The 260,969-nt window shown below is 42.0% G+C and overlaps 1 protein-coding gene across 3 annotated transcripts; it reads right to left on the reverse strand.

Annotated features, from left to right (window-relative positions):
* Positions 1-18,752: 18,752 nt before the first annotated feature.
* Positions 18,753-213,072, reverse strand: zfat (zinc finger and AT hook domain containing). Of its 3 annotated transcripts, none has more exons than XM_069922233.1 (16): positions 212,903-213,072; positions 204,178-204,348; positions 174,084-174,347; positions 151,428-151,592; positions 143,787-143,940; positions 127,711-129,017; positions 99,692-99,924; positions 83,936-84,023; positions 70,595-70,744; positions 68,207-68,380; positions 61,327-61,415; positions 57,780-57,918; positions 52,744-52,865; positions 44,616-44,742; positions 27,314-27,441; positions 18,753-19,969 (listed from the first exon to the last, which is right to left on the reverse strand). In XM_069922233.1, the coding sequence occupies exons 1-16, from the start codon at positions 212,919-212,921 to the stop codon at positions 19,724-19,726; spliced, it is 3,576 nt and encodes a 1,191-aa protein (XP_069778334.1). In that variant the 5' UTR covers positions 212,922-213,072; the 3' UTR covers positions 18,753-19,723. The 3 variants fall into 3 exon arrangements, with proteins under 3 accessions (XP_069778334.1, XP_069778333.1, XP_069778335.1); XM_069922232.1 differs by having other exon boundaries at positions 44,616-44,745; XM_069922234.1 differs by lacking the exons at positions 204,178-204,348; positions 212,903-213,072 and adding an exon at positions 161,708-161,818 and having other exon boundaries at positions 44,616-44,745; positions 174,084-174,155.
* Between the last annotated feature and the right edge of the window lie 47,897 nt (positions 213,073-260,969).

Genomic DNA, 260,969 nt, shown 5'->3' on the forward strand with positions numbered 1-260,969 from the left:
CGATGAGATAAAGCATAATCTTTCCCTGAATATTCTTTTCAACCTTTGGTCAGCCAATTTGGCTTGTAGGTTTTAGTGTTTTGTAGAGGTATTTGTTATCAAATGTGCTTACTCAGCAAGGCATTCGTTTATAAACAGACAGGGAAAAGGTAGAACAGCCACGTGTTCACATAAATCAGCTACACAGGGAGAGACAAGAAAGATCAGGACAGGAATTCATAGTTAGGGCAGCAGATGTACATTTCTGTGGTTACGTAAGTGATCCCAGCATGGCAAGTTACCTCCCTGCAGGCAAGGTTAAGAATATCATTGAGCGGCTGCAGAAAATTCTGGTGGGGTAATTGAACAACCAGAAATGATTCTTCACACTGGTGTCAATGAGAAAAAATAGGTCAGGCGGGGTGAGGATATGGAGATAGAAAGGAGATTAAGAACATGAACCTCAATGGCGCTAATTGCAGGTTTCTCTGAGTGACACAGGAGAATATTGTAGGAAAGACAGACGAGCTTAGAGCGTAGCTTGGCAAATGGAATTGTGAGATTGTGGCCATTAATGAAACTTGGTTGTAGGAGGGGCAGGACTGGCAACTCAATGTTCCAGGCTTCCATAGCTTTAGACACAATAGAACAGAAGGGGGAGGGTGGTGGGATGAAAGGTGGAGGAGTGGCATTGCTCGACAGGGAAAATATCACAGCTGTGTTCAGGCAGGACAGACCAGAGAACTCGTCTACTGAGGATATATGGGTACACCTGAGAGACAGGAAAGGTATGACCACACTCATGGGATTGTATTATAGACCACCCAATAGTCAACAAGAATTGGAGAAACAAATCTATAGAGCAATAGCAGACAGGTAAAGGTTGTGATAATAGGGATTTTTAAATTTTCCGCATATTGACTGGGACTCCGAGACTGTAAAAGGGCTGGATGGCTTGGAGTTTGTCAAATGTGTTCAGGAAAGTTTTCTAAATCAATATATAGAGGTAACAACTAGAGAGAACACAATACTGAATCTCCTTTTATGGAATGAGGCAGGACAGGTGACAGAAGTATGTATAGGGAAACATTTTAGCTCCAGTGATCATTTTGCCATTCTTCTTTTTCTTTGGCTTGGCTTCACGGACGAAGATTTATGGAGGGGGTAAAAAGTCCACGTCAGCTGCAGGCTCGTTTGTGGCTGACAAGTCCGATGCGGGACAGGCAGACACGATTGCAGCGGTTGCAAGGGAAAATTGGTTGGTTGGGGTTGGGTGTTGGGTTTTTCCTCCTTTGCCTTTTGTCAGTGAGGTGGGCTCTGCGGTCTTCTTCAAAGGAGGTTGCTGCCCGCCAAACTGTGAGGCGCCAAGATGCACGGTTTTTTTTTTTTTTTATTTTAAATTTTTTATTTTTCACACCATAAATCACAATAGCCATGATATACACTTTTTCTTTTCCACACATTTACAGTGACTTTTTCTCCCTCCCCCCTCCCTCCTCCCAAGCCACCCCCCCATCCCCCCCCCTCTCATCCATTTTAGTTATACAATCTAGGTTGCATTAATTCAGTTAGACAATGTTGTCATTCAACAAAAATACACCAGAAATTCTACTGAGTCCATTCTTTTCTTCTCTTCTCCTTCCATCAACTTAGGTAATGTTTGTTCCCGGTAGGTTTTCGCTATTGTATTTAATGTAAGGCTCCCATACTTGTTCGAATATTTCAATATTATTTCTTAAACTATATGTTATTTTTTCTAATGGAATACATTTATTCATTTCTATATACCATTGTTGTATTTTCAAATTATCTTCCAATTTCCAGGTTGACATAATACATTTTTTTGCTACAGCTAGGGCTATCTTAACAAATCTTTTTTGTGCATCCTCCAAGTCAATTCCAAATTCTTTATTTTTTATGTTACTTAGGAGAAAGATCTCTGGATTCTTTGGTATATTGTTTTCTGTTATTTTATTTAATATCTGATTGAGATCATCCCAAAATTTTTCTACTCTCTCACATGTCCAGATTGCATGAATTGTTGTTCCCCTTTCTTTTTTACATCGAAAACATCTATCAGATACTGTTGGGTCCCATTTATTTAACTTTTGTGGTGTAATGTATAGTCTGTGTAACCAATTATATTGTATCATACGCAGCCTCGTATTTATTGTATTTCTCATCGTTCCAGAGCATAACTTCTCCCATGTTTCCTTTTTTATCTTTATATTTAAATCTTGTTCCCATTTTTGTTTAGTTTTACCATTTGTTTCCTCATTTTCCTTTTCTTGCAGTTTAATATACATATTTTTTATAAATCTTTTGATTAACATTGTATCTGTAATCACATATTCAAGGTTACTTCCCTCTGGTAAACTCAAGTTGCTTCCTAATTTATCTTTCAAGTAGGATCTCAGTTGGTAATATGCCAGCGCTGTATCTCCCGTTATATTGTACTTATCTCTCATTTGTTCAAAGGATAAGAATCTACTTCCTGAAAAACAATTTTCTATTCTTTTAATCCCTTTTTTTTCCCATTTTCTAAAGGCAAGGTTGTCTATTGTAAAAGGGAGTAGCTTATTTTGCGTCAATATTAGTTTTGGTATTTGGTAATTTATTTTATTTCTTTCTACATGAATCTTCTTCCATATATTGAGGAGATGGTGTAATACTGGAGAAGTTCTATGTTGTACCAATTTTTCGTCCCATTTATATAATATGTGTTCAGGTATCTTTTCCCCTATTTTATCTAATTCTAGTCTCGTCCAGTCTGGTTTTTCCCTTGTTTGATAAAAATCTGATAGGTACCTTAATTGTGCGGCTCTATAATAATTTTTGAAGTTTGGCAATTGTAAGCCTCCTTGTTTATACCATTCTGTTAATTTGTCTAGTGCTATCCTCGGTTTCCCCCCTCTCCATAAAAATCTCCTTATTATTTTCTTTAACTCTTTGAAGAATTTTTCTGTCAGTTGTATTGGCAATGCCTGAAATAAGTATAGTATCCTTGGAAAAATGTTCATTTTAATACAGTTTATCCTTCCTATCAGTGTTAGTGGTAGCTCTTTCCAATGCTCTAAATCGTCCTGTAATTTTTTCATTAGTGGATTGTAATTGAGTTTATATAATTGGCCTAGATTTTTGTTTATTTGCACACCTAGGTATCTTATTGCCTGCGTTTGCCATCTGAATGGGGATTCCTCCTTAAATTTTGAGAAATCCGCGTTATTCATAGGCATTGCTTCACTTTTATTTACGTTTATCTTGTATCCCGACACTTCTCCATATTCCTTCAATTTCTTATATAGTTCTTTTATTGATAGTTCTGGTTCTGTTAAGTACACTATCACATCATCCGCAAACAGACTGATTTTATATTCCCTGTCTTTTATTTTTATTCCTTTTATATTATTATCTCTTCTTATCGATTCTGCTAGTGGTTCTATAGCTAGCGCAAACAATAATGGTGATAGTGGGCATCCCTGCCGCGTTGACCTGCTTAAGTTAAATTGCTTTGATACATGTCCATTTACTGTCACTTTCGCTAACGGTCCCTTATATAATGCTTTAATCCAATTAATATACTTCTCCGGTAAACTGAATTTTTGCAATACTTTGAACAAGTAATTCCATTCTACTCTGTCGAAGGCCTTCTCTGCGTCTAAAGCAACTGCTACTGCCGGTGCTTTATTTCCTTCTACTGCATGAATTAAGTTAATAAATTTACAAATATTGTCTGTTGTGCGTCTTTTTTGATAAATCCAGTTTGGTCTAAATTTACCATTTTCGGTACCTGTTCTGCTAATCTGTTCGCTAATAGTTTAGCTATTATCTTATAATCTGTGTTTAGCAGAGATATTGGTCTATATGACGCTGGTGAGAGTGGATCTTTCCCTTGTTTTAGTATCACTGTAATTATTGCTGTTTTACATGAATCTGGTAAGTTTTGTGTCTCATCAATCTGGTTGATTACATCCAGGAGGGGCGGTATTATTAGGTCTTTAAATGTTTTGTAGAATTCTATTGGGAGTCCATCCTCTCCTGGTGTCTTATTATTTGGTAAATTTTTTATTATCTCTTGTATTTCTACTGTTCCAAATGGTTCTGTTAATTTATTTTGTTCCTCTATTTGTAGTTTTGGTAGTTCAATTTTAGTCAAAAATTCATCTATTTTCCCTTCTTTCCCTTCGTTTTCGGTTCGGTATAATTGTTCATAGAATTCTCTGAAGTTTTCCTTAATTTCTTTTGGATTATATGTAATTTGTTTGTCTTTTTTCCTTGTTGCCAATACCATTTTCTTAGTTTGCTCTGTCTTAAGCTGCCATGCTAGGATTTTGTGTGTTTTTTCCCCTAGTTCATAATATTTCTGTTTTGTCTTCATTATATTCTTCTCCACCTTATATGTTTGTAATGTTTCATATTTTATTTTTTTATCCGCCAATTCTCTTCTTTTGGTTGTATCTTCCTTTATTGCTAATTTTTTTTCTATGTTTATTATTTCCCTTTCCAACTGCTCTGTTTCCTGATTATAGTCCTTCTTCATCTTGGTTGCATAACTTATTATTTGCCCTCTAATGAATGCTTTCATTGCGTCCCATAGTATAAACTTATCTTCCACTGATTCCGTATTTACTTCAAAGTACATTTTTAATTGTTTTTCAATAAATTCTCTAAAATCCTGTCTTTTAAGTAGCATGGGGTTTAATCTCCATCTATACATTCTTGGAGGGATGTCTTCTAGCTCTATTGCCAATAACAGGGGTGAGTGGTCCGATAATAGTCTAGCTTTATATTCCGTTTTCCTAACTCTCCCTTGTATGTGGGCTGATAACAGGAATAGGTCTATCCTTGAGTATGTTTTATGTCTAGTCGAGTAGTATGAGTATTCCTTTTCTTTTGGGTTTTGTTTCCTCCATATGTCCACAAGTTTCATTTCTTGCATTGATTTAATTATAAATTTGGTTACTTTGTTCTTCCTGTTAATTTTTTTCCCCGTTTTATCCATATTTGGATCCAAATTCAGATTGAAATCCCCTCCTATTAGTATGTTCCCTTGCGTATTAGCTACCTTCAAAAAGATATCTTGCATAAACTTTTGATCTTCTTCGTTAGGTGAATATATATTAAGTAGATTCCAAAGCTCTGAATATATCTGACATTTTATCATAACATATCTCCCTGCTGGATCTATTATTTCCTCTTCTATTTTAAATGGCACATTTTTGCTAATTAATATAGCCACTCCTCTTGCTTTTGAATTATACGATGCTGCTGTTACATGTCCTACCCAATCTCTCTTTAATTTCTTGTGCTCCAATTCAGTTAAATGTGTTTCTTGGACAAATGCTATATCTATTTTTTCCTTTTTCAGTAAATTTAGTAGTTTCTTCCTTTTAATTTGGTTATGTATTCCATTAATATTTAGAGTCATATAGATCAGCGTAGCCATTTTATATTTTGTTTATCTTCTCTTTCCGTTTTTCCATCATTACCTTTCCTCCTTTTCCATTTCTGTTTTCTTATTTTCAACTCTTTACCAGACAACATTCCTACAACATCCAACATTTTCCTTATTCTCCTATTTCTATCTTCTTTATCCCCAATCTCCCCTTCCCCTCCTGAGTTGCCCTTTATCCCTTGTCGGACAACCACATCTCCCCTCTCCATTTGGATTTGCGAATCCACTCGCAAGCGTCAACTGATTTTGCAGTGACCGCTCTTTTCCCCCCACCCAGCCCCCCCCAGAAAAGATTTCGTTTTTTATATGTCACAAAGGTCACTCTTTTAGTTCCCTCCTTATTCTCTCTATTCCATTACCTTCCCTTATTAATTCTTGTCTATACTTTCTATGTTTTCCTCTAATTACAGATACTTTCACATATGCCCATTGTCTCTATTCACTCTTATACCTCTTTACCCGCATACATATCAATCGTGGTCATTTTTACCCTCCTTACCCGTCTTCATCCCTCAGTCTATTTTTGTCTTTACCCACATACATATCAATCGTGATAATTTTTGCTCTCATTACCCGTCTTCATCCCTCAGTCTATTTTTGTAATTGTTCTGCAAATTTTCGTGCTTCTTCTGGATCCGAGAATAGTCTGTTTTGTTGTCCTGGAATAAATATTTTCAATACCGCAGGGTGCTTCAGTGTAAATTTATATCCTTTCTTCCATAAAATCGCTTTTGCTGCATTGAACTCTTTTCTCTTCTTTAGGAGTTCAAAGCTTATATCTGGATAAATGAAGATTTTTTGCCCTTTATACTCCAGTGGTTTGTTGCCCTCTCTTACTTTTTCCATTGTCTTCTCCAGTACCTTTTCTCTTGTAGTATATCTTAGGAATTTTACTACAATAGATCTTGGTTTTTGTTGTGGTTGTGGTTTAGGGGCCAATGCTCTATGTGCCCTTTCTATTTCCATTTCTTGCTGTAGTTCTGGACATCCTAGGGCCTTAGGGATCCATTCTTTTATAAACTCCCTCATATTCTTGCCTTCTACATCTTCCTTAAGGCCCACTATCTTTATGTTATTTCTTCTGTTATAATTTTCCATTATATCTATTTTTTGGGCTAGTAATTCTTGTGTCTCTTTAGTTTTTTTATTAGATTCCTCCAATTTCTTTTTTAAGTCTTCTACCTCCATTTCTGCTGCTATTGCCCGTTCTTCCATCTTGTCCATTTTTTTCCCCATTTCTGTTAAGGTCATATCCATTTTATTTATTTTCTTTTCTGTGTTGTTTATTCTTCTTCTTAAATCATTGAATTCCTGTGTTTGCCATTCTTTAAATGACTCCATGTATCCTCTAACAAGAGCAAGTACCTCCTTTACCTTGCCTATCTTTTCTTCTTCTATTTCCCTGTACTCTTCCTCTTCCTCTTCTTCTTCCTCTAGGTTGACCATCTGTTGTTTCTTTGCTGCCCTTTCCTCCTCTTCTTTCTTGTTTCTATTGTCTTCTGTGGTCTCTTCTTGCTGCAGGTGTTCTGCAGCTGTCGTTGCCGGCTGTGGAGATCGACTCCCCAGCTGGTCCCCCCTCCCGTCGGTGTGTTTTTTTGTATGCGCATCGCGCATGCGCGAGGAGTCGCGCATGCGCGGTTGCGCACTTTTACTCGGCTCTGTGAGCCATTGTTGTAGTTCTCTTTCTACCGACCTGAGGTAGTGGGGTCTTCTCTCCACAGCGGGCCTCTTCGGACAGGTAAGGCCTTCACCTTTTTCCTCCGTTGTCTTCTCTTCCTCTCTTCTTTCCGTTGATTTTGATTTTTCTCCTTTTGTCTCCATCTTCTTTCCACCTTTATACTCACTTTTCTTTAACTTGTATTTCTGTGCCTTTGTATTTTCTCTTGTTTTTCCCGACTTTTCTGGAGAGGGCTGGAGTTCACCGTCCGGCCACTACTCCATCACGTGACTCCTCTCAAGATGCACGGTTTGAGGCGTTATCAGCCCACTGGCGGTGGTCAATGTGGCAGGCACCAAGAGATTTCTTTAGGCAGTCCTTGTACCTTTTCTTTGGTGCACCTCTGTCACGGTGGCCAGTGGAGAGCTCGCCATATAATACGATCTTGGGAAGGCGATGGTCCTCCATTCTGGAGACGTGACCCACCCAGCGCAGCTGGATCTTCAGCAGCGTGGACTCGATGCTGTCGACCTCTGCCATTAGTTTTAAGTTAATTATGGTGAAGGATAGGTCTGGATCTCGAGGTGAGATTCTAAATTGGAGAAAGGCCAACTTTGAGGAAATGAGAAAGGATCTAGAATGCATGGATTAGGATAAGTTTGTTTTCAGGCAAGGTAAATGGAGGATCTTTGAAAGTGAAATTTTGAGAGTACAGATTTGTGCTTTCCTGTCAGGATCAAGGACAAGGTTAACAGGAATAGGGAACCTTGGTTTTTGAGGGATATTGGGGATCTGGTTCAGAAGAAGAGAGAGGTATAGGCAGCATGGAGAAAAATGAGGTAATTGAGTATGAAAAATGCAATAAAAACTTTTTGTTTGTTTTTTACCTTTTTTTATTAAAGCTTATTAAGTTTGACTTGTCAATTATGGGTTTAACATGGTTATTATAGATTGATTAATTAATTACTTGTTTCTTGTGTAGATCAAGGAATTGTCTAATATAGTTCCATCAATTTGCTTTTTTTTAATATGTATATTCATGAGATGACTGGTTATGTGTTTTTCCAAATATTTTGTGTGTAAGTTTATATGTTAAACTCAATAAAAAAAAATTGGAAAAGAAAAAATGCAAAAAAACCCTCAAAAAAATAATCAGAAAAACTAAAAATAAGTCAAGAAGTTGCTTTGCCAGACAATGTGAAGGTAAATCCTAAGGGTTTCTACAGGTATATTAACAGCAAAAAGATAGTAAGGGACCAAATTGGTCCCCTTGAAGATCAGAGATAGGGGAGATCTGAAATGTATTTTTTACATCAATCTTCTTTGGCTTGGCTTCGTGGACGAATATTTATGGAGGGGTAATGTCCACGTCAGCTGCAGGCTCGTTTGTGGCTGACAAGTCCGATGCGGGACAGGCAGACACGGATGCAGCGGTTGCAGGGGAAAATTGGTTGGTTGGGGTTCGGTGTTGGGTTTTTCCTTCTTTGTCTTTTGTCAGTGAGGTGGGCTCTGCGGTCTTCTTCAAAGGAGGTTGCTGCCCGCCGAACTGTGAGGTGCCAAGATGCACGGCTTGAGGCGATATCAGCCCACTGGCGGTGGTCAATGTGGCAGGCACCAAGAGATTTCTTTAGGCAGTCCTTGTACCTCTTGACACGATGGCCAGTGGAGAGCTCGCCATAGAACACGATCTTGGGAAGGCGATGGTCCTCCATTCTGGAGACGTGACCTACCCAGCGCAGTTGGATCTTCAACAGCGTGGATTCGATGCTGTCATCCTCTGCCATCTTGAGTACTTCAATGTTAGGGATGAAGTCGCTCCAATGAATGTTGAGGATGGAGCGGGGACAACGCTGGTGGAAGCGTTCTAGGAGCCGTAGGTGATGCCGATAGAGGACCCATGATTCGGAGCCGAACAGGAGTGTGGGTATGACAACGGCTCTGTATACGCTTATCGTTATGAGGTTTTTCAGTTGGTTGTTTTTCCAGACTCTTTTGTGTAGTCTTCCAAAGGCGCTATTTGCCTTGGCGAGTCTGTTGTCTATCTCGTTGTCGATCCTTACATCTGATGAAATGGTGCAGCCGAGATAGGTAAACTGGTTGACCGTTTTGAGTTTTGTGTGCCCGATGGAGATGTGGGGGGGCTGGTAGTCATGGTGGGGAGCTGGCTGATGGAGGACCTCAGTTTTCTTCAGGCTGACTTCCAGGCCAAACATTTTGGCAGTTTCCGCAAAACAGGACGTCAAGCGCTGAAGAGCTAGGTAAACTAGTTGACCGTTTTGAGTTTTGTGTGCCCAATGGAGATGTGGGGGGTGGGGGGTGGTAGTCATGGTGGGGAGCAGTCCAAGATTCCGCCCTGCTCCAGCTCCCTCAACAGCCCCTAAGGCTAGAGCTGGATGTGGTCCTCAACCGGGAAGAGACATATAAGGCAATTGAACAACTGAAAAGTGGCAAAGCAGCAGGTATGGATGGAATCCCCCCAGAGGTCTGGAAGGCTGGTGGCCAAACTCTGCATGCCAAACTGCATGAGTTTTTCAAGCTTTGCTGGGACCAAAGAAAACTGCCTCAGGATCTTCGTGATGCCATCAACATCACCCTGTACAAAAACAAAGGCGAGAAATCAGACTGCTCAAACTACAGGGGAATCACGCTGCTCTCCATTGCAGGCAAAATCTTCGCTAGGATTCTCCTAAATAGAATAATACCTAGTGTCGCCGAAAATGTTCTCCCAGAATCACAGTGCGGCTTTCGCGCAAACAGAGGAACTACTGAGGTCCTCCATTACATCAATATTCACTCAGGAAACAGACATAGCATCGGAGTAAGTAAAGAACCTATATAGATTTAAGAGGAGAAAGTGCTTGCTATCTTAAAGTAAATGAGGATGGATAAACCCCCAAGGCCTGACAAGATATTCCCTCAAACCTTAAGGGAGGCTACTGTAGAAATTGTAGGGGCTCCAGCAGAAATATTTAAAATATCCTTAGCCACAGGTGTGGTGCCAGAGGATTGAACGGTAGCTCTTGTTATTCTGTTGTTTAAAAAAGGCTCCAAAGGTAACCCTGGAAATGATAAAATGGTGAGCCTGTAGGCAAATTATTGGAAGGTGTCCTAAGAGAATGGATTTACAATTATTTGCATAGCCAGAAATTAATAAAGGATAGTCCACGTGGCTTTGTGCATAGTAGGTCATGTTTAACCAATCTTATATAGTTTTTTGAGAAGGTGTTAGGTCTGCTTTGTTCATGAATGAGTGAGACAAACACCAGGCTGAGTCGAAATCAGGGTTCTTTGTTCTTTATTACCGGATTGTAACACTTGCGACTAACAAAGTTAGTCGGAGAATGCATTCTGCCGTTATCAGCAAAATGGTGATTTTTTTATACCCTTGGATATGTGCTTAGAACATCATCATATCATTACTTGTCCAATGACTAAAACTGTTGCTATCCTTTCCCTGCTAGCTTCCTGCCTCTCAATCCATCAATGTCTCTCTTATCTTGTAAGTACAAGGATGCATTTACATCTTGTTACAGCCCTGTACATTCCCATCTCATGATGTTTTACCTAACAGGAGTACAAGGACACCTCCCCTTCTTGTTACTGCCCTGTACAGGGTAACTCCCTACACATTCCCATCTCATGATGTTTTACCTTACAAAGGTTACCTTGAAAGTTGATGAAGGAAAGAGGTGGATGTGGTCTACATGGATTTAAGTAAGCCTTTAACAAGGTCCCACATGAGAGGTTAGTCAGGAAGGTTCAGATGCTAAGTATTCATGGTGAAGTAGTGAACTGGATTTGACAATGGCCGGTCAGGAGAAGCCAGAGAGTAGTGGTGGATGATTGCTTCTCAGACTGGAGGCCTGCGACTAGTGGTGTGCCTCAGGGATCAGTGCTGGGACCATTGATGTTTGTCATCTATATCTGGCTGATAATGTGGTAAATTGGATCAGCAAGTTTGCAGATTACACTATGATTGGAGGCATTATGGACAGCAAAGAAGGCTTTCAAAGCTTGCAGAGGGATCTGGACCAGCTGGAAAAATGGGCTGAAAATTTGCAGATGGAATTTAATGCAGACTAGGTGTGGGGTGTTGTAGTTTGGAAGGACAACCCAAGAAAGGACCAGAACTGAACACAATTCTGTAATTGTGATCTCACCAGAAATTTGTAGATTTGTAGAGTTAAAATATGTCGCCTCGACTCTTGAACTCAATTCCCGTATTAATGAGGCCCAGCATCCCATAGGCTTTCTTAACTATCCTATCAACATGCATGGCAACCTTGAGAGATGTATGGATTTGGACTCCCAAGTTCCCTCTGTTCCTCCACACTGTTAAGCATCCAACTACTAACCCTGGACTCAGCCTTCTGGTTTGACCTACCAAAATACATCACCACACGCTTATCCAGCTTGAACTCCAACTGTCACTTTTCCGCCCAATTCTGCATTTGGTCTATATCCTTTTGTAATCTACAACAACCTTCAACACTATCCACAACTTCTCCATCCTTCGCATCATCTGCAAACCTACTGACCCATCCTTCTGCTTCTTCATCCAGGTCATTTTCAAAAATCACAAAGAGCGGGGGGTCCCAGAACAGATCCTTGGATCCACTAGTCACTGACCTCCAGGCAGAATATTTTTTGTCCACGTCTACTCTCTGCTTTCTACATGCAAGCCACACAGTCATGGATCTCATGCCTCTCGACTCTCTGAACAAGTCCCTCATGAGGGACCTTGTCAAATGCCTTACTAAGATCTATATAGACCACATCTACTGCTCTACCTTCAATTTCTTTTGTTTGCTCAGAACAGCCATTGGATTCTGACTTTTTCTTCTGCTTCAGCTTTAGATGAGTTGTCCTTAAAACTTTGACAACTCTTATTGCTTAATGAATGGATTTTTCAGAAGTTGTATATTAGCTCTTGGGCCTTCACCTTCTTCTGGATTATGACCCTGACCCTGGACATCAGAATATCATTTTGCTCACTGTTGTTGAGCTCACTTATACTTTTCTGTAATCTTCCATTCTCATGATTTTCCAGGTCCTGTCTCTTTCTCCATTCACATGAACAGTTTGACTTATTGTCTCAGTCATTTCTTCCACAGAGGTAAAACACAAAAATCTGCAGACACTGCGGTTGAGGTAAAAACACATGGTGGATAAACTCCGTAGGTCAAACAGGGTACTTTATATAGGAAAGATAAAGATACATACCGCATGTTTTGGGCTTCAGCCTTCACCTAGGTATGGAAAAATGTCCATACCCTGATGAAGGGCTCAAGCCTGAAATGTTGGTTATTTCCCTTTATCTTTCCTATATAAAGTACCCTGTTTTATCTGCTGAATTTCTCCACCATGGTTATCAAGGAGATCAGCGTCCTGCCCACCTCAGCCTATGACACCCATACTGGGGAGTCGGGCCCATCCCTGAGGGCAGCGAACAATTCCAATATAAGAATCATACCACTTCACTTTGGGGACAGCCATTTCATGTAGATATTCACCCTGGCAGCAGGGCAATAACTGCTCCCGGGAGCAGATTTCCTCAGGACTCACTGACTGTCAATGGACCTCAAGGGGTGGTGGCTAATAAACGCCAAGAGTTTCCAAACTTTCTCCCAGGGGGAGGCCAAGCTACCCGCCCCCCACCAAAATTCTATCACTGCCGCCAGCGAGTTCACACAGATCCTTGCAGAATTCTCCTCCATCGTGGTGCCACAATTTACCTCAGCAGAACTGAAACACAGGGTACAGCACCACATTCTCACAAAGGACCCCCCCTACAAGCCAAGGCCTCCCCCCTGAAAAACTCAACCTCGCAAAGGAGGAGCTCCTGAAGATGGAAGAGCTGGGAATCGTGTGGTGGTCCGACAGTTCCTGGGCATCTCCCCTGCACATAGTACTGAAGGAGGCAGGAGTACGGAGACTGTGCAGAGATTATCACCATCTCAACGAGGTCACCATACAGGATAGGTATCTGGTGCCCCACATACAAGATTTTACTGTGAACTTATAGGGGGCACGGGTATTCTCCAAGGTCGACCTCATCAGGGATTATCACCAGATTCTGGTCCACCCTGAGGACATCGTTAAAACCACCACCATCATCATGCCCTTCAGTTTGTTTGAGTACCTGAGGATGGCTTCCGGGCTAAAAAAAACACAGCTGACATTCCAGACATTAATGAATGTGGTGGGCTGGGATCTCAAGTTTGCATTCATTTACTTTGATGACATTCTGATAGCCAGCCATAACCATCAAGAACACGCAGCCCACATAAGACAACTATGTGCCTGCCTCAGCGAGTTTGGCCTGACCATCAACCCGGCCAAATGCCAGTTCAGGCAAGAGACAATAGACTTCCTAGGCCACAGAATCAATAGACACAGGTTGACATCTCTGCCTGAAAAGGCAGAGTCCGTCGGGTGTTTCAACAAGCCACACATGTTGAAGGGTCTCCAGGAGTCCACTGGTATGATTAATTTCTATCATTGCTTCATACCGGTGGCAGCCCACATCATGTTCCCATTATTCTCACTCATGGCAGGGAAAAACTGTGGTTGTGAGACGAAGAAGCATTGGAAGCTTTCCAGAACACTAAAGACGCCCTGGCCAATGCCAAGTTCCTGGTGCAGCTGAGAATAGATGCCCCGACCGCTCTCATGGTGGATGCATCCAACACAGCAGTTGTGAAGGGTGGGTACTTGAGCAATTGGTCAATGGACAATGGCAACCCCTGGCCTTCTTCAGCAGGAATCTGCAGCCCCCCAAGCTCAAGTACAGGGCTTTTGACCATGAACTCCTGGCAGTATACCTAGTGGTCTGACATCTTAGTTATTTTCTGGAGGGGAGATGATTCAAGGTCTTCACAAATCACAAACCGTTGATTTTCGCTTTAATAAAGTGTCGGACCCATGGTCACCCAGGCAGCAAAGTCACCTGTCCTACATATCCGAGTTCACCATGGAAATCGATCATATTGCCGGAAAGACCAACATAGTGGCCGACTCATTATCTCAGCCGATAGTCAAGGCAATATAGACTCTGTCCCAGGGCGATGATTACATGGCCCTGGCCTAAGCATAGCAGATGGCCCCGGCAACCAAACTTTCTGGTGTGACATTTTGACTGGCAAGCCTCGTCCCATCATCCCAGCAGCTTGGAGACAACCAGTGTTTGAAGTGGTGCATAACCTGGAAACCCAGCCATCAGGACCACTACCAAGATGGTGGCCAGCATGGCCTCTACAAATAGTTCAGTCAATGGGCCAAAACCTACACACAAAGGTGCTGACACATATCAAAGTGCACCCTCCCCCCCAGCCATTCGAGCTGACACGATGGAGGTTCAGTCATGTGCACATAGATATCGTGGGAGTTCTGCCGGTGTCACGAGGGGGCACGGTATCTGTTGACGATGGTAGACCATCTCACAAGGTGGCTGGAGGCGGTCCCGCTGGTGGAAACCTTAATACAGGCCTGTGCCAGAGCCCTAATAAACACATGGGTAGCCCAGGTTCGGAGTCTCAGAGTACCTGACATCGCACAGGGTTGCTTAATTCACCTCAGGATCTTGGGCAACCCTGACTAGCTTCCTGGGGACCCAGCTCCACCACACCATGGCATACCATCCCCAGGCTAATGGGTTGTTGGAGAGGTTCTGCAGGCACCTAAAGGCAGCCCTGATGGTCCAGCTCAAGGGACTGTATTAGACTGATGACTTCCTGGGAACCGTATCACACCAAAGGAGGATTTCATTGCTTTGACAATGGAAATGGTGTATGAGTTATCCCCAGGGAATTCTTGGCTAATGCCAGGGATATGGATGAACCACCAGCAGTAACCTTTGAAAAACTGAGGGAACGACTGGGCACTTTGGCCCTGGCACAGCCCTCATCACACGGCCAGCCCAAAATGTTCATCCCCATGGACCTGAAAAGCTGCAAGTACGTCTTCGAACACTGGGGAGCATACCGGGTGCTCTTTCAGCAGCCATATGAGGGGCCCTACCAGGTGATCAAACACAACAGGACCCCATGTGTGCAAGATATTTATGGCATGGAAGCGACGTTTACTGTTGACTGCCTCAAACCAGCACATTTGGACACCAGTCAATTGATCACCCACCAACCTCTGTGCCATAAAGGCAAGCCGCCCAGAACCAGAGACAGCACCCGGATCGCCGATTCTGGGGGTACTCACATGGTGGCCCACTACCTGATAGGCAACCCGGCACACAAGATGGCAGTCGAATGCGGCGATCCCGCAAGGACCATACCAACTAAATGACTTTTCTTCCCAGGTTGCAGGCCATGTGGTGGGAAACGACGAGTACTGGTGGGAACACCATCAAATTGACCACTGTCAAGCCTGTGATGTAATTTCCACCAGAAGCGGCAGGACAACTAGGCCCAGCGGGCCTATATAAGGCAGGGCAAACCATTCAATAAAGCAGCATCGACTTTATTAACCGTGAATGTTTGTCTTACTTCTGTCCCTTGCTGTAGCATGTGCTACAGGATCTCCTTTACCTCTATGGACGATATTTAACAGGAAATATTGCCTAAATAGGGCTCAAGGAATTATAGAAGACCCTTTCTATCCAGCGCACAGTGCCTTTAACACACTAGCATGAAGAAGGAGTCAAATGAGAATCAAAATCAGGACTGCCAGAGCATCTTCCCACAGGCTGTGAGATTGATGAACAGAATTTGTAACCGTGAAAATCATCCCAAATATTTTATATATTTATTTTGATTAATATGAGTACGTACCATGTATTGTGCATTTTTATGTGTGCACCATGATCCAGAGAGATGCTGTTTTTCCAGGTAGGATATGTACAATCAGATGATAATAAATCTGAACTTAATTGGTTAAGACTTCACTACCAGGATATTAATGCTGCATTTGAAAGGTAGCTGGAGAAGTATTTTAAAGAATTTTGATACAATAAGGAAAGGTTGGGGAGTACCATTACCTGAAGTTACAAAGAACTGACTCCCTGCCAAACTGGCTCCTTCCGTTGTAATCATTCCGATTCGGTGACTGAAAGACGCATCAATTTTCCAACAAATTTACATGCAATCTCTACTCCTGCATAATTGTAAACAATCAGCAGTGGATAAAAAGTTTATAATTTAAATGAGAATCTGGGCTTCATAGAGTGTTATTCATTTGAAAGCCAAGGAGTTAGATTCTCATTGAAACAGAGTAATGATAAAGTAGGTGTTGAATTTGCACAATAAACTTACAATAGATGCAGAATTTCAATGTGGCTTGTCAAAGCTAACAAATGACCCGTCCTCTATGTCAACTTTTCCATTCAATGCAAATATGACAAATCTGGATTTGCTGCACTGAAAATGTATTTACCAGTTTTTGTACATTAGGTGATGCACACTGGAATGGTTTCCACTGAATAGTTTTGTTTTCATCGTAAATAGATTGCTATATTACATTATTACATAATGCTATAATACATTACATATATTTTTCAAATATCATGGGACGCAGGAGGGATTCTGAAAGTCTCACAAGATGGATACAATCGTTTCCTCATTCGGCTTAATGTACCTTTATTTTAAGACCATGGATTTTTATTGTATTCATCACAGCTGGTCAGCAACTTCATTTAGTAAATCTGAGGGCAAGATATGGTTGGCAAAACAAGTCAAATGTCCCTCACAGAAACAGAGGTTTCTGTTTGACTTACCATCATTTCGCCAAAGTGCGGGCACAGGCTTACGCCGACAGTAACATATTCCTCTGCCACTTGAGAAGCTGGCTGGCCTTGAACTGTTTTGGAGGGTTTCCCATGAAGTCAATGGAGCAGGTCAGAATTCCATCAGTTCTCAGGGTAAATCTGATGCAAGTAAAATATCCATTTTTCAGTCTGAAAAGCAGGTGCGTACCTCAATATGAACCTTCTGCCTTTCAGCTAATTTCCTATCTGTGATGCTATCAGCTCTGTGAGCCCCTTGGTCTCCACTCTGTTAACCATCTATATTCTTTTAATTTTAATTACAATTTTTTTTCTTCTTTGGCTTGGCTTCGCGGACGAAGATTTATGGAGGGGGTAAAAAGTCCACGTCAGCTGCAGGCTCGTTTGTGGCTGACAAGTCCGATGCGGGACAGGCAGACACGGTTGCAGCAGTTGCAGGGGAAAATTGGTTGGTTGGGGTTGGGTGTTGGGTAAAAAGGCCCTTCTGACCCAGACACATGCTGCCCAATAACACCCAATTAACCTTACAAACCCTGCATGCTTTGGAGGATTAGAGGAAACCGGAGCACCCAGAATTAACCCACAGGTCATGAAGTAAACATATAAACTCCTTACATAATTACCCCGGATTTGAACTTGGGTCATTGGCACTGTAAAAGCATTGTGTAACCACATCTTCAGAAAATAAAAGGCATTTCAGGCCTGAGCCCTTTGTCAGGAATCTCGATGAACAAGTGAATAAAAAGGCGGGGGAAGGGGAAGGAGGAGAGAAGGGAGAGGAGTACAGGCTAACAGGCTTGAGGTTAAACAGTCGATATAGGCAGGAGGGTAGAAGAGAAAGATGCTGAGAAGTGATGGGGAGAGGGCAGAGGGGTAAGAAGGGCGACTCCTATAGAAGGAAGAAGGGAAGGAGGTGGGGAGCTGGAAGAAAGGGATGAGGGGAAAAGAGACCAGGAGAGGAGGTTAACAGAGATTGATGCCATCTGGTTGGAGACTGCAGAGTCGGAATATAACGTTCTGTTTCCCCAAATTTGAGGGTGGCCTCAATCTGGCTGTACACAAGGCCATAGATAGACATGTCAGTGTGGCAATGGTGTGTGGATTTAAAATGCTTGGCCGCTGGGAGATCCTTGCTGTTGCAGCAGACAGAACGAAGGTGCTGAATAAAACCATCTTCCAGTCTGCGTCCAGTCTCCTTATGTAAATGAGGCCACAGCGGGGGTCTGGATGCAGTAAATGACCCCTATAAATTCACCAGTGAAGTTTTGCTTCATATGGAAAGACTTCATATGGAAAGAGAGTGGTGCAAGAGGAGATGCAAGTCAAAGTGGAGCACTTGTCATCACAGGGGTAGGTTGCAAAGCGGATGATTGGTGTGGTGAGGGAGTTGTGGAGGGAGCAATTCCTACAGAAAGCAGAGAGTGGGGGGGGGGGGTGTAGATGTATCTGATAGCGGGATCCTACTCTGAGATATCCTGGAATGGAAAACCTCATCCTGGGAGCAGATGCAGCAGAGATGGAGGAATCGAGAGAAAGAAACAGAATCCCGACAGGAGACATGGTGGGATGAGGTGTAGTCAAGGCGAGTGTTCATAAAATATATGTGTACAGAGTCCGTCTCCTGAAATGGAGAGAGGGATTGAGAAAGGCTCTGTCTCTATTTTCATCTTGATCTCTCTGTCTCCATTTTGAGAGAGAAAATATCTGCAAACTGTATGCAATACTCAAAGTATTGCCTCACCAAGACCCTATACAATTGCAGTTGGACCTCCCTGCTTTTGCATTGAGAACCTCATGGCTACAAAGGCCAACATGCCATTTGCTTTCTTCACTGTTGCTGAACCTGCTATCCAAGCTCATGCACCATGACACCCAGGTCTTGTTGCACCTCCCCACCCCAACCCCCCTCCCCCCCCACAAAATTTTTCCTAATTTGTCATCATAAAGAAACATATTCGGCTCTCACTTTCTCGAGTTAGCAAAGGATCCCATTTAACTTCTGATGAATTCTATTCAAATGTTTCCAGGAGGTTTGGTTTTATTTCAGAATTCCAGAATTTGCAAGTTTTTAAAATCCATGCATTGTTATATGTTTATGCCTGTTTGCTGTTGATTTCTTCATGAAATTCAAAAACAAGCTATTACTCAAGTACACTTGGTGCACTAACACTTCTTTCACAGCCAATGCCACAAATAATCATCTCTTTAACTACTCACACAATCTGATGCTGGAGAGTAGTTTATCCATTCTTTAGGATAATTCGAAGTAGGTCAAGTCACTGTTAACGCAGAATAAATAAAAATAATTCGAGCACTCCACTTATATATTTTTTTTCACTCTGTAAGTCAAACAAATTATTCCCCACACGGATACCAGGTTGAGTGATTTTGTTTTGAGACAACACTGCAACAAAGACTGTCAGCTGTTCCATAGCTTTGGCCTTCCTGAGCTTCTCCAGTTGGGGTTTTCCCGCCCACTAATCCTGTCCGTACGTGGTGTGGTGCGGGGTAAACTACAATGTGCTCCTCCACTTTGGCTGCCTAAGTGAATATTCCTGGGTGGCTAACCTGAGGTGGTACCTATGCTTTGATTTGATTTGAGCCTTTTTATTATTCCCAATGAACTTAAAGGGAAGCATGGATCTGGAAAGCCAACCTGAGCGAATGGGCTGTGTGGGCAGATAAAAAGAAATGATAGGTTAACGTGAAATAACTGAAAGAAACTTGTCTCCAACCATTTCTTTTTTTTTCTGGAGCACTGCTATTTGGTTATTTTCTGCCACTCTCGAGCTGAACTGAATTTGTGGATACTGCCTCTTTTTAAAGTAAACCAGAAACATAGAACTTCTTGCCCACTTGTTCCAAACAGTTCAAGTTCTGATTGAAGATCATGGAATGGTTACAGTTCCTCAACCTTTTTGTCCATCGACTGTTCCTCTGCTTGTACAGCCTCTTGCACGTAGACAATGAATTCAGATGTCTCTTCACCCTGAGTATAAACAGTTACTGTCTCAATCCCTTCCACGTCATCGGAAGAGACAACCACTTGCTCCACAAGATGATGCCCTTCTCCAAGCTCCACCGATGCTTGCTCCAAGGCCTGCTGAATCATCACTGCACGATTGCCCGCTGCTTCATCTTCAGCCTAAAGGCAAGAAAAGGATCAATGCAATTTACCAATTCGATCTTTTAACATCAAAGCAAGTCAACATAAAACCCGCTTGTCCAATATCTTTTTCCTATCTCCTCTTTTTGCTTCCTTCAAGGTGCAGGATCACTCAAGCCAAGAAACAAAGTAAATTGGTTCTTCAACTTCAGCAATTCAAGCACAACAAATACTGCTTCAATATTTTTATTAAATTTTACAATAATAATAAAAAATGTAGAAGCCATATTTATCAAAATATAAAGAGGTAATATGAAAAATGAAATATACAAAAGAAAAACTTATATAAGAAAAGTTGTTACATATAAACTAGATACATAACAATCAAGCAAAAAAGGAAATAATTAAGCGATCATTTAATCAGGTGTAATATGGCCAATTAGCCTGCAGCTGACGTGGACATTTACCCCCTCCATAAATCTTCGTCCGCGAAGCCAAGCCAAAGAAAGAAGAATATGGCTAATTGAAAAAGATTTAAAAAAATTGATTCTATACTACAAGGGTGCAACAAATTAACATGATGAAGCAGACTGATGGGAATATGATATCTCAACTTAAGTATGCACCATGCGTGATGGTTCCCATGTGAAGAAAATGAAACACCCCCTTCAGCTGTCATGCACATGAGTGCTAAATGACTGCCTTAAAGAAAAATCACCAAAGCAAATGCCTTAGAGACACAGAGGGTTACAGCATGGAAACAGGCCCTTCAACCCAACTCATTCACATGCCAACTAAGATAGTCCCATTTGCTATGTTTGGCCAATATGCTTCTCAACCTTTCTATCCATTTTTAAATGTTTTTATACCTTAGAATTGTTCCCTCCCCCACCAAGTTCAGATGTACTCAGATGCAGTGCTAGTGGTTGTTTTGATAGACATCTAATACACAGTACAAAAGTGCAGGGTTTCAGAGAGATTTCAGTAAATATAGATCAAAAGCACCATAATTTTACTATTTTGAAGTTCATTCAGGAGTCTGGTAATGGTGAGAAACATACTGTCTTTCACTCTGATGGTACGTGATCTCATGGTCATAAATCTTCCTGATGGGAGTGGATGAATAGAGCATGGCTCGAGTGGGGTGAGTCTTTTACCATGTTGGCTGCTCTTATAAAGGAGCACGAATTATGGATGGAGTTGATGGAGAGGAGGGATGGGGGTTTGTGTGAAGGACTGAGCCATGTGGCAGTTCATTCCATTTTCCCACCTCACTCTGTATGAAGAAGATGCCCATCAGGCCCTTTTTAAATCTTTCCCATCAGGCCCTTTTTAAATCTTTCCCCTCTCATCTTAAATATATGCCTTTTCCAAACTCTGGGAAAAAGAAGACAACTGATTTTTTTAACAACATAAGAAATGGGAACACAAGTTGGACATCTGGCACATTGAGCTTGCTTTGCCATTCAGTGAGATCACAGCTGATTTGGCAGTGGGCCCCATCACTTACCCAGCTGATCTCTATCACTGTTAATGCCCCTATTCTTCAAAAATCTACTTATCTGTATCTTACATAGATTTCATGATGCAACCCCTACTGCTTCTTTGGGAAGATAATTCCACAGATTCATTTCTCACTAGGAGAAGCAGTTTCTCCTCATCGTCTTAAATCTACTCCCCAAATCTTGAGTCAACGTTCCCTACTCTTCATCTCACTTGCCAGTGGAAACAGTTTTCCTACTTCTATCTTACCTATTTCTTTCTTAATTTTAGATGATTCCATAAGATCCCCCCTCATTCTCCTAAACTCTAACGAATTAGCCCCAGGTGACTCAATCCCACCTCATAATCTACCCTCCATCATTTCCAGAATCAACCTGATGAACCTCTTCTGCACCATCTCTAATGTATCCTTTCTCAAGTCCTAGGACCAGAGTTGTACACAGAACTCCAGGTGCAGCCTCACCAGTACCCTGTGAAGGGTAAGTCCCTAATCTTAAATTCAAATCCTCCAACAATGTTTTATGTTAGTTTACTGTCAAAAACATAAGCACAATCCATCAAAATTTTTACTTGCTGCAACCAAACAGCTACATAACTGTATACCTTCTTGATATCTTGCTGCATCTACAAATTAATCATGCGCTTTGTTCTTGCTCTCTGTCTTGCAGGCTTCTTGCATTAAAATAAATGCAGTTAGGTCTGTCAGATTTTCCATCTTGGACTTGTTTCTTCCTGACCTGTCTACCAAACTTGCTCACTTTAACATCTAAGTTAACCCCAGCTTTCTCAAAAACTAAACTAATGGTATAGGTCCCTCCACCTACCAGGCCAGGTTAAACCCCTACTGAGTAACATTAGCAAAGCTCCCTATCAGGTAGCTTTTATGCAGCTGATCCTTAGAATTTTAATGGAAATTTCCAATTGGCATTTCAGTGGAATCCTCCTCCTTTGTCACATCACCTGAAGCAGGAACAAAAACCTTTGGATATTTTTAATAACATGATCAAGTGGAAAGGATTGAAAATTCTACAATTAATTGTCCCTGGATATTTCTCTATTTGACTGAGGGTGAATTTACTGATTTTCTTGATATCTCTCTCTCTTTCCCCTGACCTGTTTATTTACTGATTTCTTTCTTTCTACCAGATGGCTTTGTGGTTTACCTGATTTTTAACAAAACACTTGGCCTGTATAAAGAACATACACCACAGCACTTCTGCCAGAGACAGAACAGATTAGCAATACAAACCTTATTTATTATTTAATTAGATAATTATTATTGTTATGGAATAAATTGAGAGGAAACTTGGCTGAATGGTGCACTAACAACAACCTTGCACTCAATGTCACCAAGACCAAGGAGCTGATTGTGAAAATTGGGAAAGGAAAACCAGAGGAGGGCAATCCAGAGATCATTGGGAGGGGGGTCAGAGGTGATGAGGCTGAGCAAATTTAAATTCCTGGAAGGTCACTATTTCAGAGGTTCTGTCCTGGACCCATCATATTAATGCCAGGAGTTTGCGGAGGTTTGGTACGTCATCAGAAACCTTAGCAACCTTCTATAGATGTGTAGTGGAAAGTGGGCTGACCAGCTGCTTCATGCCCTGGTATGGGGGCACCTATTACTTTAGTGGATAAAAGGTAGTGGACTCAGCTTAGTACATCACAGACAAAACTCTATCCACCATAGAGAGCACCTCCATGGAACATTGCCATCAGAGAGCAATAATCAAGGATCCACACCACCCAAAACATGTTCTGTTCTCGCTGCTGCCATCAGGAAGGAAGTACAGGAACCACAGGATTTGCACCTCCAGGTTCAGAAATAGTTGTTACTCCCTCAACAATTAGACTCTTGAACAACAGACTCATTTATAGACTTGTACTTTGCTCATTATTTATTACTGAATATTTATACTTTTGTATTTGCAGTCAATTTGTTTACAATTCTTTCTTTCCTTGAGTACAGTTACTGGTAATTAGAAATTCTGTCTGGCCTGCAGAAAAAGAATTTTAGGGTTGTATATGATGTCATGTATGTACTCTGACAATAAATTTGAACTTTGATATACAGTAATTTAAGAGCAAAACATTGCGAAGTAGCAATATTCTAAATGAACAGCCTCTCTCTCCCTCGTCAAAATTTAATTACAGAATAAAATAATATCACAGGGCTTATGGGAAGAAGGGAGAAGAGAGAGAAGAGGGCTGAGTTGAAGGTGATGGGGGGATTGGAGGGGAAGCCACATTTGTGGAAGAAATCAGAAATTTCAGATGATCTGGACTGTAAGACCTCATCTTGGGAATAGATGCAGCAGAGATGGAGAAATTGCGAGGAGGGAATAGAATAGAATCCTTGCAGGGGACAGGGTGTGAATAAGTGTAGTCGAGGTAGTTAAGGGAGTTGGTGGGTTTCTAAAATATGTCTGTGGAAAACTTATCTCCCGAGATAGAGACAGAGAGATCAAGAAAGGGGAGATGGACCAGGTGAATTTGAGATTGGGGTGGAAATTGGCTGCAAAGTGAATGAAGTGAATAAGATGCCAAGTGGCCCTGAGGGAAACGATTAGTCATGATCTCATTGACAGGGCAAGTACAAGGAATAAACTATGTACTTCTGCTTCAACTTCTTATTTTCTCAAAAGATGCTCAGAATAAGAGTCTAACCTTTCTATCCATACTTTATATTTATAACTAACTGGTGTGATCCCTTCTCCAAGGTATGAGCGAAAAAAGACAGGTGTCTGAATTAAAGGGTGGGGAAAGAAAGGGGAAAGAAATGGGAGAGGGAGCGTACAGACTGACAGACAAGAGGTGTTAGACACGATAAAGAAAAGGAGAGAATTGATTTTCGTTCAGTGAATCTGAAATCTGAAAGGAGACAGAGGGAAAAGGGAAAGAGGGAGAGAAACAGAACTGGAGGAAAAGAGACAGGGGAAAGAAGATGGGGGAAGGTGTTTAATGGAAACTGAAGAAACTGATGTTAATGCCATCTGGTTGAGGGTGCCCAGATGGAATATGAGGTGTTGTTCCTTCAATTTGCAGGTGGTCCCAGTCTGGCAGTCATGAGACCATGGACAGACATGTCAGCAAGAGAATGGCGATGTACTAAGAATTATATTTGGAAAAACGTTTGACCTAATATTAAAATTTGAGGTGACTTAATAGAGGTCTATATGATTATGAGAGGCATAATAAGGTAGACAGTCAGCACAGGAGAAGAAAACACCAGAGGACATCTGGACAAAGTGAAGGAGGACAGTTAAGGGGAGACATCAGGGGTAGGTATTTTACACAGAGAGTTGTAAGTACCTGGAATTCATTGCCAGGGATGGTGATGGATGCAGTAACAATATGGGCATTTAAGAGACTCTTATGCAGACAGGGACATGGAGGAGAGAAAAATAGAGATTTATGAGCGAGGTGGGTTTCATTTTTTTTGGTATGTACAGTAAAGCTACTGTTATACGGAATTCAAGCAACTGGCAAAAAAAAACATGGATAATAAATAGGTTAAACAAAAATGCAAGTATAAAATTGGCGCATCTTTCAGTTAGTTCGCCAATCACCCACCATGCAGTCTCAAGCAACCGGAAAATTCACTTATCTGGCATCTACCAATCCCCAAAAGTGCCAGGAGTTTTACTGTACAGGTCAACATTGTGGGCCAAAGGGACTGTACTGTGCTGTAATGTTCATCAATTATTTTCATGAGGCAACTTGGCCATTTGGGTTCATGCTGGTTTCCAGAATCTCAATCCAATTCGTCTCATTCAGCCTCATTTCCCTGTCATGCTCCAATTTATTCTCTCTCACACTTGCCTACGTACTCCCCTTTGACGTACCTTTGCTATTTAATTTACACTGTCCGTGAACTGCTCTTTGCAGATGATGCCGCTTTAGTTGCCCATTCAGAGCCAGCTCTTCAGCGCTTGACGTCCTGCTTTGCGGAAACTGCCAAAATGTTTGGCCTGGAAGTCAGCCTGAAGAAAACTGAGGTCCTCCATCAGCCAGCTCCCCACCATGTCTACCAGCCCCCCCACATCTCCATCGGGCACACAAAACTCAAAACGGTCAACCAGTTTACCTATCTCGGCTGCACCATTTCATCAGATGCAAGGATCGACAATGAGATAGACAACAGACTCGCCAAGGCAAATAGCGCCTTTGGAAGACTACACAAAAGAGTCTGGAAAAACAACCAACTGAAAAACCTCACAAAGATAAGCGTATACAGAGCCGTTGTCATACCCACACTCCTGTTCGGCTCCGAATCATGGGTCCTCTACCGGCACCACCTACGGCACCTAGAACGCTTCCACCAGCGTTGTCTCCGCTCTATCCTCAACATCCATTGGAGCGCTTACACCCCTAACGTCGAAGTACTCGAGATGGCAGAGGTCGACAGCATCGAGTCCACGCTGCTGAAGATCCAGCTGCGCTGGATGGGTCACGTCTCCAGAATGGAGGACCATCGCCTTCCCAAGATCGTGTTATATGGCGAGCTCTCCACTGGCCACCGTGACAGAGGTGCACCAAAGAAAAGGTACAAGGACTGCCTAAAGAAATCTCTTGGTGCCTGCCACATTGACCACCGCCAGTGGGCTGATAACGCCTCAAACCGTGCATCTTGGCGCCTCACAGTTTGGCGGGCAGCAACCTCCTTTGAAGAAGACCGCAGAGCCCACCTCACTGACAAAAGGCAAAGGAGGAAAAACCCAACACCCAACCCCAACCAACCAATTTTCCCTTGCAACCGCTGCAATCGTGTCTGCCTGTCCCGCATCGGACTTGTCAGCCACAAACGAGCCTGCAGCTGACGTGGACTATTTACCCCCTCCATAAATCTTCGTCCGCGAAGCCAAGCCAAAGAAGATGGGGTAATTTAAATATTGAATTGAATTGTTCATTATCATATGTATGGAGATACAGTAAAAAGCTTTGTTTTGCATGCTATCCAGGCACGTCAATTCATACAGCAGGAAATGCAATAATGACAAATAAACAATAAACAATTGAGGGGCTGAGATATGGTGGACAGCCAACACTTTCATCCTGGGGTGACAATAGAAAGTAGCAGAGGCATCTGTTTAAGTTAAGTGGAGGAAAGTTTAAGGGAGACGTCAAAGGCAATTTTTTTCCCCCCACCCACAAAGTGGTGGGTGCCTGCAATGCATTGCCGGGGGTGGGGAAGGGAGTGAGGGGGGGAGTTGAGGCTGCTACAATTAGGAGATTTAAGAGAGTCTTAGATAGGCACATGGATGTAAGAAAAATAGATGGTTATTGGTGTGAGTTAGGGAAGGATTAGATGGTGGTGGAGTAGGTTTACATACAACATGGGCTAAAGGGCTTGTGCCGTCATGTTCGATGTTCTAAATAAATAAACAGTCCAGGAAATAGTGTGACAATATGTCCAAATAAGTGCAGAGTCTGGAGAAAGTACAGGGTGTAGAGAAAACTACATTGGAAATAGTGTAACAGCATCATTTCTTTGTTCGGGAGAGATCCATTTAAGATGGCTATTACTGGTGGTAAGTCCTATAAGGTTAGAGTTGTTGAACTGGAAACAAGCTTATTTTTAAATTCATTAATACTTTTTCAGGCTTGGTATAAAACTGATTCCACATAATCATCAGGTGACTAAAGTAATTTCTCTTTGAAAACAGTCTTTACTTATACGATCACCCATGTCATCAGGCATCCAAGTTTATCGTGGCGATATTCTTGTATCATAAAACTTATTAATAAGAGACCAACTTCAGAAGATGTAGACCGATCACCAGAAATGCTTCTTTCATGAGATTGCGAATAGAGCTTAATATTTGATGTTGTAATGCAGTTAATTCCAGATATTGAAATTTGAGAAATAGGATATCTTACTTGTTCTACAACTGTTAACGTGCCTGGTGCCATGGTAACTACAGAAGCCACAGCACCATCGTGATGTTCAGGAGCCAAGCCAATTATTTGCTGGAGAATGTTTACAGCTGTCGAATCCATCCTATCTCCTAGAATAAGAAACAAAAGAATAGTCAGTAAAGTGCTTCTTCGTCCCCTCCCCCACTAATTCCTTTCTCTTCATCATTAGCCAACATAGATTTATCAACAAGCCCCAATTCTAAAAGGTTCTCAGCCCTTAAATGTTGCTTTGCACTTATGAATCCAAATGTTAAACTTTTTGACCCCTCTGATACTTAGGCAATTAGTAGCATCAAGATAAATAATGGAGCTAGGACAGAGTAATGCAATGTACACTTTATATTATGTCAAAATTACAGTAGAAATTTTTACACAGTAATCTACAGTGGTAAATGCTGTCAGAAACCACAAAGTGAAAATGTGTCATGCAGTAATCCATGAGCAGAGACCTGATAAAAGTTTATAAAATTATGAGAGGCATCGATGGGTAGACAGTCTAAATCCCTTTCCCAGGGTAAAAATGGCACATACTAGAAAAGGTGAAATTTTAAAGGAGATGTGCGGGGCAAGTTCTGTATGCAAAGAATGGTAGGTGCCTGGAACAGGCTACCACAGGAAGCAGGTTCAATAGTGGTGTTAAAGAGGTTTCTGACCAGACGCATGGATATGCAGGGAATGGAGGGGTGTGGAAACTGTACAAGCAGAAGAGTTTTAATTGACTTAGACCACACAAGAGGCTGCAGCTGCTGGAATCTGGAGCAAAAAACAAACCAGAGGAGGAAGTCAGTGGATCAAACAGCGTCAGTGGGAGAGAAAGAATAGTCAATCATCTGTCTGAAACTTTCCATTGAGTTTAGTTTAATTTGACATATGTTGGGCACAGACATTGTGGGCCGAAGGAGCTGTTCCATTGCTGTACTGTTCTGTACTCTGCTCCATGATCACCAATCTACCACTTTGCTGGGGAAAGCGGGTGTATGCAAAGCAGAAGCTGTTGCTTGGGAGACATGTAGATTTCAATTCTCAATTTTTCACTGGAGGAGACTAATTGGCCCACTGATCCTACGCCGGGTTCACAGAACAATCCCATCACCTCACTTGTTTCCTAGTTACCTATTCACTCACACGTGGGCGTCAGTTCTGCTCCAATTCTCCTTCACCCATCTACCAACATGTGGGCTAAAGCACAAAGGGCTTTACTCACTTTACAATTGTGACTGTGTGGCTTGGTACGACAGTAACACCGACTACAAATTTGCTGATGACAGCACAGTAGTGGGCTGTATAAAAAGGGGCAAAGAGTCAGCAAATGGGAGGGAGATTGAACAGTGTACGGACAACAACCCCGCACTCAATGTTACCAAAACCATGGAGGAGACTGCGGACTTCAGGAGGGGTTTTCGATCCAGTGATCATTGGGGAATGAGAGGTGGAGAAGTAGGCAAATTTAAATTTCTGGAAGTCACTGTTATGTCTCTGTGTTACTTGTGAGGCTTCTTAAATAACTTAGAGATGCAAGATTCAAATAACAGAAATTTTTTACTAACTGATGTCTTCCACCATCTCTGGAAACTATTCACACACTGACATATGCATATACTATGGTTACTTCAGTGAGAAGGGTGTATTCTTACACGGTTACAAAATAGTTCACATTATCCTGACTATATAACATCGCTCCTTCTCAACATAAAGAAAAATTTAGTGTTCTTTATCACTTTCTTTCCAGTGTAACTTAAACAACTGAACTTGTCCACTAATTTATTTACACCCCTATTTTTAAATAGTTCTTATTGACATCTCACTGCAGCAGTATGTTGCTTCACCATCTTGTGGATCTGGCTGTAACCAGTGGGCTCTGTGTTGCTGGTCCATGTGTAGGTGATGTAGCTTGTTGTGCTTCACCTGACCACTGCCATGTTGATGTTTCAGTATTAGTGGTTGTGGTCCCTTCACTTGATACTGGTGTTGCAGGCTTTGCTGGTATTAAAGCTTTCTGCCTCATCACATCCTGTGTCGGCCAGATGTGAATTTGTTCCTCCTCAGCTGATTGCCAGAGTCTGTCTCAACAATGGGGGTGTTTCTACTGAGCCGGGAAAAGCGCGGTGATGCGAGGTAATGCGAGGTGATGCGCGGTGACACCTCGAATCTGGAGGTACTGTAAACACATCCGGTTGTGGCCGATGTGCGGCGATTCGAGGTGCTCCGGCATCCTACTTTTGAGGTGGTCGATGCGGGGTGATGCGAGGGACGACCTCGCAGTGGAAACACCGCGGGTGACTCACCGGAAGTTGCGATTTTTCACCCGCGGTTTTCAATTGCTCATCGGACTTCCTGGTCACCTCGCATCGCCCTGCATCACCTCGCATTCCTCGCATCATCTTGCATCACCACGTATTCAATCGCTCGGTAGAAACAGTTCAGGTAGTCCAAAAATGCGCAGTGATGCAAGCGACAAAAAATCGCGGTGATTCAAGGTGATGCGGGATGATGCGAGGTGTTCTTAGTATAAACACAGCTGAAGTATGATCTTGGTGTTTCAGCTTCTCTGATGACCTTTGCTGGGGTCCATGATTTCAACATCGGCTCTTGAATATGCACGTGCTGCCCTCTGAAGAGTTCTGGCAATGTTTGTGCATGTTTGTTGTAATGCTGGCGTCCTTCTTCTTGTATGTCAGCCAGTCTTCTTCTGGTTTCCTCCTGGTCTTCTGGAGGGTGTATTTTACTTGGCAGAGTTGTTTTATATCTCGTGCTATTTAGAAGTTCTGCTGGAGACCACGTCAACCCTTAAAAGTGTTGCTTGGAATGATAGAAGAGCTAGGTATGGGTCCTCTTTTGTTTCATGACACTTAAGTGTGAGTTTCACAGTTTGCATTTGTCTTTCAATGAACCCATGACCTTTGGGGTAGTATGGGGATGATGTAGTGATAACAAACCCATACTCTGCAGCCAGCTTTCAGAATTCTTGTGACATGAATTGTGTTCCATTGTCACATATTACTTGCTTGGGTATTCCTTGTTCAGCAAGGAGCGCTCTCATTTCTGAGGTGATAGTTGATGCTCTCAGGTCTTTCACCCTTTTGGCGACTGGAAACAGAGTAGTAACAGGCTACTATTAAATACCATTCTTGATTCTTGGTGAACAAATCTGCTCCCACTGTGTGCCTTGGCCTGGCAGGTACTTCTGTGGAAATCATTTCCTCTTTTTGTTGTGTGTTTCTGTTAATGGTCTTGGATATCTTCGTTATAATTGACAGAGATCATCTGCAACTCCTGGCAGCTATCCAGACCTAGAATTGCTGGTCCATCTGCATCTACCACATAGAATGTAGAGAGGATGTTCTTTCCCTTATGGCAGCCATTTATCTTAGCTTTCCCTAGCTGCTTGATCATGGGTCCATCATAGACCGTTAAAGTGACATTTGCTGTTTCCAATGCACCGACTTTTGGATACCCTTTTATTATGTTCTCTGGGAACATCTAGCGGTAGAGTCTGAAGTGGAAGGATATTGCTTTGTGATCCAGCTTCACCTTTAGGTTAAATATTGTAGGCTTGTTCTGGATTGTTCTCTATATTTGGATCCTCGAGTGCAACTTGCTTCATTCTTTCATCTCACCCAACATCTCGTGAAGGTGTATGGATTCTATGTCCAGTATCTGGATGTTAGAGTCCTCATTTTTGTTTCTTTTTATGTGGTGGATCTTCTTCTTGTCTTTTTTCTTCACTGGTATTACTATTTTCTTCATTCCAGACTTGGACATCTTCACCCAGTGGTTTGCTTTACCACAGACTCTACATTCAGAACCGGCATTTGTTTCGGTCATCGAAGGGCTGTCGTCTGCTGCAATTTCTACAGGTTTTGGGGGGTTTTTCATTTTTCTGATTGTGTTCTTTATAGCATCAACCCTTCCTTCTCTTTGCTGTGGGTGGGTCTGCATAGATAGGGATTCATTTGTGTCCTCATGGCTTCAAAGGCTCTGGTTGTATCTATATCTTCGGCCAGCTTCAAGCTATCCTATATAAGAGACTTTTGCACTTCGGGATGGGCACTCCCCCATATTACTTGATCTAATCTTTCCTCTATATCCTTAAATCTGCATTTTGCAGCTACAATTTTTAGTCTCATGAGGAAGTTATCAACAGTCTCTTGCATTAAGTCTTGAAATTCATTGGGTTTAATTCTATGATTAGACCTGGATTCAAGGTGAGAAGCAAACTTTGCAAATATCTGGTCTGGATCATTTTTTCTTCATCTCTGTAAGTTCCCAGCTATTAAATATATCAAGGCCTTGCTCCCCAGTCCAGAGAAGTATATAACTGACCTTGTCCTCTGCTGTTACATTTTTAAAATAGCTCTTGAATGCTAAATTCCATTTCTGCTGAAACCTTTTAAATGATACAACAATGTCTTCAGCCTCCCTGTCCATCACTCGGTGAACTGCTGTTGCTCCAGCCATTTTTTTTTCAGTAATGTTTTTTCCCTTCTTCCCCTTCATATTTCAGTGACTTACAATCAATTGTATGGCTTTATTCCTGTTCTCTTATACAGCTGCCTCCATGTTATGTCTCTTTGTTACTTGGGAGGCTTCTTAAATAACTTAGAGATGCAAGATTCAAATAACAGAAGAGATTTTACTTACTGATGTCTTCCACCATCTCAGGAAACTGCTCACACTCACTCATATACATACGCCCCACAGTGGTGCATAACAGTTCTTTGGCTTGGCTTCGCGGATGAAGATTTATGGAGGGGGTAAAATGTCCACGTCAGCTGCAGGCTCGTTGGTGACTGACAAGTCCGATGCGGGACAGGCAGGCACGGTTGCAGCGGTTGCAAGGGAAAATTGGTGGGTTGGGGTTGGGTGTTGGGTTTTTCCTCCTTTGTCTTTTGTCAGTGAGGTGGGCTCTGCGGTCTACTTCAAAGGAGGTTGCTGCCCGCCGAACTGTGAGGTGCCAAGATGCACGGTTGGAGGTGATATCAGCCCACTGGCGGTGGTCAATGTGGCAGGCACCAAGAGATTTCTTTAAGCAGTCCTTGTACCTCTTTTTTGGTGCACCTCTGTCACAGTGGCCAGTGGAGAGCTCGCCATATAACACGATCTTGGGAAGGCGATGGTCCTCCATTCTGGAGACGTGACCCACCCAGCGCAGTTGGATCTTCCATGGTTACAAAATAGTTCACATTATCCTGACTATATAACAATCATCATCTCAAAGGACCCAAAATGTGAATGTCATTGTAAAGAAAACACACCAGCAGCTCTACTTTCTCAAGAGTGTGGATATTCAGTATGACATCGGAAACCTCGACAAACTTCTATAGATGTGTCGTGAAATGTGTGCTGATTGGCTACATCACAGCCTGATATGGGGGCACTGATACCTCTGACAGAGAAAGTCCTGAGAAAAGTAATGGAGGCAAAACTCTCCCCTCCATTAAGAAAATCTACACGGAATGCTGCCATTTGAAAACAACAGAAACCACTGAGGTTCCACACCACCAAACCATGCTCTGTTCTCACTGCTGCCATCAGGAAAAAGATATAGGTGCCACAAGACTTGCACCACCGTGTCCAGGAACAGTTGCTACTCCTCCATCATCACACTCTCAAACAACAAACTCAAACAGAAGCCCATTTAAGGACTCTTACTTTGCATATGTTATGGGGTACATTATATTTTATACTAAAAATAATAGGTTGTGTGGGGGGGGGTGGTTTAGTGTAGATCACTTCACAAACAGAGTAACAAAACACATCTCATTTAAAAAGTCAGAGCTTTGCTCAAGCTGGACATTTAGCCCTGCAATAAGCTCTTGCTGCAATAAGTTCTTGATTTACAAGCAGAGAGAGAGAGAGAGAGAGGAAAGAACCAACGGGATTTCTCGTATAGAAAGAAGAGAGAGTGAAAGAGAGAGAGAGAGAGAGAGAGAGAGAGAGAGAGAGAGAGAGAGAGAGAGAGAGGGAGAGAAGCCAGTTCTGCAGAGGCTTTTTGAGTCTGCAACATGGTAAGCTGGCAGGCTTGTTGAAAACCCCATTTTGAAGACGGGTTGTGAGTTCTCAGTTCAGCCTGTTGAAAACCCGTGTAGTCCTTACAAGAGGAAATGGCTCGAGTGTTTCTCCTGAAATAAGGGAAACAAGAGGAACTCTGTGGTGACCTTAGAAGAACAGATTATCATTTGGAAAATCCATGATGGGGAAAGTTTCTTCGTCAAGACACTGAAGTGACTGATTGGAGGGATTCAGTTTGTGGGTGTCCAATGAGCAAAAAATCTCTCTCTGAAACCAACTAGAACCTTCCTGACCGACAACCAATTAACTTTTCACCAGAGCCTGGTGCCTGGATGACTGATTTCATCCAAGCTCTTGGATTTTAAACGAGATGTGAAGTGTTTCTCTGTTTGTGAAGTTAACTACACTAACCCCCCCCCACATCTATCTCTTTTAAAGATATATTAATATACAATATAAAATATAATATACCCCATAACAATATAATTTATGACTATGTTTATTTTTTTCTGCATTGCAGTCAGTTTGTTTACATTCTTTTCTCTGTTTACATTTCTCTCTTTTGTACACCTATCTTTTTCTTGAGTACAATGTACAGTAACTGATAAGTAGAAATTCTGCCTGCCCCAGAGGAAAAAGAATCTCAGGGTTGTATGCGATGTCACATATGTATGCTGTCAATAAATCTGATCTTTGAATAGTCAATAAAGCTACTATGAGTATATCATTAAAATGTGGATGGAACCTGTAGCACCAAGGGAAAATCCACACAATCACAGGGAGAATGTGTATTGGGAACCATTTTATTCCATGTAACCCTTCTGTGAATACACTCATCAGGGGTTTAATGGTGTCCTGTGCCTAGAAATGCTTAGATGAATTTCCAAGAAATGCAAAATGACCTGGAAATGCATGTTACCACATTTCAACCTTGACAAACAAAATGATCAATTAAAAAACACTGAAGAAAAATAGTGTTATGAATAGAACTGTTAGGCATCATCATTCTGCAAAGGCACCAATATTCTAGTCTAATTTTATATGAACATACAAAGTGGAAGCAGGATTAATCAATATTGCCTCTCGAGCATGCTCCATCATTTAATATCATGGCTAATCTAACATATTATTTCCATTCTTAAGTCAAAAGCCTTAAACTAATTTGAAGCAACTGCTGGAACAGTCTTGAACGATGCATTAAAAATAAATCTGAATTAATAATCTGCTTTATCAAATGGTCATATTGGTTTTTGAGCTGGGTCTTGCCAGGCTAACATAGATAAGAGTGACCCACACTCAGCCCTTGTGAAGACTCCCAGCCTCGTCCTTAAAAATTCCCTCCTCAATGCAGTTCATGCCCCACTTCCTGTGGGAGCCCAGCAGCCACACTGACCTCTTATTGCCAGGATGGACTAAAGGTGCCCACTGTGAGGCTCAAAGGCAAAACGCTGTGGGCTAGGAATGGTGAAAAGGCCATGTATGGTCAAACCTAAGATGCCTGTCACTAAAGGCATCTTTTATTATTTACAGTTTCTTTAGTTTTCATAATAATTTAAAAACAATTAAAATAACATGAAATAATTTATTTGTAAATAAAAAAATAAATTTAATTAAAATACACCACATTACGGTTAAGTAATAAACATTCATGATTATACAATGATCTAAAGAAAAAGTTAAAAATTCTGGCTGAACACCTTTCTATCGAAAGTCAGTGAGGTCATTCAGGAGAACAGGGATGAGGACGAGAAATGAAGCTGAGCCTCAGCCTCATATATTCTGAAGCCACTGCAGAGTGCTCAGCAGAAAATCGCAAGATCTGATATGTTGTCCTCAGAACTCCAGTGCATCCTTGACATTTGACCAGTGGAGCGAAGACGGAAAACATGCACCTGTGGTGGCACACATTGCGACACAGGCGAACCAGCTCTGCGTTTGTCACAGTCGCAGCAGCTGAGCTGCTGCATCAAGATGGCACCCCCGGGTTTTGCTTCCCTCGTGATCAGAGGGGTCACGCATTCGCACTCAGCTGCGTCGTTTCATCACCGCCAACGCAGAGGCGGGACTTGCCTTATCAGCCTCAGTGTAGGTTTTTCAAATTAAACCGTCGGAATCGAAACTGACTCACAGTGTGTAGACTCGTTCTTTTGCTCTCTCTCCGTAGCTACCGCTACATTTGATGACCCCGATGAGCCCAGACGATTCTGGACTCTACATCATGGACACTGCAGCATTCAACGCAATAGCCACGAAATTACCAACCTTCTGGACATTTCGCCCACGCACTTGGTTCTGGCAAGCAGAAGCACAATTCCATGTCTGGCAGATCACTTCCGATTTGACAATGTTCTACCACGTTGTCAGCGCCCTCAACCAAAAGACCACAGACAGGGCAGACAACCTGATACATGATCCCCCTGGAGGAAGGTAAATACCCAGCTCTCAAGAAGCTCCTCTTAAGTACTTTTGGCCCATCCAGATGACAGTGCGCCGCCAGACTCATGCACCCTAGATGGCCTGGGAGACAGAGCACCATCCACCCTCATGGACGAAATGCTCACGCTAGCAGAGGGCCACAAGCCGTGCCTCATGTTTGAGCAAGCTTTCTTGTATGCCAGATGACATACAGCTGCTATTAGCAGATGAGAATTTCTCGGACCCATGCAAAGTCGGGGCCAGAGCAGACGTCCTGTGGTGCACTAAACGTGAAAACAAGTCTGCCATTAACCAGGTATCGCGTCCCCTCCCTAACTTTTTTTTTTTTTTAAATTTTTCACACCATAAATCACAATAGCCATGCTATACACTTTTTCTTTTCCACACATTTACAGTGACTTTTTCTCCCTCCCCCCTCCCTCCTCCCAAGCCACCCCCCCACCCCCCCCCCCACTCATCCATTTTAGGTATACAATCTAGGTTGCATTAATTCAGTTAGACAATGTTGTCATTCAACAAAAATACACCAGAAATTCTACTGAGTCCATTCTTTTCTTTTCTTCTCCTTCCATCAACTTGCGTCCCCTCCCTAACTGAGCACAACTGTGCCCCAGCAAGGCAGCAGAGGCACTAAACACTAACTGGTGCTTTTATCACCAATGCTGGGGAGCACAGGCACGAAAATGCCAGGCCAGCCACCACTAATGGCCATGGCAGCTGTCCACATCAATAGTCTCTATGTCACTGACAAGGTTAGTAGTCGATGGTTCCTGGTTGACATGGGTGCCAAACTCAGCGTTATCCCACCAATCGCACTGGAGGCATGAATGTGACCACGAGGCCTCATGCTCTGGGTGGCAAACAACACCACCATCAAAACCTTTGCACGCACAATGTGCAAATGTAGCTTGGCAACGAAAAGTTCCGGTGGAATTTCACACTGGCTGCGGTCGACATATCGCTCCTTGGTGCTGATTTCTTTCGGGCACACAGCTTGCTGGAGGATGTGAAAGCCAAATGCCTAGTGCATGCCCGGACCTTCCAAAACATCCAATTCGAAGCTACCATTGCCTGCAACACAGGCGTGTCCATGGTGAGCGCCCCTAAGAACATCTCCTGGACGAATTCCCGGTTATCCTCAGGCCGCAATTTACTTCCACTGTGCCACAGCACAGAGTGCAACTCCACATACTTACCCTAGGACTCCCGCTCCATGCCTAAGCTAGGAGGCTTCCCCCACACAAACTGCAGTTGGCCAAAGAGGAATTTTCCTGGATGCAAGAGTTGGGCATAGTCCGCAGGTCCGATAGTCTGTGGGCGTCCCCACTACATATGGCCCCCAAGTCCTCAGGTGGGTGGCAGGCCTATGGGGATTACCACTGCCTTAACGCGCGAAGGTGGTCTCCAAAGTCGATTTGGTGTGCGGCTATCACCAAATTCCAGTCCACCCGGACAACATTGGCAAGACAGCAATTATCACCCCATTCGGAATTTTTAAATTCCTCCACATGCCTTTTGGTCTCAAGAATGCGGTGCAACCCTTTCAGCACTCGATGGACCTGGTGGGCAAAGACTTGGACTTTGTGTTCATCTACTTGGATGACATACTCATCGTGAGCAAGGACGACAAGGAGCACAAAGCCCATCTCCGTAGACTTTTCACTCACCTGTCAGAGTTCGGGCTCATGGTCAATGTGGTCAAGTGCCAATTTGGGAAAGACTCCAAGCAGTTCTTGGGCCACACTATCACCGCGAATGGAGCGGCATCATCAACGGAAAAGGTCACAGCCATATGCCAGTTCCCCCAACTCCCTCAAAGGCCTCCAGGAACTCACGGGTATGGTTAACTTCTATAACCGATTCATCTCGGGGGCAGTACACATCATGAGACCACTGTTCACCATGATATCAGCCAAAATCAGCTTTCACCGCAACGAAGAACGCCCTGGCCAACGCCACCTTGCTGGTTCATCCCAGATCGGTCGTACCCATGGCATTCACCATAGACCCATTGGCAACAGCCATCAGGGGGATCCTTAAGCAATCCTTCAAAGGTCAGTGGAGGCTGCTACTTTTTCAGCCATCACCTGCGCCCCCCCGAACTCAAATACAGCACGATCAACAGGGAGCTCCTGGTACTTTACCTGGCTATCAGGCACTTTCAGTATTTTCTGGAGGGCAGGCCATTCACGGTTTTCACACACCACAAGCCCCTCACCAATGCCTTTGCCATGGCCAAGAACCCCATGTCAGCGTGCCAACAACATCAGCTATCCTCTTTATCTGAGTTCACCACTACCACTATCTGGCACCTCGCCGGCAAGGACAATGTCATGGCCGACATACTCTCCTGGCTCGCCATCCAGTCCTTATTTCCTGGGATGGATGACTTCCAGCTGGCACAGGCCCAAAAACAGGATGAGGAGACACAGGTTTTCTGCACAGCCATCACCGGTCTCCACATTGAAGATTTCAGTCTATCATACAGCCCTGATAACTCCTGTGCGATGTCTCCACGGGTGCATCACGTCCGGGAGTGCCACAGCAATGGAGGGCACCATGTCTTCAAGGCTGTTCATGACCTCGCACACCTGTCCATAAAAACCACAACCCACATGGTAGCAGTGAGGTTCGTGTGGCACGGCCTGTAAAATCAAGTCGCTCAGGTGGCTTGCAATTGCACCCAGCGTCAAGCATCCAAAGTCCACCGTCATGTCAAAACCCTGGTCCACCAGTTCGATCCTCCGAAGATATACATATACATATCAACATTGTGGGCCCGCTGCCCATCTCCCAAGATGCCCGGTACCTCTTCACAGTAACAGACCGCACGACAAGATGGTCGGAAGCCATTCCTTTAAAAGATACCTCAACTGATTCCTGTGTCAGGGCATTGCTCATGCATTGGATCGCGAGATTTGGGGTACCAGCCCACAAAACCACTGACAGAGGGGCGTAGTTTATATCAGCACTATGGACACAGCTCACAATGATCCTGGGCATCAAGCTGCACCACCCTGCTGCCTATCACCCCCAGTCCAATGGACTCATCGAGTCATGAAGTTAGCCCTCACAGCCCATTTAAATGGCCCCAATAGGGCAGACAAGCTCCCTTGGGCCCTACTGGGCATCAGAACGGCAACTAAAGAGGATTTACAGGCATCCTCAGTGGAATTGGTGTATGGTGCCCCGCTAACTCTGCCAGGCAAATTCTTCCCACTGTCCCAAGACTCAGGCACCGAGGGGAAAGCATCATTACAAGACCTACAGGACAGGTTAGCCTCTTTTGCACCCCCCACCCCCAACCTCACACCATGGACGCCGGCCTGCGTCCATCCCCAAAGACTAAAAAACCACAAATTTTGTATTCGTCCTCTGCGGTCCGCATTCCGCCCCCCTCCAACGACCTTATGAAGGTCCGTACAAGGTCCTGCGTAACTCAGGCAAAATTTTCACACTGGACATTGGATGTAGGGAGGAACTGTTCACAGCGGACAGGCTGAAACCGGCACATCTGTACCTCAGTCAGCAGATCGTACCAGCACAGCCCAAACGCCGGGGGCGACCTCCTAAAGACACGGCCCCACATTGCTCAGGGACAACAGGACACAGAGTCGGTTCTGGGGGAGGGGTGGCGTATTGGGTGGTGGCGCACATCGTGATGTAAGCGAGCCAGCTCTGCGTTCGTCACGGCCGCGTCAAGACGGCACCACCGGGTTTTGCTTCCCTTGTTACATCGCCACCAATGCAGGGGCGGGCCTTGCTGGCCACTTTATAAGGTGCAGCGCGGGTTTTTCAAATTCAATTGTTGGAAGCGAAACTGACTCAGAGTGTGTAGTCTCGTTCTTTCGCTCCCTCTCTGTAGCTACCACTACACACTGATCAATAAGGAGGTGGATGGGTGGTGGCACCTTGCAGAATCATCAACCATAATGAAGGTGATCGAGCCCAATGTCCAATCATTACAAATCTAACAGGATTTCTATGAGATGCACATCTTCACAATCTGTAACTTCATTGGCCAATGCATAATTCTGAACCACCAATGAACTTTAATTACTTGATATTGATCTTCCCTTCTATTTCCCGATTGTAGACCTTTTTCATCTTAGTTACATAACTTATTATCTGCCCTCTAATGAAGGCTTTCATTGCATCCCATAATATAAATTTGTCTTTCACTGATTCCATATTTATTTCAAAATAGATTTTAATTTGGCGTTCAATAAATTCTCTAAATTCCTGTCTTTTAAGTAGCATGGAGTTTAATCTCCATCTATATGTTCTTGGTGGGATGTCCTCCAGTTCTATTGCTAATAACAAGGGTGAGTTATCAGATAACAATCTAGCTTTATATTCAGTTTTCCTAACTCTCCCTTGAATATGGGCTGACAACAAAAACATATCAATCCATGAGTATGGTTTATGCCTACTTGAATAATGTGAATATTCCTTCTCCCTTGGGTGCTGCCTCCTCTATATATCCATAAGTTGTATTTTCTGCATTGATTTAACCATAAATTTGGCCACTTTATTCTTTTTACTAGTCTTTTGTCCAGTTTTATCCAAATTAAGGTTAAAATCCCTTCCTATCAATATATTCCCCTGCGTATCTGCAATCTTTAAAAAAATATCTTGCATAAACTTTTGATCCTCTTCATTAGGTGCATATATATTGATCAAATTCCAGAATTCTGAATATATCATTACGTATCTCCCTGCTGGATCTATTATTTCCTCCTCTATTTTGATTGGTATATTTTTATTGATTAATATAGCTACACCTCTGGCTTTTGAATAATATGATGCTGCCGTTACGTGCCCTACCCAGTCTCTCCTTAATTTATTATGTTCCACTTCAGTTAGATGTGTTTCCTGCACAAATGCTATGCCTATTTTTTCTTTTTTCAGGAAATTTAATAGCCTTTTTCTTTTAATTTGGTTATGTATTCCATTAATATTTATAGTCATATAGTTCAACATGGCCATTTCATATTCTGTTTACACCTCATTTCCGCTTCCTCACCACCACCTTTCACCTTTTCCCCATTTTCATCTCTCAGTTCTCCCTTTTTTAAATTAAAATAAAAAATTTTCACACTATGAACCAAATTAATCAAAATATACACAAACATTTCCCTCTTGAATATACACAGTGGCATTTTCTCCCCTTTTTTCCCCCCTCCCTTCCCTCCCTCCTTCCCAACCCCCTCTAAACCATTAAAAGTTCAACATATACAATATAATAAACCCATTAAACAATGTCATCACACAATGAAAATAAACAAGAAAATTGTGTCATCTACTTTTACACACTGGATCAGGTCATTTCGTCTTCTTCTCATTCTATCATTTTAGGGGGGGGAAGGTCCACGGTAGGCCCTCTCTGTTGTGTTCCATGTACGGTTCCCAAATTTGTTCAAATAATGTGACTTTATTTTTAAAATTATATGTTATTTTTTCCAATGGAATACATTTATTCATTTCCATGTACCATTGTTGTACTGTCAGGCTCTCTTCTGATTACAAGTTGACATTATACATCAGTTTTCCCTTTTTGAACTCAATGTATGACAACACTTCTAAAATATAAAATACTTTAACAACTCCCACATCTAAAATTCCTTTAACCACAAGCGTTCCCCCTTCCCGCTCTGAGTCGCCCCTTGTCCCTTGCAGGGCAACCATAACTCCCCTCTCCATTTGGATTGAGAACCCGCTCGCAAGCGTCAACTGATTTCGCAGTGACTGTTATTTTCTCCCACCCAACCCCCTCCAGAAAAGACTTTTATCTTCACACATAACAAAGCACATCCTCTTTTTTCCCCCCTTACTTCCTTTCTTACCTTTTCTTTAATTCTTACTTATACATTATTTTTACATCTTTATATGTAGTTTGTCGTCGTTCTTCATTCTTGTTACATTTCTTCATCTCTCCTTCTGTCCTGCAGGAGTTCTGCAAATTCTCGTGCTTTCTCCGGATCCGAGAACAGTCTGTTTTGCTCCCCCGGGATAACTATTTTAAGCACAGCTGGATGTCTTAACATAAATTTATAGCCTTTTTTCCATCAGATCGATGTTGCTATGTTAAACTCCTTCCTCTTCTTTAGGAGTTCAAAATTTGTGTCTGGGTAAAAAAAATATTTTTTGACCCTTGTATTCCAATGGTTCTTTTTGTCTTCTCTAATTTTATTCCTTTCCCTCTCCAGTCTATTTTCCCTTGTCGTGTATCTCTGAAATTTTACTAAAACGGATCTTGATTTTTGTTGTGTCTGTGGTTTCGGGGCTAGTGTTCGGTGTGCCCTTTCCATTTCCATTCCTTCCTGAAATTCTGTCATTCCAGAAACTTTGGGATCCATTCTTTTATAAATTCCTTAATATCTGTGCCTTCTTCATCTTCCTTTAGGCCCACTATCTTTATGTTGTTTCGCCTACTATAATTTTCCATCTTATCAATCTTCTGAGCTAACAACTCTTGTGACTCTTTAACTTTTTTGTCACTTTCTTCCAATTTTCTTCTTAAGTCATTCACTTCCATTTCTACAGCCATTTCTCGTTCTTCCACATTTTCTAATCTTTTCCCTATTTCTGTTATGACCAGCTCTATTCTACTCACTTTTTCTTCTGTACTTTTCATTTTTCTTTTAATTTCACTAAATTCTAATGTCAACCATTCTTTTAATGCTCTCATTTGTTTTTGAAACTTTTTAAAATCTATATACTGTTCATCTATTTTACCTTCTATTCCTCTGTGCAGAGCTTGGTCTTCTTCTTCCGTGTCTGCATCTGTGTTTGTGTCTTTTACTTCTCTTCCTTGTATTTATGTCTCTTCTGACATTCTTGTTGAGCTGCTTGTCTCACTTTGCTGGGTGTTTTTTTTGCATGGCTTCTTGCTGTTGGTCCTCTTCTTCTGGGCTAGTTATCTGTTGGGCGTTCTGTTGCTGTTCTTCTTTCCTATCACTCCCTTTCCTGTCGCTTTCCTCTTCTTCCAGCTGAGAGCCCTGATGTCAGGCATCTCTCAGCTGGTCGCGCTGTGTTAGTTTGCTCCTCAGCAGGGCCCCCCTCCCGTCGGTGTTTTATTTTTCCTTAGTGTGCACATTGCGCACTTCTGTTTGGCTCAGAGAGCCATTTTTGCAGTCCAGCGGTCGGGAGGTCGCGATTCTGCGAGGTCGTCACCAACCTTGGGGAGCGGGATCTTTTTTCCACGACGGCTCTCTGTTTCTTCATGCAGGTAAGTCCTTCTCCTTTCTCTTCTGGCGTCTTTTCTTCTTTTATTCCCGTTGTTTTTACTTTTTCCTTTTTGGGTGCCATTTTCTTTCTTTTGTCCACAACTTTATCTTTTATTTGTTGTGTTTTGTGTTTCTTGAACTTTGTGTTTTCTTCACTTTATTTCTTCTTTTCTGGAGAGGGCTGGTATTCTCCTACCGCCCACTACTCCATCACGTGACTCCTCCATCTTCGCTTCAATCTTAAAGAAATGCTCATACTCCAAGTCAACAAGCCAGTTAAAATACATTAATATTATCTCTGGAGGAAGTTATAAATGTGGCTTTGCAGCTATGTGGTGAGGTTGCTGCTCAGTAAGCAATGGCAGAAATTACTTGAGCCTGCCTGTTATCACTGTGTTGGTACCTTTGATGCAAATGATAGATTTCAATCCAGCTTTAACATATGTTGGCTATTTCTACATTTTCAAAGCCCTCTGATTGTGACATGAATCCTTGCACATTACCAAATTAATATAAAATGTACGAGATGCGTTACCCAGATGTTAATAAATGTTTTGCGGAAACTGCCAAAATGTTTGGCCTGGAAGTCAGCCTGAAGAAAACTGAGGTCCTCCATCAGCCAGCTCCCCACCATGACTACCAGCCCCCCCACATCTCTATCGGGCACAAAAAACTCAAAACGGTCAACCAGTTTACCTATCTTGGCTGCACCATTTCATCGGATGCAAGGATTGACAACGAGATAGACAACAGACTCGCCAAGGCAAATAGCGCCTTTGGAAGATTACACAAAAGAGTCTGGAAAAACAACCAACTGAAAAACCTCACAAAGATTAGCGTATACAAAGCCGTTGTCATACTCACACTCCTGTTCGGCTCTGAATCATGTGTCCTTTAGCGGCATGACCTACGGCTCCTAGAACGCTTCCACCAGCGTTGTCTCCGCTCCATCCTCAACATTCATTGGAGCGACTTCATCTCCAACATCGAAGTACTCGAGATGGCAGAGGCCGAGAGCATCGAATCCACGGTGCTGAAGATCAAACTGCGCTGGGTAGGTCACGTCTCCAGAATGGAGGACCATCGCCTTCCCAAAATCGTGTTATATGGTGAGCTCTCCACTGGCCACCGAGACAAAGGTGCACCAAAGAAGAGGTACAAGGACTGCCTAAAGAAAGCTCTTGGTGCCTGCCACATTGACCACCACCAGTGGGCTGATATCGCCTCAAACCGTGCATCTTGGCGCCTCACAGTTCGGCGGGCAGCAACCTCCTTTGAAGAAGACCGCAGAGCCCACCTCACTGACAAAAGACAAAGAAGGAAAAACCCAACACCCAACCCCAACCAACCAATTTTCCCCTGCAACTGCTGCAACTGTGTCTGCCTGTCCCGCATCGGACTTGTCAGCCACAAACGAGCCTGCAGCTGACGTGGACATTACCCCTCCATAAATCTTCGTCCGCGAAGCCAAGCCAAAGAAGAAAAGAAGAATAAAATACTCCAAATCAGCAGGCAACTTTAATCACATGCTTCTAGATAGTTACACTTACATTATCTTGCTTCCTAAGTTCCACGGCTTTACTCACCATTCTCTGTATTGTACCGCAAGTCCTGAAGAGCAGCCACAGCTGCTTGGGCACCTTGGACATCCTCTTCACTCTCCGCTATGTGAAAGTACTGTGCTTGAGACTGCTCTGCAGGATCTTCATGAACCTGCTATTATTCAATTAAAATTGTGATTATTAGTCAGTGAACATCACATATTTGTTTTCCTACTCAGTGTTAACATCCCCTGCAGTTTAAGGAAGAGGAGCCGAGTATGAAAGGTTTGTCAGCTCTTCTTCATTATCATCTGACTGTACAAATACAATGAGACAAAAAAGCATTTCTAAAGACACAATACATAATAGTCACATATTGTCGATTGTTTTGTGGAGGGTCATGTGGCCCTTCCGCCTGGAACCTCGACGGAAGTTGTATCATCTGCCAATCAATGTTGGACTCTGCCCATCCATTAGTGCACACCTGACTAATGGCCCCTTTTATTACCCAGTGATTATCTGGGCCGGACCGTCCACCTTACTGTACTGTAAAGCCCACCACAAGCCGTAGCTCAGTCTCTTTTGCTCTTCGGCCCAGAGACAAATCCTGGAGGAGTTGCTGGCAAGGTGTGCACTACATGGAGATCAGAGCTGTTATATACTGTTGTAGTTGTCTATAGCATCTGAGCCATGCCCATGTTAGAGAAGGAACGGTGCGTAGTGTATTGTAGTCCTTGGTTGTGACAAGTCTGAGTAAACAGTTGCTGGTATTGGTAGTGACTGGTTACTGTGTTGTGAGATTGAGAATACTTGCGTGTGTTATCCTTGTGAGATCCCTTACCTGTGCATCCAGCCTTCAACCTTCAAGATTCAAGATTCAGTTTACTGTCATTGTAATAAAACAGCGTCATATTACATGAAATTGCTTTCGCCTGCAATGATAGACTGATTCGCCATTCGCAGAAATTGTCTTAAGTGCCTCTTACAGTCAGAGAAAGAGAAGCAAAAGAGAGACCCCCAAAGTCACTGAGTGTCCGCAGATTTCTCTCCAGTGCTTCCACAGCCTCCACAGCCACATAGAGTCCAGTCCAAACCATTGGCAACCTGAGCTCCAGATCTGAACCTCCGACACGGTCAGGATCCCTTCAGCGCTTTCAGCACCCTCTTGCATCCCAGTTCCAATAACTGGTACCCCTTCAGCCAGATTCAAGCCAGTCTCCAGCAGTCTGCAGCCCAGGGCAAGTCTCCCAACAGTAATCTCCAGCAGCCCGCAGCCCCTGCGGGTTCCTCACCTCGTGTTGCCGGCAGTCCGCCACTTGCATTGGTCTATTGAGCTGCAGACCCCCCCCCCCTCCCTGGTCCGCTGCCACGGTCCCACCACCGTAGTCACTGTCCCATGGGTCACCTCCTCTGCTTCTCCTTCTCATACAGGTGATGACCTCCCTGTTTTATGGTCCCCTGTTCCAGTGCTCCGCTCCCCTGGAGTCTGTAAACCTTCAGGGCTGCTGCCAATCAGAGGTTCCGCCATCTTAGGGGTAGACCCCATGGTTCTGCTATTCTTTGAACCCACCGAACTTTTTCCTTCTGACACAACATATGCACAATAATCCTCAGAATGAGGCTAGATTACACTATATTGTTCCAAAAAAATCACTACATTTAACAGTGCTAGCTTCCCACCATATATTTAATAATTTCCAACACCAATTTCCACTTCCAATTATTGTTGAATAGGTCCATGAAAAACAAATTTCAGCTCTTGCTGTGAGCATTAAGCACCATCAAATTAACGACTCTACCTGATTATATATCTCTTGCACTTCTAACCTTGGGGAATAAATACCTTTATTGCTTCAGTCAGATGTTTCTAATCACAATTTTAGTCAATCTTGTACAGTGTTCATATCAGTAACTTAACTCATGCAAAATTATAGTTTCAAACTTACTCTCATGCAATAGCAATGACTGAATGAAGGAAACCATCAAATGTGGCAGCTATAAATAAAATTCCAGGCCATAAGGAACCAATTGTTAGAATCATTGCAATAATTTTTCTGTTCATCTTGTATTTTTTCCAGATCTTTCTATGCAGGAGCATTGTTTTAAAGTTATTTCACAAATGAATATGATATAAATAAATATTACAGCTTGATCTTCAATAAATATCGCATGAACTTAGAGCATGGATCAGTATGCGGCCATTAAAGAGACTTGACTGGCAGAAAGACTGATACAGCTACCGGGGTTTAGGGGTTTTAAAAGGAATAGGATGGGTGGTAAGGGACCAATTGCGCTGGGTTCAGGATAGGTTTTTCCCACTGAAACAGGGAAAAGATGAAGAGAACAGGGAACTGTGGCTGACAAATCAGGTGAGGCAGCTAGTTAAGAGGAAGAAGGAAGCATACATTAGATTTAGGATGCAGGAAACAGGAAGTGGTCAAGTGGGGAGGGGCTTTATAGGAGGTTTTTTTTCTTTTGTGTTTCTTTACTTTCTTTTTTATAAAATACCACATGTACTTGGATTAAGTTTGAAATACTGTTATATGTTTGCTAGTGGTAGCCAGGAAGGAATTTAAGAAAGGACTTAGGAGACCTCAAAGGGGGCATGAGAAGGCCTTGGCAAGTAGGATTAAGGAGAACCCCAAGGCATTCTATTCATATATGAAGAACAGAAGGATGACAAGAATGAAGGTGGGACCACATAATAATAAAGGAGATAACATGTGCCTGGAGGCGGAGGAGGTTGGGGAGGTCCTAAATGAATACTTTTCTTCAGTATTCACCAGAGAAAATTATCTTGATCAGGGTCAGAATAGAACAGGCTTGTGTGCTGGACAATGTTGTGATTAAGGAAGAGGAAGTGCTCGATCTTCTTAAAAACATTAAGATTCATAAATCCCTATAACAAATATGCTCAAACTACAGGGGAATCACGTTGCTCTCCATTGCAGGCAAAATCTTCGCTAGGATTCTACTAAATAGAATAATACCTAGTGTCGCTGAGAATATTCTCCCAGAATCACAGTGCGGCTTTCGCGCTAACAGAGGAACCACTGACATGGTCTTTGCCCTCAGACACCTCCAAGAAAAGTGTAGAGAACAAAACAAAGGACTCTACATCACCTTTGTTGACCTCACCAAAGTCTTCGACACCGTGAGCAGGAAAGGGCTTTGGCAAATACTAGAGCGCATCGGATGTCCCCCAAAGTTCCTCAACATGATTATCCAACTGCACGAAAACCAACAAGGTCGGGTCAGATACAGCAATGAGCTCTCTGAACCCTTCTCCATTAACAATGGCGTGAAGCAAGGCTGTGTTCTCGCACCAACCCTCTTTTCAATCTTCTTCAGCATGATGCTGAACCAAGCCATGAAAGACCCCAACAATGAAGACGCTGTTTACATCCGGTACCGCACGGATGGCAGTCTCTTCAATCTGAGGCGCCTGCAAGCTCACACCAAGACACAAGAGAAACTTGTCCGTGAACTACTCTTTGCAGATGATGCCGCTTTAGTTGCCCATTCAGAGCCAGCTCTTCAGAGCTTGACGTCCTGCTTTGCGGAAACTGCCAAAATGTTTGGCCTGGAAGTCAGCCTGAAGAAAACTGAGGTCCTCCATCAGCCAGCTCCCCACCATGACTACCAGCCCCCCCACATCTCCATCGGGCACACAAAACTCAAAACGGTCAACCAGTTTACCTATCTCGGCTGCACCATTTCATCAGATGCAAGGATCGACAATGAGATAGACAACAGACTCGCCAAGGCAAATAGCGCCTTTGGAAGACTACACAAAAGAGTCTGGAAAAACAACCAACTGAAAAACCTCACAAAGATAAGCGTATACAGAGCCGTTGTCATACCCACACTCCTGTTCGGCTCCGAATCATGGGTCCTCTACCGGCACCACCTACGGCTCCTAGAACGCTTCCACCAGCGTTGTCTCCGCTCCATCCTCAACATCCATTGGAGCGCTCACACCCCTAACGTCGAGGTACTCGAGATGGTGAGGTCGACAGCATCGAGTCCACGCTGCTGAAGATCCAGCTGCGCTGGATGGGTCACGTCTCCAGAATGGAGGACCATCGCCTTCCCAAGATCGTATTATATGGCGAGCTCTCCACTGGCCACCGTGACAGAGGTGCACCAAAGAAAAGGTACAAGGACTGCCTAAAGAAATCTCTTGGTGCCTGCCACATTGACCACCGCCAGTGGGCTGATAACGCCTCAAACCGTGCATCTTGGCGCCTCACAGTTTGGCGGGCAGCAGCCTCCTTTGAAGAAGACCGCAGAGCCCACCTCACTGACAAAAGGCAAAGGAGGAAAAACCCAACACCCAACCCCAACCAACCAATTTTCCCTTGCAACCGCTGCAATCGTGTCTGCCTGTCCCGCATCGGACTTGTCAGCCACAAACGAGCCTGCAGCTGACGTGGACTTTTTTACCCCCTCCATAAATCTTCGTCCGCGAAGCCAAGCCAAAGAAAGAATATTAAACTGCAAGAAAAGGAGAATGAGGAAACAAATGGTAAAACTAAACAAAAATGGGAACAAGATTTAAATATAAAGATAAAAAAGGAAACATGGGAGAAATTATGTTCTGGAATGATGAGAAATACAATAAATACGAGGCTACGTATGATACAATATAATTGGTTACACAGACTATACATTACACCTCAAAAGTTAAATAAATGGGACCCAACAGTATCTGATAGATGTTTTCGATGTAAAAAAGAAAGGGGAACAACAATTCATGCAATCTGGACATGTGAGAGAGTAGAAAAATTTTGGGATGATCTCAATCAGATATTAAATAAAATAACAGAAAACAATATACCAAAGAATCCAGAGATCTTTCTCCTAAGTAACATAAAAAACAAAGAATTTGGAATTGATTTGGAGGATGCACAAAAAAGATTTGTTAAGATAGCCCTAGCCGTAGCAAAAAAATGTATTATGTCAACCTGGAAATTGGAAGATAATTTGAAAATACAACAATGGTATATAGAAATGAATAAATGTATTCCATTAGAAAAAATAACATATAGTTTAAGTAATAATATTGAAATAATCGAACAAATATGGGAGCCTTACATTAAATACAATAGCGAAAACCTACCGGGGACAAACATTACCTAAGTTGATGGAAGGAGAAGGAAAGAAAAGAATGGACTCAGTAGAATTTCTGGTGTATTTTTGTTGAATGACAACATTGTCTGACTGGTTTAATGCAACCTAGATTGTATACCTAAAATGGATGAGATGGGGGGGTGGGGGGAGGGGGGGGCTTGGGAGGAGGAGGGGGGGAGGAGAAAAAGTCACTGTATATGTGTGAAAAAGAAAAAGTGTATATCATGGCTAATGTGATTTATGGTGTGAAAAATAAAAATAAAAATAAAAAAGATTCATAAATCCCCGGGGCCGGTCGCGATATACCCCAGGTTGCAGTGGGAAGTGAGGGAAGAGATTGCTGGAGCAGTAGCTATGATCTTTGAGTCCTCCTTGGTCACAGGGGAAGTGCCAGAGGATTGGAGAATGGTAAATGTGGTCCCATTGTTTAAAAAGGTAATAGGGAGAATCCTGGGAATTATAGACTGGTGAGTCTTATGTCGGAAGTGTGCAAACTATTGGAGAGGATTGCTAAGGTTAGGATTGATGAGCATTTGAAAAAGTAGTCTACTCAAGGAAAATCAGTATGGCTTTCTGAAGGGGTCATGCCTCAAGAGCCTATTTGAGATTTTTGAGGAGGCAACAAAAGAAATTGATGAAGGTAGGACAGTAAATGTGGTTGATATAGATTTTAGTATGGTATTTGACAAGGTTCCCCATGAGAGACTCATTCAGAAAGTCATGAGGCAAGGGATCCATGGAATCTTGGCTGTGTGGATTCAGAATTTGGTTTGCTTGTAGAAAGAGGAGAGTAGTAAAGGATGGAAAGTATTCTTCCTGGAGGTCAGTGACTAGTGGAGTTCTGCAGGCATCTGTTCAGGGTCCCCTGCTCTTTGTAATTTTTATAAATGACCTTGATGTAGAAGTGGATGGATGGGTCAGTAAGTCTTCAGATGATACAAAGGTTAGAGGAGTTGTAAATAGTATTGAAGGTTGTTATAAGTTACAAAAGGATATAGATAGGATGCAGAGTTGGGCGGAAAAATGGCTGATGCAGTTCAATCTGGATACGTGTGAGGAGATGCATTTTAGAAGGCCAAACCAGAAGTCTGACTATAGGGTTAGGATACATAACAGTGTGAAGGAATAGAGGGATCTTGGGGGTCCAAATCCATACATCTCTCAAGGTTGTTGTGCAGGTTGATAGTATAGTTAAGAAAGCATCTGGGATGCTGGGCTTCATTAATAGGGGGATTGAGTTCAAGAGTTGAAAGCTCATGTTGCAACTCTACAGTTCTGGTCATCTCATTACAGGAAGGATGTGGAAGCTATGGAGAGGGTGCAGAGGAGATATACCAGGATGTTGCCTGAATTGGAATACAAGCCTTATGAGGCAAGGTTAGCAATGCTGGGACTTTTCTCTATGGAGCAAAGAAGGATGAGAGAAGATTTAATAGAGGTCTACAAGATTCTAAGAGCCATAGAAAAGGTGAGCAGTCAGCGCCTTTTTCCCAGGGCAGGAATAGGAAACACGAGGGAACCTCTACAAGTCAAGGGAGGAAACTGTCCCTCTTCTTTTTCTTCCATTTTTTTTAATTTGTAGGGGAGGGGCTTTATAGGAGGTTCTTTTTTCTTTTGTGTTTCTTTACTTTCTTTTTTATAAAATACCACATGTACTTGGATTAAGTTTGAAATACAGTTATATGTTTGCTAGTGGTTTTATATTAAATAAAATAATAAAAAAGTCAAGGGAGGAAAGTTTAGCGGAGATATCGGGGTGAAGTTTTTTTTACACAGAGAGTTGTGGTACCTGGAATGCCTTGTCAGGGGTGGTGGTGGAGGGTGAATTATTGGGGGCATTTAAGAGGCTCTTAGACAGGCACGTGGACGAAAGAAAAATAGAGGGTTATGAGGTAGGAATGGTTTAGTATTTTTTTCGTTAGGAATATATAGGTCGGCACAGCATTGAGGGCCAAAGGGCCTGTACTGTGCTGTAATGTTCTATGCTGTATGTGACAATAAACATGAACTAAAATGGGAAGAATTTCACACAGAGGGTAGGGAAATTTTGGAATTTTCTACCAAGATGCCGATGGATGCTTAATTGATGAGTGTATACAAGGCAGGGGTTGGACAATATGTGAATAGTAAAGGAATCCAAGGACGGGTTTAATTCAGGAAAATCATGCAACGGTAAATGTCTCAACCTTATTAAATGGTGGAGCATGTACATAAGTGGGATATTCTTCTTCCTCTACTGCCAATGCAGAGTGGATTTAGTATGCACCATTTAAAATTGTATTGCAGTTATTCACAAAGCACCTCCCAAACCCACAATTTCCAACACTAAGATGAACGATGGGTTCAGGAGTAAAGAAATGCCAGTACCTGGAGACTCCCCTTCCAGTGACATATCATCTGACTTAGAGATACATTGCTCTTTGCATTGAATCTTAGAAATTCCCTCACAACATCACAATGGGAATGCCTTTTCCAAAAGTACAGTTCTTCAAGAAGCTGCCTTTCCAAGCAGCACCAAATCCAATAATAAGGAAATAGATAAAATAATTTAATATACAAAAGTGCTGGAGAAACTCGTCATGCAGCTTTCTTTATGGAAAGGATACCTTACCAACGTTTCAGGCCTGAGCCCTTCATCAAGGTATGAGCAAAGAGCAGGCAAGCTCCTGAATAAAATGGTGAGGGGAGGTGCATAGGTCCACAGGCAAAAGGTCGTAGTGGACGGGTGGGAGAGCAGGAGAATAAGAATAAAATCTGGGAAGTGATAGGCAGAGGGGATAACTAACTCTTTGAATGGAGAGGGAAGAGGGTGAGAGCTGGAGGAAAGGTGACAGAGAGATATGGGAAGAGAAAGAGATGGGAGGAGCCAAATGGAAACTGATATTAATGTCATCTGGTTGAAGAATGCCCAAAAGATTCATTGGGTATTGTTCCTCCAATTTGCGGGTGGATTCAGCATTGACAAAGAACAAAATCAATCAAGCCCAAAAGTTAGATCCTAGAAAGATGTAGCATCTTCAGAATTTGGGTATGAAAGTACCTGCTCAGTGCCTTCTCCGTCTATGCTCCCCACAATCTTCAGTCCATGCTTGTTTTTCAGATGTCTGTTCAGCTCCCATTTGGTTCCGTACACAAAACTGCAGACAGGGCACTTCACACCACCTTATTAATGAGAGAAGGGTATTATTCTAAAAAAAATGTTCAATGTGAATAAATAAGTATAATGCACAGATGCACCAACATTCTAAATGGTGCAACCGAACAGCTATGCAAGATACATCAACTATAATTGTAAAATTTTAATGTAAGATCAAAAAAAAACTAATAGCTGGCTGACTCTGAAAGTCCAAAATGTCATTAGCCAGTTCTGTGCTCCCCGACTTCAATGATCATTTACTTTCAAGAACACATATAAAATATCTGAGAATAAAACAAGCTTTGAAGTAATAAAAATACTTTTAACGCTGCTCCACCAGGCCATTTGGCTGCGAGTGGTAGGCTGACATGTGGTGGAGCTGCATTCCCAGCAGTCGTGACAAAAGTTCCAGGGTGTGGAGATGAACTGTGGGCCTCTTTCAGAGGTGACGTGTGGGTAGGCCGAACTGAGATACCCAGGCAGAAATAAAAGCTCTGGCGCGACAATCAGTTGATGAGTCCGTCATAGCAACCGCCTCCGGCCACCTAGTGAATCTGTCGATGACCGTTAACAAGTACCTAGACCCTCGTGACACCAGCAGTGGGCCTACAATGTTGACATTCATGTGGTCAAGTCTATGCTGCAGTGGCTGGAAAGGTTGAAGTGGAACCTTCACGTGCCTTTGCTCTTTTGCAGATTGGCAGCCCATGCACATCTTTGCTTTTTGAGTCCAGGCCACACAAACTTCTCGTCACTCGAATTGAGGGGTGGGACAGTCCATGAATGGCATCAAAAATCCAATGTCTCCACGCAGCAGGGTTTTTTTTGTTTTTTTTTTAAATTTCCACGCAGCAGGTTGATAAAGCAAGGCTGACCTATGGAAACATCGCACAGGAGAGGGGCACTATGAGCGAGTGGGCTCTGAGGAAGTCAGCACCCAGCAACTGCTGGGACACAGCCGCAAGAATGAACTTCCATGTGAACTTATTGTCGGCAAATTTCATGGGTATAGTCTGTGTGCCGTACGTACAAATTGAACTGTTATTCAATGCAGTGAGTGCTGGACCCGTGCTCTTGGTACGGGTGTCAAAGCCCAAAGGAGTAAGGCCACTTACCTCCACACTTGTGTCGACTAGAAATTTGCACTGGGAGAGTTCATCCCACCCGGTGGTCAGCCACCATAGCCATTAGAAAAGTGCAAAGGGGTCAGCAGCGGTGAGCTCCAGAACCCCAGTGTTAATGGTAAACACTCCAGGTAGTTGTCACGGAGTCATGCTTGTCCAGGAGAACGTGCACCCTTGTCGCCGGTATTCATGGAACCTGGGCCTTTGGGTGTGACGTAGCACTAATTTCTGTGGGCCTTGTACCTTGCTGTTTTGCACACCACAGAATGTCTGTAAGGGCAGCCACTGTTGGAGGGTTATCAAAGTCCTCATCAGCCAACATGAGACAGATATCTTCTGGCATTTCTCTAACAACAACTGCTTGAAGAGCAAGCCAGGCCTATGGCCATCTGTCAGTTTCAACATGTTGTTCATGAACTCTGAAGTGGTGTGGTCCCCCAGGCCATCGATATGGAAGACCGTAAATCAGAAGAAAGAGGGCTTTTAGGGCTTCGTACTTGCCGAGACCTGGTGGGTCCTGAAGGAAATCCACTACTCGACTGGCTGTGTCCTGGTCGAGGGCACTTTCCACATGATGGTACTTAGTGGTGTCCACTTCTATCTTACAAATGTGGAACTGGGTCTCAGCCTGCCTGAACCAAACTTCAGGTTGAGTGGCCCAACAGACAGACAGTTTGAGCGAAACTGCTGCATTGTCCATGTTGGATCCAAAATCAGTTTGGGCCCGTTGGGGTCATCAATGTAACAACTGTTTCAGTGCAAAGTGAACAGTGAGAAAATGATCAGACATAGTTGAGTCGAAGTTCAGTAAAAGTTGTTCACTCAAACAGTCACGCGCAGCTTTTTAAAACCCCACACGTTCCAAATGACATCATCATATTGTGACCTCATGATGTCACTTGAAACCTCCCGAGTTGGTATGACTAAGCCTCTGGTGAGTTGTGACAGAGGTATTTAAAATTATAAGGGGGATAGACAGAGTAAATGTAGATAGACTTTTTCCACTGAGGGTAGGTGAGATACAAACCAGAGGACATGGGTTAAGAGTGAAAGGGGAAAAGTTTAAGGGTAAGTTTAGGGGGAACTTCTTCACAAAGAGAGTTATGGGAGTGTAAAATGAGCTGGCAGCTGATGTGGTGAATGCTGGCTCAATTTTAACATTTAAGAAGAATTTGGGCAGGTACGTGGATGGGAGGACATGAAGGGATATGGACTGGGTGCAGGTCAGTGGGACTAGGCAAAAAAATGTTCAGTGGGACTAGGCAAAAAAATGTTCAGCACAGATGAGAAGGGCCGAAGGGGCTTCTATTGTTCTAACATTTGCTTGGCACTCTGCACAAGTATATTCAGTTTGAGGCAGGAAAAGGATGGTAAAGTGAAAGAACCATGGAGTACAAAGGATATAGAAAATAGAGCTAAGAAGAAAAGCTTATAAGAGGTTTAAGAGTAGATGTACCAAGGTTATTTTCCACGGGGGAGAGTTTACAACAAAAGGACACAATTTCAGGACAGAAGGACGTTCACCTAGAAAAGAAATGTGTAGAATTTCTTCTACCAGATGGTAGTAAATCTGTGGAATTTGTTGCCATAGGTGGTTGTGGAGGTCAGGTCATTGGTGTATTTAAGGCAGAGATTGATAGGTTTTTGATTAACCAGGAGAATGCCAGGCATTGGGGCTATGGAAAATGGATTAGCTCATGATTAAATGGGGCAGATTTGATAGGCTGAATATCCTACTTTTGCTCTTATGGTCTTAAGAAAATAGGAACTGGTAGAGCTCTAGAAAATGAGAAGATTGTCAGGAAAGAGCTTGAGAAAGGACTTGGGAGAACTTGAAGGCTTTGGCAAGCAGAATTCAGGAAAATCCTAAGGCATTCTACAAGAATGTGACAAACAAGAGGATGAATCGTGTGAGAGTAGGACCGATCAAGGGTGAATAGAGCAAACGAGTGCCTGAAGCCACACAAGGTAATGGAGAGCCTTAAAGAGCACTTTGCTTCACCATTCACCAGACAAAATCACTTTGGCAATTGTGAGAATGACTTAAAGCAGAGCATATTGACAGTAAGAAAGAGAATGTGTTGGAGTGTTTGAAAAACATGAGGTTCAATAAGTCACCAGGAACAGATGAGATTTACCCAAGGGCTACTATAGGAGATTGGGTATGATCTTTGCATCGTTACTAGGGACAGAAGAAAATCTGGAGGATTGGATGGTTGCAAATGTTGTTTCTCTGTTCAAGAAAGGGATTAGAGATAATCCAGGAAAATTATAGACCAGTGAGTCCTACTTCAGTGGAAAGCAAGATGTTGGAGAAGATTGTGTGAGACAGGATTTACAAGCAGTTAGATGCTTAATCTTATAAGGGATAGTCAGCATGGTTTTGTCAGGGGAGGATCATGTCTCAAGGATTTAATTGAATTCTGTGACGATGTAATAAAGCACATGGATGCAGGTGGAGTGGTAGATGTAGAGTATATGAATTTCAATAAGCCAATTGATAAGGTTAACCATTCAGAACGTAAGGAGCCATAGCATCCAAGGAAGCCTTGCTTTGTAGATACAGAATTGGCTTGTCCAAAGAGAGGTTGCAAATGGTTTGTATTCTGCATGCAGATTGGTGACCAGTAGTGTTCCACACCGTCGTGATTTTAATAAATGCCTGGATAAGGAGGTGGAAGGGTAGGTTAGTAAGTTTGCAGATGACACAAAGATTGGTAATGTTGTGGATAGACTGGAGGGTTGCCAGAGGTTACAGAAGGAGATTGATAGAATGCAGAACTGGGGTGAGAAGTGGGAGATAGAGTTTAACTCAGAAAGGAGAGAAGTGGTTCATTTTGGCAGGTCTAATTTGAAGGCAGAATACAATGTTAATGGGAGGACTGAGCAATGTGAACAAACTGAGAGATCTTGAGGTATACAGTGTGTGGACCTTCATTAACAATGGCATCTAGTTCGAGAGCCATGAGGGAATGTTGCAACTCTACAAGGCCTTATTTAAACCCCACTTTGGATATTGTGTTCAGTTCTGGTCAGATCATTACACGAAGAATGTAGATGCTATCAAGAGTGTGTAGAGGAGATTAACAAGGATGTTGCCTGGTTTCGAGAGCATACCTTATGAGGTTAGGTTGAGTGAACTCGGTCTTTTCTCTTTGGAGTGACAGAGGATGAAAGGTGACCTGATGGTGTGCAAGATGATGAGAGGTACTGATCATGTGGATGGCTCGAGGCTCTTTTCCTGGGCTGAAATAGCTAACACAAGGGGGAATAGTTTTAAGGTCCATGGGGATGAAAGAGGTGCATTGTTTCTACAGAGAGTGGTTGGTGTATGGAGTGCACTGCTAACAATGGTGGTGGAGGCAGGTACAATAGGATCTTGGAAGAGCAATTAGTAGATGGGATGGAGAAAAATCGATGGTCACGCAGGAAAGTCTAGGCAGCTGTCAGAGTAGGTTATTAGGTCAGCACAACAGTTTGGACCAAAGGCCAGTCCTGTGCTGTAGATTTCTAATCTAATCTAACCCACAGAAACTGAAAAATTCAATCAATGTCACAAGGAAATGGAAGACAACAAGAAAGTGTACAAGTAGAAAACCAGAACAGAAATTCTTAAATGCGAGCAAGCAATGGCACACTAAATCAAAACAGAAAATGTTGGAAATACTCAGCAGGTCAGACCCAACTGGGGGAAGAGAAATAGAGTTATGGATCAGGTTGAAGACTCAGCATGTTGAACATTCATTGTTGCCATATAAAGCATTTCAGTAGCAAGTGTTTCTTCAAGCAACATGCATTTTGTCAAACTCTTGATACCTTGTTGTGCCACGTTCTCTTGAGCTAGCACACCAGTTCCAGCATTGACATATTCATCATTGGGATGTTTCTTGTGGTAATGTCTCTTCAATGATCCAGCCATGTTGCAGGAATAGTGGCACAGTGCACATCGGAAAGGCTGAGGTAAACAAGGAAAATGTTACTTGCAAGAACAACTACTTCAGCAGTAGAGCAGAAAACACATTGGCCCCAAATAGCAGAATACACAATAGTGCTGAGAAGCTCAGCAGGCCATTCCTTTAGGAAATAACGAGCAACTAATTATTCAGGCCTGAGCCATTCGTCAAGATAAGAGCAAAGAGCAGGTAGGTAACGGCTCAGGCCAGAACATTGGTTACCCTTTATTTCCTATAGGTACTGCATGACCTGCTGAGTTTCCCCTGAACTTGTGTTTATTCCAGTACAATTCCAGCGCCTGCAGACTTTCCTGTTTAGAACCAGATAGCAGCAACATTTACACTAATTAATGGATTTCAAGGCTATTGGCATCAACAAATGGGAACTCAATAACTTCCGCATCTATGGAAGAGATAGCAGCAAAGCTCCAACAGTATAGGAAGGAGGAGCCATTAGTTCAACAACAGATAACATCTACTTTAACAAACTAGAACAATGGCAATATCTATTAATAACATAGAATGACAGAAGTATTTATATCAGCAACAGGGGTAGGTACAGGGATACTTGGAACACGCAGACGATCGCAAGAGCTGACCCACAGCAGATGGCAGAAGCACTTAATGCAAGAGCAAAGGCAATAACTCCTGGCATTCTTCTTTATAATTCCTCAAGACTGAGGAAGATATGCTTCCACTTGTGGAAGGCAAGGTAAGAAATTGTTTGATAGCACATTGTAGGAAAGTAAAGAAGAAATTACTGGCAAAGTTGCCTAAACAGGGTAGTTTCATTTGCCTCTGCTTGACCATATTCCTTGAATTCTTTCTATGCAGACATGTCGAAATATCTTTTAAAGATTGCAATTGTCTGTGCCTCTACCACTTCCCACATCCCACAAGGCCACCGCCCTATGAGATACACCTCAGGTCATCTTCAAAGCTCTTCCCTATCATAGTAGTTGCTATGCGCTAGAGTTTCAGACTCCTCTGCCCTGGGAAAAAGATTGTTGCCGTTCACCTTGCCTATGGACTCCATCTTCCGAACCTAAAGATATGGAGGACTTTTCCAAGTTAAATTAAGCTGATTGCCCTCAACAATCGATTTCAAATGAGAGGTTCATGAAATTGAGTCACATCACACCCATCTGCTGTAAAACAGGTACAATCACATTTAATTTTGATTCCTTCTGAGTTCCTGTTTGTAATCTATGAGTCTTTATTTTATTCAATTTTTCCTTTTACCCAATCTTTTATCTTAACCTTGGCATCACTGAACTATGACTTCCTGATGGAATTTCTTAACTTAGAAATTGATCTGTTAGATGGGCATAGACTGGTGCAAAAGGAACCAATTTGGTCCGTGCACTTCTGGCAAGTGAACAGGTACTGCATCATTTCAGAAATTGAGTACATTTTAATTGTTGTCATGCACAATTGATGGTGGGAAGCATCTTAATTAATTTCTATTGTAATATGAAATAACCAAAAAATAGAAATTTGGTCCCATGACAAGTACACTTTTAATTGTGATGCAACCTAATTTCTACAAACGTATTTAATTGATTTTAATTCAGAATAATAGCAGAGTAACGGGCCCTTCTGGACCATGAGTCAGTGCTCCCCAAATACATCAATTAGCCTTCAAACCCTGGAGGGTGGGAGAAAATGGAGGTACCCGGAGTTATCCCACGCAGGTCATGGGGAGATCGTAAAAACTCCTTGCAGACAGCACCAGATTCGCATCTGGGTCACTGTAAGAGCCTTCATCTTACACATTCCAAACTTGGGTGTAAATTGGAGCTGTTGTTCCAACAGATACCATTTGGGTTACAAATGAAGATAGCATCTTCATTAAATAATCTCACGACTGAGTATATTGGACCCTTTTAGTTGAGAGCATGAGCCAGCATCTTCCTTTGCAGAACTAATTCTGCACTGCACTGGGGAAATAAGATATTGCCCAAGTGACAACGAACTCCCAATTTGAATCAAATTACATGACATTTACGAGCATGTCATCGGGTGCCCAAAAGAAAAAGGAAATGCTTCAAGCCTTCTTTGACTTGCTCCATTTCTTTTCATTGGGAGTATCACTCAGTTCAAGCCAGGCCAACGCTACCTAGGTGCTGAGAGTGTCTTAAATCCAGGCTTATTAAGGAATTAAACTGGTAGAAGATTGTTATAAAGCAGGATATTTTACTTTGTTTCAAAGAATGAGAAAAATATGAAATATCTCGAAATACTCTTTTTTCTTACTATCAAGTTAAAGCATTATTGTTGGATAATTTTGGGCATATGTTATGGCTACCTAGACGGTCCAAATTTGAAATTTTATTTACTGATGGTAGTAAGAAAGGATTTATATCCGAGATGCATGCTTTATTACAGAATAAAATGCTTAAGCCTGATGTTTATAAATCTAAATTAAAGTAGGAAAAAGATTTGTCCCCATCTATTTCTCAGGATGATTGGATGAACTTGTGTGAGAATAGTATGATTAAAATTGCAACTGTAAGGTATAGATTATAATTTTCTTCATCAGTTATATTTAACTCTGGAGAAATTAAGGAGATATAAGTTTATCTCTTCTGATTTATGTTTCAGATGTCATAAGGAAGTTGGTTCTTTTTTACATTCTACTTGGTTATGTGAGAGGGTGAATCCTTTTTGGGGTAGACTTAAGGAACTTTTAGAAGCTTGACCCTTTGGTGTTTTTATTGGGTTATATTAAGAAATTGAGCTTGGAGTTAAAATTAAATACATTTCAAATTGCTTTTTTGAGATTGGCTCTAGCTGTGGCTAGAAAATGTTTGGCAATTACTTGGAAAAATGAGACTCATTTGAGTATTCAGCGATGGCATTTGGAAATGAGATCTTGTATTCCGCTGGAAAAAATAACATATAATTTACATAATAATAATTTTTTTTTGTTAAAACCTGGAGCCCATATTTGGAATATATGGGGTTGAATTATTAATCTTTTTCCCACGCGTCGTATCGATGGTGTTGCTCCGAACCATGGCAAATAATTGAAGTGTTATGTTAATTGATCTCCTTTCTTTCCTTTGTTTCTTTTCTTCCTTTTCCTTTAGGGTAGTTTAGTGGGGGGTTGGGCGGGTTGGGAGGTTGCAAGGGGTAAAAATATCATGTAAATAAGATGTTTTATTTGTTTGTATCTTTACTGTATGATTTATCATGATTAATTAATAAAAGTTTCAAAAACAAAATCCAGGCTTATTATACAGTCTATGTTTGATCATAATATTTTGGACAGCCATCAATAAATCTGCCAATGAGCCACTATTAGAAATGAATCTACACCCTGAGCAATGACATTACTCATGAACATGACGATCGATTTTCACGGAGTTGTGTCTCTCAAGACCTTATCCTAAAAACTCATTTCTTGCCTTGAAGGCAGCGTGCTGCTCCATGTGCCGAAGAAGGTTCGGTTTTTGAGCGGCGGTGTAGTCACAAACTGTGCACTTAAACTGTTTACCTGTACACAAGAAAACAAGTGAGGTTGAAAAAAATATGGATAGTTACTATTTACTTAACAAAAATGACACTGAAGAATTTGATTATAATTGATAATCTTAATACTAAATTAAAAAAAATATATGTAGAATCAAAATTTTGAACCTTTAAAAAATGTTCTCATATCCAGCAATACAATGCAAGCAGGCCATAGACCGCTTGAATTTAACGTCATTAAGCATATCAGAGAAAGCAATCGCAATCTTCAGCATGGGCCAACAATATCCTGACAGGGCAGAACGTAGAGAATTTGGGGTGGGGGGTAATGGAGAAGAGAGAGTCAAACTTAAACATTAAAATTGTATCTCAATCATATCGAAGGTTTGGAACTAGATGCTCAGGTTCACCACTGGAATGGACAAGAGGCTGTGCAGAGGTTGCAGGAGCGCAGGGGACGAATGCGTGGACATTCAATGTCACTGATGGGACTCTCCTTTGCTTCTCTTTCTCCTATGGATGGCAGCGCCGGGCTAGTGCCACCTCTTTGGGTGCCTTGACCAGAAGCTCTGAGTGAACAACGAACCTGCTGAGAGCCATAATCACAAGCATTTAAATCACAAGGAGGAGGTACAACCTACGAAAATCCATCTCCCAGCTGGTGGAGATTCAGTACGAGAATGGAAACGGCGAAGGACACCAGACAGGGGCTAAATGACATAACCTCCTACAAAACAAAATACAGTGCAGTCGGAGGCAACAAAGCTTCATTCCCAGATTAACTCAATATCTTCTAAGCTCGATTTGACCACTAGAATAAGAATCAGCCACTGTGTACCCCTATGTCTCCTGATGATCCTCTACTGTCAGTATACGAGGATGACATGCAGACTGCCTTCAGGAGAGTGAATCCAACAAAAGCATCTGGTCTGGACTGAGAACCCAGCCGAGTAATGAAAACCCGTGCTGACCAACTTGCCAATGTATTCATGAATATCTTCAACATCTCACTCCAACAGGGCATGGTACCCATTTGTTTCAAACAGGCCTCAAGAAGATTGTGGTAACTTGCCTAAATGAGTACTGAACAGTGCCTCTCACATCCATATCGATGAAGTGTTTTGAGAGCATATCAAGTTTTGAAGCGTATCAACTCCTGTTTGAGTGGCGACATGGATAAGTTCTAATTTGCCTTCCTCAGCAACAGGTTGATGGCAGATGCCATTGGGTACGGCCAGGTTCATTGTCAGTGGTTCTGCACAAAGCCCTGGAACCCCTTGGCAGCCAAAATGCAAACATCAGAATGCTCTTTATTGACTACAGTTCAGCATTCAACACCACCATCCTCTCAAACTTGATCAACAAACTATGTGTCTTGGCCCTAATAGCTCACTGTAATTAAATCCTGGATTTCTTCACCTCCAGATCACAATCAATGGTAAGAACATCTCCTCCACAATCTCTATCAGTACCAGAGCACCACATGGCTCCATTCTTAGCCCTCTGCTCTAAGGTATGACCGTGTGGCTCGGCACGACGACAACACCATCTATAACTTTTCTGATGATATCACCATAGTGCGCTGTAGAAAAGGGGGTGATGAGGCAGGAGGGAGATTGAAAACTTGGGTGAATGGTGCACCAACAACAACTCCACACTAAATGTTACCCAAACCAAGAAACGAATTGCGGATTTTAGGAGGAGAAAACCAGAGGTGTATGATCCAGTGATCATTGGGGGAATCCGAAGTGGAGAGGGTGACCAAATTTATATTCCTGGGAATCACTATTTCAGAGGACCTTTCATGGACCCAAACATGAATTTCATCATGCAGAAAGCATGTCAGCGCTTCTACTTTCTCAGAAGTTTGCAGAGGTCTGGTATGACATCGAAAACCATGGCAACTTTCTACAGATATGTAGTGGAAAATGTGCTGACCGTCAGCATAACAGACTGGTATGGGAGGACCAATCCCTCTGAGTGGAAAACCCTGCAAAAAGTAGTGAACACAGCCCAGTACATTACAGGCAAAACTCTCCCCACCATTATAAAAATCTACATGGAACACTGTCATCGGAGAGCAGCAGCAATCATCAAAGATCCACATCACACAGCACATGCTCTGTTCTCACTGCTGCCATCAGGAAAGAGGTATAGGTGTCTCAAGACTCACACCACCAGGTTCAGGAAGAGTTTCTACCCCTGCACCATTAGACTCCTCAACAACAAACTCAATCAGAGGCTCATTTAGGACTCATACTTTGCTAATTACTTATTACTGAATATTTATACTTCTATAGTGGAGTGAGTTTGTATTTCTTTCTTTGTTTACATTTCTCTCTTTTGTATATGTATCTTTTCTTGAATGCAGTTTTTTTTGCACTACCAATAAACAGAAATTCTGTCTGGCTTGCAGGAAAAAGATTCTCAGGGTTATATGTAATGCCATGCATGTATTCTGATAATTAATCTGAACTTTGAAGCAAACTTTGAAGGGGTTGTGTGCACGGAAGAGGGGGTCAGGAAGCTCCAGTGTGATTTGGATAAATTGAGGGACTGGGCAGATACATGGCAAATGCACTACAATGTGGATAAATGTGAGGTTATCCACTTTGGTAATACAAACCGGAGGGCAGATTACTATTTGAATGGCAATAGATTAAGAGATGGGGAAGTGCAGAGAGACCTAGGGGTACTTGTACACCAGTCTCCGAAGGCGAGCATGCAGGTACAGCAGGCGGTTAAAAAGGCAAATGTATGTTGGCCTTCATATCAAGAGGGTTTGAGTATAGGAACAAGGATACCTTACTGCAGCTGTACAGGGCCTTGGTGAGACCCCACCTGGAGTATTGTGTGCAGTTTTGGTCACCTTATCTAAGGAAGGATGTTCTTACAATGGAGGGAGTGCAGAGGTGATTCACCAGGCTGATACCTGGAATGGCAGGAATGACTTATGAGGAAAGATTGCGCAAATTGGGATTGTACTCCCTGGAGTTTAGAAGATTGAGAGGGGATCTCATAGAGACATATAAAATTCTGGCAGGACTGGACAGAGTGGATGCAGATGGGATGTTTCCAATGATGGGAAAATCCAGAACCTGGGGCCATGGTTTGAGGATAATAGGCAAACCATTTAGGACCGAGATGAGGAGGAATTTCTTTACCCAGTGGGTGGTGAATCTGTGGAATTCATTGCCACAGAGGGCAGTAGAGGCAGGTTCATTAAATATATTTAAGAGGGAATTAGATATATTTCTTCAGTATAAGGGTATTAAAGGTTACGGAGAGAAGGCGGGGACGGGGTACTGAACTTTAAGATCAGCCATGATCTCGTTGAATGGCGGAGCAGGCTCGAAGGGTCAAATGACCTACTCCTGCTCCTATCTTCTATGTTTCTATGTAAAAGATAACAAATTTTGTGTATTTATGTACATGACAACATAGGAACTTTGCGCACTTTTAGAATTTAACAAAAAAATCTGGACACCGCAGGAAGCCAGAGAAGAGATTGCTAATGGCCTGATACAGATATTTGTACCATCATTAGCCACAAGTTAGGTGGCATAAGACTGGAGGATGGAGCAATGTTGTTCTTTTATTTCAGAAGGGGTCCAAGTAAAAACCCAAGGATTACAGACACCAATGGTGGATAAGTTGCTGGAGGGGATTCTGTGGGTGAAGAGCCTATACTGTGCTGTGTTCTATGTTCTATATTCCCATGTAACTTGGAGAGTTATTTGCACGTGGCATTTTAATTCAACCTGCAGCTCTTGCCTTGCATGACAGAAGAGTAAGCAAATATGGGAGGTACTTTCACATTGATCTTGGTGTGTTTTGTAAATGATATTCACATTAGCCACTCCACATTTGTATTGGAGGGAATGAAAGTTCAGGATGGTGGTGATTTGTCCCAGATGGCCATGAGGTCTTTATAATCTCGTGACCATCCTGTCCTTTCTTGATACATGTCGATCCTGTCTCTCAAAACGTATATACCACTAATGAAGGCCAACACACCATAATTACGTATCCAACATAAATCCCTCTGCCATTTCCACTATCTACTAAGTGATCCCACCACTAGACACATCATCCCCTCTCTTCTTTCTGCAGGGACTGTTCCTGCCATGACTCCTTCATCCACTCCTCCCTTCCCAACAATTGCCCCCTTGGTACCTACCCCTGCGACTGCAATAAATGCTACACTTATGCCCACACCTTCTCCTTCACCAGCATTTGGGACCCCAAACAGTCCTTCCAAGTGAAGCAACATTTTGCTTATGAATCTATAGGAGACATCTATTACATCCGGTGGTCTTGTTGTGGTTACCTCTAGATTGGAGAGACTGGGTGCAGACTGGGAGATCGCTTCATTAATCACCATTGTTCTGCCGCTGCATTTGAATTCCCGGCCCCATTGGCATGCCATCATATCTGTACATGGTCTCATGGACTGCCACACTGAGACCACCCGCAAATTGGAGGAAAAACTCTTCATATTCCGACTGGGCATCTTCAAACTAGATAACATTGACTTTTCCTGTTTCTGTTAGCACCCCACACAAACCCCACCCCCACCCCGCCCCGGTTCTGCCCTTCCTCCATCTCTATGTCTCCTTTCCTCTCTCTCTCTCTCTCTCTCTCACTCTTTCTCCCCTCCCCCCTTTCCCACTGTCTCCTTCAGCTCTGCATTCACAGAACCTCACCTGTCCCCAGTTAATTCTCACCTTTCCTCTCCTGTGCTCCTATCCTTGTCCTGCTGCCCATTGGCCTGTAATCCCCCTCCTGCCCCTTCTTCCATCCTCCCCAGCCTTTTATTCGGGCACCTGCCTGCTTGAAAACAGGCACAGGCCTGAAACATTGGTTATATATCTTTACCTCCTATGGGCACTGCATGACTTGCTGAGTTCTTCCAGCATTTTTGTGTTTTTACAACACACCACATGCCTTCATAACCACCCTATCAACTTGTGCAGCATTCTTGAGGGGTACTTGTTGAAAGCTTTTGGGTTTTCCTTAATCCTGCTTCCCAAGGTCTTCTCAATAACCCCTTCTAGCCATTCTAAATAATTTTTTAAGATCCCTCCTGGTTATCATATAATTCTCATGAATTATTCCTGACTGTTGCTTCTTAAATGTATGTATGCTTTCTTCTTCCTTCTGACCAGCTCCCTCACCTCGCTTGTCAACCCTGGCTCTTTTACCCTCCAACCTTTTCCCTGACTCATTGGGACAAACCTATCCTGAATCCCGCACATTCCTGCTGTGCATTTTCCTGAAGACATCTGTTCCCAATTTACTCTTCCATATTCCTGCCTAATCCATGATAATTAGTCCTTCCACAGTTTCCCATTTTCTCCACTCCTATCCTTGTCCATACCTACGCTAAAGCTCAGGGACCTGTGGTCACTGTTTCCGAAATGCTCACCCACCAAGAGGTGTGTGGTTCATTACCCACTTCTAGATCCAGTATGACTTCTCTTCTACTCGAGGTAGCCACATACTGTGTCAGGGATCCTTCTTAGATATGGACAGCACACTTAGTGTAGCGGTTCGCACAATGATATTACAGCGCCAGTGACCGGGACCGGGGTTTGAATCCCATGTTGATGTAAGGAGTTTGTACATTCTCCCCATGTCTGTGTGGTTTTCCCCAGAGGCTCCAATTTCCCCTCACCCTTCAAAACGTACCGGTGTGGGGGGGGGGGGGTGTAGGTTAATTGGGTTTTAATTGGGCGAGACATGAACTCATGGGCAGAAATGACCTGTACCGTACTGTATATCTAAATTTAAAATTTATATATTCCAACAAACTCTCCCTCATCTGACCTTTTGCATGAAGGAGGTGAGGAGGTGCCAGTTAATATAAGGGAAGTAGAAGTCTTCCATGACAACAACCCTGTTACTTGTGCACCTTTCCAAAATCTGCCTACTTATCTGCTCCTTATGAGGAGATATGAAGCAGACTGGGACTATATTCTCCAATGGTTAAAAGATTTTATGGGGAGATTTTATTAACTTGTTCTTAACAGGGCTTGGCAGACTGGATGCAGGGAGCAAAATTCCCTTCTTTGAAGACAAGGATCACAGAATCAGAGTAAGAAGGTGGTGAACCTATGGAATTCACTGATGAGGAAGCTCAACCATCAAGTTCATTCCTGATATTGATAGTATTCTTGATATTAAGAGAATCACTGAATAGCTCAGGAAAATGGTAGTGAGGTACATCAGCCATGATCTTGATGAATGAAGGAACATGTTCATAGGGTTGGATGCTTTTTAATTCCTGCCTCTATGTTCTTATGTTCTGCAAGTGCAGTAGGAATTAAGATTCATCTGCAGCTCCCTCAGTTGCAAATCTCAGGCTAAACAAAAATGTTTTCACCTAAATGAAAGAAGTCAGTGCCACTCATCCTCCAACCTCTCAGGTGACTGCAGGCTGTAAATACACTCCGGTCTTGCTGTACCATCAGGAATGAGGTATGGGCGCCAAAAGACCTGCACCACCAGGTTGAGGAACAGTTGTTACCCTTCCACCACCAGTCTTCTCATCAACAAACTCAGAGACTCATTTAAGGACACTTTTGCCCTTCGATTTTTTAAATCCTCTCTGTATGGTATAGTCAGTTTGTTTACATTTCATTACCTGTTTACATCTCAAGGTTGTATGAGATGTCATGTATGTACTCGGATAATAAATCTGAATATCTCTTTTACAGTATGCAATATTACTCAAAGCAACTCAAAAGTATCCTTGCATTTTGCACTGATGATCACAATCAGGGATAATATGGTCCACTGGATAATGTTACTCACCATCAGCAGTATGCAACAGCTTGTGACTCTTAAGGCTCCCTTTTGATTTGAACTTCTTTCCACATAAGTCACAGAGGTGGGTTTTCTCAGTGCTGTGCCGATTCATGTGGGCTCTCAAGTTGCTCTTACTACGTGTGGCATAGTCACAAACCGAACATTTGAAGGGCTTCAGCCCTGAAGGCGAAACAAATCGTAAGCAGTATTTAGTACACATCACTCACACACACACACACACACACACACACACACACACACACACACACACACACACACACACACACACACACATACACACACACACACTTCAAATTTACAACCGATTTGCTGTTGTCTTCATAGCACACAACAATGATACATTTATTTGTTTCAATTATATCACTGGTTCCACCTGCAGTTTGAAACTCTCCAAATCAGCACCGTTGGGACCTGCGATGGCGGACCACAGAAAATGCTCTAACATCATCTTACTCTGAGCAGAAGGACTTTATTTTTTAATTACAGGCACTATTGGGTCACGGAAGGGTTCCAAGAGCCGCCAGCAATGCAAAGTTTCTCTCAAGTCAGAAACACAAAAATTACGCTGCTGGGTTAATTTTATATTTTAGTTAGAATTACTTAATAGATCTGAATTACAGATTCAAAGCAACCCAGATGGGGTTTTCTGGACCAGGGAATCTCGGACTAGAGTTTCAACCTATATTTCAACAGACAACTGAAATCTGTAAGAAAAGCAAAAAAATAAATGCTGGAAATATGCAGTAGATCAGGCAGAATGCTACTGTTTCAGATTGATGACCTTTTATCTGAATGGGAAATAAGTTTACTTGAAACTGCAGAAGTGTGGAGAAGAAAGAAAGAACAAATAGAAACATTGGTGATAGATTGGAGAGCAAGAATCATAAAAAAAAAACCAATGTGGTCAAGTCAAAAGTCGTGTTTTTCTCATTCTAGGTCAAGCCCGTCTCCATGAGGCCAGCATTTATTGAGCATACATATTTGTCCTTGAGAAAATACTGGCGAGCTATTTTCTTGACCTCCCTATGAAGCTGATACTCTCATTATATGGTTGGGTAAGACACAAGAGTTTAAGGATTTACGCCCAGAAATGTTATTTTGAGTATGTAAGTAGATCTAAAATTCTGGAGCAATATAAAAGCACTGGACAGCCTTTTATATCAGAGCAAAGAGAGTTAGTAAAATTATCATTCATTTAGGAGCATAAAAAAGTGAAGAACTACTATTATCACCCAGGAAATTAAGGATAAGAGATGCATTTAAAATGAGTGGCAAAGTTCTAGGAATGATTTGAAGATTTTTTTTATAATTAACTTTTTATTATCAGTAATACTATTGTGGACATTTTCTGCAGGAATCTGTTTCTCAAGTATTTTCCAGTCCTCCAACCTGCACCACTGATCAAATACTGGATTCCCTACCAATCGCTAAAATGCAGCACTATTTGCCCACCAACAACTTCACAGGTAAACCAGAGAAACTACAGTATGTTTCCGATTATCCGAAAACCACTTAACCAAAATTCTCAGTTACCTAAAATATTTTTGCTGGCAACATGACGTCACAAGTTGAAAAACAATTTACCCAACATGGTCCTGTGGGGTTCTGACGCACTGTTAGCGCCAGTTTGGTAACATCAGTGAGTGACTGGATGAAGTCAGCGGGTCAGGGAGATTGTCCTCATTTCAGGTAACTCCCTCCTTTTCTTCTTTACCCTCCACTGCATTTGCTTCACCGTTGTCGCCAGAGTCGATGTCAGGACAAATCTAATCGGGGGAGCCTTAGGGGAACAATGGTGGGGGGGAAATGATTTTTTTTGGTGGCGTCGGAGCGGGAGGGCTGGTGGTGGCAGCAGGAATGGGGACTTCAGGCTCCCGGGCAGGTTTGGCAACGGCAATGGGGAGGTTTATAAGATCGGAGCACGGACTTCGGGCTCCTGGGCACATTCAGCAACAGTGGTGGGGAGTTGTCGGGGATCGGGGCAGGGACCTTGCGCTCCTGAGCATTTTCGGCAACAGCGGTGGGGAGGTATCAGGGATCGGGTGGGGACCTTGGGCTCCTGGGCATGTTCAGTGACAAGGGTGGGGAGGTGTCTGGGATGGCCGATACAAGTAGTCTTCTCATGCTGCTGGGCAGCTTAAAGCTATTTCTGTTATCTGAAAATGCAATTAACTGATACACATCTGGTCCCGAGAGTTTAAGATAATCACAAACGTACTGTACCAGTACAAAAATTGAAACATTGCCAAGGTTTTTCATATCTTGAGATGAAATTACTAAAAGAGTGCACACAAGTAGGGGATAGGAGTTGGAGGTAAGAGGTGGAAACATCTAAATTAAAATGTAGCTATCTATGCTCAGGTGTATTCATACCTTCATGGGCCCAGATATGGCGTTGCAGGTCAGTGCCGTTCTTCCGAAAGTAGCAGTCACAGTAAGGACACTTCACTGCTCGCTTTCCAATCAATCCTTTAAGCTGTACGCGTTTCCCAAGAATTTCAGAGATGGTGCTCATGGGGACTTCTGCAAATAGAAGTTGAGAAGATTTAAATCAGAATCATTTTGTTACTTATTGGTCACCAGCGATAGCTGTTCAAATGAAAGCGTGAGACCTGGAGCAGATATGTAGGAAACTGCTAGAGTCAATTGAAGAGTTACAGGGCATCGATGGTGAATGTTTTCTCTCAATTATATTTTCGCCAGCAGGAATCAGCGTCAATTGAGGTAGTTATCAAATGACAAACTTCAAAAGTGTATTTTAACATTAATAAATGATGTCGAAAGTGTTGGTAAATATACTTGGAACTAAAGCATACCAGAAAGATCAGCTTTAATTGATACATGTCTTTGTATTCCATTTTCTAATATTGATTCAATAACAAATTTTCTTCCCCTTTAAGGATGATTGTATTTTAAATGATCAGAACTCTTGAATTGTACATTATAACAGGAAATTCAACTGCAGTTAATATTTTTGCACTGCAGTGCTAGATGTCTCAGTCCTGATGAATGGAAACACGATGGTACTACTACTTGAGGGGAAGAGTGATCAACAAGTGAGTCACGGGAGAAAATATTTGTGGTTGGGTTGGGGGAGATGGAGAAAGTTGGCAGGAATCATTGGTTTCATTACTGGGCCAGTGAAGGACAGTGGTAATGGTCAATAAGATCAATGACCTACTCTGTAACTGGTCAACTGTGGAAAGCCAACAGTACTTGTTTCTTTAAACCTGAAATTTAACTGCTTACTTCATGAAGGGATAGAATATAAAAACCAAAATAAGCTTTCAGACTTATTCCTCTCTTCAATAAAATCTTAGGTAATTCTCACATTATCCACTTTCCAATGCAATCTTGAGATCTCTTGATCAGCTTTAACTCCAAAAAACTCTCCACCTGAATTTTGAATACACTCAAGGTCTGATCATTTGCAGATTTCTATGGTTGATAACCATGAAGAAAGCAAGATTCCTTTATTGTCATTTAATAAATGCATTGCAATATTACATGGAATTTGCCTTCTTCTGCCATAAGGCAGATGGATTCGCCATAGACAGAAATTGCCTGAAGCGCCTCTTACAGTCAGAGAAAGAGAAGCAAGAGTCCCCTAATGTCTATGGATTTGCCTCGTGGTGTTGCAGTCTCACAGAGTCCAGCCCAAACCATCGACAACCCGAGCTCCAGATCCGGACCTCCAACACAATCAGAAAACCTTCAGCACCCTTGTTACCCTCTTGCATCCAAGTTCCGATACCCGGTACCCCTTCAGCCAATCTCGAGCCAGACTCCAGCAGTCTGCAGCCTAGTGTGATTTCTTTGATCACCAGCAGCCCACAGCCTGCATGAATTCCTCACCTCAAGTCGCCATTAACCTGCTGGCTCTGTGTCCTTTAGCCACAGAACCCCTCACTGGTCCACTGCCGTGGTCACCATCCCATGGGTTGTATCCTCTGGTTCTCCTTCACCAAACAAGGGGTGTTCTTCCTGTTCTCTGGTGCCATGCACCAATCTTATGCTTCCCCAGAGTCTGCAACCCCTCATAGTTGCTGCCAATAAATGTGCCGCCATGTTGGGTGCAGACCCCACGGTCGCAGGATTTTTAACTAAAACCACCGTCACCTCCATTGAGAAGCCTGAACGGAGCTGACAGCAGTTGGACTGAGATGTTGGACCCTGCAGGAGAGCTGCATCTCTACTCTCTGTGGGTCCTCAGAAGTCTGAGGAGAGTTGGCATATTGTTGAATATTCTATTGAACACCTACAGGTGCACCATTGATAGTATACCGACTTGTCACGGCTTGGTAACTAGAGTGCCTCCAGGAATGCAGACAGTGACAAACCTTGCCAGGTGTATCATGCACACTGACCTCCCATCTATTGAATACATTGATGTGAAATGTGGCCTCAAGAAGCAAAGCAGAATCAAAGCAGAATCCATCACCCTGGTCACAACCTCTTCTTGCCATCAACTCCATACAGAAGCCAAAAGTTCAGCACTTCCAGGTTCAAGAACAGTTTTTTAAAAAATCCAACATCTATCAGGCTCTTGGATGCTTAGTTCAGGATCAGCAAAAAATTCATTTGCATTCTTAAAATGCCACTTTTTTCTTTCACTTATTGTAACTATGAATATTTATCTATCCTTTAATATTTATCATCTCGTTTCCCTTCTTGACATATTGTGGTAACTTAATGTACTATTGTAGTTGGAGTATCTTATGTTCCTGTTTGGTATGTAACGTGTTATATTATTATGGTTATGGATAAATATGTCTTTAAAAGAGACAGATTGTGTGTGTGGGGGTGTGTTAGTATAGGTCACTTCACAAATAGAGTGACACTTCACAAAAGACATCTCATTTAAAATGCAAGAGCTTTGCTGAAGCTGGACATTGAGGCTCTGACTGATTTTGCAGAGACAATGAAACTGCTTTGGAAAGAACTTCAAAGGAGATGCAAATTGAAACAAAGTCCAAGCTCAAGCGCTGATAAGATCTTTCAAAGGTTGGGTCTGGAGCCTTGGGAGAGGGTTTGGTTGTTACAAGCAGAGAGAGGAAAGAATAACAGGATTCTTGAGAGAGAAAGGGAGAGAAGAGAAGAGAGAGAGAGAGAGAGAGAGAGAGAGAGAGAGAGAGAGAGGTCAGTTCTACAGTAGCAGTTGAGGCTCCAAAATGGCAAGCTGGCAGGCCTGTTGAAAAACCCCAGTTCTGAGTTCAGCCTTACAAGAGGAAATGGCCGGCTAGAGCGTTTCTCCTGAAATGAGAGGAACAAGAGGAACTCTGTGGTGACCTGGAAGACGAGGTTATCATTTGGAAAACCCACGATGGGGCAAGTTTCTTCGGCAAGACACAGGAGTGACTGATGGGAGGGAATCAGTTTGTGTGTGTCCGACGAGCAACAAATATCTCTCTGAAACCATCAAGAACCTTTCTGAGCGGTAACCATTTACCTTTAAGCACCAGAGCCTGGTGAAAATTCATAAACGTTAAATTTTGTGTTCAGTATAAGAATTACCTGATACCAATGAACTTGGAGAAGTGAGAAGTGAATGATTGGACTGTAAATCAAAGAACTTTCCTGAACATATACATATTACATACATGTGCACTTAGCATTAGAAGGGGTAAAGTTGGGTTAAGTTAATAGTAATAGGTTAAAGTTTGATCCTGTTTTATGTTTAAAGAAAATACAAACAACTTTTGTTTAAGGAACCTTTTGTCTTGGTGATTTTCTAATGTTGCTGGGTTTTGGAGTCCTCTGTACATCGTATTTATCTATGTGTCATTAAACTCTCATTTCTCATTATTCCAAAAATGTACAACTCTCTGAGTAAAGAAATTTATTTTCGTCTCAGTTCTGATAGTCTGATTTATCCTCAGACTCGATCGAGCCTTAGTTCCTCATTTCTTGCTGCCACCTTCAGGCAGAAGGTGCAGAAGCTTGAAGTCCAGCACTTCCAGGATCAAGGCAAGTTTTTCCACCCCAACCGCAATCAGGCTTTTTTGAAACTCCCTGAACTATCCTCATCTCAGCACCTCCCTAGCATACCAAGCATTTGTCTGCACAATTGTAAACATATCATGCTTTTTATTGCACTTAACTGCAACTGTGAATATTTATCTGTGGCCTACAGCCACAATTATTCCACAGCAGATGTAATCTCACTGGCTCTCCACTCAGCCCTGGATCACAAGGACAACAGCAACATGTACATCAGGATGCTTTTCAACGATTACAGTTCAGCTTTCAACATCATCACCCTCAATACCAGACAGCAAGCTTCAAAACCTGGGCCTTTGCACCTCCCTCTGCAACTGGATCCTGGACTTCCCCATTGGAAGTATCGATCTGTAACAACATCTCATCCTCACTGACAATCAACATAGGTGGACCTCAAGGATGCGTGCTCAGCCCACTACTCTACTCTCATTGGACCCATAACCATGTAGCTAAGCACAATTCAAATGCCATCTACAAATTACAGAATTACAGACGGCAATGAGGAAGTGTACAGGAGCAAGATAGATCAGCCAGTTGAGTGGTGTCACAACAACAACCTTGCATTAACATTAGCAAAATTAAGGAATTGATTTTGGACCTCAGGAAGGGAAATCAGGAGCATGAACCATCCTCATTGAGGGGTCGGCAGTAAAGAGGGTAAAGAACTTCAAATTCCTGGGTGTCAACATCTCTGAACATCTATCCTGGGCTATCATGTCAATCCATTAACGAAGAAGACTCACCAGCCGCTAAATTTAGTTAGAAGTTTAAGGAGATTTAGTAGGTCACCAAAGACTCTTGCAAATTCCTACTGATGTACCATGGAGAGCATTCTGACTGCTTGCATTACTGTCTGGTATGGAGGTGCCACTGCACAGGACAGAAAAAGGTTACAGAGGATTGTAAACTCAGCCAGTGCTATCATGGGTATTAGTTCTCACTCCTTGAAGGACTTCTTTAAGAGGCAGTATCTCAAGAAAGCAGCCTCTATCATCAAAGGCCCTCACCACCTAGACCATGCCCTCTTCTCACTGCTACCATCAGGAATACAGGAGTGCGAAGACACACACCCAGCAGTACAAAAAACAGCTTCTTCTCCTCCACTATCAGATTTCTGAATTAACCTCTTTTTCCACTAAATTATTTTTAAATATTTTATTTACGAAACTGTAATTCACAGCAATTTTGCACCTGTATTGCACAATACCGCTACTGCGAAACCACAAATTTCGTCACACGCTCATGACAATAAACCTGATTCTGATTATCTCTGATATTTATTATATTTTTTATTTATTTTTCAATCTTTTTTATTGGTTTTAACATACACAAATTACTTCGGTTCATAATGATAGAGTAAATTAAAATCAAATTACAAATATCAAATCTTAGTGACCAAAGTGCATATGAACCCATGTAATTAAAATGGAAAAAAGAGAAAGAAAGAAAAAAACAACATATATTGCTAAACTAAGAATCTAGCCCCACTCTATGAGAGCTGCTGGACAAGTTAAGGAGTTTGAGGAAAAAAATAATTAATCTTTAAATTTTGAAAGTAATTGAGAAAAGAACCCCAAAGGGAAAGAAAGTTGAGATCAATTGCAATAGTAGAACACCTAATTGTTTTCTAGATTCAGACATTCCATCATATCCGACAACCATTGAGTACGAGTGGGAGGGGCAGCATCTATCCATCTCAGCAAAATGGTCCTTCTAGCAATGAGGGAGACAAAAGCCACGATATGGGATTGAGATGAAATCAATGTTAAATCCATTGGCCTGCTCACTCCAAAAACAGCAAAGAAAGGACTAGGAATCAAGTCAGCATCTAGAGCTAACGATAAAGTGCGGAATACCCCTTGCCGGAAATTAAAGAGTGAAGGACATAACATTTTTTTTTCTGCAGTAGTGCAATTAGTGTTGTTTGTTATAGTATTTCATGGACCTACAGTATGTAGCTGCAGCATGCAAGAATTTTCGTGCATCTATACACTGTGCTCACGTACTCATTCCTTCATTAGTTCTAAGATCTCTCATAGAGGAAGAGCCTTTCAGCAGTTCAGCTTCCCACCCCCCCCCCCCCACCCCTGAATGTTGCACATCTTTTAAAGATTGATTCTTCAAAATTCAGTGTTCTAATGGATAAAAGCTCACATTGTAATCATAGGGATCCATCAACCATTTCTCACACCTCAGAAGCCTTCTCTTGGCAAAGACAAATACCACACTTACTCAGTGATTCAATAAGATTATGAATAATCTGATTGCAACTTTAGCTCCAGCTTCCAGTCACCTTTCATGTTCATACTGCTCAGGAATCTGTGCATCCTTCCAAAAAATATCCACAAAATTTGTTTACACAATTTTTACAAGGTCCAGAATCTCATAAGACAATACAATTAAAAAAAAATCACTAATTTGTGCATCAAATGATTAATCCCATACTCCTGAACAAAGGTCAATAGTTGTAGGCTAGTTGGAAGCTGCATCTCCTCATTCACCCATTAAAGGTATAATATATCCCCCAGATACATTCAGAGAGAAATTTTCACCTCATCATTATTTGACTGGATAATCCCTTACTTAAAACAGTTTTCTCGAAAATAAAAAAAAGTTTGACTGTTGCCAAACTTGTCCCGTGAGACTTTGTAATCCCTTCCATCTGTTCAAAAAGTAAATTATATCTGAGCTATAGCTTAACTCCATTTGTCCAAGTTTTAATAAAAATCTATCAATCCTGAATACTAAAGTTCCTGATTATCATTAAAATAAAATTTGTACTGGTACTTTAAAACTCTCCAGCAAAAATACAAGTTTTGTACACATTGCAAGATGACAATATAGATTATAAGACCACAGGATCTGCACATTTGGGAGTTCTATTCTGTTTTCCTTGGTATCTTATTGCTTACAAATCTCATACTCTTATAAAAACCTTCAACTATTCTAACACAGTTTTACCTGCAAACATCTACAAATCGCATTTGAAATGGAATACTTTCCAGTTGTCTGAATGACTGCATCAGCATTCAAGAAAGTCAAAGATCAGTTAGCACTCGTGGTTGAGGTAACAGTCATTTAGTCTCCACATCCAGTGCCATCTCAAAATACACTACAGACATTCACTCAGCCTATTTTATAGCATCTCTTTATTGAATATTTAATTTTTGGGTTTTTTCCATAAATATACATATCAAAATTTTCCATTTTCAAGATATATATAACTTTTTCTTACAAAACAAAACACAACAGATCCCCACTCCCTTCAGAGTATAAATCCATACACCATCAGAGCTTACAGTTGGGTTAAAAAAGAAAGTCTTCATTGGGGAGGTCACTTATATTTTTATAATAGTAGCACCTTTTTTTAATTCACCTTTTTTCATTATTATATTTATAGTTACGATTGGGCCCCTATATGATCCAAATATGGTTGCTATATTTTTATAAATATGTCATATTTGTTAGTTAGATTATATGTGATTTTTTTTCCCCCAGGTACACAACTGTTCATCTCTGTCTTCCATTGTTCTATCTCTAGAGGGGAGTCGGATATCCAAGTAATCGCAATACATTTCTTAGCCACAGTTAAGGCTATTTTAACAAATGAAATTTGGAATTTAGTTGTTTTATAAAAAATTATTTCCTTAAAATCACCCAAAAGATAAAGCTCTGGGTCATCTGCGAAGGCCATCCCTGTTATCCTTATTAGTATTTCAGTAACATTTTTCCAAAAAAGGTCTCACCTTCACATGCTTGAGAGAAAGACTCATTTGTTTTTTCCTTTATTTGCCCCTGTACTCCAAAGTTTTAAATTTGTAATCCAACAATTCACGTGTGATTAAAGTGCACATTCCAGATTTAATTCAAGGGTATTTGTGTACATTTTGGTTTGACCATGTAGAAATTGTAGCACTTTTTTTATATATAGACCCCTCATTTCAGGCACCATAATGTTTGGGAGAGAGCAATGGTATTTATATTAAAGAGTCACGTTTAGTACTTTGCTTGAAATCTGTGATTCATAGACATCACCAGCTGCTGGAGTATCTTTTCTGGTGATGCCCTGCCAGTCCTCTATTGCATCCATCTTCAGCTTCTGCTTGTTTCAGGGGCTTGACCCCTTAAGTTTTATCTTCACTATATCGAAGGCATGATCAATTGGATTTAGATTGGGTGACTGACTAGGCCATTAAGAATTTTCCAGTTTTAGCTTCAAAAAACTTGGTTGCTTTAGCAAAATGCTTGAAATCATTGTCTAAAAGAAAAAATAAACCCTAAAACTAATAACCTCTCATCAAGGTTACAGGAAAAATACAAAGGTGGATCAAGTCGCGACTTCCAGAGTACAGACGGACCAGCACCCATATTATCTAAAACTTCCAATTAGGATAGTATTCTATAAATGGGCCCCATACCTTTTCAAATTGAAACCTTTTATCTTTAATACTATACCTTATTTTCTCTAATCTTAAATATGACATTACATCCTGTAGTCACTGTGCATGAGTCGATGAGAGTTCATCTTTCCATTTCATTAAAACTGCTCGTCTGGCTATCAACGTGCTAAAGGCTAAAACTTTCTCTTGAGTTGCCGATAAAAGTTTATCTGGTTCATGTTAAAAAGCAAACAGGGCATGGATCTAACTTAATTTTAAAAATTGTTGACAAAGAATGAAAAATATTCTGCCAATATCTTCCTAATTTATGACATTCCCAAAACATATGAATCAGTGAGGCTTCTTCCTTTTCTTTTAGATAAGTTGATTATCCTGGATAATATCACTTTTTTTTCAATTTTATTAAGGTATCATGTAATTTGTTATAACAGTATTTAAGTGATTTATATAACCATTTTAATAGACAATTATATTTAATAATAAGTGATGGAATTTAACATTTGTTATACTGTGTGTTTAATTTTATGTAATGCATCTGTTATTATTTTGCCTTGCTTTATTAATATCTTGTATGTGGATTGTTATATTAAACTCAATTAAAATATTTCAAAAGAACATAGTCTTGCTACAGGATGAAGTACCATCCAACGAGATTGGAGGCATTTGCTCGAACCCAGGCAGATAAGATGTTTCTATGCACTTCAGAATTCATTTTTGCTACTGCCATCAGTAGTTACATCAACAATGAGGATAAGTTCTCCAGTACTGTCCCAGCCATATATGCCTAGGTTATAACACCCCACCACTATGTTTCACAGATGAGGTGGTATGCTTTGGACCTTGGACAGTTCCTCTATGTCTCCAGACTTTGCTCTTGCCATCATTCTGATACTGGTTAATCTTGGTCTCACCTGTCCACAAGACCTTTTTCCAGAATTCTGTAGGCTCTTTTAAACACTCCTTGGCAAGCTGTAATCTGGCCATCCCATTTCTGTGGCTAAATAGTGTTTGCATCTTGCAGTGTAGCTTCTGTATTTCTGTTCATGAAGTCTTCTGCTGACGATTGTCATTAGCCGCTTTCAGTTGCCTTCTCCGCCAAGAATGCGGATACAGCCCTGTGCAATGGTCTTTCAGGTGGCAACCCTGAAAGTGCTGCACTGTCCACCTGAAAGGGACAGCTGCAGAAGAGGCGCCTTGGAGCGTGGGACATCAGGGCAGGGGCGGCTGGCACAGGACGTCGGTGCAGGGGCGGCCGCGTGTGAGGGGGCTGTCAGGTGCGTGGAAGGGGCTGTCAGGCAGTGGCGGGGGGGCTATCAGGTGCAGGGATTTGGGTCACTGGCTGATTGTCATCAGCTCGCCCCCTAGGTGCCTCAGGGACTGCTCAGATGCGGAGATTATACCCCTCAGAGGAGGGTTGATGAGTACTCCTCCAAGCCACATCAGGCTCTTCAGGTGGCCTCCCGACAGCCGCATTCGGGTAGAATATGCGGCGTTACATCGGGGTATTCTGGCCACCCGAAAGAGGCTATTGACACGTCCACATCCGCCTCCTGACGAGTTTTTCTAATCTGTCAGACAGGCACTTGAGAATTTTTCTTCACTATGATGTGATTCTTCTGTCATCAGCAAAAACAATCTTCCTGGGCCTATCAGTCCCTTCACAATTACTGAGCTCACCAGTACACTCTTCCTTCTTAATGATGTTCCAAACAGTTGATTTTGGTCATCCAAAAGTTTGGGTGATTCCTCCTACTGTTTATGTGACGTCTAAAAGATAATAAATTCATGGTTTGCCATGAGGTGAAAATGTTGTGATAAGGGTAAAAATGTGTTTAAAAGAAATGTCCTTAAAAGGTGCTGATGTGTTCAAAAGGTGCCTAAAACAGTAAAAAACTGATAATATGTGAAAAAAGGTTAAAATGCCAAAATGTTTTTAATTCATTCATTTTATTTTGTTCTTTATTGGTAAGAGTGGAACCATAATAGTATTATAGTGCCCACATTACCCAGGGGGAATTGCGGTATGTCCCTCATTCGAGTAAACGCTCCCACTGAGGAAACACCATCCGATCACTTTTATGATTATTTCTCCCCATTTTCAGGGGCGTAACATTTTATTCTTGTTTTTCTGCCTCATAAAGGATTCTTTGACTTTCATTGGTACAATTCTGGTCCTCGTGTTGAAAAATGGCAACTATGTACTCCAAAGGTAATCAAAAGCTTAGAAGCAAGCCTAGTTTTCTTATACCTGCATCAATGAAGTAATTAAACACACCTGAGTATTCACAAAAACACCTGAGACTGCCCAAACATTATGGTGCCATGAAATGTATAGAAAGTGCCATAATTTCTATATGGGCAAACCAAAATGCATACAAATAAGCTTGAATAAAATTTGGATTGTGCACTTTAATCACATGTGAATTGTTTGATTACAAATTTAAAACAATAGAGCAGAGGGGCAAGTAAAGGAAAAAAATGTCTTCATCCCTAACATTATGGAGGGCACTGTAGGACATCTGCCATCGAAGAGGATTAAGAGAATTGCCATCATATGTTAGTTGCCTCCATGCACTGTTCAGTTGTACATCCTGACTAGGTTGGATATTGATGATCTTTCACTATTACTGGGTTCAAAGAAAACACAAGAGATTGTTGAAGCTGGAATTTGGAGCAAAGAAGAATAAATTGCCGGAGGATGGAATCACTCTGAAATGTCAACAATTTCTTCCTCAATCCCAGAGATGCTGCTTGGCACACAAGAGTTGTTACAGACTTTGATTAAGAAGCAGAATACTATCATTTTTGCACATCCCACCACTACTGCAGCAATTCAAAAAGGTCATTCATCTTTGCAATGACAATTAGAGGAAAGTAATAAACATTTGCCTTATTAATGATGATTGAAAAAGATAGCGCATATTCACCTGGCGGAGAATGCCCCACCAGAAGAGCTGATCAAGTGCTTCTTGAGGGATAATCCTCTGTTAAAATGTCGCATAGATACGGTATTCATGTTTGCAATAATTAAATCATTCACCAGCATCAGGTGACTTTCTTGACTGAATACAGCCCAAATCCATGTCACAGTTGGCCCAGATGAGAATTCTTTAATGATGAACCTATTTACCCAAATAATTTACATTATATCCTAATTTTACTTCACAAGACCTAGAACTGTTGTTAGGTTGCAATCAAAAGCAGCTCAGATTCTTTCCTTTTTTTTCACCTTGAGCTCCTTCAGTTAAACATGGTGCTCCAATCAATTGTGTCTCACATTGATTAATCCAAGACAATCTAGTTTATGGACCTTAAGAAAGGAAATGATGAATACAGTCCCCATGAAGAAATTGTTGGTTTTAATGAACAAGCTAATCAAGTAATAGAGTCATTCTGACGAACAGCATAGATACGGGTCCTTTAAACTCCCATATCCACAGCACAGAACTGCTCCGAAGGTTTCAATCACCTGGTCCTAATTCCGGCGGCTCCGTACAGTCTTTAATGGCCCATTAAAGGAGCCGACTGTGTTTGTAAAATCCTGCAACCTCAAGGACTGTGCCCAAGATGGCGGTGCCTATGCTCGATAGCAGCCATGAAGGATTGCAGTCTCCAGGTGAGCAGCAGTCTAGTGCAGGGCATCAGAAGCAGGTAGAAGTCCCCCCATTGAAAATCAGAACCAGAAAAGGTGAGCATACAGACGCTGACCATGGCAGCAGACCAGTGAGAGGCTTAGCCATTGAGGGATTTACACAGATTACGGGTGACTTACAGTTGAGGGACCTGCACAGCCTGTGGCCTGCTGGACATTAGCACAAGGGAACCAGATATGGGAACCAGAGGGTGCTGAGGGCAAGAAAGGATCCAGAATGGCCTTGGGCACTGAAGACCTCCTGATTGTTTCAGAGATTTGGATCTGGTTGCCAATGAATCAAACAGGAGTCTGTGTGGCTGCAGAGGCGGCAGGAGTGCTGGAGGAGAATCTATGGTCACTCAATTGTGCTGTTTCTTTTATTATAATAAAGAAGCTTGGATTCTTTTATACCAACTATACTTTATTAGCTACAGTACTCACAACCTTATGGAGGCATCCATTTTGAATCTGCTCGTAGCTGCAATAACTTGTCTCTGACTCCCTCTAGTGGTCAGGAGGATCACTATCATTACATCCCCTTTCCTTGAGATGTTTAATCTAACAACATAGCACACTAATACAGTATTCATTTCAATTTAAAGTTCAACACAAACATAAACACAAACATCAGCAGCACAAATATTTTAAGGGTGCAGTTCCTTTTCTTTTAGAGATTCAGTCTGTCGGGTGCTTTGATAATATATGTGGATCTTCTTAACATAGATGCTTGTGTTGGTTCTGCTGGTACACTACTGTCTAGCACTGGTGGTGTTTTCTCTGCTGCTGATCAGGCTGGATCTTCTGCATTTGTCTGTTCCTGAAGTGTTTCTTGCATTTTCAGCAGGCTCTTTTGATTCCTCCTCTGTATTTGACCATCCTCTGTTCTGACAGTGTAGGATCTTGGATTTACTTCTTCCAGAACAGTAGACTTTTTGTCCTAAGTGTTGGAACCTCTGAGTCTCACTGTGTCATGTTGTGCAAGTGCCCTAAGCTTCTTGATGACTTGTCATAGTTTGCCTTTTGACTCCATTGCAGATGCTTTTGTTTCTGTTCAACATCTTTCTTCTTGTTTGAGTCTACAGAGTAGGGAAATGTGGTGCATCATCTACATCGCATCAGAAGTTCAGCAGGTGCCGTGCCATGTTCAAGTGGTGAAGCTCTGTAACTCAATAGAGCTAGATACGGATCTGAGCCACCGTCTAGTGCTTTCAGCAGAACCTCCCTGCTCCTAAACTCAATCCCTCTTACAATGGCCAAAATTCCATTTGCCTTCTTGCTGCACCTGCAAACCAACCTTTTGTGATTCATGTACAAGCACGCCGAAGTCCTTCTGAATGGCAGCATGCTGCAATTGTTTTCCATTTAAATAATAATCTTTAGCATCTTTTCTCCTTACCCTGTGGCCTTTACAAATCTTTGTACCCCTGTTCTTCGATACACCCAGTGCATTCATTATATATTTGATATTGTAGAACTAAATAGGTTAAGACAAGACGATTTTTTATACTTAGCACTCTTTTTTTTGCACATACAGTGTTAAACAATTTATCAACTAGGCAAGTATTTAATTTAAAAAATTCAAAACCTTTTTAAAATCCTTCAAATTATAAACCATTGACCAAGCTTATTCTTCACTTGTAACAAGGCTAATTGATGATAAAGGTGTGATAGATAACTCACCTGGATGATATGTGGTGATGTGAGATTTGATCAGTCGATCATCAGTGAAGGATTTTTCACAGACAGGGCAATTATATGTTTTCTTATCCTGAGTGGAAGCATTGCAAAACAGAAGGGGAAAATTATCAAAATAAGCATGTTTTGTTTGACTTTTACTTTCATACATATCCATCTGCATGTAGGATGTTTGCCAGGAATTAAGCACTTTGCTTTTTATACACAAACATTGCATGGAATACAATGTACTGATTTCACATTTGAGCTCATTCTCCAGTCATTGTAGTGTTGGATTGTTGCATCCAATCACAAAACATGTTAGCGCAGATGTCCTGCATTTAAAATGATATTTTTGCGTGCAATTGCGTCATCAACATGCATGGTGCTTCTGTGTGCCATTTTATTGGAGGCTGAAGATCATGACCCATGTCACAGTTCAATGAGGAGCAAATCCTACAGCTAGTTAACACCATTAATTAATGAACATGCTGTCCAGATCATTCCCACATGTTGCGATATTATCTACAAACACCAGTAAAATAAAAAAAAACAGAAAAGCTTAATATGGATGTTACACCTTCAAGAACATATCACCAAGGTCACCATCTCCTTGAGTGAGCAGCAGCTAGAGACCTATCATGGCAAGGGAATCCATTAGGCTAGATCATTGATGGGCCTCATCAATTGATAGGCCTCCAATGTCATTTCAGGGGAACAGTTTGATCCTCTTCAGCAATTACGCCTACTTTCTTCACTCACATCAGCCTTAGTGTGAGTATACCATTGTTTTAATGGGGAAAACTCATCTCTCAGTTGATAGGGCAGGAATGACATGGCAGTTGAAAAAGCTGCCTGTGGTCAGGAAAACCCCAGTAGGGTTTTGCTAAAGGAATAGGCCATACACTCGTGGAAAGGGCATTCCTTGGATCAAAGCTTGGTCTGGCCATTCACTGCAACAGAACTTGCCCCCAGCTGTCTTGGACCTCACCATGCCACTGGATCCTGGAGGGGATGTCGACAGGGTAGGTCTGGTAGGTCAATATTAAGGAGAATGAGGTGTTCAAAGTCATGGGACTCATAAGTGTCAATAAATATTGAGTGTTTGATGCAATTTCGATGAGAATAAGAAATAGAAGTAGGCCACCTGGCCTATATGCTTCTCCGCCATTCAATAGGATCATGGTTGATCAAATCTATCTCAGATTGCTGGGACTATGACAGAGATTTCTCTGCATTTGTTAGCCAGCAAGCTGGAGAATACTTAACGTTTTTCTTTTATTTAATAAGGTCACATAACCACATGGTGCTGAGTCCTCTGGGAAATTACTGGAGAAAGTTTCAAGGGATGCCATTTACTAACATTTAAAAAGGCAGAGTCTGATCAAGGATAGTCAGCTTAGGCTTGTGTGGGGGAAATATTGCCGTACTAATTTGATTGATTTCTTTTTCTTCTGAGGAGGTAGCTAAGAAAATAAATGAAAGTAGGGCATAAAAAGTCTATATATGGACTAAGGCATTGGGCTAAATCCCACACTTTTAGCCATATGATTGGATGAATTGGTGGAAATTTTAAAAAAAATCCAAGATTTCAATTTAAAACTAGATTTCATGATAGTCAAACACCACAAAGAAACTACCGGATGAACTCAGCAGGTCAAGATGGTGGTAGGAACTGATGAGACCATGCTTCAAGACCAAACTCCTGGATTTGCATTCTCTTGCATCTTTAAAAACTTCAACCTTTATCCTCCATATTTTGACCTTGCCTAAATACAACAAGGTTTCAATTGTCCATCATCATTATTGAGCAGATTTGACATAAATAGAAAGTTCAGACAGGCTTTGCTCAAGATTGGGTGTAACTGGGCAGCAGGGGTTTCATGGACTGGAAGAGCCTTCTAGTGTGCTGTATCGTTAAAATTAAAAAGGTGCTGTCACTTTACACAGAGCTCTTCCATAACCTTTCATCCATTAATTATGTCTGTGTGAGCACAAATGCAAATGTGTTTAGGTTTAACATGGCCTTCTTAAAGTTTTTCAATTTAAAGCTCGCACTTAAGTTCAGATGAATCAGGCCCATTGTCTCATGTTCTAGTAAACTGGGATACACTGGAACTGTGCTGTACTAATGACTGGTCCCGCCTCCCAGCTTCACCCCCCTAGGGCCCGTAGATAACCCTAGTTTCCTGCCTAAACCCAGAACCCCTTCATGAACCCTACCTGGGTTGTAAGTTAATAAAAGCATTAGTTCTCCCTCCAGTCGAGTGTGAGGTTTCATCTACGCTACAATTTTATTAGTTTACAAACAAGGATGGAGGCTTTGCTCAAGTCCAGGATGCTGTTAATAGACCCCCAGTCCCCCGACGTGGCTGAGGAGTTCACATATTGGCTAGACTGCTTCTAGGCCTACATGAATGCGACCAGGGACATCTTCCACACAGATGAGCTCTGGAGGTCGGCACTCATCTCAAGGGTAGGGATGAAGGGGTATGCAGTTGTCCGAGATTGCCCGACATTCGATGACGGTGTCAAGGCGCTGAAGGCGGACTACATGAAGACCCTGAACGAGGTCTCAGCAAGGCACCGGCTCGCCCTATGCTGCCAACGGCCTGGAGAGTCAATTGATGACTACCTGCTGGATCTGCGGATGCTGGCTAAGAAGTGCAGGTATGAGGCCGCTTTGAGCCACGTCAGGGAAGATGAACAGATCCAGGACACCCTAGTGGCAGGGGTCCACTTGAGGTACGTGAGGCAGCGACTGCTCAAGTCGGGAAGGAAGGACCTCACTAGCCACATCGAGCTGGCCAAATCACTGGAACAGGCCAGTCTTGAGAATGACAACCTGGAGGCCAGCGAACTCGTGCTGTCGGGTGAGCACCTCCAAGGAATGGCTGCTCCCGCTACGGCAGCCACCCCTCTAACGGCTGCCACTTCCCAAACCCGAGAGTGCTTTTTCTGTGGCAAGGGACACACCCCCGTGCCCACTGCCTGGCCAAAGACTCAGCGTGCTCCATCCGTGGGAAGAAGGGACATTGGGCGCGGGTGTGTCGCACGAAGGGAGGTCTGGGGAAGTCCAGAGCCTGTCCCGCTCCTGGATCCCTGGATCCAATTCCAGCCCAAAGCCGTCTGCCCCGGACTCAACCAAGATCACCTGCTGTGCAACCCGCCATCTACGGAAACAGAGTAAAAGAGGCTTGGCGGCCATCTTGCAGCAGCCCGATTTTGAATTCAGCGCCTTCATCATCATCAGAAGGAGAAGGAGGGTGGCCATCTTGCCGTGCCACGAGGTCAGCGTTAGCTTACCTGTACTGGTCGACTCAGGAAGGAGCGGGCCACTCAAGGGAAGAACACGGTGTCTCCGGCAAACTGGCATTGCTGGTCCTCGACCAGAATAGACCTCACCAGCTCAGCAACTCGATGGTGACAGTGAAGGTAAATGGACATTCGACCAAGTGCCTGATTGACACAGGATCCACGGAAAGTTTCATAGTCTCACAGACTGTGCAAAAATATAACTTAAGAATGTACCCCCCTAATTACCAAATCTTCCTAGCATCCCATTCCAATTTGGCATATGTGCAGAAACATTGTATTTGAAGGACAGTATTGGGTCTATTTGACCAACGACCTGAAAGCTGCCTATCACCAGCTGCCAATCCATTCTGAGGACCGCCCGTACACAGCACTCGAGGCTAATGGCTGACTCTATCAGTTCCGGAGGGTCCCTTTTGGTATTACCAATGGGGTGTCTGTTTTCCAGCGGCTGATGGACAGGATGGTCGACAATCACAAGTTGAAGCCTACCTTCCCCTACCTCGTCAATGTCACCATCTGTGGCCATACCATGGAAAACCATGATGCCAATCTCCAGAGCTTCCTCCACGTGGTGAGAGCCCGGAATCTCACTTACAATTCTGACAAATGTGTATTCAGGACTACACGACTGGCTATCGTTGGCTACGTGGTGGAGAGTGGCGTCATTGGCCCTGACCCTGATAGGATGCGCCACTGTTAGAGCTTCCCCTCCCTGGAACCACAAAGGCTTTGAGGAGATGCCTGGGGTTTTTCTCATATTATGCCCAGTTGTCTCTCAATACGCCGACAAGGTTCATCCCCTCTTAAAAGCCACCACTTTTTCCCTTCGGTCAAAGCCCAAACAGTATTTCATTACCTCCAAAGTTACATTGCGAAAGCTGCCATGCAAGCGATAGATAAGAATGTACCTTTCCAAGTGGAAAGTGACGCTTCAGATGTAGTCCTGGCTACTACATTCAATCAGGAGGGCAGGCCGGTTGCCTTCTTCTCACAGATGCTTCAAGGCCACGAGCTCTGGAATCCATTTGTGGAAAAAGAGGCTCAGGCTATTGTAGAAACCATTATGCACTAGAGGCACCACTTGGCTGGTTGAAGATTTACGGACCAGCGCTCTGTCGTGTTCACGTTCAGCAACGCTAAGAGGGGAAAAATCAATAATGACAAAATTGCTAGGTGGAGGATCGAACACTCCATCTACAGTTTTGACATTGCCTTTGATAACCCTCCAGATGCCTTGTCCAGGGGATGCTGTGCCTCCACACACAATGGTCAACTGCAGACCACACACAATGAGTTCTGTATCCAGGGGTCACCTGCATGGCTCATTTTGTCAAGTCCTGCAATTTGCCCTACTCATTAGAAGACATCAGGGAAATGACAAGGTCATGCCAGGTCTGCACTGAGAGCGAGTGCACTTTTTTTGCCCCACGAAAGCATACCTGATTGAATCATTCAGGCCCTTTGAGCGGCTCAGCGTCGATTTTAAGAGACCTCTCCCCTCCATGAATAGGAACATCTACTTTTTCTCAGTAATCGATGAGTATTCCCGCTTCCCGTTCGCCATCCTGTGCCCAGACACGTCCGTCTCATCCATTATAAAGGCCATGGACTCTATTTTCACCCTGTTCGGGTAACCCGGCTATATTCATAGTGACCAGGGCTCAGCCTTCATGAGTGACGAGCTACGTCAGTACCTGCTGGTGAGGGGCATCGCATCCAGCAGGACTACCAGTTACAACCCCTGGGGGAACAGGCAGGTTGATAACGAGAATGCCATGATCTGGAAGGTTGTCAAATTTGTCCAGAAGCAAAAATGCCTTCCAGACTCACACTGGCAGGATGTCCTCCCCATCATGCTCCACTCAATTCGGTCGCTACTCTGCACTGCGACCAATGCTACTCCTCATGAGCTCATGTTTACATTCAACAGAAGGTCGGCATCTGGGACTATACCCCCAGCTTGGCTCACTAGTCCTGATCCGCTCCTTCTCAAGAAGCACGTGAGGAGAAGCAAGACCAGCCCCCTGGTGGAAAGGGTGAAATTGCTCCATGCCAACCCACGTATGCCTACATGGAGGACCCGGATGGCAGGGAGGAGACTGTCTCCATCAGGGACCTGGCACCTGCAGGAACCGAGGATCTGTTGCCTCCAGTGCCCCATGAGCTACCAAGCTCTTTTTCTCCATCTCCGTCCGGGGCCTCAGGGGACCTGGTTCAGGAGGAGAGGGAACCCCTCTCTATCGTCGAGACAGAGCCCAGTCCACTACCCTTCCATCACAGGTGGACCAGGAGACTCGAGGAGCCCAAGGTCCCCCGGTGCTAAGGTGCTCCACCAAGATCTCCAGACCCCTGGACCACCTGAATCTGTAAAGAGTATGGTAAATATTTAACTTCGGTGTTTATTACCGGCTTTCGATCCTTGTACTCTTCATCCGCAGACCCTTAATTCTGAAGGAAGGGGTGAATGTAGTGAACTGGGATTCACTAGAAGTGTGCTGTACTAATGATTGATCCCGTCTCCTGGATCCATCCCCGGAGGCCCGTATATAACCTTGGTTTCCCGCCTAAACCCAGAACCCCTCTGAAACCTGTTCATGAACCCTACCTGGGTTGTAAGCTAATAAAAGTGTTAGTTGGCCCTCCAGTCGAGTGTGAGCTTTTATCTACACTTCACATGGTAGACCTTAAATTTCATGGATGCAAGGTCACCTCGTTGTAATCATCTTTTCTGAAGAGCAACATTAAACATCTATTTCGAAGAAGTAAAGGTTACTTTGGCTCCCAGAGGTACAAACAAGTCTGCAGAGACAAAATTTCACTATATTGAGCACAGTAAGCAGAAGATTCATGGCAGGTCTATTTTTCTTATAATCGATTTGACTCCAAATGCTCAGGGAAGATACTTCTACAACTAAATCAGACCAGTATCCTACAATTAACTACCTTTAGCTGCTTCATCAATAACTTGCTTTTCATAAGAAGGAGAGATGTTTGGCAATGATTTCAAATGTTCATTTCCATTTAGAGCTCTTTACTAAAGGAAGCAGTCAATGCAGCAAGTTCAAGATGACATCTGAGCATGGGCTGAAAAGCAGCAAGTTACATTGTAGACATCAAATAATGTTCGTCACTAATAAGTTAGAGTCTGACCATCTCCCCTCGACACCAAATCGCATTATCATAGCTGACTCCCCACCGTCAAGATCCTGTGGGGAATTTCTGCAGAAATTCAACTGAACCTATCACATAAATGCTATTCCTTTAAGAGAAGATCAGAAGCCTCTGTTTGAGCAATTCAACGCAATCCCCCATCCTGCTCCTCACCCCCCACCAAAACAAAATCTTCTCACCGTCTACAAGAAACAAGACTGGAGGATGATGGAACATTCTCTACTTGCCAGGAAATGCCAATGGTCAAGAATCTTGACACCGCTTACAATAAAGCAGCCTTCTGATTGTCACAAGGTACCCCAGCATCACTCTGTGGCAAGAAGAGGTGGGGCTGATCAACAATGAACATTTTACACGTCTTCATCAGAAAAGATCTCATTTACTTTAAGATCTTACGAGAGTCCAAGCAAAGACAAACCGGGCAAAATACAAGAAAATAAGAGCAGACATGGGCCACCTGGCCCCACAAGCCAGTTGGGCCATTCAATCTGCTCCAGGCTTCAACTCCTGTTCTTTACAGATCTTATTTATCCAACATTTCAGAAAAATACTGAACTCCTTTTGAAATAACTTCAGAGATCCCTCTGGGGTAGAAAATTGCAGACTCTGGATGGGCTAAAAATTGATAAAGAAGTGGCAATGCAAATGCTAGGAGCACTTAAAAGTTCAAGAGCATGAGATCGCACACCAACAGGTTCAAAGATATAGCTTTCCCTCACAACTGTGATCTCATACTTCCCTTGTTATGTACTAATTGATTTTCAATGCTACACACGTTAATGTGCTCTTGTTCTTCCATGTTGTACATCTGTGCTAATGTTAGAGTTGAAATGCTGCACTCATGATGAAATTAACCCTCCTCAGTGCACCAGTGAAACAAAAAAACCTGATATAAATGGAATGCTTCCCAGGTATCTGATGCAAGGAATTTGCAAAGGTTGCTACCAGAATAATTGGAACGTCCACTGATTGAAGAGTTATCGCTGAGGAATGGAAAATTGCCAGTGTTGCATCCTTGTTTAAAATATATTTTGATCAAGGATATAACAAGGGAGCGGCATGGTTATAGCGCCAGCGACCCAGGTTCAAATGTGGTGCTGTTTGTAAGGAGTTTCTATGTTCTCCCCATGCCTGCATGGGTTTCCTCTGGCTGCTCCAGTTTCCCCCCACCTTCAAAAAAACATACGGGGGTTGTAGATTAATTGGGTGGCACAGGCTCTTGGGCCAAAAGAACCTGTTACCGTGCTACATATCGAAAAAAAATTTAGATAATACATTGGCTGGCAGTTCCCTGGGTCCATTGGTTTTAGGGAAAATTTCAAAAGCAATCACCAGAAATTAGCATCCACTCAGACAAGAATAAATTGCCTACAGTAAAAGACCATGAACCTGTTCAAGGCAAATTGTATCCAGTTAAACCTGAAGGAGCTTTTTGAAGTAATGGGAGCAATGATGAATGAGGGAAGGTTGTAAAGTGCATCAGGCACAGAATACAAAAGCAAGGCAGACACGATGAAGCATTAATGTATAAAACTTGCTTTACCAGAAATGGAGCACTGTGTCCAGCAATGGGCACTACAACTTAGGAAAGATGTTAAGGCTGTACAAGAGTACAAAAGAGATGTACTAAACTGACTCCAGAGGTGAGGGATTTAAGGGATGTGGATTCTTTGGGGAAACTGTCATTGTTTCTCATTGGAACTAAGGGACTTGCATGAGCATTTGTTTTAGGAACTTAAAATATTGAAAAGTATTGAAAACTTGGACCTTGTGAGGAAGTACCAAATTGAGGGAGTGCATATTATGATATTATGAGTCAGGAACTAGAGCAAGTGAATTGGGAGTATGTGGTGAATGTCTGCCCAGCTGCCTGTCTCCCCCCTCTGGCGAGCCTTGCTGTACTAAGATTGGCTGTGCATTATCTCTACTGTTAAGGACACTCCCCTTGGATATAACTGTGTATCCATCTATTGTCTTTCATTATTGTACCATGAGTTTCTGCTAATAAAAGCCATGATTATTGTTTGACCACATCGTCTTTGTCTACTTCATCAACTGGCACTTCAATTTTATTAGCAGAAACTCATGGTACAATAATGGTATCTAGCAAGCAATTGAAATATAATGAGATGTTTTATGAATATGTTAGCCTGCACACAAATGTTTGTTCAATGCAACAGAGCTACCCATTCTGGGCTACATTGTCCGCAAGGGCGAAATCTGCCCCGACCCGGAAAGAATGGCCCCCCTTAAGAAGTTACCACCCCCAAACTCAGCTAAAGCCCTTTAAAGGTGTATGGGATTCTTTTCCTACTACTGCAAATGGGTTCGGGACTACGCCACAAAGGCATGCCCTCTATTTGGCACTAAATCTTTTCCTCTCTTTCCAATGGACTTGAAGGCTTTCGAGAGAATTAAAGCTGATATTGCCAAAGCTGCACTCTCGTCCATTGATGAGGATGTCCCATTCCAAGTGGAAACCTGATATAAACCTGATATATACTCAGATTATGCCTTGGCAGGAACCCTTAATCAAAAGGGCAGATCTGTGGCATTCTTCTCCCGCACATTTCGCGGACCTGAACTTAAACATCCTGCCATTGAAAAAGAAGCCAAGGCCTTTATTGAAGCTGTTCGCTACTGGAGACACTTTCTAGCCGGCAGAAAATTTACTATTGTCACTGATCAGAAATCTGTAGCCTACATGTTCAGTACTAAACACAAAAGTCAAATCAAGAACGATAAGATGGCACACTGGCAAATAGAGCTCTCAACTTATAATTATGAGATCCAGTACAGACCGGGCAGGTTAAATGATCCCTCTGACGCATTATCACGATCTGCTGCTGGTGCTCAGCTGGAGGGGCTAAAAGAGATCCATAGCAGACTGTGCCACCCAGGAGTCACGAAATTTTTCCGCTACGTAAGGGCTAACAACCTTCCTTACTCTCTGGAAGAAGTCAGGAAACTGACTAAAAGTTGTCCTGTTTGCACAGAATACTTCAAAGCTCCAGAGGCCACTCTCATCAAGGCAACCTGACCTTTTGAGAGGATTAGCTTAGATTTTAAAGGGCCGTTATCTTCCAACAACAAAAATGTATATTTCCTGACTGTAATTGACAAATATTCCAGGTTTCCCCTTGCGATATCCTGCACTGACGTCTGGTCAGCGTCTGTCATTAAATCACTTGACAGAATTTTCAGCATTTTTGGTTTTCCCAATTACATTCGTACCAATAGAGGCTCAGCATTCATGAGCGCTGAACTGTAGCGAGCCCTGCTACGAAAAGGAATTGCCACCAGCCGTACCTCGAGCTACAACTCGCAGGGCGATGGACAGATTGAAAGAGCTAATGCTACAGTCTGGAAGACTGTTAATCTTGCTTTAAAAGCACATGGTTACCCTGTTACCCAGTGGCAGGAGGTGCCGCCTGAGGCACCAGATCCTATTCAGTCTTTATTGTGTACTGCAACAAATCAAACACCTCATGAACGTATGTTTGCCTTTCCTAGGAAATCAGGAACTGTGATGGACTGGCCAGCCTGTTTACCTGAGCCTGGAACCGTGCTGCTGAAGAGCCACACTCGGGCGCGTAAAACAGACCCCCGAGTCCAACCAGTTCAGCTACTGCATACTAACCCCAACTACACTCATGTTAGATTCCCAGATGGGAGTACTGACACTGTACCCCTGAGAGATCTGGCCTTGCCTGGTTTGCCCCTTCCTCGCACCCCTACTCAGAGTGAGGCTGAGAGGTTGGACTCACCCCCCCAGCCTGTGACCCCTAGTCAGCTTTCAGATGGCCATGCTGAGGCTCCACTGCCTCACGCTGGCGATTTTGGAGCAGGTCCAGGTCATTCCTTCCCACACTACTGACCCAGGACCTGTACCAGTTCCCAAAGTTGCAAAGGAGCCACCTGTTTTGAGACGAAGCACCAGAATTCGTAAACAACCTGATAGGCTGACATATTCATAAAACATCTAATTATATTTTGATTGCTTGCTAGATACTGGCGTATTTTGGCTGTTAGAGTATCTCAAGGTCAGACGGTATCCATGTATCGCTTGCTTCAGTCTTTCCTGGCAGCTGTCCTTTTGATTTTAACCCTTCTTCTGCCAGGGGGAGACTGTGGTGAATGTCAGCCAAGCTGCCTGTCTCCCCCCTCTGGCGAGCCTTGCTGTACTAACATTGGCTGTGGATTATCTCTACTGTTAAGGACACTCCCCTTGGATATAACTGTATATGCATCTATTGTCTTTCATTATTGTACCATGAGTTTCTGCTAATAAAAGCCATGATTATTGTTTGATCACATCGTCTTTGTCTACTTCATCAACTGGCACTTCAGAGTAGTTGTTAACAACAAGTCCACAACTGAAGTGTGGAAGCTGATTAAGGACCAACTAGTTGGATTCCAGGGCCTGCATATTCCAGTGAGCAGGATGGACAGAGTTGGCAATGTGAGAGAACCTTGCAGGTAAAAATAAAGGTCAGGAATTTAGTCAAAAATTAAAAAAAAAAGGTCTATGAAAGGTTCAGCAAGATTCAATCAGAAAGGGCTCTGGAGGAATATAAAGATTACAGGAAAGATCTTAAGCAGGGCTTTCAGAAAACCAAAAGGGCCCACCTTTTGTGAACACGATTAAAGAGAATCCCAAGGCATTTTATACTTACAGAAACAAGAAAATGACTAGGGAAAAGATAGGTACTGGCAAAACTCAGCAGGTCAATAGTGTACTTTATAGAGCAAAAATAAGGTGACATAACCGAATTTTCGGGTTTGAGCCCTACATTTGGGGATACAGTAATTATAGAGAAATAAATTCATCTGGTCTAGCTTGAATAAGAAATGGTGGTGTGACACACTTTGTGATAATCACATGAATTACACTACTGATAATTATAATGCTTGGTTGATAATGAACTTAAAGAATCTGTAACGCAACATAAAACACCAACACCCTCCTTCTAGCCCTCATCTGAAAAATAAGGGATCGTATGTTCAAATGCTACTTATCGACTTGAGTTCATCATTCAACACAATCATTCGTCAGTACCTGATAAGGAAGTTGAGTCTGCTGGCTTTTAACTTCCTGTCAGGGAGACCTTAAGCAGACTGGATCAGTTACAGCACTTCCAAGACCATCACACTGAGCATGGGGGGGGGGGGGGGGGGAGGGGGGAGCCTAAACACAGCTTGAACCACAACACAACCGTGGTGGTCCTTATCAGTAAGAATGATGAGTCAAAATTCAGAGATGAGGTGCAGTCACTAACAGACTGGTGCAGAGCCAACAACCTGTACCTGAACATTAATAAAACAAAAGAGATGGTTGTCGACCTCAGGAGGGCCCAGGGGGACCATGTTCTGCTGACCATTGATAGCTCGATCACTGAAGTCATCAAGTTTCTTGGAGTGCGCTTGGCAGAGAATCTCACCTGGTCCCTTAACACTGGCTTCATAGTCAAGAAAGCCCAGCAGTGCCTCTACTTCCTACGAAGGTTGAGGAAAGTCCATTTCCTACCCACCATCCTCACTACATTCTATAGAGGATGTATTGAGAGCATCCTGTGCAACTGCATCACTGCCTGAATTGGAAGCTGTACCACCTTGGACTGCAAGACCCTGCAGACGATAGTGAAGTCAACGGAAAAAATCATTGGGGACTCTCTTTCTACTATAAAGGACATCTACAACACTCGATGCAGGCGAAAGGCAATAAATATTGTAAAGGACTCCACACACCCTTCACATAGTTCTCCCTTCTGCCATCTGGTAGGAGATTCCATAGCATTCGTGTCCTTTGTCCAGATTGGACAACAGTATTTTTCCGCCAAACCATCAGGCTCATGTATTCCCAGAACATTTGTGGATAGTGTACCGTGGACTTTTACTATATGTGTCTTAATATTTCATTATTTCAATGTGCTTAACTTCTATTCTAACATATTTATGTAAATATGCTCCATGGTTCTGGAGAAACGCTATCTCGTCTTTACCGTGCGAATATGGTACGAATGATAAATAAAGGTGACTTGACTTGACTTGGTTAACTTGAAAAAAATTGAGAGAAAGGAACAGAATCCTTACAGAGGTCTGAGTGTGTGCAGAAATGAGTCGATGTAGTTGTGGGAGTGCAAAAATGCCTGTAGAAAGTTTGTCTACTGAGATTGAGACAGAGAAATCAAGAAAGGGGAAAGTGTCACCGGAGATGGACAAAGTGAATTTGAGGTTGGGGTGAAAGTTAGCCGCAAAATGAATAAAGTTGTTCGTCTGTGATATTGTCTCAGTTAGTTCATTTTTCCCCATCTTTTCCCTTTTGTTTCCTTATCATGCAGTATCCTTGTCCAAATTCTTGCTGTATTTATCGTACAATGCAGAAATTATTCAACAAAATAACTTATATGTCAGAGATTTAAAAAAGCTAAGACTACAGCACAACCTTACAGACCTTCTGAGCAGTGAAAGTAGTATACAGAAGACAAGGAACTAATAGTGCCAGAGAAAATTACAGGGCCTTGATTATGGCACAACCACAAGGAGTAGCAGGTTCAAGGATTTCCTCATCCTCAACACTGGAGGAACTAGCAGGACTTGGTTGCAATGGTTGTAAGCACTAAGTGAATGATGTATCTTGGCTTATTCTGGAATCAACTTGGCAAGTCGGTTAGTATAGCAGTTAGCGCAATGCCATTGCTGCATCAGCAACCCGGATTCAAACCTGGCGCTGTCTGTAAGGAGTGTGTATATTCTCCCAGTGTCCACGTAGTCTTCCTCTGGGTGCTCTGGTTTGTTTTCCGCACATTCCAAAGATGTACCGGGTTAGTAGGTTCATTGGTCTATGGGTGCATTTGGGCAGGCAGCTGGAAGGGGCAGTAAATGTGCTGTGTCTCTCAAATAAAATTCAATTCTCTCCATATAGAGAGAATTGTGATACCTTCATCCACGCAAAAGAGAAAAGGATACTTAGCTTCTGACAACATCCACATTCTAAACCTAGCCTTGCAGTTAGTTAATATCTTCCAGTACAGTTATAATTTAAACATCTGCCCAAAAGCTGCAAAATCTCCTAATATGATCTGTCCACAAATAGCACAGAAAATCCAATTCTGCTAATTCACCCATTCTCAAGCATAAAAAAATGGTACAATGTGCTGTCGATAGTACTATTAAAGCTGCACCTACTAACCAATAACCTGCTCAGTGTATCTTTTATCAAAACCACTGCCCTAGGCAACCAAAAGTCCAAGTTAATTTTAGCTGCACAAGTTCCTTTAATTTCCACGATTTTGTTCAACCTAATCATTGCTCTCCTTCCCAATGTGTGTCAGTACAACTCCTATTTGTGTCAACTGTCTCACAAGCACATGTTCACCGAAGACCTTTTACCACAAACCGATTTGAATTTTTAAAATATTCCAGATTACACCAGTATGAGTTTCTTTTAGTTACAAAGCAAGAAAACTCATACCACTTTCACTTTTGACAAATAAGACAGCTGCTTATCTTAGATCATTGAACTCTGCAAAATGAAACAGGTTGGAAAGCATATAATTACATATAATTAACAAGCCAGCATTACTTAGGGCATGAAGCTTGCATAGAAACTGTAGAAACAAAATGGTTCCATTTGGAAACTAAACAACCTAAAGATGCATCATATCACCATATTAATTTCATCGATAGGAAGAACCTGAATAAGGAAGCGAATAGGTTGAATATTATCCAAGAAATACAGATCATATTATCCTATATTTTGCAATTGAAGAGATTCTGAGAATGCAAGATATTGTCTGCTTTTAATCACCAAAATGACAAAGGAAGAATGGCAATGATGGTTAGAAAATTCTGAGAATGATTTAAATGCTTAAATACCATTAATATTTCCAGCAATTTGTATGAGTTCATACAGTGTTAATAATATTTATTTATTATGATTCTGAGTTGACTTGTGTGGATAAAATGCAAAACAGAGCTTTTAACTGTATCTGGGTGCACCCAACAATAAAACCATCAATTATCCCATTCCAAATGTAAACCGAAGATGTTTGAAAGAGGGTATGGAATTGAATAATAAGAAATCTGATCAACTTAAAGTCAGATGATTAATAAATAAAAACTTATTAATGGAGCCATGAAAGTTTTCATACAAACTGGCTTGTTGAGAAAACGACTCTTCAAATTCTTCACGATGATAAATTTACCTTTAAATGTAGTTTAACTTAGTCTCCTGCTTTCCTTACTGTACACATATGACTGTGTGGCTCAGTATGAAAACAATACCATCAACAAATTCGCTGGCGATACCATGGTAGTCAGTTGTAGAAAAAGGGGCGTGAGTCAGCATTCAAGATGGAGATTGAAAACTTGGATGAATGGTGCACAAACAACAACCTTGCACTCAATACACCACAACCAAGGAGCTGATGGATGACTTCAGGAAGAGAAAAAACACAGGTTCAGTGATCATTGGGGGATCAGAGGTGGAGAGGGTGAACAAAGTTAAGGTCTTGGGAGTCACGAACTTGGAGGATCTTTCCTGGACCCAACACACCAATGGCATCATGAAGAGAGCAAGTCAGCACCTCGACTTCCTCAGGAGTTTGTGGAGGTTTAGAAAGACATCGTAAACCCAAGTGTGTGGTGGAAAGTAGCTGCATCAGTCTTGTACGGGAACACCAATACCCCTGAGTGTAAAGCCCTTCAAAAGGTAGGATATCACAGGTAAAACCATCACCCCCCTCCGCCATCGAACACACATGCAGGGAAGGCTATCGTCGGAGAGCAGCATTAACCATCGAGGATCTACACCACCCAGCACATGCCCTGTTCTCGCTGCTACCATCGGGAGAGGTAGAGGTGCCGCAAGACTCGCACCACCAGGTTCAGAACAGCTGCTACCCCTCCACCATTAGGCTCCTCAACAACAAACTCAATCAGGGACTCATTTAAGCATTGTTACTTTTACACTTTATTGATTTTTTTTTCTCTCTCTCTCTGTATTGCACAGTTTGTTCACATTTCTTTATTTGTTTACGTGTTTATTGAGCCAGTTTTTTTTTGCACTGCCAATCAGTGGTAATTCTGCTTTGCCCGCAGGAATAAAGAATCTCAGGGTTGTATGTGATGTCATGTATGTCCTCGGACAATAAATCTGAAACCTGAACCAAACTGTCAGCCTGGTGCAAAACTCTGTGGACAGTGTCATGCTGGAAACAGTAGTTTCTGACATTTTTGGCATGGATAACAGTGCTTGGGAGATGAACTTACCAGCTCACCGTGGTTCTTCTGATGCGCTTGCAGCTTGTACTTGTCCGCAGTGGTGTAGCAGCATCCCTCAGATGGGCACCTCAGCTGGATGTTGCTATGCTTCTGCACAACGTGGCGTTTCAGGCAGTTCTTGGTGATGGAGGAGTAGCTGCACTGAGAGCAGTAGTAAAGGTGCTCCCTCGTGTGGGTCCGAATGTGCATGTCATAGTGGACTTGGTACCAGTACAATTTTCCTTTAAAGAAGGGGCAGGGTGGAAAGGTAGAGAGTAGTCAGATGGGGAGTAGGGTAGGTAGGGTAGGATTAGAGGGTGATAGGTTTGGGTGGAGAGGGGGAAGACAGTACCGTAACATAAATAAGTAGGACTAGAATGCTGGCCAATATTTATTTAGCTCTGGGGAAACCTGCACGGGAAGTTGCAGGGATAAGCACGCAGATATATTTTGCTAAAGGTTAAAATGAAAAGTTCTCACATTTTTTTTCCTCTTTTAATACATTGCTAGGTGTACAAGAATCTATTTAAAATCTAGGATAATCAAGTAGAAGGCTTACGTCATTAAAAGTGTGTTGGCTTGCCTTTCATTTATTGCATAAAATACAAATTGTTTATGAGTTTCCAAAACCTCCGGTGTTCCCAGGGATATTTACAATGAATCCATGTCATGAACCAGAAGTTAATTGAACAGAATCATGATACACTGTCTACATATACACATCAGAATTATTTGGAGCCCCTGTGCCTTATGTCCCACTACCCATGCTCTTGCAAAGTAGCGCATGATGTACTTGTCAAGCACATTGTCACAAGAAAAGTAACAATCAAAATGTACACAGCAAGGCCTTACCATGGCCAAGCCTTCAGTTCTCACTGCAACATTTTTGACAAGTAGTGGTCAAAAGCATAAGCAGTTTATTTTTTTCAAGTAGTGGTCAAAAGCATAAGCAGTTTATTTTTTTCTACTTCTCATGCAGGAAAAGGATGAATCAACTTTATCACGGAATAGTGAAATTACTTCTGTTTATTTTTTTTGACAGGGGCCTGGTTTCACTTATTTTAAACCTGGCATCTTTGAATCTGAGAAGGAAGGAATGTGTTTTTTTTTGCAATATCACCCACAGCAATTCAAACAGAACACCTCCTGAATGAGCAAGATAATGTTTTCGACTGCATCAAATAGCCGCAGAACTAGTGTGTGCATATTTGGCAATTTGCATGATAGCATGTCCCTTTCAGAATTGTGTCAGATACAAATGCACTTCCACTGCTGTTTCATATATTGTTAATGGCTACCTGGAGTGTATGAAAGCAACTGTTTTAATACATCAGCTATTATGAAGGCTCCTTTAAAAAAAAGTATTTCCATCCAATCTCTCATAGCATTGCACATTTGGGCATGGGATATTTTGATGCAGTTAGACACTGACTCAAAATTTGGTGACACAAGATAAGAAGTTGTGGATAGTTAAAGTATGTTAAACTTCCAATAGGTAGAACTTTTCCCTCACAAAGGAAATATCACTCCAAACACTTCTATGCAGTACTGAGTGCAATGGATGTTAGATGAGGAGTCAGTGATCTCCAGGTAGACTTTCAGGATCTTAAAGAAACCCATGAAATTCTTGTCAAGCAACATCATACAATTTTCACCACTTTTTCACATTATTGCTAATGGGCTTGTGTGTGCACGAATTAGAAGCTACATTTCCTCCATTACAAAAAAGACCCATTTGAAAAATTGGACTAAAGCGCTTTAATATTTCTGAGCTCATATCTCTTCTATTTCTTCCTCGGCGTGCTTTTGCCAAATTATCTTCAGCAGAAGTGGATCGAGGAAAGGAAGTAACTGGTGTCAAAGTGTCAGAATTATCACTAACTACAAAGAACAAAAATAAATTGCAAAAAATGTTGGGAATGGAAGCAAACATCGGAGTACAGGCAAACATATAGTACATTCAGAAAAAGATATCAGGTTTAATTTAAACATACAGCACAGTAACTGGCCCTTTCGGTCCAGGCGTCCATGCCGCGCAATTACAGTCCGTGCTGCTCAATTACATTGCTTTAATTTACACAATTATATAAGTTTTATTTCTGTCTCATTCTGAAGTAATCTTAATACATCCTATCAGTTATCTCCTTCCTAATTAATCAAGAAATGTATAGTCAACTTTTGTCTTTGTATAAATTAACTCAATTTATACACTACAAACATGGCAAGCTGGAAAATATCTAATTCTGCCAATTGTTGCAATTTAAAATGCTTCAATTGGTTAAAAAGGGCAGTTTGATGTCAGCCACTTGAACAGCTTTCAAAGAAAGGCATAATGACCCGAATGGTTACTGGCTTTGACATCCACCAAAGCAAAATACTTCGAGATGCTTGACCCTTGATGTACCTTCAGTAACTCCAAAAGACTGAAGTTGAACGAACTGATAGCTTTTATTAGCTTTAGAACAAAAGCACATCCATGTTGCTCGATTGTTCTGCACTGGGAAGGGAGCTGTGGAACATTCTGGAGCCTGTGGGAGGAGCCAAAGGCACAGTTGGCCAATGAGTGTACCCAAACAGACAAACATATACACACAGTGGTTTACCACATCCCTCAACAACTTCTACAGGTGCACCATCAAAAGCATACTTGCCAGATACATCACAGCCTAGTGTAGGAGCTGCTGCACTCAAGATCAGAAAAAGCTACAGAAGGTAATGCAACTCCGAACATTATGCAAACTCCAAGGACTCCATTTACATGTCCAACTGCCTAGGCAGCCAACATACTGAAGAACCTTTCACACCCTGGACAAACTCTCTTTTCCCTCCTCCCATAGTGTGAAAATGCTCTCCAACAAAAGACAGCTTTTCACATGGCTGTTGGAACATTAGAGATAACCTGTCAGTTTGGTTGCAGGAGAAACATTTTCATTGTACTAAGTATTTTGTGACAAATAAACTGAAATGTCCCTCAGTCTGATCAAAAACACAAGCTGGAATGCAGGTTCTAAGTGCATGACCATGAGTCCTACAGCTCTAGAACTAACTAAGTACCCACAAAGCCTGTTGGACAACCATTTCTCCATGTTTCCCCTCAGTTCTGGCAGGGATTGTAACCAAGTAGGAGAAAGGCCAGTCCACATTATGCAACCACATTGTTAGAGAGCAAGAGGAGCAGTTAAAAAATAGGAAATAAAAACACTGGAAAAACTTGGCAGGTCAGGCAGCATCTATGGAAAGAGAAGCTCAAGTATCATTTCTTTCCATAAAATGCTGCCTAACCAGCTGAAGTTTTCCACCATTTTCTGTTTATTATTTCAGATTAACAGCATCTGCAGTTGTTTTGATATTTCTTTAAAATTGATTAGTCTTATTTTTGTAATCCTAGAAGTGAGATTCATTTCCATTTAAAAACCATTCACAAGGGTAGTTAAACAGGCAAGTCTCCAGTCCCTGGCATTGTGGTGCAGTACACAGAAGTGCTGGATAAACTCACCAGGTTACACAGCAGCTGTGTGAAATAAAGGATAACCAATGTTTTGGCCCTGAGCCCTTCACAAGTGCCAAAATGTGGGTTGCACTTTACTTCTTATAGATGCTGTGTGACCTGTTGAATTTCTCCAGCACTTTTGTGTAATATTACTCCCATGAGAGTATTTTGACTTGAGAGTTGTCACTTCCAATAAACTCATCCACCATGAGAAACAGTTCCTGTGACACCATCAGACTCCTCAACAACAAACAAACTCCTCAAACATCCAACTCATTTATGGACTCTTACTTGTGCACTTTATTGATTTTTAAAATTCTCTGTATTGCACAGTCCATTTGTTTACATTTGTTATCGGTTTACGGTTCTTTATTTGTTTACATGTATATGCTGTGTATTTTTTTTGCACGATCAATAAGTGGTAATTCTACCTAGCCCCGAGAAAAAAGAATCTTTGAGTTGTATGTTATGTCATGCATGTACTCTGACAATAAATCTAAAATCTGACCTGTATAACAGCTCACAATTGCATGGCTAATTTTGGGCTAGTGTTAATTGTGTACCTGTTGGCATCATAGGTCGTGCAATGCTGGTTTCCACCAATGTTGAGAGAAACTGGAACTTTTGTGTGCATATCCTTGCTGTCCATCCACAGGGAAAATAGGAGCACCATGCAAGTTTATGGAAAGATACAGCAAAAGGGCTTTAAAACTAATGACTTGCACACAGCATCCATCAGCCTCATTTTATATAATGCTCACCAATGAAAAGCGAATTAATTGTGCTTTATTTGTAGATTGGAGCCTTTTCTTTCCTTGCATCGAGGCTGCATGCCGGTGCTTTGCAGCAGTTTAATCCCACTCAAGAAACGGGAATTGATAAGGTTGTAAGATCCCGTGGGAATGCACACATGCAGAGCAAGGTTTCCCTTTTCTTCGATCCCTTTTCTTCGATCTCGTGTGCTTGTTACCTTCTGCATTCCTGAACACTCAAAATCCCAAACCAGGCTTCCATAGTGCACCTGTGGAAGTTTGATTGAGTATTTGATGACATGCCAAATCTTCTCCTTAGAAACACGAGGCCATGTTGTGCTCCTTTCATGGTTGCCTCAATCTGCTTGAGGAGTGGTCTTCTAAAATAGGGATTCCCAGGAACATGAAGGTTCTAACTCACTCCACCTCTGTCCCATCAATGAAGACACAGGTGGATGGTCTCTTGGCCTCTCAATCCTAAATTAACTCCTTGGTCTTGGTGATGTGGAGAGAAAGATTGTTGTTCTTGCACCACCCAACCAGATTCTCCATCTCTCTTCTGTATCCTGACACATCATTCCCAGTTATTCAGCCAATAGCAGTCCCGAGGAAGAGGTTACTGGGCGCAGAAGGAACTGAGTGGGGCTGCGGTTCCAGAGTATAGGGCAGGTACTGACTCCCTCTCTTTCTGTTCTTCCCATTCCCAGGTCTGATGATAGGGTGGAGGGTGTGAGCACTGGGAAATTGGGCCACGAATGGTGAATGGTAGGGCCCCGAGAAGTGTTGTTGAACAGAGGTTCTGTGAAAGTGACTCAGATCAACTAGCCTTCATGTCATTTTACAAATGTAATTGTGTGAGGCCATACAGAGTGTTATCCGCAGTTCTGGTTACCCAGCTGCAGGAAAGATATTATTAAACGATGAGGACTAGAACTTGGGGCAGTCAATGGCAGTGCCTTAGGAACAGTCAGTATTAGAGTTAAGAAGGTGCTGAAGGTCCAGATGCTTATGAAGGGAGACAACTCTCCTCTGTCTGATCAGATCTATCTGATGACACAGTGGGAAGCTGGAGAAGTACCCTTGCACTTAATTAGTTTTGAGTCGTCGTTAAGTGCAGGTGAGGTACCAGAAGACTGGAGGGTGGCAAATGTTACACCTTTATTCAAGAAGGGCTGCGGGGAAAAGCCTGGGAACTACAGGACAGCGAACATATCTGTTCTTGGTAAGTTATGGGAGAGTATTCTGAGGGAGAGGATACACATACACTTGGATGGACAAAGGATCGTCCACACGGCAAGGTCATGTCTCAAAAATCTGACTGAGTACTTTAAGTATGTGACCAAGAGGTTAATGAGGGCAGAGCTGTAGATGTTATATATATGGATTTCAGCAAGGCATTTAATAAGGTTCTGCACAGTAGGTTGCTCTGGAAAGGTAGAGATAATAGAATGGATAGAAAATTGGCTTCATGGAAGGAAGCAGAAGTGGAAGGTTGTTTTACGGACTGAAGGTCTGTGACTACGGTGTGTCACAGGATTCGGTACAGGGTTGGTTGTTGTGTCCCGCATCGGACTTGTCAGCCACAAACGAGCCTGCAGCTGACGTGGACTTTTACCCCCTCCATAAATCTTCGTCCGCGAAGCCAAGCCAAAGACATGGCATGATTAGCAAGTTTGTTAAAGTGGCTCCTATTGTAGAGTGAAGATAATTACCAAATATTTCAGCAGAGAAATGTGAAGTGTTGCATTTTTGGTAGTCAACATTGGAAGGACAGTGAATGGTTGGGATCTGGGCAGCATTGTAGAGCAGAGAGATCTATGAGTGCAAGTATCTAGTACCTTGAAAGTAACATTACAGATAGATAACACTTTGGGCTTCATCAGTCAGAGTGTTGAGTATGGAACTTGGGAGGTCATATGCGGTTGTATTGTGTTCACTGTGCTACAGAAAAGATGTTGTCAAGCTGGAGACGATGTAGAGAAGATTTTTGAGGAAATTTCCTTATAGCTCAAGGGCTGAGCTATAAGGAGAGGCTCAGTAGGTTAGGGCTTTATTCCTTGGAATGTAGGAGGATGAGAGGTGATCTCATAGAGGTATATAAAATCATGAGTGGAAAAGATCTGGTGAATGCAGAGTATTTTCCAAAGAGAACCAGTAACCCGAGATCATAGGTTTAAGGTGAGGAGATAGAGATTTAACAAGACCTTGAGGATTAACTTTTTTAATAAGCACAGGTGGTGAATAGGCTACTGGAAAAGGTGGTTGAGGCAGGTACTATTCCAAAGTTAAAAAAAAATGACGGATACATGGATAGGATATGTTTAGACTGGGGGCTGGCCAATTTTTTAATTTTTAATTTAGACATAAATGGTAACAAGTCATTTCGGCCAACAACTACGTACTAGCAATGTAGGTTAATTGGGCAGCATGGACTTGTGGGCCAAAATGGCCTTTTACTATGCGGTATGTCTAAATTAAAAATTAAAAGGTTGGCCACCCCTGGTTTAGAGGGATATGGGTCAAACATAGGCAGGTGGGATTAGTGTGGGCGGGACATTTTGGTCAGCGTGGGCAGAAGGGCCTGTTTCCATGCTGAATGACTCCATGGCTGCCTTTTTTTGCCACTCTGCTATACCAAAGATTGGGAAAATGCTTCATGTCTTGCCCTCAGTTAACATCAACATTCCAGCCGCAAGCTCCGCATGAAATTCCCCATTAAGCAGGCCACAAGAGGGTGAAACCCAGTTTCCAGGCATTGTTTTCCTTGGAATTTTCATTGTCACATGGAGTGGAGTTGAGAAAAGTACCTTGACCACATCCTTTCCCCTTCACTCTACTCTAATCTGGTCCCTGTCAATAAGATGCCATGAAATCTACTGCAGGGGGCATAAGAAGAGTAAATGGAGCTGCTTTCTGCTCAACAATAACCCCAAATCACATGAAAGATTGTGGTAGTGTCCTACTAATACACAATTTTTATTCTGGCTATCCATCCCATAGGATGATGGTGGTTCATTACAGTCGGTTTGGTATGAGGATACCTCACTCCACAGAAAAGAATTGTGTGCGTGAATGGATTTTAGGTGAGTAGGGGTTGCACAGATCCAGACCCACCCTCTTGATATCCCCTCCCGGATCCAGCGTCATGGTGAGGTCCAAGACGGCTGAGGGAAGTTCTGTTGCAGTGAATGGCCAGACCAAGCTTTGATGCAAGGGATGCCCTTTCTGTGCTTGGCGGCACGTGCTTACTAGATGGTTGTTGGTCGTCTGCCCTTTTGACAGGTCTTGTTTTTCATCCTGCAGTGTGTCCGGCCACCCTCCACACCAGGCAAGCCTGGTGGGGGAGCCGGTTTAGTTGCCAAACATCCAACCATGCAACAGGTAGTACTGGGTTACATGGTACCAGTAGCACTTAGATGAGTGACCTGACCAGAACTAATAAACATGGTAAATTTAAAATAGTTCATGGGTAAAAGATGTTGTATCTACACATGTATTCAATGGCACTTCATGTGGTTACTTCAGGGTCCTGCAGCCATATCTCCTGCCACTGAGTATCATAAACATAAATTAAGGTATCATCGCAATGTCTGCTTTTGTTGATGGCATAAATGATTCTAATTCCTCTCTCCATTACATATTGAGACAACGGTGAAGAAGGCATGCGGACATCTACTTTCTAAGATGCCTGAGGAGATTTGGCATGTTGTCGAAGTCTCCACTGAATTTCTATAGGTGTTCTGTGGAAAGTATACTGACTTGTTTCATCATGTCCTGGCTTGGATACTAGAGTGTCCAGGAGTGCAGAAAGCTGCAGAAAATGGCAAACCTAGCTAAGTCCATCATGGGTATTGACCTCCCATTCATCGAAAACATCTATGTGAGATGGCGCCTCAAGAAGACAGCCAACACCATAGAGCAGGGGTGTCAAACTGAAATTCACAGAGGGACAAAATTAAAAACTTGGACTAAGTCGTGGGCCAAAATAAATATTTATTGAAAATTTTAAACAACATCTGCATGTTTTCTCTTCTTTCAACATATGTAATGTTAAACTTTTTCTTCTTAAAATAAATGTTTAATCATAGTTTTGGTTAAACTCTTTCCAGAAGAAGCATTAACAAATGAGGAATAAAATATTCAATAAATAATATTTCTCTATAGCCTTTAAGCTCCTTTTAAATGTTTTTTTTTCACAAGCCAACAAGTCAAAAAAATAACAACTTGCTTCAATGAAAATCCAATCTTTCAACTATGAACAGTCCAAAGTTAACTAAAGAAAATATTAATCCAAGCTTAGCTTGCTACACTGTGATTTACTCTGATGCACCTGGGTCTAAACCAGATACTTGGCATCTCTTCTTAGATGCAAGTTCATCAAACTCTGGGGTCAGAGTTTGCCTCCCACCTGTCTTGAAAGGTCCTGTTTTCTGTCTTTCGTTTGGCCATTTTTCGTAAGGGGTTTATTACACGCGAGTTAGGCGACAGGTCGCAGATGCTAATGAATGTAAATAGAGGAGGTGGGGGCGATTAGCGGGCTGACGGGCCGGCGCCAACATATTTGCAAAGCATTCTGGGATTTGTAGTATTAGCTGTGCATGCGCTATACTGGTGCGGCGGCCAGCAGGCCAGCTCTAATACATATTTGATATGATCTTGCGGGCTAAATATAATTATATCACGGGCCAAATTTGGCCCGCGGGCCTGAGTTTGACATGTGTGCCATAGAGCATCCCCATCATTCTGGACACAGTCTCTTCTTGCTGCTACCTTCAGTCAGAAGGTGTTTGGGATTAGGTTTTTCGCATCAGTGGCTTGCCTTACATCCACTGTAATGAGATGCAGCATACCAGTGTTAACCTCAGGGGCCATGCCTTGATAATAAAGACTTGTCATGGTTACACCACACGAAATGTGGTGTCAAAAGTGAAAGCTGAGCAAAAGTATGGATTGTTTCCATGTTTTGGAAGTGTTATTGGAGCCAGCCAGTAAGACAGCCAGGGCTTGAGATGAGGACATGAGGAACAATTGCTCAGAGTTTGAAATTGTGTACTTTGATGACAAGTGTGATCTGCTAAGATCTGGCCGCACTCCCCCGAAGGGTGGGGCTAGCGTAATGAGGAAGTAAGTAGTAATCGAAGCCTTTTTTACCCATGTGTGCTTGCACTTGAAAGCTCGGGAGTTGGATCGATTTCTTTTGTCAGAAAGTACACCAGTGTTATAGTTTTTGATAGTTTCAGATCTACATAGACAACAGAGTACTGATTGATAAGCCAGAGCATCTGCACATTTCCCAGTACCAGCCCCCATGGAAATGAAAGGGGATTTGAAAGGAAATTGGAAATCTTCCAGTCCCAGTACGAGAACTATGAAATAGCAACAGAGCTAAACAAGAAGCCAGATAACATGAGAGTAGCTACTTTGTTATCCCTCATGGGGGAAGAGTGCTACAGAGTCTACACTATGCTGGACATAACAAGGAAAAAGTGCAGAAATACTCAAGAAATTGAAGGAATATTTTGAACCCGCTACGAATGTCACATATGAGCAGTACGCATTCAACATTCATGACCAGCATGAAAATGAAACCAGAGATCAATATGTGGCAGGGCTGAGGAAACTGGCTGAGTCATGCTGAAATGCTGAAAGAAGATTTAATGAAAGGATTGTGCAAGGCACAAAAGATCCAGCTGCGGGAGCCCGCTTGTTGAGGGAGGATAATCTTACACTGTAGAAAGCAATCGACACGTGCAGGAGTGCAGAAGTCACGGAAGAGCAACTTAAGAGCATAGAGGACTCAGTGAGCAAGACAGAGAGTTCATGCAATAAATAGTTATGGTAAACAGAAGAAGACCATGAAATATAATGGGAGAGACAGAGCAAAGCCACCTCGTTGCAGAAAGGAGACAACAGACAGAGGTTAGAATGTAAATACTGTCGTGGACGTCATCAGAAAGAGAGAGAAATAGTGCGGAACATGTAAAAAGAACAGAAAGTGTCGGTCTAAGAAGTCACAAGCAGTGAAGTTTGTGGTGCCAGAAGATCAAACCGATGATTTGTCAGCCCATATTCAAGGGAGAGTTAGGCAAACGGAATATAAAGCTAGATTGCTATCTGATCATTCACCCCTGTTATTAGCAATAGAACTGGAGGACATCCCACCAAGAACGTATAGATGGAGATTAAACTCCATGCTACTTAGAAGACAGGAATTTAGAGAATTTATTGAACGCCAAATTAAAATATACTTTGAAATAAAAACGGAATCAGTGAAAAACAAATTTATATTATGGAATGCAATGAAAGGTTTCATTAGAGGGCAGATTAAAAAGTTATGTAACTAAGATGAAAAAGGACTACAATCGGGAAATTGAACAGTTGGAAAGGGAGATAGTAAGTACAGAAAAGGAACTAGCAATAAGGGATGATATAACAAAAAAGAGAATTGGAGGGCAAAAAAATAAAATACGAAATATTACAAACGTATAAGGTGGAGAATAATTACAGTAATATCAAAGACGGGGAAGGATCCACTAACATCAGCATCATATAGACCAATATCTCTACTTAATTCAGATTATAAGATAATAGTAAAATTATTAGCAAACAGATTGGCTGACTGTATACCAAAAATAGTAAAACAAGATCAAACTGGTTTTATTAAGAAAAGACGAACAGCGGATAATGTCTGTAAATTTATTCATGCAGTTCAAGGAAATAAGAAACCAACAGTGGGTGTTGCTTTAGACGCAGAAAAAGCCTTTGACAGGGTAGAATGGAATTATTTATTCAAAGTATTACAGAGGTTCAATCTACCAGAAAAATATATTAATTGGATTAAAGCATTATATACGGACCATTGGAGAAGGTAACAGTAAATGGATATGTATCGAACTAATTTAAATTAAGTAGGTCATCTTGGCAGGGATATCCATTATCTCCCTCACTGTTTCCTTTAGCATTAGAACCATTGGCAGAACTGATAAGAACAGAAAATAAAATAAAAGGGATAAAAATAAAGGAGAAGGAGTATAAAGTCAGTTTATTTGCAGATGACATCATAGTATACTTAACAGAACCAGAAATATCAATAAAAGAATTACACAAGAAATTGAAGGAATATGGAGAAATATCAGGGTACAAGATCAATGCAAATAAAAGTGAAGCGATGCCAATGAGTAATGCGGATTATACAGAATTTAAAAAAGAATCACCATTTAAATGGCAAACGCAAGCAATCCGATACCTAGGTATTAAGTTAGATAATAATTTAAGCCACTTGTACAAATTAAATTATCAGCCACTAATAAAGAAATTGCAGAAAGACTTAGAACATTGGAAAGAATTACCGCTAACATTGATAAGGAGGGTAAATTGCATTAAAATGAATGTCTTCCCAAGGATACAATACTTAATTCAATCGTGACCCTTTCCCTTAACAGAGAAATTTTTAAATGAACTAAAGAGAATATTAAGGAAATTTTTATGGAAAGGGGGGAAACCGAGGATAGTGTTAGATAAACTCCAGCTCCCTCAACAGCCCCTAAGGCTAGAGCTGGATGAGGTTCTCACCCTGGATGAGACATATAAGGCAATTGAACAACTGAAAAGTGGCAAAGCAGCAGGTATGGATGGAATCCCCCCAGAAGTCTGGAAGGCTGGCGGCAAAACCCTGCATGCCAAACTGCATGAGTTTTTCAAGCTTTGTTGGGACCAAGGAAAACTGCCTCAGGATCTTCGTGATGCCACCATCATCACCCTGTACAAAAACAAAGGCGAGAAATCAGACTGCTCAAACTACAGGGGAATCATGTTGCTCTCCATTGCAGGCAAAATATTCGCTAGGATTCTACTAAATAGAATAATACCTAGTGTCGCCGAGAATATTCTCCCAGAATCACAGTGCGGCTTTCGCGCAAACAGAGGAACTACTGACATGGTCTTTGCCCTCAGACAGCTCCAAGAAAAGTGCAGAGAACAAAACAAAGGACTCTACATCACCTTTGTTGACCTCACCAAAGCCTTCGACACCGTGAGCAGGAAAGGGCTTTGGCAAATACTAGAGCGCATCGGATGTCCCCCAAAGTTCCTCAACATGATTATCCAACTGCACGAAAACCAACAAGGTCGGGTCAGATACAGCAATGAGCTCTCTGAACCCTTCTCCATTAACAATGGCGTGAAGCAAGGCTGTGTTCTGGCACCAACCCTCTTTTCAATCTTCTTCAGCATGATGCTGAACCAAGCCATGAAAGACCCCAACAATAAAGACGCTGTTTACATCCCGTACCGCACGGATGGCAGTCTCTTCAATCTGAGGCGCCTGCAAGCTCACACCAAGACACAAGAGAAACTTGTCCGTGAACTACTCTTTGCAGACGATGCCGTTTTAGTTGCCCATTCAGAGCCAGCTCTTCAGCGCTTGACGTCCTGCTTTGCGGAAACTGCCAAAATGTTTGGCCTGGAAGTCAGCCTGAAGAAAACTGAGGTCCTCCATCAGCCAGCTCCCCACCATGACTACCAGCCCCCCCACATCTCCATCGGGCACACAAAACTCAAAACGGTCAGCCAGTTTACCTATCTCGGCTGCACCATTTCATCAGATGCAAGGATCGACAATGAGATAGACAACAGACTCGCCAAGGCAAATAGCGCCTTTGGAAGACTACACAAAAGAGTCTGGAAAAACAACCAACTGAAAAACCTCACAAAGATAAGCGTATACAGAGCCGTTGTCATACCCACACTCCTGTTCGGCTCCGAATCATGGGTCCTCTACCAGCATCACCTACGGCTCCTAGAACGCTTCCACCAGCGTTGTCTCCGCTCCATCCTCAACATCCATTGGAGCGCTTTCATCCCTAATGTCGAAGTACTCGAGATGGCAGAGGTCGACAGCATCGAGTCCACGCTGCTGAAGATCCAGCTGCGCTGGGTGGGTCACGTCTCCAGAATGGAGGACCATCGCCTTCCCAAGATCGTGTTATATGGCGAGCTCTCCACTGGCCACCGTGACAGAGGTGCACCAAAGAAAAGGTACAAGGATTGCCTAAAGAAATCTCTTGGTGCCTGCCACATTGACCACCGCCAGTGAGCTGATAACGCCTCAAACCGTGCATCTTGGCGCCTCACAGTTTGGCGGGCAGCAACCTCCTTTGAAGAAGACCGCAGAGCCCACCTCACTGACAAAAGGCAAAGGAGGAAAAACCCAACACCCAACCCCAACCAACCAATTTTCCCCTGCAGCCGCTGCAACCGTGTCTGCCTGTCCCGCATCGGACTTGTCAGCCACAAACGAGCCTGCAGCTGACGTGGACTTTTACCCCCTCCATAAATCTTCGTCCGCGAAGCCAAGCCAAAGTAAGTAATAACCAAGGTGATTTCCAGTTACAAAACTTTAAAAATTATTATAGAGCAGCACAATTAAGGTATTTATCAGATTTTTTATCAGACAAGGGAAAAACCAGATTGGTCTAAGAAAGAGCTAGATAAAATAGGGGAGAAGATACCGGAACATATACTTTATAAGTGGGATGAAAAGCTGGTACGATATAAAAGCTCACCAGTATTGCATCATTGACTCAATATATGGAAGAAAGAAAAAAAACAAATTACCAAATACCAAAATTATTATTGACACAAAATCAGCTAATCCCTTTTACAATAGATAACCTTTCCTTTTGAGAATGGGAGAGAAAAGGAATTAAAATAATAGAAAATTGTTTTTTGGGAAATAATTTGAACAAATGAAGTACAAATATGGAATAACTCACGGTACAATGTTTGCGTACCATCAACTGAAAACCTACTTAAAGGACAAATTGGGAAGAAGACTGAGATTAACAGAAGGAAGCAGCTTTGAATATGTGATTACAGACATAATGATAATTAAAAGATTTATAACGAACATGTACATCAAGCTGCAAGAGAAGGAAAATGATGAAATAAGCTATAAACCCAAACAAAAGTGGGAAAAAGATATAAATATAAAGATAAAAAATGAAACATGGGAAAAGTTATGTTCTGGAACTATGAAGAATATAATAAACACAAGGTTACGCATGATACAGTATAATTGATTACACAAGTTATATATCAAGGCCCAAAAGTTCAAAAAATGGGATCCAACATTATCAGATAGATGTTTTTGCTGTTAGAAGGAAACGGGAACAACAGTACATGCAATTTGAGAAAGTGCAAAAGTTTTGGGAAGATCTAAATCAGGTATTAAATAAAATCACAAAAAACAACATACCAAAAAATCCAGAGATCTTTCTTCTAAGTAATATAAGAAGAAGGAATTAGGCTTCAAACTGGATGAAGCGCAAAAAAGATTTATTATGATAACCTTAGCTGTAGCAAAAAAATGTATAATGTCAACTTGGAAATCAGAAGAGAGCCTGAGAGTACAACAATGGTACATGGAAATGAATAAATGTATTCCATTGGAAAAAAATAACATATAATTTAAAAAATAAAGTCACATTATTTGAACAAATTTGGGAACCGTACATGGAACATAACATAGAGGGCTCGTCTCGGATCTCCACCCCCTAAAATGATAAGAAGTCAAAATGACTTGATCCAGTGTGTAAAAGTAGATGACACATTTTTCTTGTTTCTTTTTCATTGTGTGATGACATTGTTTCATGGTTTTATTGTATTGTATATGTTGAATGTTTATTGGTTTTGGAGGGGGGTGGGAAGTGGGGAGGGAAGGTAGCGGGGGAAAGAGGATAAAATGCCACTGTGTATATTTAAGAGGGAAGTGTTTGTATGTATTTTGGATGATATGGTTCACAGTGTGAAAAATAAAAAAAATATTTACAAAAAGAGCAAACCGATGATGACAGTGAAGAATTGTGCACCATGGAGCTTGTGAGCAGTGTAGCAGATATGACAGCAGGAAAATCTCACTATCGACCAATAAAGTGTCAGACACTGGAGCCACTTGCAGTGTCATAAATTTTTCCAGACATGTGTGAGGTGATGCAAATTGGAGATCCAGACTTGCAAACATCCAAAGTCAAGCTGAGGCCATTTGGTGGAGAGCTGATACCACCTAGAGGGTGACAGGATTTGTAGCACATTATAATGGCACACAATGCAAGGTGAGATTCCAGGTGGTGGATTCCGATCACCCTACTTTGCTTTCTGCACAAGCAAGTGAGCATCTTGGACTAGTCACATGCAATGTACCACAACAGGTCAATATAACAGAGGTGCAGAAAAGTCCGCTCACCAGAGGTGAAATCCTTCGAAATTACAAGGATGTATTCCCAGACTTGGGTGTCTCCCTTGCGAATACCATTTGGTGGTTGATGAGAGGGTCAAGCCTGTTCAACACCTACCTCGAAGAGTGCCAGCCGCTCTCAAAACCAGCCTGGAAGAGAAAATCAAAGAGCTAGAGGACAAGGGAGTGATACAGAAGATCACTAATCCTACTGAATGGATCAGTAGTATGATTGGAGTGAGGAAATGTGGAAAGTTTAGGGTATGCCTAGACCCTAAAGATCTCAATCAGGCACTTAGAAGGTCCCACTATCCAATACCAACAATAGAAGAAATTCTACCCCAGCTCACCAAAGTGAAGGTATTCTTAAGTATGGATACTGGCAGATAAAGTTGGACAAGAGCAGTAGCGACTTGATGACTTTTTGGACATCATTTGGACACTACAGATGATTTTGTGCATGCCATTTGGCATCTCCACTGCTCCTAAGGCGTATTAATGGAGACATCATGAAGAAGTCTAGGACTTGTCAGGTGTTGAGGCTATAGTTAATGATCTCTTGGTGTATGGATGTGGTTACACTGGATGAAGCCATTGTCGATCATGACAAGAACCTCAACGGACTGCTAGGGAGAGCACGTCAGGTGAATCTGAAGGTGAGCAAGAACAAGACGCAGCTCAGGAAGACTGAAGTGAAGTACATAAGCCATGTACTTACTGTTGAAGGACTGTCCAGATCCTGGGAAGTTCCAAGCTGTACTAGAGATGGAACAACCCTCAGATATCAAGACCGTTCAGCACTTTGTAGGCTTTGTGAACTATCTTGTGACGTTCTTGCCCAACCTGTCATCAGAGTGTGAACCACTGAGAAAGCTGACGGAGAAGAACATGAAAGGTTTTGGGCCATTGATCAAGAGTCAGCCTACAACCACATTAAACATCTGGTTACCACTGAACCAGTGCTGAAGTACTATGATGTACATGATGAATTAACAGAAACAGAGAGAAACTATGCCCAGATAGAAAAGAAATGTCTAGCAATAATTTTGGCGTGTGAACATTTCAACCAATTCTTATTTGGCAAAGAGAAGATCATTGTGGAAACAGATCACAAACCACTACAAACTATCTTCATGAAACCTCTGCTTGCTGCACCCAAATGCCTGCAAAGGATGTTGCAAAAGTTACAGAAGTACAACCTGGATGTGAAGTACAAACAAGGAAAGCTCATATACATAGCACAAGTTATCAAGGACAGCTCTACCACTGAAGAAAGCAGAAGGTGGCACAAGATCTTCGCCACGAGTCAGCACAGCAAAACGATGAGAGAAATGGAGGAAATAAACCCAGCTTTAATGCTCAAGCCAACTGACAAGAGACTTCAGCAAATGAAAGAAATGATTGAAAGAGATGAAACACTACAAGCACTCAAAAATGTGGTGATGAGAGGTTGGCCAGATATAGTCAACAACACACCAGTTATGAGTATGGGGCGTACAGGGATGAGATTACAACCTATGTTGGCATACTCTACAAGATTATGAGAGTCATAGTCCCTAAGTCAATAAGAGAGATGGTTGAATGTGTCCATGCAAACCACCAAGGAATCGAGTCAAGTCTGATGAAGGCTAGAGATGTCACATTCTGGCCCAACATAAGTCATGAGACAAGAGATAACATCAGGCAGGGCAGTGCTTGTAATGAGTTTCAAGCCCAGCAAGCAAAGGAACTCCTTCAGACTCAAGTAATCCCAGACAGACCGTGGATGAATGTAGGAACAGACTGGTTCACACTGAATGGGAAAAGACCATTTTACCACAGTTGATTACAACTCAGACTTCTGGGAAGTAATGAGATGGAGTCCACAACAAGTGCAGACGTAATTGTATGTCTCAAATCACATCTAAGCCGCTATGCTCTCCCGGACGAATTAGTGAGTGATAACGGACCACAATTCACCAGTGATGAGTTTCAGAACTTCATGGATGAGTTGGAAATACAACACACAACATCATCCACAATCCAATGGCAAGGCAGAGTCAGCTGTGAAGACTGCCCGAACGATCATGAAGAAATGTGCTCAGTCAGGAACAGATGTGCACAAGGCGATCCTCGAATGGATAAATACTCCTACAGAAGGGATGCCAGCAGTCCAGTGCAGAGATTAATGTCACGCTGAACATGGACAGCAAAACAACTCCTGAAGCCAAAGGTTGTGAAGGGAGTGCAGTGGAAGAAGGGAGAGAAAAATAGAAAGATAAAATCACAGTACGACAGAACAGCAAAGCAACTGCAAGAACTGAAAGTGAGAGAAGCTGTCAGAGTGCAGGCCTTCAAAACTCATGGCAAAGGACATCCTATGCGGCAGCTTGGGGTGTGTATGAAAGAAATGTCGCCTCGGTTGTATTTGGTAAAGTCAACGGGCAACTGCATTGCTGAAATTGAAAGCACATCAGATCGACATTTGAAGCAACCCCGAAGGACCCAGACAGATCAGACAGACACGTTGATGGAGATGTGCATATGCAAGCAACTCCAATAACATCAGGTGCAACTCCAGGTACAGAGCTCACAACTGCAACTCGACATGTGATCAACAGCAACTTTTTTACACAGCAACAACAACCAGAGGAGGCAGCAAGGGACCAGCGAGCATCAGCACCGCCACGACCAGTTACAACATGCACGAGAACCAGCGTGATACAAGGATTCTGTAAAATACTGAGAATTGATATTTTTCAATGGAAATTCACTGTAAGATGTAATAATTTCACTGTGAAATTATTATTTTTTATGGACTCAGAAGATTTAAGGACTTAAAAAATGATAATACATGTTTATGTTCGTATCTTGATGTGTAGCTGGAAAAGATGCAAGCCAATTAGCTAATCGTTTTTAGTTTTGAAAATAAATGAAGAGGGGGATGTTGGGATTAAGCGTTTTCAACCTGATGCCTTCGTGGCGTCATCCCGAACCCATTTGCAGTAGTAGGAAAAGAATCTCATACACCTTTTAAGGACTTTTGCTGAGTCTGGGGGCTGGTAACTTCTTAAGGGCCTGTCGTACATACACTGTAATGAGATGCAGCGTTGACCTCGGGGGGGGGGGGGGGGGTCACGTTTTGAAAATAAAGGCTTGTCATGGTAACAACACACAAAACAGAAGGTACAGAAACCACAAGACCAGCACCTCAAGGCTCAAAATCAGTTTTTTTTTCCCATCAGCTATCAGGCTCTTGAATCTCCATGTACTATCCCAACCGAAAACTACTCTTAAGACCACCCAAAGATCTGTCTGCCCTGTTGAAACATCACTTTTTTAAAATTCTAACTGCAACCTTTAATATTTATTACCTGTTTTTATGTCTTAGCGTATTGTGGTCATTTAATTTAAACATTTACATATATCTTATGTACCTGTTTGGCTGCAGCCAATAAGAATTTTGATGCATATGATAATGGGTTTATTGTCATATACACTGTATAATGTATACATATGTTGAAATTCTTACTCGCTGAATTAAAAAGAGACAATAAATACAAAAGATAGATGGACAGGTAATGAATATCCACACTTAACTTAGTGCAAACATAAGTGACTGCAATAGTTCAGACAGTCATTATGTGGTATTGGAGCAGTCCATGATCTGTTTAACAAGGAAGGTTCAAGAGCCTGACAACCGATGGAAAGAAGCTGTTCTTGAAACTAGAGGGGTTGGTGCTGTGCATTGCACATAGGGATATGATAATAAACGCTCATCAGCTCCATCAACATGCAATTCTCCTCATCATCCCTAACGTCGAAGTTCTCGAGATGGCAGAGGTCGACAGCATCGAGTCCACGCTGCTGAAGATCCAGCTGCGCTGGGTGTGTCACGTCTCCAGAATGGAGGACCATCGCCTTCCCAAGATCGTGTTATATGGCGAGTTCTCCACTGGCCACCGTGACAGAGGTGCACCAAAGAAAAGGTACAAGGACTGCCTAAAGAAATCTCTTGGTGCCTGCCACATTGACCACTGCCAGTGGGCTGATATCGCCTCAAACCGTGCATCTTGGCGCCTCACAGTTTGGCGGGCAGCAACCTCCTTTGAAGAAGACCGCGGAGCCCACCTCACTGACAAAAGGCAAAGGAGGAAAATCCCAACACCCAACCCCAACCCACCAATTTTCCCCTGCAACCGCTGCAACCGTGTCTGCCTGTCCCGCATCGGACTTGTCAGCCACAAACGAGCCTGCAGCTGACGTGGACTTTTACCCCCTCCATAAATCTTCGTCCGCGAAGCCAAGCCAAAGAAAAGACTAATGAAAATATTCAAGCATATAATAAAAAGTAACCGCAGAATATGGGTTGGAGGTTAAACAAGAAGCCAGCAGGTGCTGGGAAACTGGAAGACTTCAGTGGGTCACGCAGCTTTGGAAAGCAAGGGGCAGTCGACGTTCGAGGCCAGAGCCCTTCATCAGGGAAATGCCCAAATAAGATATCATTGGGTAGATGAACGCAGGGAGGTTGAGCCACCTGCTGGTGAACAGGCAAGTTGTGCATTTCTCACGTAGTTTGCTTAAATAATTTCTGATGTTCTTTCAGCTTGAGCTTTGCACCTGATTTGTTGGTTTTATCATTTATTTTTCAAACCAAGATGGGGACTCAAAATGATGTTCTGGCAGTCGAAGTAATATCTTTCTTGATCAAGATAAATAGTGCAGTCATCTGCTCACTCTTTTTCCTGGTAAAAGTTTACTTTGAACAATGTTTTAGGTTCAATATTAATCTGAAGCTACTGTCCAGAGATCCTTTAACTTGTTCTGGGAGGGTGAACACATCTAAGTCTAATATGTGGAAAATTCTTTGACCCAGTCCTAATCAGAGTTCCTCCTTCACACTTTCTTTTCACTACATTGTCTCAGTGCCCCCTTCTCATTTCGCTCCATAATGTCACGAACTTTCTGAATTTACACCAGTTTTGCTTGTGTAGCCTTTAAATGGCCTTTCCCTTACCTCTCTCTGCCATGGACTAGCGTCTACACCATATAATCACTCCCACAACTGACTTGATTAGAACTTTATCTGCTTTTATTTACATAAAATGTGTTTAGATTAGAGAGCACTAATTAAACACAGCAATCTCCAATAGAGACACAATATAAAGATAAAATGCTGGAAATACACTTGGCTAAAAACAAGTTGCTGGCCATACTCAGAGTGCTGGAGGAATTTTATTTGGCTCCAGATTCCAGCATCTGCCTTCTCTTATATCAGCATCTGTGTGGGCTATTAAACATGGAACAGTACAGCAAAGGAACAGACAGTTCAGCCCACAACGTCTGCGCCAAACAGGACGCTAAATCAAACTAAAACAACATTGCTTGCACATGTATATAACCCGCCATCCCTGAAAAATTCATGTATCTATCTTGAAACCGCTTAAGCACAACTATAGCATCTACCTCCACCACTGCCCCTGGTAGCCTGTTCCAGAAACTTGACACCGTAGCCGCTTTCAGGTGCTCGGACACAGATAATGAGCCGGGAGACACAGCTGGGACATTCAGGTGGCCGCGGAGAAGATGCCTTTCTGTCACCTGAAAGTGCTGGCTAAAGGAGAGCCACGTCCAAGCGAACGCGGCTCTTGTGGACTGTGGCCCTAGTCACTCGCCGCTTTCAGGTGGAGTCGCCAGGAGAATGCAGCTCTGGAGCTGGCTGTGGGTGCCTGCAAAGGGACGTTCAGGTGGCAGCGCTGAAGGCGGTGTTCTGCCACCTGAAAGGTCCGCAGCAGGGAGAGATGCCCGCAGAGCGAACGCTGGCTCCTGAGTCAGGGTAGGGGCAGCCGTCTGACAGCTCGTCTCCCCGCTGCCTGACAGCCCGCCTCCCCACTGCTGACACCCCCCTGGTGCGGGACTACAGGGCTGGAGTGGCCAGTGTGGGACTACGGGACTGAGGCGGCTGGCGTGGGACTACAGGGCTGGGGCGGCCGGAGCAGGACAATGGGGCTGGAGTGGTCGGTGCGGGACTACAGGGCTGGAGCTGCCGTCATGCCAGTCCTCAGCCACCCCAGCCCTGTAGTCCCGTGCTGGCTGCCCCAGCCCCGTAGTCCTGAGCCGTCCTCTCCAGCCCTGTAGTCCCGCACCTGGGGTCTGTCAGGCAGCAGGGAGTTGGGTCGTCAGCTGACTGTCATCAGTCCGCCCCCTGTTAGGCACCTGAAAGGCTTTGCCTGGTGCTGCTTTCAGGTGCAATGGGGGATTCTCCGAGCTGCAGAATATACTTACAAGAGGAGGGTTAGGTAAATGCTCCTCCTGGCCGGGTTCTCCACTTTCAGGTGACCACCCGGCAGCCGCATTGGGGTAGAAAAGACAGCTTTACAGTCAGGTTTCTGGCCACCTGAAAGCGGCTTATGTTAAAACATTTGCTTAACGCATCTTTAAACTTCTCCAGTATGTTACATTTCATCTTGGGAAAAAGATCCTGATTGTCTACCCCATCGATACCTTCCATAATTTTATAAACTTCTATCAGGTCTCCCCGTAACCTCAAATGCTCCAGAGAAAACAACCCAAGTTTTCCAATGTGCCCTTATCAGTAATACCCTCTATTTCAGTCAGCATCCTGGTAACACACAAATGCTGGAATCTGAAGCCTAACACAATTGACTGGAGAAGTGGTTCTCAACCTTTTTCTTTCAACTCACATACCACTTTAAGTATTCCCTATGCCATGTGTTCTGAGATTAGTAAGGGATTTCTTCAGGTGGGATGTGAGTGGGAAGGGAAGGTTGAGAATCACTGCTCTAGGGCCAATTGTCACTGAAATATTTTGCTTGGGAAAAATTGTCTTTGGCCCATGTCCTTTGGAATTATGAAACTGTGTACATAACGAGCCAATTAGGTACAATTAAAACAGTGGTTTTCAAACTTTTTCTTTCCACCCACATACCACCTTAAGCAATCCCTTACTAATCACAGAGCACTGATGGTATAGGGAATACTTCAGGTGGTATGTGAGTGGAAAGAAAACGTTTGAAAATCACTGGACTAGAGCAACATCAAAGGGAAGAAAAGAATGGTCAACATTTCAGTCCAAAACTCTTCAGAAGAATCCTTTCTTTTTCTCCTACTAATGATGCTTGACCTGCTGAGTTCCTACAGCAGTTTGTAATAAGCGTTCTGGTAACTGTCTTCAGTATCCTTTCTGAAGCCTCTACAGCCTTCCTGTAATAGGGTGACTGGAACAGCAAACAATACTCCAAATGTAGACTAACCAAACTTTTTGTATAGCTGTGACATGACTTCCTTACTTTTCTATTCAATGTCTGATCAATGAAGGGAAGAATACCATTCACCATCTTCTTGTGTGGTCACTTTTATGGACCACAGATCCCACTGGTCTCAGTGTGGCAGTGCTTGAGATTATGGATAGACATATCGACAAAAGAATGGGATGGGGAATTGAAATGGGTGGCCACTGGGAGATCCAAGCTATTGTGGTGACAGAGCTGAGGTGCTCATCAAATGTCTCATGCACTGCCTGAGACCACTTACAAATTGGATAAACAACAACTCATCATCAAACTGGGGACCCTCCAACTGGATGCATTAATATCAACTTCTCTGGCTTTTGTTAAACTTCATCTTCCGCCCCTAGCACCTTCCCCCAGCTCTTTCTCTCCATTCTGTCTCCTTTTGCACAAACATGATAAATTTTTACCTTGTCCCTTATCGTATCAAATTAATACCTTTTGTTGGTCTGGATTCCTCCCCCGACCAGCATTGTCTGAATTCTGAGATTTCCTGCTTCTGGCTCATTCTGGTTGTTCCTCGAAGAAGGGCTCAAGCCCAAAATGTTGGCAATGTATCTTTGTCTCCTATGGACTCTACAAAGACCAGCTGAGTTCCTCCAGAATTTTGTGTTTTTACTATTGTTACGAGCCCAGAGGACCCTAAAACCCAGCAGCAATAGATATTCACCAAGACAAGTGGTTACTTAAACAAAAGTTTCTTATAATTTTCTTTAAACGTGAAAACAGGATCAAACTTTAACATTACTATTAACTTAACTAACCTAACTTAACCCCCTTCTAGTTCTAAATGCACGGCATGTGTGTGTAAGTTTAGAAAAGTTCTTTGATTCACAGTCCAATCTCACTTCTCATTCCTCCAAGTTCACTGGTTGCAGGCAATTCTTAGACTGTGCACAGAATTTAACATTTATGAATCTTCACCAGGCTTTGGTGCTTGAAGGTAATGGTTACCGCTCAGGAAGGTTCTTGTTGGTTTTCAGAGAGAGATTTGTTTGCTGGACACAAACTGATCCCTTCTAATCAGCCACATCAGTGTCTTGCTGAAGAAACGTGCCCATCAGGGTTCTCCAGATGATAACCACTTTCTTTCAGGTCACCACAGAATTCCTTTTTGTTTCTCTTATTTCAAATGAAACATTAGGCAGTCAGTCCTCTCCTCTTGTATGGACCACAAGGGCTTGGACCAGGCTGATCTAAGTACTCACGACCCATCTTTAAAATGGGCTTGTTCCACAAGCTTGCCAGCTTGTTCTGTTCTAGTCCAGCTGCTGCTGCTGACTGTGGAAATGAATTTTCTCTCTCTCTCTCTGTCTCGCTTCCTCTCAGAGAAAAGCCTGTTTTACTCCCTCTGCTTGCAAAACCACATGACCCTCTTAGAAGAGCAAACTGCACTCAGACAGCCTGTGGCTCCGAACCTAATCCTCCAAGGTCCTTCATCCGTTGCTTTTCAAAGCAACAATCCATTAGTGAAGTCTCTTGGGCACTCCCCAAAGCTTTTGCAAAGGCCTTCAGGGCTGTCCTGTCTAGCTTGAGCAGAGCTCCAGTATTTTAAGTGAGATCTGTTCTGAAATGTTTGTATGTGACCTGCACTAAAACCCTGCCCCAACTTATCTCCTTTAAAATATATCTATGTACAATATAAAATATAACATAATCTGTCACACTATATTTATATCACTTTCGTCTTGTTTGAACAGAGACATTAAAAGTGGCTGGCTTTGATCCAGTGATTCATCAACTGAATGGGGCTTTGTGGCAGAGGTTAGCACTTAGGCTTTACCTCTCAAATATTTGCTAAAAATGTCAACAGGTAGCTTTTTCGACCTTTTTTTCCCTCAGAGAGATTATATATATATATATATATATATATATATCTATATATATGAATGAGCTATTTTCCTATTTTACATACTACCATGTGATAGGCAAAACATGGAATGTTTTCTTTGTGCCTTAATTTTCCCCATTCTTTCGTCATTTTTTAAATAAAATGCTTGGCAATCTAATCTGCAGACTTTTTTCCTAGTTTTGATTGTCTTTTCTAACACTGAAATTGTTTTTTTTAAATATATGTATCAATTCCAAGATTTGAAAACATTAATGACTTCTTCAAATGGTGATCCAAATTAGTTATGCATTTAGCATTTACTGCATTTCAGAAAGTCAATTTCTGTCTTGTTACAAAAGGCCAAGCACTGGAATTACTGTTGGTGATAGTAACAGAGAAATGCTTAATGCACACAATTCCTCCATTTGCAATTTTCACAAATGAAAGGAATGCATTTTATGCAGGTTTGCCCATTCAGAGCCAGCTCTTCAGCGCTTGACGTCCTGCTTTGCGGAAACTGCCAAAATGTTTGGCCTGGAAGTCAGCCTGAAGAAAACTGAGGTCCTCCATCAGCCAGCTCCCCACCATGACTACCAGCCCCCCCACATCTCCATCGGGCACACAAAACTCAAAACGGTCAACCAGTTTACCTATCTCGGCTGCACCATTTCATCAGATGCAAGGATCGACAATGAGATAGACAACAGACTCGCCAAGGCAAATAGCGCCTTTGGAAGACTACACAAAAGAGTCTGGAAAAACAACCAACTGAAAAACCTCACAAAGATAAGCGTATACAGAGCCGTTGTCATACCCACACTCCTGTTCGGCTCCGAATCATGGGTCCTCTACCGGCACCACCTACGGCTCCTAGAACGCTTCCACCAGCGTTGTCTCCGCTCCATCCTCAACATCCATTGGAGCGCTCACACCCCTAACGTCGAGGTACTCGAGATGGCAGAGGTCGACAGCATCGAGTCCACGCTGCTGAAGATCCAGCTGCGCTGGATGGGTCACGTCTCCAGAATGGAGGACCATCGCCTTCCCAAGATCGTATTATATGGCGAGCTCTCCACTGGCCACCGTGACAGAGGTGCACCAAAGAAAAGGTACAAGGACTGCCTAAAGAAATCTCTTGGTGCCTGCCACATTGACCACCGCCAGTGGGCTGATAACGCCTCAAACCGTGCATCTTGGCGCCTCACAGTTTGGCGGGCAGCAGCCTCCTTTGAAGAAGACCGCAGAGCCCACCTCACTGACAAAAGGCAAAGGAGGAAAAACCCAACACCCAACCCCAACCAACCAATTTTCCCTTGCAACCGCTGCAATCGTGTCTGCCTGTCCCGCATCGGACTGGTCAGCCACAAACGAGCCTGCAGCTGACGTGGACTTTTTACCCCCTCCATAAATCTTCGTCCGCGAAGCCAAGCCAAAGAAAAAGATATTTTAAGGAGTGAAATGAATGCCTTGCAAATGGGGCATCTATTTCTCAGGGCTAATTTTATTAAAATATGAAATAATATTAAATGCAGTGAAATATTCCAAACAATAATTAGCCTGAACTGTGGCTTTCAAGGTAGGGCTAGATAAGAAAGAAAACAGTAAGGGCACAACCCGACACCAAGGGAAGGAAGACAAATTAAGAAGCAGCGTCAAGATTGAGTGGATCCTATTTAAGTATTAGTCAAATTAATTTAATAAAATTTTCCCATGTGAATTATAGAATGCCAAAACTGTTCTTTAATTTTGAAACATTGTAAATAAATTAAAAACTCAAGTTCAAGTAGAGAACATCTATATTTCATCTGATCTGCAAGGCACTACTCCGATATTTCAATTGACTATTGCCCTGGAAGAGCAACATGGATAAAAGTCACTATTATTAGCAGATTCAAAGGCTATTCAACAATGGGCTTTAGAGCATTGTACCCAAACTTAGCTGTAATTGTTTGTCACTGGTAGCTAAAGAATTAAAACAAAACACACCTATCAATCAAGCACCTCACCTGAAAAGAAGGTGCCAATTCTTACAATGTTCACAATGGATCAAAGATCAGGAAAAACGCCAATGTTTATTTTATTGGCACGAAAAATGTTTAGGAAGCTTTAATAAGTAATAACCTGACACCATTATTGGGTAAGATCAAAAGAAAGGGGTTAATATTCACTTCTGATTATTTTGATGAGTTTGCCGACCAATCTATTGACGTTAGCACCTTCTGACATTTTGAAATAGCTGAATGTCCAGAGCTTTTCTCTGAAAATTAAAGTTCCAAAGTTTTGTATCCCACCCAATATTACCGGGAGTGTGGATCAGGATCAAAATGATTGGTTGCATAAGCAATGGGGAATAAAAGAAACCGAAAAAAAAATCTATCTGGTTTAGAGAACTTTACTGGTAATGGAATAGTCTGCTACTGAGTGGCTGCAAACTAAAGGCTGAATATCAGAGCTCAGACAGTGCAATCTTCCCATCAGTCACCCAAAGGGTGAAACAGCAAGTAGGACTTCTGGCTTCCAAATCACACATTCTAAGCATCCAAGGGTCAACAAAACAAATAGTTCAGGAACATAGGAACATAGGAAGTAGGAACAGGAGTAGGCCAAAAATGGCCCATCGAGCCTGCTCCGCCATTCAATACGATCATGGCTAATCTAATTTATGACCTAACTCCACCTACCTGCCTTCTCCCCATATCCCCTAATTCCTCTATCATGTAGAAATTTATCTAACCGAATTTTAAATATGTTTAATGAGGCAGCCTCAACCACTTCCCTGGTTAGAGAATTCCAACCATTCACTACTCTCTGGGAAAAAACTATTTTTCCTCATCTCTGTCCTAAATCTACTCAACAGTACAAGAAACCTGCAGATGCTGAGGCCTAGTTCAGTACCCAAAAGTGCTGGAAAAATTCAGCAGGTTGCGCAACATCCACAGAGAGCTAAAGACACTAGATGTTTCGGGCCTGATCCCATCAGGGGTGCCGAAAATCAGGCAGACACCCAAATAAAAGAAGATGAAGCTGCTCAACAATGCAGCCTCCTCTCCTTCAGGGGAGACTGGATGCTGGTTGGGAGATCTTTTCACTGAACACTCTTGCACTTGCTGCTGCAACAGTAAGGACATTATTCGGGTGTCTGCCTGATTTATGCCGTACTTGAAGAAGGGCTCAGACCTCAAATATTGACTGCCTCTTGGCTTTCTATGGACACAACATGACCTGCTGAGCTTCTCCAGCACTTTTGTGTACTGCACAAGAAAATCGAGATGTGGATCAGCATAAATGGTTCTCTGCATCCCAAAACAGAATAGTTTATTGTGATCATACACCTATTTAAAGATCACATCATAGGTGATTCCAATTTTCTACTTCAGAATTAAATAATAATTAAGCAATAAATGTAACAATGCTAAGATGGACTATTGCTTACCACAGTATCCACATTCCAGATCCCCATAGACTTTCCTGATCTTTTCATACAGACTGACATTCAGTTGTCTCTTCTGTAAGCTGTCAAGAATTTGCTGGAAAGCTCCAAAGTCAACATCACCTTTTTGAGCTTCTGTTGATGAAGGAATTTCTTTACCACCATCATCAGACTGAACCATTTCAAATGGGTCTTCATTTTGGATCTCTTTGATGGAGTCTGCATCCTCTTGGTCCGCAGAATTAGACATGTGGTTCGTTTGCGTATTTTCAGAATTGACTAGAGCATCATTGCTAACTGGCAAAGATGGTAAAACTTCCTCTCCACATCTTTCCAAGGATCTTTGCTCATTTGTCAAAGGTATTTTGCTTTCATCCAAAGTAACTGCATTATGTTGGATTGTCTCAGTATGAAATGAAGGGTTGCCGAGAACAACTTCACGCTGAGTAAGACTCTCTAAAGGAATGTGTGCTCCTTCATTTTCAAGTCCTATAAGAACTTGATGCCTTTGTGGATCTTGGTCAGAGCCACTGAAGCCTGTACTCTCAGCCGAGTCCTCCAACGCTTCAGGTTGAATGTCACCTCCTGGTTCCAAGAGGTAGAAGCTCTGATTAATGGAGTTATTAAATACCAAATCCTCTCCCAAGTTACTGTGAGCTTCCTTGACATGAGTCTTTAACTTGACCGAGCTGACAAACTTCTTTGTACACTCAGAACAAATATAGATAAATTTATGCTTGCGGACGTGTGTTTCCAGTGAGTGGTACTTCGTGGCTCCATGATCGCAGAGCTCACAAGCAAATGGACGGTCATCGCCGTGGACTAACATGTGCCGGTCACGGTCCGATTCATTTTTAAACTTGCGCTCACACACATGGCAGTCATAGAGCAGCTGTCGTTTTCCCTCCCTAGTCAACAGGCGCAGTTCATCGTAGACCTCCTTGACTTTCTCCTCGTCCATGTCGTGGCTCTCCCGGATGTGTTTGAGGAGGTTCTTGATGTCGGAGTATTTTTTTTTGCAAAAGCGGCAATGCTGCTTGATCTTTTTGTGTACCCGTTCAATGTGCACTTTCAGGTGGCCTTTGCTGAGACAAGTAAAGGCACAGTAGTCACAGCTGAATTTTTCCCCTGTGTGCTTGCGCATGTGAACTATTAGGTTGGCCTTGATGGTGCTTGCATAGTCACACTCCAAACATTTATAAGGCTTCTCATTGGTATGAATTCTGAGGTGAGCTTGAAGTGAGTGCTTAAATTTAAATACTTTATTGCAATATTCACAGGTAAATATCTTTAGCTGGGTTGTCCCTTGTCTGAAAAAGAGAAAAATTATCTTGAGAGTTTTCAGTCTGGATGCAGAATCTTACATTGGCAGAATATTGTGTTTACAATACTGATAGTGCTATGGAGTCACACAGCACCCTACAGGCCTTCAACCAAACTTGCCCACACCAACCCAGTTGGTATTCTGGGCTGATTTCATTTGCCCGCATTTGGTCCAGATCCTGCTCAGTCTTTCCTGTCCAAATACCGTTTGAACATTGCAAGGGTACCTGCTTGCTCTGGCAGCTCACTCCATATTTGGACAACCCTCCAAGTGAAAAACTTGCTCTTAGGGTCTTGTTTAAATCTCTCCAAACTCACCTTCGACCTATGCCCTCTAATTTTAGAATTGTTTACTCTGAGCATTCACTTTATCCACGTCCCTCTTGATTTTATACAAGTCTGTGTTCGCCCCTCAGCCTCCTATGTTAGAGGGAATATGGATCTAGCTATCAAAATTCTCTGTAACTCAAAGTATCCAGTCCCAGCAATATCCCTGGTGAATCTCCTCTGCATCCTTCCAAATTATTGCTCTCCTCCTTGTAACTGAGCGGAGAGACTGCACACAATATTCCAAGCATGATCTTGCCTCTGTCTAATACAGTTCTACCCTGTGGCTCCAAATACCTGGCCCAAGGAAGGCGAGTATGCCAAAAGTCTTTTTCACCACCCTATCCACCTGAATCACTACTTTCATGGAACTATGCACATGTCTCTGATCTAAAACATTCTCTAGGGCCCTGCCATTTACTGTGCAAGTCCTACCCCAGCTTGACTCACCAAGTACAGTGCCTCACACTTGTTGGAGTTAAATTCCATTTGCCACTCCATGGCCCACCTTGTCAAATATTTCCTGTTTTAAACTTAGATATTCTTTCTCATTGTCCACTACATCATTATTTTTGGTGTCATCTATAACAGGTCCTAAAATCTGGATGGCAGAAATCTGGGCCATTTGAATATCTAGACTTTTTGAAAACTCTCACACTTTTTTCATTTACTGGGTTTTTGTGTGCGAGCTTACACCACAGATACACAAAGTAACAAGCCACCACACTTTCTTTAAAATCAAGTGTTGATTTTATTTTTCTTTAAAACCACTCATTTTGATAAATTAAGCATGCTGTATTTGCTTATGTATAAACTATCAAAATTTATCGCATAACTCTACTTTATTCCTCTTTAAATTTTAATCTTAAAAGTACTGCCCAAGAATCCAGATAAGCCGAAAATCTGGACCAATCCATTTCCTGAGCAGTCTGGATTTTTGCCCTTCTGCTGTATCTATATAAATGATTAGGACAGCAATATTGTTAACAATCAATAGTGGTCCCTGTACCATGTCCCCTAAGGCACACCACTGGTCATAGGCCTTCAATCAGAAAAGCAATTCTTCACTACCTCCCTCTGTCTCCCTCCACTAAGCCAATTTTGAATCCAATTGCCAGCTCAATTTGGATCCTATTTGATTTAGTCTGCCAAACAGGACCGTGTCAAAGTCCTTACTAAAGTCAATTTTATAATGCCACAGCCCTGCCCTCATTAATTGTTTTGATAATTCACCCTTTAATTTTGTCTTATTTGTTCAGAGTACTGTGGATTGAAGTTCTATGCCAGAAAATCAATACCAAGTACAGTACCTAGAAATTCCTTCAGTATCTGCATTATTCAGGGAGCCCTCTTCAATATTCCAGCCAATCCAAGAGTTCAGGCCATAAAAAAGGGAGCACAGGTGGGATTTATTTTCCTAGTCACTGACATCTCTGAACCAAAGCCTCTCAACTACAATTTCAGAGAAGTTAAGCATTTTGTACATACCCCGAATGATTTGGAAATCTAATGAGCAAGTGTTGCTCACCCTCCAGCGACAGAGACAAGCATTACAACAGAGTCTAGCCTTGTTCTCAAATGTTTTATGCCCCAGCAAAACTTACTCGCCAGATATTGGAACACAAGAGATAATGGCAGATTTCCCCTTTCCAACCTAGACACAAATAATAAAGCAGCTCCAGTCGGAGCTCTAGTGGAGAGTGGCTATTTCAGCTATGAATGAATGTCTTAAAGAAAATAGCTCAAACCTGAGGCATATACTTTTCTGAGAGAACTTTACAAGGTAGTTTCAGGGAAGTTGTTTCATGCTGTTGAAAAGTTAAGAATTAGGAGCCAAATATCTCTGGAAAATGGGTTCGTCATTTAGAACAATGGTCAAGTAATATTACTTTATGAGTTGAAAGTCTTTGAATTCCTTTTCCTCAAGAGAACTGTGGATTTTCAAAAATATAGCAGATGCAAAAACCAGAGGGTCAGTGGCAAAATGGACTTGAGACAAAGGTTCAGTCACAACCTCAATGAATGAAGGATCAGATTCAGGAGATTATACATGGAAGTGATGTCATAGGTGGATAGGGTTGTGAAGAGACCTTTTGGAATATTGGCCTTCACATATCAAAATATTGAGTACAGAAGTTGGAATGTTAAGTTAAAGTTATATAGGATATTGGTGAGGCCAAGTTTGAATTATGGTGTACAGCTTTGGTCACTTAACTACAGGAAAGATATCAATACGGTATTATGAATGGTGAGAGAAAGCACACAAGGTAATGGCGTGGCAATTAAAGAAAGAACAGATATCAAGGACTACTAATGCTGTTAGACGGAATTCTCTTATTACTTGTGAGATTTTATTCATTTTATAAAATGTTATATACATCTGAAGGAATACAGGAAACTGGATCAATTGATTTTTTTAAATCACAGTTGAATTTACCGATATTAGAGGATGGAGATATACAGGAGTTAGAAGAACCATTTACTGATTCAGAAATTAAAATGGCTATGATGGAAATGCCAAATGGTAAATTGCCTGGTGATGATGGATTTTCAGTTGAATTTTATAAATTTTTTATGATGGGGATGTATTACGTCAAGATGGAGAACACTCTGATTTACCTGAGTCTTGTTCTAGTGCTTTAATTACAGTAATTCCTAAAAAAGATAGAGATCCTTTGAAGGTATCTTCAGATAGACCAATTTCGTTGTTAAATGTAGATGATAAAATAATAGCTAAAATATTAGTGAATAGATTGGCTAAATTTTTACCAAGTTGATTCATATTGATCAAACAGGTTTTATAAAGAATAGATATGCTTCAGATAATATTTTGCGAGTGATTAATAGATTTCGACAATTTTTAGATCATCCGATGGTGATATCCTTAGATGCAGAAAAAGCATTTGATAGAGTTGAATGTTTTAGAGAAATTTAAGTTTGGTCCTTCTTTTATTGATTGGATTAGGGCTCTATATAGTAAACCGGTAGCTAGAGTATTGACGAATGGTTTGATTTCGGAATCTTTTAAGTTAACTCAATCAACTCGTCAAGGTTGTCCTTTATCACCAGCTTTGTTTGTGTTAGTGATTGAACCTTTAGCATGGTTGATAAGACAAAATACACAGATACATGGTATGAAAGTTTTAGATGAGGAGTATAAAATTAATTTATTTGCTGATGACGTATTGGTGTATTTAACAAATCCAGCTCAGTCACTTCTGCATTTGAAGGAATGTTTAGTACAATATGGATGTCTTTCTGGATATAAAGTTAATTGGGAAAAAAGTGAAATATTACCGGTAAGTAAAGGAGATTATTCAGTTTATAAAAATATTATTAATTTGAAGTGGACTGACCGAATTAAATATCTGGGTATAATTTTGAATGTTAATTATAAATCTTTATATAAATTAAATTATGCTCCATTAATGAAAAAAATTAAAACTGATTTGATTAAATGGAAAGATTTACCTATTAATTTAATGGGAAGGATATATACAATTAAGATGAATATCTTTCCGCGTATACAATATTTGTTTCAATCCATTCCGTATTTACTTGATAAATTTTTTTTTCAAGATTTAAAAAAATGGTTAGGGAGTTTTTATGGAGGGGTAAATTTTTGAGAGTAGCTTTGAATAAATTAACTTGGAAATATGAGTTAGGGGGATTACGTTTACCATATTTTCAAAATTATTATGAGGCAACCCAACTTAAATTTATTCGTTCATTGATGGATTTGGTACGGCCTCCTAGTTGGGCTAAAATTGAGATGTCAAGTATTTCTGAATTTGAAATACATCAATTTTTGTTTAGGTGGAATATGAATTTATTACAACAATATAATGTGCCTATACTAAAACATTTAATGAAGTTATGGATAAATAAAAATAAAATGATAGGTTCTAGGGGTAAATTATTGGCTTTGACTCCGTTGTATAATAATTAACATTTCTTTTTCAATACATAATCAAAGTTTATTGTATTGGAGATTTAAAGGTGTGAAGAATTTGGGAGATTGTTTTAAAGAGGGCAAGTTTTTATCTTTTAATCAGATGAGGGAAGATATTGGTATTGATAAGAATTCTTTATTTCTTTATTATCAAATTCGATCTTTCGTAAAATGTATGTTTGGTAGAGATATGATTTTACCTAAAATGACTAAATTTGAGACTTCTCTTACCAGAGAAGGGTTATATTTCATTTATGTATCAAATATTACAGGATGGTATGGATAAAAAGGGTTGGGATAGATCTAAAATTAAATGGGAAGCGGATACTGGTTTTACTTTTTCTGAAGAGGATTGGTTAGATATTTGTTATGATAGTGTAACTAGATTGATAAATGCACATTATGCAATGATTAATTACAATTTTTTACATCAATTATATTTGACACCTGAAAATTTTTTAAAAATATGCTTTAAATGAATCAGATTTGTGTTTTAGATGTGGTGATACGGTTGGAACGTTTTTTCATGCTGTTTGGTCATGTATACATATACAATCTTTTTGGAAGAAAATTCAATCGTTTTTAGAATATCTGTATAAAATTTAAATAGTTTTAGATGCAACAGTATTTTTATTGGGTAGTTTGCAACCTCTGAAAGGCTTGGGATTAGATAAGCTTCAGCTTGCTTTTGTATATTTAGCTTTATCCGTAGCGAAAAAATGTATTGCTAGTACGTGAAAAGATACAAATATGATTGATATTAATAGATGGCATAATGAGATGAAATATTGTTTAATAATGGAAAAAATACTATGTTTTGCATGATAATTATAATTTTTAAATTAATAAGTGGCTGTCATACTCAGAATATTTACATTTCAATTTATATTGATTAGATTTTAATATGTATATTTAACTTTTAAAAAAATATTCTTTCTTTTTTTTTATGGCTCTCCTTAGGAGAGTTGGCTGAAGGGGAGGGGATCTTTTTTTTTCTTATTTTAATATATATAAGAAAAATGTTCATGTTTAAGTGCTGTATATGTCATATATTATTTGTTTTTTGAATGAATTAATAAAGTTTTTTTAAAAAAAGGAAAGATATCAATAAGATAGAAAGAATGCAGACAAGATTTACTAGGATGCTGCCTGGACTTCAGGAACTGAGTTACAAGTTATTCCCTGGAATGAAGGAGAATGAGGGGAAATTTGAAAGAGGCATTTAAAATTATGAGGGGGATAGACAGAATAATTGTAGATAGGCTTTTTCCACTGAGGGTAGATGAGATACAAACCAAACGACATGGGTTACAAGTGAAATGGGAAAAGTTTAGGGGAATCATGAAGGGGAACTTCTTCACACAGAAAGTGATGGGAGTGTGGAACAAGCTTTTAGCTGAAGTGGTGAATGTGGGATCATTTTTAACATTTAAGAAGAACTTGGACAGGTACATGGATGGGAGTGTATTTGATGGCATATACGACCCCTCCGCCCATTTCAGCAGGGAATATTAACAACCAACTGAAAAACCTCACAAAGATAAGCGTATACAGAGCCGTTGTCATACCCACACTCCTGTTCGGCTCCGAATCATGGGTCCTCTACCGGCACCACCTACGGCACCTAGAACGCTTCCACCAGCGTTGTCTCCGCTCCATCCTCAACATCCATTGGAGCGCTTACACCCCTAACGTCGAGGTACTCGAGATGGCAGAGGTCGACAGCATCGAGTCCACGCTGCTGAAGATCCAGCTGCGCTGGATGGGTCACGTCTCCAGAATGGAGGACCATCGCCTTCCCAAGATCGTATTATATGGCGAGCTCTCCACTGGCCACCGTGACAGAGGTGCACCAAAGAAAAGGTACAAGGACTGCCTAAAGAAATCTCTTGGTGCCTGCCACATTGACCACCGCCAGTGGGCTGATAACGCCTCAAACCGCGCATCTTGGCGCCTCACAGTTTGGCGGGCAGCAACCTTCTTTGAAGAAGACCGCAGAGCCCACCTCACTGACAAAAGGCAAAGGAGGAAAAACCCAACACCCAACCCCAACCAACCAATTTTCCCTTGCAACCGCTGCAATCGTGTCTGCCTGTCCCGCATCGGACTTGTCAGCCACAAACGAGCCTGCAGCTGACGTGGACTTTTTACCCCCTCCATAAATCTTCGTCCGCGAAGCCAAGCCAAAGAAAAGATTAAGAATTTATTTTACTGTATTTATAGGTAAATATTTAATGGTGAGTAATGTTGACAGTGATCATTGTGGAGGTCTGACTGACTGGCACCAGTGCCATCTATCATTGGGGACTGGTGGTGGGGGGAGCGGGGCAGTGGGATCAGTGTAGGGGCTGGTGATGGGCCATCGGGAGACTCTTCCTGGGGCTAGCTGTCGGTCCCCGCACTGGTCCCGCTGGTGGCCCATTGTCAGTCTCTGAACTGGTCCCACTGCCCCATTCTCTCCCAGGGGTGGGGGGGGGAAACTGGTGGCGGGCTGTCAAGTGGGAAGCAGGATGGTGGGATCAGTGTGGGGTCTGGTGATGGGCTGTTAGGGGGGAGCCGGGCAGCAGGACCAGTGCGGGGACTGATAGCGGGCCGCCGGCAGAGTCTCCTGACAGCCCTCCACGAGGACCCATACTGATCCCACCGCCCCGCTCCCTCTGACAGCCCGTCACCAGTTCCCAACGATAGATGCTAGTGAGCCACGCAGCAACAATGATCACTTCAGTGTTACTCACCACTACCATTATCACCTTAATTTCAACTTCATATATAAGACCTGGGGAATATTTTTGAGCCATTTTTTGGGAAAAAAAGTGGGCCTTGATTGCCATCAAATAAGGTAATTATTTTCTAGTAGGTTAAGTAATTTTTAAAATAACTTTTACTTTTGAATTTTTTCTTCTAATCTTTAAAATCTTGAACACACGTGGTTTTTAAATGTTGTTGACAATCGGTGACATTTTAAAGTTTCCAAAAGCCTGAAGCCTATTTATAGTACAAAGCCCATGCCACCCCATGGGATACCTTTCTAGTATGACCTGCTAGCCTGGCATACCATCCATATTCATAACAGTCTGCTGAGGACAGGCAGGCTCCAGGGCCAGTAATTTGTAGTGGATTGAATTTAGGGCAATCCAATCCATCAGCGAACACACATAAATTCTTCTCTTATTCTCTTATTCTCTTATTCATTCATGAAAAGTGAGCACTATTGCAATGCTCATTCCAGGATTTTGGAATAATGGTAATAAGGGATAGACCTGGGGTTCCCAACCTTTTTGTTCCTCTGTACCCCACGGGCATTTTTATAGGTTCTCATGTACCCCTAAAAATTAAGGATTAAAAAAAAAATACGACATTGTGTAATCTGACTGCAGATTACAACACCATGTATTGTGCAGTAGTGGTTATTCCCTCAGACCCATTGTACCCACTGAAAAGTGCAAATGTACCACCTGGGGGTGGGGGGGGTACATGTACCCCAGGTAGGGAATCCCTGGGATAGACAATCTAATTCAAAGTCAGGAGGGGTACTTGCTGGTCATCCTGTTAACATGCGCCTGTTGACAACCTTTTGAACGGGAGTCATTCTGGATTTGGCAACTAATGGTGAAAAAGCCAAAGCAAGTTGCTGCAGTGCTGCATTAACTATATTTCTGACTTTCAGATGGAAGGAATGCTACTCAACAAACAGCTAAAAACATTTGGGCTTGGGTCATTGCTCTGAGCAATGTTAAGGGAATTGATTGACCTCCAACAACCACACCATCTTCTGATCTGTTGGATACAAAGTTGCCCACTTTCCCTCATTTCCCCTTGAGTTCAAATCCTGTCTGAAATAAACAGGTGTCTGCGTGCAGATTATTGAAGAGTAGCTGCCTTTGATGGTACTGTTATTTAACTGTAACATCTGATTATCTACAATGAACATAGACTAAATGAGGTACTAATTATTGAGCCATGAACTGTAGAGATGGAATGCAATTTTGGTGTCATTGGTGGCCCACAACATATACATAAACGGATGCACAGTTTGAGTTGTCTGACCTGTTTTTAATCTATTCAATGCAGCACAATGCTGACATTATGCAACAGTATATGAGTGTTCCATAACGAAAAAAACAGGACATAGCAGACTGTTTCTAAACAAAGTTTGTGCAGTGGTCACTTCTACCAAACTTGCCATAATGACTGCATCTACAAGTAGACTTCAAAATATAAAATTGTCTCTTTTCCCCCTAAACCCAACCTGACAGCTCAGCCTGGTAAGTAGTGTTACCCATACCCTCACGGTGATGTGCATTATAGCCTTCAACCAGAGTGCATTAAGTGGCTTTGCTATTCTCAGTGCATCTTCTTCCAAGTGGCAGAATACAGATTAATTACACAATACAAAAGAATAGCAATTAACATGAAATTTTCTGTGCATAATTGGAGTCCAGGTATTCTTCGAATGAGAACAGGAGAACCATGGAGGGGTTCCGGAAGCATTGCACTGCATCCTAGATGAGAATGGCAATATTTTAATATACAGTACAAGTCTGATTATCCAAAATTGGATTATCAGAAATCCTTAGTTATCCAAAATTTTTGGACCCTGAAGTGACATCTGTTCAGAAAAATCAGAAATCCTAGTTTATCTGAAAAATTTTGAAGCCGAAATGACACCATTTGGCCTCCGAAAATTTTCATTTAAATGACGATATCCAAAACAATCAGAATCCTCAGTAATCCAAAAGTTTTTTTTCGGAACTGATGTCACAGGTTGAAAACATTTTGGAATTTTGGAAAAAACTTCCTAGTCAAATTTCAAGTTTTTGGTGTTAGATTTATCTTATTTTGTTCTTATTTTGACCTACTCCTGCTCCTATCTTCTATGTTTCTATCAGTTTAATGATCAACTAATCTGTGGGTCAGTTTCCCAATTTTAGTATAATCTCCGGATGCTATTGAGGACAACTTTACTGCATCAAATCTTCTCTGAGTTTGTCTAATATTATTATGTTTTGCTGCAGATCTCTTCTCTCTGTTACCTTTGGACAGAAGAATGAAAACAACCACCTCTCAATCTCTTGAACCTCCCCTTGGAACACTAACCATGGACATCTCCACCGGCACAAAAGGGCTGTCTCCTCTACTGTAAGTCCTTTTTGTTTGCACTAGAATTACTGTGACTATTTATTATCTATCTTCTGTATTTGTTGTCTTCTCTAACTTAATAAAATTAGTTTACTACCACAGTTTACTTTACAAGTACCCGTTCATCTGCTGCGAGTAAGAATTTTGATGCATATACGGATGGTGCAATGTGTATGACAAATATACTCGTTATCATTTGCCGAACCTACCCCCCCCTTCCCTATCAGTTCTCACCTTTCCTCTCCTGCCCGCTAATCATATCCAATTAACAACTTCTGTTTATCGTCTGTACACCTCCCCCTCCCATACTTGCTTTTCACCATCTTTTTTAATCTAGGCCCCTTGCCTGCTTTCTGCTCACACCTTGAGGAAGGGCTCAGGCCCAAAACATCTAGAGTGCCCTCCATAATGTTTCGGATAAAGACACTTTTTTTCCTCTATTTGCCCCTCTGCTCCACAGTTTTAAATTTGTAATCAAACAGTTGACATGTGATTAAAGTGCATATTTCAGATTTTATTTAAGGTTATTTTTGTATATTTTGGTTTGTCCATGTAGAAATTATAGCACTTTTATACACAGTCCCCTCATTTCAGAGCAGTATAATGTTTGGGACAGAGCAATGGTGGGTATATTAAAGGAGTCATATCCCTTGCATGCACTGACTGTTGGAAGTCTGTGATTCATAGACATCACCAAGTGCTGAGTACCTTCTCTGGTGATGCTCTGCCAGGCCTCTACTGCAGCCATCTTCAGCTCTTGCTTGTTTCAGGGGCTAGTCCCCTTAAGTTTTTTCTTCAACATACAGAAGGCATGCTCATTTGGATTTAGATCGGGTGACTGACTTGCCCATTCAAGAAGTTTCCAGATTTTAGCTTTGAAAAACTCCTTTGTTGCTTTGGCAGTATGTTTGGGATCACTGTCTTGCTGTTGGATGAAGCATCATCCAATAGGTTTGGATGTATTTGCTCAAACTTGAGCAGATGTTTCTATACACCTCAGAATTCATTTTGCTACTGCTATCAGCAATTACATCATCAATGAATATAGGTGTGCCAGTACCTATGGTAACCATACACGTCCAGACCATAATATTCCCACCAACATGTTTCACAGATGAGGTGGTATGCTTTGGATCTTTGGCAGTTCCTTTACACCTCTACACTTTGTTCTTGCCATCACTCTGATAAAGGTGAATCTTCGTCTCATCTGTACACAAGGCCTTTTTCCAGAATTCTGCAGGCTCTTTTAAATACTTCTTGTCAAACTGTAATCTGGCCATCCTGTTTCTCTCACCAACTAGTGGTTTGCGTCTTGCAGTGTAGCCTGTGTATTTCTGTTCATGAAGCCTTATGCTAACAACAGTCAGTAGGCACTTACAGGTGGCCAATTGCCCCGCTTGTAAAGCCGCATATTTTGGCAATATGCGCTGTTGGGAAGCTACCTGAATGTGCAGGTGGCGCGTGCAAAGTGAACTTTGTAACACTCCTCCAAGAGGGATAATCGCCGCAGCACAATGGCCTCCCAGCAGCTGCATTTGGGGTGATAGTCAACTGGCGAGCCCCTGACAGCTCCTCTCCCAGCTGCCCCTTCCCCTGGCGCAGGACATCGGGGTAAGGGCAGCTGGCTGGGCTGTCAGCGCGGGAACTACGGGGCTAGAGCGGCCGGCGGGGGTGAAGGGGGCTGGGCTGCCAGTGTGGGGACTGCAGGGCTGGAGTGGCCAGCGGGGGAGAAGGGGGCTGGGCTGTCAGCATGGGAACTGCGGGGCTAGAGAGGCCAGCGGGGGAGAACGGGGACTGGAGAAGCCGGCGGGGAAGAACAGGGGCTAGAGCGGCCAGCGCGGGAGAAGGAGGCTGGGCTGTCAGTGTAGGAACTGCAGGGCTAGAGCAGCCGGCGGGGAAAAATGGGGACTGGAGCGGCCGGTGGGGGAGAAAGGGGCTGGCCAAAACAATGCCGGTACCTGACTCGAGCACCGTACTCACCCGCCGGCCTCTCCATCCTCCTTCTCTCCTGCCGACCGCTCCAGCCCCATGAGTGGGGAGAGAGCGGGGCAGCGGGATCAGTGTAGGGACGTCCCGCGCGGGAAGTCCCTGCGCTGATAGCCCGCGCTGGCTGTCCCAGTTGACAACCAGCCATCCTGAATTGACAACCCAAGGACAGGAACCGGAATGCGCTCAGATGCCCATCCCGGCACAGCTGTCCTTTCAGGTGGCCAGCATTGCGCTTTAAACGCTGCCGAAATTTAAAGGGCCACTTCTGCTTCTTCAGGCGCATTCTTAGTGCAGAATGTACCTGAAAAAGCCTAGTGACACATCCACATCTGACCCCTGAGGCGTTTGGGGATTTTTCTTCATTTTCTTCACCAACAGTGGAGGTCTTCCTTGGCCTACCTGTCCCTTTGCGATTACTGAGCACACTCTTTCTTCTTAATGATGTTCCAAACAGTTGATTTCATTAATCCTAACATTTGGGCGATGTCTCTTACTGTTTCATTCTTGGTTTTCAAACTCATAATGGTTTATTTGACTTTCATTGGGCACAAACTCTGATCCTCTTGTTGAAAAATGGAAACTATAGACTCCAAGGGTGATCAAAAGCTTGGAAGCAAATCTATTTCCCTTATACTTGCCCCAATGAAACAAATAAACATACCTAAATAAATACAAACACCTGTGAAGCCAAATGACCCAAACATTATGTTGCCCTGAATGTATAAAAAGTTTTGTAATTACTACATGGTCAAACCAAAATGTACCTTAAATAAAATCTGAAATCTACACTTTAATCACATATGAATATTTTGATTAGAAATTTCAAACTGTGGAGCACAGGGGCAAATAATGGAAAAAAGTGTATTTGTCCCAAACATTATGGAAAATAACCGATTATTCAGTAAATTATACTAGTGCCATGTGTGCCCCAGTGAAACTTCACCACATTTCTCATCAACCTTTAAGAAATCTATGAACTTTCACCACCCTTACACATTACTCTGAGACCGGCTGAGTTTCTCCAGCATCTCTGTGTTTTGACTACAATCAAAGTGGCTGCAGACTTTCATGTTTCACTGAAACAGAGTTGTGCTAACAGCTCGACTAACCATGCCGCCCCAATTTGAATTCAAAAACTGTCAGTTGAAGTGAGTTCTGTTTAGTTTAAGGTGAATATAGAATGAGGATGGGGTCGAATGTAGTGGCCATTTTGATAAGAAATGTTGTGAAGTTTAACTGCTGCTAGTAGTCTAATTGTGGGTTCTATAAGGAGTGTGAACAACACTAATGTAAGCTTTGTTCTTTTTAAAACTTTCATAGCTAGTCAAGTTTTAGTCGTGGAGGTGAGCTCCTCCTGTGCACTGTGGCAACTCAAGGATGTTGCCAACATCCTTGTGCAGGAAATGTGTGCAGCAGTAGTACAATGGCATTAGTGGATTCACTTTGGAGCATCCGCAATGCTGGGATGTTGTGGATAGCACTTTTAGGTTGGTCAGACCGCAGTGTAAGGGTCTAAAGAACAATAGCGAATGGGTGGACCCCCCCACCTCCCTCCATTATCATTCCTAATCTCTACCTAGATGGATTCAACAGAGATCTTGTATCAACTCTGATCTCAGGCAGCACTCGCAAAATATCCATCTGCGACATTGATCCCAGTCTTGCCCAGTAATAGACCATATGGTTTGTACAGGTCCTACCTACCCCTGAACCATTGTCAATGCCCCAGAAACCCTCTCTCTTGCACTTTTGCTCAGGCAGGGCAACAGCAGGAAGGTACTGCAGGAGTCCCTTGTGGTCATCTCCCTTGAAAAGATATGAATACTGTGGGGGGAGATGGATCAACAGAGGAAGGCAACAGCAGCCTTCATGGCACATGGACAGCTCTGCTCCACAAGAGAGCAGCAAGTAGCATGGCAGAACTGTAGTGTTGAGGGATTCCAGGGTAAGGCAAATAGACTGGAGCTTCTGTGGCACAAATGGGACTCCTGGTTGGTGTGTTGCTTCCCGGGTGCAAGGGTCAAAGATGGGCTCAGAACTGCTGCAGGGCTTTCTGGAAGGGGAGGGTGAACGGCCAGTTGTCAAGGTGGATGTTGGCACCATCGGTAGGGAACAAAAGCGGGATGAGATCCTACAGACCAAATTTAGGGAACTAGAAATAAATTAAAAAATTGAATCACAGGATTACTGTCCATGCCAAGTGCTAGTCAGAGTAGGAATTACAGAATAGACAAGATGACTACGTGGCTTGAGCAAAAGGGCAAGAGGGAGGGTTTCTGGAGCATTGACAATGGTTCAGGGGTAGGTAGGACCTGTACAAACCATATGGTCTATTACTGGGCAAGACTAAATTATACTAGTGCCATGTGTGCCCCAGTGAAACTTCACTAAGAGGCGGGTTGATTACACTATCAGCCAGCAACCCAACCCCCTGCTGCCTGACAACCCCCCACCACACGACCTGACAGCCCCCCACCCCGCTGCCGGACAGCCCCCTCCCCACTAACTGACAGCGCCACCCCGCTGCCCGATAGCCCCCCCTCACCGTGGCCGGACAGCCCTCCTCCACGCTGCCTCTGCCCCGACGGCCGCCTCTGCCCTGATGTCCCCCGCTGGCCACCCTGCCCCGACATACCACCGACCTCTCCTCGCCAGTAAGGCAGGGTCTGTCAGGCAGCGGGGCGGGGGGGGGCTTCAGGCAGCAGGGAGGGGGGGGACCAGGCAGCGGGGCGGGAGCAGCCAGAAGGGGTCATGGGGGCAGGGGCGGCCAGCAGGGAAACTTCGGGGCAGGGGCGGCCAGTGCGGGCTATCACAGCCCGGCTGGCTGCTCCTTCACCGGGGCCGCCCTCTGCTGCTCAAAATGCAACATAGTAATGGCAGTCTTCCCTCCCCATAAACCCCCACACAGCTGGAACTGTGTGGGAAACACAGAGTGGTTTCACCTGCCTGGAGGGATTATGGGTAGGGAAGACGGTCATTGCTATTCCGCATATTTATGACAGGTGGCACCAGTCGCCCCGCCTCTGGAAAAACAGGCCCTTTCAGGTGGGCTGTAGGAGTCTTTTTGGGCTGCCACCTGAAAGGTGAGTCTTCAGGCTGGGATCCGCTCCTGCAGCCTCCCTCAAGGCGGAGGATGCACCTGAAAATGGACAGTGAGACATTCTTCCACATCTTCCCTCTGAGCAGAGAGTTGCTGAACTGAAAGCACCAAGAACATTAAGGTCTTATTGCTTCTACCCAAACCAAAAAGCCCATTAAAGAGTCAGGAAAACTAATTATTGACAGGATATACAATTGACTTGGCTGTGTGACTTTGTGATTAATTTCATGAGAAAATCTGCAGACTTGCCTGAAAGAATTCTGGGCTAGCTCCAATGGTGCCTGTTGAATAGCATATTCCTGGTAGCCCTTTCGCAGAGCTAAATCTTGGCCAATACTTTCAGACTCAGCAGCTGGAGTTTTCTCAGCTGGAGTGGCCTCGATAGGAATAATTTTAGTGGCACCTGGAATAGACAGAAAGAACATTTCACACTGTCACACAGGGCAGCAGTTACAAAGTGAGGCAAGAATTGGCCTTAACACTTTAGAGATAGAAGAACATGAGTCAGATTTATCCCTCTTATGTCAGTTCTGTACAATACATTGGGGTGACCTGTGACTTGATGCCATTAACTTGCCTTTGACACTCATCCCAGGACTTCTGATTCTGTCACCAAAAATCTACTAATTCTGAATTGAAATGTAACAGTTCAAACAGCCTTGAATACCAAATGGATAAGGGAGTTCCATAAATCCACCACAGTATTTGGTAACTTCATTCCTGTCTGTAAGGAGTTTGCGTGTTCTCTCCGTGTCTACGTGGGTTTTCCCCGGGGGCTCCTGTTTCCTCCTAACGCTCAAAATGTACCGGGGATGTAGGTTAATTGGGTGCAAATTGGGTGGCACGGACTCGTGGGCCGAAATGGCCCGTTACCCTGCTGAATGTCTACATTTTTTTTAAAGTTAAATTTAAATTAAAAAAAATAAAAATTATCCCTGTTAAGGAATAGATTTCCTCTTCCTACCATACCATTTCCTTTCAGCAGTTTGCAAACTTGAAATTATCCCTTAATCATTTAAATTCCAGAGAAATCAGTTTCTTCACATAATTACACGCCTGTTCATTCTGATAAATCAACCTTATGTAGTTGCTAAATGATTTGCTTGTGCCCTGTCTGCCCATAGCATTTATGGTGTATTCTAACTGGTGCCTAGAATGCCAGCATTTCATTTGGCTCTTCCATAATTCCTTTTAAATATCAATGCACACAGATCCTTAGATAAACACTGCTTTCAACCTTTTACTATTCAGAAATTATTGCAGTCTGTTTTTGTCAACACTGGACAACCTCACACTAGCTTACGGCGCAAACCAGTTTCTAGAGCTTTTCTGTCCATTGCTCTCCAAGGATACTGCCTGACTTGTGGAGTTCCAACAATTTCTCTGTGTTTGCTCTATCAATTTACTATCCATTTAATCTAATAACATCTTATCACTACTTTGGACGGTCTTTAATGAGGGAATGATCTGTTGCTTCCATAAGTGATTAATATTTACAGCCACCACACATATCTTTGAGGAACACCTCTATTCACCTGCTAGTAAGACAATTTGCCCATTGTACTACACTTTGACATTTAGTGAACATAGAACATTACAGCACAGTGCAGGTTCTTCAGTCCACAACGTAGTGCCAACTGAAACATATCTACCAAACAAAAACTAAACCCTTCCTACCTCATAACCCTCTATTTTCTTTCATCCATGTACCTGTCTAAGAGTCTCTTAAATGCTCCTGTTGTTCCAGCCTCCACCACCACCTCTGGCAATGCATTCCAGGCCCCCCACAACTCTGTGCAAAAAAACTTACCCCTGATGTCTCCCCTAAATCTCCCTCCCTTCACTTTGTACAGATGTCCTCTGGTGTTTGCTATTCTGCTCTGGGAACAAGGTGCTGGCTGTCTACCTTATCCATGCCTCTCATAAACTTGTAGAGCTCTATCCAACTTCTGCAATTTCCATGAGCCTCTATTCAGTTAACATTGCCTTAAGAGAAAATAAATGAATGCCTTAGAAGTCCATACAAGTACCATCCAAGGACAGTCTCCTATAAATTCAGACTCTTTTTCCAAAAAAAAATTATTAAAGTATGTCTTTCATGACCTCCATTTTACAAATCCACGTTGGCTCTGATAAAAATATGTATAAAGTATATTCAATCATTCAATCCTTCATTATAAAAACAATTCCCAACAAAAGATGACTGATCAATTAATCTATAATTCCCAGTTAGCAAATTTTCAAGTTCGCTAACTTTTCCTGAATTGTGAATTTTGGAAGATTTGCAATGTTCCCATTTTTTTGAGAAATGAAATTATCTGATCCTAGGGAGATGTTTCACTTCTCATCATTATTACCCTGCTTCTTTTAAACTTGGCAAATCCCCATCCCATATAACATAACAATTACAGCACGGAAACAGGCCATTAGGCCCTTCTAGTCCGCACTGAACCAAACACCCCTTTCTAGTCCCACCTCCCTGCACAATGCCCATAACCCTCCATCTTCTTCTCATCCATATACCTGTCCAACCTTTTCTTAAATAATACAATTGACTTCGCCGCCACTATTTCTCCCGGAAGCTCATTCCACACGGCTACCACTCTCTGAGTAAAGAAGTTCCCCCTCATGTTACCTCTAAACCTCTGCCCCTTAATTCTTAACTCATGTCCTCTTGTTTTAATCTTTCCTCCTCTTAACGGAAATAGTCTATCCACATCCACTCTGTCTATCCCTTTCATAATCTTAAATACTTCTATCAAATCCCCACTCAACCTTCTACGCTCCAAAGAATAATTTGTCCAATCTCTCCCTATACTCTAGATGCTTAAACCCAGGTAACATTCTGGTAAACCTTCTCTGCACTCTCTCCACTCTGTTTATATCCTTCCTATAATTAGGCGACCAGAACTGCACACAGAACTCCAAATTAGGCCGCACCAACGTCTTATACAATCTCAACATCACCTCCCAACTCCTATATTCCATGCACTGATTGATAAAGGCCAGCATACTAAAAGCCTTCTTCACCACCCTATTCACGTGAGTTTCTACCTTCAGGGAACGATGTACCGTTACTCCTAAATCTTTCTGCTCTTCTGTATTCCTCAATGCTCTCCCATTTACCACGTATGTCCTATTCTGACGGTTCCAGGCAAAAAGATCTCTCACAACCTCGTGCTGCTCAGGGACACCACTGCTTATGTGCAGGATAGGTGGGTGGATGCCTGCCTGGTCAGCTTAGACCAGGAGATGACTTTCAACTGTATTTTGCACACATCCATGATGGATGTACTCTCCAAAATGGGCTTTGGGGAGTGAATCTGGAATTGGATCAAACTGCTCTTCACAGACAGCTGTAGTGCAGTTCAAATTAACGGGTGGGAAACAGATAACTTCACCATCAAGTCTGGAGTTAGACAAGGCTGCCCTATCTCCAGTCTTATTTGTGTGCTGCATAGAGCCCTTTGCTGAATCCATCAGGAAGGATGAGGCCATGAGAGGAGTGATTTTGCCAGGCAGTGGAGGAGCTCGGGTCAAGGTCTTCCTGCACATGGACGATGTTGAATCTTCTGCTCAGACACATGATTAGTCTGGAGACTGACCAGCATACGTGGGCATTTTGAGTCCGCATCAGGTGCCAGGGTTAACCAAAAGATTTGGTCCACCATCCTCTTCACAGTCAGATCTGACTACTTGAAGGTGCTGGGGATCTGGTTTGGAGGGGCTGAGGCATGCAACAAAAATTGGTTGTAGCGATCGCAAGGGTCCACCAAAAATTGGGACTGTGGGTGCAGCGCTCCCTCTCGATAAGAGGGAAGAACTTGGTCATCAGATGTGAGGTACTTTCGGTGCTGCTGTACATGATACAGATGTGGCCCATTCCCCCGCACCTGCACCCTGGCATTCACCAGAGCAGTGTTTGGATTCATTTGGGGTTCTAAAATGGACAGGGTCAGAAGGAGCGGTATGTACGTCACTGTAAAATGGGGGCAAGGGGATACCTACCTTTGTGTGCGGCCGAATCAGGATGTGCATGGAACCAAAATATGCCTACATACTGAGGTTCTACCTCTCCCGGGTGTTGCATAGGATAGGCCTGGCCCCGTTGCCGTGCAATGTCCCAGTCAGATGGACTTTGCAACACTACCCACCCTTCATGGAAAAGTTTTTCAACGACAACACCTTCATCCACAAGGCCATCAGGGCAGTGGTGAGTACGCAGCGTCTTACAGAAAATGAGGAAGAAGGACTCGATGGATCTGGTGGGGATGGCTCCCTGAACAGGTATCCAGGTCATCTGGTGGAATGACTCATCCCCAGGGCTCACTAACCAGCAACAGGTTTTGACCTGTCTGGCAGTGAGAGAAGCTCTCCCAGTGAGATCCTTCTTGCATAACTGGAACATCACCCTCCCACGCATGTTGTCCTTGGCACGGCTGCAGTGGAGATTGTCCCCCACCTCTTTGCCAAATGTAGATTCGCAAAGAGTGTGTGGAGAAGGATGCAGGGAGCTTTGTAGGTTCATCCCCAGTGGCAGCGTGACAGACTCTGAGTCCAACATCTAGAACTGCTGGAAGGCCATAAACTCGGTGAAGGATGCCTTTTGATTGGCCTGAAATCTGTTGGTCTTTCAGCACACGGAGATGTTGGTCCAGGAATGGTGCAGGAGTACGTGATGAGGGGATGGGATGAGGCTTGGTGCAGCCAACGCGAGGGCACTGTGGGGAAGGAGCACAGATTGGAGTCTTTCCATTACCAGGCACTGAGGGGAAGCCCCTCAACCAACAGAGGGGAGAGAAACAAGGTGTCACAGTGCTGGTAATGGAGTATTATTCTTTGCAATGTACGTTGGTTCGCCAATGTGAGATCCCATCTGCACATGCGCAGACGTTACATGCATTGACTTGCAAAGAGCAGCACACGTTTTTTGCACGGGATCAAAAAGCTGAATCAGTGGGGAATCGTAGTGGAGCAACCCCCAAAAAAGTGCAAAAATAGTGGGTCTGAAGGAGCAGAGCCCTGACCCTGAGCGAGATCGCAGGAGAACGATCCACAAAAATGGAATCAGAGCTCCTGAACGAGCCCTCCGGAGAAGGAGGTGAGCAGTAAAAATTCCAGGACTGCCGGTGGGAGGTTCCCAGGTCCCAATGAGGGGAGGCCCTGATGTAGCCCTCTGGAGGTAGAGGTGTACCGGAAATGGTCTGGGACAATCAGCGGGAGGTTCCCGGATCCCAATGAGGGGCTGGGGCAGAGGCAGGGCAGCAAGAGCCCAAGGAGGAAGGCCTCCGAGAAGAGCTCTCATAGCACTTGGTTAGCACCAAAAATACAGTGGGCCTGCTGGGGTGCAGTGTCCCAGCTGAGGAGCAGCAAGGCCAATCTACCTCCATTGGGGGTGGGATCAGGTGGCAGTGGCCTACTTTCGTTGAAGGTGGGGCCCAAGGCTGGCTGCACTGACCTAGCTTCATTGAAGATGGGTTCTGAAAACGATAGCAGCAATGTCGATCTACCTCTACAGGGAGTGGGATCAGGTGACAGTGGCCTACCTTTGCTGAAGGTGGGGTCCAAGTCTGGCTGCACCAACCTGGCTTCATGGAAGTTGGGGTCCCAAAAAGCAAGTAGTGTTACCATTATGCCACTGCATGAGGTGAGCTGCATGAGACGATTGGACCTCAGTATATCGAGTGGCAGTGAAGGGGAGTATCCTGCACAAGAGCAGATAGGACCTGAGTCACACCTAACAGATCGCATAGTGAAGCCGCCCACTCGACAAGTGAAAATAACCACCATAAAAAGCCCGGAGTAGGGCGTGGTCTCTGCACGACGGGCACCGGCTTGATCAGGGTCTGAGAGTAAGGCCTGCAAGAGAGTAGAGGCCTCGACCAGCGATGAAATTGTAAGACATCTGGACAAATTGGAGGAACTAATGATGGCCATGGTGAGTAAGTTTCCGACACCATCAGAGCATGATAATGCATGGGAAGGTGATGAAGTGCCAGTAAAGGAGGCCAAGTCACCCAAATCCCCATACACTCCTCAGGCCAGACAGGAGGAGAATATACCAGCTATTGCCACGAAGTTTGCAGTAACAAAGGGTATCGGCCAGTCACTAGAGGATGATATTGTGGGGTCAATAATTTATATGGTATCGAATGCTTTTCAGGAGACGGTATTAGAAGAATCCATCAAGAAGTACCCCTGCCCTGTTAACTGCCCTCCTAAGGTAAGCCCTGCGATATGGGACAATTTGAAGGTTCCCTCAAGGGCAAAAGATGTGAAAATTCCTCGGCTTCATTATTGATACAGAAGACATGAAAGTTACCCTGTCAGAGGATAAAGCGACAGAGATCAGGACTGCCTGCAGAGGGCACATGACAGAGTGTCGTCCCTCCATAAGAAAGGTGGCCAGGTTGATTGGGAAACTGGTGGCATCTTTCCTGGCAGTACAATATAGCCTGCTAAATTATATGTTCCTGTAAAGGGACAGAATATCAGCTCTTAAGACAGCTAAGGGACATTTTGTCAGGCCCACGAGGCTCACAAGTGAGGCCAGATCCAACCTAGTATGGTGGATCAACCACATCTCGTGGGCTTACGCAAGGATCGAGCTCAGAAAGGTGGGCCTGGAGATCAGGTCAGATGCCAGTGGTGAAGGTCGGGGAGCTATGAATCTAAAGGTCTCTACTGGAGGCAGATGGACAGATAGATTGCTCAAAGAGGCCTCTAAATCAGGCATTAATTATTTGGAAATGCTGGCAGGGTTTCGAGCACTAAAGTCTTTCTGTGCGAGAGAAGCTGACTTCATGTACTGCTGAGGTTGGATAACACTTCAGCAGTGGCCTACCTCAATAATATGGGAGGTCTCAAATCTCAATCCTGTAACAAGTTAGCCATTGAGACTTGGCACTGGTGCATTCAGAGAAATATATGGGTTATTGCCGCCTACCTGCTGAGTCGGATCAACGTACAGGTGGACCTGTTGTCCAGAAAATTCAATGATAGCAGTGAGTGGACTCTAGGTAAGAAATATTTTAAATTGCTAGCAGACACCCTTGGCATGCCAGAGATAGATTTGTTTGCACCCAGGCTTAATGCCCAGGTTCCGAGGTTCGTGTCCTGGCTGCTGGATCCCCAAGCCGAGGCCTTTGACACCTTTACCCTAGACTGATCAAAATATAACTTTATTGTGAATAAAGTATATTTTTGGAAAAAAAATCTGATTGATTTTAAATGGAAAACAGACTACTTTCAAAACAGTGGTCAGCACCTGAAGTCTATAGATCTGAAAGATTAAAAACTTTTATAATCCATAAGGATCAGTTAGAGGAATCTATGGATGACTGAGCCACACATGCGAATCACTATTTTTATACAGGCGCTGTGGTCTTTTTCCTATTTGATTCTTGCTCAGCCTTTGTTTTATTGCCAGTCACATTCTTGAAACACAATCAGCTCACTCGGCACAGAACTCACACTGCAAACTTTTATAGTCATTCCAGACATTCAAACACCAATATATTGTTAATGTCTCTCCTTTCTTGACAATTGTTATATCATTAAAATTTCATGTACACAAATCCAGTCATGAGTACAAATCATGTTTTCCATTGGTGTGATTTATTGTTTGTTCATTATTTCTCAAGGTCTGTGGTTCAATTTTGGTGTTCATCTGCAAAGGACTTAGATTTGAGTTGGAAATGAGGCATTGGCTGTAGTTTGATCATTTTTGCATCTATCATTAGCCAAAAAAAGAGCATTGCCTTTTTGGTTATTGCATGGATTAGCTCAAAGGGCCACATAATCATGGTGACCATCTAAAAGTATTCAATAAAAATCATGAACATTGAGAGTTGAATCAAGGCACTTAGTAAATAGTTGACTGCTTCTCACCTGGAATAGCTTCGTGTGCTGTGAGAACCACGCTGATAATTGGTTTCTTTCCTCCTGTATTTTGATCAGTATCCTTATACGTCAATTTTTCATTCTTTTGCCAACGTGGTCTCTTTACTGCCCTCTCGCTTACATCATCCAACTCTACTTCAGGGTCCATTTTGTCTGGAGAGAGGTGGTGGGTGGGTGGGAGGGAGAGGAAGAGGGAAAGAAAGTAAACCAATGCATCAAATTGCAGTCCTGACCATATCATCACACTATTCTTGACGACATAGGGTTCTAACAGTCCTATATCTTGGAAACAGACCCAGAGGCCCACTTTGCCTGTGCCAAACCAACATAACCTTATACTTAGTCTCAAGTCTGTATTAGGCCCACACCCCTTCAATACCCTTACATCCATGTAGTTATCCAAATGTTACTTAAAGAAAGCTACTGTTCCTGCCTCCATCTCTTTGTTTGGCAGGTCATTCCACATGTCCACCACCCTCTAAGTAAAAAATTGTCCCATCATCTCCCCTCAAAATCCTGTGTCCCCCCATACATGCCCTCTTGTCCTAAATTCTCCTACTCTAGAAAACAGACTGCCACTATTCCCCACATCTATGCCCCTCATAATTTTATATACCCCAATAAGATACCTTGTCAACTTCCCATGCTCTAAGGAAAACAGGCCTAGTTTTTCCAATCTCTCACGATTACTCAACTTCCCTAATCCTGGCAACAACTTTGTAAATCAACCTTTCCAATTTTATAATATCCTTCCTATGGCTAGGTGTCCAAAAATGCACATAATATTCCAAGTGTGGCCTCACCAACATCTTGCATAACTTCAACATGTTGTCCCAACACTTACACTCAATGCCCTGATCAAAGGAAGCAAACATCTCTAATGCTCTCTTCGCCAGAACATTACAGCCCAGAGCAGGCCCTTCAGCCCATGATGTTGTGGTAAACCTACTTCATAACAATCCAATTTTTCCCTAACTCTCAAGCATTCTATTTTTCTTGCATCCATTTTCCCTAAATCTTTCTCCACTCACCTTAAATAGATCTCCTCCGATATTTGCTATTGGCACCCCAGGGGAAAAAAGTGCTGGCTGTCCACTCTATCTATGCCCCTCATAACCTTATATACCTTTATTACATTACCTCTCATCCTTCATTGTTTCAAAGAAAAAACCCCTAGCTCTAAAAACCCTGTTTCATTAGACATGCTTTCTCCAATCCAGTCAACCTTCTCTAAAGCATCTATATCCTACTTGTAATGAAGTAACCAGAACTGAACACAATACTCCAAGTCATAGAACATAGAAAATTTCACCGTAGTACAGGCCCTTTGGCCCACAATGTTGTGACAACCCATTTAGTTACCAAAAAATAGTAAACTCCCCTCCTCATAACCCTCTGTTTTTCTTTCATCCATTTTCTGAATGAGTCTCCCATGGGGAACCTTGTTAAATGCCTTATTAAAATCCATATGCAACACATCTACCACTCTACCTTCACCAATTTCTTTTACTATGTCATCCTCCTCACAAAGCCATGCTGACTAACCCTGACAAGACTGTACTTCTTTAAATGTTCATAAATCCTGTCCTTAGGAATTCTCTCCAATAGTTCGTCCGCCACTGATGTAAGACTCACTGGTTTATAATTCCCCGGATTCTACTGTTTTAAAGGATCCAGGACATCACAGACCAATTGCAAGGCATCCTCAAGGGTGAAGAGTGAGGAGCTGGAAGAAGCAATGCACGTCAGCACAAATGACATCGAAAAGAAGAGGAAAGAAATTCTGCAGTGTGACTTCTGAGAAGACAGCTGAAAAGCAGGATCTCCAGAGTGGTCATCTCCATTTTGCTTCCAGTTCCTCGTGTGGGTGAGGGCAGGAACAGGGAGATACGGGATCTGAATGTGTGCCTGAAGAACTGGTGCAGGAAGCAGGGATTTAGATTCTTTGACCTCTGGGATCTGTTTTGGGGTAAGGATGAATTGTACAAAAGGGGCGGGATGCACTTTAACAGGCGGGGGACCTGCATTCTGGCAGGTAGGTTTGCCACTGCTACACAGGTGTGTTTAAACTAAGTAGTGGGGGGAGGAGATGAACTGGGTGGAGTTAAAAGAAAATAGAGATGAAAGAAATTTAAGAAAGACATCTAAATTAATGGCACAGAAAGCTTAGGAAGGGATCGGAGAGTATGGCCAAGTGCAATAGGAATCAATGTGAAAGTGGAGAGGTATAATGGATTAAAAGTATTATATATGAATACACAAAGTATAAGAAATAAAGTGGATGAGCGTGAGTCTCAGTTGGAAATTGGAAAGTATGATGTTGTAGGAATAACAGAGACATGGCTGCAAAAGGACCAGAGCTGGGAAATGAATATTCAAGGCTATACATCCTATTGAAAGGACAGACAGGAGGGCAAAGGGGGTGGGGTGGCTCTGTTGGTGAGGAATGAAATTCTGTCCCTTGAGAGGGTGACATAAAATCAGGAGATGTGGAGTCAGTATGGATAGAACTGAGAAATTATCAGGGAAAAAAGACCCTAATGGGAGTTATCTACAGGCCCCCAAATAGTAGCTTGGATATAGAGTACAAGTTGAATCAAGAGTTAAAATTAGAAGGTTGCAAAGGTACTGCTACTGTTATTATAGGGGATTTTGCCCTGCAGATAGACTGGGAAAATCAGGTTGGTCCTGGACCCCAAAGAAGGAAGTTTATGGAGTGGCTCCGAGATGGATCCTTAGAGCAGCTTGTACTAGAGCCTAACAGGGAGAAGGCAATTCTGGATTTAGTTTTGTGTAATGTACAAGATTTGATCAGGAAACTCGAGGTGAAGGAGCCAATAGGAGGTAGTAACCATAATATGCTAAGTTTTCATTTACAATTTGAGGAGAAGGGAAAATCAGAAGTGTTGAACAAAGGGGACTATGGAGCCATGAGGGAGGAACTGGCCAAAGTTGACTGGAAAGATACCCTGACAGGGATGACCATGGAACAACAGGGGCAGGTATTTCTGGGAATAACACAGAAAGTGCAGGATCAATTCATTCCAACGTGGAAGAAAGATTCTAAGGGGAGTCAGGGTGACCGAGGCTGACAAGGGAAGTCAAGGACAGTAGAAAAATAAAAGAGAAGTATGAAATAGCAAAGATGAGCAGAAAGACGGAGGATTGGGAAACTTTTAAAGAGGAACAGAAGATAACTAAAAAGGCAATATGGGGAGAAAAGATAAGGAATGAAGATAAGCTAAAGGAGGATACTAAAAGGTTCTTTAGGTAGTGAAGAGGAAAAAAAAAGTTAAGATCAAAGTTGGGCCCTTGAAGACTGAAATGGGTGAAATTATTATGGGGCCAAGGAAATGGTAGATCAGTAGAACAGGTACTTTGGATCTGACTTCACTAAGGAAGACACAAACAATCTCCCAAATGTAACAGTGGACAGAGGACCTAGGGTATCGGAGGAAGTGAAGGAAATTCACATTAGGCAGAAAATGGTGTTGGGTAGACTGTTGAGACTGACAGCTGATAAATCCCCAGGGCCTGATGGTCTGCATCCCAGGGTACTTAAAAATCGTGGATGCATTGGTAATCATTTTACAATGTTCTATGGATTCAGGATCAGTTCCTGTGGACTGGAGGGTAGCTAATGTTATTCTACTTTTTAAGAAAGGAGGGAGAGAGAAAACAGGGAATTATAGACCAGTTAGCAGTAGTGGGGAAGATGCTGAAGTCAATTATAGAAGATGAAATAGTGTACACTTGGATAGCAGTAACAGGATCGGTCCAAGTCAGCATGGATTTATGAAAGGAAAATCATGCTCGACTAATCTTCTGGAATTTTTTGAGTATGTAACTATGAAAATGGACAAGGGAGAGCCAGTGGATGTAGTGTATCTGTACTTTCAGAAAGCCTTTGATAAGGTCCCACATAGGAGATTGGTGGGAAAAATTAGAGCACATGGTATTGGGGGGTAGGGATAGAAAATGGTTGGCAGACAGGAAACAAAGAATAGGGATTAACAGGTCCCTTTCAGAATGGCAGGCAGTGACTAGAGGGGTACCGCAAGGCTCGGTGCTGGGACTGCAGCTATTTACAATATACATTAATAATTTAGATGAAGGGATTAAAAGTAACATTAGCAAATTTACAGATGACACAAAGCTGGGTGGCAGTGTGAAAAGTGAGGAGGATGTTATGAGAATGCAGGATGACTTGGACAGGTTGGCTGAGTGGGCAGATGCAGTTTAATGTGGATAAATGTGAGGTTATCCACTTTGGTGGCCAGAACAGGAAGGTAGATCATGATAGAATGGGGTCAAGTTATAAAAAGGGGAATAACAGTGAGATCTAGGTGTCCTTGTTCATCAGTCACTGAAAATAAGCATGCAGTACAGGAGGCAGTGAAGAAAGCTAATGGGTTTCATAAAAGGGGAGTTGAATATAGGAGCAAAGAGGTTCTTCTGCTATTGTACAGGGTCCTGGTGAGACCACACCTGGAGTATTGTGTGCAGTTTTGGTCTCTAAGTTTGTGGAAGGACATTTTTGCTATTTAGGGAATGCAGAGTAGGTTCACAAAGTTAATTCCCGGGATGGTAGGACTGTCATATGTTGAAAAATTGGAGCAACTCGGCTTGTATACACTGGAATTTAGAAAGATGAGAGGGGATCTGATTGAAACATTTAAGATTATTAAAGGATTGGACACGCTAGAGGGAGGAAACATGTTCCCAATGTTGGGGGAGGCTAGAACCAAACTCCATAGTTTAAGAATAAGGCCATTTAAAACGGTGTTGAGGAAAATCTTTTTCACCCAGAGAGTTGTGGATCTGTGGAATTCTCTGCCTCAAGAAGACAGTGGAGACCAATTCTCTGGATGCTTTCAAGAAAGAGTTAGACAGAGCTCTTAAAGATAGCAGAGTCATCTACCCAACAATATCTTCCCTCCATCTCCACAACAACCTGGGGTATATCTCATCTGGTCCCAGGGAGTTATCAATCCTAACGTTTTTGAGAAGATCCAGCACTTCTTTCTTAATCTCAACAGAGTCCAGCACATAAGCTTGCTCTATTCTGACCTCACTTTGATCTTATTTTTCTGGTAAAAACTGAAGCAAAATCTAACTCCTCTTCAAGACTACAAGAGAAATACAAAGATGGATCAAGTCGTGACCTCCAGACGACAGGCGGATCAGCACTTGAGCACCCAATCCTCTAAAACTGCCAAATGTGTTAGTATTATAAAAAATGGCCCCATACATTTTCAAACTGAAACTTTTTATCTTTGATATTATACCTGATTTTCTCTAATATGTCATTACATCATGTAGTCACTGTGCATGAGTCAGTGAGAGTTCATCTTTCCATTTCATTAAAACTGCTCGTCTGGCTATCCTACTTGCCAAGGCCTTCTGATGCTCCCTTCAAGCTCTCCTAAGTCCTTTCTTATGCTGCTTCCAAGCTACCATGCAATTCTCGGGAGCCCTTGCTGTTTATTGTTTCCTAAATCTAATGTATTCTTTCCTTTAAAAAAATATTTTCATTGAATTTAACATAACCATCCATATACAAAATATTAAAAAGCAAGGCAAAATAATAACATATACATTCCATCCTTTAATATTAATTGTGATTATCTATTATAGTAATACATATAAATCCATTCATTACTATTACATCAAATCACAATATATCTTAATAAAATCTAAAAAATTGGATATTATAGAGGATAATTATAATTAAACCAACAAATCCACTTATCTAAAATTAAGGAAAAGAGAAAAAACACTAAAACTAAAACTAATCTACCCCATCCTCTAATCAAGGTTGCAAAAGAAATACAAAGATGGATCAGATCACAACCTCCAGAAGACAGACAGAACTGGCAATTATGATAATATTCATTGGGCCCCTTACCTTGTCAAACTAAAACTTTTTATCTTTAATACTATACCTTTCACTTTCAACAAAATGGATTAACATCCACATAGAAACAGGATAACTTAAGTTTAGATATATGTACTCTATGTATCACCTTAAATTATAATAAACAATGCCTTGCACAAAATGAAGATTCATTGATCAAACTAAGAGTGGAATACCAATCCTCATCAGAAAAAAATTATATTAAGATCACGCTTGCAATCATTTTCAATCTTAGCCATTGAGGCTAGTCTTAAATCCAATAGATCAATATAAATACATGGTATCAATCCACTATGAACAATGCCGATCAAACAGGTTTTATTAAAAATCGTTATTCTTATTATAATATATATCGTGTATTGAATACAATATATATACCTTCTACTCATGTGACGGAATATGTCCTTTCTCTAGACACTGAAAAAGCATTTGATAGGGGTGAATGGAAATATTTATCTGCTAATTTGGTCCAGATTTTATTAACTGGATCGAAACATTATATTTACATCCTATTGCTTCAATCTGTTCTAATTTACAAAAGTCAAAAAGGTTTATACTATTTAGGGAAAGATGACAAGGACGTCATGAATTCCTTAACTGTTTGATATGATACTGGAACCATTAACGGTAGCCCTTCGAGAATCTGTAGAATTTAAAGGATTAACTGGAAATGGAATTGAACATAAAATGTCTCTTTATGCATATGATTTATTGATTTTTATTTCAAATCTGGAAGTTTCTTTATCAAATATATTAACTATGTTCGCTCAGTTTGGACAATTTTCAGGATATAAAATAAATTTACATCAGAGTGAATTCTCACCTTTAAAAGGATCTCCTTCTGTGCATTCTAAATTTCTGTTTAAATAATTCATGATCAGTTTCAATATTTAGATATCACTATTACAAAAAGTTATAAGAATCTTATGAAAGAAAATTTTATAGTATTACTTAATCAGATTAAAATATTATTATCTGGATGGTCACCATTTTTGATTATATTGATTGGACGTATTAATGCAATTAAAATGAATATTTTACCTAAACTTTTGTACATTTTTTTCTAAGCCTTACCAATTTTAATTCCAAAATGCTTTTTAAAATTTATTAGATTTTGTTATTTCTTCATATATATGGCAAGGAAAACAACCACGTATAAGTGAAGCCCATCTTCAGAATTCTATTAGGAATGTGGGAATGTCATTCCTAAATTTTAGATTTTATTACTGGACAATTAACATACACAGAAATAAGCCTTATGAGGCAAGGTTAGCAGAGCTGGGACTTTTATTATTAAAATTTGATAAATTAGTAAATTGCCTTTCTTGGGCAGAAATGGAACTGAACTTTTCTAAGAAATGGTCATGTTGGCAATTTTACATTCTGCTTTACCTTTTTCATTTTCTAAATTGACACATAATCCAAGGAGAATATGGGCTCAATTTAGGAATTTTTTTGGTTATAATAATTTTTCTCTGGCTTGTTCTATTATAGATAACCATTTATTTTTCCACCTTTATTATTAGATGAAAGCTTTAAGGAATGGTATAGATTTGGTATTAAACATTTCAAATATTGATTTATTTGAAATAAATTTGCTTCTTTTGAACAATTGTCTGTTAAATTCAAGCTTTCGAATAGACATTTTTTTTGATATTTGCAAATTAGGAATTTTGTTCAGTCTAATTTGGACACTTTTCCTCAAATTGCAGATTCAAATATTCTGGATTTACTTTTTGATTTACAATTTGTTCAAAGCAGATTGATACCCTTTTTTCCTCTTAACTAGCTGCCTCATCTGATTTTTTAAAAACTTCTATCTGTCCCTGTCTCAGAGGGACTAACCTATCCAGAACCGCACGTAAGTGGTCCCTAAATATCTTCTGCATTACTTCTGTGCTTTCTCCTGAAAACATCTGTTTCCAATTTACTCTCACTAGTTCCTTATCTCATCCCTTCATATTTAGCCCTTTCCCAATTAAAAAATTCATTATTTTGTCTACTTTAGCCCTTGACCACAGCTATGCTAAAGCTCAGGAAGTTGTGATCACTATCACCAAAATGCTCCCCCACCAAGAGGTCTGCCACCTGACCAGGTTCATTAGCCAGAACTAGATCCAGTATGGCCTCTTGGCCAACATACTGTGTCAGGAATCCTTCTAGGGCACATCTGACAAATTTATCCCTCTTGTAGTAAGGAGGTGCCAGTCAATATTTGGGAAGTTGAAGTCTCCCATAACAATAACCCTGTTATTTCTGCTCCATTCCAATCTATTCCTCATTCGTCTGAGGGCTATTTGGGGGCCTGGATGAAGAGGCAGATGAATGGGTCAATAAATTTGTGGATGGATGGGTTAGTAAGTTGCGGATGACTTGAAGTTTGGAGGAGCTGAAAGTTGTCCAAGGTTACGAGAGGATATAGACAGGATTCAGACTTGGGCAAATATGTGGCAGATGGATTTCAATCCAGGTAAGTGTGAGGTGATGCATTTTGGAAGGACAAAGCAGAAGGCTGAGTACAGGGTTAATGGTTGGTTACTTAAGAGTGTGGATGAACAGAGGAACCTTGGAATTCAAATCCATAAATCCCTCAAGATCGCTGCCCAGGTTGATAGGATAGTTAAGAAGGCCGGCCTAAGGCATGCTGGGATTCATTAATGGGAGATTGAATTTAGGAGTAGAGAGGTCATGTTACAACTCTACTAATCTTTGGTAAGATCACACTTGTATCTGGTCACCTCATTATAGGAAGTAGGCGGAAGCTATGGAGAGGGTGCAGAGGATATTTACCATGTTGCCTGGATTGGGAAATAAGCCTTATGAGGCAAGGTTAGCAGAGCTGGGACTTTTAATTTTAAGCATCGAAGGATGAGAGGAGACTTGAAGGAAGTCTACAAGATTATGAGAGTCATGGATAGGGTGAACAACCAGCACCTGTTTCTGAGGGCAGGATTAGCAAACACCAAAGGACATATGTACAAAATGAAGGGAGGGACATTTAGGGGAGATATTAGGGGCGTTTATTTTTGTATACAGAGAGTTGTGTGCTTGGAATGCTTTGCCAGGGATGGTAGTGGAGTCTGAAATATTGGGGGCATTTTAGAGAGTCTTAGACCAACACATGGTTGAAAAAAAGCAGAGGGTTTTGAGGTCAGGAGGTTTAGTGCTTTTTTTTAGGGAAGGGATAAATGGGTCGGCACAACATTGAGGACTGAAGGGCCTGTACTGTGCTGTATGTTCTGTTCTGTTCTATAAGCTACTCCCAATACAATGATGGCTCCCTACCTATTTCTGACTTCCACCCACACCACTCAGTAGACACTCCCTCCACAGTGTCCTCCCTTTCTGCAGCTATGATACTATTCCTAACCAATAATGCTATGACCCCCTTTTAAAAACTACCCCCCATCCCATCCCTTTTGAAACATCTCAACACTGGTACCTGCATCAGCCAATCCTCTATAATGGCCACAACCTCGTAATTCCAGGTACAGACTCATGCTATAGGTTCATCTCCCTTATTCCTAATTCTCTTTGCATTAAAATAGACACAAATCAAACACTTCATCCGACTACATTTATGCTTCTTCCTCTGCCTTGTCCTTCCTCACAAACCCACAACACATTGCTTCATCCTTTCCGTCTTCTCTATTTTCTGCCCTCACATTCTGATTCATTCCCTTGCCAAACTAGTTTAAACTCTCCCCAACAGTTCTAGCAAACCTGCCTGCCAGGATATTGGCCTCTCTCCAGTTCAGGTGCAGTCCGTCCTTTTTGTACAAGTCACACTTTCCCCAGAAGTGATCCCAATGATCCACAAATCTGAACACCTGCCGCCTGCACCAACTCTTTACCTGCGCCTTCATCTGCCACAACTTCCTATTCTTTCCCTCAGTGGCGCATGGCAACAATCCTGGGGTCTCATTTTTCAGCTTCCTTCCTAACACCCTATATTCCCTCTTCAGGACCTCATCTTTCTATATCATTGGTACCATAACATTTGGCTGCTCACCCTCTCACTTGAGAAAGCTGTGGACTTGATCGGAGACATCCATGACCCTGGGACCTGGGAGCCAAAAACTTTCCAGGAGTCTCGATCATTCACAGAACCTCTGATTGAATCCACAATCACTATAGCTCTGCTCTTCTCCCTCCTTCCCTTCCTAGCTGAAGGGCCAGACACTGTGGCAGAGTCAAATGCAATACACCACGTCCTGGTTATTAATGTATTTAATATATTGAAAAGACAGAACTCTAAAATCTAGAAAAAGGAGTCATTTTGCAACTGTCGGTTTCAAGTGAAAAACCTTGGTAGGTCCTCAGCTGGAATAGCATGTGCATTTCTGCTTACCAACGTATAGCAATAGTGCTGGAATGGGTGCAGAGAATATACACCAGGGCATTGCCTGGGATGGAGCAGTTCAGTAATGAGGAGAGACTGGAGAAGCTAGGCATTTTCTCCCTAGAGTAGACAAGGTTAGAATTAGGAGGGAGAGGTGGCCAGTGTGGGGTGGGGGTGGGGGGAAGACATTTTCAAATGTAACAAGAATCAAAATTACTAATTTGCCTTCAAGATTGTGCATCTTAACTTGATGTCTAAAAGCTTCTGTACTCTAGAACAATTCTAGCTGCACTAAAATCTGAATTATAACACATTTATTGAAATGTAGGCATTTCAAACTTACCTAATTAAATATGAACAAATCAATTTATTCTTGCTTTGCCATTCTCTTTGAAAAGTAATTACATATTATTTTTTGATGAACAAAATAAATGGAGTGAATAAAAATGTCTCAAGGGCAAAACTTCCAGCCCAGGGCCCAAACAGAAAAGAGGTAGGAGGAGAGGAAGTGGAGAGAGGGGGGAATAAAAGATCAGTCAGACAGCCGTAATGTTCTTGGGAGTCAGACAGCCGTAATGTACTTGGGAGTCAGACAGCCGTAATGTACTTGGGAGGTCATCTTGAAGTAGTCCCATTGTACTATTATCATAGCACTTCACAAGGGTGTTAATGAAATGTTATGTAACCTGAGATATCTTGTCAATAACAAAAAGAATCTGAAAATAAGAATTTTGAAAAAGATGTCCAAAGCATTGCTTTATTAGGAGATAATGTATGTAAACAAAGAAAGTGTTATCTGATTAATATAGGTTATGTGTTAGAAAATTCAGTTTTGAATAAATGCTAGTTTGTGAAAGATAGGAGAGAGAAAAAAATAGCCTGAACCAAATTATTTCGGAGGTATCTATCAACACAGCTGAGGGTTTCTATGTCAAATGAGGAGGTGAAGTCCAGCAATACTAGAAAATAGAAATTGAGAATTTTAGTAATGGCACAGATGCATCATCAGAAACTCAATCTGAGTCAAATATGACAATCCCATAAACAACATGAAAACAGTAAATGCTGAAAGCATTTACTACTCTGCCTACCCGTTCTGCCAAGTTTAAAGAGCTATGTACCTGCACCCCTTGGTCCCTTTGTCCCATTAAACTTTTTAAGACCCTGTTGTTTACAGAGAAAGTCCTGACTCCACTGCTCTGAGTTGAAATGCATCTGCCATTCCTTAGCCCAGAATAGATCCCATTGCAAACCCAGGTCACCTTCTTCACTGATCACCATAGCATTCATTTTTGTGTCACATGCAAACTCACTCACCTTGACACAAACATCTTTGTTCAAACTATTCATGCGTATTAGAAAAATAAAGGGTCTTCGTCCAGAAATCTGAGGCACTTCATTGGTCATCGTCCTCCAGTGTGAAAAACTGCCCCCACAACCATCCTCCTTTCATTGAGCCAATTATTTTATCCAGAAGGCTGATTGGCTTCCTATCCCATGAGCTGTAAACCTTCTAAGTATGACTTTATCAACTGCTTTATTAAAATCCATATAAACAACATCTTCACTCATCTTCTCTCTTTGTTACCTCTTCAAAACATTTCCCATGAACAAATCATGGTGGCTCTCCCTAATATTCCCCTGACCTTCCAAATGTTGATAGATTTGATCTCTCAGAATCCTTTCCAACCATTTCTCTACCATTGATATCCAGTAGTTTACTGGATTATCCTTACAGAGTATCACATTAGTCATGTTCCAGTCCTCCAAAACTTCTATCCTAAGCAGTCTTAACAACTTCTATCAAGGCCCCAAAAAATTCCTTTCTGCTTCCTCACAAGTTCTAGTTTAGGCCTGGAGATTTATCCACTCTAATATGCTCTAATACTGCTAACATTTCTTCATTACTGATACAAACATACCCAGGTTATCTTCAGTACCATCCTTCTCTCCCGCTCCTGCTTATCCTGTTCAACAGTAAACACATTCTTCAGGCTCTACACAAATGTTCATCCTGATCCTTAAGATGACCCATTCTTTCCCTCAAGACCCTTTTGTTCTTAATATTATTTAAAATCTCTTTGGATTTTCCCTTACACTCTCTGCCAAAGCTGTCTCATAACCTCTTTTAGCCCTGTTTATATCCCTCTTCATTATGTTCCTACATTCCTTAGACTCACAAAGGATTCTTTTGTGTCTTATGTGTATCCTTTTTCTTTCATATTTGTGCTCTATATCTCTCTTTATCCCAAAGGAATATGTTTGTCCTATACATTCCTTTTCTCCATTTGAACCCCCCTCAAAATTTGGCAGTCAAGCTTTTACAATCTAATATTTGCATCAAATAAATTATAACCCATGGGGGGCGTGGCAAGATGATGTAGAGTCTAGACATGCAATCGCGACCTCTCTGGCAAGACTTTTAAATACCCGTTTTTTAACCCTTTGTTTTCAAGTTTAAACTTTTAGAATTTTAGTTTAAAGTATTAAGCAATTATTATGGCCACTAATGGTAAAAAGACTAAACCTCCAGTTCAAAAGAAGATACATCTTCGACGTGCTAAAGATTTGGGGCCAAAACAATTTGATACAGCCCCAGGCTCAATCTCTTCATTGTCTAAACCCCAAAGATTGACTGTGGGGGCTGAAAAAAAAATTCTATTGCTAACCAAATGAAGGATGGCGCTGGAATTACCTGTCCTCCGGAAGAAGGTGCGTGTTCCCAAGAAGTGGACCCCGATTTGGAAAGCCTTTCGATTTCAATGGAGGGAGCACACAGGAAGATGACTCCATTGTTGGAAATGCATCAGGTAGCATTTCAATCTGAAGAAATCGTTTTTCTTCGTGAATTGATGAAAAAACAACGAGATATGGGGGGGAGACCAGCGGCGACCCTCTGAGGAAGTCGGGGTGCCGTCGCTGGGAGTCCAGACCCGCAGTAAAACTTTTAAAATGCCTTCTGTTGAGTTGCAGCAGGACTTGCAGTTAACTTAGAGAGTTAGAGAGAGCAGAGCTGAGCTTTACTGTATCACAGTATATGCAATTGAATGCAATTATTCAAGCTGTTATAAAACCTGGAATGGATTTGTTGACATCTCAAATGAATGAAATGGTACATATGAATGCTGGTATAAGTTCAGAATTAAATATGGTCAAGACACGTGTGGATGCATCTTATGAAGAATTAAAAAAACTTCAGACTGCTTTTTTGGACTGTAAACAACAAGAACTTGTAACACGGAAAAAGTGTTGAAGGTGGAAATATCAGTCATAAAATTAAGAGAACGTGAGAAGGAGCTAGAAAAAAAAAATAGATTATTTGGAGAATCAAAGCAGAAGGAATAATGTGAAGATTGTTGGTTTGCAAAAAGGTATAGAAGGACAAGATCCTCTTTGTTTCTTTAAAGACTGGATTCCGCAAATATTAGGGCAAGAATTTTTCTCTGGGGGATTGGCACTGGAAAGACCCCATAGAGCTTTAAGAAGAACACCCTCAGCTGGTCAATCACCGAGACCGGTAATAATTCGATGTTTGAGTTATTTGAATAGAGAAGCAATACTTCAACTTGCAGTACAAAATGCGAGACAACGACAAACTCCGTTATAGATTCAGAATAGCAGAGTCTTATTTTATCCTGATCTGAGTCAAGATGTCATTCAACGTCGACTTCGATTTAATGACATGCAATCACGACCTCTCTGGCAAAACTTTTAAATACCCGTTTTTTAACCCTTTATTTTCAAGTTTAAACTTTTAAAATTTTAGTTTAAAGTATTAAGCAATTATTATGGCCACTAATGGTAAAAAGACTAAACCTCCAGTTCAAAAGAAGATACATCTTCAACTTGCTGAAGATTTGGGGCCAAGACAATTTGATACAGCCCCAGGCTCAATCTCTTCATTGTCTAAACCCCTTTAGACAAGAAGCCTTGTGGCGTAAAGGTTATAAGTGTACTTTTCGTTAACCTGCAGTGTTGAAGGTGTTTTCTGGAGACTATCAATTTCGATTTTTTGAAACTGATAGTGAAGCAGTGATTTTTGCTGATTCATTGCCAGATATAAGAGGACAAAGACGTAGTCCACCATTATCTCCTAAAGAAAAATCTGGTTGTTCTGGAAATGGAAGAAATGGCAGAAATGGGAAAAACGGGAATGGAAAGAGTCTCCCTCTTTATAAAATGGGATCTTCGAGATTGGACTCTTCTGGATGAAAAGAAGAATTTACTTCTATTTTTTCTTTTGTTATGATATTTTGATGTTACTGACTGTTTGGCTGGGGAGGGAGAGATTTGCATTAAGTTCTTTACTAGTCATCAGCCACTGGTGGGTGACCCACATGTGCACTAAGTTCTTTACTAGTCATCAGCCACTGGTGGGTGACCACACCCAATTTTTGTTTAGGGGACTACTACCTTTTGGTAGTTTTTTTTAAGGGGGTGGCGATTTTCTTATTTTTCTTTATTATTTTTTTTTTTAATTTTTATTATTTTTAGTTTTTAATTTGTGATTTTTTTATTGGAGGGCCTATATATATTGATTTGAGTTTTTATATAAAGATATTATTGGAATTTAGTAATAATAGTAGATATGTCAAAGTTGAGGTTTGCTACTTTTAATGTTCAAGGATTAAATAGTCCGATTAAACGTAAGTGAGTCTTGGCATATATTAAGAAAATGAAAATTGATATTGCCTTTTTACAAGAAACACATTTGAATGTGAATGAAAGCATGAAATTAAAAAAAAGGACTGGGTTGGGCATGTATATTCTTCTTCATTTAATTCTAGAGCTAAAGGTGTAGCAATTTTGATATATAAAAATTTATCTTTTGAATTACAATCAATGAAGGAAAAGGCAGGATGTATTCTTAAACTGAATTGTAAGATTTTTAGTGAATTTCAGACTTTACTTAATATTTATGCTCCAAATGCAGATGATGAAGTATTTATTTTGGATGCATTTTTATGTTTGGGTCAGGCTAATGATAATATTTTAGTTGGTGGTGATTTTAATTGTGTTTTGCAACCTTTATTGGATAAATCTCCAAAGAAAGTTAAAAAATCCAAGATGGCAATTCAGGTCCAAGCGTTGATGAAAGATCTTAATTCAGTAGATATTTGGAGACATCTTAATCCGACAGAGAAAGATTTCTCCTTTTATTCATCTCGACATGAATCGTTTTCAAGGATTGACTTCTTTTTAGTATCGGCACATTTATAAGGGAAAATACAACAAGCGGAATATAAAAGTAGGGTGATTTCAGATCATTCTCTGTTATATTTTACATATGAAACTTCTGAGAAAATTCAAATAGCTTATCATTGGAGATTTAATACAATTTGTTAAAAAATATGGAATTTATTGATTTTTTGAAAAAAAAACAAATTAATTTTTTTAAAGTAAATTCTAATTCTGTTCAAAGTAAGTTTGCATTATGGGATGCTATGAAAGCCTATTTGATTGGACAAATAATTAGTTATACATCTAAAATAAAAAAGAATCGATTAAATCGGAGACTTGAATTAGAGAAACGGATCGATGAGTTAGAAAAGGAATTTCAGAAAGACGCTACAGAAGATCTGAAAATACAATTATCTAGGCTGAAACTGAAATATAATACTTTGCAATCTTATCAATTGGAATGTGTGATTAATAGGACTAAACAACAGTATTATGAATGGGGAGAGAAAGCACATAAGGTATTGGCGTGGCAATTAAAGAAAGAACAGATATCAAGGACTATTAACGCTGTTAGACAGAATTCTCATATTACATAAACCTCATGAGATTAATGATAAGTTTAATTCATTTTATAAAAAGTTATATACATCTGAAGGAAAACAGGAAACTGGATTGATTGATCTTTTTATTTAATCACAGTTGAATTTACCGATATTAGAGGATGGAGATATACAGGAGTTAGAAGAACCATTTACTGATTCGGAAATTAAAATGGCTATGCTGGAAATGCCGAATGGTAAATCGCCTGGTGATGATGGATTTTCGGTTGAAGTTTCTAAAATTTTTTATGATAATTTATCTACAGTGTTTGGGGATGTATTACATCAAGTTGGAGAACATTATGAATTACCTGAGTCTTGTTCTAGTGCTTTAATTACAGTAATTCCTAAAAAAGGTAGAGAACCTTTGAAAGTATCTTCATATAGACCAATTGCATTGTTAAATGTAGATTATAAAATAATAGCTAAAATATTAGCGAATAGATTGGCTAAAATTTTACCAAAGTTGATTCATATTGATCAAACAGCTTTTATAAAGAATACATAGGCTTCAGATAACATTTTGCACGTGATTAGTTTGATTAATAGATTTCGACAATCTTTAGATCATCCGACGGTGATATCCTTAGATGCAGAAAAAGAATTTGATAGAGTTGAATGGAATTTTTTGTTTAAAGTTTTGGAGAAATTTAAGTTTGGTCCTTCTTTTATTGGTTGGATTAGGGCTCTATATAGTAAACCGGTAGCTAGAGTATTGATGAATGGTTTGATTTTGGAATCTTTTAAGTTAACTCGATCAACTTGTCAAGGTTGTCCTTTATCACCAGCTTTGTTTGCGTTAGTGATTGAACCTTTAGCACAGTTGATAAGACAAAATACACAGATACAAGGTATGAAAGTTTTAGATGAGGAGTATAAAATTAATTTCTTTGCTGATGACGTATTGGTGTATTTAATAAACCCAGCTCAGTCACTTTTGCATCTGAAGGAATGTTTAATACAATATGGATGTCTTTCTGGATATAAAGTTAATTGGGAAAAAAGTGAAATATTACTGGTAAGTGAAGGAGATTATTCAGTTTATAAAAATATTATTAATTTGAAGTGGACTGACCGAATTAAATATCTGGGTATAATTTTGAATGTTAATTATAAATCTTTATATAAATTAAATTATGCTCCATTAATGAAAAAAATTAAAACTGATTTGATTAAATGGAAAGATTTACCTATTAATTTAATGGGAAGGATAAATACAATTAAGATGAATATTTTTCCGCGTATACAATATTTGTTTCAATCTATTCCGTTATTTACTTGTTAAAATTTTTTTTCGAGATTTAGGGAGTTTTTATGTAGAGTATAATTTTTGAGAGTAGCTTTGAATAAATTAACTTGGAAATATGAGTTAGGGAGATTACGTTTACCACATTTTCAAAATTATTATGAGGCAGCCCAAGTTAAATTTATTAGTTCATTGATGGATTTGGTACGGCCTCCTAGTTGGGCTAAAATTGAGATGTCAAGTATTTCTGAATTTGAAATACATCAATTTTTGTTTAGGTGGAATATGAATTTATTACAACAATATAATGTGCCTATACTAAAACATTTAATGAAGTTATGGATTAATAAAAATAAAATGATAGGTTCTAGGGGTAAATTATTGGCTTTGACTCCGTTGTATAATAATCAACTTATTTCTTTTTCAATACATAATCAAAGTTTATTGTATTGGAGATTTAAAGGTGTGAAAAATTTGGGAGATTGTTTTAAAGAGGGAAAAATCATATGTCTTAAGAAGATGAGGGAAGATTTTGGTATTGATAAGAATTCTTTATTTCTTTATTATCAAATTCGATCTTTGGTAAAATGTATGTTTGGTAGAGATATGATTTTACCTAAATGACTAAATTTGAGACTTTTCTTATGAAGGTACCAGAGAAGGGTTATATTTCATTTATGTATCAAATATTATAAGATGGTATGGATAAAAAGGGTTGGGATAGATCTAAAATTAAATGTGAAGCGGATATTGGTTTCATTTTTTCAGAAGATGATTGGTTAGATATCTGTTATGATAGTGTAACTAGATTGATAAATGCACATTATGCAATGATTAATTACAATTTTTTACATCAATTATATTTGACACCTGAAAAATTTTTAAAAAATATGGTTTTAATGAATCAGATTTGTGTTTTAGATGTGGTGATACGGTTGGAACTTTTTTCATGCTGTTTGGTTATGTATACATATACAATCTTTTTGGAAGAAAATTCAATCGTTTTTAGAATATCTGTATAAGATTAAAATAGTTTTAGATGCAACAGTATTTTTATTGGGTAGTTTGCAACCTCTGAAAGGCTTGGGATTAGATAAATTCCAGCTTGCTTTTGTATATTTAGCTTTATCTGTAGCGAAAAAAATGTATCGCTAGTATGTGGAAAGATACAAATATGACTGATATTAATAGATGGCATAATGAGATGAAATATTGTTTAGGAATGGAAAAAATTATGTATGTTTTGCATGATAATTATAATTTTGTTATTAATAAGTGGCTGTTATACTCAGAATATTTACATTTCAATTTATATTGATTAGATTTTAATATGTATAATTAATTCTTTTTTTTAATATTCTTTCCTTTTTCTTTTTTTATGGCTCTCACCGATCCCTGAGGCACTCCACTGGTCACTGGCCTCCAATTTAACAAATAATTTTCCACCACTACTCCTAGCATCTCCCATCCAACCATTGTTGAATCCATTTCATTACTTCAACATTCATACCTAATCATTGAACCTTCCTAACTAACCTCTTATGCAAAATCTTGTCAAAAGACTTATAAAAGTCCAAATAGACAACATCCACAGGTTCCCTTCTTAGTAACCTCTTCGAAAAACTCTATGATTTTTTAAACGTGATCTTCCACACACAAAACCATGTTGACTACTCTTAATCAGTCCCTGTCTATCCAAATAATTAAATTTTCAATCTCTAAGAACATTCTCCATTAATTTACCTACCACCGACGACAGACTCATGTGCCTATAATTTCCCAGTTTAATTTTAGAGCCCTTTTTAAACAGTAGAGCAATGTGAGCTACCCTCCAATCCTCCAGCACCTCCCCCGTGGCTAATAACATTTTAAATATTTCTGGCAGAGCCCCTGCTATTTCTATAATAACCTCCCTCAAGGTCCTATGGAATATCTTGTCAGGACCTGAAGATTTATCCACCTTTATTCTCTTTAAAATACCCAGTACTATCTCCTCATTAATCTGTATATTTTCCATGACCTTGCTACTAGTTTTCCTTACTTCACCTGACTCAGTATTCCTATCCTTAGTGAATAGTGAAGAAAAAAAATCATTTAAAATTTCCCACATCTCTTCTGATTTTTCACATAGTCTACCTTTCTGATCCTCAAGGGGCCCAATTTTATCCCTCACTATTCTTTTACTGTTAGTGTACTTGTAGAAATCCTTTGGATTTATTTTTACTGTGCCTCCAAAAATAGCCTCATATCACCTTTTAGCCTTTCTAATTTCTTCCTTATGATTTTTTTGCACTCTTTATATTCCTCAAGCACCTCATTTATTCCCTGCTGTCTATATCTATTGTGTACCTCCCTCTTCCTTCAAATCAAATTCCCATTATCCTTGAAAACCAAGGCTCCCTAATTTTCTAACATTTCTTTTCATCCTCACAGCAACATACCGACTCAATACTCTCAAAATTTCCCCTTTGAATATCCTCTTTTATCTGTCGCATCCTTTCCACAAAATAAATTATCCCAATCCACACCTTCTAATCCTTTTGCAGCTCTTCAAAATTAGCCTTATTCCAATCAAGAATCTCAACATTAGGCCCACCCCTATCCTTATCCGTAATTAGCCTAAAATATGATCATTAGACCCAAAGTGTTCCCCAACACAAACCTCTGTCACCTGACCTTTCTCATTCCCCAATAGGAGATCCAATACTGCCCCCCTCTCTAGTTGGTTCTTCTATGTATTGATTTAGAAAACTTTCCTGAACACATTTGACAAACACCAACCCATTCAGCCCTTTTTACAGTATGGTTTTCCGATTCATATATGCTATCTCTTTACAAATTTGCTTCTCCAATTCACTTTGTCCATGAGGGGGTCTACAATACACCCCCATTAGTGTTTTCATGCCTTTCCCATTTCTCACTTCCACCAAAATAGCCTCACTGGACAAGACCTCCAATCTATCCTGCCATTGCACCGCTTTAATATTTTCTCTAATAAGCAATGCAACTCCTCCACCTTTTATCCCCCCTGTTCTATCATGCCTAAAGCAACGGAATCCTGGAATACCTAGCTGCCAATCATGCCCCTCCTGCAACCAAGTTTCACTGCGGCTACAATATATATCCATGTGCTCATCCACTTTACCATGCTCCTTGCATTGAAATATATGCATGAGAGAATGTCCTCCACATTCATTCCTTTAATTACCATCTACTTTTACTACTCCCTCTCCTTCATTAACTTTAACATTCTGGTTCCCCTCTCCCTTCAAATCTAGTTGTCCTTCTACCCCAATCTCCGTACTCTCATTCTGATTTCCACCTCCTGCCAAACCAGTTTAAACTCTCCTCCATAGATCCAGGAAACCTGCCTAATCTTACTGAAATTGGCCTTGCCTCAAATTAGGATTTTAATTTGAAGATCAGTGTTCTAATTTTCCACTAATTATCTTAAAAGCCAATAGAATTGTCATCACTAGTCCCATAGTATTCCTTTACTGACATCTGTTTCCTGACCAGCTTTATTCCCCATCACAGGATCCAATATTATTCCTTCCCAAGTAGGCCTATCCACATATTGCTGGAGGAAGTTTTCTCCATCCAATCTTCTCACACTTTGCATTTCCAGTCAATATTGGGAAAGTTGAAGTCACTTGCTATAACAGCTTTGCTAATTATACAGACATTAACAATCTCTCCGTACATTTGATCTCTTGGTCTCAGTGACAGTTTGGTGATGCCTACTCCTCTTCGCTTCCTGATTCCCCCCCCCCCCCACCCCATGTCTCACACGATAGCTCTCCGGCAATATCCTCTCTGCTGTGATACCATCTTTGATTAATATTACAAACCCTCTCCCCACCACCTCTTTTCCCAAGATCCTCTTACACCCTGTGACAATGGTCCCCCTGCACACTGAGCTACCAGATCCTCCTTCAACTATATCCTCGTTATTGCTACGATATCCCATTGGTCTGCACTTATCCACACCCCAAACTCCTCCACTTCCCTCCCAGTCTTCTGATTAAACAGACCTGATGAACTTCACCCATTTTATCCTCCACATCTTCAACAACTTCTTTTGCCTTGCTCGTGCTCCTTAACCATTTTCATTTCTTTCTCTCCACCTTGGATCCCCACCCCCTACCAGACACATTTAAAATCTCTGAGGTAAATCTATTAAATCTCCGCACCAGAATATTGGTTCGCCCTCCAGTTCAGGTTACATACTGGGAGAGACTTTTTTTTTATGTTCCCAGTTACTTGCCTTTTAATTTCCCTTGGAATTACCATATTCACCAATGATCACTTTTGAGTGACTGATCATCCTCTCAACTATTTGCTTTTTAGATAAATCAAGAGAACATTTTTTTTCAATTATACCACAACCAAACATAGTCCAACTCAAACAAAAACTTCCAGAACAATGGGAACTTACTAAAGTTACTAGAATTTTGTCTGCCCAAAGACAAATGAATTATAGTAAACCTGCTCCCATCCAAATGTAATCATCCAATTTAGTGTAGAGTTGTTCAATACAAGTGCAGTCCTGGGCTTTTTACCTTTACTTAACCATCTTGTAAAAAATGTCTGCAACATAATAGACAGCCATTGTCAAATGGTTCCTTGAAGGACTCTAGCATTGAAACATAATAGCCACTTATTGCTAGAACATCTCAAGATATTGATTTTACAATGAGCCCAGCACCAATTTGCCTCAGAGGAAGGAATCTAAAAAAAGCTATGGTTATGAAATCATACAGGTTTCTGGTGTAAGATTATACATGATTCTGGTTGATTGCTGGCACAAAAAATAAACTGGTAAAATTATGTTGCCTCTGCAGTTGATAAGAACTTCAGAGGCCAGGCGTTAGTGGTCATTGGTGCCAACAGTCGCTGCTTGGGAGACATCTTTGTGCAGCTCACAACTTTGAGGAGAACATCACTTACCTTCTCAGCATCAGTGTAAAGGCAAATCGGAGGGAATTCATGGTGACTGCATTGCTCATTATATCAAATTTTAGTGAGGGAAACCATATTTAATGGAGCCTATTCTTGGTTTTGACCACAACTTAATTTCGGTTGGACATCTGACAAATGCCCTCAAGGCTCAAGAGAGTGGGTTCTGAAGTCAGGATTCTGTTTAGGGTAGCAGTATATTATGGGGAGATTTTCCAATTGAATTTGAATTTGTTACAACTTCAAATGAAATAGCGGAGTTTGCTGATCAACCCTTCACATCCATAACTGATGAATAAAAGCAAACCATATTGGGTAGAGAAAAAATAAAATAGAGGTCCCACAACATGAAGCTACAATATTAAACCTATGTGATATTTGGTGACAAATAGGGTATTACCATCTTCTCCTTCTTCTTCTCCTCCTTCATCCTTCAGTACAACAAAGCAACGATGCTTGCGCAGTTGCCTCCTGTTCGAGAATTTCCGACTGCACCTCCGACAATCCAAACTATCCGACTCTTCTATGTCTTCACCCTCTTGTTCAAATTTATTCTCTGTACTCAGAGTATCATTACTGGCATCTCCTGACTCCTCTGCCTCAGCATAGAATTTCTTCTTTGAACCTTTTGGTCTTCCCCTTTTCCTCTTTGCAGCTACTGTCACTATATTAAAACACAGGAGACAGAGAATTGTTCAGGACTTCGGCAAATATTTTCATGCAGTTATGAATGAGGTGATTCCAGCACAGAAGAATATGCAGTTATTACAGGCGACCCCCTCCCCACCTTGTACTCCAGGATCGGGGGGGGGGGGTGAGTTCTAAAAACTTTCTGTAGTGCAAATCAGCATGATCTGTGTAAGTGCAAAAAGAAGTTTTAAAAAATTACCTCAAATTTTATTTTTCTTCCCCCACAAATTCTATGAGAGTGAATTTTATTCCATATCTCAAATTTTTGAATGCTTTAAGGATGAATTTCCATACCCCAAACAGCGTTAAAGGAAGAGGGATCATCTGTGTTTTTTATTTTATCTATGGGTGAGAATTGGAAATAAAGTGGATATGCCTCAGATTGGGTCCTTGTATTTTATCTATGAAGATTATTTGACGACACAATGTGTGTATAGTTCTTTGTGATCAATAATTGCTATCTCCTATTCTATGGGTAAAATTTTGAAAAGATAACACGATATTTTAACTGTTTACAGCGCGGAAACAGGCCATGTCGGCCCTCCGAGTCCGCGCCGGTTCACTCGAACAACTCCACTAGCTACTCCCCTCCCGCTCTCCGCCCATAACCCTCCAATCCCCTCACATCCATGTACACATCCAACCTTCTCTTAAATGACAGAAGGCACCCTGCCGCAACTACCTCTTCTGCAAGATCATTCCATTCTCCCACGACTCTGAGTGTTTGAAAGGATATTTCAATAAGAACATTTCAGAAATAGAAACACTGAGCAAGGTTAATTAAAATACATTTATTCCAAATACTCGTAAAAGCTCTTTTATTCTTTATTCCACTTTCCCTCTCTAATTCTTCCTTATTTTAAAACATTGTTTAAAACCTGAGAGCGCAGTTGGCGTAGCGGATAGAATGGCGCTATTACAGCGCCAGCAACCCAGGTTCAAATCTGGCACTGTCTGTAAGGAGTTTGTACATTCTCCCCATGTCCTGTGTGGGTTTCTTCCAGATGCTCTGGTTTCCTCCCATCCTTCAGTTATAGGCTAATTGGGGAATTTGGACAGTGCAGGCTTGTTGGCCAAAAAGGCCTGTTATCGTGCTTTTCATCTGAATTTAAAATCTCAAATTTCAGAAGCAGCCTCCAAGGTGTCATCATGCACATGGAAGCCAAGGAGCCTCAGTAGGAATGTGCAAAAATCTAATCAATCTATGCACCCGCTTCTTCAAGCTGAAAATTCTCTACGCATGATGAAAGGGGAGTCAATTAAAACCCAAAGACTGTCCTGGAAGCAAATCACCCTCATCACCAAATGACTGCCTGAAAGGAAATTTCAGTTTAATTCTAATCTCATTATACATTTACAGACAATTAGTCATTGATTCTAGCTATTCTACACAAATCTTTATCCGGAATCCTTGGGGGACAGTGTGTTCTGAATTTAGGATTTTTCCAGATTTCCGGAAAGCCAGATTTAAGCCCACTCGAATTGTGCTGCCAAATCCACCCCCACTGGAAGCACTGGAGGTGAATCCACTGACACTCGGTAACTTGGGGGGACTCTCTTTTTCTCTGACTGTAAAAGGTGCCTCAGGCAATTTCTGCTGATGGTGAATCTGCCTGTCTTATAGCAGGCAAAAGCATGTTCATGTAAAAGGACAATGTTTTATTTCAATGACAATAAATAGAATCTTGAATCTCGAAGAATTAGTGTTTTTCCATTCCAATGCCACAACTTTAGGCCTACTCTAACATTCAACTTGGCCCTACTGTGATTGCTAGTTCCAAAATGGTTTGCCTACAATCACATTGTGGTAAACTACTGATTGTATGTTTAACCTGTCTGGGCATGCCCATTGGCTGACTGCACCTAAATAAAGGTGACTCCATAGCCCCTTCTTCAGTTCAGGGTAGTCAACTAGCATGGACGTGGCTCCAGTCGATAGTGAATATATCAGTTTTTGCATAGCTTCAGTCTTTTGGAGTTATTGATTGTGCATCAATTTTATTCGCTATAAATTTTGACAATGGAGCAGATCCTGAACCTGGAGAAGTTGGAAATCGACCCTCAATTACCTGATGCCTCCATCAGCTTCGAACTCTGGTTACATTGTTTCGAAGCATTCCTGCAGGCACCATCAGCCATTGTTCGATCAGAGAACGACAAGCTGCAGGTATCACACACCTGGGTCAGGTCCCTGGTATACTCCATGATCAGGGATGCTGCATTGTACCCAGAGGCAATGGACATTCTGAAAGGCCTATACCTGAAGAAGGTGAATGAAGTCAACGCGAGATACCTCCTGGCCACGCAAAAATAGCGACTTGGGGAATTGAGTGCTGGGCCCTATGAACTCTCGGATGGGCCTGCAACTGTAAGGCCATAACAGCCGCAGAGAACACAGGACCTAATCAGGGATGCGTACAACACAGGCAACAGGTCCCACCATCCCCAGCCAAGATGGCGTGCAACTTACGGACTCTCAACCCTCAACATCACCCTTCCACCACTGTTTGATAACCTCACCCTTGACTGTAAACCTGTTAACACCAAAAGTAGGCAATACAGTGACTGGAGCACAACTTTCATCAGGTCAGAGGTACAACAGCTACTCAGTGAGGGGATTATTGAGCACCAGTCCATGGAGAGCCAAAGTGGTGGTGGTGAGGAATGGGGAGAAAAACAGGATTGTCATAGATTACAGTCAGACCACTAACAGATACATGCAGCTGGATGTGTAGCAAATCATGCAATATTGCATGATTTGGCAATACCAATAAACTGGTTTTGAGGTGGATTACAGCCTCTACCATTTCCTGCGGGTTCCCTTTGGTGTCACTAATGGGGTCTTGGTCTTCCAACAGGAGATGGACCAAATGGCAGACCAGTATGAGCTGTGGGCCACATTCCCATATCTGGATAATGTCACCATTTGTGGACATGACATGCAGGACCATGATGCTAACCACCAAAAATTCCTCCAGACTGATAAACCCCTTAACCTCACATACAATAAAACTAAGTGCGTATTCCACACAACCCACCCAGCCCCTCGTTAAATCCATCTGTTTCCCTCCACACCAGAGGCTCATCCAGCTTTCAGCTGCATCAAGGCAGACATTGCCAGAGCTATGATGCCCGCCGTTGATGAATCCATCCCGTTCCAGGTGGACAGCGATGCATCTGACTGCCCTGACTGCCACTCTTAACCAGGCAGACAGACCCATTGCCTTTTTTCATGGACCCTACAGTTGATGAAATTCGATACTCCTCTGTTGCATAAGAGGCCCAGGCCATTGTCGAGACAGTGCGGCATTGAGACACTACCTAGCCAGCAAACAATTCACCTTGGTGACTGACTAATGGGCAGTGGTTTTCATGTTCAACAACCAGCAGCAAGATAAAATCAAGAATGACAAAATATTTTCCTTAATATAACTAATAAAAGCAGGTTGCTTTAATAACATTGCATTAAATCTCCATTGATAAGTCGTTTCCATAACTTCAGAACCAACACACTATATAAATAGCATAGAATGATCAGATACAATCCTACTCTCATATTCAGCCTGAATAATCCGAGCCTGGAGATGTGCCGATACTAAAAACAAATCAATTCTAGAAAAATAATCATGTCGAGGTGAATAAAAAGAAAAATCTTTTCCTGTTAGATTTAACCTTCTCCAAATTTTAGTTTTCCTACTATTTTTCGGATCAATAACGGATCCAAAACACAATTAAAATCTCCACCAATTAAGATATTTTCATTAGCCTGATTCAAATTCAAACTGTTCATCATCTACATTAGGGGCGTAGACATTCAACAGTGTCTACACCTCAGCAAATATTTTATAGTTCACTATCAAAACTTTGCCTGCTATCACAGAGAATGATTCAAATTCAAACGATATCTTTTTATGTACCAAAATTGCCACTCCTCTAGCTTTGGAATGAAAAGAAGAAGTAATAACATGTCCAACCCAATCCCTTTTCAACATATATTTTCTCTCAGTCAAATGTGTTTCCTGTAATCAACCTTCATCTTTTTAATATTTGCCAAAACATGCTTTTGCTTGATCGGGTTATTAAGACCCTTAACATTAAAAGTCGCAAAATTCAAATTAGCCATAATTTACTAAAAAAAAACCTCACACAGCAAATACAACCACAAAAAAAGCTCCCCTTATGTAAAAAAAAAATCCCCCTCTAAAACAACACGAAAAAAAATATATTAAAAAAAACTCCAAAACTACAACAAATGTAGTAAACCTCCAATTAACTGGGTGGTCAATACCACTAGTGGCAGATGTCTTTGGAAGTATCAGAGTCATCCACCACCCCTCTCCTGTCCAAGTTCATCCAACTATCTCCGGTCCAGACAAAGATTGTTCGGGGTCTTCAATATCAAGCAAGCTTTGTAATATTTCCCCCTTCTTCCCATTCCCGTTCCCATTCCTCTTCTCAGATCTCCTCTTAGGTGATTGTGGTCGATCAGATCGAACACGTAGATCCGGCGAGGAATTAGCAAGGATTTAATGCATCGTGATCACTCTCAAAGAATTGAGATTGATAGTTCCTTTTTACAGATAAAGCAAGTTTATTTTATGGGATGCCTTGAAAGCATATTTGGGAGGTCAAATCATTAGTTATTCTGCAAGAGTTAAGAAACAATTTTGGCAGAGAGCCTGACTTTGGAGGAGATATCAATTTTAGAAAAATAATTTCAAAAGAATTCGATGAAGATAAAAGATCTGCTTTGACTAAATTGAAACTTTGTTATAATACATTACAGACGTATCAGTACAAAAGATTAAACAGCATTATTATAAATTAGGATATAGGGCTCATAAGGTGTTGACTTGGCAGTTGAAGGCTGAACAGGCTTCGAGGACGATTAATGCTGTAAAAAAAGAATTCGACAGTTACTTTAAACCTCAGGAAATTAATGACCAATTTCATTTATTCTATCAAACGTTATATACTTCTGAGGGGGTTTGCGAAAATGGTTCTATTGATTCTTTTTCACCTGCTTTAAATTTGCCAGTTTTAAGGGACGAGGATGTGAAGGAATTGGAGGTTCCATTTACAGACTTTGAAATTAAGGAGGCTATACAGACTATGCCAAATGGGAAATCTCCTGAAGGTGATGGAATTACTGGAGAGTTTTATAAGGAATTTAATGAAGTTTTATCTCCTGTATTTATGGATGTGCTTAAACAAGCATCAAAAGAGGAATCATTGCCAGATTCTTTTTCAAGAGTGATAATTACAGTAATTCCAAAAAAAGACAGAGGCCCTTTGAAAGTAGCTTCATATCGACCAATCTCTTTATTGAATGTAGATGATAAAATAGTAGCTAAAGTGTTAGCAAATAAACTTGCTAAATATTTGCCACAATTGGTACATGTTGATTAAGCAGGTTTTATTAAGAATAGATATGCTTTGGATAACATTCTTTGATTGATTACTTTGAACACTGCTTCGAGACATCAACCCAACCAACCAATAATAGTCGCACTTGATGTGGAAAAAGCATTTGACCGAGTGGAATGGCATTTTTTATTTAAAGTACTAGAAAAATTTAAGTTCGGGCCACTTTTTACTGGTTGGGTTAAGCGACTATATAAAAATCCAGTTGCTAGGGTGGTGACGAATGGTCAAACTTCTTCGTCATTTAAACTATCAAGATCAACGCGTCAGGGTTGCCCATTGTCACCAGCCTTATTTGCATTGGTCATAGAGCCATTAGCTCAAGCTATTAGACAAAATGATAATATTAAAGGATTAAAAATTGCAGAAGATGAGTATAAGATCAATTTATTTGCAGACAATGTGTTGATATATTTAACACAATCTGAACAATCTTTGAGACATTTGCAAGAGTGTTTAGGTATTAAATGTCTGGATACAAAGTTAATTGGGATAAAAATGAAATATTACCAATTTCAGATGATGATTATATTAATTTTAAACAGATTACAAGATTGAGATGGTCTAATAAAATTAAATATTTAGGGGTAACCATTGATGTAAATTACCAATCTCTATATAAATTAGATTATGTACTTTAGTGACTGCTACACAGATTGAAACACATCATGACCACGTTGGAGGTTTCAAACGAACTGTTTATTCAAACTTTGCGTGCGCCCCTTTAAGGGCAGCGAGAGCTCAGCCCCGGTGTCGGCAGTGATGTCACCATGCTCACCCGAGGCGCGCGCCTTGCTCTAACTCACACAGCACAGAAATCCCCCTATGGTGCCATCTTCTTGCGGCTGCACCGCTGGCACAGCAGTGCAAGCGGGGCCGATACACCACGAGGATGTGCACCGCCACACAATCCCCCCCCACAACCAGCTGGCTAAGGTCCAGGTGTGCCGCCTTGAGTCAGTCGACTGTGAATAAATCCCCCATGCCCCCAATGTCCAGGGTGAACGTCTTGCCTGAGCATTGCAGGACTTTGTAGGGGCCTTCATAAGGGTGCTGCAGGGGCCGGACATAAACAAAATCGGCCGTGGCCAGCAAATTGGGGACACAAGACAGGCAGCTGCCTTGGTGGGTCGGTGATGGGGGCGCTAGTGAAGTGAGCTTACCCTGCAAGTCTGCCAACAAGGACCGACTCTTGGCTGCGGGGCCGGCGCTCAGGCCGAAGAACTCCCCAGCTAGTGACAGAGGCGCGCCATAGACCAACTCTGCAGATGATACCTGTAGGTCTTCTTTCCGAGCCATTCTGATGCCGAGCAGGACCCAGGGGAATTCGACCGTCCAGCTGGGGCCAGTGAGGTGAGCCATGAGGGCCGACTTTAGGTACCAGTGGAAGCGCTCCACTAGGCCGTTGGCTTGGGGATGGTATGTGGTGGTGTGATGGAGCTTGATCCCCAAGAGGTTGCCAGCTGTGACAAGAGGATGTGAACTGGGCACTCCTGTTGCTCGTCACGTGCGCCGGGACCCCGAACCTGGCAATCCAGTGGGAGAGTAGGTTCCTGGTGCAGGTTTCAGTGGAAGTGTCCCTCAGTGGGATGGCTTCTGGCCACCTCGTCGCTTGGTCGACCACTGTCAACAAATAGCGGCGATCCTGGACAGCGGCAGGGGGCCCATGATGTCGATGTGTGTGTGCTCGAACCTCTTGGCCGTGGAGTCAAACTGCTGTACCAGGGCCTTTACATGGCGCTGAACTTTGGAGGACTGACACTGCATGCAGTTTCTTGCCATCTGGGCTACCTGCTTCTTGAGGTCGTGCCACACGAACCGTTCTGCCACCATGCGAACCGAGGTCTTGACCGATGGGTGGGCCAAATCGTGGACCATGCTGAAGGCATTCGGCCTCCATTGCAGTGGGACTACTGGGCATGGCGATCCGGTGGAGACATCATAGAGCAGCGTGTCGGGGCGGAAAGCTTGTGTGACTGCATCCTCATTCTGCACCTGCGCTAGCTGGGTGTAGTCCAGGCCGGGGGAGAGGCTGTGAATGGTGGGCCTTGAGAGCCCGTCTGCCACGACATTGTCCTTACCCACTCAGTGTCGGACATCGGTGGTGAACTCCACCATCTACTACAGATGATGCTGCTGGCATGCTGACCTGGGGTCCTTTAACATTGTGAGGGCCTGAGTGAGCGGTTTGTGGTCGGTAAACACAGTGAATTGCCTGTCCTCTAGGAAGTACTGGAAGTGTCTGATGGCCAGGTACAGGGCCAGGATTTCCCTGTCAAAAGAGCTGTATTTCAGTTCTGGGGGGCAGAGGTGCCTGCTGAAGAAGGCAAGCGGGCATCACTGGCCATTGACTGATTGCTCCAGGACACCCCTGACGGCCGTGGCTGACACATCCATTGAGAGCGCGGTGTGGACATCTGGCTGCAGGTGAGCTAGTAGGGTGGTGCACGCCAGGGTGTCTTTCGTCACGACTAAAGTGTTCTTGGCCTCTTCCATCCATTCCAGGGTTTTGTTCTTGGTGGCGAACAGTACGAACAACGGCTGCATGATGCGAGCCTCCCCGAGGGTGAACCGTTGGTAAAAGTTGACCATGCCGGCGAATTCCTGTAGTCCTTTGAAGGTGTCGGGCTTCGGGAACTGGCGTACAGCTCCAACTTTCTCGGGTGCCGGGGCGGCTTCATCCGCTGAGATGGTATGCCCCAGGAACTGCAAGGACTGTTTTCTGAACTGGCACTTGGCCAAGTCGAGCAAATAGCTCATGGAGATGGACCTTGTGTTCATCATGGTCCCGAATGGCAATGAGGATGTCGTCGAGATAGATAAACACTAAGTTTAAGTCTCTGCCCACCGTGTGCATCAGCCGTTGGAATGTCTGGGCCGCATTTTCGAGGCCGAAGGCCATCCGCAGGAACTCAAATAGGCCAAACAGGGTGACGATCGTGGTCTTGCCGATGTCATCAGGGTAGATCGGGATTTGGTGGTAACCTTATACCAGGTCAACCTTCGAGAAAACCCAGGTGAAGTCCTGTATGTGAGGGATGGGGTATCGGTCCGGCATGGTCGCACCGTTGAGGTGACGGTAGTCCCCGCATGGGCACAAACCCCTGGTAGCCTTTGGGACCATGTGGAAGGGGGAGGCCCAAGGGCTATGCGATCTGCAGACGACCCCCAGCTCCTGCACGTGGGAGAACTCCTCCTTTGCCAGTTGCAGCTTCTCGGGGGGCAACTGCCTGGCTTTGGCATGGGGAGGCGGCCCTAGGTCAAGATGTGGTAGCAGACTCCATATAGGGGCATGGCGGAAGTAAACTGCGGCTGCAGGATGGAGGGGAACATCGAACATGCGAGAATACTTGTCCATGGGGGTGCTGATGGAAGCTATCCCATGGCCGCAAGCATCTGTGGCGTCGAGACGGACAGATTGGAAGGTGCGGGCATTTACTAACCCTTGCCTTTGATGTCCACCAACAGGCTATGCGCCCGGAGGAAATTGGATCCCAACAGTGCTGTGCCCACAGAGGCCAGTACTAACTTCCAGTGGAAGTTGTCCTTGCCGATCTGGATCTGGGCACTGCGTGTGCTGAAAGTCTTGATGAAGGATCCGTTGGCCGCCAGTAGGGTTGGGCCCCATGTGCGGGTCTCAAGGGCGGTCAGGGGGAGCACGCTCAGTTCAGCTCCGGTGTCTACCAGGACGCATCAGCCACTGGACTTGTCGATCACATGCAGGAGGCTGTTCGTGCGGCCAGCCGTCGCAGCCATTAATGGCGGCTGGCCGAGTCATTTCCCTGGAATGCACAGGGCTGCCTGCACTTGTGGGCTTGGGCCCCCCAGCATTAATGGTAGAAACATCAGGTGGGGTGGTGTTCTTCTGGTTTGTGCTTGCGGTTGATTGGGCCCTGGGCTGGCAACCTGGCTGAGGGTGAGCTCATTTTCTCATTTGGACCGCCAGAGGACGTCTGCGCGGGCTGCGACTTGGTGTGGATCTGAGAAATCCTCAACTGCCAGCAGGAGTTGTATGTCCTCAGGCAAGGAAGGAAGCAGGGTCTGTGGCTCTCTGCTAGCGCCAGCATTTCATCCATGAGGGCAAATGGGGTTCTATCACCCAGACCATCTGGGTGTAGAAGCCTGGAGGTACGCTGCCATGGGGAGAGGCCAAAGGTGCTGAGGAGGAGATTTTTGAGAGCGAGGTATATACCTTCCTCCGGTGGGTTGTGGATGAGGTCGTTCACCCTGGCTGCGGTCTCTTCATCAAGCGGACTCACGACATGGTAGAATATCATGGTGTCTGATGTGATGTGTCGGAGGCAAAACTGCAGTTCCGCCTGCCCGAACCAAGTGTGTGACTGATGCATCCAGAAGGGGGGAGGGGGGGAATTTCACCGCGATTGCGTTGATTGCTGCGGAATCCATATCGGGAGGCCAGAAAACTGTCTGGACTCGTTGGGGTCACCAATGTAGCGACTGCTACACAGATTGAAGCACACCACAACCACGTTGGAGGTTTCAAATGAACTGTTTATTCAAACTTTGCGCGCGCCCCTTTAAGGGCGGCGTGAGCTCCGCCCCCGCATCGGTGGTGACATTATCGCGCTCGCCGGAGGTGTGCGCCTTGCTCTAACCCACATGGCACGGAGGTCCCCCGATGGTGCCATCTTCTCGCGGCTACCCTGAGGGCGTGGCAGTACAAGTGGGGCCAGTTCGCCAAGAGGGATGTGCGCTGCCGCAGTACCCCTATTAAAGAAAATTAAAGCAGATTTGAATAAGTGGAAAGACCTTCCTATAATATTAATAGGTTGTGTGAATTGTATTAAGATTAATATTTTTCCACAAATATTTTTCAGCCCATTCCATGTGTACTTCCAAAGGTATTCTTTCGGGAATTGTATACTGCTGTGAGAATGTTTTTGTGGAAAGATAAATTAGCTAGGGTAGCATTGCAGAAATTGACTTGGAAGTGTGCTTTAGGTAGACTTCAACTGCCTTATTTTCAGAATTATTATAAGGCTGCTCAATTAAAATTTATTAATAGGATGTTTGACGTCATTCAACCTCCAAGGTGAGCTAAAGTAAAATTGGCTTGTATACTTCAGTTTCAAGTTCATCAATTTATATTGAAGTGGGGTTCTCGTTTGTTGCAGGGGTATAATATGCCTGTTTTAAAACATTTATTGGAGATTTGGACTAAAAGAAATTACATTATAGGTTCTAGGGGTAAAATTATGGCTCAAACCCTGTTATATCAGAATAAAGTTATTACTTTTTCAATGAACAATCCGTATTTAAAGATTTGGGACTCTAAAGTGGTAGATGACTGTTTTGAAGATGGACAGTTTCTTTTAACGGGCTTAGGGAGAAGTTTGGAATACCAGCTAATTCTTTATTTGGATATTATCAGTTACAAGCTTTAGTGATAGATAATTTTGGAAGAGAAATGATGCTACCTCAGTTAACTAAGTTTGAGACTTTAATTTGGATATATCAAAAAAGGGATTTATTTCAGAAATGTATCTTGCTACAAGATAAGATGAGTAAACCAGATTTAAGTAAATCTAGAATTAAATGGGAAGAAGATTTATCTTTTGATATATCTCAGGAGGAATGGGAAGTCATATGTTAAGAGAGTGTAACTAAATTGATTAATATAATATACAGTTTATTCAATTATAATTGTATTCAATTATAATTTTTTACATCAGTTGTATTTGATTGCTGAAAAGTTAAAAAGATATGGTTTTAGTAATTGAGATTTATGTGGACTTCAAATTGGAATGTTTTTCATGCAGTTTGGTCCATTTTGGATAAAAATTTAAAAATTTTTGGAAGGATTTATTAAAGATAAAATTACCATTGGATCCATTAATTTTCTTGTTGGGTTATACTATACCTTTGACTACTGGTTTAAAGTTGGATAAATGTCAGATGGCATTTGTTTGTCTGGCATTAGCGGTAGCGTGGAAATGTATTGCGATTACGTGGTAGGATAATGTGGAAGTGAATGTGGCTCTCATTGGTACAATGAGTTGAGATATTGTATTTATATAGAGAAGATAACATATAATCTGTATAATAATTATTCTTTTTTTGCCACGATATGGTTGCCTTATTTGAAATTTATGGGCTTGAAAATATCCTAATTTTTAAAAATATATTGTAAATTTGACACATCACACAGTGTTTGTAATTAATTGATATATGTTTTTTTTTTGCTCCCCTTGTGGGGTTAGTTGCGGGTGGTGGGGGAGGGGGTTTGTGTTTTTTTAATAGATATATGTATCTTAAATTTATAAATAGTTTTTCTTTAAAAAGAATGACAAACACGTGGCTAAAGAGGTGGAGTAAGAGACAGGGTTTCAAGTTCTTGGACCACTGGGACCTTTTTTGGGGAAGATGGGACCTATACCATAACGATGGGTTACATCTGATTCCCAGAGGGACCAGTCTCCTGGCGGGGGCATTTGCTAGGGCTATCAGAGGGGATTTAAACTAATATGGTTGGGGACAGGGTTTCAAGTTAGTCAGGCAGCAGGGTGAGGATTTGTTGGCTAAGGAAAGAGACAAGTTTAAATAATTTGAGGGAGGAAAAGCAGGAAGTAGTAAAAAGATGTTGTAGTGAAAATTGTAAGAATGGAAGAGAGGAGGATATGCAGAAAGTAGGAAGTAGGAGATCCCTGAGATGTATTTATTTTAATGCGAGGAGTATAGTAAGGAAGCTGGATGAGCTAAAGGTGTGGATTGACATGTGGCATTATGATGTTGAGGCCATTAGCGAAACGTGGTTGAAGGAAGGTTGTGACCGGCAGTTGAATGTTCCAGTATTTTGCTGCTTTAAATGTGATAGAGTTGGTGGATTAAGAGGGGGAGGTGTGGCATTACTTGTCAGGGAGGACATTACAGCAGTGCTGAGGCAAGGTAGACTGGAGGGCTGGTCGAGAGAGGCAGTGTGGGTAGAGCTGAAAAATAAGAAGGGTGAGGTTACTATTATGGGGGTATTTTATAAGCCTCCAAATGGGGATAGAGAACTAGAAGAGCAAATGTGCAAGGAAATAGGTGAGATGTGCAGTAGAAATAGGGTGGTGTTGGTTGGGGATTTAAATTTTCCATAGATTGAGAAACACAGTCAGTAAAAGGGCAGGATGGATTAGTATTTAAGCATTGTGCTCAGGATTGCTTTTTGCAGCAATACATTGAGACGCCAACTAGAGGGGGAGCAGTGTTAGATCTGTTGTTTGCGAATGCAATGGGGCAGGTGACGGAGGTAAGCATTGGAGAGAACTTTGGATCCAGTGATCATGGGTCCATTAGCTTTAGCTTAATGATGGAAAGGGATAGGTCGGGTCCGAGGTTGAAGGTCTTCGAGTGGGGGGAGGCCAGATTTGGAGAAATGAGAAGGGATTTGCAGAGAGTTGTGTGGGCTGATCTTTTTGCCGGAAAGGATGTAGAGGAAATTTGGGAGGAATTTAGGGGTGAGATTTTGAGACTACAGGATCTTTATGTTCCAATCAGGCTAAAGGGGAAGACTAAAGGTTCAAGGGTGCCGTGGTTTTCAAGTGAAATTAAGAAGTTGGTTCGGGAGGCCTATACCAAATATAAAAAACAATGGATTGAGGAGATTATGGTCGTTACTTAGATTGCAGGAAGAACCTTAAGAGGGAAATTAGAAAGGCAAAAAGAAGTCCACAACTAATAAGGGGAAAGTGAATCTTAAGGATTTTTACAGATATGTGAACAGTAAAAGGAGGGTTAAGGATAGAATAGGTCCACTGGATGATGGGACTGGTGAACTATGTCAGGAACCGTATTAGATGGGAGAAATATTGAACAATTTTTTCTCATCAGTATTCACGAGGAAAAGGGACATTGGGCTATTACGAGATAAGAGAGGCAAAGGGCTTAGTTATGGAAAGGATAAGGATTAGTAAAGTGAGAGTTTTGGAGCTTCTAGGGTCAATTAAGGTGGATGTTTTCTGGTCCTGATGGGATTTTTTCCAGGACTTTAAGGGAGGTCAGGGAACAAATAGCGGGGGCACTGACAGTGATTTTCCAAAGATCACTGGAGGAGGGGATAGAACCACAAGATTGGAGGGTTGCAAATGTAGTTCCGTTGTTCAAAAAAGGCAGTAGATGTAGGCCAAGTAATTATTGGCCAGTAAGTTTGACTTCATTGGTGGGGAAGGTTATGAAGGGTATTCTTTGAGATAGTATATATACATATCTGGATAGGCAGGGATTGATTAGGGGCACCCAGCATGAGTTTGTAAAAGGAAAGTCATGTTTGACGAACCTTGTTGAGATTTTTGAGGAAGTGACAAAAAAGGTGGATGAAGGTAGAGCAGTGGATGCGATCTATTTGGATTTTAGTAAGGCTTTTGATAAGGTACTGCATGGAAGATTAATAAGGAAGATTCAGTCACTAGGAATTAGTAGAGAGATTGTGACATGGGTTCAGAGGTGGCTGGGAGATAGACAGCTTAAAGTCATGGTAGACAACTGTATGTCAGATTGGAATCCTGTGACGAGCGGGGTGCCTCAGAGATCGGTGCTGGGTCACTTGTTGTTTATCATTTATATTAATGATTTAGAGGAGGGTGTGGTTAACTGGGTAAGCAAATATGCGGATGATACGAAAATAGGGGGAGTGGTGGATAGTGAGGTAGATTTTCTTGGATTACAGAAGGATTTGGTTTGTTTGGAAGAGTGGGCTGAAAGATGGCAGATGGAATTCAATGTAGACAAGTGTGAGGTATTGCATTTCAGTAAAAATAACCAGAATATGACATATACAGTTAAGGGAAGGGCATTGAGGCACATAGAGGAGCAAAGGGACCTAGGGGTTATGGTACAGAGTTCACTGAAGGTGGATTCCCATGTAGACAGGGTGGTTAAGAAAGCATATGGTATGCTGGCCTTCATAAATCATAGTATAGAGTATAGCTGGGAGGTGATGCTGCAGCTGTTTAAGGCATTGATGAGGCCAGGTTTGGAGTATTGTGCTCAGTTCTGGTCTCCAAATTATAGAAAGGATATAGATAAGGTGGAGAGGGTGCAGAGTAGGTTTACAAGGATGTTGCCTGGATTACAGGGAGAGATTAAGGAGACTGGGACTTTATTCAATGGAACGTAGGCGACTGAGAGGGGACTTGATAGAGGTATTTAAAATTATGAAAGGAATAGATAGACTAGATATAAACAGACTCTTTACCCTGAGGGCAGGGGAGGTTGGAACAAGAGGCCATGAATTAAGGGTAAGGGAGCAACACTTTAGGAGAAATATTAGAGGTGGCAGAATAGAATGAACTTCCGAATGAGATAGTTGCGGCATGGTCCCTTCTGTCATTTAAGAGAAGGTTGGATGTGTACATGGAGGTTGGAGGGATATTGGTGGAGAGCAGGATGTTTGAGCTAGTGGAGTTGTTCGAGTGAACCGGTGCGGACTCGAAAGGCCAACACGGCCTGTTTTCACTCTGTAAATGTTTATATGGTTATATAAAATATTGAGGTGGAGAATCTAACTTTCCACCTACAATTATGACATCTTGTACTGGCCCGGGAAACTAAATGAGCCTTCAGATACTCTATCCTGTGGAACGTGTGCCAGAGCACAAATAGACCTTTTGCAAACCCTCCACGGTGATCTCTGCCACCCGGGAGTCACCCAGTTCTATCATTTTGTCAAAGCCCACAATCTGCCTTACTCAGTGGAAGAGATCAGGACTCTGACCAGAAACTGCCAGGTCTGTGCGGAGTGCAAACCACACTTCTACTGACCAAACAAAGCGCAACTGGTAAAGGCCGACATTTGAATAAATGAGTATCGATTTCAAAGGAACCCTCTCCTCCTCTGACCGCAACTTATACTTCTTCAACATAATCGACAAGTATTCACATTTTCTATTCACCATACCCTGCCTGGACATGACAGCTGCCAAAATCATCAAGGCCCTACACAGCCTCTTCACTCTGTTTGGTTTCCCCTGCCATATCCATAGCGATCAGGGGCTGTCCTTTATAAGTGATGAGCTGCGCTAGCACCTGCTCCAGAGGCATTGCCATGAGAAGAACCACCAGCTACAACCCCCAGGGGAATGGGCAGGTGGAAAGGCAGAAAGCCACTGTCTGGAAGGCTAATCTCCAAGCCTTGAGATCTAGAGGTCTTCCTGTTTCCTGCTGGCAAGATGTCCTCCCTGAGGCACTCCAATCCATCAGATCACTCCTATGTACCACCACCAATGCCAATCAACATTAAAGAATGTTTTCCTTCCCCAGGAAGTCTGCAATGGGGACCACACTGCTGGCCTGGCTGACATCCCCAGGGCTAGTCATACTCTGGAAGCATGCAACGAGCCACAAGTCTGATCCCCGGATGAGAGGGTCCATCTCCTCCACACCAACCCTCAATACGCCTAAGTGGCGTACCCTGTTGGACACGAGGACACAGTCTCTTTCAGGTACTTGGCACCCTCAGGGGCTCCGGATACCATTACAGATCACCCCACACTCACCTCACCTGTTGTAACCCACGATGCACCAGGACCATGGCATCCTACTTCAGCCCCAACGGATGGTATGCCAGACCTGTCACCACGAATCCACCCTTCCAATGCTGACGACCACATACTGGCACCCCAGACTGTCCAGAACCCTATTACTGTGACGCAGTGGCAGATCAAACCACCTGAAAGGCTTAATTTATGATATGTTGAATGCACTTTACCTCACCAAACTCTTTGTATGTTTAACCTGTCTGGGCATGAATATTGGTTGATTGTACCTGTGGCCCCTCCCAAAGATTCCTGAACAAAGGCGACTGCTCCACAGCTCCCTCCTCAGTTCAGGGCAGTCAACCAGCAGGGATGTGGCTCCAGGCTACAGCTTATCAGTTTTGCATAACTTCAGTCTTTTGGAGTTATTGGTGGTGCATTACCCATTTACGCCACTGTTTCTCAGCACTTAATAAGACATTAAGTGAAATATTTCCTCTTTTTGATAGACCACGTGAATTCAAAGGATTGAAATATTAGTCCACGTAAATCATCCTTGCAAAAACAAAATACTTTAGCTCTGGAATCTAAAAGAGAAGCACAATGTGTTGAAATGTTCAGAGAAAGTAAGCAAATATTACAAATTGGAGACCTTCCAGAGATTAATTTAATTCTAGTCTTTTGAGCATTGTTAAAATTATTCAGTTTTGCAAATTCCTTTGAAATTTCTCTCCTTTTTTCACATTCTCTAATGGCCTGGAAAGCACAGCAAGGAATTGTAAGAATTTTTAATGCTTAACTACATCCAAATAAATTTGATGTTATTGAAATTCCTCAAGGAAGGCAGTTATTGGCCTGGCTGTTGATTTCCTTAAGCCAACTTCATCATTCAATGAGTTGATGGTTGACTTTTTTTTAAGTGTTTAGTAGGATTTTTAATGACATAATCCCTTTACCCTAATGTTTGTTTTTAAGATAAACAGACAAACACACAGACACGCACATACATCAGGAGCACAGTACATGGATCATGCATGATCTGTCATTCGAATCAATAACGACTGGTCTGATTGTACCATCAATTCCGCATTCCCATCCATGTAGTGTAAACTTTAAGCCCCTTATATTCTATCAACAACTGTCTTCAAAAGATTCAGTTATCAACCTTTGAGGAAGAGAGCTTAAAAAAAAGCAAAAATCACCTCTTGTTCATCACTGTACCCCTCATCTCAAAATAGCAACCTCTCACTGCCAAATTCTTGTATTCTATTCCTCTCAAATAAAATCCATTTGCCGCCTTCACTGCCAACTTAACATGCAAGTTTATTATATCCTTTCATTTTCTTCCCATCAAAAAAATTATTTTTTTCTACCAAAGTGCATGACTGTACATGTTCCAACATTATACTTAATTTCCAATCAAACACACCACTGGTGCAGGTACATTTCAGGAGAACAGGAATGCATTTCTGCACACTTGTTGAAAGCGAAACCTCAGAATTTGTATGAACATTCTCCACATGCCAAGGGATCATTGGTTAAAGCACTTCACACCATGAAACACACAAAACTAATTTTCATGTTGAACTCTCAAGCCACTTGAGAACTTTATTTTTTTGTACCTTAATGTGGTACAGTAAAAAGAATGATGGGTTGTCTTCTAGGCCAGTAGATGTTTACAACAACAGTTAGGTCTGCTTCATGTTTATATTTCTTGCTCCGGGCCTTTTACTTTTAGATCATCTTTTCATTTGCCACACATTCTTCTGGTAACTCTTGGTCTTTGACACCGTTTTCTGGCATTCCTGCGGCGGCGTGCTTGGGTTAAGCAAACCCCACAAGCCATCACTCGCCTTGATTTCCTCCGTTGTTTGCCGCAACCCATCTTTACACTCAAGCTTGAGGTTCCCAGAAAGTGCAGGCCAAGGTACATTGCACCTTTATATAGTTTACAACTCAAGCCAGCTGCTCATTATGACATCAACTAAATTCAACTCACAGTGTGTTTTTGGCCCCAGATATGGTATTGCTTTTGACACTAATTATGACATCATTGCCTAATTAAGTATTATGTTCACCCTTGCCAATCTAAAAGGAGAAATTTCTGTGAGGGAAGTTAAACATGAGTAGAATTACAATAGACGTACACATAGGCTTACTGCTTCACTGGGGAAGAATGAGGAAAAAAAATCTGACCCATACCAATTTATAAAAATGTGGTTTCAATCAGTATTTTACTTATTGTATTTATTATTTTTTTCCTCATGACAAAAAGGCACAAGTGCAACCTATTCATTAAAAAAAACTCTTCCAAATTCTTTAGCCAGTTAAGTAGAAGCTAGATTGATGCTTTTAGTGGTACAGTAATAGGCGTTGGTCTTAAACATTTCCAGTGCTGTACTGCAAATTCAAGTTGGTGATTGGTATAATTGAAAGCCTCGAGAGCTATCTTTTAAATGGTAGTCATCGAGTTTCCGCAGACACATTTCACTCTCAGTTAAATAGAATGAACTTTTAGGGTTAAGTACCCTTCATCAAAACCGGAAAAGCAAGACACCAACCATAGAGGGATGAGCAGGAGGCATAAAGAAAAAACAGAGCTCATTATCTGAAATTTTTTTAAAAATTCTATATTCATACCACTGGGCTGCCCAGGGAGAATATGAAGTGTTTCTCCAGTTTGGATTGGGCCTAACTCTGGCAACAGTCATATTTAAAGTTGCGAGATCTTGACCGCTGGCTAGAATAGTAAGTAAGAGTGAAATAATGTTGCTTTTCTCCGTACCGTACAATTCCGATTATCTGAAGTCAGATTTTCCAAAATCTTCATTTTTGCAAAACTTTTTCAGAGCTGAACTGACCTCACAGGTTGAAAAAAAATTTGCACGACATGAAATTAGAATGACGATTGTCCTCGTTTCAAGTAGCTCCCTCCCCTCTCTTTTTCCATTTCTTCTTTACCTCCCCCTATTGACTTTTCTCTCCAACTCTCCCTCTCAAACTCCATGCCGCAAGCAGTTGGAAGAATCCCTTGTCCCAGTCAAGGAGAGCAGGGTCCTAGGCAGGAGCGAAGACCTCAGGCTCCCAGGCAGGAAAAGGACCTTGGGCTCAGTGACGTTCCCTCCCCTCCCCTCCCCTCCCCTCCCCCCCCCCTCCCCCCCCCTCCCCCCCCCTCCCCCCCCTCCCCCCCCGGTGTGCATGTGTGGAAGGGGAGGATTCTGAGTCGGGACTCAGGCATCGGGAGCTCTGGTCACCAGGGAGAAAAGAGCCTGTTGACTCACCAATGAGTGTTCCACTGGCCCTGGAAGCCTCCCCAGCAATCTGCGCCAGCAGTAGGAATCAACGGCGATGGTTGGGAGGTGCCGGTGATCGGTGGCAGAGTTGTGGCCAGCATTTTTTTTGGTGAGAATTAAACATTATTTTAATGCTTAAAACCCTTCCCTTGTTGTTTGTTGTTGTTTAAACATTGATACAAATGATTTCCTGTTGCTACTGGGTTGTTTTTAAAATTTGAAGAATCTGAATGTCTGTTTATCCGACATAGGTCCTGCCCTGACCATTTAAGATAATCGCAGTTGTACTGTACTTCTTTCTGTCTGTAACTCTGCATGCTGTTCTTTTTTTAATTGCCCAACTATGTATGGGTCGACAAGCTGGACTGTTTGCAATGCAAACTTTCTCACTAAATGACAACAAACTTGAACTAAACTATGACCATCGGACTGCCACTGCTTAGCTTGCCAAGTGAAGGTTGGCCCTTATTTTTTTTTTAAGGTACATTTAGAACTAGCAGCCTTGTCTTTCCACATTGAATTAATATTGTTTTCCCCACCTAATGATAGAGCAGGGAAACGCAGACTCAAAAATGCAGGAGTTGGCACAGGCCCAATATTCAATGTGATCAATGCTGGCCTCAGCTGCTCTTCTGTGCCAGCTCCCCATCACCTTCAATTCCTTGATCTTTCTCCACAATCTAATCCTTCCCTACCTCACAACCATAAACCTCCATTTTCTTTTGAATGTTCCAATTGTACCAGCTTTGGAAATGCATTCCAGGCCCCCACCACTCTCTGTGTAAAACAAAACTTACCTCTGACATCTCCCCTAAACGTTCTTCCATTCACCTTAAATGGATTTCTATTGCCAATGTCTTTTAAAAATCTAAACACACCACATCTATAGGTTACCTTCTATCAACTCTCTCTGTCTTCAACAAATTTGAGCAAATTTGTCAAATTTTCATGAAGTCACATTGACTTAGGTTTAATTACATTCAGGTTTCCAAAATTATTTCTCATTTTCTCTTTGATCACTGATGTTAGTATTTTGCTGTTAAGCTATCTGGTCTCTAGTTTCCCGACTTCTTCATTTTTTTAGTGGAGTTGTTCAAGTGAACCGGTATGGACTTGAAGGGCCGACATGGCCTGTTTCCGTGCTGCAAACGGTTATATGGTTAAACAAGGCTGTTTTCCAGTTTTCCAGTCCCCTCCTAGAATTTAATGAGTTTTGAAAAACTTCAATTAATGGGTCCACTATCTCTGCAGGCACTTCTTTGGATGCAGCTATTTCTTGTGTGCCTTCAGCCAACTCAGTCTCTCTAATATGTTATTTCTTGTGATTATAATTTTTACAGGTTCCTCTATGGTAGTTCAAATTATAGCCTGATGCACAGTGAAGACATGCCATTTCTTTGTTTCCTGTTATTAATTTACCATTTTATTCTCCACAGGTCTCAAACCTATTTTTGGCTGCCTTCTTCCTATATTGAGAATGACTATGCATATTTAAATAAGAATATGCAAGATTTCACTCCAAATCTATTTTCTCCTTGAGCTTTTGACTGCTGGATCCTAACAAGTTGTGATGCTGTGCACATACCAGAGCTGGTGTCCACGTTAGCATGGACTTATGAGGGAATTTATCAAATGCCTTTTGAAATCCCATTGAAAATAGCATCCACAGATCACCACGTCAGAATTTGGCCTTTTACGTGCCATTTCAATTTGGTCTCACTTTAAATCATATTAATTAATTTTCTGACAACGTGTGAGGCCAACCAGTAAACAATTCCCTGGTTTCACCCTCTTAGCTTTCTCAGACAGCAGAATAATAAGTGCAATTTTCCAATTTAAGATCTTAGGAAAATTACAACCTTGGAAATTCTGGGAAGGGCCTTTCTACTCAGCACCTATGACCCTATGAGGTCAGCAACTATTGGCCACCTTCGCTATTTGTTCCTCCATTTTAAAAATGGATTTTAAGAACTGCAGTAGCCATTGAAGCAGCATAAATATCTGGCCAGATCTTATTGTTCACATCAAATCAGTTAACTTTTACTCTGACCAATGAAGATAAGCTTTCTTTCTCTTTCTTCCATTCAAGCAAGTCATTACAGATTAACAAAGATTTGGGGTTGAATTATACAGGTGCTCCTCAGCTTACAATGGGGTGGCATTCCTGCAAACCCATCACAAATCAATAAAGAATACCACACCTGCCATTTTTCTATAATTAAATTTTGAATACCTTTATTCCACATTGAAAAAAAACATTAACGTACACAGCTGAAAGCACACCAGGCATGAAGAATGTTTGAAACAATGAACTAAAATTAATTGCTGGATGGTGGAGCAGTGTACCGCATAGCACATCAAAATTTGAAATTGCAAGTACAGATTCAAACCATTGTAACTTTGAAAATTCGTAAGTTGGTCCATCGTAAGTGGAGGAGCACCTGTAATTTTGCCCCATAGAGATACAAATAAAAATCTCCATATTCAGCAAATGAGTTTATTTCTAAGTGCCTACCAAGTAAATACTCTAAAACATTAGGTAGAAAACAATCTACTCCTTATAACCTTTCTCTAGTTTTCTGCATTACACAAGGGAAAGCACAGGAGGGCATTAACCATCACAAACTCTGATGGTTACAGCTTCATCACTTTTGATGAAGCCAGGTAAGAGTATGAAACTAAAAAAGCCAGCCTCTTCTTCAAATGAATCATTCTACATTGAAGGCACTACTTCAAATCTGCTATATAAAAGCCATTCCTCAGTTACATCAATAATTGTTCAGCTGGCAGCATTCTAAACATATTGAATCAAGTTGCACTTTGGAGATTTTGGGACAAAGATATAGTATGGACTGAGAAAATCTGCCACCTTTGGATGCATGTTTGACTGAAGACCTATGTACTCCCTCAGATGGATGAGCAACATTTCATTGCGACACAGAAACAGGCCCACAGGCCGTTCAGGCTGACCAATATGCCCTACTGTAGTTCCACTTGCTAGCATTAGGGCCAAATCCCTCCACCCTCTGAATGAAGAACTGATCCCTCATGTCCCTTTTAAATTCCACACAGCTCACCTTTTAGTTCTGCCCTCTCGACTTAGATTTTTCCATTCTTGGAAACAAACTGGAACTATTCACCTATCAATATGATTTTACAGACCTCAATAAGATCCCCTCTTAACCTCCTATGCTGTAAAGAAAATAGGCCTAATTTTTCCAATCTCTCATGATAGCACAACTTCCCTAATCCTTGCAACAACTTTGTAAACCTCTGCTGTTCCCTTTCCAACTTTGTAATATCCTTCCTATAGTTAGGCGAGCATAACTGCGCACAATATTCCAAGTATGGCCTCATCTACATCTTGTACATCTTCAACATCATGTTCCAACACTTGTAGTCAATGGCCCATCCAATAAAGGCAAGTATCCCAAATGGTCTCTTCACTACTCTGTTTACGCCATCTCAGTGGTTTGGGGGTGGCGGGAGGTGCAAGAGGAGCGAAAACGGCGCCTTTCCCACACCTCGGTCCAACATCGCCACCACACCCTTGATCCGATACCGCCGAAAAATCAATGTGTCCTACCATTCAAACACTGACTCACCATCTAGTTTGTGTTGTGGTGCCTTTTTTGTGTCCTCGCTCCCCCTAACTTTAGAAACTGGCTACACCCCAGCTCGGTCTACTTGGGCTACTATATTTAAAGAGAAATGTACCTGCACTCCTTGATCCTTTTGCTCCCTTACACATTAGGGCACTGCCATTAATTGAGTAAGTTTTGCCCCAGTGCAATTTACCAAAACACAGTATCTCGCACTAGTTCCAGGTGAACTGCATCTCCCGTTTCTTAGCCCAGTTCCCAATCTGGTCTTGTACATCTCTCTTTAAAGATAACAGCACGTCCTCTCCCACTCCTACTTATCCTGTCAAAAATATTAATTTAAGATTTTTCCATTTCCACTGGCTCTATATTAAAGGCCCCCAGCCTGATCCTTAACCCTTTGAACTCCAGCCATTTTTAACCTTTCACAATATACACTCCAGACTGGGTCTGTGAATAAAACTACAGTATGAACACCAGTATGAACCATCTGATGGTTGGGTTTAAAACCAGTCATGGAAAACAGGGACACGGTGGAAATGTGCTTGTTGGTAGTCCCTGAAAATATGGACGGACATAAAAATCTTTTTGAATTCTCTCTTATGTACAGCTTTTAATCTCTGAAGAAACTTGGAATGTAATTTTATTATATTTTTATTTGCTCACCACTCCTTCTATTAATTTAAAGAAGTCCATAGGGCTCACATGTCCAAAGTCAAACTATCTCATTTTTATGTGGATGTATCTCCTCATCATGACAGATGTAACAATGGAGGTGCTTCACTAATTCATGCTTTGGACATGTCAGAGTCTGGGAAATACTGGAATGAAGTATTTTAAAATGTTTCGGTACTTTTAAAAGTTAATTTTAAGCCTAATCCTTTACCTGCCTTGTTTAGCATTGTGGGAGAGAGTGGCATAACTTTAACGGCATCTGACTTGCATGTAGTTGACTTTATTTCTCTTATGGCTAGGTGGGCAGGGTTCACAGTTAGCCCGAACTCCTGAAGGAGGCAGCAGAGTTAACACAGATGCTGCAGGTGCTCTTTGTGGGTGATGGAGATGTTGTCCAAGTATATGAAAAGGAAGTCCATGCAATCCCCACTCATCCATTAGTCACTGGAATGTTTGTGCAGCATTTTTGAGCCCAAAATGCATTCTCAAAAATTCAATTCAAAGAGGCCGAACGGTGTTATGATGGTAGTCTTGGGCATATCCTCCGGGTTTACAGGTATTTGGTATTACAGGTATGGACGAAGTCAATTTTAGAAAATTAGATTAACTGTAAAGTCCTGTATATGGGGCACAAGGTAGTGGTCTGCAATGGTAGCGTCATTGAGACGCCCATAATCCCCACAAGGTTTTCAGCCTCCCGTGGCTTTGGGCACCATATGTAACAGGGTAACCCACGGGCTATCAGACCTTTGTATGATTCCAAGTTCCTCCATTTTGTGGAGCTCTTGTTTTGCAAGCCGCAACTTGTCGGGCAGCAGACGTCGGGCTCGGGCATGTGGAGGAGGTCCTTGGGTGAGGATGTGGTGTACAATGCCATGTTTGGGTGGGGCAGTGGAGAACTGGGGAGTGACAATATTCGGAAACTCCGCAAGATGTTTGGCAAATTCGTTGCTCGAGTACTCCTCGGCATCTAGGTGCGGGATAGGTAATTTGGCTTTTCCAAGGGGGAACTTCTGGAACGTTGTGGTGTTCACCAACCAGCTAAGTCTACCATCAGTGAGTCAGTACTGAGGAAGTTGGCTCCCAGCAACGGCTGGGACACAGCAGCAAGAATGAACTTCCATGTGGACTTATTGTTGTCACTAAATTTCAGGGGGCCGTACATACGAATCGAACTGTTACTCACCTCAGTGAGCACCGGACCTACACTCCTCGTACAGGTGTCAAAGCCCAGAGGAGGAAGGACATGAACCTCTGCACTGGTAGGGTTCATCCCAGACGTAGAGTAGGCTGTTACGGTGGCCAGACATCGTAGCCATTGGCACAGAATCATGCTTATCAGGGGGAACGTGCCACCTCATCGCCTGTACTCATGAAGCCTGGGCCTTTAGGTGTGATGCAGCACTAATTTCTGTGTTTCTTGCGCCTTGTTGTTTTGCACACCACAGAATGTCTGCACGGGTGGCCACTGTTCAAGGGTTATCAAAGTCCTCGTCAGCCAACATGAGACAGATATCTTCTGGCATATGTTCCAAAAACAATTGCTCAAAGAGCAAGCAAGGCCTATGGCCGTCTGCTAGTCCCAACGTCATTCATTAACTCCAAAGGGGGTGCAGTCCCCACTAGGCCATCGACATGGAGGAGCCAAGCAGCTCACTCACATTGTGAAAGACCGTAAATCCAGAGAATGTGGGGTTTTAGGGCTTCATACTTGTCGAGAAGTGGTGGGTCCCAAAGGTAATCCACTACTCGTCTATCCTTGTCCTAGTACTTAGTGGTGTCCACTTCTATCTTGCGAATGTGAAACTGCACCTCATCCTGCTCGAACCAAACTTCAGATTGAGTGGTCCAAAAGACGGGCAGTTTGAGCGAAACTGCTGCATTATCCATGTTGGGTCCAAAATCCGTTTGGTCCCACCAGGGTCTCCAGTGTAGCAACTGTGTCACAATGCGAAATGAAGAATGAGAAAATGATCAGACGTAGTCAAGTCGAGGTTCAATAAAAGTGGTTTTCTCAAACAGTCACGTACAGCTTTTTAAAACCCCGCACATTCAAAATTACATCATCACATTGTGACTCGTGATGTCACTCGGATCCTCCCTATCTGGTTCGATTAAGCTTCCAGTGAGCTGCTACAATACAATACAATTATGGAATGTGCTACAGAAAAAAAAAAGACAATGAAAAGCTCTGCAAGAATAGTCATACATATGAATTCCCAAACCACAGCCATAATAATAAAAATGGACAAAATAAATTTAATTAATTTAAATTTTCCAAACCCTGACCCTAAACAAGGCTGGAAGTTAGTTTCCTCTGAAGCGGATCATCACATTGTCAAAATTCTGTATTAACACTGAACACTGGACATATTTAACAAAATTTTATCCCATCCTATTCCTTAACATTGAAGTCACCTACAATAATAGGTTTGCTATTTTTACAAATATCAGCAATCTCTCTGGATATTTGATCTTCTACCTCTCGATAACTAGTGGCAAACTACAGCCATTCTCAACCCGTTTGGGCCACAGTACATTTAAGGATTGAATTTTTTTAAAAATATTTTAGTTTTCATTTTTACAGACTCAACAAAACATCAACAAATCAACTAGATATGTAGAGTATGTCTTCATGCCATCCCCTTGCTTCCTTCCTTACCTCCCTCCCTTATACAATTGAGGAAGCAATCATTAAACTTATATTAATATGTTAAAAAAAACCCCACACACACAAAGTGTGCATCATCTTCTTTGCAAGTAGGGAGAATTAATCAAACTGGGTGCCAATATAATTCAAATAAGGTTTCCATATTTTGTGATCCCGAGGGAAATGCGACTCTATATTTCCATATTCCATCGTGAGATGGTTAACTGGGAGTCGGACTTCTATGAAAGCACCATACACTTCCTGTCTTCAGCTAAACTGATCTTCACCAAAGAAATTTGGGGTTTTGATAACCTAAGACTCACATTGCCAATGAGTCCCAAAAGATTCACTTCCAGATCCTGTGGAAAATACACTTTTGTAATTTTCTTAAGAATGTACCGCAAATTCACCCAAAAAGGCCTTACCTTCGTACACAGCCAGGTGGACTGGACGAACGTTCCAACCTCTGCACCACATCTAAAGCACATTTCCAAAAAAATCAGATTTTGATTTATGTAATTTTTGAAGTGTGAGGTATGGACTGAAATTAATTTTTTTATGTAGTCAGTAGAACTATGGAGGAAACCAACTAAACTGCTTCACAGGGAAAGGGATCCATAAATTTTGTACAGAGGGAGCCATAGCTAAAAAAGTTGAGAATGGCTGGCCTATAGTATACACGAAAACTCCTTTTCAATTCCTAATTTCTACCCCCACGGCCTCAGACGATAGATCTCCAGCAACATCCTCACTGAAAGACTACTGTGATATCATCTTTAACATATACAGGCACTCCTCTACTTACAATGGGGTTTTGTTCCATCGTAAATGGAACAACTCTAAGTCAAAAATGAACACAGTACCGCACCTACCGAATATCATAGCCTAGCCTACCTTAAACAAGCTCAGAACATTTACTGTAGCCTGCAGCTGGGCAAATTTATCTAAAGCAAAGCCTATTTTATAACTAAATGTTGAATATCATTTATTCCACACTGTAAAAGACAATTTTTAATCATAAAATATAGCAATAACAACAGTCACATCAACATCGAACCATCGTAACTTCAAAAAAATTATGTCGGACCATCATAAGTAGAACAGCATTTGTATTGCAACCCCAACCCACCTCTGTTCCCACAGTTCCTATTACACCTGTAAAGACAGTACCCTTGCTCATTGAACTATCAGTCCTAGTCCTTCTTCAACCATGTCTCCATTATGGCTATAGCACTCCATTGTTCTATATCTATCCAAGCCCCAAGTTCACCAGTTTTCCCTACCAGGCACCATGTGTTTAAAAAAAGCACAATAAGATTCAACCGTTTTACCTCTTTGCTTGCTCTCCACAACACACACTCTTCGCCTTGCTCACTCTCCTCAATCCTTTTTAGTCCCCCTCTCTCAACCTTCGACCCCCATCACCTGGCAGGTTAGTTTAAAGGTGAATCTATCAAAACTCCCCACCAAAATATTGGTCTCCCTCCATTTCAGGTATAAACTGCCTCTCTTGTACGGCTACCCCCTGTCCCAGAAAACATTCCAACTGTTAGTAAATTTGAAATGCTCCCTTTTGCACCAACTGCTAAGCTTTGTGTTCATGCACACTCTCCTCCTATCCCTAATTTCATTCTAATCGTGATATTACCACCATGTGAGGTCCTACTTTATAAATCATTTATATTCATTTTGCAGAACCTCATCCCATTTGCCCCTCCATCGTTGGTATCATCGTCTACCGTGACTTGTGGTTGCCCACCCTCCCTTTTAAGAATGCCCTGGACCTCAATCTAAGATGCCCCTTATCCAAGCCCCTGAGAAGCAGCATACCATCCTGGAGACTCGATCTTGGTCACAGGATCTCCTGTCAGTTCCTGTGACTATTGAGTCTTGATTCAGATTTCAGATTTATTGTCAGAGTTCATACATGACATCCCATAGAACCCTGAGATCCTTTTTCCTGCAGGTCAGGTAGAATCACCAGTTGTATTTTGTGCAGTTTTGGTCGCCTTATCGGAGGAAGGATGTTCTTGCAATGGAGGGAGTGCAGAGGCGATTCACCAGGCTGATACCTGGAATGGCAGGAATGACTTATGAGGAAAGATTGCGCAATTTGGAATTGTACTCGCTGGAGTTTAGAAGATTGAGAGGGGATCTCATAGAGACCTATAAAATTCTGGCAGGACTGGACAGAGTGGATGCAGAAGGGATGTTTCCAATGATGGGAAAATCCAGAACCCGGGGCCATGGTTTGAGGATAATAGGCAAACCATTTAGGACCGAGATGAGGAGGAATTTCTTTACCCAGAGGGTGGTGAATCTGTGGAATTCATTGCCACAGAGAGCAGTAGAGGCAGGTTCATTGAATATATTTAAGAGGGAATTAGATCTATTTTTTCAGTATAAGGGTATTAAAGGTTATGGAGAGAAGGTGGGGACGGGGTACTGAACTTTAAGATCAGCCATGATCTCATTGAATGGCGGAGCAGGCTCAAAGGGCCGAATGACCTACTCCTGCTCCTATCTTCTATGTTTCTATGTTAGTAGTGTAAAATAAAATTGCACAATGTACATATGTAAACAAATAAAGAACTATAATCAGATAATGAAATGTAAACAAACTGACTGTGCAATACAGAGAAAAAGAATCAATAAAATGAAAAAGTAAGAGTCCTTAAATAAGTCCTTAATTGTGTTTGTTTTTGAAGAGTTTTGATGGTGGAGTCCCTTCTCACTGTCGCTTTCTTTCTCTTCCCTCCTTCCTTTCTGAGCCTGAGCCAGACTCCGTTTGAAGACGTGCTCTTGCCACATACCTAACTCACAATCAATATTTTGAAAAACAAATTATTTTCTAAAACGCTTCTGATGGTCAACAAAATAAAGTGAAAAATATTCTAAAATTCCAAATCTCTTTTTCTTTCATAATCGCGGAAACAATAATCGATACTCCAATTTTCAAACCACAATGTCTTGGCAATTGTGATATTTTAATGTTCAGATCAACTGTGTATGACACAGTCAACAACTTAACATCTGGTTCATAACAATGTCATTACTGATTTTTTTTGACATAAAAAAAACCTCATGGATTAAGAAAAGTTACACTGCCATAAATCACTTACCAGTTTTTAGATCTAATATAATTTCCTGGAAAGGAAGATTGCTTATAAAATTCCAGATTAAAAACAACTGAGCAATGTGTCTGATAATAATTCTAGAAGATCATGGTTCTGTTTAGATCAGCTCATTGCATAGGCTAGTGTTTGAACCACCAATAATATCATGGCATCAATTAATCGACCGATATGTATTTTATGAAGATTTAAAGTGCTTCTTTAATTTTTAAACCAGTGTTGGACTCCAAACTTGTTAAGTTGACAAGAGCTCAAGGTCTGCTTGTTCCATCAGCTGAAACCTTAATACTTGCAGAGAAGTACAGTAAAACCCCTGGTTTTTCAAGCAACCAGCAAAAGAAAAATTGGTAAAAGATTACATAAGCTTGAAATTGGCATGCCTTGCCGTTAGTTTACCAATTCATGCAACCAAGCAACCGGAAAATACACTTATCCGGTATCAACCAATCCCCATATGTGCTGGATACCAGAGTTTTTTTTTAACTGTAGTATTATTCAAGAATACATTTATTGTGTGAATATAGTAAGGCATAATTACTTTGGTGTCCTACCTCCTTCAGTTTGGTCAGTCTTCTCAGATGACAGAAGTGGTCGTAATGGGACAATGAGATCATCTGGAGCATGGTCACTTTCTACATGCTTCTCAGAGACATGAGTTAATAGCTCATCTTGACATGGAGAAAACAGGTTGCATAATTTGCACATGAAGATTGAAACCAGATCTGAGCAATGGCGTGGGAAGGTGGGTACAAAAGAAAAAGGAAAAATGTGTTAGCCATCAAAGGATTATTCACAATTGATAGTTATTTTGTTAAATTCATTATATTCAAGTTGTCTAGCTGTCTAGCAGAAATCTTGGAGGAAAACTTGTTTGAAGCTTGGCATCCATAATTTCTTCACCTCTCAACCACCACCAACCCTGGCCACCAACATGTGGATCCATTAATAACTCTGGACAACATTTTTTCCCCCCAAAAGGTTTGCTTCCTGAAAAAAAGTGGTGAGACAACTTCAAGGTAATACAGAGAATTTCAGATTTGCTGTATCATGTAGAAAGTTGGAGAAACATTAAATTAACTTTTATTGAACTTAGCCTGTTTAATCACATAATGATGTTGACACGATGCATTAGTTCAACTGACATAAAAACGTTTTGCTGCTGATTTTTGCTTGTACTCTGCATCTGATGCCTCTCATGTAAGTGTCCAACAATAGCATTGATGGATTCCATTTGCCCTGATACTGCTTTTCTGTGGGCACAATGTCGTGGTGAAACCTTTCACCATGTTCGTCACTGACTGCTCCAAGATTAGCAGGGAAAACGTCCAAGTGTGAAGACAAAAAAATGAATTTTCAACTACATGGTTTTGTATACTTGAAGTAGACTTAAAATATGACAGGAAATCACAATAATAAGTTATATCTAAAAAACGGTGCTTGATAGGAAACATTTAAGTTGAATTTCATGATCAGCACCCCAAAATCCATAAAATATACCCAGAAGTGTTTAGGAAGCATAATCTTTGTTGTCTGATTTAATGGAATCTGGAGCAAACAGCAAACTGCTGGAGAAACTCAACAGGCCAAACCTCTTCTGTGGATGGAAAGAGACAGGCAAGTTTTGGGTCAAAATCCTGGATCAGCAACCTGCCGTTAATGTTCTCAGTCCCAAAATTTTCTCAACCCAGAAGATTGACTATTTCTTTCCCTCCACAGGTGTTGCCAATGTCCTCCAGCAGTGTGTTTGTTTGATGCTCCAAGCCAGAGGATGGTTAGATTGAAAATGAAAGGACCAGGTCTGGCATAAAACATAAAGTGAGCACCCATCTGATAACTTTTAAATACCAGTGCATATCGTCGATTGTGGAGGTCAAATCACCATATAAAAAAACCATAGCAGGAGCACGATCAGTTCTGACACATTAGGCTGCAACAATTATAGATGGGCCCCAGCTATCTATAGATAGAAGATCCAGCTTGCTATTCTCAAGGCAGAGAGACCTTTGGTGTCCTTTTAAAATGCCTTGCACAATTTTTAACAATATTCTTCCAAACTATTGTATCTATTTTTGGAATGGTGAATTGTCAAAATGTTGCCACTATTGCAAATGGGAATGACAGTGTCCAATGTTGCTTGGGGATAAATGTGAATCTCAATGGGGGCAAAATGGTGTGTCAAAGCAATTTATTTCCAAGTTGTAATAGACAGAAAAGACCTGCCTCAAAAGAGGGGAGGTGGCAGATATCAGAACAGGAGAAGCAGAGGAGTCAAACCCCAGGATCGTGACCATAGCAGTGGACCAGTGAGGGGTTCTGCAGCTGAAGAACACACAGGCAGCAGGCTGTTGGTGACTTAAAGCAAGGAACCCGCGCAGGCTGCGGGCTGCTGGTGACTGTAGTCAAGGGATTCACACCAGGCAGCGGACTGCTGGAGACGCTCGAGATTGGCTGAAGGGGTAGCAGGTGAGCGGATACCAAGGGCACTGAAGGTTTCCTGATTGTGTCGGACGTTCAGATCTGGAGCTTGGGCTGACGATGGTTTGGACTGGACTCTGTGTGGCTGCAGGGGGCTGAGGCAGCGCTGGAGACAGATTCGCAGACATTCAGTGACTCTGAGGGAACACTCTTTTGGTTCTCTTTCTCTGACTAAGAGGCGCTTCAGGCAATTTCTGCCAATGGTGAATCTGTCTGCTTTATGGCAGACTACAGCAAATTCTGTATAATATCACACTATTTATTACATGCCAATAAAAGAATCTTGAATACACAGGTGAACCATAGAAACATTTTCTTTCAAGCTGTTATCGGACTCTTGAATGGACCCCAAGCAGCAAGAGATGATCTCTCATTCTCACTGAAACACCTTGTACTATTTTAATTACTCTTTTCTCTGTAACACCTTGTTTTATTTTGGACTACCTGTTGCACTGAAGAATGATTTGGCTTGCCTGGATAGCTCACAAAACAAAATGTTTCTACTTTACACGTGACAATAATAAAAAAAAATCAATTGTAAAAACAAGGGAATGGAATCAATTGGTTCATTCAGAGATTGTAGAATTACAAATGGCAAAAATTATCTTTGGCTTACTTCATCTTTCAACTCACTTAACCAAAGGCAAAAAATAAGCAATCCTTAGATACTGAAAACAGGAAAACATTCAGTATGTTTGACAGCGGGTGCAGAAAAAGAATAAAGAGTTTTACTGCTTTTCCATGAAGCATGCAAATGACTTAGTAGGTTTTCTTCATTGTATTTCTTGTGCTTGCTAATCTACATTAGATTTTAAATTTGAGTTTAGACATACAGCACGGTATCAGGCTATTTCAGCTCACGAGTCCGTGCCGCCCAATTTACACCCCATTAACTTACACCCCTGGTAAGTTTCAAATGGTGGGAGGAAACTAGGGCCCCCGGGGAAAACCCACGAAGACATGGGGAGAACATACAAACTCCTACAGACAGAGCGGGATTCAAACCCAGGTCTAGTCCCGATCGCTGGCGCTGTAAAGGCGTTGCACTGCTATGCCAACTGCGCCATCCTTTCACCTGGCTATGATGCATTTTAAAGATTCTTACCTGTTCGCTGCCCACTCAAACACTTGACTGGACCCCCAAGTTAATGGCACCTTCTTAACACAGATGGTGGTGGTGTATGCAATGTGCTAGCAAAGGAGGTGAGAGAAGCTGGAGCATTTGTAATATTCAAAAGGCATTTAAACAGGTACACGGATAGGAAAGGTTTAAGATGGAAATGGCCCAACGCAGGCAAATGAGACCAGCTGGATTGGCATGCACCAAGGGCCGAAGGACCTGCTTCTGTGCTGTAGAACTCTGATTCATACATACAGCATGGAAACAGGCCCTTTGGCCTAACATTCTTGCAGTCCCATTTGCCTGCATTCAGCCCATATCACTTTCAACTTTTCCTACTCAGCAACTAGACCCAGTAACATCCCACTAAAACTCTGCGCCCTTTATGGTTTAACAATATCTTTCCTAACTGGGTAACCAGAACTACACACAATACTCTGTAAAGCCTCAGCAATATCTTGCAGAGTTCTAACATGACATCCCATCTCCTGTAGTCAGAGTCCTGGCCAAGGAATTAATGCATGCCAAATACATCCTTCAAAGCATATGACAGCATAGTACAGGCTCTTTGGCTCACAGTGTTGTGCCGACCTATATACACCTACTCAACAATCTAAACCTTCCCTACCTCTATTTTTCTTGCATCCATGTGACTGTCTAAGAGTATTTTAAATATCCCTATTGTGCGAGCCTCCACCACCACACCTGGGAATGCACTCCAGGCACCCACAACTCTGTGAAAAAAAACATCTTCCTGACGTCTCCCCTAAACTTTTCTTCCTTCGCCTAATACAGATATCCTCTGGTGTTTGCCACTGTTGCCTGGGAAAAAGGCAATGGCTGTTCACCCCATCTATGCTTCTCATAATCTTGTAGACATCTATTAAGTCACTACTCATCATTCTTCGCTCCAAAGAGTAAGCCTTAGCTCTGTTAACCTTGCCTCATAAGACATGTTCTTCATTCAGGCAACTTCCTGGTAAATCCCCTCCAAAGCTTCCACATCCTTCCTGTAATGAGGAAACCTGAACTGAACATGATATTCCAAGTATGATCTAACCAGAGTTTTATGGAGCTGCTTCACAACCCTTTCTGCCATGTTGCCATTCTGAAGGTACTATCCACCCGCACCTATAGGTCTCTGAATTCTACAGCACTCTCCAGGGACATGGCTTAAAACTGCAACCCAGCCCTGGTTTAACTCTCCCCCCCCCCCCCAAAAAAAAACACCTCACACTTGTCCAAGTTTAATTCCATTTGCCATTTCTTGGCCATTTACTCAGTTCATGTAAAACTGTGGTTTTCAAACTGCCCCCCTAAACTCACATTCCACCTTAAGTATTCCCTATGCCACAGGTGCTCTGTGATCAGAAAGGAATTGCTTAAGGTGGTATGTAGGGGAAAAAAAAAGTTTGAAAGCCACCGTTTTAATTGTACCTAATTGACTCGTTATTTCAAAACTCCAAAGGAAATGGGCCAATGACAATTTTTCTCAAGCAAAATATTTCAGTAACAATTGGGTCTAGAGCAGTGGTTCTCAACCTTCCCTTCCCACCCACCTTAAGCAATCCCTTACTAATCACAGAGCACCGATGGCATAAGAATCACTTAAGGTGGAATGAGAGTGGAAAGAAAAAGTTTGAAAACCACTGATGTAGAACATGCTGCCAGCTGTTGGAAGATTTTCACAGGGGTTGATATTGCGGCTGCTTCTTTTTATGTTGCACTTTAAAACCCCTGCCAGTGGAGAGCCTTGGTTGCGTTTTTGTTCATAGCAGCTGTTTGAATAAAGTTGTGTGAAACAGCAGTGGCGTCATTCAAGATGACGAGCTGGTTGATGCCGCTTGCCATTGGGAGTGATTCTCTTAATGTGTCTCCTTATCCCTGCTTAGTAAGAGTCATCCCGGTCAGAGGCTTTATCTGTAAACTTGGTGGGGGGGGGGGGTAATTATCTATAATGTTATGGTTTGTTTTTCGGACGGCTCCGTGGAGGGGGATCCAGTGATGGTTTTCAAAGAATGTAACTGAAAATAATCCAAAATGCTTTATAAATTCATGCAAGTGGTTTGTTGACTGTAAGCACAGTGCAGTATTTATGTCTTTTAAACTGTTATTCTTATTGCAGGTGTATTAGTTAGCCATTGTAAAGAGTAAATCTCAATCAACCAGAAAATATACTTATCTGGTTAATACACCAATCCCCATAGGTGCCTGATAATTTGGATAATAGAATGCATGGCCAAGTTTGCAGATGATAGGAAGGTAGGTGGAGGAGCAGGTCATGTAGAGGAAACAGGGAGCCTGAAGAAGGACTTAGACAGATTAGGAAATGGGCAGAAAGGTGGCAAATGAAATGTAATGTTGGAAAGTGTACAGTCATGCACTTTGGTATAAAAAAAATAAATGGGCACACTATTTTTAAAAAAGAAGAGAAAATTGAAAATACCCAGATGCAAAGGGACCTGGGAGGCCTCGTGCAGGATAGGCTAAAGGTAAACGCAGGTTGACACAGTGGTGAAGAAGACAAATGCAATGTTGGCATTCATTTCAAGAGGAATAGAATACAAGAGCAGGGATGCGGTGCTGAGGCTTTTAAGGCAATTGACATATTCTGAGCAGTTTTTGGCTCCTCATTTAAGATGTGCTGACATTGGGGAGGGGTCACTGGGATGATTCCGGGAATGAAAGGGTTGTCATATGAGCATTTGACAGCTCTTGGCCTTCGTTGGAATCTAGAAGAATGAGGGGGATCTCACTGAAACATTTCAAATGTGGAAAGGCATGGACAGAGTAGATGTTGAAAGGTTGTTTCCCCATGGTGGGAGAGTCCAGGGCAAGAGGGCACAACTTCTGGATTGAAGGGCGTCCACTTAGAACAGAGATATGGAGGAATTTCTTCAGCCAGATGGTGGTAAATCTCCAGAATTTGTTGCCACAGGTGGTTGTGGAGGCCAGGTCATTGGGTGCATTTAAGTCAGGGATTGACAGGTTCTTAATTAGCCAAGGCATCAAAGGTTATGGAGAGAAGGCCAGTCAGTGGGGCTGAGTGTGGAAAATGGATCAGCTCATGACTAAATCACTAGGCAGAATCGATAGGCTGAATATCCTATTTCTGCTCCTATGTCTTGTGGTCTCTTGCAATTCACTATACCACCAACTGACTATCAATATAGATGACAAATAACAGTGGATTCAGCATCAACCCCCTGCAGCACATCACAGATCATAATTCTCCAATCTGAGTAACAACCCTCCACTATCACCCTCTTACCATCAAGCTAATTGGCCAATTCACCCAGGATCCCATGCAATCTGACCTTCTGTACTAGCCTCCATGTGTGACCTGTGAGCATTGCTGCTTTCCCACATTTTAAATTGCACCATTGATAACTTTCCTTTGGCTGTCAGGTTCCAAAACACTTTCCCCTTTACTTCTGCCTTTCTTGCTTCCCTAAAGTCTCCTTTAACGTCAAACTATTAGTCACATGTCTGAAAATCCCCTAATAAATGACTCAATCTCAAGCAGGATCGGATTACAGTTCTGGAGTGATTTCTTATGCTAAAAGAAATTCAGAAAAGAATGCAAGTTATTGTTTTCTCATCAGATGACTTCCATCCATACTTTAATAAAAAATCAAATTACCTGCGGGTACAAGAATTTGTTTTAAAAAAAAATCTAATGAAAGCAATACAAATTGATAAACCTTAATGCTTTTGACTTGAAGCATTTACTATTCCTCTCACTCCTCCTGACCCACTCAGTTCGTTTTTATGCTCCAGCCTCCAACATTTGCAATCTATTGCGTCCAATTCGTTAACTCAGTTTCTCACTCTACACCACAGATGTTGACTGATCTGCTGAATAACGACTGCCAGCATTTTCTGTTCTTATTGCACATGCAGAGAAGTCCAAAAATCCCAATGGCAGAAATCCAGACATCAAGAAACCACTTTCAAACTTTTAAAACTTGGTGGGCTTTTGTGTGCATGTGTGCGTGCATAAGCACCACAGATGCACAGCAGCAACAAGCAATCATGCTTGATACAGGTAATCTTTAAATTTACATTTTTAAAATTGAATTTAGGCATATGGCACAGTACAGGCCAATGAACCTGTGCCGCCCAATTACACCCAATTGACCTACAACCCCCCGGTATATTTTTTGAATAGGGCAAATCTCCTTACAGACAGCATGTGAGTTGAACTACTGTAACAGCATTGTGGCTGGGTGGTGAGGGTCCTTGATGGAGTGAAGAACATTAGCAAAACCGAGGAGATGGCTGTGAATATCAGGAGGAAATCAGAACATGAACCAGTCCTCATTGGAGAGGGTCAAGAACTTCAAATTCCTGAGTGTTAACATCTTCGAGGATTTGCCCTGGAGCCTACTTGTCAATGCAATCATGAAGAAGGCTCTCCAGTGGCTATACATTGTGAGGAGTTTGAGAAGATTCAATATGTCACCGAAGACTCTTGAAAACTACTACAGGTGTACCGTGAAGAGCATTCTTGCTGGTTGCATCACTGCCTGGTATAGAGGCGCCAACTCTCAGGACAAAAAAACAAACTCCAGAGGATTGTTAACTCGGTCTGTGACATCATGGTCTTCACTCCATCCAGGACATCTACAAGAGGTGATGTCTTAAGAAAGCAGCCTCTATAATCCAAGGAACCACTGCCACCCAGGCCATGCCCCACTCTGCTACCATCGGGAAAAAGGTACAGGAGCCTGAAGATGAGCACTCAGCGGCACAAGGACATATTCTTTCCCGCTCCCATCAGATTCCTGAATGAAAAATGAACACCAGACTTTGACTTTTTCTTGCACTATATTTATTTGTTTTGTAAGGTGGATTAAAGGTTTGCGTCGTGATGCTGCCACAATAAATTTTGTGACAAGTTCATGACAAGAAATTCTGATTCTGACTGATGACCTGGTTTCACTGGCCGAGTTAACAAACCCTCTGAAGAATTTTCTTGTCTTAAGCATTGGCACCTCTGTACCAGAGAGGGTGCAACGAGCCAGAATGCTCTCCACGGTACACCTGTAGTAGTTTCCAAGAGTCTTCAGTGACTTACTGAATCTTCTCAAACTCCTCACAATGTATAGCCGCTGGCGAGCCTTCTTCGTGATCGTATCGACAACTGCATCTGCTCCAAGACAGATCCTCGGAGATGTTGACGCCCAGGAATTTGAAGCTCTTGGTGCCAGGGAACCCGGATAATCCAAAATTCCGGACCAACCCAATTCACCAGCAGTCCAAATTTTAGGTCTTCTACCTGTACTTTATTTGGTCAATGCATTCCCAAAGCCCCCCTGCAGATGGGGGCATCTGACACAGTGACTGCTGAACAGACTGACATGTCCCTTTTGATTGACAGATCAGGGGCGTATCCAGCTGTGGCTTTGGCCAATCAGCAGTCGGAACCAGCCGCCAATCACAACCTTGCCGACGGCTGACGGGCGTTCACTGACTTTTCTTTCTCAACATATTCTTTTGAACTTTTGCTTTTCAAAATCGATCGCGAGTCGGTGCAAACAATTATTTAAAACTTTTTAACCCATCTCCGGAGGATTTATTTTGGCTTCGAACTGGCTCGGTCTGGGAGCTCGCGCTACTTTTACCTTTCAAAAAAACAGACAGAAGAAACAGAAAATGACGCGGTCGCCATTTCTCACCTGGAGTTCGGTGATCCATGCGTTTCGATATATATGCATGCGATTATAATTCTAATTATATTTAGACGTTACCCGAAGAAGTGTCATTATATTAAAATTGTAAATATATTTTTTTCACTTTCTGACGAATCTGCGGAAGTAATATGGCGGCTCTCCTTACCCGGAGTGCATTGCGCGAACCTCCAGGAGGTCGACGATGGGGGGGGGGAAGGCGGGAAGGTGCAAGAGGTGACGGCGGCTGCGCTGAGCGAGATGGTCCTCCCAGCGCCCGGCAGCGTATGGTGCCGGACGTTTTGAGGCACACCAAGGACACGTGGTGCTTGGATGAAAACACATTAATAGTTTGGGTTCAAAATGTATTTTTATAAATGATGCCCGCTCCATTGCTAGACCAATGGCAACTCCAGGGAGTGTATGACAGCTTTAGGGAGGGGGCTAGTTTTGCAGGAAAATTGGGGGGGGGGGGGGGGGGTGGGGGGGTGGGGGGGGGGCACTGCTCAGAGTGAGACCCACTCATGACCCTGGGCCACAACATGTTTCATAAAGTTTGCTTCCTGGAAACAAATGGGAGAATATGATAGACAACTTCAAACTGAACACAAAGATAATTTCACATTTGTTGTATCACCTAGGAAGTTGGAGAAACAGTAGAACCATTAGAACACGACAGTGCAGAAATGGGCCCTTTCAGCCCTTCTAGTCTGTGCAGAACTGTTTTTTTTTGCCTCGTTTCATTGACCTGCACCCAGTCCATAGCACTCCACACCTCTCCCATCCATCTGCCTGTCAAAATTCTTTTCAAGTGTTGAAACTGAGCTGGCCTTTAACACTGAGTTAGAATTTAACATGGAGTTCGGTCGCAATATTACAAGCTACAAACCCCTCCCCCCCCCCCACCCCCTTCTAAAACAACCTTCCGATTACTGGTCCTCCTTCACCTTTCCCCCACCAATTTCTGGTTCAGGAGGACGTCATGCCCAACCAACCAAACGTGCCCCAATTCACTACTGACCATTGCACTTCCATTTGAGTGCCACCCTTCTCCCAACCCAATCTCCTGAGCACCAGCCCTACTAGAAGGCAGCCAACATCATTAAAGGACCCCCCCCCCCCATCCATGACCCTAGCCACATCTTTTATTTAGCACAACAGCACAGTAACAGGCTCTTTCAGCCCACGAGCATGTGCCACCAAATTGACCATGTTTTGAAGGGAGGGAGGAAACTGCAGGAAACCCATGCAGACACAGGGAAAACAAACAAACTCCTTACAGACAGCACCGGATTCAAACTCAAGTCATTGGCGCTGTAGCCACGCCGTCTGTTCTTCTCACTGCTACGTTCGGGCAATAGGTAAGGAAGCCTGAAAACCTGCACCTCTAGGTTCAAGCACAGTTTCTTTCCGACAGCTGCCTGGCTCTTGAATCTTTCCCTTGTTACACTAACCTTGAACTGCACCGACAGCACAAAAGGACGGTCTGCAGTTTTGCAAGGTTTTTTTGCACTAAGATTACTCTGAATATTATCGATCAATTTTATTTATTACCTCTTTTAAATTTGATTATGCTTACTATTAGAGTTTTATTTTACAAGTACCTGTTCAGCTGCAACAAGCAAGAATTTCAGTCTATGTGTACGTTGTACAATGTATATGACAATAAACATCACTTATTATAACTCTCAGCACCCTTATCAACCCACTATCAGGTTTCCATCCTCTTCCCTGTAACTCTCCAGATTTTCACCCTTCCCAAACATCATCCTAAAACTGCTCATTAGCCTTCCCCCATCTGTTCCCCAGATAACCTGTGCCCTCTCCACTAATGATCTCCCTACAATGCTAGTTTCCTCCCAATATCGCTAGCTCTCGTCCCAACATTCCCCTCTAACCCTCTCGATCACCAGCCAATTCCACTCTCCACTTGCCTTTCCAACACTGATCATTGCTTATGCACAGTGCATCTCATCTACTGTAAAAGCCCTTTGAGTGGCTTTCCAGTGTTTCTTTTGAACTTCACAGAATCTTCCAAATCATTCTGTGTTTCACTTTTACTTGGGTGGCTGTAGCAAAACATGAAAGTCTGCAGACACTGATTGTAGTAAAAACACAGAAATGCTCGAGGAACAGCAGGTCTCGCAGCGTCCGAAGGAGGTAAATCTATTAAACCAAGTGAGGCAGCACTTAACTTCTGGATCTGTGGGGGTCATCTGCCATCTCCTCAACATCGGTGGTGGTGGGGGTGGGGGAATTGGGCACAGACTGGGATATCGCTTCGTCGAGCACCTTCGCTGTGTCTGCCCCAACTCCAGCGATCTCCCAGTGGCCACCTATTCCCTTGCTGACATGTCTGTCCATGGTCTTGTGCACTGCCAGGCAGAGACCAACAACGTCTCATCTTCTATCTGGGCACCTTCCAACTGGATGGCATTAACATCAACCTCTCCGGTTTCTGCTAGCTCCTACCCTCCTTCTTTCCCTATGTCTTCTTTCCTCTCTCTTCCTATTTCCCTCTGTCTCCTTTGCCTTACCCCCTCCCATTCCTCTCTCTTGGCCTCTTCATAACCGATTAACTCCTTTTGTCTGTTGATCTGTATGTCTTTCCCTGCCCTTTCTTTTAATTCAGACATCTACCTGCTTTTTACTCACACCTTGAAGGAGGTGTCAGGCCTGAAACATCGGTAATAGATCTGAACCTCCTATAGACAGCTGTGTTCCTCCAGTACTTCTGTGATTTTGCTACTTTGGTGGCCATGCCTTCCCTTCTTGTCACAGTGTTAATTCAAACATGGAGCATGTGAGCCTGGAGAGAAAAGAGACCTGTCGATTTTCCCCTCAACTTCTAAATGGGAGTAGTAGATAAACGGGATGTGCTCACCTCAGTGTTCTGATCATGAGCCTGTCCAATGCTTTATGAAAATATGCTTATCCATTTCTCTGACTCTTGAATAGTATTGTACCGAGTCAGAGAATCCTACAACACAATTGTGGCTCTTAAGCCCACGATGTTCTTGCCAATCGTCAAGTACTTATGTCTTCCAATCCTGTTTTTTTCAGCTAATTCAGGTTTTTTTATTATTCATTCAAGGGATACGGGCATCACACTTAATTACCCTTTGCTAATTGCTTTTGAAGTGGTGGTGGGCTCGAACCCCTGCAGTCTTTGAGCTGTGGGTGTATGCAAATTATTGTTAGGGGGGTAGTTCCAGGATTCTGACTCAGCGACAGTGAAGGTACGGCGATATCTTTCCAAGTCAGAATAGCACATTGGTGGTAGTCCCACGCGTTTGCTGCCCAGCTGGTAGAAGCTGAGGGTTGGAAGGTGTTGTCACAGGGGCCTTAGCGAATTGCAGGGCATCCTGTGGATAGGGCCAGCTGCTGCGTGAGTGATTCTGTGAGTGAAAGGTTGTGGACAGAGGGTCTGTCAAACAGAATGTGATGTGGTTACTAGCCTTCTGTACTTCAAATGCCCATCTAAACCCCTCTGAAAGTGGTGATAGCACCTGCCTCCATCATCCCCTTAGAAAGTGCATTCTAGATTTCAACCATTCAGATGGTGAAAACAAAATCGTTCCTCAAATTTCCACTTGTTCTTCAACCACTTACCTTAAACTTATACCATCTCCTCAATAGGCCTTTTTATAGATTTTTTAAAAACGTGACTGTAAAGGCAGAAATTCTCCGCCCTCACGCTGCTGACCCTACCTTCATAAATACTCAGCAAGCAGCTCCAAGACGTCGACTCCAATCCTTCCAGGGGGTAGTCACAGCAGTGGAGCACCACCTCACTTCATAAATGTACTGCCGCTGCAAGCGGCTGGCTAGGGGCTGGCTGATGACGCCCACGACCGATTACTAAAGAAACACGCAACAATGTTTACTTTCTGTTATGTACATGAATTAAACAGTTAATATTTCAGGAGGGGAGTGTGGTGAAAGAGTTCTACAGAATTTACCTCATGTTTGTATGGGATTGTAACGGCCACTTTCAACGCCAAGCCAGAGGGGAAACTCCGGGCAGAATGATCAATGGCCATCTTTGTTACCCATAATCCAACACCCAGCTGGAATTGCGTTTCCCAGAGTGGTTCCATTTGCTTGGGGGATTATGGGTCATGAAGATGGCCCTTGCTCGCTGCACATTTATTCTGTCATGTTGACAAGTGGTGCCATGGCAACAGTCACCTCGCCTATGTTGGCTCCAGGGTGGACAGTACGAGGCGCCGCTCTTCATAAAAGCGGTTCAGGAGCAGGCTCTTAGGGCTGCTCTATTAAAAGGGAAGTTCAGGTTTGTCTCCGTGGATGGAGCCAGCTTCGAAACGGAGGCCCAGCATAAAAATGCCCAGAGACACCTCTGTCAAGGGGAAATTTCTCGTCATTTGCTTTTATCTTCCTAATCTCGCAATGTATTTCAGCGCTTCTCCTGTCTATATGTTTATTAAGACTTGCTCCTGGGTTGTGGAATCTAGCTATAATTGTGCCTGGAGGGAGCTCATCCATTACTGTGCAATCTGCTGCAGTATTAATATGGATCACAATATTCGCACCACTTATCTTAAAGATGGTTTCAAATTCCTTGTCACTATCTGAGCCATGTTGAATGCACTCTTCCGTGTCTTCATTTATTCGCATGGTATTCCAGGCATTTGTGCCAGATTTCTCTGGATATTCATTTCCCCATCTTCGAGGAAGGGGTTTGTTATATTTCCTCTTCTCTTTTGCAGCTATGGTAGTGCCCCATTTTGAATGCGGAAACCAAGGCTGAGTGATTTTTAGCGAAATGATGGTGGGGCCTCCCATTATCTCTCACGTAACCAAAGGATACCCACCTTTCAGATCTGGAAGATACACTTGATGTTAGAGTTATGACCTTACTGTGACCATTCCAGTTCCAGTGCACATTTCTCTCATATCTGCATCTAGAATTGAGTGAAATCCTTTTGCATGATTAAGTGTCATTGCATTTTTCACATATAAAGCCTGGAGTGTTAAAGAGCATGGTCTGTTTACATTCATCAGCATTCCTGGCATAGTAAAATCTGTACTTTCCATAACTGCATTGCATCACATACTACAATCAAAATGGAATCATCACTTGCTTTCACTGGCACGTGTTGACATGCACTGAATGTGCAGCTTTGAAATATTTGAGATGGTTTTGCATTGAAGTGTGTCTTCAAGAAAGATATCAACATTGAAGAAGCAAAATCAACTGTGTTGGGGAGGCCAACAAATTAGTTCATGTAACAGAGCTGTTCACTTCCAGTAATAGTAATGCTTTCTTGCATTCATGGATCACTGATTTTTCATTTCCTTTTTTTTCTCAAGGAAAATGTTAAACACCTTTTTCAGTCTGCCATACCAATGTGTTCTATTTGTGCCGATAACACTCTCTTCTCCCCCTTTCTACCAGGCAAAAGATACACAAGATGGAAAAAAGTACCTCCAGATTCCATGTTCTTGTTATCAGAGTCTAATCTCATTGGTAAAAGATGATGCCCTTGCATTATCTTAGCTGTACATTTCTCAGCACCTTGTACTTTGGAACACTAGATGCTGTACTCTTTCACTTTTTCGAAAACTTCCCCTTGCAATTTTGTTTTATGATTGCTCTACCAGCTTGACTTGTATGAACAGACTTTTACCTGGAGAGCATTCTACACCATGCTTTTCAATGTATCTCAGTACATGGGGCAAGGACGTAAAAAATAGGAGCAGGAGAAGGTCATGCAGCCTGTGATCCTGGCTGATCTGATGTTAGGTTCAGCTCCTGACTTTCCCCCCACCCATCCCTTAATTCCTCTACTATGTAAAAATCTTGCCTTAAAATATATTTTCTGAGCCCTTCAATGGGCAGCAAATTTCATAGATTTTCACTATCCTCTGGGAAAAGCAGTTGCTTCCTCGATTTCTCAAACGAGGAAAGACTAAGCAGACCGGGCCCGTTTGGTCTTAGGTTTCGAAGAATGAAAGGTGATCTAAGTAAAATAGACAAGATTCCCCCAAGGCTCGATAATGTTGATGTTTCACAGCTGGGGTTCCTGGGACACAAGGCCATTGTCTTAAAATAAGGGGTCGCCAATTCAGGACTTGCATTAGTTAGCTCTTGCAGCAAGAGGGTAATGAAACTTTGGAATTGTATAACTAAGAGGGTAAAGGAGGCACAGTCATTCAGTATATTCAGGACAGAGATTTTGAAATATTAACAGAATCAAGGGATATTGGGGGAACATAGGAAAGTGGCTCCGATATTAAAAAAATTGGCCATGATCTTAATGAAAGGTGCACCAGGCTCACAGGGTCAAATAGCCAACTCCTATTTCTATTGCATTCTTATATATAATTCACTGAGAGAAATTCATCAAGGAACAAATTCTCCAGGTAAGGCAATTGACTCTCATCTGAACTGAGACATATCACATACAATAGTTAACCATCTCATATGACTTTATTAATTTTTGCTACCTGAGTATCCTGTGTGGGTTTCGGACATATTGACTGTCCCTAATTGTTCTTGAGATGGTTTGGGTGAGCCATTTTGTTGATTCACTTCTGTGGTTCTGGGGTATAAGTTGGGTACAGAGTTCCAGATTTAAACTCAGCAATAAAAAAAAGAATTAGCGATAAATTTTTGATTCAGGATGGAGGGGGACCGATAAGCATTGATGATTCCATGCACTTACTGCCTTTGTCCTCCTTATTATAGAGGTCCGAAATGGGGAAGGGGCTGTTGATGTAACTGTGTGGGTAAATAACCACACAGTTTGCAGGTGGTACACACTGGAGTAACTGTGTACCAGGGGCAAAGCAAATGAATGAATGCTTATTGGCTGTCAATTAAGCAGGCTGCTTTGTGCTACTTTAAAGCTGTGAGGACTGCTCTCATTAAGGTGAATGGAGGGTATTCCATCACATTCTTGATGTGTCTTGGAGGTGGTGGATAGCCCTAGGGTGTAGTGACATGAGTAACTTGCCACAGGACACCAAGCCTCTGACCTGATTTTGTATCTGCAGTGTCTGCTCTTTTCAGGATATTGATAATTGCTTCCTGAACACTTTTGGGTGTATTTTATGGATTTTGAGCTGTTGATCATGAAAATCACCTTAAAATTTTATGATCACATTTTTTTTTAGATTTAACATTTTTTTTTGTGATTTCCTGTCATATTTTAAGCATTCAAAATGATGAAATGCAACATGTTACTGAAAATTCATTTTCTGCATTCACACTTGGACTTCTCTGCTGATCATGGTGCAGTCAGTGACGAACATGGTGAAAGGTTTCACCATGACTTGCAACCATGGAAAAGCAATCTCAGGGCAAATGGAATCATCAATGCTGGCCGATTATTGTTAGACGAGAGGCATCAGATATTGTGTACAAATGAAAATCAGAAGCAAAACATTTTTCACTCAGTGGAACAAACACAATGTGCCAGCATTATTATGCGATTAAACATACAAAATTCAATAAAACATCATTTAACATTACTCCAAATTCCTACATGGAACAGCAAGTCTGAAATAATCTTTGTGTTCAGCTTGAAGTAATCTATTACAATCCCCAATTTTTTTTTCAGGAAGCAAACCTTTTGAAAATATTTGTTGTCTTGTGTAATGGGTAATTTGGTGAAAATAAGTTATTTCAAAAGTAACCAAGAGAAGTACTAAGCCATTTTTGATAACACCATTTTTGTCCCATAATTTAAAAAAAATGCAGCAATACATTGAGTATTGATTGTGTTATTTATTGTACATCTGAAATCTGGAACTACATTAGATTCTGAAGCTATTCCACAGGAAATATCATCAATAGAGTCCTAAAACACAGAAACAGATCCACAAGCCCAACTGGTCCATGTTGTCTTGTGTAATGGGTAATTTAGCAATGTTAATGCCTTTAATTGCCAAGGGTAGATGTTTGGACTCCCTATTCTTGGAGGACTTTGCCTGTCCTTCTGCAATGCAAGGGTTACGTGCGACTTATCAGCTCATGCTTGAATGCCATTTTGCTCTTGCATGCAGGCAGTGTCTGCTTCTTTAAGTGAGGAGTCAGGGTAATAGAACACTACAGCACAAAAATAGACACTTTGGCCCATGTAGTCCATGCTGAACTATCCACTTAGATCATCAACCTGCTCCCAGACCATTGAGCTCCATTTCACTCCCATCCATCTACCTGTACAAATTTCTCTTAAATGTTGAAATTGTACCTGCATTCATCACTTCTACTGAAGGCTCATTCCACATTCTCACCAACTTCTGAGTGAATATGTTCACCTTGAGATTCCCCTTAAACTTTTCATCTTCACCCTTAATCCATGTGCTCTCTTGTTTTTGTCTTAACCAACCTCAGTTTAAAAAAAAAGCCTGCTTCCAGAGGCGTAAATGTCAGAGGTAAGTTTTTGTTTTGCACAGAGTGCAATGGATGCCTTGAATCCATTGACAGGGGTGGTGATGGAGATGGCTGGTACAATAGGGACATGCATTATACTCTTAGATTGTGGATGTATGAAAAATAATGAGTTATGGGCATGAAGTAAGGAAAAATGGATTATTGTGGAGTAGATTTACATGCAGTAGGTCGGCGCAACATCATGGGCTGAAGGGCTAGTACTGTGCTGTAAATTTTTAGTGAAGAGTGCATTTGAGATGCTTACTGTCTTTGGTCAGGACATTGAATGCAAGTGTTGGTACGTCACAATGAAGTTATGCAAGATGTTGGTGAGGCCACACTTGGAATATTGTGTGCAGTTTTGGTTGCCTAGCCACAGGAAGGATATTATAAAATTGGAAAGGTTGAAGGAGAGGTTTACAAAGTTGCTGCCAGAATTAGGGAAGATAAATCCTTGTGAGAGACTGGCAAATGAGACCTGTGACCATAGAAAGTTGAAAGGCAATCTTATAGGGGTCTATAAAATCATGAGGACCTAGACAAGGTGAATAGTGACAGTCTGTTTTCTAGAGTAGGAGAATCTAAGCTGAGAGGGCGTAACTATAAAGTGAGGGAAGAAGACTTAGAAGAAGGGATGAGTGAGGGCAGTTCTTCACTCAGAGGGTGGTGGGCATATAGAACGAGCTGTCACACCAAGTGGCAGAGGCAGGTATGTTAGCATTTGGAATAATAATGGATGGGAGGTCTTGGATAAGTATGGCCCCATTCAGGCATAAGACTAAAGCAGAAGGGCACATTGTTTGACATGGACCAGTTGGGCTTGTGGATCTGTTTCTGTGTTTTAGGACTCTATTGATGATATTTTCTGTGGAATAGCTTCAGAATCTAGTGTAGTTCCAGATTTCAGATGTACAATAAATAACACAATCAATGCTCAATGTATTGCTGCATTTTTTTTTAAATTCTGGGACAAAAATGGTGTTACCAAAAATGGCTTAGCTTCTCTTGGTTACTTTTGAAATAACTGTTTATGACCCTTATTTTCCAAATGTGATTTGGTGGCATAGTTCAACATCATGGGATCACTTTCAATTTCACATAATTCATATACAAATGTACCATAATTTTGTTTAATTGTCTTAGCTTCTCTTTGCTTATTGAATAATGTGTAATAAGCTTTCAGTTATTGAATGATGTACAACATCCTCCTATTTGTTGCTTGATATGCAAGTCTTTCTCTGTTGTCACTTGATATATAATGTACCCTCCTTCAAATAAAGCTTCAATGTATTGTGAAGCAAAGTTAGCGTGCACTGCTATTCATTGACATTATCTAACTATTCTCTTACTCTATGAAGACTAGGCAGTCACTGAGATGGAAGTTTGAAAGTCTCCATACTCTGCCAAGAAAAACATTGGAAGTTCCCAGCTTCTCCAAGTTCCATTCCAACATATATCAAGCTTACTGTAGACTGTAAAGAAATATCCCACATTAATCTTAAATACTATCCTCTGGAGAAAGAATGGCTGTTGAAACTGCATCAATGAGCTTTTAAACCATCTGATAAAAATAAGAATTTAATTTCAGCTTTCAGATTTATTTTGTGCTACCTCATTCTCCAAGTGTAAACATTTCAGATACTTTGCTCCATAGCCAACCCCTTCCTGTCAGAAGGCCAATTCCCCATGCTCTTAACTTCCTCTCCTTAATATGCTGAACTTTTCTCTTGCTACATATTTCCAGCTGTTGATACCCTATTGTACCTCAACAACTGTTAATCCTGTATCTTTGTCTGCACTGGGTTTTCTCGACTCAGCTCCATCAATACTTGAAATGAAATTGTTGCCACAGATTACAGGAGTTACATCACATGGAATTTTAGCAACAAGTTATCACAGCACACTCCAGAATGCGAACTTAAATCCTCAATTTCTTCTTGCTTCAGTCTTTCTTTGGCTTGGCTTCGCGGACGAAGATTTATGGAGGGGGTAAAAAGTCCACGTCAGCTGCAGGCTCGTTTGTGGCTGACAAGTCCGATGCGGGACAGGCAGACACGGTTGCAGCGGCTGCAGGGGAAAATTGGTTGGTTGGGGTTGGGTGTTGGGTTTTTCCTCCTTTGCCTTTTGTCAGTGAGGTGGGCTCTGCGGTCTTCTTCAAAGGAGGTTGCTGCCCGCCAAACTGTGAGGCGCCAAGATGCACGGTTTGAGGCGTTATCAGCCCACTGGCGGTGGTCAATGTGGCAGGCACCAAGAGATTTCTTTAGGCAGTCCTTGTACCTTTTCTTTGGTGCACCTCTGTCACGGTGGCCAGTGGAGAGCTCGCCATATAACACGATCTTGGGAAGGCGATGGTCCTCCATTCTGGAGACGTGACCCATCCAGCGCAGCTGGATCTTCAGCAGCGTGGACTCGATGCTGTCGACCTCTGCCATCTCGAGTACTTCGACGTTAGGGGTGTAAGCGCTCCAATGGATGTTGAGGATGGAGCGGAGACAACGCTGGTGGAAGCGTTCTAGGAGCCGTAGGTGATGCCGGTAGAGGACCCATGATTCGGAGCCGAACAGGAGTGTGGGTATGACAACAGCTCTGTATACGCTTATCTTTGTGAGGTTTTTCAGTTGGTTGTTTTTCCAGACTCTTTTGTGTAGTCTTCCAAAGGCTTCAGTGATGCTGATTTAAATGTTAGTTTAAGGTTTAAGTAATATTTAATGAAATAAAGATGACCGTCTTCCTGTTGCTTCCAAAAGATTGGAGAAACTTGCAGCGTGGAATGAGAATATTCACCTAACAGTTATCCAGCTGATCAAAAATGGAATGCGTTAGGTTACTTTCACTTCTTTGATTTTGGCCCATTAGTAAGTTTGAACATTTGGCTCTTCAAACCATTTCCTCCTCTGTTTTAGTCTTTTTAAATTGTAATTTAATGTAGATGCACAGCATGGCAACAGGCCCTTCTGGCCAATGAGCCCAAAATACCTCATCAACCTACAACCCCTGTACATTTGAAATGTGGGGGGAAACTGGAACACTCGGAGTAAACCCAGGTAAACATGGGGATAATGAACAAACTCGCTATAGACAGCGCCGGATTTGAACCTGGGTTGCCGGCACTAATAGCACTGCACTAACTGCTATGCAAACCCTGCCGCTGTTTCCAGTTCTGTCGTCCTTCTGATCCAACCATCAACTTATTTAAATCTTGTGATGGACCTCTACTAAGAGAAATAGGTCCTCCCTTTTCACACTTTCCTGGCCTGTCCCTAGGTTCATAGATACCAGTCTGTTGGCTCCAAAGAAAATACCTCCACTAGTTAGTTTCATAAATATAATTCTTCAGCCCTAGAAGCATTGTTTATGAAACTCTGCACCTCTCTAGCACAATCACATTCTGCAGTGTGGTGACCAGATGTCCTCACACTCCTCCAGATGTTGTCTAACAAGTGTTTTATACAGTTCTGGCACAAGACCCCAGCTCTTATATTCAGTGTTTTTGCTGTTAAGTACGTGGCATTTTTATTTACCTGCCCTGCTACCGCTGGGGTTTGATGGACATGCATTTCCCTTATTTTGCTCTTAAGAACAGATGAAATAGAAGCAGGAGTGGGTTCTTCTGATTCATTAAGCCTACTTCAATAAGCTCATGGCTGATTTGGTCATGGGCTCAAACATGCCCATTTCCCAAAGCCCTTAATTCCAAAATCTATTTGTCTCTTAAATATATTTAAGGGCGTACAATTCCACAGATTGACCATTCTCATTCCTCCACATCTCTGTAAAACAAGAAAGTCTGCAGATGCTGGGGTCATGCAAGACACATGCAGCCTCCATAGGAAGTAAAGGAACATCTGATGAGAGGACGAGGCGTGAACCATTGGTTACTTTTTACTTCCTTTCAATGCTGCATGACCTGCTGAGTTTCTCCAGCACACTTGTGTATTGTCCTCCACCTCTCCGTCTTCAATCTATTCCCTTGAATCTTGAGGTGATGTCCTCAAGTTTTGGTCTCACCTGCCAGTGCAAAACAAGCTCCTTCCTTGCTTCTGTTTTTATATGTCTCTATAACATTTCGACTCATCCTTCTAAACTTCAATGAGTTTATCCCTTCATTTCTGATATCCACTTGGTGAATTTCCTCTGCACTCCCTCCAAGGCCAGTATATTCTTTTTCAAAGAAGGTGTGCCATCGGAAACCCTAGCAAATTTCTACAGAGGTGTGGTGGAAAGTGTGCTGACCAGCTGCATCACTGTCTGGTATGGGGACACTAATAACCCTGAGTGTAAAACCCTGAAAAAGGTAGTGGACACAGCCCAGGAAATCACAGGCAAAACTCTTCCCACCATCGAGAACATGTAGAGGGAATGCAGCCATCAGAGACAAGCAGCAATCATCAAGGATCCACATCACCCATCACACGCTCTGTTGTTGCAGCTGCCATCAGGAAAGAGGTATAGGTGTCAAAAGACTCTCAGGGACAGGTTCAAGAACAGCCGCTACCCCTCCACCATCTGACTCCTCAACGACAAACTCAATCAGGGACTCATTTAGGGACTCTTACTACACTTTAATGATTTTTTTTCTCTATACATTGTAGTTTGTTTATATTTCTTCATTTATTTATATATATATGTTGAGTACAGTTTTTTTGCATTACCATTAAGTGGTAATTTAGCCTCGCCCCCAGGTAAAGGAATCTCATGGTTGGATGAGATGTCATGTATGTATTCTGACAAAAAATCTGAAATCTGAGTTGAAGGTCATACTCAGAAAACCAGGCGCAACCTCACGAGTATCCTGGACAGGAATTTCTTCACCAGAGGGTCATGAGTCAATGGTATTCTTAACCCCAGAGAGCTGTGGACGCAGAGTCATTGAGCAAATTCAATGGGGATTGACAGATCCTTTAACCACAAAAGGTATGGGGAGAGAAAGAAAAAAGCAGTGTTAAGGCCAATAGTGGATTAGCTATCTTACGGAATAGCAAGGGGTTGATTGGCCTACTCCTGTTACTTACACCCTTATTGGCTATAAAACCCTGAGATTCCAATGTGCACAAAATATTGGAAGAGAAGGTATAAAGATGAGACCAACTGTTTAAACATACAAATCTTGAGTGACATGTATGCATATTCTAACAAGGATGTAATTCTGAGTTTAACACCATGGACATGATTCAGTCGGAATATATTCTCTTATTATCTGCAAGAACTTGGAAAGAATACAGAGAGGTTTTACAAGACAGGTATGAAGAATGGCAGATTTCAGTAATATGGAGGTATCTGGTAAAACAAGAATTAGTCTCTTTAGAATGAAGTTTCAAGTTTCCTTTAATGTCATGTAATAAAACAGGTGTAATATTACACAACATTTGCCTTGGTTTGCTGTAAGGCAGAGAGATTTCCCATCGGTTAAAATTGCCGAGCGCCTCTTACAGCCAGAGAAGGAAGGAAAAGGGAGTCCTCCCAGAGTCACCGAGTATCCATGGATTCACCTCCAGCAATTCTGCAGCCTCTGCAGTCAAACCATCTCCAATCCAAACCATCAACAACACGACGTCCAGATCCGATTCTCTGACCCGATCATAACGATTTATTACAAGATGTTTGCAACAATTAATGTTTTATAAAGAGTACATCGGAAATGGTTTCCACTGCCAACTTGACTGTAAACTAGAATTGATAGAAGATAATCAAGAAAAGAATCAGTAGTAGAGGCAGGATTTTTTTTCCCCCAAGTGCAGTGATTTAGAATGTGCTATCTGAAATCTCAGGGAACCTTCTATTGTGCTGTCCTGCAACTTCTCCCATCCACCACACCATTCATTCAATAATCAGAGATGAGGAGTTAGACAGATGTTGTGATTGCATTTAATACTCAAAAGTGCCTCAGGCCTGAGCCCTTCATCAAGCAAAAGGTCAGCCGGCTCCCCTCCCTTCCCCTGATCATTTCCCAGCTCTCCTCTCCTGCCCTGCTATCCATGTCTACTTATGACCCCTTGGCTGTTGGCCTGCACTCCTCCACATGCCCTTTCCTCCTTCATCGCCACACCTTTTTATTCAGATGCATGACTGATTTTTTTTTTGCTCAGGCCTGAAACATTGGTAATATATTTTTATGTCCTATGGATGTCATGTTCCAGCATTTCTGTATATGATGCCTAGCCATGAGCACAAGATTGTGTTTGTGGTACATAGTGGTTGATTTTGGACAACAGCCAACAAATTCCAAGGATTTAAGGCAGTTACATTCTTGACCTCATTGCCAGGAACATGCCAGGTCAGCTGTGATAAGGTTCCACAACAGATGGTCGAGCTATTTCCAGCCTCTCCTGTAATGCTAAAAAGACAAGGGTGATAGAGTAACATGATTCTGTCATAAAATGGTGGGATACAGAAACAGTCCCTAATCTCACCCTGAATCTGCGGAAGTACTTGGTGATAATTTTAAACGATATCACCCTGGCCTCCTTCAGCATGGTTGAGGAACTGAAGGGAACAGAGCAGCAAAAGGTAAAGGTAAAAGTAAAAAGGTTCCATTATTGTCACACAATACTCTATTTAGAATGTTACATACATGAATTTCTTTAACTTTTGACTGCCTTATGGCTCCACTTTGTCCTGAGCCCCTCACAAAAATCTATAAGCCCCTAGTGTTCACAGGAGGTTTCCCCTCCAAGTACTGACCAGTCCTGAGCCTGCTTAGCTTCTGAGATCAAACAGTCTCAGTAGTATTCAGGGTATCAGGAGCTACAAAAATAGCATGCAACCTAAATGCCAAGAGATTTTGTCATCTATAAGGAAGAGTCATATTTCTATTTGGTGTCTAACCAAGTTACTTTTTCTTTACACAGCCACTGTGTTCCAGAAAATTAATCCCACTTTCCCAGAACATGTTGTGTAAAAAGGTCGGACCCGAGATGTGAGACAACCTTCAGACCGTAAAATCATGCAAATTGTATCTAAAAAAAAACATAACTGATTGGCTGAATGGCAAGTGGTTACAAAGTCACTTCTAATTGTGTTGAAGTATCCGAGATCAGGAAGGGTGGTGAGGTTTGATTGATAGGTGTTTTCATTAGGTGTGGCAGCAAAGCAGGTGTGAATGGCCTTGTGGGATTTCAGGCAGACCATTCCAAATCATAATTCACCCCATGCTAAAAGAAACTCATTACACTTCTGATTCTTGGTGCACTCGAGCAGCAGGAAGGAGGTAGATTGGAAAGTGGGAGAAGCAGACTGTGTATGATACAAAGCTACACAATTTGTCTACTGTATGGTAGACAATGGCATTCAGTCTCCCTGCATTCTGATAGATACCAGGTGTTGTTCAGTTGCCGCTTTTATGAACACCACTCCAAACAGGTTCAAAGAACAGGGCAGCACGTCACAGGCCATGGCCCACATTGTTGTGAAAACCAAATTAAACTTACTCCACGATCAATCTAACCCTTCCTTCCCTCTCAGCCCTGAACCCTCCATTTTTCTTACATCCATTTGCCTATCCAAGAGGCAGATTGTATCAGCCTCTTCCACTACACCAGGCAATCTATTTCAGGCATTCATTATTCTGCATCAGTAAGCTACCTCTGGCATCTCCCCTAAACTCTCCTCCAATTATTTTAAATGGATTTCTTTTGCTCGTGGTCATTGCTCCCCTGGGAAAAGGGTGCTGGCTCTGCATTTCATATTCTGAAACAACTCAATTATGTTGCCCCTCATCTTCCCATGAACTGCAGAGAAAAGCCCAAGCTTCGTCAACCTTTCTTCAAATGACGCATTCTTTAATCAAAGCATCGTCCCTGTAAATCTCCTCTCTAAAGCTTCTGCATCCTTCCTACAACGAGGCACCCAGAACTGAACATAATACTACTGTTTTATGGAGCAACAACATTACTGCGTAGCTCTTGAACTCAATCTGCCGATGAATGAACACCAGCACACCATCGCCCCCTCATTAACTTGTGCGACAACCTTGAGGCATAAATGGACTTCGATCCCATGATCATTTTGTTCCTCCACACTGCTTAGAATCCTGTCATTAACCATAGGCTCTTGCTTTCAGAAGACAGAACTTTGAATCGAACTATCCACAGCACCTCTAACCTTCATGTCATCGACAAACTTACTCACCCACCCCTCAACTTCCTGGTCCATTGATAAAACACGCAAAGAGTAGGGGTCCCAGAAATCATACCTCCAAGCAGAATATGCTCCATCTATTACTACCCTCTGCCTTCTGTGGACAAGCCATTCTGAATCTGGGAGGCCAGATTTCCCTGGAACCCATGCCTCATGTCTTTTTGGGTGAGCCTACCATGGGGAGCCTTGTCAAACACCTTGCACCACGTATACCAAAAGGGCATCAATCATCCCAGAACCCAAGAACAGCAGTATGATCTGCCTCAACAACTACTGCCCAGCACCACAAACTTCTACTATGACGAAATGGTTCGAGAGGTTGGTTATGGCCAGAATGAACACATTCCTAAGCAAAGATCTAGACCCACTGCAATTCCCCCATCACCACAATTGCTCCACAGCAGATACAATATTGCTGCCTCTCCACTCAGCTCTGGATTACCTTGAAAACAGCAATTCATACCTACGGATGCTCTTCATCAACTACAGCTCGGCTTTCAATACCATTATGTCCTCAGTGCTTGTCAAGAAGCTAGAAACTCTAGGCCTCTGTACCTCACTCTGCAACTGGATCCTTGACTTTCTCATTGGGAGACCACATTGGAAACACCCTCTCCTCCTCACTGATCATCAACACAGGTGCAACCCAAGGATGCGTGCTTAGCCCACTGCTCTACTCATTATACACATGTCTGTGTGGCCAGGCACAATCTGAATGCCAACTAAAGTTTGCCGATGACACCACAGATGTTGGCAGAATCACAAACGGCAAAGAGGAAGTGTACAGGAGGGAGATAGATCACCTTGTTGAATGGTGTAATGACAACAACCTTGCGCTCAATGTCAGAAAAACCAAAGAGATGATTGTGGACTTCAGGAGGAAGTCAGGGGAACATGACCCAGTCCTCATTGAGGGCTCAGTACTGGAGAGGGTCAAGAACTTCAAATTCCTGGCCATCAACATCTCCGAGGATATCTCCTGGAGCCTCCATGTTAATGCAGTATCAAAGAAAGCTCACCAGCAACTATACTTTGTGAAATGTCTGAGGAGATTTGGTATGTCACCGAAAACTCTCGTAAACTTCTATAGGTGTACCTTGGAGAGCATTCTGGCTGGTTGCATCGCTGCCTAGAACTGTTCAGATTTTTTCTCCAGATTTTTTCTAGACGAGGACAAGTCCAGAACATATGACATAATGATGCTTCTCTGCTCTTACACCTGTCACTCCAGAGAGTCATATCAGAATAAAAGTGAGACAATTTAGCCTTAGACAAATGCACTCTGTGTACCACTTTGAATTGTAATAGACAATATCGGGCACAAAACAAAGAGCTATTAACCAACTTAAGAATTGCATCCCAATCCACATCCGATAGTCACGTTTAAATCCTGTTCCCAAGCATTTTTGAATTTAACTAACAAAGTATAATTTAAACATAACAATTTCTCATAAATAATAGATATTAAACCTTTATGAGAAGGCTTTAAGATAAAAGAAAACTCATACAAAATTTGATCCAGACTCTCTTTGAAAATTAGAAACTTGTGATTCAAGAAAATGCCGGACTTGCAAATATATTAAAAAATTGAGATTTGGGCTGTTCAAATGATGCAAAATATCCATCAATGTACAGATCTATAAAGCTTTGAATACCCTCTCTATACCATCTTTGAAAAATACCGTCATGTAAAGAGGGTTGAACAAAGTAATTGGATACAATAGGACTTGAGAGAGAAAAATTATGAAATACAAAATGCTTTCTAAATCATACCCAAATTCTCATAGAATATTTAACAATTGGATTATCTATGAACTTAAATGAGAATGGAAGTGAAGAAACCAGAAGCGCTGAATTAGAAAAAGTTGGGGGGGGGGGGAGGAATACAGCTCCATTGATATCCATAATGGGCGGTCGGAATGATTATGAAAGAAGGACCAAAACAAGACTTTGCATATTGATTGCCCAATAGTAGAAAATGGAGAGGTTTTCCATACCTCATCAAGAATTCTCAATATAGATTTAACACTGAAACCTTTGTTGGCCCTCCTCGGTACAACAGGAGGGAATGAGTCTTCCTTATCTTTGGTTCAGAGTCACGCTATCTGATTTGCCTCTCTTTTGGCGAGGCATGCGATTTTACTGAAAAAGAAAGATGATGCCCCACCTACTCATGATCAGTGGTGGCGTGAAATCATGTCCTGTTTGAATATGGTAAAGATTTGTTATTTGATTAATAATTCAGGTTTTAGATTCCAGAAGTTATGGGGGGGGGGTCATTTATGAATCACTCTTTATAATTTTACTCCAATGTAATTAAACTGTTTGATTTGTATCTTTTCCGTGTTCCTTATATTATTATTCATTTTTTCTAATACAATCATATCTGGTAACACAGTTTGGCAAGGGGTTTGAGTTTTTCTCGATTGTTTTCTTCTTTTTTTTATATATATTTTTTTCCAAAAAAGGGTATATACTATTTAGAACATTAATTATGTATATGATTTATGATGCATGTATGTTAGGGATGTTTGGAATATGTAACTGACCATATCATCTTATTGAATTGTACCCTTTTTGTTTGTAGTTCTTTATTAAAATACAGTATTTTTAAAAGGAATTAAGCATTTTATGTTACAGAAAAGTGGGAGGGATTGAGAGAAGAGAATATCCAGGAAAGGTTGGAGTCAGGTGGAATGATACCTGTGGGTAGCTTTAATTTCATTAATCACTTGTAAACCTTCCCTTAAAAATTCATACTAAATGTCCTGGATTAATCTCTGCCTTTATAAACTAAGGTTTATGCCATTTGTTAAGAATGATTCCATCAACTTGCCCATCAAAGTTCATCTAATGGGGAAGTAATTACGTAGTTTATCTAACTGATACAACATCAGCAATCTTCTGATCTTTCGGCTAAACTCCCTTAAATGATGGTCAGAGCCCCTGCTATTTCCTTTCAACTCCCTGGGAACCAAAGTGAAAAGGCAGAGAAAGAGGTGGTTGGTGCACAAGTAGAGAGAGAGATGGTTGGGAGTTTGTGAGGGAGTAGAGGCAATTAGGGCTAAATTGCAGTCAGTGGGATGAGTTTTCCTTTATTGTCATGTAGAAGTTCAGAACATGTCATATTACATGAAAGGCAGACAAAGTGTCACCATTAGTGTCACCCATTTCCCCCTACAGTCTGAGAGAAGGAGAAGAAAAAGAAGCCCATCAGAGTCACTCAGTGTCTGGGGATTTGGTTCCAGTGTTCCTGCAGTCACTGCAGATGCACAGACTTCTTTTCGATGCATTGACCTCCCAAGCTCCAGATCCACATCTCCGACAGGATCAGGAAATCTTCAGCACCAGAGGCCCTTCGGGAGCCTTTCTTGCCCTCGGCACCCTCTCAAATCCCAGATCCAATACCTGGTTCCTGGAGCCAGTCTCCAGCAGCTCATGAAAATCATCTGACCTTTAAGTCACCCACAGCTTGTGTGGGTCCATTAGCCCCTGAGCCCCTCACTGGTTTGCAGTTGTGGTCACCTTTCCTGTAGAGTCAGCTCCTCTTCTTCTTCCTCGGAACAGTAGATGCTCTCCCCATTTCTGGTGCTCTGTGAAGATCCACTGCTTTCTGGAGTCTGTAATGCTCTGGAATCAGGGCTGCTGCTGAGCACAGGTGCCAGCATGTTGGGCACAGACCCACGATTGCAGGGTTATAGTTGAAAAACACTGCTGGCTCCTTTGAACAGGACACTTAAAGCTTCTATGGAGCACTGGCATTGAGGACCAAGTAGTTGAACCCTTCAGAGCAGTGCTGTGTCTCCATTCTCCCTGTTTCACACCAGTGGCTGTGTTGCAATTCCAGTAGTGCTGCCATTTTTAAGATAAGATCTGTATAATGCAATGGGGACACAGAATCAAAAAATAAGTAACACATACAGGATTAAAGGTTTTACATTTACATGCTGGCAGCATATGAAATCAAGTAGATGACTTTGTAATACAGCTTCAGATTGGCAGGTATGATGTTCTGGCGATCATGGAGTGGTGGCTAAAGAGAGGATGTGAATGTCAAAGGATATATAGTTTCTTGAAAGGATTGACAGAGAAGCACAGGAGGTGGCATGGCTCTGTTATTAAGGAATAACATTGAATCATTAGAAAGAAGTGATACAAGATCAGAAGATATAGAATCATTGTGGGTTGAATTAAAAAAATGGCAAGAGTAAAAAGACACTGTTGGCAGTTAAATACAGAGCTCCAAACAGTAGCCTGAATGTGGACAACAAATTACAAAAGCAAATAGAAAACACGAGTCAGAAGGGCAATGTTATGGTCGTCATGGGGGATTTCATCATGCAAGTAGATTGGAAAATCCAGACTGGGACTGGATCTTAAGAGACAGAATTTGTAGAATGCCTTCCTGACGGCTTTTCAGAGCAGTTTGTTGATGAGACCACGAGGGCAATCGGCTGTACTAGATTAAGTGTTGTATAATGTGCCAGAGATGATTAGAGAGCTTAGGATAAAGGAATCCTTCAGGGGCAGTGATCACATTATGACTAAGTTCAATTTGAAATTTAATGATGAAAAGCTTGTCAGATGTGTCAGTATTTCTGTGGAGTAAAGGGAATTATAGTGGCATGAGAGAGGAACTGCCAAAGTAGATTGGAAGGGGGCACTAGTAGGGAGGACAGAAGAGCATAAATAGATTGAGTTTCTGCAAGAAATGAGGAAGGTGCAGGTTAAATGAGTACCAAAAAAGAGGAAGTATTTGAATGGAAAAACATCACAACTGTGGCTAAGAATGAAAGTCAAAACCAACATAAAAGCAAAAGAGAGGGCACACAATGAAGCAAAGATTAGTGGAAAGTTTTTTTAAAACTTGCAGAAGGTCATGAAAAAACTCATAAGGAGGAAAAAGATGAAGAATGAACATAAGCTAGCAAATAATATCAAAAAGGATACAAAAAGCTTCTTCAAGTATATATGTATATATATATATTTTATATATAATATATTTTATATATATATAAATATATATAAAAAGAGTAAGAAAGAGGTGAGAGCAGATATTGGATCATAAAAAAATGATGCTGGAGAAATAATAATGGAAGACAAAGAGATCGCAGAGGAACTAAATTAGTATTTTACATCATTTTTCACTGTGGAAGACATGAGCAGTGTGCCAGATGTCCAATGGTATCAGGGAAGGGAAGTGTAGTAGTTACTATTAGAAGGGAGAAAGTTATCTAAGGGTAGATAAGTCTCTTGGGCCAGATGTATTGCATCTTCCGGTCCTGAAAGAGGTAGCAGTAAAGATTGTAATGGCATCAGTAATGATCTTTAATTAAAGTATGGTCCCAGAGGATTAGAAAATCACAAATGTCACCCCATGATTTAAGAATGGAGGGGCAGCAGGAAGGAAATTATAGACCTGTTAGCCTGACAATAAAGCAAGGAATCAGACCTGTTCTCCCTGTACAGCGAAAACATCATGAGAACCATACAGGGCCTGCCTAGAATAAGTAAAGGAGGACACAATATTAGCAACGTCAGTTGTGCAAATGATACAGTGTACTGTTAGCAACAGTGAAGTAAATTTACAGAAATTAGTATTTACCATCAACATAGAGAGTGAAAGACTTGGGCTAATTATATAAACAAAAAGAAAACTGAAATAATGGAAATATCAAAGAAACCTGATATTCCAAATTGTAGGATCATATTGGGAAATGAAATCCTGAAACAAGTTCACAACTTCTAGTACCTTGGATCAGGGGTAACATCTGATGGAAAATGCGAAACAGACATAAAAGCAAGAACAGCAGATATAAAAATGAGAAAATCTTAACGAACAATAGCAATTGACATCTACCTTAGAACTCTCAGCTGCTACATTCTTCCTACATTGATGTCTGGCTGCGAGTCATGGACCATCACAATTGTAATGGAAACAAGAATCGATGCAGAGAGATGTCGTTTCTCTGAAGAATGCTATGCATATAATCTGCAGACAGGATAACAAATGAAAAGTTCTACAAAGAACAAAAATAAAACACACATGACTTAAACGAATCAGAAAACAGCAATCAAAATTCTTTGGACACATCACACGAAGAGATACATTAGAAGATTTAGTTACAACTGGAAAGCTGGAAGGAAAAAGAAGCAGAAGCAGAGAATGAAAATGAGAAATGGATTAACACCATGGTTAGAAACAGGGGAGGCAACAGCTACAATTCGGAGGATCAGAACTGTAATGGATGGAGAGACGTGATTGCCCATGCCGAACAGCAAGGCACCTGAACCAACCAGCCTGACATCAGTCGTTGGAATGATGAGGGAGTCAATTGTCAAGAATGAGGTCATGGTGTACTTGGAGGCACATAACAAGATAGGCCAATACCAGTATGATTTCCTTAAGTGAAAGGCTTGCTTGACAAACCTTTTGGAATTCTTTTTTTAAAATATATTTTTGTTTTGTTTCCATAAATATACATAGAAAAACACTCCTCCTTGCTCCAAAACACGCAGGAGCCAGGCTGCCGGAGTTTCCCCCGCCTTTTGCCTATATCGATCTCCATCGGCAGCCAGCTCTTTTATAGAGAAGTCACGTATCATTGTCTGCTCTTGACCTCTGCTCCTACTTTGGTCCACAGGGTCCTTTGCCCAGTGGACGGGTCGAGGCCTTGGCCATCCCGTAGAGGGGGTGGGCCATTGAGCATAAGCAGGGGTTCGGGTATTTTCCCCTGGATCCTCTTGGGAGATCGGGGTATCTATCCCTTCAATTTCTTCCCTTACATCATCCCCCCTTTCATCTGTTTGGGAAGTCTGCTGCCTTATGGGGCGGGCATGAACACCAGGTGGAGAGGGCAGTATGTTAGGCTCATGCTGAGGAGTATCTGCATTATTACCATGGTCATCTTTCCAGATATTCCCGACCCATTCATCAATTAAATCAGGATCATCACCATTCCTTATCATGGCATGAATACGATGTGGATCGGGTTCTACTCCATGCCTTTCTTTATCTGCACAGAGCTGCTGTCGGAGTTTAATATTACGGCAGATCGTTTGGACATTCTTTGGCTCGGTCCTGACTGGTGCAAACAATCTCACTCATCATGGAACAGTGTTGTCGCAAGGCTTCCAGCTCCTCCACTAGTTGCTCTCTCTTACGCTGAGATTCTACTTCTCGCTGAACTGATTCTGCTTCACGCTGAACAGAGTGGCATAAGGCTGTGGCCAGCTGCCAAAAACCATCCGTCAGTGTCCCCTTTTTAACAGGAAATTTACTTTCTCGAAGGAGAGTGGCAACCAGCTCTCCCAGAGGCGCACTTGATGGATCTAACTTCTCATCCCAACTGAGGGTTGGTCCCAACAAAGACAGGGTATTGGCCAACATGCCAAACTCATCGCCTTTGGAAGTCCATCCCGGAATCAAGAACTGCTCAGGGCTCACCTCCTTCTTTTGGCGAAACATCTTGAGACCAACCCTGCCGCTGCGCCAATTGTCTTGGTAAACTTATACCTCTCATTTTGTTCATTTTAGATTGGTCACAGTGTTTGAGCTACCGAAAGAAAATAGACACACACACACCGAGTGCAGTTCAGTTTATACAAGGCTTTATTACTAAATCTAAAGCTGAATTCACACTACAATATGCAAGCCCTTCCCACTTATACTTATCAATGCCTGGACTGGTCCCAACTGCTGAAGCGAGGCAACAACTGCACACTTGTAGTAGGTTGTCTGGGCGCCGGTAGCAGCTTCTCTACCTCCCTCAACTGGGACGTTAGCTGGACTCTTGAAGTTCTTCTTCTTGCTGAGAGATGTTGCCACCTCTTGGAGAGTCTCAAACTTCAGCAGTGGGACCATGGCTTATATTACCCAAAAGTTGTTTACTTCAAATCTTATCTCTTTGAACAAATGATTTAATTATCTTCAAGGTCTCCTGACAGTCTGCGACCAACAAAAGACAACTGAATCTCTGGGCTTCATGGTGGAAGTTAGGTGTGTCTACTAAATATGCATCCTGGGCCTCATGGTGGAATTTAGATTATGTTTTCTGATGCAACTGCATCCCTTCTTGCATAAGGTGGTCTAAATCCTCCATTACAGATAACAAATGAAAAGTTCTACAAAGAACAAAAACAAAACACACATTACTTAAAAGAATCAGAAAACAGCAATCAAAATTCTTTGGACACATCACACGAAGAGATACATTAGAAGATTTAGTTACAACTGGAAAGCTGGAAGGAAAAAGAAGCAGAAGCAGACAGAGAATGAAAATGAGAGATGGATTAACACCATGGTTAGACGTTTGTGATGCCATCATCATCACCCTGTACAAAAACAAAGGCAAGAAATCAGACTGCTCAAACTACAGGGGAATCACGCTGCTCTCCATTGCAAGCAAAATATTCGCTAGAATTCTCCTAAATAGAATAATACCTAGTGTCGCCGAAAATGTTCTCCCAGAATCACATTGCGGCTTTCGCGCAAACAGAGGAACTACTGACATGGTCTTTGCCCTCAGACAGCTCCAAGAAAAGTGCAGAGAACAAAACAAAGGACTCTACATCACCTTTGTTGACCTCACCAAAGCCTTCGACACCGTGAGTAGGAAAGGGCTTTGGCAAATACTAGAGCGCCTCGGATGCCCCCCAAAGTTCCTCAACATGGTTATCCAACTGCACGAAAACCAACAAGGTCGGGTCAGAATCAGCAATGAGCTCTCTGAACCCTTCTCCATAAACAATGGCGTGAAGCAAGGCTGCGTTCTCGCACCAACCCTCTTTTCAATCTTCTTCAGCATGAAACAAGCCATGAAAGACCTCAACAATGAAGACGCTGTTTACATCCAGTACCGCACGGATGCCAGTCTCTTCAATCTGAGGCGCCTGCAAGCTCACACCAAGACACAAGAGCAACTTGTCCGTGAACTACTCTTTGCAGATGATGCCGCTTTAGTTGCCCATTCAGAGCCAGCTCTTCTGCGCTTGACGTCCTGTTTTGAGGAAACTGCCAAAATGTTTGGCCTGGAAGTCAGCCTGAAGAAACTGAGGTCCTCCATCAGCCAGCTCCCCACCATGACTACCAGCCCCCCACATCTCCATCGGGCACACAAAACTCAAAACGGTCAACCAGTTTACCTATCTCGGCTGCACCATTTCATCGGATGCAAGCATCGACAATAAGATAGACAACAGACTCGCCAAGGCAAATAGCGCCTTTGGAAGAATACATAAAAGAGTCTGGAAAAAACAACCAACTGAAAAACCTCACAAAGATTAGCGTGTACAGAGCCGTTGTCATACCCACACTCCTGTTCGGCTCCGAATCATGGGTCCTTTACCGGCATCACCTACAGCTCCTAGAACGCTTCCACCAGCGTTGTCTCCGCTCCATCCTCAACATTCATTGGAGCGACTTCATCTCCAACGTCGAAGTACTCAAGATGGCAGAGGCCGACAGCATCAAATCAACGCTGCTGAAGATCAAACTGCGCTGAGTAGGTCACGTCTCCAGAATGGAGGACCATTGCCTTCCCAAGATCATGTTATATGGCGAGCTCTCCACTGGCCACCGAGACAGAGGTGCACCAAAGAAGAGGTACAAGGACTGCCTAAAGAAAGCTCTTGGTGCCTACCACCGCCAGTGGGCTGATATCGCCTCAAACTGTGCATCTTGGCGCCTCACAGTTCGGCGGGCAGCAACCTCCTTTGAAGAAGACCGCAGAGCCCACCTCACTGTCAAAAGACAAAGGAGGAAAAACCCAACACCCAACCCCAACCTACCAATTTTCCCTTGCAACCGCTGCAACCGTGTCTGCCTGTCCCGCATCGGACTTGTCAGCCAGAAACGAGCCTGCAGCTGACGTGGACTTTATCCCTCCATAAATCTTCATCCGCGAAGCCAAGCCAAAGAAAAAAAAAAGAAACAGGGGAGGCAACAGCTACAATTCGGAGGATCAGAACTGTAATGGATGGAGAGACGTGATTGCCCATGCCGAACAGCAAGGCACCTGAACCAACCAGCCTGACATCAGTCGTTGGAATGATGAGGGAGTCAATTGTCAAGAATGAGGTCATGGTGTACTTGGAGGCACATAACAAGATAGGCCAATACCAGTATGATTTCCTTAAGTGAAAGGCTTGCTTGACAAACCTTTTGGAATTCTTTTTTTAAAATATATTTTTGTTTTGTTTCCATAAATATACATAGAAAAACACTCCTCCTTGCTCCAAAACACGCAGGAGCCAGGCTGCCGGAGTTTCCCCCGCCTTTTGCCTATATCGATCTCCATCGGCAGCCAGCTCTTTTATAGAGAAGTCACGTATCATTGTCTGCTCTTGACCTCTGCTCCTACTTTGGTCCACAGGGTCCTTTGCCCAGTGGACGGGTCGAGGCCTTGGCCATCCCGTAGAGGGGGTGGGCCATTGAGCATAAGCAGGGGTTCGGGTATTTTCCCCTGGATCCTCTTGGGAGATCGGGGTATCTATCCCTTCAATTTCTTCCCTTACATCATCCCCCCTTTCATCTGTTTGGGAAGTCTGCTGCCTTATGGGGCGGGCATGAACACCAGGTGGAGAGGGCAGTATGTTAGGCTCATGCTGAGGAGTATCTGCATTATTACCATGGTCATCTTTCCAGATATTCCCGACCCATTCATCAATTAAATCAGGATCATCACCATTCCTTATCATGGCATGAATACGATGTGGATCGGGTTCTACTCCATGCCTTTCTTTATCTGCACAGAGCTGCTGTCGGAGTTTAATATTACGGCAGATCGTTTGGACATTCTTTGGCTCGGTCCTGACTGGTGCAAACAATCTCACTCATCATGGAACAGTGTTGTCGCAAGGCTTCCAGCTCCTCCACTAGTTGCTCTCTCTTACGCTGAGATTCTACTTCTCGCTGAACTGATTCTGCTTCACGCTGAACAGAGTGGCATAAGGCTGTGGCCAGCTGCCAAAAACCATCCGTCAGTGTCCCCTTTTTAACAGGAAATTTACTTTCTCGAAGGAGAGTGGCAACCAGCTCTCCCAGAGGCGCACTTGATGGATCTAACTTCTCATCCCAACTGAGGGTTGGTCCCAACAAAGACAGGGTATTGGCCAACATGCCAAACTCATCGCCTTTGGAAGTCCATCCCGGAATCAAGAACTGCTCAGGGCTCACCTCCTTCTTTTGGCGAAACATCTTGAGACCAACCCTGCCGCTGCGCCAATTGTCTTGGTAAACTTATACCTCTCATTTTGTTCATTTTAGATTGGTCACAGTGTTTGAGCTACCGAAAGAAAATAGACACACACACACCGAGTGCAGTTCAGTTTATACAAGGCTTTATTACTAAATCTAAAGCTGAATTCACACTACAATATGCAAGCCCTTCCCACTTATACTTATCAATGCCTGGACTGGTCCCAACTGCTGAAGCGAGGCAACAACTGCACACTTGTAGTAGGTTGTCTGGGCGCCGGTAGCAGCTTCTCTACCTCCCTCAACTGGGACGTTAGCTGGACTCTTGAAGTTCTTCTTCTTGCTGAGAGATGTTGCCACCTCTTGGAGAGTCTCAAACTTCAGCAGTGGGACCATGGCTTATATTACCCAAAAGTTGTTTACTTCAAATCTTATCTCTTTGAACAAATGATTTAATTATCTTCAAGGTCTCCTGACAGTCTGCGACCAACAAAAGACAACTGAATCTCTGGGCTTCATGGTGGAAGTTAGGTGTGTCTACTAAATATGCATCCTGGGCCTCATGGTGGAATTTAGATTATGTTTTCTGATGCAACTGCATCCCTTCTTGCATAAGGTGGTCTAAATCCTCCATTACAGATAACAAATGAAAAGTTCTACAAAGAACAAAAACAAAACACACATTACTTAAAAGAATCAGAAAACAGCAATCAAAATTCTTTGGACACATCACACGAAGAGATACATTAGAAGATTTAGTTACAACTGGAAAGCTGGAAGGAAAAAGAAGCAGAAGCAGACAGAGAATGAAAATGAGAGATGGATTAACACCATGGTTAGACGTTTGTGATGCCATCATCATCACCCTGTACAAAAACAAAGGCAAGAAATCAGACTGCTCAAACTACAGGGGAATCACGCTGCTCTCCATTGCAAGCAAAATATTCGCTAGAATTCTCCTAAATAGAATAATACCTAGTGTCGCCGAAAATGTTCTCCCAGAATCACATTGCGGCTTTCGCGCAAACAGAGGAACTACTGACATGGTCTTTGCCCTCAGACAGCTCCAAGAAAAGTGCAGAGAACAAAACAAAGGACTCTACATCACCTTTGTTGACCTCACCAAAGCCTTCGACACCGTGAGTAGGAAAGGGCTTTGGCAAATACTAGAGCGCCTCGGATGCCCCCCAAAGTTCCTCAACATGGTTATCCAACTGCACGAAAACCAACAAGGTCGGGTCAGAATCAGCAATGAGCTCTCTGAACCCTTCTCCATAAACAATGGCGTGAAGCAAGGCTGCGTTCTCGCACCAACCCTCTTTTCAATCTTCTTCAGCATGAAACAAGCCATGAAAGACCTCAACAATGAAGACGCTGTTTACATCCAGTACCGCACGGATGCCAGTCTCTTCAATCTGAGGCGCCTGCAAGCTCACACCAAGACACAAGAGCAACTTGTCCGTGAACTACTCTTTGCAGATGATGCCGCTTTAGTTGCCCATTCAGAGCCAGCTCTTCTGCGCTTGACGTCCTGTTTTGAGGAAACTGCCAAAATGTTTGGCCTGGAAGTCAGCCTGAAGAAACTGAGGTCCTCCATCAGCCAGCTCCCCACCATGACTACTAGCCCCCCACATCTCCATCGGGCACACAAAACTCAAAACGGTCAACCAGTTTACCTATCTCGGCTGCACCATTTCATCGGATGCAAGCATCGACAATAAGATAGACAACAGACTCGCCAAGGCAAATAGCGCCTTTGGAAGAATACATAAAAGAGTCTGGAAAAAACAACCAACTGAAAAACCTCACAAAGATTAGCGTGTACAGAGCCGTTGTCATACCCACACTCCTGTTCGGCTCCGAATCATGGGTCCTTTACCGGCATCACCTACAGCTCCTAGAACGCTTCCACCAGCGTTGTCTCCGCTCCATCCTCAACATTCATTGGAGCGACTTCATCTCCAACGTCGAAGTACTCAAGATGGCAGAGGCCGACAGCATCAAATCAACGCTGCTGAAGATCAAACTGCGCTGAGTAGGTCACGTCTCCAGAATGGAGGACCATTGCCTTCCCAAGATCATGTTATATGGCGAGCTCTCCACTGGCCACCGAGACAGAGGTGCACCAAAGAAGAGGTACAAGGACTGCCTAAAGAAAGCTCTTGGTGCCTACCACCGCCAGTGGGCTGATATCGCCTCAAACTGTGCATCTTGGCGCCTCACAGTTCGGCGGGCAGCAACCTCCTTTGAAGAAGACCGCAGAGCCCACCTCACTGTCAAAAGACAAAGGAGGAAAAACCCAACACCCAACCCCAACCTACCAATTTTCCCTTGCAACCGCTGCAACCGTGTCTGCCTGTCCCGCATCGGACTTGTCAACCAGAAACGAGCCTGCAGCTGACGTGGACTTTATCCCTCCATAAATCTTCATCCGTGAAGCCAAGCCAAAGAAAAAAAAAAGAAACAGGGGAGGCAACAGCTACAATTCGGAGGATCAGAACTGTAATGGATGGAGAGACGTGATTGCCCATGCCGAACAGCAAGGCACCTGAACCAACCAGCCTGACATCAGTCGTTGGAATGATGAGGGAGTCAATTGTCAAGAATGAGGTCACCCTTGGAGGCACATAACAAGATAAGCCAATACCAGTATGATTTCCTTAAGTGAAAGGCTTGCTTGACAAACCTTTTGGAATTCTTTTTTAAAAATGTATTATTTTTGTTTTGTTTCCATAAATATACATAGAAAAATGCTCCACAAAAAAAAAACAAATGTAAAAAAATAATCCCTCTCCCCCTCCCTTTCGCAATATAAATCCACACATCGACAGGGCTCACAATTATGTTGATCATCAAAAATTCTAAATGGGGATGTCACTTGTATTTATACTATAGCAGTATTTGTTTTATGTTTATTATTACAATTGGGCCCTTATATGATCCAAATATGGCTGCCATATTTTAATAAATATGTCATATTTGTTCTTTAAATTGTATCTAATTTTTTCCATAGGTATGCAACTATTCATCTCATCAGTCCCTCATGTTATACGAAGAGGGGAGTCAGACTTCCAAGTAATCACAATATATTTCTTACCCACTGCTAAGGCTATTTTAACAAATAAAATTTGGAATTAAGTTAATATATTACTTATTTCAATATAGTTGCCTAAAAGGTAAAGTTATGGGTCCTTTGTGATGGCCACCCATTATCCTTGTTAATATTTCAATAATATCCTGCCAGAAAGGTCTCATCTTCCCACACAACCATGTAGCATGTAAAAACATTCCTATTTCTGTCCCACACCTAAAACACATCTCCGATATTTCAGATTTTGATTTATAAAACTTCAGTGGTGTGAGACATAATTGGTGTAGAAAATTATATTGGACTAATCCGTATCTTGCATTTATAATTGATATCACGCTATCCAAATACCAATTAGACCAACGTCTTTCCATTATTGCAACACCTATCTCTCTCTCGATTTCTGTAAACAATGTTGTTATTAAAGATGAGGGAAAACAGGGATTAAAAATTGGGAAATCTCTGAAATTCATATATTTTAATGCCAGGAGAATTGAAAAAAAGGTGGATGAGCTGAAGGTGTGGATTGATACTTGGAAGTATGATGTGGTAGCGATTAGTGTGACATGGTTGCAGGAGGGATGTGATTGGCAACTGAATATCCCTGGGTTTTGTTGTTTTAGGTGTGATAGAGTCGGCGGGGCAAGAGGAGGTGGGGTTGCATTGCTTGTCAGGGAAAATATTACAGCGGTGCCTAGGAAGGATAGATTAGAGGGCACATCCACGGAGGCTATTTGGGTGGAACTGAGGAGTAGGAAAGGAGAGGTTACACTTGTAGGGGTGTATTATAGACCACCCGAAGGGGACCGAGACCTAGAGGAGCAAATCTGTAGGGAGATAGTAGATATTTGTGATAAGCACAGGGTTGTAATTATGGGAGATTTTAATTTTCCACATATAGATTGGGAAACACAATCTGTGAAAGGACTGGATGGGTTAGAGTTTGTGAAATGTGTGCAAGATAGTTTTTTACAACAATATGTAGAGGTGCCGACCAGAGAAGGAGCAGTGTTAGATCTACTGTTGGCAAATGGGATGGGTCAAGTGACAGAGGTTAGTGTTGGCGAGCACTTCGGGTCCAGTGATCATAATGCCATCAGCTTCAATGTCATTATGGAAAGAGAGAAGTCAGGGCCAAGGGTTGAGGTTTTTGATTGGGGAAAAGCTAGATTTGAGGAGATGCGAAAGGACTTGCAGGGTGTGCATTGGGACAATTTGTTTTATGGGCAGGATGTAGTAGAGAGATGGAAGTCTTTTAAAGATCAGATTTTGAGAGTGCAAAAGCTTTATGTTCCTGTTAGGTTAAAAGGAGGGGCAAAAGGTTTGAGAGAGCCGTGGTTTTCAAGGAATATTGGAAACTTGGTTCGAAGAAAAAGGGAGGCGTACATTAGATATAAGAAGCATGGAGTTAAGGAGATGTTTGAAAGATACATTGAATGTAAGAGGAATCTTAAGAGAGGAATTAGGAAAGCTAAAAGAAGGTACGAGGAAACTATGGCAAGCAGGGTGAAAACTAATCCAAAAGAGTTCAACAAATATGTTAATGGTAAGAGGAAAGCTAGAGACAAAATTGGTCCCTTAGAAAATCAGAGCGGAAAACTGTGTGTGGAGCCTAGAGAAATGGGGGAGATATTGAACAGTTTCTTTTCTTCGGTATTCACTAAGGAGAAGGATATTGGGAGATGTGAGATAATAAAAGCAAATTGGGTAAATATGGGGAATATAGAGATTACAAAAGGTGTAGTTTTAAGGCTTTTGAAGAATATAAAGGTGGATAAGTCTCCGGGACCAGACGGGATCTTCTCCAGGACATTGAGAGAAGTGAAGGAGGAAATAGCAGAGGCTCTGGCGGTAATTTTCCAAATGTCATTAGATATGGCGATAGTGCCGGAGGATTGGCGCATTGCGCATGTGGTTCCGTTATTTAAAAAGGGTTCAAGGAGGAAGCCTGGCAACTATCGGCCTGTAAGTTTGACGTCTGTGGTAGGTAAATTAATGGAGAAAATTCTTAGAGATAGTACTTATAAACATCTGGATAGACAGGGTCTGATCAGGAGCACTCAACATGGATTTGTGGGAGGAAGGTCATGTTTGACCAATCTGATTGAATTTTTTGAAGAGGTGACTAGGAATGTGGATGAGGGTAGCGCAGTGGATGTTGTCTATATGGACTTCAGTAAGGCCTTCGATAAGGTACCACATGGAAGGTTAGTTAGGAAGGTGCAGTCTTTAGGTATAAATTTTGAGATAGTCAAATGGATTGAACATTGGCTGAAAGGGAGAGGCCAGAGAGTGGTAGTGGATAATTGTCTGTCAGGTTGGAGGCCGGTGACCAGTGGTGTGCCTCAAGGATCTGTATTGGGCCCATTGTTGTTCGTTATTTACATTAATGATCTAGATGATGGGGTGGTGAATTGGATTAGTAAATATGCAGATGATACTAAGATAGGTGGAATAGTGGATAATGAAGAAGGTTTTCAAGGATTGCAGAGGGATTTGGGCTGCTTAGAAAAGTGGGCTGAAAAATGGCAGATGGAATTTAATGCTGATAAGTGTGAGGTGCTTCATTTTGGTAAGAAGAATCAGAACAGGACATATGTGGTAAATGGGAGAACATTGATGAATACAAAAGAGCAGAAAGATTTAGGAGTAACGGTACATCGTTCCCTGAAGGTAGAAACTCACGTGAATAGGGTGGTGAAGAAGGCTTTTAGTATGCTGGCCTTTATCAATCATTGCATGGAATATAGGACTTGGGAGGTGATGTTGAGATTGTATAAGACGTTGGTGCGGCCTAATTTGGAGTTCTGTGTGCAGTTCTGGTCGCCTAATTATAGGAAGGATATAAACAGAGTGGAGAGAGTGCAGAGAAGGTTTACCAGAATGTTACTTGGGTTTAAGCATCTAGAGTATAGGGAGAGATTGGACAGATTAGGTCTTTATTCTTTGGAGCGTAGAAGGTTGAGAGGGGATTTGATAGAAGTATTTAAGATTATGAAAGGGATAGACAGAGTGGATGTGAATAGACTATTTCCGTTAAGAGGAGGAAAGATTAAAACAAGAGGACATGAGTTAAGAATTAAGGGGCAGAGGTTTAGAGGTAACATGAGGGGGAACTTCTTTACTCAGAGAGTGGTAGCCGTGTGGAATGAGCTTCCGGGAGAAATAGTGGCGGCGGAGTCAATTGTATTATTTAAGATAAGGTTGGACAGGTATATGGATGAGAAGAAGATGGAGGGTTATGGGCATTGTGCAGGGAGGTGGGACTAGAAAAGGGTGTTTGGTTCGGTGCAGACTAGAAGGGCCTAATGGCCTGTTTCTGTGCTGTAATTGTTATGTTATGTTATGTTATGTTATGTTAACCCGGTTTCCCACTTTCATTCTGGAGAGCATAGTACATCTTAGTTATAAATTTAGGTGTATTCCCCAGCCAAATCGTTCATTTAATTTTACTAATTTCAACTTGGCCCCCATCTTTCTCTTAGGAATGATCTTAGCTGGAGAAAACAAAGGAAAGTTCCATTAGCTACTCCATATTTATTTCTTAATTGTTCAAAAGACATGAGATTCCTCCGTATAACAATCATCAATATATCTCATTCCTTTGTCACACCATGAATTCAATATTTTGTTACCCAGATTCATAGGCAGCAGTACATTTTTACATAATGGTGTTCTTAATAAAACACATGCATTTTTTCCAATACACTCTTTTATTTCTTGCTATATTCTAATCATATATATTAATATAGGGTTATCCATCTTTTTTGTTATTAACTGAAAGTTCTTTGTTGTTTCTTCTTCCATTGAATTTAATCCCATTCGGATCCAAGAAGGGGGATTGTCTTCTTCAAAAAAGAATGATAAAAATGTTGCTTGTGCTGATAAATAGTATTTCTTAAAGTCCGAAAGTCTAAGTCCTCCAAATTTATTGTTCCATGTTAGCTTTTCCAATGGAATTTTCAGCACTTCGTTATTCCATAGGAATTTCCTTATTAATTATTCAGTATTTTTTAAAAAAATAGGTAGTGCAATAGGCAACGATTGAAAAAGATACAGTAATCTTGGCATCAGATTAATTTTAATACAATTTACTCTACCCACTAGAGTAATCGGGAGTTCTTACCATTTCTGTAAATCTTTCTCTATTTTTTCTAAAAGAGTTGCGTAGTTAAATTTATATGTTCTTAAAATTATTATGTCATTATTCCTAAATATTTGATTCCATCTATCTTCCATTTAAATCTACTACCTTTCATAATCAAAAGATTTCAATGCCATTATCTTACTCTTCCCTATATTTATTTTATAACCTGATATTCTTCCATATTTTTCTAATGTTGTTTGTAATTTGATCAAGGATTCAGCCGGGTCAGACACATAATAACACATCATCAGCAAATAAGCTAATTTTATGTTCTTCCTGTCCAACTTTGAAGCCCTTAATATCCAGATCTCTCCTTATAATCTCCGCTAGTGGCTTAATAGCTAGGATAAAAAGCACTACAAACAGAGGACACCCCCATCTACTCAATCTACTCAAGGGAAAAACCGCTGACATCTGATTGTTAGTTATAATATTGGCTTGTGGATTATGATAAAGTGTTCTATCCCATTTATAAATTTTCTGCTTATACCAAATATTTCCAATGTTTTAAATAAGAAAAAACATTCTAATTGATCAAATGTTTTTATGCATCGAGGGAGCTGGTTAAACTTGATTTCAACTTTGAATTTGTTGTATGTATTATATTAAATAGTCTACTTACATTATTTGAAGAGTGTCTTCTTCTGACAAATCCCACCTGATCTGTATTAATTTTGGTAGATATTGTCCAAGTTTATTAATTAATCCTTTTGTCAATACTTTATAATCAGCATTAAGGAGTGATATCAGTATATATGATGAAATTTTTGAAAGGTTTCTACTTCCATTGGTAGCAGGTGAGAAAGATTCCAGGAGGGTCTGGGTCTTCATTGCCTGGACCAATACATCCATCATAAGAGGCTTCAATAAATCTTTAAATTGTCTGTTGAACATGGGAGGAAACCCATCCTCCCCCAGAGATTTGTTAGCTTGTAAAGTACCCAAAGCTTTCTCAATTTCTTCTCTTGTGAAAGTTGCCTAAATCAATTAGTTTTCTAACTTCTAATTTTTGAAGTTCAACATTTGTTAAAAATTCATCCATCTCATTTTCATCTTCTAATAATTCTGATTTATATAGTTTCATATAATATTGTCTAAAATATTATTTATTTCTTTTTGATTATATGTAATAAATATCAGCCTCTACTTTTATTGCATTTATCATTCTAGATAGATGACTCCTCTGCCTTTAAGTGCCAATATAAAACTTTATATGCCTGTTCTCCTAATTTATAATATTTTTATTTGGTTTTTAATTTTGTTCCTTTTCGATACATCTGTAATGAATTATATTTCAATTTTTTTATTCTCTAATAGTCTATATTTTTCTCATAAACCTGTTCTCTGATATTCTTTTTCCAACATCATTATATCTTTACTTAGACCATCCAGCTCTGTAGTATATTCTCTCTTAAGATTTTTTGTATAAGAAATAATTTGTCCTCTTAGATAAGCTTTAAGCATATCCCATATTAAAAGAGCTATTATCAGTAGAAGGAAGGTTAGTTACACATGTCTCTTAATAAATTCACAAAAGTCCTTCCTTTTCAACAGTGCTGCATTAAGATACCTTCTATACACACTTTTTTTGGGTTTCCAATATTGCAATAGATAATGTTAATGGTGAATGATCTAATAAAAGTCTCACTGTTTGTACCACTTCATTTTTTAACTTTTTTGGGCAAACATTAAAAACAAATCAGTCCTTGTATGTGAATCATGTACCCTTGAGTAGAATGAATATTCTCTTTCTACATGGTTAAGCTGCCTCCATATATCAATCAAATTTAAATCCTTCATAAATGATTGTGTCATTTTTGCAGCTTTTGCCCTTGTCACTGTTCTGGCTGATTTATCCAGTATTGGATCTAGACAGAAATTGAAGTTTCCTCTGACCAGTATATTTTGTCTTCTCTCTGCTGCTTTTAAAAAGATATCCTTCATAAAGACTTCATTGTCATAATTTGGTGCATAGATGTTCATAAACATTCAGGATTCTGCATAAATTTTACAATGTGAGATTACAAATCTTCTGGCTTGGTCAGACAGTGTCCCTTCTATTATTATTGATATATTTTTGTTAATTATAATCACTACTTCTCTTGCTTTTGAACCAAATAAAGACAATATTACTTGTCCCACCCATCCTCTTTCTAATTTAGCAGGTTCTGATTTTGTAAGATGGGTTTCTTGTAGAAAGACTATATCTGCCTTCAATTTTTTTTTAGGTGTCCCAAGACTCTCCTCCGTTTCATTGCCCATTTATCCCATGAACATTAAGACTAATCAATTTTAATGTTCTGTCCATATTGATTTTTTAAACAAATATTGTTTAACAATCAAACCTTTTTGATTGTTTAAATAATAGTGATCTTTCTCCTTTGAAAAACACAGCGACATAAACAGGAAACCGCACGATAAGTAATATCTCAAGGAAGTAGAACCCCTCCCTTTAGGGCCATTTTTTTATAGATACTCCTCTCCGGGTGCCATTCTCCCCTATAGAATGGATTCTTCACCTTGCTACTACTGTTACTAATTTTCTCTCTTTTCTGAGATCTCCATGAACATTTCAATAAAATTTATTTTTCAACATGAAATACAAGATTGTTTAAAAAAAGACAACTTTTACAGTCCCATTGTAAATATTCTTCACAGTCTTCTTTGGCAACCTTAGTCTTTTCATAAACCTCGCAGGAAGTCTTCCACTTTGTTCTTAGTCTTCAAAATTTGTCGATTACCTTCTGCTACTACGACCCTCAGAGTTGTGGGGTATATGATCGAACTTGCAGTTTGTCTCTGAATTTGTCTTCTCCCAGCACTCACGGAATCCATGTTTCAAAGAAGCTTGCCAGATCTCTTCCCTTGATTCCTTCTTTTGTCCAATAATTTGGACATTATTTTATCTGCTAGAATTCTCTATGTGGTCAGTCTTATCTAGCAGACCTGGTCTGTCCAACTCCCATTGCTTCTCCAAAGGTTTTTAGCTTATTTTGTGTTTTTATCGTCTACTTTTGCTTGGGTCATTCTTTCCATAGTCTTCAACAATTTCTTTAATTTCAGTCATCCTTTCATCATGTCTCTCATTACATTTTCAATGCCAACAAATCGGTCACTCATGTTTTCCATTTTCTCCAGGATAATATTTAGTTCTTGTCCCAACTCCCCAGCTCTGCATGGGTTGGCCGGTCCCAAGGCCAACCTCTTGCGCTGCTCCCTTTTGGGCTTTCGCTCGATGTTCCTGGCTGAGTAGAAACGTCTTCATTTTTTGTTCTCAACTGCCTTGGTTTTTTTCGTATTTATTTTGTCCATTTTTTTGTGAAAAATTCTTAATTTAAAATTTTAACCGTCTTTTTGATACTGCTCACGGAGAGTTTGATCAAAACATGTCCTTCTCATGGCCACGCCCCCACCTTTGGAATTCTTTGAGGAAGTGATAAGTGGGCAAGTTAAAGGAAATTCAGGGAATATTGTGTGTTCAGATTTTCAGAAGGTGAAAAGGTGCCACACACAAGGGCACTTGACAAGATTAGACCCTATGATATAATAGGAAACATACTAGCATGGATAGAGCATTAGTTTATTGGCAGAAAATTGAGAATAAAAGGATCCTATTCTGGTTCGCTACCAGTTACCAATAGTGTCAGGACACTCATCTGAGTGCTACTGGAACCATGTAACCCAGTACTACCTGTCGCATGGTCGGGTGGTTGGCAATTAAATCAGCTCTCCCAACAGCCTTGCCTGGTGCCTGCAGGGTGAAAAACAAGACCTGTCAAAGGGCAGACAAACCCTCTTGTAGGGTCAAAAGCCATCTAGCAAACATGTGCTGTGAAGCATAGAAAGGGCATTGTGGTGATATTTAATTACACCATTAGGTCACCAGGGCGACCTTGTAGATAAAGCAGTCCAGAGCTACAGTCCAGGTTTGACTTGCAGAGAGACAAGACCTCTTAGTGTACATATTAGTTTTTTAAAGCTGTTTTATACTCGCACTGCTGGTGTGGTTATTGTCAATACAATTTAATAAACTAATATGATAGCTACTAGGATGGAACTTGCTACCATGGGCAGCTGCGGAGGCCAAACGGTTGGATGTATTTAAGGCAGATTGATAGGTACCTGAATAGTCAGGGTATCAAATGTTGTGGGGAAAGTCAGGGGAGTGGGGTTAAGTTGGAGAATGGATCAGCTCATGATGCAATGGTGGGCCAAATAGCCTACTTCTGCTCCTGTACCTTCTGGTCTTATATATGCTATGTGACCCACTGAGCTCCTCTGGCACCTTTATAAATATCACCACAATGCCCTTTCTATGCTTCACAGCACATGTTTGCTAGATGGCTTTTGACCCTACAAGAGGGTTTGTCTGCCCTTTGACAGGTCTTGTTTTTCACCCTGCAGGCACCAGGCAAGGCTGTTGGGAGAGCTGGTTTAATTGCCAACCACCCGACCATGCGACAGGTAGTACTGGGTTACATGGTTCCAATAGCACTCAGATGAGTGTCCTGACACTATTGGTAACTGGTATTTGATTCTAAATGACCTATTCCTATTCTTGATTTGTATGTTCTTCTGTTCTTTATTTCACATTTCCTTTTCACCTATTGTATTGGCAGGTCACTTTCTTTTGTATAGCCAATGTATTCGCTGAAACCTTTCCCCAAGTATTCTGCATCTGTACATAGGTTACCTTTTTGTTTCCCAATAGACTTTTCTCTTTCCTTTTTTTTAAAGCTTTCATGCTCACTGAAATGGTAAAAACCTCTTTGGAATTTTCTTTGACTTTACTTACCAATATTTTTCTGTCGCTCTCAGAATTCTCCCTTTCATTTCACATCTACACTTTCAATATTCTTCTAAGTTTTCTGATATAGTGCCTGAGCTGAACTTCCCTTATTGCCTCATCCTGCAGTCAATATGCATCTCATCATCCAGAGGAAATTTGGCACTCCGACCCCTTTTCCTTGTGGGAACTAGTTCACTTCAACCCCTTCAATTTCTTTCTTAAATACCCCTCTTTACTCTGACATGCAGTTACTTCCAAATCGCCATTTCCAGGCCACTTTTCTTTTTAGCCGAGAAAATTGGCCTTTCACTGTTTTGAGTGAAACTCAAAAGTCTGCAGACGCTGTGACTGTTGTCAATGCACAGAAATGCTAGAGGAACTCTGCCACCCATTTCAATTCCACACCCCATTCTCTCACTGGCATGTCTGCCCATGGTCTCAGTCACTGCCAGACTGAGACGACCTGCAAATTGGAGGAAACATCTGGGCACCCTCCAACCAGATGGCATTAACATAGACTTCTCTGGTCCCTCCCAATCTTTCCCCGTCTCTCTCTCTCTCTCTCCCCTTTTCTCTTTGACTCCTTTCACAGAACCAAAATCAGTTCTCACTGTTCCTCTTATCACGTCAAATTAACACCTTTTGTCTGTTGGTCTGTACACCTCCCCCTGCCATTCTTACCCCTTCTTTACCCATTAATTCAGACACCTGCCTTTTTTCACTCAAACGAGTAAGGGCTCAGTCCCCAAAACATTGGTAATGTATCTTTATCTCTTATGGATGCTGCGAGACTGGCTGGGTTCCTCCAGCATTTCAGTGTTTTCGCTGTTTAGAACCTTTCCTCAATTTATTTTTGTCCTATTCTAAAACATGATAAATCCAGCTGATTCTTAAACATGATAAATCCAGCTGAATTCCTAATCATAGACTTCATGAAGTAGTTGACAAGGTCTCTCATGGTAACCTGATCTAGACGGTAAAGAGAGATGGGATTCATAGTTTATTGATAGGGCTTATAGAAGACTCAAGTCTGTGACTTTTGGCTCAAGTCTGTGACTACTGGTATTTTCCAGGAAGGATCAGTGCTGGAGTGTTGTTTGTGATATAAAAAAGAAAGGAAGTCTTGTTATTGAGGTTCTAACTGCATTTAGATGATTGTGTGTAATTCTGGTCCTCCCATTACAGAAAGAGGCTTTGGAAACGGAATAGATTTACTAAAAAGTTGCCTGGATTAGAGGGTCTGAAGTACAAGGAGAGGCGCCTTCTTTACACAGAGGGTAATGGGTCAATGGAATGGCTTATGGAAAAGTGGTAGAAGCAGGAACAATCAAGTTCAAAAGGCATCTAGACAGCTGTGTTTAGTGGGATATGCAGGCAAATGGCACTCACTTGGTCGGTATGAACAAGATGGGTTGAAAGACCTGTTTCCATGCTGTATTAACTCTGACTCCGAAATTAATCAATTTTGAGGGCTATGGGAGTGGGATAAGCTGTATTATTCTTGGGTAGTGCCAGTAGATAGTTAACTAGTAGTGTTCAAGAGGCTTCTAGATAGACAGATGAATATGCAGAGAACTGAGGGCTGTGTATCATGTGCAACCAGCAGAGTTTTTGTTTAATTTGGCAACACATTCAGGGCAGATGCTATGGGCTGAAGGGTCTGTTCCTCTAGTGTGCTTTTATAATTTTTAAATTTAAATTTAGACATATAATATGGTAACAGGCCCTTTCGGCCTATGATTTGGTGCCGTTCAATTACACTCAATTGACCTATATCCCCGGTATGTTCTGAATGGTTGGAGGAAACCGGAGCCTCTGGGAAAAACCCACGCAGACACGGGGAGAACATACAAACTCCTTACAGACAGTATGGGACTTGAACCCTGGGCCCGATCGCTGGCACTATAAATGTTGCGCTAACCACTATGTTAACTGTGCTGCCCTATTTTCTATGCTCTATAATTTAGCTACCCACCCCCACCCACTCGCGTGCCCCCGGGAAACCACAATACAAATAAAAGCCTCCTTTTACTTTTGCCACACGTAACATAAATAGTTATGTTTTTATGTAGTCAGTAGGAGAGAAGTGCAGAAGAAACCAAAGCTTGACTGCTTCACAGGGAAAGGGGGCCCATAAACTTTGAGCAGAGTCCTTGGCATGGGGGAGGGGGGGGCATAGCCTAAACAAGGTTGAGAACAGCTTCTCTATATTACTTACAATTTGACCAAATCCAAGTAAAAATGAGTCTATGGACATCAAGTTGAAAAGATTTCAAAACTGCAGCCGCACCTTGAACAAGAGTGTGGTTGTGGTTGTTTGGAGATCAATCATTTCAGTCCAGAACATCCATGCAGGAATCCCTCAAGGCAGTGACCTAGGCTCAAACATCCTCAGTTGATTCGTCCATGATCTTCTTGACCAGGTACCCGATCGTCAACATGCTGATAGGCAAATTTGATCAAAAATTCAATTGGACCTGCTACATAAATGCAGATACAAGAGCAGATCAGAAGCGAGAAGACTCACCTCCTGTTAACCCAAAACGTTTCCACCACCCGTAAAGCTCGTGATGGAATACCCTTTACTTGCCGGTTCGAGTCCATCTCCGACCACTCTAAATAAGGTGAACACTATCCAGGACAAAGCCTTGGTACCCTAAACATTCGTTCTCTCTGTCATCAGTGAACGGTGGCCAGTCTGTCCATTTACAGTGTGTACTGCTCCTCCATCAGTAGGTCTCCTCCCAAGCTGAACACAGTTCTGTCGTGGAAATATGCTGTGAAGTTCAAAGGATCCTTTTATTATCACATAATAATAGATTAAAATGTAATATACATGGTAGACCAACTTTTGGCTGCTGTAAGGCAACCATAATAAGAATTGCCTGGCTCCCCGAACAACAGGAGAAAGAGAAGCATAAGAGAATCCATTTAGAGGCACTGTGTGTCTGTAGATTTGACTCTGGTGCTCTGCAGACAAAACCATTGGCAACCTAACCTCCAACATGATCAGGAAGCCTTCAGCCCCCAAGGTCCTTCTTGCCCTCAGCACCCTCTAAAATCCTAGTTCAATAGCTGGCCTCCAGCAGTCCATAGGCTGTGCGAGTCCTTCTACCATGTCGCCAGCCGCTCGTGTGGGCCCAACGACTGCAGGTTGCCAGAAGCCCACAGCTTGTGAGCTCTTCAGCCACTGGGCCCCTTGCTGATTGGCTGCCACAGCCACCATCCTGCAGGGTCATCTCCTACGCTTCTTCTTCTCAGTGGGAGTGTTCTTCCGATTTCTGGTGCCCTGTGTGGATCTGTTGCTTTCCAGGAGTCTGCAACACCTCATGGCATGTTACCCAGAGCAGGTGCAACAATCTTGGGTAGAGATTCTGGATGTTTTTAAAAAGAAAACACAGTCGGCACTTTTAACAAGTCCTTTAAAACCTGTAAGGAGCCATCACCATTAGAACTAAGCTGTAGGATCCTTCAGAGCAGCACGGTGTTGCTGCTCCCCACTATCCCAGGTCTGCTCCAGTGGCAGCACTGCTGTTACAGAGGCTCCTGCAGCTTGCCATTTTTTTTTTTAAGAAGGTTGTGAGCCACTTTTTCCGACCCAATGGTGAGAGTATTCCATAGCGCTGCTGGGGAAGTTCTACTTTCACAGAAGGACAGCATGGAGATGGAGAAAGTAGCTTATCACCTTCTTAAAAGGACAGTGAATAAAGGCCAGCTCTGGAGTGATGCCCAGATAGGTGAAAAGTGAATTAATAAAACAATATTCTTGGCCGTGTGATTGTTCCCTTTTATCCAACCTTCTCACCTCATTTGTAATCTTTCGAACTGTTGTAATACTTTGCCTGTTGTTTTATCTCCTTCCTCTCCATCTCACCTGACCATGGTGGTGGACCAGCAAGGGACTCTGAGGCTCAATGACACAGAGGTAGCTGGGCTGCTGGGGACTCGAGGCAAGGAACCCATGCAGGGTGCAGGCTGCTGAACTTTAGTCAAAGTACTCGCACCAGGCTGTTAGACAATAGCCCCTTTTAAACTGCAGCACCTGAGTGGCCCTCCTGGGACCCAGATGCGATTACTGGGGCAAAGGTGCTGGAAGCACCTTTTAAATTGCAGGGGGATAAACCCATTAAACTGCCAACCCAGCAACTTAAGGGGGATCCAACTCCCACAATGACGCATCACGTACTCACCAGAAGTACCGCTGAATGTTCAGATGCTGGCTGCCTGGTGATGCATGCATACAAGTGCTGACGTCACCAGAATAGCGGGTCGGCCATTTTCCTTTTCAAATTGCCTGTGGATACAACCTACATAAGTTTAACTGGGTTCCCTGACTACCTCTGAGGTAGGTCAGGGACCTGGTTGGGTTCTGTCGGGGTTGACTGGGTCAGACCCTTTCTAACTGCTGTGTACCTGGGGCATTAACTGGGCAAATTAACCCCATTTTACACAGCAGTCAATGGCTGAAGGGGTAGAACATATCGGAACCAAGATGCGAGAGGGTGCTGAAGCTTCCCGATCATGTTAGAGGTATGCATCTGGAGCTCGGGTAGCTAATGGTTTGGATTTAAGGCTGTGTGGTTGCGGAGGCTGCAGAACCACTCGAGGTGAAGCAATGGACACTCTGTGGTGGGGGGGGGGGGGGGTGGAAATTATCTTTTGCTTCTCCTACTGACTGTAAGGGGCACTGGGCAATTTCTGCTAATAGCGAACCTATGGTAGACTAAAGGAAATTTCATGTGATATCATATTATCTGTTTTATTACCTGACAATAAAATAATCTTGAAGCTCCGCAACCTCGAATGTAACTCTTTCCTGCCATTTGAAGACTGTTTCAGTAACCATAATGTTATTGTGCTTTCACATTTCCAATGGTGCTCTAATCTCATTTGCCTTCTTCGCCATATTCCTTTCAATGAGGAATACATAATTAAGCATCTTTAAGATCATTAGTTTGGTATATTTTCCAACATTTGATTGCTTGTTTTAATTTGGAACAAGCAGGAAGCAACGGTAGAGTCAAGTATGAGATCTGAATCACTTGAATTGTATCAAATTGGCTTCTGCCCAACAGACAGCAGGAATGTGGTCAAACCCAGAAGGCGGATGCAGATAAACACACGAGAGCTGGAAGCCAAAGAGTGAGTCCCCAGCACAATGCAGAGAGGGACAGACAAACCTGGGGCTATGGAGACTCAAAGGTCATCTTGCAAGACTCAGAGCAGGAGTACAAGGAATTCTCACAGCAATAACAAGTTAGGTAGACTGCTATAATTCATCCATTGTCCATAATCTCACTCAATCTATTTAAATGGCTGACAGCATCAATCGTCTGTGACTTTTAAAAGTTATGTGGACCTTCAGATGCTTGACATAAACTGTTCTTACAAACAATGATTATTCTGAACTAAAAGGGCATTAGGTAGGAATGCATTAAGAACACGCCACAAAACCCTGTGATTCTGACATTTTAGCTGTAGAGTGAGCAAGCTGTCTCAAAACAGGGGTGGAAAATTGAAATGAAGTGAAAGAGGTTTATAATTCTACATCATTTTTATGTGTATCAACAATTAAGCTTGACAAGCCCACTCCAATTCTCCTGGATTCTTCCTTTCCTATGGGGATGAAAAGTAGAGATGAAATTCAGTTCAATGAGTGATGCAGAGGGTGATTTTTGCCATCTGTGGTATCCCCATAAGTTGAACTCCAAGGAAAATGCTGCAATATTTTTCTTTTCCACAGAAGGGCTGGAAATCTGGACAAATGAACAAGACAGCTTCATTGCTGTTTGCAGGTGGTTTGTGACAAGGCATGTCTTAATTTACGTGTTCAAATATCTCGCAAGTCATTTTGAAGAGTGCCTTTTAACGGTGTCAGAATACAGTTGAAACATGGAAATATACCCGAAACATTGATTACCCATTATATCCTCTGGATGCTGGGTGACCTACTGAGCTTCTCCAACACATTTGTGTATTGTACTTGACCCCAGAATTGGCAGACTTTCTTACTTAACTCTATAGAAATTTCTACTCTATTTTTTCCACACTTTTGAAGGCCGTAACAATGAACCAATAAAACTTGTAAGAAATATTAAATATTTTTTCAGAAGTTAAAAGCATTAAATAATGCAATAGAACTAAGCAGACAAAGGATGCAGAACTCTAACTTGGCTCCGGAGTTCCCTGCATCACAGGAACCTGTCTTCACTCAATTTGATTAACTTCATGTGATATCAAGAAATAGTTGGGAGCACTGGATACAGAAAAAGCAATGGGACCAGATAACATTCCAGGTGCCGCCCAGAAATTGCAGTCTCTCTTGCCAAGCTGTTCTGAAACAATGTGGAAAGTTGCTGAGATTTGACTTGTTCACAAAAAAAGTACCATTTATACGCCTGTAAAAGTCCATTTTTGTAGACCATTTTTAAGGTTAAAGTTATCGGTTCGACTATTACACGGATACTACTTTTGACTGTGTTAAGTATCCTGAGTCGTTCAAGGCGACGGGATTTGTGATAGGTGGGAGGTCAAGGCACAAGTCCATGTTCATGATGTCAGGAGCTCCAATGGGTGGGTGGCTGGGGAATTCAGTGTTCAAGGCATCAGGAGTTCCGATCATGGTGGTGGTGGGGGGGTGGGTGGTGCGCCCAGGACCAAGTTAAGAGAATAGTGTTGGCTTTTACCTGAGATATGTAGAAAATTCCATATTTTTTGGCTAAAAATAGGCAGTTGACTTCTACACGGTATCGACTTTTATACAAGTATATACAGTAAATCTATCAGTCTATTGCCAATCATCAACAAAGCCGTAGATGATGGCGTCTTCAATGCTATTGTGGTACTTACACACCAATTACCTGCTCACAGAGGTTCATTTTGGGTATGGCCAGAACCACTGGTTTCCAAGGACTGAATTTCAGAGACTGAATGAGAGATGAAACTGACTGCTCTAATTGATGTCAAGGCAGTATTTGCCCATGTTTGGCATCAAGGAGCCCCAGTAAAATTATAGGCATCAAAAGGGCATCAAAAGAAAAACACTCCAGTCATTGGAGTGATACCTGGATTGTTGGTGATCCATTATCAGACCCAAAATTTCACTACAGGACTTCCTTTCGCCCAGCCACTCCCTCAAAAACATTGACAGTAGTCAGTGAAAAATCACACAAATGCTGGAGAAACTCAGATCAAACAGTGCCTTTATGTAGCAAAGGTAAAGATACATCACCAATGTTTCAGACTTGAACCCTTCATCAAGGTGTGGGGGAACATGAGAGATGTCTCAACAAAAGGGGGAAGGGGGATGGTGAGGGTGGGAGATGATAGGTGGGAGGGGGGGAAGAAACACCGCAGAAAAGGGGGGAGGAGTCTAGGGTTGGTGGAGAGAGAAAGGAAGTAGGAATTGGAATAACTAGTTAAAAGAGTGGTGGGTGGGGGAAGGGGGTAAAAGGCAAGCTGATTGATGGAATGCAGTGAACCCAATGTTCATGCCCTGGGATTGGAGAGGGCCCAGACAAAAAATGAGGTGTTGTTCCTCTGATCTGCAGGTGGTCAGGGTGGGGTGGTGTGAAAGGCCATGGACAGACATGTGAGCTTGAGAGAGTGACTCAGAATTGAAATGGTTGGCTACGGGGAGGTCGCTTTTGTTGCGGATGGAGAGGAGGTGCTGAGTGAAGCAATCTCCTAAAAACATTGTCAGGTTAGAAGTGGGAATCATCTGTGATGATAGCACGCCATTCACTTTCAACCACAACTCTTTAGCAGTTGAACAAGTCCCATACCTGCATATAGCAATATTTAGTAAACATTCAGTCATTGCTGACAAATGGTTAGTAATGTTTGCAACACAGAATCGTCAAGAACCAATCATTTCCAACTAGACCATGTCAAGCCACTTATTCATGAATTCCAGTGCATTAACATCCTTGAATCTCCCAAAATAAATATCCTGGGGTCATCACAGCTTTATTAGTGAATTGTAACAACATAAACCTCTGCCCACCTCAATATTTACCAGACTCCATTTATCAGGACTTTCAAAGCACAGGCAGTGAAGATTTTGAACAGGAAATTAAGTTCCCCCCCCCTCACTGCCCAAGACCCAAATATGTATTTTGCCATTTTTAATTCAATCTTTTTTTGATAAATTGTATCAAAGTGATTAAATACTAAAAAGCGGCTTCTTTTGTAATTTTTATCCCTCCCTTTCTCTCTTGCACCCTCTCTGACCCACACCCTCTTAATTTGCTGAATTTTAAGTAGTTTCTGTTTTCACTTCAGATTTTCACATCCACAATGTTTTGCTTTTGGCTGCT

The sequence above is a fragment of the Narcine bancroftii genome, chromosome 2, assembly GCF_036971445.1.
Source record: "Narcine bancroftii isolate sNarBan1 chromosome 2, sNarBan1.hap1, whole genome shotgun sequence".
Lineage (NCBI taxonomy): Eukaryota > Metazoa > Chordata > Chondrichthyes > Torpediniformes > Narcinidae > Narcine > Narcine bancroftii.

What these genes read in the sequence shown, in the direction of transcription:
- zfat (XM_069922232.1), bottom strand. An exon ending in GACTGACCAAACTGAAGGAG is followed by an intron (nt 174,348 to 204,177) that starts GTAGGACACCAA and finishes GTTTTAATATAG; the next exon opens with TGACAGTAGCTGCAAAGAGG. An exon ending in TCTGGAATGTGGATACTGTG is followed by an intron (nt 99,925 to 127,710) that starts GTAAGCAATAGT and finishes CCTTCTTTAAAG; the next exon opens with GAAAATTGTACTGGTACCAA.